General features: G+C 38.6%; 1 protein-coding gene and 3 pseudogenes across 2 annotated transcripts; all 4 read left to right on the forward strand.

The window, feature by feature from the left end:
• Window positions 1-90898: 90898 nt before the first annotated feature.
• On the forward strand, window positions 90899-213572 carry ARHGAP20 (Rho GTPase activating protein 20). Of its 2 annotated transcripts, none has more exons than XM_037152591.2 (15): window positions 90899-91180; window positions 108551-108633; window positions 154763-154921; window positions 161164-161313; window positions 175863-175904; window positions 176804-176888; window positions 179754-179831; window positions 182110-182176; window positions 186498-186686; window positions 195082-195260; window positions 196858-197019; window positions 200664-200773; window positions 205261-205450; window positions 208325-208439; window positions 209511-213572. In XM_037152591.2, the coding sequence occupies exons 1-15, from the start codon at window positions 91076-91078 to the stop codon at window positions 211358-211360; spliced, it is 3564 nt and encodes a 1187-aa protein (XP_037008486.2). In that variant the 5' UTR covers window positions 90899-91075; the 3' UTR covers window positions 211361-213572. The 2 variants fall into 2 exon arrangements, with proteins under 2 accessions (XP_037008486.2, XP_037008488.2); XM_037152593.2 differs by lacking the exon at window positions 90899-91180 and adding an exon at window positions 91564-91638.
• LOC119054635 (60S ribosomal protein L21-like) lies at window positions 147653-148155 on the forward strand (annotated as a pseudogene).
• On the forward strand, window positions 168252-170316 carry LOC119054636 (eukaryotic peptide chain release factor GTP-binding subunit ERF3A-like; annotated as a pseudogene).
• A 57793-nt stretch (window positions 213573-271365) lies between the features above and the next one.
• On the forward strand, window positions 271366-271688 carry LOC119062811 (COX assembly mitochondrial protein homolog; annotated as a pseudogene).
• The last annotated feature ends 16670 nt before the right edge of the window (window positions 271689-288358 follow it).

Genomic DNA, 288358 nt, shown 5'->3' on the forward strand with positions numbered 1-288358 from the left:
TATTGAACAGCAATTAAAAAAAGAGGTAAATGGATAAAAATTTATATATACACAATTGTATATGGCTGAACCATAAAATAAATGTTGCCATTTGTGACAATGTGAATGGACCTAGAGTGTACTGTGCTAAGTGGAATAAGTCAGACATATTCATATGTGGAATCTAAAAAGCAAAATGAGCAACCAAAATATAATAAGAAAACAGAAACAAACTCATAGATTCAGAAAATAAACTCATAGATGCCAGATGGGACAGGTGGGGCAAAAAGGTAAAAGGTATTAAAAAGTATAAACTATCAGTTATAGAATAAGTTACAGGAATGTAATGTACAGCACAGGAAATAGAGTTGATAATATGGTAATAACCATGTATGGTGACAGTTTCTATACTTATCATGGTGATCACCTCATAAGGTATATAAATGTCTAATCGCTATGTTCTACACCTAAAGTTAATATAGTATTGTGTGTCTACTATAATTTAAAAATATAAATGGTTAGAACATATGCAATAAACTATAAATAAAAATAATTTTAAAAAATGAAAAACTAAAAATTGTGTATGCTAAAATCTTTTAAAAAAAAAAGAACATTTAACCTGAATGTCTCTATGCAGACCAACCAGTCCAGTGCCAGTTTCATAGAAATTGACATTTAAGTCAACATATTTGTCTTGGTTTGATTTTTCTTTTCATAAATATTGTATTATTATTAGAGAAGTCTTATATCTATTTCCTGTCCTTCAAGTCCCAGACACTTGAGAGAGCCCTAATGTTAAATCTAAGACACATGGCTTGAATTAGATGCTATGAGATTCACCCCCAACATAAAACCATCTATAGGGAAAATATTCCAAGGTACTCTGTGTGTACATTCCTAACAAATGCATTCTCAGCGAATCTGTTTTCTCACTCTTTTGGTTCTGTGAAACAGCAGGACAAAATATATTGCCAATAGAAATATTTTTATAACTTTATTTTTATTCACAAGTTTTTTAGAAATCCTCTAGCAAAAAAAAGAGCTATGTATATTATATATACTAACAATTTTTTGTGGTTTGATTTTCTCACAAAAGAAGATAAAACTCACATATTGAGAGTTGGTATTGATATTTTTGCAAAGAAAAATATGCCAAGCAATCATGCAGTATTGCTCTAAGGAAATTTTCTGGCCTGAGGGTTTAAAAATATTTTTATTTATATAAAAGTAAAAAGTAAGATCAATTTTGTTTCCTTTTCATTAAATAGCAGGAGGCAATTTGTCTGCATTGTATTTGAGAAATACTTGTCTTCTTGCTTTTGGCAACATGAAATTATCTTGAAAAAGACATCGATGTACAAGGAAGAAGATATCTTTTCATACTTGTATCATACATTGGATTCTAGAATGAGCTGCTCTTGAAAAAGTCCTCCAAAATCATTTTTTACTTTTTAAAAGGCAATCTTCAGCACCAAAGTAGAGTGGAAGACTCTAATTATCCAAGTAATTTACTTGGATAATTTAAGGAAAAAACCTTGAATTATCAAGGTTTGTTAATAATAAATGAATGAATGAATGCAATCTTCCACCCATTGTGGAAGGGTGGAAAATCATTCAATCTTCCACCCATTGATCCAACAAATTTTCCCTGAGACTCCTTGGGGCCAGGCACGGCCCTGCTCTCTGAATGTTAGATGATCCTCTTAGGATTCTGCTCTTTCCAATCATAAGAAAGTCATGTTCTGTTCAAGGATGGAGAGAATACAAGCAAGAAATCCAGACAAAACAATGATAATGGTAACAATAATTCTGTAAGAAGCAAGTGTGTTTTACATCAATCAAATCTCTTCCTTAATTACATTTATCAAAAGATTTGCCTGAAAGTTTATTGCTTCTAAATCAGGAGGTTTCAAAGCCAATAAAGATTATTGTTAAATGATTGTACTATGTATAGTCACCATTAGCATAAGTACAAGTTTTCAAAGATAGCCTCATAAAATATTTTCTGGTAAAGAGGATACTTCCTATTGGGGCAGCTGCCTGCAGGGGAAGGCATAAGATGCTAAACGGAGCATCTAAAATGCTTCTCCCTCTTTATAATATACATATAATTTAAGCAAGATTGAAATACAAAGCAAGATTGAGGAAATCTATGTAATGTTTCTTTTATCACTAAACTTTATGATAAACTATAGTTGATTCAATTCAAACCTGTTCTTTCTTACTTCACTTCAAAGAGAAAACTTTGCTTCATGAAATCAAAAGGATCTGTTTGTTTGTTTGTTTGTTTGTTTGTTTGTTTTTTAGCTTCAAAGGTACTTTAATATAAGAATTATTTTCTTTTTAGTCATTACAGAATTAAAATCTAGTACTTATTACTATACAGTATTTTTAAACTTTTGTTGTTGTTGTTCAAGTACAGTTTTCTGCCTTTTCCCTTTCCCACCCCTCCCCACCACCCCAGTCATCCCCAGAGGGGAGAGGGGAGGGGATTACAGGGGAAGAGGATCTGTTTTGTACCCACTCCTGAAGACAAAGGAGCTGACTAATGCTAAAAGCAAAAAACAAAACAAAACAAACAAAAAAACTTAATAGTGACAATTGATTCTGGAAAACTCTGAGTCATGGTCTCCTCCACCCTGATAGCTGGACCGTATCTTTCTGCTTCCACTGGCAGAAGTATAAAATATAATATTTTTATAGGTCTTGAAGGCCTCACTTGTAAAATGGGATTAATCCTGACTCCTACTGTACAATGCATGGCTCACCTGATCATAACAAGAACTGATAAATTAGAGAACTCTTATGTACTTAGGATAACTGGCTAACATGAGGCTTCCACCTCACCAATAACTTTTCTTTCAAGGACATTTGCCGTTTAATGGCTGAAATATACTAAACTATTATGACTATATTTTAAATGGTGCTATCAACATTGGGTTTTCTAATCAAGGCATTAGCGTGTTACATAGATTTAGGAGTGGAAAAAACACTTATTTAATGCATTTCTTGTATTGAAATCAGTGATATATTTCTTGTACACACCTGTCCTAAAGTCAGATTTTGTTGTAGAGCATTGTTGGTTCACTGTAAAAAACAGGGTGATTTATTTGAGTCCAAGTTGAACAAATCTTTATGTAAAAGAAAATTTATAGACCCTAATTGTTGACTCCTTTGTTTTATATAATAATAGCGGATATCCAGCCATATAATATGCAAAATAGAGACATTTATTGAAGAAGAAACAAGATACAAGAAACATTGTACATAGGACAATGATGCCTCAGTCTCCTTCAAAGTAAGCTCCTTGGGACCTCACACAGTTCTCCCAATCACCATCAGCTGCCCTGTTGTATTTTCCTGAATCTCACCAATGGCCTGAAATCTCTTCCCTTTCAAAGGTAATTTTAGTTCTGGGAAAAAAACAAGTCGCAGGGTACCAAATCTGGGCTGTAGAGGGTGCTGAGTCACCTGAGTGATTTGATGTTTCACCAAACAACTGTGCATGAGACTGGATGCATGATCAGATGCATTATCACAATGAAGCTGCCAATCATCAGTTGCCCAAAACTGCGGGCTTCTGAATCATCCAAATGGTTTCCATGGAGGAATGTTCAAGTTAAATAAAAAATTTGATGCAGATATGTTGCTCCCCTCACTCAGTCATTTTGAATGAAACAGCCACACAGTACACATGCTCACTCAATAGCATCTACCGCCCCCACTGAGAAGTACAGTGAAGTCATCACTGTTCACACATGTACATTCTAGTCCATTCTCATTGGCTGCCAGGTTACATAAACATGCAAAATATTCTTATTATGTTAACAATGATTGAACTTTTTCCAGACAGATCTCATATTTTTTAAATATATTTTATCAATTATGCTATTACAGTTGTCCCATTTTCCCCCTTCATTCCCCTCTGCCCTGCACACCTCCTCCCACCCACATGCCCCCCTCCTTTAGTTCATGTCCATGTGTCATACATATAAGTTATTTGGCTTCTACTTTTCCCTTACTATCCTTACCTTCCCCCTGTCTATTTTCTACCTACCATCTATGCTACCTATTCTCTGTACCTTCTCCCCCTCTTTCCCCCTTCCACATCCCTGTTGCTAACCCTCCATGTGATCTCCATTTCTGTGGTTCTGTTCCTATTCTAGTTATTTACTTAGTTTGTGTTTGTTTATGTTTTAGATGTGGTTGTTAATAATTGTGAGTTTGTTGTCATTTTACTGTACATGTTTTTTATCATATTTTTCTTAGATAAGTCCCTTTAACTTTTCATATAAAAAGGGCTTAGTGATGATGAACTCCTTTAACTTGACCTTATCTGGGAAGCACTTTATCTGCCCTTTCATTCTAAATGAAAGCTTTGCTGGATAGAGCAATCTTGGATGTAGATCCTTGCCTTTCATGACTTGGGATACTTCTTTCCAGTCCCTTCTTGCCTGTAAGGTCTCTTTTGAGAAATCAGCTGACAGTCTTATGGGAACTCCTTTGTAGGTCACTGCCTTTTTGTCTCTTGCTGCTTCTAGGATTCTCTCCTTATCTTTAATCTTGAGTAATGATGTGCCTTGGCGTGTGCTTCCTTGGGTCCAACTTCTTTGGGACCCTCTAGGCTTCCTGGACTTCCTGCAAGTCTATTTCCTTTGCCAGATTGGGGCAGTTCTTCTTTATTATTTGTTTAAATAACTTTTCCACCTGTTGCTCTTCTTCCTCTCCTTCTGGTACCCCTATAATTTGGATGTTGGAACATTTAAAGATGTCCTGGAGGTTCCTAAGCCTCTCACCTTTTTTGAATTCTTGTTTCTTCATTCTTGTTTGATTGGATGTTTTTTTCTTTCTTCTGGTCCACTCCATTGATTTGAGTCACAGTTTCTTTCCCATCACTATTGGTTCTCTGTACATTTTCCTTTATTTCACTTAGTGTAGCATTCATTTTTTCATATAATTTGCAACCAAATTCAACCAATTCTGTGAGCATCCTGATTACCAATGTTTTGAGCTGTGCATCTGATAGGTTGGCTATCTCTTTTTTGCTTAGTTGTATTTTTTCTGGAGCTTTGATATGCTCTTGTGTTTGGGCCATTTTTTCTGTCTTGAGACACCTGTTACATAGTGAGGGGTGGAGCCTAAGGTGTTCACCAGGGTGCAGCAACCCATGTCTCTGTATTGTGACACTGTATGTGGGGGAGGGGTCTGAGAGGCAACTCCTGGTGCTTGGTGCTTGCTCAGCTCTCTGCTGGCTTTCAGTCACTTCCCCTGTGACCCACAAGCAAATTGGGCTCTTCTGGTGCTGATTTCCATGTGGGTGGGTTTGTGTACATTCTAGTACCCTGTGGGTCTCTCCAACAAACTCTCTTGTGAGGCTTGAGTTTCTCCTGGCAGTTCAACCCCCACAGGTGTTTTCAATTGGTGTTTTGAGGCTTTATTTCCACAAACTGGTGCCATGGGTTACACAGTCTGTCTCACTCCCCAGTTTCACCTGATCTATTTGTGTGCAAATGTGGGACAACCCGGTATGCCAGCTGCCTTGTGCACCACGCCCCTCCACAACCCGCCACCTCACTGGGTCTGCCAGATACCACCTGCACACCCAGGGTCCACCAGCGGCTACCTTGCATGGTCAGGATCCACCAGCCACCACTTTGCTGATGCACCTCTCCACCTGGCCTCCAGACTCTGCCTCTCCTACTGGTCTGGGTTAATGTGTCTGCTTTAACTCTTTGGTTGCCAGATTTCCATACAGTTCAATATTCTGTCCATACTGGTTGTTTTTTGTTTTTATTTATTTATTTATTTATATTTTATTGATTATGCTATTACAGTTGTCCCATTTCCTCCACTTTATTCCCTTCCACCCTTCACACCCCTCTTCCATCCCCCTTTAGTTCATGTCCATGTGTTACAAGTTCTTTAGCTTCTACATTTCCCATACTATTCTTGCCCTCCCCCCATTTATTTTCTACCATCTATACTACTTATTTTATATATGTTCTCCCCCCTTTCCCTCCTCCCACTCCCCTGTTGCTAACCCTCCATGTGATCTCCATTTCTATGGTTCTGTTCCTGTTCTAGTTGTTTCCTTAGTTTGCTTTTGTTTTAGGCAACAAAAGCAAATTAAGAGGACAGCTAGATCAGGAGTGAACCATAGAAATGAAGATCATGTGGAGGATTAGCAACAGGGGAGTGGGAGAAGGAGAAGGAGGGAGAAGGTACAGAAAATAAGCACAGACAGTAGATAGAAAATAGATAGGGGGGAGGATAAGAATAGTAGGGGAAATACAGAATCTAAAGAACTTGAGACACGTGTTCATGAATTAAAGGGGAGGAATGGTGGGAGAAGGGTGTGCAGGGTGGAGGGGAAAGGAGGGGGGGAAATAGAACAAATGTAATGGCATAATCAATAAAATGTTAAAAAAATAATAAAATTTAAAAAAGAAAAAGGAGTTAGAAAATATGAACAGTGAAAGGACAGCAAACTCACAGTTGTTTTTTGTTTCTAAATTGTCATTGTCCTTATTCTGGTTGTGTGAGGAGGCACAGTGTATCTACCTATGCCTCCATCTTGGGCTAGACCTCATATTATAGCAATAGCAGCTAACACTTGTAAGCAGAAAATGTGGGACTCACATTTTATACATGAGATTATTTAATCATCACAGCAGCCCTCTGAAGAAAGTACTATTATTACCTTAATTTTACATTTAAGAAAGGAGGAGCAGATAAAGTAATTTGTCCAAAGTTATGCAGCTAATACATAATGGATTTAGGACTCAAACTCAGCCAGTCTACTTCCACTATGTGATATAAATAGCACCCAGAAGAAAAAAAATTGTGATACTTCTTTGACATGTATTACAGTTGAAAGAGGTGGGCGAAAATCTTAGAGTCCTTGGAAGGGGGGAAGACACTATAGCATCTCTTGAACAACACTTCTTTTTGAAAATTTATTATATTAAATAATAAAATCATATCATTTATAATAACAGGTAAGTAGAAGATTACCCCTGTATTTCAAAATTTTGGGTTAGAATATACAAGATTTTAAGAAATAAGAATCTCATTTTGATAAGATGAGTTGGTAAGTCATCAGTTTCTTACTAGAGCTATCTTTCTCAACCTAGACTGCGTTACCAAACAACATTTCCTCATAGGAGATTCTTCACAGGAGAGACTCAAAACAGAGGCTCATGATTACATAAGTTTATGAAGTGCTGGATCAAGCCAAGTGAAAAGGTATTTCTTGCTGGAGTGTGTCTCAGGGTCTGAACATTCGCCATGAGTCTCTGAAGTAGAAAGATGGAAAGGTGCTGTTTCCAAGAGCACTTTATTTTTATGCAGCATGTCCGGAGAGATGAACTGAAGTTTTTGAACACAAGTTTGAGAAAAACTGATCTAATAGAAAAATTAGGGAAGAAGAAGCTGGGTGAGGGGAAGGGCAGCAGATACCATGTAGAGAAGCATGTCTGGAGGTCAGTGGGCAAGCGCCCTCACTGTCAATCTGTAGGCGAACTAGGTCCCCTTGTAATACAAATGGTACCCAACTTACAATGGTTTGGCTTAGAATTTTTCAAGTTTACAAGGGTGAAAAAGCAATACACATTCAGAAGAAACCGTGCTTCAAGTCTGAATTTTCACCTTTTCCTTGGCTTGCAATATACTGTAGGATACTCTCTCATGATGCTGGGCAGAGGCAGTGAGATGCTTCTGCCTAATGGTAGAGTAATTTAAATGTTCTGAGCATATTAAATAAATTTGCTAAGCTTGGTAGGTCAGATGTATTACATGCATTTTTGACATAACAATATATCCAACTTATGATGGGTTTATTGAGACATAACCCCATCATATGCTCAGAAGCATCAATATAATATGATTTGATGTAATGTGATACCATGCATAACAATAAATATTCTTTCATCACTGATAGTTCTACAGAAATCCAGGAGGTCAAAAAATCACTCTCTTGGCAGTTTCTTCTCTAGCGGGAAGGAGTGAGGTTGTCAACCCATTTGACCATGATGATGGCCTGAGTTCCCCAACTGACGGCCTGAGAGGAAGCAGGCTGGCACATACCACACTAGAGGGGAAAAAGCAAGCACAGCACACAGGACTGCAGAGGTCACTGCCCAGTCAGGCTAATGTGGCTTGCTATTTAGGAGGATCCATAGGACTAACATTGGAGGAGGAGAGGTGGCCATGAAAGATACAAAATGGCCAATTCTGATGAATGTGAGAGGCATCAACTGGAGTCTCTCACTATATAAGGTCTCTCTATATAAGTACACACACAATTCCCCTAAGGTGATGCTGAACTAGTTGAGACAAATTTGAGTGTAGCTGGAGTCTTTTCATTTGTTCAGGTGGAAGCTGAACTGAACCAGAAAAATAGTAACAATTGTAGTTACCATTCACTAAGCTCTTAACCAGGTGCTAGACACTATATATTAATGATTTTATATTATTTAATCTTCAGACAACCCTGTGATGCAGATATTACTGGGGTTTTTTTTTTAATTGCATAGTTAAGAACCAAGGCACAATTCAGTTTACTTGTACAAGGTCAAAGAACTAGGAAGCCATGGACAAATAACAATTAAACTAAGTTTTAAAATGTAATATAGCTCCTACAAGTCCTGCTCTTGCTTAAGTTCTTTCTTAAACCCTCCTCTGGTACCTAGTCAAACCAATTTTTTTAAACAGGCTCAAGGTCAAAGGAACCTAACCCATCCTATCTTTCTGTTCTCAAAATCATTTGATTAGAAATACACTACCTCCAAATTTAGTGGCTTAAAACAACTATTGAATTATTAGTATATGCACCTCATAATTTTTTATGTCAGGACTTTGAGCAAGGCTCAGTTAGATGGCTATTCTGTTTCATGAGGCATTTATAGCTGTCACTCAGTGGTATTCAGCTGGCAACTAACGTGGCTCCAAGATGGTTGCACTCCCTTGTCTGGCACCTTGGCAGGGACAACTGGAAGGTTGGGCTCAGCTCAGCCCCATCCTCTTCGTGTGTTCTCAGGGCCTCTTCATGTGGTCTCTCCAGCCTGTGGTCAGCCTTCTTACATGTCAGTTTAGTGCCACAGAGACTAAGAAGGAAGTGCCAGTCATCTTAAGGTTAGGCTCAGAACTGACACAGCATCGTTTCTGCCATTCTCCAGTGGTAAAAGTCAGAGTCCAGCCCAGACTCAAGGGTGGGGGGGGAGCAAACAGACGCACCTCTCTATGTCAGGCACTCAACCTTGTCCAACTACATGGGCTGCCTTTCAGTTTTTCACCATTAATTCTCTTTCAGGACTTGGTGTGTGCCTATGTCAGGAGTGTTGGGATCCTCCTGGCTCTTTCTTGTCATTAATTTCTCAGCTTAAATGTTCCTTCTTCATAGAACCCTTCTCCACACCATCTTGAGGAGTACTCACCTGGCCACCCAATCTAGCTCTCTAGTTACTTTTGTGACATTATTGTCATCAGTGATATAATCTCTGTTTCTGTTTGTTTTGTTTTTCCTACTTCCTTCAATTAGTATGGAAGACTTTGTCTGTCCTACTGGCTCCCTCATTCTGAGCACTTAAAACTACACCTATCATAAAGTAAGTCCTTAGTAAACATTTGTCAAGTGAAAACATGAAGTGGTGAATTGGGTCCAAAAGTAGATCTGACTGACTTCTGAGCTAAAACTAAACTGTCTTTATAACCCTTCATATTCCAGGCAGATATGGTCAGTGTAGGCCCTAGGGCAAAGATAATACACAAAGAAGGCAGCTCATAGTCACAGGAAGGGGTTCACCAGCAAGGAAGATGCAGTCAGACCAAGTACACGCAAAATTTGTAGAGAATACTTCATTTCAGCAAAACACAAACATTTCTTTGTATGACTTCATTTCAGCCATTTTTGCTTCAACTCTTGATGAAACATCTCCAAGGTGCTATGTAGCCTGAAGGTCATTTGAAGCCCAGGTCTTTTTTCTAGCTTGGCCCTTTGACTTGGCTTTGCCAGGGCCACACAACCAAGATTTTTCCCCTGTCCAGTCTGGAACTGGGCCACAGTCATGTTTGTGCCGAGGCTTTAGGGAAACATGGTTTATAAACACTTGTTTCCTCTGAGTCACTGCGCAGACTTTTCCTTCAGCACAAACATTGCATTTGGTTTTGTAACTGGGGAAAGAGAGGGTGGCAGCCACAGCTAACTGGGATCAGATTTGAAAGGAAAGGGGAAGTAAGAAAATTTAAATAGATTTTACTACATTAGAGAGAGTCACAAAGAAACCTTATTTGGGTTGGAGAGGTATTCACAAAGTTTCATCTGAATGTATTTATTTGCCTTAGTAACAACAAAAGCTCACAGAAATTTTCCCCCCAAGCTTCCATAAAAATGCTGGCAATGTGGCAAAAGTTTTGCAAAACAATTTGAGAAAAATTGAAACAGATATTACAGTATTTTTAAGTGTATATTAAATGTCTTTTACTAAATAAAAAGAAATTTTGCTTCTAATTTTCAGGCATCATTGACTATATTACCCTTCATTTTTTTAAATGTATTTTATTGATTATACAATTACAGTTGTCCCATTTTTCTCCCCTTTATAGCCCTCTGCCCTGCACCACCATTCCCACCATCACACCATCTTTTTCCCACCTTAGTTCATGTCCATGGGTCATACCTATAAGTTCTTTGGCTTCTCCATTTCCTATGCTATTCTTAACCTCCCTCTGTCTATATTTTTTAAAGATTTTATGTATTTATTTTTAGAGAGAGGGGAAAGGAGGTAGAAAAAGATGCAGATAAGTTTCATTGTGTGGTTGCCTCTCATGTGGCTGCCACTGGGGACTTGGCCCACAAACCAGACATGCACCTGACTGGGAATCCAACCCTTTGGTTCGCAGCCCGCACTCAATCCACTGAACTATGCCAGCCAGGGTTCCCCTTTCTATTGTATACCTACTATTTATGCTTCTCATTCCCTGTAACTTTTACCCCAACCCCCCCACCATTTCACTACTGATAACCATGTAATCTCCATTTCTGTGATTCTATTCCTGTTTTAGTTGTTTGCTTAGTTTGTTTGTTTTTGTTTTTAGGTTCAGTTATTGATAGTTGTGAGTTTGTTGTCATTTTAAGGTTCCTTGTTTCATCTTCTTTTTCTTACATAAGTCCCCTTAACATTTCATATAATAAGGGCTTGGTGATGATGAACTCCTTTAACTTGACCTTATCTGGGCAGCACTTTATCTGCCCTTCCATTCTAAATGACAGCTTTGCTGGATAGAGTAATCTTGGATGTAGATCCATGCCTTTCATGACTTCAAATACTTCTTTCCAGCTCCTTCTTGCCTACAAGGTTTGAGAAACCAGCTGATAGTCTAATGGGAGCTCCTTTGTAGGTAACTCTCTCCTTTTCTCTTGCTGCTTTTAAGATTCTCTCCTTATCTTTGATTTTGGCTAATGTAATTATGATGTGCCTTGGTGTGTGCTTCCTTGGGTCCAATTTCTTTGGGACTCTGAGCTTCCTGGACTTCCTAGAAGTTTATTTCCTTTGCCAGGTTAGAGAAATTCTCCTTCATTACTTTTTCAAATAAGATTTCAATTACTTGTTCTGCCTCTCCTCCTTCTGGCACCCCTATGATTTGGATGTTGGAATGTTTAACATTATCCCAGAGGTTCCAAAACTTCTCCCCATTTTTTGGAATTTCTGTTTCTTCATTCTCTTCTGGTTGAATGTTCATTTCTGCCTTCTGCTCCAAATCATTCCTCTGAGTCCTGGTTTCCTTCCCATCACTGCTGGTTCCCTGTACATTTTCCTTTATTTCGCTTTGCATAGCCTTCACCTCTTCCCCTATTTTGCAACCATACTCGACCATTTCTATGAGCACCCTAATTACCAGTGTTTTGAACTGTGCATCTGATAGGTTGGCTATCTCTTCATCACTTAGTTCTATTTGGGGGAGCTTTGATCTGTTTTTTCATTTTGACCATACTTTTTTGTTGTTGTTTTGGGGTACCTGTTACATAGTAAGGGGTGGAGCCTTAGGTATTCTCCAGGATGGGGCAACCCATGTCACTGTGTTGTGGCACTGTATGTGGGGGGAGGGTCTGAGAGGAAACAATGCCACTTGCTGTGCTCTTAGCTGGCTTTCAGTTACTTCACCTGCTACCTGTAAGTAAATTGGGCCCTCTGGTGCTGATTTGAGGGTCAGTGGATTTGTGTACATTCTAGGACTCTGTGGGTCTCTCCAGTGAACTCTCCTGTGAGACTGGGAGTTTCTCCCACTGCTGCAACCCCCAAAGGTTTTTATAGCCAGAGGTTTTGAGGCTTAATTTCCCCTTGCTGGAACCCTGGATTGCATGATTTATCTCACTCCCCAATTGTTCCTCCAGGTTTATCCACACTCAAATGTGGGAATGCCCAATCCGCCAGCCATCTTGCTTGCCTGAACCTCCAGACACCACCTTTTTGTGTGTCCTCTCTGCCCCAGCTACCTATCTCTGCCCCTCCTACTGGTCTGGATGAGTTTTTCTTTTTTAACTTCTTGGTTGTTGGATTTCCATACAACCAAGTTTGATTTTCTGACAGTTCTGGTTATTTTTTGCTTTTAAGTTTGTTTTTCCTCTTTTGGTTGTGTGAAGAGGCAAAGTGTATCTACTTACTCATCCATGTTGGCCAGAAGTAGGTAGCTACTCCTCTTTTGCCCTACCTTCTCCACCTACTGGCTTTTATCATTACTGTAAGTTTTCTATGAATTATACCTTCTAGATCAAAAGAATTATTTATCATCTCCCTTTTAAACATTTCAACCTCATAACTTAGTTCCAGCATTCTCATCTGTTGAATTGGGCTTGTAATAAAAATACTTGCTCACAAAGAACTCAAAGTTATTATGAAACTCAGTTTGTAGTGGCCTGCCCAGGAGAGGAGCTAGCCAGTGAGTCAACAGGATCAGGGAGAGCAAGTAACTAAGTAGCTGAGGAGTAAGAACAAATAAATTTGTATTAACTCCTATCAGCAGTTCTGCTTTCTTGCTTCTGTAAGCTGCTTCCTACTTTCACACCAGAAGTAAGGGTCCAAGTGACAGACTGCCCCCCTCACTCTATATAAGCTATTACTCCCCACTGATTGGGGCCCAGAATTTGGAGACTGACTCCTCTGGGTCCACACGCGTGAGAATAAACTTCCACTTCATATACCTGAAAGCGGCTGAGTTGTTTTCTGTAACAAGTTAAATTAAATCATAGATAAAAAATATGATTCCTAATTCAGTCACTAATCACTTAATTTTGTGTAAATTATAATCATTAAGCTCAGACATTTAAGGAACATTGGTTAGGTGCATAGTTCAACGCCTGGTCGTGGGACTATAAGATATATAAATCACAATCCCTGATTTCAAGAGGACTATAAATCACTACAGAACTAGATGTGAGCCCTCTCAACCATGGGTTTCTCCTTAGTAATTCAGAGTGCTGTATATCAAAAAGCTAAATTATATGCATGGAATAGAGTTCAAGTACCACAAATAAATTTTATAACTGATTTTGTCAGTGTCCTGCCCAGACTGCTCCCCACAACCTCCAATTGCCAAGAAGAATCCTACTCCCAATTACAATTTGTGGGGGGGGGGGTGGAGGGTAGTATAATATGCTACCAATCAATCCTCATACACCAACTGGTTATCCCACAATTCAACTCAATTCTGACTCTATCTACCTGAAGATAGCATCATATCCCATAGGTTAAGTGCTCAGTCCTTCAAGATTGCTTCCCCCACCACAACTTCAGACAGCACTTATAAGTTCAGATTGTCACCTGTGCTTCTGACTGACCAGCTATAGATTGGAGGTTCCAATGGCCTCCTTCTTGGGTTCAATTAATTTGCTTGAGCAGCTCATGGAACTCAGAGAAACATTTTATTTACCATATTATAAGTTTATTATAAAGAATTTTTTCTTTTTTTTAAATTTATTTAGTTATTTTTCAAGTACAGTTTTTTTGTCTATTTCTCCCATCCCAGCCTCCCCCGCCCCTTGCTCCCCACCTCCCTCCCATTCCCACCCCCTTAGTTCTCATCCCTGTGTCCTTCCTATTTGTTCCTCCAAATCCCTCCCCCTTTTTCCCCTTAACTTCCCTTCCTTCTGCCCACTGGTTACTATCCCCTTGTTCTCTATTTCAGTGTCTTTGTTTTTTTTTTTTCTGCTTGCCTATTTGTTTTGTTGTTTAGGTTCCCATTAAAGGTGAGATCAAATGGTATTTGTCTTTCAGCACCTGTCCTATTTCACTCAGCATAATGCTTTCCAGTTCCATCCATGTTGTTGCAAAAGGTAGTAGCTCCTTCTTTCTCTCTGCAGCATAGAATTCCACTGTGTATATGTACCACAGTTTTTTTAATTAATTTTATTTAGTTATTTTTCAAGTACAGTTTTTTGTCTATTTTTCCCTTCCCAGCCTCCCCCGCCCCGTGCTCCCCACCTCCCTCCCATTTCCACCCCCCTTAGTTCTCGTCCCTGTGTCCTTCCTATTTGTTCCTCCAAATCCCTCCCCCTTTTTCCCCTTAACTTCCCTTCCTTCTCCCCTCTAGTCACTATCCCCTTGTTCTCTATTTCAGTGTCTCAAGAATGGCAAGATGAAGGAGATGCACAAGGCAAGGAATGTGGAAAGGGAGCACAGAGCTTGTATGCTCTGAGAATACCACACTTCCTGAATTTCACCAAATGTTCACCAACTTGAAAACTCTCAAAAACTCTCTGAATCCTATAACTTGTGGGCTTTAATGGAGGCTTGGCTAATTAAATAACTGGCCACTGGAGATTAATTTGATCCGGAGCACCTCCCCTACTTCTCCTCTCCCGAAGTGAGGTGAGACTAAAAGTTCCAATCCTCTAATCAACACGATTGGTTCCCCTGGTAACCAGCCTCCATTCTTAGGTTGCTTAGGTAGTTTCCAAAAGCCACCTCATAAACATAACAAAAAGACAACTTTATCACTCTCATCACTTAGGAAATTCCAATGATTTTATTATCCCATTGCCAGAAATAAGAGGAAAACCAAATATGTATTTCTTAAAAATCACACTATTAGAGCTAAGAGTTTTTTCCAGAAGCCTGCACTATAACCACACACAACTGTCACACACACACACTCACACAGACATGGCATGGCATGGACTGCAAGGGTCAGGAATTAACACTCTCCCCAGACTGAAGTGATGCAAACTTCAATCAACCATTTTGTTAGCTGGTTTAATAATACATCCTTTCTTTTAACTGCCTTCCCTTCCCTCTATCATTTCCCCTTTTCCCTGTTAGTGTGTCATGCACAGAATCACCTTCCAAATAAAGCATTTGCACTTGAATCCTTGTCTTCAGAACTGCTTAGGAAAAAACCCATACTAAGATAGTTTTATTCCTTACAAAGTTGGAGTTATGATGCTCAGATAAGCTATAATGAAACTCTGTTTCATTACTATATCTATCGTATTCATCTTATTGCTCTTACCTTATAAAAATCTAAACTATAGTAAATAGCCATGGCTGGTATAGCTCAATAGATTGAGTGCCAGCCTGAAAACAGAAAGGTTGCTGGCTTGATTCCCGGTCAGTGTGTAACAGGGCGCAGCCAGGAGGGGGGCCCCCCAAAAAAGAATTTGGAATGGGGTCCAGAGCTCAGGGTGTCCAGGAAATATTAAGATGTCCTCCCCCCACCCTGCCCCCGCCAGGGAGAAGGGACAAATGGAGCCAGGGCCATTGAGAGCTGTTTTGCATAGCAATAGTTTTGCAGCTAACCTCTGGAATGGTCATTTAACATATCTATAACCTTTAACTGGTTTCATAGATATGTTAAATAGCTATGGCCATGCTTTGAGCCAGGGAGAAGGGAGTGGCTTCTACCCAGGATGTAACTGGGGGCTGGTCCCCTGAGTTACAGCACCTGTGTGAGGGCTTGGACTTGATTGGCTCCACACCACGGGGCCATACCTACCCAGACTAATGATGGCAGGCCAGTAAACTTGTAATAATACAGAAATACTGGCAGGTGTAACTGATTGGAGGAGGAGTCGGAAAGGGGGCTGCAAAGGAGGATTAGCATGGGAATTTAAACCTAGACGAGGCAGCCATTAGGTGGGGAACCATGCGGTTTTGGCAAGAGTGCAGGCCCCTGCAGCCAGGTAAAAGGGAGAGCCATGCGGTTTCAGCAGAGTAAGGGTCCCCTCTTGGCGAGGTGAAGGGGAGAGCCATGTGGTTTGGGGAAGAGTGAGGACCCCCTCTTGGCGAGGTGAAAGAGGGAGCCACGTAGTTTTGGCAAAGTGCAGACCCCCTCTTTCCCAGGTAAATGGGAAAACCACGCAGCTTTGCCAGAATGGAGATCCCTTCAGCCAGGTGAAGAAGAAAGCCACACGTGCTTTTGGTCAGAGTGCGGACCCCTGCAGCTTTGGTAGAAGAGGCCCACACAGCTTTGGGATGCTTCCTTTGGCCACATGGCCTAGGAAATAGGGGAGATTTTGCCTGGAACTTGGTACAAAGAACTCTTTGTCAGTGGACCCTGAGAAGGTGCCACATGACTTTGGATTAACTGGAGATCCTGCCTGCAGGGCGACACGACTGACAGTGCCAGCAGCCTAAAACACAGATGTGAGCTTCTTTTCCTGAGATATGGCACCCCAAATAAGGGCAAGGGGGAAGGAAGCGCTGTGGGTGTCTGTGCTTATCCTAAAGTACTTTGATATTTTGATGGGGACATTGGGTCACTACTTTAACTCTGTACAGCTCTAAATAAACATTTTGTTTCCTTTTCACAAATCTCTGACATTGAGAGATGTCTTTCCGATTGGCGGAGGACAGAAGAGCCCGGTAGGTATTGCTATACCACTATACCATCCTTGGGAGGGGCCCCTGTTGTTCTGTAGCAGTTTTGGCATCCCTAGGTGGGCCAAATATTGCCCCCAACTTGGACCTCTTGTTTGGTAACAAGAGCACAGGCCTGGATTGCAGGCCAGGTCCCCAGTTGGAGGCATGAGAGTGGCAACTGATCAATGTATCTCTTGCACATTGATGTTTCTTTCCCTCCCTTCTCTGTCTTAAAAAAAAGTAAAAAATAAAATAAAATATAGTAAGAAAATTTATATTAGTTCAAGTTCTTCAATATATACTGCATCATTTAATATAAACAAATAGCCCTAAGATGTGAAGAAAATTGAGACTGGAAGATTTGCAATAGTGTCACAGGTGGGCACAGGTAACCTGGGCACAGGTTCTTGGTGATCAGGACAAAGAATTGAACTGAACACCCAGAGTTTATAGCAGAGAACATGGGAGCAGGCCAACTCCAAACAGAGATTGACCTCATGGGCTGGAGGGACTCTATTCTTATAGGGCAGATTCCTCCGGGCTAGTTTTGGCGGGCTTTTAATGCACATGTACAGTAGCTATATTACTTTAAAGCTACTGTACATGTGGTTTCCCATGATTTTACCTGATTAGCCACCAGGGAAGGGAGTCCCACAATGCTACCAAATTGACCCCTCCTTCTCCTGGGGTCCCCCTGTACTAGGTTCACCTTCCCTATCACCAGAGAATTATAGCTCTCCATGTTATAGATTGGTGAAAAGGAAAGGAATTATTCATTCAAGTTATACAGACTTAAGAGTAATGACTTAATGTCTTCATCAAAATTCCAAAGTCCCTTAAAACACTCACAAACACACACAGTACTTCCTTCCCCCCTTTGCTTGGTCTGGGGTACTGTATCTCAGGAAAAGAAATAGAAGTCTGTGGCTCAGGCAGCCAGCACCATCAGCTGTGTCACCGTCAGGCAGGATCTCGCTAATCCAAAGTCATGTGGCACCTTCTCATGGCCAATTGGTAAAAGTCCTTTCTCCTTTTTCTTCCAGGCAAAGTCTCTCCTGCTTCTTAAGCCACGTGGCCAAAGGGAGCACCCCAAAGTCATGGGGTCCTTACTCTTGCCAAAGCTGTGGGGATCCCCACTCTGGCATAACCACATAGTTTTCTCCCAGCAAAGCTGCATGGTGGTTCTCTGCTAAAGCCACATTATTCTTTCTGCTGTGTGGTTATTCTCCCTCACATGGCTGTGGGGGTCCCCACTCTGGCCAAAGCCGTGTGGTTCTCCTGTGCTGCCACAGCTGTGTGGTCCTCTCTCACATGGCTGCCAACTCTAGGTTTAAATTGCTGCGCCAATCTTCCTCTGCAGCCCCATTTCCGACTCCTCACACAATTAGCTACACTTGCCAGCACTACCATATCCTTCCAGCTTTACTGGGCTGCTATAGTGAGTCTGGGCAGGCGTGGCCCCATGGCATGGATCCAATCATCTCCAAACTCTCACACAGGCGCTGTAACCAGAGGGAATTGCCACCTAGGTGTCTTGGGTGGAAGTCACTCCCTTCTCCCTGGCTCAAAGCATGGCCACAACTATTTAACATATCTATGAAACCAGTTAAAGCCTCTAGATATGCTAAATTGCTGTTCTGGAGGTTATCTGCACAACTGTTGCTATGCAAAACAACTCAATGACCCTGTTCCATGTATCTTGCTCCTCAGCTCAGATTTGTGGGGTGAGGACATCCCATATTCTTAATATTTCCTGGACACCCTGAGTTCTGGACCCCATTACAAATCCTTCTATTGGGGGCACCCCTGGCTGCACCCTCTTACAATAGAACTGGACCTTAAACCAAAGCTCTTCACAGCAATGTGCTCCTCCCATTCCTGCCAGACTGTTGGATGAGCTAATCCATGCAGTTGAGAGCAGAATCCTCTGCATTCCTGGAAAAGTGACTTTAAGTGCATGTTTTGTTAGGGTGAGGGGTACCATCTTTGTATACAATGTGAAATTTTCAAAATGGTCTTTCTACATGAGAAATGTCATCATTTAGCACCTCTAGAAAGGGCATAAATGGCAGTGTTCTGAAGAAAGACAGTAAGTGAACACAGAACACAGTAGTCTGATTTGATTGCTCCAACACATTCCACAAAACTATGGAGATCTAAAGTAGCTTGATAGGTCAACTCTTAGGGCCTTACACTAGAGGCAATGAAGGTTTAAAAATGTGGATGAACTTGGCAGCAGCGGGATATCAGGAAACACAGTGCATGTCCTGATTCCTCTAACATTCTCCTTTCTCTTCTATAAAAAGCTATAGTTTCTTCTTCATCAAGCAAGACTGGTGATATCAACATATGATAGGATGGACAGCACAGCTATCAACTTGCCATTGTTATACAAAGTATCTTAAATGCTGTATTATCCACTGCCCCCTTCCCTCAATCAAGGTTTGTGGGAATATTTCAGGCGACCCCTGCTCCGCACCCATTACAAAACCAGTGGTTGGATCTAGTAGCAGGAATTCCAGGTAGAGGTAACATTACACTCAAGTGAGTGAGAAAAATCAACCCTAAAAAACAAAATTCCATTCAGGAGCTGGGTAAGGTGGAGAACAGGGTCTGGCCTGGAAAAGGAGGCTAACCATGAACTCCATTGATCATCAAAACTAGGTTCGGCACCAGTGGGAAAATGAATCGTGAAGCAGGAAATAATAGCGTATACCTAGTTTCTGGGACGGGGCCTGTGTAGGAGGCCTTCAAGGGAGTCTGGGACTATGGCCAAGTGCCCAGAGCTTGCTTCAGGTATAACAGTTGATGGGTCAATGTAACACATTTAATGCTAGGTTACAAAACTTGTTTGAGAAGGGATATGGGAGAGCGAGTAGGAAGCCTCCTAATATACTCTTTACCTAGGCCTGGATTGATTCAGGAATCTGCAGAGATGAGCTTTTATGTTGATTACAGTAAGTACAACAGAGAAACATATTCTGTTTCTGGTCCCCACCCTGAAGGAGCTGGCAATCCTATTAGGGAGTTGAGTCAGGAACCAACTAAAGAGTCAATAACAATATCAAAGGACTTCAAAACTGATGGACAAAATATAAAATCCAACAGCTGGTGATGGATTAGTCTGGGCTGTGTAACTGCATGTGGCTTTGAGAAAATGGTCCTTTCAATTGGGCAGACTTGGAAGCAGCAGCTACAAAGTAAATGACAGTTACACTAAATAGCCTTATTGACATAAAAACCTTTGGAAAAGTAATTTATTTGTCTCTCTAATGTTTCCTATAAATATGAAGGAACCCAGGTGTTCCCACCCACAGCTTCCTAAGGATTTTGAAATAGGCATAAATGGTATGCAGAATGTCATTTAATATTTACCCTGTTCCTCCACTATCTCCTCTCCTGAGATCTGAGGAGAAGTGAACAGAATGTAGACTCTGAGCCTTCTAGACTTGGCCTCAAACTGCTATCCCGGGGTGTTGATTACACAGGAAAAATTCACAGGATGCACTCTGGAACAGTTCTTTGAGAAGGAAGGTGGTGAGAATGCTATTGCCAATACCATCCTTGGTACTGGCACTTGGTACTTGGAATTTGCCAACAATGTAGCAGATCCTTTTCACTGTCATCATCTAACTATCCCAAGACCCTGAAGTAGCAAAAGGAAATGGAACCCTAGGGGAAGGTAAAAACGCCAGAGGTTCTGAAGTTGCAGAGATCAGAAATTAAATCAGAAATTCTGCTCAGCTAGGTGCCCAAGGTGTTGGCAGATTGCACAAGGTCTCTGTAAACTAAGAAAATTATTTATGTCTCAGGCCAATTAGAAAAATTAACTGAGATCAATGTCAGGTAGATGTTATAGAGCAGTTCTGATGTTCCAAACTTGGAATCAGACACTGAGAATACCAAAATGAATTAATTCATTCACTCATTCATTCAGAAAATATTTACTGAGCACTTACTATTAGTCTAGTGAATAAAATAAAGCTCTAGCTTATGTTCTATTGAGGCAGATAGGCAAATACAAACAAACAAACAAATAAAAACACTCGACCCAGCAAATATGTATAATGTGCTCATAGCATGATTAATCAGTGCTATAATGATTAATAGGGTGAGAAAAATAGGGTGAGATAGGGGTCAGAGACTGAAGGGAGGAGGAAGGACTACTCTCAAGAGTGGCCAAGTGAGACCTCTCTGAGGAGGTAACATTTAAGCAGAATCTGGGGTGAAGTGAAGGAGAAAGCCAAGTGGCTATCCTGTAGAAGAGAATTCCAGCAGAGGGGAGAAAATGTGTGAAGGCTTGTGGTGAGAGCATATTTGGCAGATTCAAGGAAAAGCTGCCCTTGTGGTTGAAACATAGTAAGCAAAAGTGAGCGTGGCAGGAAATGGGGTCAGAGAACTGGGTAAGGGCCAGGTTGCATCAGGCCTTAGAGGTATTGGGAAGATGTTTACATTTTGTTCTGAGTATTCTGGGAAACCACTAGAGAATTTTAACCAGGCAAGTGACTAGAATTGCATTTGTATTTTCAAAGGATCATTTAAATGTTGCCTGTAGAATACACTGGAGAAAGTCGGAGGAGAATGGAAGCAGAAAGAATGACAGCAGGTTAAGAGACAGGATGGTGACCAGGATTGGAAGGTATTGATAGAGGTGCTGAGCAGTGGCTGGATTTGAGATAGATTTTGAAGATAAAATTAATAGAATTTTCTGCTGTATTGCATGTGGGTGTGAGAGAAGGAGAGAAGTTAGAAATGATTCCCAAGCTTTTTGGTATGAGTTACTGGATGAACATTAGCATCATTCAATGTGACTGGGAAGAAAATTTTTAAAAGAAAAGGAAGTCAGAAGTTCAGTTTTGTACAGCTTGCATTTAAACACCAAGTAGAAATGTCTAGTAGGCATCTGGATAAGTGACCATGTAGTTCTGGGGAGGGATTTGTGTTGATGATATAAATTGGGAGCCAGAAGGGTATGAATAGCATTTAAAACTATAACTGGAGGAGATCATCTAAGAGTTAGTGTAGATGGAGAAGAGAAGTGCAAAAATCACGTCCAGTGGAACTCCACTGTTTAGAATTTGGGAGAAGAAAAGGAAGAGACAAAGAGGAATAAATCTTACACTCAAAGAACTCACCAGGATATAAAGCAACTAGCACCATCCCTGGGACATAGCAGATAACCAACAAGCATTGCTTTTCCTTTTTCCACCCTTGGTGGAGTTACTGGACTTTAAGGGGAAACAGGCGACCATGTGAATTAAAATGACAACAACATCTATTTCTCACAAGGCACATCTGTGCTTTAGGGGAAGGAAGCTTCTGTGATCTGTTGAAAACCACTCTCCTTGTCTTCTAGGGGCCCTGAGCACCCCAATAGTTGAGTCACAGCAATATGCACAATCACATCAGCCAACATTTTGTTAAATGTTGGGAGGTAAAAGTTTTCAACAGTACTCTGAATACATGGGTAGCTAAAGGAAAGAACACTGAACTAGGACAAAAGTAGCTTGGATTCTGGTCCAGCTTGGCCATGACATAGTTGTTTCATAGTCTTAATTTCACACGTTAGTCTCTACCTTCTTCATCTCTAATGAAACTAATAGTCTGTGGGAAGCTTCAAGCTCTCTGATCTCTCATTCTGGGAAGGCTAATTTGACTCCTGGAATTAAGATGAGTTGTTTCCTGATCAGAACAGCATGTGCAGACTTGAACATTTTCTGCCCCTGAGGCTTACCAGCAAGCAGTTCCTTGTCAGGAGCCAACCAGTCTTAAAATCTATGGATACATTGGATAAAATTACCTCCTCCAACCAGCCTATAGATGCTTAAAATTCCACAACTAAGAACTGATTCCTTGGCTTGTCTAATATTAAAGTTTGCATTCTAGCAAGATCACTTGTATTAGTCTTCTACTGTTACTATAACAAATTGCCACAAACTTAAAGGCTTAAAAACCACACAACTTTATTATCTTATAGTTCTGGAGGTCAGAAATCCAAAAAATTAGTCTCAGTGTGCTAAAATCAAGGTGTCAGTCAAGCTGCATTCCTTCTGGAGGGTTTATGGGAGAATCCATTTCTTTGTCTTCCCAAGCTTCTAAAAGACCCTTGCATTCCTTGGCTCCTGGGTCCACATTATTCCAACTTCTGCTTTTGTTGCCATGTCTCTTTCTCTGGCTGCTACCCTCCTGCCACCCTCTTATAAGGATGCTTGGATTACATTGCACTCGCACTGATAATCTGGGATAATCATCCCATCTCAAGATCCTTAACATCTGCAGGTAAGATAACATATTCATAGGTTCTGGGAATCAGGATGTGAACATTTTGGAGGAGGCCATTTTTTCAGCCTCCTTCATTCAAACTCTTACTTTGAAGGCAATTTATCTGTCAACCTAAATTAGGCAAGCCCTAGCCAAGAACTTCAAATTAGTCAAAGGAAGCCTTTACTGCACCAGAATATATTCATAAAGCCCATACAATTTAATCATAAGAGACCTCCCACAGGCTTTCACAAAATTAAATTCAATGAATAAAGATAAAACATTTAACAGCAAAAAGACAAATGTCTAGGAAACAGACCCTCACCAATGAATCTGCTAATATCATGTACTTGAACTTCCAGCCTCCAGAACTAAGATAAATAAATGTGTATTGTTTATAAGCCACCCAGTCTGTGATATTTTGTAATTGTACCCTGAAGGGACTAAGACAATGCATTTTGTCTTCCTTAGGAGAAATTCTACCGTTCATCAACCCTGATGAGTTTTCTCATTCTTAAGCCAATCTGCCTCAATTGGGCTACCGCCTTGCCATTAATCACCAGGTCAGCTTAGAGTATTTTACCTCTCAGTTTCAGTCCTCTATCTATAAAATGAGAATAATTAATAGTAAAGCTTAAATGAATTAATAAATGTAAATAACTTATAGTAATGCTTAGCAATAGTAAGTATTTGATAAATATTAATTATTATTGGTACAGTGAAGATGCTAGTAGAATGAAGATAACATATTTAGTATGCATAATATTACTAAGTGCTCTGAGGAATATCAAGAAGTCTAAAAATTAGTTCCCACCCTGTAAAAGACTCACTATATAAGAATTATAAGACAAGTACATAAATAACTGTAAAACAAGGCGAAACATGGTCAAGCTATCTAAACTACACAGCATTTAGCAGGAAGAAGAACATAAGAAAGATTACTACTATTAGAAGTAGGTTTTAAGGAAAATGTCAGGGGAAGCTAGGGAAAGGATACAAAGATGGCATTAGGAATTTAAGCCTAGGTAATTAAGTAAAATAAAGGAGTTGCCATCAACCTAGCCATGGAAGTCGGAATAGTGGCAAGGGATGCAGGCTGGTCTCAGGCATGTAATGAGTGAAGGTCAATATTTCTTCTAGAATACCTAGCGCAGGATACCCAGAGAGTAGTTGGAAATGAAACATGCATTTGGAGCCAAAAAGAGAAGATGGATTGGAGAAATAAATGGGAAAGTCATTTCTACAGAGATAGCAGTTGATACTTTAGAAGTGGTTGAAATCATTAAAAGAAGATTTAAGAAGAGGACCAAAGAAAGAACTTTAAAACATAGGAAAATAGGGAGAAACAGGCAAAGAAAAAAGGAGTAGTCAGAAAAATGGGGAAATCAGCACGATGAATATCAAAAAAGCTAAGGAGGAGTTTCAAAATTAGAGAAGGCTGGCACTATGCACAATTTTCAGTCAGTAATATGAACACAGATTTAGAAGAGATGCTCACAATTATAGAATATTTCCACCATTCAGAAGCAATAGATGAAATAACCTCAAAAGCATGGATAATAGTAAAATAATTAAGAATTTATGACTTTTGAAAATTTATTACCTTTGCTTTTAATATAATAAACTTCATTGTAAGTTTACATAATTAAATTTTAATAATGGTCATATTTAACAAGCTCAAATAATTTGTAAAAATATAATGCTGGCAATTGTAAGCCAGAAAGAGTGTGCTGCAGTATACCAATTATCTGGTTTAAAAGTTCACAAATTCATTCAATAATTCATTCATTCATTCATTCATTCACATTCAATTCAGCCCTGCAACTGCTAGGTCTTGAACTTGGGAAGATAAATGTAAATAAGAGACAATCTTTATTCTCAACTCAGGTTAATAGGGGAGACATACTTGCAAATGCTAGAAATAGTATAATGATTGCTATAATAAAACTATGTGCTGGTCTGACAAGAGCACAGAAGAGAGAATAACCAGTCCTGTTGCATTGAAAAGAAAGCCGTACTCTTTAGCATGACTTATAAAGACCTCTGTGAGCTGATCTCTCCTTACCTCAGCTCCCATAACATTCCTCTTTGCTTCCTGCTGGTAGGAAATCATGCTGATTAAGGACATCAGCTATGCAGTCAGGTGGACCTGAGTTCAAATACTGCTGCTTATCAATATTCAATTACTAAGTAATTTTCATCTTTAAAATGGGGCTCATAATACTTACCTCACAGGTTTTTGTGAAGCTTGATGAAGAGGATGTCTATAAAACATTTAGCAAGTACTCAATCCCTAGTTTGCCATGAATTGTAGCCTGTGCTCTTATCTTATTGGTCACCATTATGTTCAAATGAAAATGAAGCCCTTGTGATTTTCTGAGCACAACATACTCCAGTATCTGTGCCTTTGCCTGGTGAATTCCTGCTTGTTCTTCTAATTTAATGCTAACACCTGGTCTCTTCCGTCAAGAGTTAGTCATTCTCTTCTCTGCATAATCAGCGCACCAAGTAAATGCCTTATTGTGGGAGTGATCACAGAGTAACTATGAACTGAGGATCCCTTGAGGTTGGGGACCATGTTATTTCTCTTGTTCTCCTCAATGCCTGACACAAAGTAGACACAAGATAAATGTTCAGTTAGTGAGCATCTTTAATAGGAAAATATAAAAATTTAAATGAAGAAGGTAAGAGTTAACATTCTAGAGACTTTGAATTTTTTAAATGTTGCCATTTGACCAGTAATTCTAACTCTAGGAGTTAATTAGGAAATAATCCTAGTTAAGAAAATCCTAGTTAAGAAAAACCCTATAAGTAAAAAAGGGTTTTTGCAGTGTTATGTATAATATCACAAACTAAAATAAGGAAAAGAAGCTAAGTGTCTAATGATAGAGCTATGATTAAGATTGAAAATATTTATAACATAACTACTTGACAAGATATTATGAAATAATTAAATATGGTTGTATAAAAATATACAATGACAAGGGGACATGCCAATGATATAAACTTGAGTGAAAAAAAGAATACAAAATCAAAAGTATTACCCCAATGTACACATTTATACATACAAAAACACATATGTACACAGAAAAAAGACTAAAAGAAATTATACCAAACTGTCTAACAGAGAATGGGTAAAAGTACAGGGATTATTAAGTATTTAGTGGTTTATTTCCTTTACTGGGGAAAGGACTATTTCAAATTCATCTTCTGCATTTCTATAAATAATGTAGTACATTTACAAAGTTTTTGAATTATAATGTGCTATTGACATGGTTTTCTGAATTTCTCCTAGGAATGTTCAGAAGCCTAGGGGCAAGATGGAGAAGTGTGATAGTTGAGGTTTCTCAGAAGTGAAAAGATTTTCAGATTCTAATTAAAGTTATCATAAGCTTGGCCTACAATGAGGTTCAGTCCAGGTAAAGAAGTACTATATATAAAAACCAGAATAGGGTCATAGTCTAAGAAAATGTAATCAGAGAGGAGAATTTCAAAGCTTTATAACTTGAAAATAAAGTCACTCTGAAAGCCAGACTAAAGTAAATGGATAACTTATTTGGCCTTATTTTTAGGCACTATTCTAATAGGCTAATTCATCTGGTTTCCCAGCCCACAGGCAGATTTAAGCGGTTAGTTGAAGGAGGAATAGTAAACCAAGTTGGATGATCCAAGCTGAAGAATACAGGTTCTCTGGCAATGAGGAACAGGAGCCGACTCTATGAAGGTGGCAGCCACAAAGTCCTAGAAAGTACTGCAAACAAACGGGGACCTTAGGCAGGGGCAAATGAGGAATACCTGTGAATGGGCACAAAAGACACCATTGTATTACAGCACAACACGAATTTTAGTACAGCAATTCAGACTTGAAACAATAATTCTTATATCACAATATGAACCCAATATATTCCTTCAAAAATTGTCAAAGTAAATAAGAAAATGTATGTGAAAGCACTTTGTGATACGTAAAATGACACACAATTGGTCAATTATTATTTTAATACCCTCAGCATATGAAGATCCTGATACACACAATGCATTTTTATATTCTCTTATCCAAGCCAATTAATTTTTAAATTGGCACTTAAAAGTATAATTTTAATTTATCTGAAAATTTTATTTATGTAGAATGCTTCATTTTCCAACAGTGCTGAATAAAAAAAGACATTATTTTTCCACTGGGATGATGTCTCATAACTTAGAACAAATGAGTTATTCAGATTCTTTCCAGAACAAATTGAGAATGAGAGAGAGAGAGAGAACACACACAATAGCTCAGGGCACCTAGGGGAGGGGATGCCACAGATGTGGGAAGAAGGAGCAGAAAGAGGCAATAGAGTTGTCTAAAATAAACTTTCCTTACTTCCCACTTTTGCTAAGCATTGGCTAGTGACTAGCTTCCAGGCTGCATGCCAAATTCCAAAAGGACAAGTAAATAAACAGTTAATGGGAATTATTCTGCAAATTTGCACATGCCCGCCCACACAAGCACTAAATAAAACTTTCTCCAACTGAAATCAGGCCTTAGGCAAATAAGAATTGCTACTTATACTTTCCTCATTTAGGTGTCCTTACTGTGACTGTGGATCTGGGGGGGGGGGCATTTTGATTGCCAAGCAAGCAAATAGTTAATTTGAGCCCTTTTGTTTTCCTTTTAAATCAGATCCAATCCTGAAAATGGCAACTTTACTTGTTGTCCTTGAGGAGAAGCTACAGACAGTGGTGTGGTCAGATTTATGATTGTAGAAAAAACAACCCTACATTCCCTGAAATGTCTTAACTTTGACCAGCTCAAACTGGATTTTATTGCTGTTTGATTTCCAGAGGGCCATGTGCCTGACTGCCCAAGGGAATAGACAGTGCTCAGAATGAATATTGAAATACCGAGTCATTATTTGCTCTGGGGGACTTCCAGGGTTGCCTGCTGCCTGGGTTTTAGGGTAGCAGAATAAATGGTTTCTATTTTAAAGACACAGAGTAAAAGAATTCTCCATAATCCTTTCCAGAAAGAGCAAAATGAAGCCACTGAAAACAGTAATGAATCAAAGTAATATGTGTGATAAGAAAGAGCATATTTTTTGGTGGTGAAAAAGTTGCCCGTGAGGCCCTGGAACCAATCATTCTACGCAGATCCCTCACCTGCCCTGCACAACATTCGTACGCAGATGAACTTGGTTGAAAAGGAACATAAAGAGCAATTTTGAAAGGGAGCAGGGAGTACATTAGCTGGCCTACCAACAACCTCCAACCTCTTCTCTGAGTAGGTTGAACAGAAGGGGAGAAATGGGAACTGGCTGCATAAAGCACTTGCCTGTTTTAATGCTCACAGCATCTGAGCCATTGCTCTGTGAATGCCTAATGTATCACAGGTAGGGGCAGCTAGGCATCTGATCAGGAGAATGAGCTTAAGGCTTCCCCAGGCATCTTTCTGAAGGCTGGCAGGTCTAAAGGTCATCCCACTAACATGGGAAGTTAATTCATGGGCTGGTGGTGATTCTGCTTAGGGTAATGTTAGACAAAGATCAATCATGATAGTTGGGATCCCCCACTCCACAGTGATGAAAAATGGTAATTTTGTTGCAATATGATTACTTGGCAGGATACATATTACAAAGAAACCCTTGGAGAAGATATGCCCGACATTCTTGGTAAAAGGCCCTTAACCTGAAGTGGATCCCAAACTTCTATTAGGAGTAAACATGCTGTTTTACCTTCAGGAAGTAGCACTTCACTTAATTATAAAAGTATACCATAAAACATGTTTTAAAAATAGGGGTCCCTTATCCAACTCCCTGCCCTTGAAGTCTAAATGCATAGGGGTGTGGGCTCTTACTTGGACAAGACCAGACTGGAATGCTAGGTCAGAGCACAGAAGTCACCATAAGAAAGATGGGACCCTTGATTTGAGTAAAAGCCAACTCTGGAGTTTCGTGTAACCATGGTAACCAAAGCAGAACCACATATTAATTACCATCAAAAGCCATTGGTAGTTTGCCTAGGTATCACTTAGAAGCACTAGCTTCCTAAGGTGAGTGCTGCAAATAGAGTCTGCAGAATGATGGTTCTGGAGTAGGCACACAGTTCAGCATCACTCACCTGTTCTCCCAGAGAAAACTACTTCACTGGCCTGTAGCAGTGCCAGGGGTTTCACCAGGGGATGCAGATGTAGAAGTATTATTTGAGAGTAGGGAGCAGAGTCCATTGCAGGCACTGATTTCTGGAATTCTGTGCCTCTTTCTTATTGAATGTATTCCAATTACGGATTCATATTTCTTTAGTATGGCCTTTATTGTAATCCTGCTGCACAACTTCAACACAATATCACCATTTCTTCCATAAGTAACATCAGGGTAGGCCCAGAACTATCTAAGGACAAGGCATTGTCTTCACGTGGAACATGTAGGGTTTCAGAGGCCCTGCTATGGGAGTTTACAGATTCACAATCAGATTAGGATCATCAGCAAGATGAGTTGAACAGGACACAAGTTTTAGCTTCAAAAGACTTGAATTCAAGCTTAAATTCAACTCACTTTCTGCATAATTTTGGGCAACCTGTCTCAGGCTTAGTTACTCCATCTCTCAAATGGGGATAATCAATTTCCACCATGATGACTTCACAGAATTTAATGATATATTGTATGCCCCATCAGAAATAATCTCTTTCTTCTGTGCCCTCATAGCTCATTTTATTTATGTCTAAGACACCAGGCACTCTGACTCTTATTAACAGTTTTATGTAAGTCTATCTCATTAAATTGTGAGCTCTTTGAAAGCAGGAATACTGCCTTATATTAATTTCCTTGTGTCACCAATCCTGAACCAAGTCCCTTTATATGGATCAGCACTTTATATAATTTGTATTATAAGGAGCTCAATAAACATATGTTTAACTAAATTTAATTCAATTAAGTTGAATTGAATTGAATTTACTGCCCTATTTGCCCCTCAACTACGACTTCCTAATGAGAGTGTCTGGCAATACAGAGTGCTGGACAGCCTGGGCAAGGGGGAATCTGAGTAGATTGCAGAGTTTGGGGTAAGGTTGAAACAGCAAGCCAGAATGTTGAAGTTGTGTCTGTCATGATTTTCCATACAGGCTGAGGGTGTGCAGTCAAATCCAAACATTTGAGCCATGTTTCTTATGCTACTACTGTTCTTCTTACTTAGCTGAGACGACCCTTTCAAGAATTTCATTTCCCTAATTTGTTTCTTTACTTCTAGATCCAAGATGTTATCTTTAAGAAAAACCTGTACCCCATTGGATATGAAAAGAAAGGTTGCAAATTACTTTGGAGATGATAAGTAAATTTTATTTTCCTCTTAAAATTTATTTTTATATTATGAAGTTTTAATAAATATATATCTGCCCTTTAACAGGTGAATTAATGAGATAAAATATTGGAAAGAGTATTTGGAAACTTCCAAAGATTATATCAAGTTAAGTTGTTATGAGAAAAAAATGTAGCATGACTTCAGTTCCCTCTGTTCAATCACTGTTAACTTAAGGAATGTGTAAGCTTGGATTCAGCTCCTGTGTCCAGCTGTCAGAAATGTCATTGCTGTGTCAGGCTGTTTAGTGGGGTCATTCTTCATACCCAAGATCTCTTTCACATAGTCTGGACCACCCATTACTTGGAACTTTGCCTGCCTCATACCAGTTATGCTCTGAAGCATAGGACAAACCTAAAGTTCTTCCGGGTGTTTCCAGAGGTCAGCCATTTTTTACTTCGCAATCATGTTGTACTTCGTAAGTTCTATGAGCATTGTTTTTGGGGCAGCATCACTGCAGGAGATTCAGAGTGCCCTGGCTGAAAGTGAGCCCTGCGGTGATTTCTGCCAACAGGGTAGTTGACGCTTTAGTAGTAGCTGGTACTACAAGCTTTGTAACACAAGAAAGTCAGTCTTTCAAAAACAGGAGTCATAGAAGAGCAAATACTTCTATAGTAATTTCTGTGTGCCAAGCACCATCCTAAAATATATCCGTCATACATATTTAGTGGATTTCTATTATTACCTTACAAGGTAGGTATTTTTATTAGCCCAATTTGACAGATGATAAGTGTTGGGTACAGAGAAATAATTGCCTTTCCTGAGGTCATAGAGTTGTGCAGTAGTAGTGTCCCCATCTGAACCCAGATAATAAGCTCTAGACTCTTAATCACTCGGATATTCATAAAAAGGAGGCATAGAAAAGCAAAGACACAAATCTCTAAATCTCATTATAGCAAATAATTCAACTATTATTCTCTCATTAAAACTGTTGCAAAGTGTGAAGTTTTGTCACCAAAATTTTTTCTCCAACTATCTTTCTGGTGATAATCAGCAATCAACTGGCCAAAATAGAAAAAATAAAGCCTTCACCTCTCCCTTTTCTCTTTCCTCCCTTCCCTTATTTATTTACTGAAGACTACTAGTTACTAGGAATTGACCTCAGGTTGTAATATAAGCACAAATTATGTCCACAGAGTTCACAATCTATATGGGACAACAAACATATAAATAGTATATTAAAGTAGAAATATAAGGTAAATTGTTCTTTGTAAGAGCATTGTGGAAGAATGGTTAATTATGCCTGGAGTTCCAGGAAGACAGAAAGAGAAAAAGAAGAAATATGGATGTGGGAAGAGTCCAAACATAGCTCTTGATTAACTCCCAACAACTGAAAGCACTTTCAAGTCAGTCAGTGTTTATACGGAATCTAATATGAATTTAGCATTATATTAGGGGCCAAAAGAATTTAAAAGATAATATGACAAGATCTCTACTTTAAGAAGTATACAATTTTATTGAGAGGATAAAAATGATACTAATAAAATTATTAGAAGTCTATTATAAAGTGCCAAATACATTATGTACACAAGAAATGCAATAGAAAATGAAAGAAGGGAACTATAAATATGGAATTAGGCAATGGGAGGGAGGAATACATGGAGATAGGACCTCACTATATGTGTTTTGTGTATTAGCCTTACCATAGCTCCAGCTTATTGACCTACTTCTATTTTTCCTTACGTAGAATTTCTCCTTTTTAAAATTTTGTTACATTTATTTTATAAGCCAATTTAAATCCTTTTTAATAAAAAGGTAAGGAAGAAAGAAAGAAAGAAAAAGGGAAGAAGGAAGAGAGAGAGGGAGGGAAGGAAAAGTATCTCCACTCAAGTATCTCCCTTGAACTCTCTTATGCTCCAAACCTTGCAGTCTAATTGTATATTATTATTTAAAAACTATAGTAAAGCAAAGTGAGTAAAAACCTAAGCTTAAGAGATAGGCTTCAGAGGTTCAACTCTCAGCCCTGCCACTTATTGGTGTGTTGAACAAGTTACTTGTGTCTTGAAAAAGCCTTCAAGGGAGAATTTGGAACAATTACCTATATTGAGATTTTGAAAGCATTTGTGTTTTGATTTTCTATGCCCCCTGTGTCATAAACAGTACAATAAGGTATCAGTTTCCTCATCTATAAAATGGAAATAATAGTAGTACTTTTTTCAACAGATGTATCAAGAGGTTTAAATGAGTTGCTTACATTAAAGTGCTTAGAGTAATCTCTATACATAATTATTATTCATTAATCATTCAACAGTTATTTCCAGAGCACCCACTTTATTCCAAGAACTGAGCTTACTCCTGAGAATATGTAAATAAACCAGTTATAATCCCTACATTAAGGATTTCACAATCTAGTTCAACAAACACTAAAGAATTTTAATTAACTTCATAGTTGCTAAATTAGCAGTATGTACAAGTTTATATTCATCTTACACTTTTACTAGTGACCATAAAAATGCATTAACATTTTACTAGCCATATCAAAATATTGGTTAAAATTTAGCTTATTGTCAACTAAAACTCCTGAATTTTGTTATATGAATTAGTGGTTATTCAAGTTTTCTTCCCATACTATACAACCATTTTTATGGTTTTATTTTCTGTATTACATTTCATCTGCTTTACATTTCATCATTCCAACTTATTAGGATTATTTTAAATCTAAGTGTCATCCCTTGCTCTTACTCCCTCCCAGATTGTGTCATCTGTATATTTGATGTGCACATTGTCCAAAGAGTCATAGACAGAGCTCCATGACATCATGAAAGACATCCCTCTGCTAGTACCTAGTTATTATTCACCCTTTTCATATGCAACCAAACAAACTTTATGTCACTGTGCAATCATTCAGTCCATGTTTTTCAGTTTTGTTTCTGAGAATATTGTACTGAGGTACCATGTTAGATAATAAAACTTTATGGTGTTTTGCTAAAATCAAGATATATTTATTCCTTATACACTACTTCCTGGTCTACAAGTCCAACAACCCTATCAAAGAAAGAAAATAAATTCCTTTTTATGGTTTATTCTTACTTAACAATCACCATCTTTTTTTTTCCAGAGGGGAGAGAAGGTGTTTATTTTCTTTATTTTTTATTTTTTTATTTTTTATTATTTTTTTAAATTTATTTAGTTATTTTTCAAGTACAGTTTTTTTTGTCAATTTCTCCCATCCCAGCCACCCCCCCCCCGTCTCCCCACCTCCCTCCCATTCCCCCCCACAGTCCTCATCCCTGTGTCTTTCATACTTGTTCTTCAAAATACCTCCCCATTTTTCCCCTTAAATTCTCTTCCCTCTCCCCTCTGGTTGCTGCCCCCTTGTTCTCTATTTCAGTGTCTTTGTTTTTTTCTATTTGCTTGTTTATTTTGTTATTTATCTTCCTGTTAAAGGTGAGATCATATGGCATTTGTCCTTCAATGCCTGGCCTATGTCACTCAGTGTAATGCTTTCCAGTTCCATCCATGTTGTTGCAAAGGGTAGTAGCTCCTTCTTTCTCTCTGCTGCATAGAATTCCATTGTGTACATGTACCACAATTTTTGAATCCATTCATTTACTGATGGGCACCTAGGTTGCTTCCAACTCTTGGCTATTGTAAATTGTGCTGCTATGAACATTGTGGTGGATAGGTTCTTTGAAATTGATGTTTTAGGATTCTTGGGATATAATCCTAGCAGCAGAATTGCTGGGTCAAAAGGCAGGTCGATTTTTATTTTTCTGAGAAAATTCCATACTGTTTTCCATAATGGTTGTACCAGTCTGCAATCCCACCAACAGTGAACTAAGGACCCCTTTTCCCCACAACCTCTCCAACATTTGTTGTTTGTTGCTTTGTTTATGATAGCCATCCTGACTGGTGTAAAGTGGTATCTCATTGTGGTTTTAATTTGCATCTCTCTGATAGCTAACGATATTGAGCACCTCTTCATGTGTCTCTGGATTTTTTTCTAGTATTAAATTGCCTAATGATCATCCTGCCTCTCCAACTCCCCATCCACCCCCTCCTCACCTCCTAAATTGTGAGCTCCTTGATCAGAAACATACAACTCTTTGTTCATTGTGCCTAGCATAATTCCTGACATATAACAGATGATCAATAAATAGTTGTTGAATAAGTGAATGAAACCATCTGTCCTATTTGGTTTTGGTTCAAGTTTTATTCAGGATATTCCTTTGCTAAACTGCAATAACTATTCCAGGCCAAATATGTGATCACTCTTTGGAATTTATAAGGTATGGGTTATTAGTAATAATAATAACTTTAGGCATTAACTTAAGAATGATGGTGTAATGTTAGTGGATAATGAAGAGAAAACAGAGTTCAATTTCTGTTACTTGTGTCTTTTCAAGAAAGGTTATTGCTCTAAAAAAGACAGAAGTAAATGGGCAAGATAAATACAGAGATTGTAAGAAATCACCTGCCTGCTCTCAATGAGTTCAAGTTCCTCAGTGGATTAAAACAAGGGAATACAGAAATCTTGCAAGTAAAATCATTTTATTCATACCAGTGAACGCTACAGAGAAGTAGAGAAGAGGTCTTAGAAGACATAAAAGGTAAAGGTAAGTAGCATTCTAGTTCTCTAAAATGAAAAGAAAGTGAATTGGCATTTTATTTACTTTTAATTTATTCTATTTTTCTTCTCCCTGGCCTACTGATTTAAACTCTTATCACTACTCAAGCGAATCCAAGTAGAGTAGATGGAAGCTATACTCACCTCCTCCCCAGACCAAAGTGAATTACAACTAAATTATAGAACAATCAGACTGAATAAACAACTGAAGACTACATTAATAGAAGCCTTATAACCAAGGATGTACAGAAGATACCACATTGAGACTGGTAGGAAGGTTGGAGATGTGAGAAAGGCTGGCCTACTCCCACAGGAAATGGCTGAGATTCTGAAAGATATTTTATCTGCAAAGGTTCCATCTGAGAAGTGTGGAATCTAAACCCCAAGCCCGGCTTCTCAGCCCAGAACACCAGATCTGGGAAGAGGTGCCCACATAACAGCTTGCTGTGAAAAGCAGCAGTGTTTTTATTCACCAGAGGGAAAGAGCTAAAGACACAGGTACCTTCTTAAAAAGCCAATATGCAAAATTTTGTTCACAGTCACTCACCCTGGGTGCATGGAGGGGAGAGCAGACTAGAATTGCATGAGGAGAGTCTGGGGTTTGTGGCTCTTGGGAGAAAGCTGAAGGACAGCTGCTAGGATTCCAGTGGGCAGTCATTCTCCATACAGCAGATGCCATCTTTCTTGGATAAAGCACCTTCCTCCATGCCACATCAGCCTGGGAGAAAGCAATTGCTCCACACTCTGGACTCTCTCTCATTCCACCCCATGGAGCTTATGCTCTGCTGAGTAGTATAGCCAGAGGCTCTTTTAGCGACTAATCTTCACAGGCAGCTGGCAGGTGGAGGCAGATCTCAGGGTACCTCGAGATTTTGATGACATCACCCCAGGCCCAGTACTAGTAAAAGCCTGCCTCGATGCACAGCTTAATCCTTCACACATGCACCCAGGCCCAGCAGAAGCAACCACAAACTGTGGATCACTGGTAGTTCCAAACAGAATATCAAGGGCCAGTCACAGGCAGCATCTGATATTGGCCTACATCAGAGTCCCTCACAAGAGGCCCAGAACCAACACACCCAGTGGCCAGCTTCAGACAACAGAGCAAGTTCCAATAAACTTTACCAGCAGCATATTCAAAGGGAGATCTTGGCAGGCACCAAACCCTGCTGAGGCAAATTCTGCTTCAGGTGACAGCACCCACATTGCAGTTCAAATGCTGTGGTCAGGATGGAGCCTTAGAGTCAGCCAAACTTAGGGCTGATCCCATGAATGAACAAGCAAATAGCAGTCAAGACTCAATTACAACAGGTGGGCCCACATAACCCACACAACAGACATTCCCAGAGCACCCGGCCCAGGTGATCAAGGGGACTGCGCCACTAGACCCTCCAGGGTACCTACTACATTGTAAGGCCACATCACAAAGACTGGGAGTCGAAGAAGATCTATTGAACATACAGAAACAAAAACAGAGAGGCAGCCAAAGTGGGAGGCAGGGGCGGTGGAGCAAAGAAACAGGCCCCAAGTGAAAGAATAGGAGAAATTTTCAGAAAAAAAAACCCCAGCTAAATGAAATGGAGGCAAGCAATTTATCAGATCTAGAGTTCAAAGTAATGGGTATAAGAATGCTCAACAGGATGAAAAAGTATATAGAATCCATTAAAAAGAACCAATGAAAAATGAAGAATATAGTATGTGAAATAAAGAATATACTGGAAGGAATAAACAGTAGGTTAGATGAAGCAGAGAACTGAATCAGCAGTTAGAGAGAGAAGATAGGAAAAAAAACACCCAATCAGAATGGAAAAGAAAAAACAAAAAGCCTTTATTTAAATGAGGATAGTAAAAGGAACTTTGGGGATAACATTAAGTATAACACATCCGCATCACAGGGATACCAGAAGGAGAGAGAGCAAGGTGAGGAAAAAGATGAGAAAACTTCCTTAATCTGGTGAAGAAAAAACTATGTACAATTCTAGGAAGCACAGAGAATTCTAAACAAGACGGACCCAAAGAGGCCCACACCAAGACACATCATAATTAAAATGGCAAACATTAAAGACAAAGAGAGAATCTTAAACACCACAAAAGAAAGTTAGTTACCTAAAACGGAGCTTCAATAAAACTTTCAGCTTACTTCTCTAAAGGAAACTTTCAGCCAGAAGGAATTGGTATGAAATAATCAAAGTAATGAAAAGCAAGGACCTACAACCAAGACTATTTTACCCAGCACAGTTATTTAAAATAAAGGAAGAAATAAAAAGTTTCCCAGACAAGAAAAAGCTAAAGGAGTTTGTTACCAACGAACCAGTATTACAAGAAATGCTAAAGGGCCATTTTTAAGAAGTGGAGGAGGAGGAGGAGAAAAAGAAGACGACATGGGGGCATAGTTAAAAAATATTTCAGAGGAAAAGAGGAAGGGTTTACAGAAACAAGTATAAAGGACACATGGACAAAAACTGGGGGAGTGAAAATGGGAGGGAGGTGGGGAGTACTGGGCGGGGGGTAGGCTGGGATGGGAGTAAAAGACAGAAAACTGTACTTGAACAAAAAATAAAATAATAATTAAAAATGGCAATCAATACATACCTGTCAATAATCACTTAAATTTAAATGGCCTAAATGCCCCTACTAAAAGACATAAAGTAGCTAAATAGGTAATAAAACAAAACCCAAATGTAAGCTGTCTACAAGAGATACAACTCAGAATAAAGCATACACACAGACAAAAAGTAAAGGGATGTAAAAGGATATTTAATGCAAATGGAAAGGAAAAAATGTGGGGTAGCAATACATATATATGACAAAATAAACTTTAAAACAAAGGCTATCATAAGAGACAAAGAAAGACAATACATAATGATAAAGAGAGGAATGCAACAAGAAGATATCACCCTTGTAAACATTGAAGCACCCAACATCTGAGCACATAAATATGAAAAACAAACCTTGATGGACATAAAGGGAGAGACTGACAGAAATATAGTCATAGTAGATTTTAACACCCCATTGTCATCACTGGATATATCTTCTAGACAGAAAAATCAACAATGAAATGGAGGATTTAAGTGACACATTAGATCAGGTCAATTTAATTGATATCTTCAGAGCATTTCATCTCAAAGCAGCAGAATACATTCTTATCAAGTGTGCATGAAACATTTTCTAAGATAGACCACATGTTGGGACACAAAACAAATCTTAAGAAATGTAAGAAGACTGAAATAATATCAAGGATCTTCTCTGACCCTAATGGTGTGAAACTAAAAATCAATCACAAGAAATAAATTGAAAACCACACAAAGACCCATGGAGGCTAAATAACATGTTATTAACAATGAATGAGTTAACAGTGAGATCAAGGAAGAAATTAAAAGATACCTTAAAATAAATGAAAATGAGAACACAACCTCAAATCTATGGAACCCTGCAAAAGGAGTCTTAGAAGGAAATTCATAGAATTCCAAAACCAGATAAAGACACTAAAAAGAAAGGAAACTATAAGCTAATATTCCTCATGAACATAGATGCCACAGTCATCAACAAAATATCAGCAAACTGGGTCCATTATACATTTAAAAGATCATACACCATGATCAAGTGGATTTGTTCTAGGAATGCAAGATTGGTACAATATCCACAAGTCAATAAACATGATAGAGCACATAAACAAAATGAAGGATAAAAATCACAAGATGCAGAAAAAGCATTTGATAAAATCCAGCACCCATTTATGATAGAAACTCTCAACAAAATGGGGATAAAGGGAACATAATTCCACATAATGAAGGCAATATATATATCACAAACCCACAGCAAACATCATACTTAATGGGCAAAAACTACAAGGCTTTCTCTTAAGATTGGAAACAAGAGAGGGATGTCTGCTTTCATCTACTCTTATTCAGCATAGTACTGGACATTCTAGACACAGCAATCAGAAAAGAAGAAATAAAAGGAATTCAAATAGAAAAGAAAAAAGTAAAACTTTCCTTATGTACAGATGACATGATCCAATATATAGAGAACACTAAAGATTCCACCAAAAAACTACTAGAAGTGATAAATCAATTCAGTAAAGTAACAGGCTACAAAACTAATATCCAGAAATCAGTTGCATTTTTAGACACCAGTAATGAACTATCAGAAAGGGAAACTAAGAAAACAATCCCTTTCACAACTGCTTCAAAGAGAATTAAATACCTAGGAATAAATTTAACCAAGGATGTAAAAGACTTGTACTCAGAAAATTACAATTCATTGAAGAAAGAAATTGTTCCTGACTGGTTAGCTTAGTTGGTTACAACATCGACCCTGATGCTCCAAGTTTGTAGTTTCAATCCCAGGTCAGTGCACATAGAAAAAACAACCAATGAATGCATAAATAAGTGGAAAAAAAATCAAAGTTTCTCTTCCCCCATTTTCTCTCTCATCAATAAAAAAATTTAAAAATAAACTAATTGAAGGAGATGCAAATAAGTGGAAACATATACTGTGTTCATGGATAGGAAGAATTAACAACAATAAAATATCCATGTTACTCGAAGCAATCTATAAATTCAATGAAATTCTTATGAAGATATCAATGTTATATTTCACAGAACTAGAGCAAATATTTCAATAATTTATATGGAATTCCATAAGACACCAAATACTCACAGCAATCTTGAGAAAGAACAAAGTTGTAGGAATCATGCTACCTAATATCAAACTCTATTATAAGGCCATAGTAATCAAAATGTTATGGTACGGGCATAAAAACAGACACTGAGATCAACAGAACAGAATAGAGAGCCCAGAAATAAACCCACACCTTTACAATTAATTAATATTTGATAAAGGAGGCAAAAACATACAACTGGAGTAAAGATAGTCTATTCAATAAATGGTTTGGGGAAAACTGGGAGACACATGCAAAAATATGAAAGTAGACCATTGCCTTACACCATACACAGAAATAAATGAATTGAAGACTTAAATGTTAGACTCAAAACCCTAAAAATTCCAGAAGAAAACATAGGCAGTAAAATCTAGGATATTTCTCATATCAATATTTTTTCTGATATATCTCTTTGGGCAAGGGAAACAGAAAAAAATAAACAAATGGGACTACAACAAACTAAAAAGTTTTTGCACAGCAAAGGAAACCACCAACAAAATGAAGAGACAATTCTCTGAATGGGAGAACATATTTGCCAATAATACGTCTGATAAGGAGTTAATATCCAAAATTTATAAAGAACTTACAAAACTCAACACACCCATACACACACACACACACACACACACAATCCAATTAAAAAATGGGCAAAGGACCTGAAGAGACACATCTCCAAAGAGGACATTCAGGTGGCTGATAGACATATAAAAAGATGCTGAACACTACTATCTATAAAAGGAATACAAATTAAATCTGCAATGACATACCACCTCACACCTATTAGAATGGCTATCATCAATAAATCAACAAACAACAAGTGCTGGCGAGAATGTAGAAGGAAGGAAACCATTGTGCACTCTTGATAGGAATGCAGACTGGTGCAACCACTGTGGAAAGCGGTATGGAGTTGCCTCTAAATACTAAAAATGGAACTACCTTATGACCCAGCAATTCCGCTTATGGGAATTTTTCCAAAGAAACCTGAAACACTAATTTGAAAGAATATATGCACCCTACGTTCATTGCAGCATTATTTACAATAGCCAAGATCTGGAAGCAGCCCAAGTGTTCATCAGTATATGAATGAATAAAAAAGCTGTGGTATATTTACACAATGAATAATACTCAGCTGTAAAAAATAAGAAAATTTTACTTTTTGTGACAGCACAGATAGACCTGGGGAGCATTATGTTAAGTGAAATAAAAGATTCAGATAGAGTCAAGTACCATATGATTTACTCATATGTGGAATCTAATAAAAAATGAACTAACAAGCAAAATATAGATAGATTCATAGATAAAGAGCGAGCTAACAGCTTTTGGTGGTAGGGTGTGAGGGGAGAGCAGTGGCTGGGTGGAGAGATTGAGCAAAAAAGAAAAGAAAAACTCATGGACATGGACAACAGTACAGTGGTTGTCAAGGGGATAGGAGATAGTGGGAGGTGGGAAAGTGTATAGGGATAATTGGTGATGGACAGAGACTTGACTTGGGTTGTGAATATAAAATACAGGGTATAAATGATGTGTTGTAGAGCTGTGCACCTGAAACCTCTATAATTTTGTTAGCCAATGTTATGTCAATAAATTCATTAAAAAATAAAGAAAAAAGAAAAAAACTGTACCACCACTCACTTTCTCCTTGACACTATTTTTCATTCGAGACTATCTACAAAGTGAAATGCATTTTCCCCTGTCGTCTTGGTATTGCTAAGAACCAGAACACAAATCCTCTTGTTTTAAGAGTTTTTAGTATTATCAGTACAAGGAACTATTTGCAAGATAAATCTAAGAAAGTTACCATGTTTGCAAAAAAACCACAATCTAGCAATTACGGTGCTTGGTCTATGTTTAATTTATTTTGATATAATAAGCATGCTTCTAAACATCTAGTATGGGCCAGTCACTGTGCAAAATGCTTCCAGGGTCATAAAAACGATAAATTGTCACCCTGCCTTTAAGCAAGCTTATGCTTCTTTCTTCATTAGGGCCACTGATATCTCTAGGAAGGGCAGCAATCCTTGAGGCACCCTCCCAAAGCCAGCTTTATGAGTATTGGATTTTCTCAAGATCTCAGTCACGTGTGATTCTCATTGCAAAGGACCTCAGTACAGTGAGGAAATAGTCCTTGGGGCATTTGTTCAGCTCCATTTACCAAAATATAGATGACAAAAATATACACACAACTACCACCAACAATTAATTCAAGGTGACTTGAATCTAGAAGAGAAAGCAAATAAATATACAAAATGAAAGAGTTAGGATTCAGTTCCCAAGTCCAAATATAACAAAGTAATATAGCCAGATGTCCACAAGACAAGAATGAAAATGAAGAGGTTTGGGGTTATTATTTGATTGTCACCTTTGTACTAGTTTTTATTTTTAGAAATGACTTATTACTTAAAACCAGTGGCTTGGGAGAAAGAGTCATTGTTTAGTGGGTACATAATCTCAGTTTTGCAAGTTGAAAAGAGTTCAGGAGAGAGATGATGGTGATGGCTAAGCAATGATATGGATGCAACTGATACATTTAAAATGGTTAAGATGGCAAAGTTTATGTGTATAAGTATTCTATCACAAAAAAAAATTGAAAGGGAGGAAAATTATACCAAATGTTGAAGACAGGCAAATCTGTAATTTTGAAATTTAATTTCCACTATATGAGAAGCTAAAATACTAGACCATCTACTTCAACACTGGTTACCTAGAACTCTACTAACAAAATACATTTGATGATGATTAATGCAGAATTCGATTTCTTAAGACTACTACTAACTACCCATATAAGGGGAAGGTTAGCTTAGCAGCCTTAGGGGTTTTATAAACTCCATAAAACTTTAACACACTATGCTTGAAGCATATAATGTAACTGCTAAAAACATGGGCTTTGGACAAGACAAACTGGCTTACTTTCCAACAACCCAGACTCTTACCCTTCCTAGGTGAGTGACTTTGGGATAGTTACTTAAGATCTCTGAGCTTTGGTAAATAATAGGCATTAACATCTACTTCTCAGATTGCTATAATGATCAATTAAGATAATGCCTGTGAAGCATCCAGCCCATAGTAAGCTCCATATATAGAACTGATTATTATTTGGACATGTTGTCCTTCATGTCTGGAAAGTTTTTGTGCTCCTGCCCACACTCACCCTGTCTTAAAGATCTACATCCAGAATACCTTACTGATTCCAAAACACCCTAAAACAATCCCTAGTGATCCCTGAGTATACTGAATTCTATAATTGCATTTTAATTATTTGTATATGTATCTCTCACATTAGATAGTAAACTCTTTGAAGGCAGGAATTGTCTTGTATCCTTATATCCCAGGCATTTAGTAGTACTTGTCAAACAGTCATAAAGAACAATGTGATATGGCCACTAAACGATTTAATATAATCTTCAGTAATACTGACAGAAATAGTGTGTCCTCTCTCTGTCTTTAAGAGTTTTTAATATAAACTCTTGGTCCACTGGGATGGCATCTTGCAGAACATTACCTGAATGGTTGGATTAGATCCATAGCCCCCAAGTATGTGAGGGTGTGGCAGGCAAGGTAGGGGTTGTGTTTTCTAAGGATTCTTTCCTGGGAAACTATTCTTAGACTATATTATTATGTCCTTTTGTGTTAAACTATCCTCTTCAAAAAAGTGAAAATAGGATATAGTAGATGAATATCTAGGGTGTAGAAATTGCTTGTTTAATTTGGTTTAAGCATTCTTAATTGGCAAAATTTTTAAATTGGCAATATTTTCCATTCCCCATCTCTTAGCATTCTAATATTTTTAAAACTTTACTGATTAGGCCCTGGCTGGTGTGACTCAGTGGACTGAGTGCCAGCCTCTGAACCAAAGGGTCGCTGGTTTGATCACCAGTCAGGAAACCTGCTTGGGTTGAGGAGGATTTTGAAGCCTGCATGGGCACAGATGGGACGGGATGCTCTTTCCAGGCTCCGGGGGCTGGAGCCTGGGTGGGTGGGGTGAGGCAGGAAGCCTGCCTGGGGCCCATGCTGGGGGAAGCCGCCTGCTTTGCTCCCAGCTTGCTGCAGCAGAGCCGATCAGCAGAGAGCGATCAATGGTGTATTGAGCACTTTTCAAGCCTCGGTGATTTTCGTGGATTCAGTGTAAACCGCAGCCTGGGCCCCCGCTCCCATCGACCTCTCATGGAGGTGCCCCTCCCCGCGATTGGCACTGACAGCTCCTGTCCTCAGTTAGGGCCGCATGTGAGGCAACCATACGTTGATGTTTCTCTCCCTCTCTTTCTCCCTCCCTTCCACTCTAAAATAAATAAATAAAATCTTTTTTTAAAAGTTTACTGATTAGTAAACCAAAAACCTGGAAACTTATGAAAGTTAAGGGTATTTAAACTCTAGTATTTTGATTGTATGATACAGAAATCATGTCCCCTACATACAGCATCTAACCCATTTCAGAAATCTAAGAAATGACTCCCTAAACTCATACACTGACTTCCAGTAATCTTAGGTTTAGGGCTTAGATACGCCAAGATTTTAGGCCAATGAGAGATTTTTGAAAACTCATTCATAACATTTAATCTAAGCCCCCTGGTCACCAAGAGATTGCATTTCAGAACTATAAACAAGTAGGAATGGAAATATATGTGGTCTTGAGCTAACCAGCCCATTGGTAAAGCAGATGCCCTGGCTGACTGACTACAAAAAGCAACAGCTGTTAGATTAATTTTGTTTTCCAAAAATAAAACTTAAATCGGAATAACCAAAGCCTAATATCTGCCATTCCCTGAAAGAGGTGCTGCTGAGAACTACCTTCTTTTCCCAAAACATCAAGTCATCATGTGTTCTTCCAGTATTTCCTTTCCTGTCACTCCTAACAAGCATGATGGCATTATTTTTTAAAATGGCTCAATAATCAGATGCTCCTCTTGCCTCCTTGTTAACCTAGAGATGTCAAAAGCCAATGGTCATCTCTGGCTGACTCCCAGATGCAGATAGTGAAGAAACTGATATTGGATGTTCTCCCACCTCGTCAGGAGCAGCATTACTTCTGCCTGCTCTTGGCATCCCCTAGCATCCTGTGCCCTGCTAAGAGAGGTATTAACTGACAACTGACAGATTTTACTAAAAGCCTACTCTTTTCAGTAGTATTTTCATTTTAAAAGTTGACTTAAAAACTAAATTAAAATACCCCCAACTTCTGAAATAAAAGAAGCCAATGGTCATGACATTTTGGTCCATTACATGGGAAGTAAAGGTCCACTCACTAAAACTGGCTGTTAAATAGTCGAATATAAGTGGAAATTTCTGCCAAAAGGTTAAATAGTACATCTATGGGTAGGTGATACAAAGGAGATAGAAAGGTTTAGAGAAAATTTGTCAAACTACACTAGTGTTAGATATTTGAACATTTCTAGTATTTTTAAATAATCTTTATGACAAAGTTCTTGCTACAGAATCTGACATTGTACAATTAAAGAGGGCAATTTATCATAAGTTATTGTACAGTCCTGCCCCTGAGCTTTCCTCAAAATAGTTACATAGTCCTTACCATGGGGAAAACTAGAAAGAATTCCAAGATTGTGTTTTGTCTATAAAACTATTTTATAACACTTATCTTGACAAGAGTGACTGAAGACAGTCCTAATACCTAATAAGAGTTCTTTAGCAAGTGTCAGAAACCCAATGGCCAGTCAGACTACTTGTCCTAAAAATTATACCATTATATTTCACTAGGAAATACAACTTTGTATTCACCCAAGTATCTACTTTGAAATTTCTTTTCTCTCCTCGAATCTCTAATTTCTCCTCCCCCTCTCTACAGCTAAAGGTTTCATCTCATACTTCACAAAAAAATATAAGTCCAATAAAAAGAACCACTTACTACCTAATGACCCTCTGCTTACCTCCTTATATCCCCATCCTTTTCTGTGTAAATATCTCTCATTCTAATGGTTAATTTTCACTGTCATACAAATATGCCTTAATTCATGCATCCCATCTAAAAAAACAAACAAGACTCCCTTGACTCCACAGTTCTCTATTTACCACTGTTTCTCAACAAAACTCAAGTCATCTAAACACCTGTCTCTACCTACCTACTTCTCACTCACTTCTCAACTTTCTTTGATTGTGCTTTTGTTCCCACTACTCATCAGTGACCTAACCTTGCTACTAACCCAATTCCCCATTTTTTATGACCTCTCAGCAGCATTTGATCTCTTTTTCTGAGCTTCTTTCATGTCACAATCACTTGATTTTCCTCCTACCCCACTTCTACTTGATAGGATCCTCTTCTACAAAATTTTAAATATTGCAGATATATGGGGCTCGATCCTCCACTGTATAATCTTCTCTAACTATCTTCTCTAGGTGATCCCATCCAGTCCTATGTTTAAAAATAAAGACTGAAATTTTAGGGCTAGTCCAGGGTACCATGAACCCCTTTGGCAGCTTGATAAAGCCTAGGGACCCCATTCACAGAATTACATTTTTAAATGTATAAAATACAAAGTATTATAAAGAAAATAAATTGCATTAAAACAGTTATCAAATACAAGAAAGTAGGATTATAATATTATAATAAGAGGTACTTCTTTTATAACATATTAATTAATATAATAGTGGGTCTAGTAACCAACATTGATAATATTAATATAGTAGTGAACATAAATAATAGTCAAGATACCTGGATTAATTATAAAGAGATATGAAAATATCTAATCTTTACTGGTGAATATATAACAAATATTGCTAATATTACTATGGTTTGTTTCTTACAATCACAGTTAAAGGGAAAAACTAATCTCAATAAAAATCAAATCCAGTATGTATAAATGTATGATTTATACATAGACAATAAATCATAATAAAGTGGGATTTGTCTCAGGAAAAGACTAGCTCAGTATTGGTAGAACAAATAAGTATAATTCATTACATTAATAGAATAAAGGAGGAAATTATATGATCATCTCAAAAGATAAGAAAAAAGCATTTGACAAAATTCAATATCTATTTATGATTTAAAAATAAAACTCATCAAACTAGGAATAGATATTTCCTCTTTTTTGTATTTTTTGTAATATTATTTTCTTAATCTGATAAGGGGCATCTATCAAATAACGTATAGGTAACATCACACTAAATTGTGAAATATTAAACCCTTTCCTCCTATGACTGAGAGGAAATAAGAATGTTTTCTTTCACCACTTTTATTCAACATTATTTTGCAGATACTAGCCAGTGAAATAGGCAATAAAATAAATAAAAAACATAAATGTAGGAAATGAAGAAATATAACGGTCTTAAATCACAGATGATCAAATATATAGATAATCCAAAAATGTATAAAATATCTAACAGAATTAATAAGCTTAGCAAGGTCATAGTATACAGGGTCAAAACACAAAATCAATTGCATTTGCATATATTAACAACAATGAATTTAAAATAAGTTAAAAATTATACCATTTAAAATAGCACAATAATAGGAAATGCTTGAAGATAAAATATAACAACATATCATGCAAAGACCTGTAGCATAAAAACTATAAAATTATTCTAAGAAAAATTAAATAAAACCTAAATAAATATAAAGATATACCATGTTCAGGTAGTGAAAAACTAGAGATTATTAGAAGATCAATTCTAGTCTCTTTAATAGATCTATGAATTCAATGCCATCTGAATTAAAATCCAAATTGGCTTGTTTTTGTCATTATTGTTGTTATTTTTAGAAAATGAGAAACTAATTCTAAAATTTAATTGGAAATTTGGAAGGTTTATCTAAAGGATTTCAAATCTACTATAAAGACATAGTTAGTAGTCAAGATATTATCTTATTGGCATAAATATAGACACAAAGATCCATGTAACAAATTAAAGGATCCAGAAATAGGCCCCCATATATTTATATAATCAACTAATTTTTAACAAATACAATTAGTATAAATTGGTACAATTTAAATGAAGAAATTATTTGACAGAAGTTGACAATCATATATTTTTTTAAAAATACCACCTCCACTCCTCTACTTTATACCATGTACAAAATTAATTTGAGATAGATAATATACCTAAACCTAAAATATAAAACTACAAAGATTCTGGAAGAAAACATAGAAGATTGTTTTTGCCACCTTGATGTATTCAGAGTTCTTAGAATACAAAAGTGCTACTTGTCATAAATTTTTTTAATGAGTTTATAAAAATTATAAACTTTTGCTGAAAAGATATCATTAGGTTATTTAAAAATAAGCCATAGATTTCACTTGAGATGTATACACACACACACAATATATATATGGCCTGTAGGTACAAATCAATAATAAAAAGATATACAACCCTTTTATAAAATATGCAGAAACTTTGAATAGACATCACTTTACAAAAGAAGATATATAAATATCACTTACATGTTTATGTGCTTATCTTTTAAAAGATACAAAATATATATTTTATATCTTTTGTGATGGTTAATTTTATGTGTCAACTTGACTGGGCCACGGGGTGCCCCAATATTTGCTCAAATTATGGATATTTCTGTGAGTGTTTTGGAAGAGATTAACATTTAAATCTGTAAGCTGAGCAGTCAGATTGCTCTCCCTATTGTGGGTGGACCTCATTCAATCAGTTGAAGGGCTGATCCTCTCCTTAGTAAACAATAATTCCTCTTGACCAGTTGCCTGAGAACCAGGATGTCAGCTATTTCCTGCCTTTGGACTCAAACTGACACATTGGCTCTTTTTGAGTGGAAAGCCTACTGAACTTCCAAATGGAACTACATCATCAGCTCTCAATCTTAAATCTTAGCAAGTCTGATACTTCAAGGTCAGGGCTCTGGGAGAGAGTGCCAACACATACTAATAAGATATTACTTGGACTATTAGAAAAAGCAATGGCGACAATCAGTGACATAGAAATGCCGGAACTGATGGGGAAACCGAAGAAGAAGGGATCAAAAGTCTCAGAGAAATGGGCAGACTTAGGTAGATGCATACTACACGTGGCCAGAAAACCTACCAAATGGCAATGTCCCATATGAAAGATCTGATGAATATTCCATTTACCAAAACAGTGTCACCTGAACAGATGAGAGAGGCAGCAGCATCACTGCACAGCTTATTGGTGACAGCCCTCTGTAGGTGCAACCTGACTATAGGAGATGCTATTTATAGCATGTGGCTCCCTGATAACAATGGTGAACCTGCAGTAGTAGAGGCAGGTGGTTTAACTTAACTATCAAAAGCAAAGTGGGCCCAGTTATGGTAATGAGCAGCAAGGTGAAGATAGCTGTCAGAGAGACCTGACCCAAAGAGAGTTAAAGCAATGGTTAACACAACTGTTCTCAAACTTAAATGTGCATCTGAATTACCTGGTGGGTTTTTAAAACACAGCTTACTAAACCTCACCCTCCAAATTTCTGATTCAATAGGTCTGAGATGGAACCCAATAAATTGCATTGCAAATAAGTTTTCTGCTGATACTGATGCTGCTGGTTCGAAATCACAAGTTGAGAACCACTAAGTTAATAGAACATGGCAAGTCTACAAGCAAGATAGGTGGACAACCAACAACAGATTGTTCAATTTTTTAATAAAAAAGTCATAAATTTCTTATTTAGAGAGGGGCTTATCAGAGAAAGATAATAAATAGAATCCTGACCCCAATTTGACTCAGAATGTATCCACTTGACCCATGGACCCATCTGGTAATTTCCTCAACATTGGTTCCTTGTCCTATGGAGCAAGATTCAAAGACCATACTGGGAGGGCCAAATGGAAGCCTTTGAAACTCTCCCTTATAAACTAGGCAAGAAAATAAAATTGTATCCTAAGAAGGATGAAAAAAAAGTTTGTCAACCCTAAAGACCTAAAGGGTACAGAAATGGTGGTCCACATTGTATTGCCTTTTAGTTCACCAGCCTGGGTCCTATAAAAACTGGATGGATCCTGCAGAATGAAAGTGGGCTAATGCAAAACCAAGCAAATAGTAGGTCCAATTGCAGCTGCTGTGCCAGGTGTGGATAAAACTAAATAACATGACTATAGGTACTTGGTATAAGGCTACTGATCTGAGGAATACATATTTTAATTTAATTGTTGTTCAAGTACAGTTTCCTGTCTTTTACTCCCATCCTAGCCCAGCCCCCAGTGATCCCACCTCTTTCCAATTTCTACTCCCCTTAGTTGTTGTCCATGTGTCCTTTATACTAGTTCCTGTAAATCCTTCCCCTTTTCCCCTGAAATTCCCTCCCTCTCCCCTCTGGTCACTGTCCATCTGGTCTCTATTTCAGTGTCTTAGGTTATATTTTGCTTGCTTGTTTGTTTTATTGTTTAGCTTCCTGTTAAAGGTAAGATCATATGGTATCTGTCTTTCAACCCCTGGCTTATTTCACTCAGCATAATGCTTTCCAGTTCATTTTTTAAAAACTACCTGGAAGGAAGACTAGAAGCAACTTACATTCATGTGAGAGAGACAATAGTATAAAGTTACAGGCTTTCCCAAGGACATGTTAACTATCCTGTTCTGTTTTAATATGATTCAAATGGACCTAGACCACCTACGCATTTTGCAGAATATCACAATGATCTAATGCTTTATTTGATAAGATCATGATAATTGAACAAGATAAGAACATTGGCAAGTACATTAGAGGCCTTGGTAAGATACACATACTCTAAAAGTGGAAGATAAATCCGATAAAGATTCAAAGACATACCAGATCAGTTTAGGGGACCTAATCAAGGAACCTGGGACATCCTGTGAAAGTAAGGGATAAATTATTTCATCTTGTCCCTTCAACTATAAACACACACATACACAAACACACAACTCCTTTCTTTCCATTCTGGGGGCAGTATGTTTCCCACTTAGGAATATTATCTTGACCATTTATTGAGTGACCTGTAAGGATGAAAGGTTTGAGTGGGTCCAGAGCAAGAACATGTACTGCAGCAGGTCCAGGCTGTGGTGTACATTGCCTTGCCACTTGGGCCATCTGACTCATATAACCCAGCAAACACTATGGTATCTCTGGCAAGATACCACATAAGCACCAGTAGGCGAATTACAAGTAGTTCCTAGGGTTCTGGAGCAAGGCCATGCCATAAATATCACAAAACTATGTATCATTCAACAAATAGCCCTGAAGAGCTAAAGGGCTCCAATAGAGATAGTGAATTTGTCTTTGAAACATCAAGTGACTATGAAACCAAAACAATCCATAATTCTGTCAGAACAACCACCTCAAGATTGTGCTCTCCCACCATCAGTCCATCTTAAGATGGAAATAGTACATTTGGAATTGAGCACAAGCAAGAACAGAGTACATATGCAAGTTAGTGAGGGGAGTCTGTGGGCAGTGTACTGGACACCCACTTTGTTTGGAAAGAGAAGTGGGCTATAGAAAGACCATAAACACTGTTTCTTTTTTAATCTTCACTCGGGTATATGTTTCATTGAATTTTTTTCAGAGAGAAGGTGGGAGAAATTGAGAGAGAGAAACATTGATGTGAGAAAGAAGCATCAATAGGTTGCCTCCTATACTCTCCCCAACCAAGGATCGAATCTGCAGCCTAGGTATGTACCCTTGCTGTGGACTGAACCCACAACTTTCAGGTGTATGGGACAATGTTCTAACCAACCAAGCCACCCAGCCAGGGCTATAAACTCTTTGGCAGTGATGATTGACTTGGCTGGTTGATCAGACACACAAAGGAGAAAAATTGGAAGGTGGTGTGCAAGTCTGGAAAACAGGCATGTGGATAGATATATAGGAGAGAGCACAAAATGTGAAAATCTTTGTATCACATGTTAATGTCAACCAAAGAGCATCCAGCTGCAAAAGAGGCACTTAGCAAACAGCTAGACAGAGTGACCTAGCCATATAATGTCAGCCTACCTTTCCCACTGGAAAAAAAAAACCCTGACACAATTGGTTTATATATATGAGTTCAATCACATGGGTCCCCAATAATCAAAGTCAATTCAGCTACTTCTGCCAAATGTCCCACTTGATGATGATAATAGGAATCAATGCTGAGTCTCTGATATAACACTATCTCTTAAAGAAATCAACCACCTACTTAGCAGGTTTATTGCAGTAAATTCCCTCCACATTGGAAGGGGCAGCAATTCATCTTGACTGGAATTGCCACATATTCCAAGTAAGATTTACCTTTCCTGCCCACAAAGCCATAGCCAGTACCATTTTCTGAATGTTTACAGAGATGATACCCTGAGAGAATGAAGTATCATTCCAGGCCAGTATACTCAATTTAGGACCTCAGGTGACCAACTAGGACATTTCTTGGTTTGATTCTGCTCTGCCTTTATGGTAAGTGAACAAGTACTGCAGTTATAGCCTAAGGAGGGCATGGTGACCAAAGGCATAGACAGACCCTTCAGGTATTAGGGATTGATTAGGTCTATCGGTTAAGCCACTTAGGCCTACAAAAGGAACAGGATGAGAGTGAATGGAATCTAGAATGGGTAGCAGAGAAATATAAGGCATGACCTTCCTATCAGCTTTAGTGGCAAGGTCTGTATTGTATCTTACTAACCTCCCTCTTATAAGTTTCCAGCAAAGAAAAAAACCCCCCAAAACTAGAGTCTTGGAGTAAATCCTCCCAGATGGTGTGAACTTCCTGCATTCATCAAGAGGATATGGGCATTCCAAGAGGTGAATTCCAGTAGATCATGCAGTGGGCTGACAAAAATCCTCTTCGGCACCAAGATACACATAGCAAATAGCCAGGATATTTGTTACCGAAGTCTACACACACACACACACACACACACACACACACACACACACACACACATACCAAAGCATTGTGTTGTGACCCTAAAATTAATACAATGTTACACATCAGTTATTTCTCAATTAGAGAAAAAGGATATAGTAAAATTAAATTTTAAATTAATCCATTGAACATGTGTTGAAGTCTAAGGAAGAATTGAATTCCCCTCCAGAATACTGACTGGCTTAGCTCACATGTGACCATTCCCTGAAAGAAATCTCTAAATCAGCACTATCCAATAGAACTTTCTGCAGTGATGAAAAATATTTGGCCTTTTCCAATAGGAAACCCACTAGCTACACATGACTGTTGATTATTTGAAATGTGGCTAATGTGACTGAGGAATAGAATTTTTAATTTTACTTAAATTAATCAAGTTAAATTTATGCAGCCACAAGAGACTATCCAGATAACACAGCTGTAATTTAAGAAAGAGAGGGAGAGGGAGAGGGGGCTGGGAGAGAAAGACCAGTGTAATGTTAAGAGTAAAAGTTCCACTTAGGCCTGTTATATGTGAAGGAAATGTATTCACTTTAACAGGTTTAATAGAAAATATCTAAATTGAGTGAGTAGAGTCAGCTTCTCAGTGATCCTTGAGAATAAATTTTTCTTACAAGGAGGCATGTAAAGTATGTCATTAGAGGTGACTTTCACTAGACCACAATAGGGGGGATGATATGATGCTAGAGGTTTCTTTCCATTGTTTCCACCTCCAGATTTGTGGTCTGCCAGCAGAAATGCTCTGAGAGATAATCAATCTTATTAACACTTTTTTCTTTCAAAAAATAAAATGGGCTGGAACATAATTGTACAATCTACCAGGTAGAAACACATAAAATAAATAGGAAAGTCCTTAACACAGTGGACCATAGTTTTGATGGAGAGATATACAAAAATATTTCTCTGGAGTCAGAGTAGAATATCTTTCTTTTTCAGAGAAAAAATATATAATTTTCAATACCACAGAACTATCAGAGGCATACAAACAACATCAGTCTATATGAAAAAGACTCCAAAAGACAACTGATTGATTGGCCCCTCCTGATACATGTTACTTTCCTCCATCTTTAGGAAAATTTCAACACTTTGGGAAAATAATGTTTTTGAAATTTCATTATACTAAACCTCTCTCACATACTTTTTTATATCATGAAGCTATTCATCTGCAATAGAGTTCTTTCCTTAGAAAAGGCAGCCACAGTAATTAGAAAAGATATTCTAAATAATGTAACAGTCTACTGCAGAAGAGAATGGAAAATTCTTGGGAGTATTTTCTCTCCACCGTAGGCTATTTCTCACTAATGCAGTTAAAGGCCTTATCTTTTTCTGCTTCCCAGTCATAGTTCAGTCCTTTACACAGTCTGTTGACTCTTGGTAAACCAATATTTGTTTGCAAACAATTTCATTTTCTTCCTCCCTCCCTCCTTCCTACCCTCCTTCTCTTTCTTCTTTTCTTCTCTCCCCTTCCTCCCTGTCTCTCTTTCTCTTTATCTCAATCTATATCTCTCTATATATATCTATCTCTCTAAATATATCTATACCTCTGTCACCTACATCTATATCTAATCTATATCTCTCTTCTTTCCAAAACACGGATCTAGATGCTTCAGTGTCAGAGAATTCACTATGACAGTTCACAGAATGTGATTGTGTGGGTGGGGGGAACTGTCTCCAATTCTGTGCCTGTGCCTGCATTGTTAAAAGATAAACAAGAGGGCATATAAAATTTTTAAGAGTTTGAGCAAAAATTATGCTAAAATCCTAAACAAAATATTAGTAAACAGGATCTAACAATACATTAGAAAGATCATACGTCATGACCAAGTGGAATTTTTTCTCGGGATGCAAGGTTGGTTCATATCCACAAGTCAATCAACATGATATATCACATAAACAAAATGAAGGATAAAAACCACATGATCATGAGATCTAAGATGGCAGAGGACTAAGTGGAAGCTACACAAGCCTTCTCCAAGGACCAATCTAGAATTACAATCAAATTGTAGAGAAATCCTGAACACCAGCTAGAGATAAGCCTTATACCACAGACAGATAGAAGAAACCACTTTACCACAATGTGACTGGTAGGGAGTGTGGAGGAGGTTCAAGAGGGTCGGCTGGGCTCCCACAGGCAGCAACTGAAGTTTTGGAGGAATATTTCAGTGGCTGGGGGGGTGCCCCTGTAGAATGTGGTGTCCAAACTTTAAGCTTGGCTCTGCAGCCTACAGTACCAGAGCCAGAAAGGAACCCAGATAACATCCAGATATAAAAACCAGCAGAGTTTCTTGTACATGGGAAAGACAGTTGAGACACAGAGCACCTCTTAAAGGGCCAACAAATAAAATTTCATTTGCCACTTACCTTAGGCTCTGGCAGAGGGAGGGCAGAGTGCACTAGAGATGCTAGAGAAGAGTCTGGGGCTGGTGGCTCTGGGGAGAGAATGAAAGGAACCACTACCACGATCCCTGTGCTAATTCCCCATACTTCAGGAGCCAACTTTCTCAGGCAAAGCACTCCTCTCCAAGTGGCATCATCCTTAGGGGAAGCAGTAGCCCTGCACACAGGAATTACTCTGCACCACATGGTGGTGCTTAAGCCAGACTGTTGATCACAGCTTGATTAACTTAACAGTCAATCAGCCTGACAGTTGGTTAGTTTAACATCTAAGGCAGAAAACCCAAAGCAGCAGTCAAAATGGAAGACAAAGAAACAGACCACAAATAAAAGAATAAGAGAATTCTTGAGAAGAAGTAGATGAAATTGAGGCAAACAATTTTTCAGATAGAGAGTTTAGAGTAATGATTATAAGGATACTCATCAGCATGAAAAATACATAAAAACTATAAAAAAGGATCAGTCAGAAATAAAGACTGCAATATCTGAGATAAATAATACACTGGAAGGAATAAACAATAGGTTAGATGAAACACAGGATAGAATCAGTGTTTTAGAAGACAAGGTAGAAAAAACTTCCAGGCAGAGAAGCAAAAAGAAAAAAATTTTAAATGGGGAGAGCTTAAGAAACATTTTGGACAATATGAAACATAATATTTGCATCATGAAAACACAAGAAGGAGAAGACAGCAAGCAGAGGACCAAGAACCTATCTGAAGAAATAATGACTAAAACTTTCCTAATTTGGTGAAGGAAAATGACACAAAAGTCTAGGAAGCTCAGAGAGTGCCAAACAAGTTAGACCCAAAGAGGCCTACATCAAGACACATCATGTTTAAAGTGACAAGGCTGAAAGATAAGAAGAAAATCCTAAAAGCCATGAGAGAAAAAAAGGGGTAACTACATATAGGGGAGCACCAATTAGACTGGCATCTGAGAACTCAACAAAAACATTTCAGGCCAGAGGAGAGTGGCACAAAATATTCAAGGTGATGAAAAGCAAGGACCTACAACCATGGCTATTTTACCCAGCAAAACTATCATTTTAAATCAAAGAAGAAATAACGAGCTTCCCAGACAAGAAAAAGCTAAAGGAGTTTGCTAACACCAAGCTAGTACAGAAACAAATGTTAAAGGGCTTGCTTTAAGAAGACGGAAACAAAAAAGAGAAAAAAAAAAAACAGAGGAAAACAGTCTAACAATAAAATGGTGCTACATATGTATCTATCAATAATCACCTAAATGTAAATGTCTTAAACACTCCTACCAAAAGACCTAGAGTAGCTGAATGGATAAGGAAAAACTTATATACATTCTACCTCCAAAAGACCCATCTCAGATCAAAAGATACACATAGATTAAAAGTAAAGGGTTGGAAAAACATATTCATGCAAATGGACAAGAAAGAAAAGCTGGGGTAGCAGTACTTATATCTGATAAAATAGACTTTAAAACCACCCTGATTGGTCTGGCTCAGTGGATTGAGTGCCAGACTTCAAACCAAAGGCTCCCTGGTTTGATTCCTAGTCAGGGCACATGTCTGGGGTACCGGCCAGGTTCCCAGTAGGGGGAATGTCAGAGACAATGATACAGTGATGTTTCTCTTTCTCTATTTCTTCCTCCCTTCCCCTCTGTCTAAAATAAATAAATAAAATCTTTAAAAAAAATAAAACCAAGGCTATGGTGAGAGACAAAGAAGTTCATACACTACATAATGATAAGGGAACAATCCAATCAAGAGGATATAACCATAGTAAATATTTACATACACAATATAGGAGCACCTGAATATGTAAAGCAAATCTTGATGGACTTAGAACAAGAGATCAACAGAAATACAGTCATAGTTGGGGATTTAACACCCCAGTGACTTCAATGGATAGATCTTTCCATGCAGGAAATCAACTAGAAGACAGTGGCCTTAAATGACACAACAAAAGGATTCAATTGATATCTTCAGAGGATTTCACCCCAAAACAGCAGAATATACATACTTTTCAAGAGCACATGCAACATTTTCTAGGATAGACCACTTGTTGGGAGACGAAACCAGTCTCAAGAAATTTAAGAATGAAATCATATCAAGCACCTTCTTTGACCACAAATGAGATGAAACTAGAAATCAATCACAAGAAGAACACTGAAAAACATGCAAAGATGTGGAAGCTAAATAATATGTTATTGAACAATAAATGGGTCAACAATGAGACCAAGGAATAAATTAAAAGATACCTTGAAACAAATGAAAATGAGGACACAACAATCCAAAATCTGTGGGACACTGGGAAAGCAACCCTAAGAGGAAAATTCACAGCATTGATGGCCTACTAAAAAGGCAAGAAAAAGCTCAAAGAAACAATGTAGCTTCACACTTAAAGGAACTTGAAAAAGAGCAACAAGCAAGGCCTAAAGTGAGTATAAGGAAGGAAATAGTAAAGATCAGAGCAGAAATAAATGAAATAGAGTCTAAAATAATGATACAAAAGATAAATGAATTGAGGAGCTGGTTCTTTGAAAAGGTAAACAAGATTGATAAATCATTCATCAAGAAAAAGAAAGGACCCAAATAAATAAAATCCGGTATGAAAGAGGAGAAAAAACAACTGACATCAAAGAAATGCAAAGGATTATAAGAAGGTACTATAAACAATTATATGCCAACAAATTGGATAACCTGTATGAAATGGATTAATTCCCAGGATCATACAATCTTCCAAAACAAAATCAGGAAGAATCAGAGAATCTGAATATACAGATTACACCTAATGAAACTGAAGCAGTAATAAAAAAAAACTCCCAACAAACAAAAGCCCTGGACCAAATGGCTTCACAGGTGAATTTTTACCATACATTCCAAGAAGAGCTAACACCTCTCCTTCTCAAACTATTTCATAAAATTCAAGAGGAGGGAATCTCCCAAACTCATTTTAGGAGGCCAGCATTATCCTAATTCCAAAACCAAATAAAGACACTAAAAAAAAGAAAATTATGGGCCAATATCTCTGATGAACATAGATGCTAAAATTCTCAAGAGAATATTAGCAAACTGAATACAGCAATGCATGAAAAGGTTCCTACACCATGAACAAGTGAGATTTATTCTGGGGATGCAAGGTTGTCACAGTATTTTTGAATCAATAAGTGTGATTCAACATATAAACAAAATGAAGGATAAAAACCACATGATCATATTAATAGATGCAGGAAAAGCTGGATAAAATCCAGCATCCATTTATGACAAAAACTGCCAGCAAAGTGAGAATAGAGGGTAGATACCTAAACATAATAAAGGCCATATATAACAAACCCACTGCCAGCATCATACTTAAAGGGTAAAAACTATAAGCATTCTCCTTAAGATTTAGAACAAGACAAGGATGTCTATTTTTACCTATCTTGTTCAACATAGGCCTGGAAGTCCTAGTAACAGCAATCAGACAAGAGGAAGAAATAAAAGGCATACAAATTGGAAAGGAAGAATTAAACTATATTTGCAGATGATATGATACTGTACATAGAGAACCTCAATGATTTCATAAAGAAATGAGTAGAATTGGCAAATGAATTCAAAAGTAGCAGAATTTAAAATTAATATCCAGAAATCAGTTGCATTTTATATGCTAATAATGAACTAACAGAAAGGGAAATTAAGAAAACAATCCCATTCACAAGTGCTTCAAAAAGAATCAATAAAACATTGTAGCACTGAATAACATGCTAGGTCAAATGCACTTCACTGATACATTTCACCCTACAGAAGCAAAATATACATTCTTTCCAAATGTACATGGAACATTTTCCAAGATAAAACACATGATAGGACACAAACCAAGCCTCAACAAATTCAGGAAAATTGAAATCATATCAAGCATTTTCTCAGATCACAATGGCTTGAAACTAGAAACCAACCTTAAAGGAAAAAACTCAAAAATAATCAAACCCATGGGTACTGAATAACATATTATTAAGCAGTGAATGAGTAAACAATGAGATCAAGGAAGAAATGAAATTTCTGGAAACAAATGAAAGTGAACAAACAACAACCCAAAATCAATGGACAGCCCTGAGAAGGAAGTTCATAGCAATACAGGCCTACCTAAAAAAGATATAAAAATTTTAAATAAATGACCTAATCCTACATCTACAAAAACTAGAGGAATAACAACAAAGAAAGCCCAGAGCAAGTAGAAGGAAGGATGTAATCAAGATCAGAGCAGAACTAAATGACATAGAGACTAAAAGAACAATTCAAAGGATCAATAAATGCAGGTGATGGTTCTTTGAAAAGATAAACAAAATCAACAAGCCTTTAACAAGATTCATCAAGGAAAAAAGGGTGGGGACACAAATAAATAAAATCAGGAATGAGAGAGAAGAAATTATAACCATTACCACAGAAATACAAAGGACCGTAAGAAATTACTACGAACAACTATATGCCAAGAAATTGAAAACCTGGAAGAAATGGACAAATTTGTAGAAACATATAACCCTCCAAGACTGAGTCAGGAAATCTGTTGCATTTTTATACGATAATTAGGAAGGGGAATTAAGAAAACAATCCCATTCACATAGAAGAAACAGAAAGCTTGAATAGACTGATAACAGCTACCGAAAATGAAGCAGTAAATAAAAAAAAAACACTCAGCACACAGAAGCCTTGGACTGAATGGCTTCACAGGAGAATTTTCCTTACATTTAGGGAAAAGCTAACCCTGACTCTTCTCAAACTATTCCAGAAAATCCAAGAACAGGGAAGACTCCCAAACTCTTTTTATGATGCCAGTATTATCCTAATTTAAAAAGCAGTTTAAGACACAACAAAGAAAGAAAACTTCAGGCCAATATCACTGATGAACATAGATGCTAAAATTCTCAACAAAATACTGACAAACCATATCTAGCAATACATTAGAAAGATCATACACCAAGATCAAGTTGGATTCATCCCAGGGATGCAAGGATGGTATAATACACACAAATCAATAAATGTAATATATCACATAAACAATATGAAAAACAAAAATCATATAATCATATCAATAGATGCTAAAAAATTATTTGATAAAATTCAGCACCCATTTATGTTAAAAACATTCAGTAAAAGAGGGGAAGATGGCGGCATGGTAGGAGGGAGCAGGTTCCACTTCTCCCTCTACACGGGAGAAAAACCTAGCCAATCTACCCAGGAATAGAGCAAACAGCCAACAGTACCACAGCATCTATGAAAATAGGAGATAAAAAATTGTAGCGGACATTGAAAAACCAGACCCTAAGGCGAGCGCTCCAGGACAATAAGGGCCCAGGGATCAGCCCAGGGACCAGGGATCAGCCCAGGGACCAGGGTGGCTGCAGGCCCAGGCCCCATGTCCACTGGGTCTGCCACAAGGCTCTTGGGAGAGAGCTGGGTCAAGCACTTCCACCCCTGCCAAACAAGGTTGGAGCAGCACTGAGAAAGACCTGGTTGCTTGAAGTCACAGCGAGGGGAATTGGGACTAAGTGACAAACACACAAGGGCTGTGAGAAACCAGGATTAGCCATGGGAAGAGTGCATGCCCAAACCCACGTGACCAGAGGTGGTCTGGCCATGCATCCACACCTGTAACCCAGGGAGAGTCTGCTTTGTGGAAGAACTGGAGCCCATACCCGTAAGCTGGGGAGAGTACACTCTGCAGGAGGCCTGGAGCCCACACCCAAGGTCCTTCTAGGCTAGCTCTGGAGTGAGCATGCAAGAGGCTGACTGAATGCTGAACAGGAAGGGAGAAAATTGATACCAATTGCCCTTGAACCTACTGCAGCTAGCAACCCAGAAAAATCGGTTTGGCCATTTTGAAACCAGCAAGAGGTTTTTTTGTTTGTTTGTTTGATTTTGGGGTTTTTTTAAGTAATTTTTTAAAATTCTTATTATTTTTATATCTATCAATTTCTTTTGCTTCTCTTTCCTTCTTTATAGTTTTATTTCTTCTTCCTTTCTTTCCAATTTTATCTCTTCATCCTTCCTTCTTCTGCTTTTTTTCTTTTTTCTTTTTCAAATACCCACAAGAGAGACAAAAAAATCCAAAACTGTGAAAAGACCAGAGTTGGACCCAAAGAAGGGGCATCTGAACAACTGAGACAAGTGAGACAAATTTCACTTTGCTATTACATAGAACCTGCAGGTTATTGCATATTTTTATTATTTTTTTCATTATTCTTACATCTTTTATTTTGAAAGTATTGTTGTATTCCTCTTCTTTCTGTATAGTCTTCTTTGTTTGGCTGGTTATATTGTATCATTTGACAGATTTCCTGTTATCTCATTCATAGTGTATTGCTAATTTACCGTCCTTCACTTGTTCCATTAACACACTAGTCAAGGTCCTATACTCCTTATTCTTGTTATTTAGATCTCATAGATTTTGTCATATGATTGTTGCCCTAATATTATTGTAAATAATAGCTATTTCATACAATTGTAAATACTACACAACACCCCTGACAGTTCTTAGCCCACTTCACGGTTTCCTGAAATCTATTATTGTAGTGGTTAACTGTATTCTCTCACACACTACACCTATTTACTATCCTTTACTCTCCCCTTACCTCAGAATCTGACTTCCCACAACCTCACTACTTTCTAGATCCAACTCACAATCCTTCCTTCACCAATAAGAGTCTTATCTTCTTTATTTAATTTTTTTAAATTTATTTTTTATTGATTATGCCATTACGGTTGTTCTATTCCCCCCTTCATTCCCCTCCACCCTACCCCCCCCGTCCCCACCATTACCCCCCTTTAGTTTATGACCATGTGTCTCAAGTTCTTTAGATTCTATATTTCCCATACTATTCTTGCCCCCCATCTATTTTCTATCTACTGTCTATGCTACTTATTTTCTGTACCTTCTCCCCCCTTTTCCTCCTCCCACTCCCCTGTGGCTAACCCTCCTTGAAATATTCATTTCTATGTTTCCACTCCTGATCTAGCTGTCCTTTTAGTTTGCTTTTGTTTTAGGTGTGGTTCTTAATAACTGTGAGTTTGCTGTCCTTTCACTGTTCAGGTTTTTTTAACTTCTTTTTCTTAGGTAAGTCCCTTTAACATTTCATTAATAAGAGCTTGGTGAGGATGAACTCCTTGAATTTGATCTTATCTGAGAAGCACTTTATCTGTCCTTCCATTCTAAATGAAAGTTTTGCTGGATAGAGCAATCTTGGTTGTAAGTCTTTGGATTTCATGAGTTGGAATACCTCTTTCCAGCCCCTTCTTGCCTGTAAGGTCTCTTTTGAGAAATCCGCTGACAGTCTGATGGGAACTCCTTTGTAGGTGACTGTCCCCTTAGCTCTTGCTGCTTCTAGGATTCTCTCCTTCATTTTAATCTTGGCTAATGTAATGATGATGTGCCTTGGTGTGTTTCTTCTTGGGTCCAAGTTCTTTGGGACTCTCTGAGCTTCCTGGATTTCCTGGAAGTCTATTTCCTTTGCCAGATTGGGGAAATTCTCCTTTATTATTTGTTCAAATAAGTTTTCCACTGGTGGCTGTTCCTTTCCCCCTTCTGGTACCCCTATAATTCGGATGTTGGAGCATTTAAAGATGTCCTGGAGGTTCCTAAGACTCCTCATTTTTTTGAATTCTTGCTTCTTCACTCTTTTCTGTTTGGCCATTATTTCCTTTCTTCTGGTCCACTCCATTGATTTGAGTCCCAGTTTCCTTTTCATCACTATTGGTTTCCTGTGCAATTCCATTCATTTCAATTAGTTTTGCCTTCATATGTTTGTCTAATTTGTGGCTATAATTAACCAGTTCTGTGAGGATCCTCATCACCAGTGTTTTAAACTGTGCATCTGAGAGTTTTGTTATTTCTTCATCACTTAGATTTATAGGCTCTGAGGCTTTGAGTTCTTATTGAGCCATTTTTGGTCTGTTCCCACCCTTTAAGTGTGAGGAGCGAAGCCTTGGACTCCCAGGTCACTGGGTTGTGATGCTATATGTGGGGGCGTGGTCAGAGCAGGGAAATGGCGGCCCCCTCTGCTGTTTCGCACCACTGGGTGAGGAGCGGAGCCTTAGGTGGTTCGCCAGGGCTAGGCCACTCAGAGTTGCTGGATTATGATGCTGTATGTGGAGGTGGGGTCGGAGCAGGGAAATGGTGGCGTCCTCCGCTGCCGCTTGCGGTGGAGACCGCTGGGTCCTGGTCCGATCGCCCACTCCCTCGCTTGTCTATCCATGCACAAATGCGCTACCACAGTCAACCTGCAGCCCTGCTCCCTAGCTGTTTCCCTGCGGTCCCTGGGTCTCTCACTAGGTCCAACCCTGCGCCTGGATTCCTGCGCCTGAGTTTGTCTGACCGAGTTTTCCTGTGCTACCTGGCTCCGCCAGCTGCTGGTTTCTCCCCTTACTGGTCAGGCTGAAGAATTTGTTGTTAATAGACTTCCGAAAAGTTCAATTTTCTGTGTTCTGGCTGTGTTTTCTGTTGCTAATATTTAGTTGTGTCTAAACTTGGTTGTGTGAGAAGGCAGGGCATCTCCACCTATGCCTCCATCTTGGTGGAAGTCCCCAAGTCTTATCTTCTTTACATCCTTTCTAAAAAGGAGCTAGTTGGGTTGAAGACCACAGTTAACAAATACATAGTCAAAGGATCTCCTATCTCTTCTCTACCATCTGCTACTGTAAATATCATAGAATACTCTCTTGCTGTCTTAAACCATTTTGCCTTCCCTTCCAACTGATCACAAAAAAGAGTAGGTGGAAGCTGTGAACACCAGGATACCCCAAAAAAACTGCACCACTGAGTCTAACAGGTATTCTACCACAAAGTTCACACCATAAACCCTGGAAGTCAGAACAGATCAATTTAAGAAGCTGAGACTAACAAGAAGAGTCTCACAAACAGTGGGAAGACAAATAAACAATCCCAAATAAAGGGAAAGGAGGAAGCCTAAGAAAGAATGCTAAATGAAGTAGAGGCAAGTCAAATATCAGATATTGAATGCAAAGCAATGGTTATCAGGAAGCTCAATGAGCTCACAATGAACTACCAGAAACTACAGGGACCTATACTGAACTCAATGCAAATTATATCAACATAAAAAAGGAAATAGAAACTATCAACAAGTGGCAAGAGGAAATGAAGAATACAATATCTGAACTGAAGAACAGAGTAGAAGGAATCAAAAGCAGGACTGATGAAGCAAAAGATTGGATCAGTTAGCTGGAGGAAAAAGTAGAAAAAAAACACCTAGAAATAGCAAGAAAAGGAAAAGAGGTTCAGAAAGAATAAAGAAGGATTAAGAGAATTGCAATACAATATGAAATGTAATAATATTAGTATAATAGGGATACCAGAAGGAAAGAACAAGAAGGGATAGAAAACTTATTTGAAAAAGTAATGATGGAAAAGTTCACAAATTTGATAAGAGAAAAAGTCTCACAAATCAAGAAAACACACAGAGTCCCAATCAAGAAGAACCCAAAGAGGTGCACCTCAGGACACATTATAATTAAAATGGCAAAATTTCAAGATAAAGAGAGAATCTTAAAGGCAGCAAGGGAGAAAGGGGAAGTAACATACAAAGGAGTCACAATAAGTTTAGCAAAAGTCTTCTAAATGGAAATGCTCTAAGCCAGAACAGAATGCCAAGAAATATTCCAAGTAATGAGAACCAGAGGCCTGCAACGAAAACTACTTTACCCAGCAAGGCTCTCAATCAAGATAGAAGGCCAAAAAAGGAGCTTTCCAGACAGAAGAAGTCTAAAAGAATATACCTCTACCAAACCAGCTATGCAAGAGATGGTAAAGGGACTGCTCTAAGGAAAGGAAGGAAAAGAGAGAGAGAGGAACACAGGTACAAAAACGACAGTGACTAAGTACCTATCAACAATAACCTTAAATGTACATGGATTAAATGGTACAATCAAAAGACATAGAATAGCTGAATCAATAAGAAAGCATAACCCACACATATACTGACTACAAGAGACCCACCTCAGGACAAAAGACCTATACAGACTAAAAGTGAAGGGCTAGAAACAAATTTTCCAAGCAAATGGACAGGAAAAAAAAAACCTGGGATAGCAATACTCGTATCAGAGAAAATAGACTTCAAAAAAGGGCCATAAAGTGAGACCCAGTAGGTCACTTCATAATACCCAAGGAAAGAATCCACCAAGAAGACATAAGCATTGTAAATATATATGCACCTGATGTAGGAGCACCCAAATACATAAAGAAAATTTTAGAGCACTTCAAGAAAGGTATTGACAGCAACACAATTATAGTAGAGGATTTTAACACCCCACTGTCAAAAATGGACAGATCTTCCAAACAAAATATCAACAAAGATATTGTGGCATTGAATAACACCCTAGATGAAATGGACTTAACTGATATATATATAGAGCCCTTCATCCCAAAGAAGCTAAATATATATTCTTTTCAGGTGCACATGGAACATTTTCAAAGGTAGACCACATGATAGGGCACAAAACAAGCCTCAACAAATTCAAGAATATTGAAATCATAGAGAGAATCAACTGTACAGTAAAACATATTTGCCAATGATACCTCAGACAAGGGTTTAATCTCCAAAATATATAAAGAACTCACATGACTCCACTCCAAGAAGACAAACAATCCAATTAAAAAATGGGCAAAGGACCTGAACAGACACTTCTCCAAGAAGGACATATAGAGAGCCCAGAGACACATGAAAAGATCCTCAGCATCACTAACCATAGAGAGATGCAAATTAAAAGCACAGTGAGATACCACTTCACACTGATCAGAATGGCTATCATTAACAAATCAACAAACAACAAGTGTTGGCGAGGTTGTGGAGAAAAGGGAACCCTAGTATACTGTTGGTGGGAATGCAAGACTGGTGTACTCACTATGGGGAACAGTATGAAATTTCCTCAGAAACTAAAGATGGAACTGCCTTTCGATCCAGAGATCCCACTGCTGGGATTATACTCTAACCATCCTAATCACCAATTCAAAAGAACCTATGCACTCCAATGTTCATACTAGCGTTATTTACAATAGCTAAGTTCTGGAAATGGCTTAAGTGCCCATCAGTAAATGAGTGGATCAAAAAACTGTGGTACATTTATACAATGGAATAGTACACAGTAGAAAAAAGAAGTAACTCCTACCCTTCACAATGGCATAGATGGAATTGGAGAGTATTATGCTAACTGAAATTGGCCAGGTGGTGGAAGACAAATACCATGTGATCTCATCTATGTGTGTAACCTAATCAACAAAACAAGCAAATGAAAAAAGTAGAACCAGGGACATGGAAATTAAGAACAAATGGACAGTGACCAGAAGGGAAGGGGAACGGTGATAACAGGGGAAACAAGGGGATGGGGCAAGTTGAGGAACATGAATAGAGTACTCATAGGCATGGACTCATGGGGACTGACTGTTGGAGTAGGCGTGGAAGACAGGACAGGGAAGAGCAAGAGGAAAAATGTGTGAGAACTTCACAATTAACAAAAAGGAATAAATACCTAGAGATAAACCTAACCAAGGATGTAGAAGACCTATACACAGAAAATTATAAGACACTGAAAAAAGAAATTGAAGAAGATACAAATAAATGGAAGCACACATGGTATTCATGGATAGGAAGAATTAACATCATTGAAATATCAATACTACCCAAAGCAATCTATAGATTCAATGCAATTCCTATGAAGATTCCAATGAGGTATTTCACAGAACTAGAACAAATGTTTCAAGCATTTATATAGAGCCACAAAAGGCCCTGCATAGCAACAGTGATTTTGAGAAAGAACAAGGTTGGAAGAATCACATTACCTGATATCAAACTATACTACTGGGCCATAGTAATCAAAACAGCCTGGTACTATCATAAAAACAGACACCTAGATCAGTGGAACAGAATAGGTAGCCCAGAATGAAACCCACATCTTTGTAGGCAATAAATACTTAACACGGGAAACAATATGTAAAATGTGCAAAAGATAGTTTATTAAAAAAAGTACTTTATTCAATAAGTGATGTTGGGAAAATTAGACAGATACCTGTAGAAAAATGAAACTAGATCACCTTCTTACACCACACTCAAGAATAAATTCAAAATGGGTCAAAGGCTTAAATATTAGACATGAAAGCATAAAAATCCTAGAAGGAAACATAGACAGCAAAATCTTGGGTATTACTCATAGAAAATTTTTATTGGATATATCTCCCCAGGCAAAGGAAACAAAAGATAAACAAATGGAACTACATAAAACTAAAATGTTTTTGTACAGCAAAGGAAAACATCAACAAAATAAAAAGCCCACAGAATGGAAGAACATATTTGCCAATAAACATCAGATAAGGGGTTAATATCCAAAATTTATAAAGTATTTACAAAACTCAATGAACAACAACAACAACAAAACAAGCAATGTAATTAAAAATTGGGCAAAGGACCTGAACAGACACTTCTCCAAAGAGGACATACAAATGGCCTATAGACACAGGAAAAGATGCCCTATATTCGTCACTAATCAGAGAAATGTGAATTAAAACCACAGTGACATACCATCTCTTGCCTGTCAGAATGGCTATCATCAATAAATCAACAAACAAGAGTTGCAGAAGATGTGGGAAAAAAGGGACCTTAGTGCACTGTTGGTAGGAATGAAGATTGGTGTGGCCACTGTGGAAAGCATTATGGAGTTACCTCAGAAAAATAAAAATGAAACTGTTTTATAACCCAGCAATCCACTTCTGGGAATATACCCAAAGACACCAGAAACACTAATTCAAAATAATATATGCACCCCTAGGTTCACTGCAGTATTATTTACCATAGGTAAAATTTGGAAAGCAGCCCAAGTGTCCATCAGTAGGTGAGTGGATAAAAAAGTGGTGGTACATTTATACAATGGAATACTACTCAGCCATAAAAAAGAAGGAAATATTACCTTTTGTAACAGCATGGATGGACCTGTAGAGCATTACACTAATGAAATAAGCCAGAGAAAGATAAATACCATATGATTTCACTCATATGTGGAATCTTAATGAACAAAATAAACTAACAAACAAAATAGACACAGACTCATGGATATAGAACAAACTGGCAGCTGTCAAAGTAGAGAGAGGTTGTGGGGCTAGGTGAATTAGGTGAAGGGATTAAGCAAAAAATAAAAACGTCATAGACACAGACAATAGTATAGTGATTACCAGAGAAAAAGGGGGTGAGGGGAGATAATAAAGGGTACAGGGCAGATCAGTGGTGATGAAGGAGACTTACTCCAGGTGGTGAGCACACAACACAATATACAATTGGTATACTATGGAATTATTCACCTAAAACTTACATAATTTTGCTAACCAATGTCATCACAATGAATTCAATTAAAATGCTTAAAAGAAAGAGTTTGAGCAAAAATTGATTCAAATCAGGCAGTCCAATCTAACAGATAGAGAGGAATTCCAAGAAGCTATGCAAAATGAAAGTTTTATAGTCAAAAAGTCTGTTAGTTATTGCAAAGTTACTTTCCTTTAAGGGATGGCAGGGCTCTATTAGGCAGATTATCTGATTAGTGCTGATTAGATAATTCTTGGTTGACTGGTTAAATATTCCATTTCTGAAAAGGTACAAACTGTAATTTACTCAGTTTGGTGAAATAGGGCTTAGCACAACCAGCTACATTTGGGGCCTGTTGTCTTGTTTTTAATAGCGTAAGTAAGATACAAGATATATCTGTAAAACATCAACCAATAAAATACTTAAGTTCAGAATCCCCCAATTTCTCCACTTGTATTCATTAGCATGTGAAAGAAGGTTAATATTTGCTTAAGCTAAGTCCTGCTCCGGCTCTTTCGAGATAACATAAAAATGCAGTATCAGCTGTAATTTTATCTTGTCCTCGCTGAACATCTGCCTCCAGAGCAACAAATGCTATCTGCCTATAGCAACACAGTCTATGATAAACTGTACATATTTTCACTTGCTGTTTTCTTCCTAGAAGGCATTATTTTCTCATCTTGTCCTTAGGTTCAATGTAGATGGTGCCTAATATCTTTTTTCCTAACCAAGAGACTTAAAAAGTGTATTAATGCTCTAATGCAGCCATCATATATGTTCCTCAGAAAATGGATGTATATTTCTCTCCCTTCCCTGCCACACATGGTGTGCAAACAAGACTATCTGATTGCCTGTTCTGATGGGGCTAGCCTTTAAGCAATGCCACATGCTTAAGTACATTTCTGTGAAGTTTAATTCTCTAAAACCCCACTATACATTCATATACTTTTTATTTCCTTCCATTCCTTGCTCATGACTAAAGCATTTCTGTGAGTCAGCATAAGCATTCTCTTTTCTCCTCTTCCTGCTCTGTTCTTTGAGTTACAGTGTCATTCTGTAATTTAATATCAACATATTTATTTCATCCCTGGAACTACGAAGACAGCCTTCAGGGCCTTAATGATTAGCACACATAGGAAAGAAGGGTCTTCTCAAATTTAATTTACAGAGGAGTGAATTCCTATTGTTTCACTCTTATTTGCACACTTTCTGGTTTGTTAAGGCCTTTCTGTATGGCTTGGGAAGGATGAGTGGAGGCATCATTTTTCCCCTTCCCCCTACTCCTTTCTCTCCTCTCAGCAACAGAGCCAGTGCCTGTCACAAGTCTTAGAGAGTCAAGAAACTCCAGAGTTAACTTGAGGCTCCCACCCTAGAGCTAAGGTTCAGGGAAGTTCATGTCTATATTAAACTGAAGATAATAAATACCACTTGTGTAGTTACATTATTCAGCATGCTTTTATCTACATCTCATATATGCCAAGCCAACAAACCCTTGCTAAGTGTCAAATATATCTGAATTGAAGTTTAGAGCAGTTAAGTAATTTTGCCCATGTTTATACAGTTGGGAAGTGGAGTCAGAAAGCAAACGTAGATCTCTGACTCTAAATGGAGTCTCTCTGTTTAGTTCTGTGCTTTGTGCTAGTGGTTCTCAGAAGGAAAGTACCAGCAGTAAATGCATGAACATAGCATTTTTTACTTCTTTTTTTAAGTATAAATAAATTTCTAGTAGGTAGTCAAGTTATTTTATATCAGTATTATACATGAAAATGCCAGGAATATACAGTGACTACAAAAAAACAATATAAATATGCTTGAAGAGATTAAAAATATTTTTATCAAGTAGCTACTTGTTCTCCCTCAGTATAAATATTGCAGGTCTTCTTCTTGATTGATTTGGAATAAAACAGTTTTTAAGATTCATACTGCATAATCTCCCTCAAATGGCTATTTCATAAAATGATTCTGTTAGCCCAACCTAGACATGAAAGGAATGAAGTGAACAGGTTATTTTAACCTTGAATAAAAGTCAAAGTTAATTGCTATTTAAGTATTCCTTACTTGGAGAGAGATCTATTTGCAAAACTATAAACCTAGGCCAGTTGCCTGCTGAATCAGCCAGTCAACATTTACTATTGTAGGAAACCAGAATCATTCTTGACATTAATTAAATATGATACAATTAGCCAAAAATCTCCACTAGTACTAGTAAACAAAATGAATACATTCTTAAACCAATTACAAATTACTTTTGGGGTTTATTTGTGATTTGGGATTACTTACATTCTGGGTCCATTACTGAATAATTTAAAAAGTACTATTTTGCTCAAAGAACTCAAAAAACATGTTTTTTTTAAATTTCAGGGGAGCATCTATGATTTTTTCCACCTATGATTCTATGATTCTTAGAAGGCAAACTATTCCCTTTGAGAAACTAAAGATTCAACTCAAAAAGCATGGTGGGTTCCATGGCCTATCACCTCAGAATGTGGGTTCATAACACAGTGGAATAAAATCAAAGCATACATTACTAACTGCTATGTTGGTGTCTTATACAAAAATAAAACCTATATTCATTTGTTTAGTCATTCCTGAAACAATCTGTATTATATATTTCAGTGCATATATCAAACACAGTTATTTTCATATAACCATCCCAAAGCAGTTACTTCTCCAAGGTTTCCAATTTTCTAATTCACAAACACAAGCACTTGGCTATTGCTTCATAGAATCATAATGTAAAACATTTCCAGGTCTGGATATTCTACAGTAATTGGAAACCTTCCATTCTGAAGCTTTATATATATATATGTGTGTGTGTGTGTGTGTGTGTGTCTCTCTCTCTATATATATATATATAAAATCAAAAATAAAACAAAGGACATGTAAAGAATCTGAACAGGCAGAGAAACTTAGAAACTAGAGCTTTTTAGGTTTCTTTTGTTTTCTTTAGGAAAGATTGTTTCCAGGCTAAGGTATTAAATAGAAAAAAAGTGTTTTGTTTTATTTGATAATATTATTTTTTTCTGATCTTCTCCAATTTCTTTGGTTTCTAAAGCACATCTAGAACCATAAGCTCTGCAGCCACAAAACTCAGCTCTGATCCTGAATGACTCTGTGCTCTCACAAATTAATGATGTCATGTTGAGAATTCCCTCAACGGGATCTGTCATGACTGACATGCAGTTCTATAAATGTGCATGTTTGTCTCTTTTTGTATAGTTTATGAAAGTATTAATATAGTTTTAATAAGTAAATATTTTAGGTTATGCAACTATGATATTAATATTAACAAAACTCCAAATTTGAAGAAAAATAAAAGGCTATATATTATATATTTTTAAAGATTGCCTAGTATGTTTACTATATCATAAAATTGGGTTATTAAGTGAAAGTCACAGGAATCATGACTTCTCCATACAGCAAGTTCTCCAAAAAAAGGTGAAGAGGGGAGAATGAGTTGAAATCAAATCAAATTAATCATTAAACCTACAGAGAGAGAAACACACACACAGGCACATTATGTTGAAGTTTGGCACACTGGAGAGGACAAGAGTGGTGGAAGCAGGAATGCATAAATAAATAAACATAAGTTTTATTTTTGTGTGAGAGATCAAAATAACAGTAATTTATGCTTTGATTTTACCATGCTGTGTTATGAACCCACATTCTGAGGCAATGGGCCATAGAAGGAAACTCACCATTCTTTGAATTGAGTCTTTAGTTTCTTGGAGAAAATGATATGCCATCAGAGAATCATAGAAATAGAGTGAAAAAGATTACAGATGCTCCTCTGAAATTTTAAAAACACAAGTGAATCCTAGCCATGTCATGTGACTTGGGAAAATTATTTCACCTGTAAATACTTCACTTTGCCTGTCTGAGGGAAAATAGTCCATAGAATTATGATGAGGATTGAATGAGAGGATGAATATAAAGAACAATGAAGTCCTACTACTTAGGTTAGATTCCCAGCTCACACAGTCCTGGCAAGTGATTTAATGTTGCAGAACCTCAAACACCTCATTTTAAATAGTAATAGTGCCTCTCTCATAGGTTTATTGTGAAAACCAAAGGACAGCCCAGTGTCAAGCACATGATAGGCATTCATGAAATGGTCATTCTCTTTTACCGTTCACTTCAGTTCACAAATGTGACTGTCTTGTTTGCAAATATTCTTATTAAACATGGTAACTATTTAACTTCTATCACACTCCCCACTATTAAAATTTAGGAATCAAGGGCAAAATTCATCTTAAACTTCATTCTGAAAAATAGAACTTTAGTAATGTGCTTATTCGCAAATGTTTTTCTTTATTAAAAAATTTCTAAATATGGCCCTGGCTGGTGTAGCTCAGTGGATTGAGCGCGGGCCTGCGAACCAGACAATGCGGTTCGATTCTCAGTCAGGGCACATATCTGGGTTGCAGGCTGGTTCCCTGCAGGCCAGATCCCAGCAGGGGATGCACAAAAGGCAACCATACATTGATGTTTCTCTCCCTCTCGCCTTCCCTTCCCCTCTAAAGATAAATAAATAAAATCTTTAAAAAATTTTTTCTAAATATGTTTTCTCTAAAAATATTTTGTTAATACTTTTTAGAAATAAAAAATATATTAAATAAAAGAAGAAAATGAGAGTAAAAGATTTAGTCTGCCAGAATTAACTATGGCTAACATCTTAACAAATTACTTCTATTTTTTTCATTTTAATGAAAAGTCACACATTATTTTTGTAAAGATAATATATATGAATTATAAGAGATCAATCAATCCAGAAACTAAAAGTTTTTAAATCATTTTAAATCCTACAAACTATAAATTATTATTATTAATATTAGAGAATGATAACACAAGATATTCCTTATATAACTACAAAGAGATGGATGAATGCAGGTATGTATTAGTGAATGGATGTAAGGATGTATGATGAATGGACAGATGGGTAGATGGATGAAAAAATAAATTTTATTTTCTTTGGATTCTATGAGTAAAAATAAGTAATTTGAGGGAACTGTTATATTCAAAGAAGATATCTTTTCACAAGAAGACAGAATACATACACCCAATAAGGAAATTGGAAGGCTATTGGCCTCATTAGTAATTAGAAACATGCAAATCACAGCTTCTGATACAGGCAGATCAGGAATTTGCATTTTTAACAAGCTCCAAGTTAAAGGTGCTGCAGTATGTAAATTAAACTTTAATACTACTTGCCTGAAGAATATCTTTTAAAACGTAAAGTGCAAAAGCAACTAAATCTAAGAAAAAAATTCACTATAAAATTAAAACATCAGGAGAACCATAAACACAAGGTCCAGGATAGTGTTACCTGTGCTGGGGCACATGGGGAGATGAACAACAGCAGGGCCAGCATCTTGATCTTGGGTTCAGCCTCCAGAACTGTGAGAAAATTAATTCCTATTGTTGAATTAAGAGATATCTCTCCATAAGAGATATTATTTCCTAAAAGAGCTCTTTAAGGTTCTATGTGCAGAATAAGGGAGACAAAGAGAGACTATAAAATAATAAGATCTGTCATTAAAAAAACCTAGCCATCAATTTTACTCAATATTCATTGATGCCATGCTTCAAAGAAGACATCAACAGCCTACTTTCCTATTTCCTTCTTCTGATCTCTCAAAAACTTATTTTTTAGCCTTAAATTGTCCTGTTATCATAACCCATATTATCATATCCATAATTATTCATATTGATTTTATACTTAAATTGATTCAGTGCTTGCCCATCAGTCTTTTCCTATGATATCTATATTCCTGAATGCTACATTTTGATTCCTCTCTTAACTGGTTAGATTTACTTGTCAAAATATTTTTAAGTAACATTATGCTCCCCAATTGTATTATGTTTGAGATTGCTTTCTGCTTTAATATCAGAATGTCATTTTGGCTGGGTGTAACTCGAGTCACTTTTACTCTATAAGCTTTGTAGATAATAGTCTTTTTTTTCCTGCCTGTGCATTAGTCTGGGTGAACCTCAACCCTTTTCCTCTTGCAGATAATTTGCTTTTGAAAACAGACTATGTTGTTTGAGCAGTTTTAGATTTACAAGAAAACTGAGAGGAAAGTACAAAGGTAACCCCGACCTCCACACATTCATACCCTCCCCTATTATCAACTTCACATACCAAAATGGTACATATTTTACTACAGATGAACCTACATTTTACACATCATAATCACCCCAAATTAATAGCCTTGGGTTTTGAAGGCTAATTTTGAAGAATATAGAATTTTAGGTTGATGGGGTTTTCTGTCATCAACCCAATATTTCAGCCCAATCTATTCTGTTCTCATGGTTTCTGAGAAGTTGAATGTAACAATTTTGATTTCTCCATAGACAGGTGTTCCCCGCCCACCTCTGGCTTCTTTCATTATTTTTTCTTTATCTTTGATTTTATATGCCTAGGTGTAGTTTTTTGCTATTTATTCTGCTTGGTATTTTTTAAGCTTCCCAAATCTACTGTTTGGAATTAATTTGGAGAAATTCTCAGTCACTAGTTTTCCAAATATTTCTTGTTCTTTCTCTCTTTCTTCTCATTCTGATATTTCTATTATGTGTATGTTGCACCTTTTTTGGATGTTCAATAGTACTTGAATATTATATTCTGGGGTTTTCTTTTAGTCTTTTTTTTGTTTTTGAATATGCTATTGATATATTCTTTAGCTTAGAGATTTCTTCTTCAGCTCTGTCCGGTGTACTAGTGAGTCCACCAAAGACACTTTTTTCTATTATAGATTTTTTTATCTCTGACATTTATTTTTTATCCTTTCTTAGGATTTCCACATCTCTGCTTACAGCACCCATTTGTTCTTGCATTCTTTCTTCTTTATCCATTAGAGCTGTTAGCATATTAACCATAGTTGCTTTATGTTCCAACATACTTGTCATGTTTGGATCTGATACTTGCTTTGTCTTCAAATTGTGTTTTTGCATTTTATGTCTTGTAACTTTTTTCTTGATACCCAGACATAATGTGCCAGGTAAAAGGAACTGCTGTAAGTAAGTCTTTATAATGTGGTGGTGAAGAGTGTGTATAGGGGGCAGAATTCTACATTCCTATAATCAGGTCTCAGCATCTTACAGAATCTGTGCCTCTGGGCTGTGAAGTTAACAAGTATTTCTTAATTTTCCTCCCTCCTTAGATGAGTCAGGTGGCTAGAATGTGCTAGAGTTAGGTATTTTCTTTCAGCCTAATCTGATAACACGCCATCAGATTAGGCTCTAGTTAACTAGTTTCCCTGAAATGATTCTTTTACCCCTCTACCTGCTGAAAATCTGAGATTATTTTCTCCAATACTTAGTCGTAGTCAAGGGAAACAAATCTCACAATATCGTGGGACACCCCTTCCCCCTATAGCTGAATCTCCCTGAAGTTTTTAATTTTTGGACTTGTTGGCAATCAGCCTCCAGGAATTCATTAATGATAGTTCAGATTTCCTTACCCTGGCACTGATTCCTGCACTGGTGAGTCTGTGCACTGGCAAGCTATAGCCCCTGTATTTACCTGTCTGACTCTCCAAAATGGGGGCACTGGTTTGCACTGTATCCTCCCATCTTTTGTGGATCCAGGAAGAGTTGTTGATTTTTCAGTCTGTTCAGCATTTTATCTATTTTAAGATTAAGTGGTGACTTCCAAACTCCTCATAAGTGGGACCTGACACACTATAACTTTCTTTTAATGAGTGAATAAATGAAAATATCTTCCTTCATTCTTTTATTCACCAGCAGATGTGTATTGGATACCTACAATTTGCCAGACTGGACTAGGCACTGGCAATAGCAGTTACCAAAACAACCTGGTGCCATCACAGAAATTGCATTATGATGAAACTTTGAAGCTTACCAGTTTTTCTTCTTCTTTTTTATTGCTTATTCTATTACAGTTGTCTCTATTATAATATCTTCCCTTTTGCCCCCTCTATCCAGCCTACCTCTCTCTCCCAGAGTTAATCCCCTCTCCATTATCCATGTCTATGGGTCATTCATACACCTTCTTTAACTAATCCCTTCCTCTTCTTTTCACCATCCCCCACTCCCCACTACCCTTCTACTGCTATCAGTCTGTTCCACGTTTCCACGTCTCTAGTTCTACTATTCTTGTTAGTTTACTTTGCTCACTAGATTCCAATTATAAGCGAGATCATATGGTATTTGTCTTTCACTGACTGGCTTATTGCACTTAGAATAATAGTCTCCAGTTTCACCCATGCTCTTGCAAAGGGTAAGAATTCCTTCTGCTTTCTTTCTGCTGCATAGTATTCCATTGTGTAAATGTGCCACAGTTTTTTAATCCATTCATCTATTGAGGGGCACTTGGGCTGTTTCCAAAAGTCGGCTATTATAACTAGGGCTGCTATGAACATAGGGGTGCATAAGTTCCTTCTAATTGGTGTTTCAGGTGCCTTAGGGTATATTAACAGCAGTTTTAGATGTAGGGCTAGGTTGTTTATTTGAGATTTTTCTATCTTCTTTAGGTATGCCTGTATTCCTATGAACTTCTCCCTCAGGACTGCCTTCACTATTTCCCACATGTTTTGGGTTGTTGTTTGTTTATTGTCACTTGTTTCCATATACTGTTCAATTTCTATTTTGATCTCATTGTTAACCCATTATTTAATAACATGTTATTCAGTCCTCATGTATCTGAATGTTTTTGAGTTTTTTTCTTCATGTTTTTTCTGTTTCAAGCCATTGTGATCCAAGAAGATGCTTGATAGAATTTCAATTTTCTTGAATTTTTTGAGGCTTGTTTTTTGTCCTACCATATCATCTATCTTTGAAAATGATCTATGTACATTTGAAAAGAATGTATATTTTGCTTCTTTATGGTGCAATGTCCTATAAATATCGAAGAAGTCCATTTGAATTAGAGTGTCACTCAGTGCCACAATATCCTTATTGATTCTTTGTTTGGAAGATCTATCTATTGTTGACAGTGGGTTGTTAAAATTTCCTCCAATGAATGTATCGCTGTCAATCTCTTTCTTAAAGTCTCCAAGATTTTTTCTTACATGTTTAGGTGCTCCTATATGGGGTGTATATGTTTACAAATGTTTTACCCTTTTGTTGGACTGCTCCCTGAAGGATTATGTAGTGACCTTCTTTGTCTCTTGTGATGGCCTTTGTTCTGAAGACAATTTTGTCTGATACTAGTATTGCTACCATAGGTATTTTTATGTCCATTAGCTTGGAATATTTTTTTCTTATTCCTTCACTTTCAGTCTGTGTGGATCTTTTGTTCTGAAGTGGATCTCTTGGAGAAAGCATTATTGTGGGTTGTGTTTTCTTATCCATTTAGCTATCTTATGCCTTTCGATTGGAGCATTTATTGCATTTACATTTAAGATTATTATTTATACTCATTTATTGCCTTTTTTTCCATGTTTATCTTTGTTCCTCTCTCTGTCTTATCTCTTCTTCTTAATGCAGACCCTTTAGCATCCCCTGCAATACTTGTTTAGTGGAGATGTACTCTTTTAGTTGCTTTGTGCTGTTGTTGTTGTTCTGGGAAGCTCTTTATTTCACCTTCTATTTTAAATGAGAGCCTGTCTGGATAGACTAGTCTTGGCTGCAAATCATTGCTTTTCGTTATTTGGAATATTTTGTACCATTCCCTTCTGGCTTATAGTGTTTCTGTTGAGAAATCAGCTGATAGCCTTATAAGAGTATCCTTCTTTGTTACTTTCTATTTTTTTCTTGCTGCCTTTAAGATTCTCTCTTTGTCTTTAAATTTTGCATTTTTAATTATGATGTTTCTTGAAGTGAGCCTGTTTGGCTTCATTTTGATTGGGACCCTCTGTGCTTCCTGAACTTGTGTGACATTTTCCTTCACCAAGTTAGGAAAGTTTTCTGCCATTATTTTTTCAAACAAGTTTTCTATCCCATGATCCTTTTCTTCTCTTTCATGTTCTCTTTCAAGGTGATAAATTCCCACTCGATTCCATGTACTTATTACTAAGTTCCTTGAACATCCTTTATAACTATTACTTTAAACTCTGTGTTCAATAAATTGTAGCCTCAATTTCATTTAGCTCTTTTTGGGGATTCCTCCTTTCTTTTTTATTGGAGGTTGTTTCTTTCTTTGTATCCACACTTTAGGTGACTCTTTCTGTTTGTTTCTGCATATCACATTGCTCTGCTTTTATTCCCTGTCTTCACTGGGTGGCCTTCTGTGGTAGGCATTCTGTTGAACTCGGTGGTGCAGTCTCTTTGATCCCCTGAGCTGGATGGTCCAGGGAGCCCTTTATTCATTTTATGTAGGCTCTCTTGTTGTAATTGGGCTTTGATTATTGATGGTTCATTTGTTGGTGGGATCTCTCTGCTGTCTGGGTGACTGAGACTCATTACCCCCAACACATCATGTATGATGTTGTATATGTGCTGGCAGAACAAAGCAAAACTACTCTTAAAACCAAACCCACACCAACAATAGTTTCCCCCTACCACATGAGCAATATGAACAACAAATAAGCAAAGATTAATAAAATTGGAAAGATATTAAGAATATTAAAAGATAGGAAAGTAAATATGAGATGACTAAAAGGAAAGAAAAATTATTTTCAGTAGAGAATAGAAATAAGACAAAGAAAGAGAGAAAATAAAATTTAAAACATAAATATAAAAAGGAAGGAAGATAGCAAAATCACATAAGAGAAAAGTATAATATGACACTCAAAATAAAAATTAAAAAAATAGTGAACCAATAGAAACAAAATTGAAGAAACACCACACAGGAGCAATAACAATGACTGATGAGCAAAGATTAATAAAGGTGGAAAAAGAATAAGAATAGTATAAGAAAGAGAAAACAGAATATGAGAGGTCTACAGGAAAGAAAAATCATTTTGAGAGGACAGAGGAAGGAGAAATAATATCAATGAGGACTAGGATACAGGCTAAGATAGGAAAAAGGAGGATTTCAAACTCAAATAAGCAAGGGCAGAAGGAAGTAAAAATGGAGTGAGATGGGGGAGAGTATCCTATAAGATTTGAAATAAAAAAGTGAACAAATAGATATAAAATTGAAGAAAAACAACAATAACTACAATATGTACAACAAACAAGCAATGATTAATAAAACTGGAAATAAAATAAGAATAGTTTAAAGGGAAAAGAATGTGAGCTGACCTAGGAAAGAAAAGTGTTTCTGAGAGAACAGAGGAAGGAGAAATAGTAAGTTAGGAATAGGAACAAGGCATAGAGAGGGAGAAAATAAAATTTAAAACAAAAATAGGCAAGGGAAGGAAGAAGGCAAAGTGGAGTAAGAAAAGGGGAGTAAGATTTGAAATAAAAATAAAATAAACAATATAAAATAGAAATAAAAGGAATAAAAAATAAAAGATAAAAATAATAAATTAATTGAAATACATTTGAAGAAGAAGAAAAATATTAAAAATCTATGCAAAAGAAAAATTGTGCAAATAGAGAAAAACAAGGTAGAATTTGTCATCAGCAGATTTTGGTGTTTACCTTCTCTCTTCTTCTGGATCTTCTTCTGGTCCTCTCTCCCCTGCCTTGCTGGCTTTTTATCAGCTCAAGGTACAGGTGGGTGATCCAACTTCTGACAGCACCACATGTACCACATTCACCTGCCCCTAGAGGGGACTTATGTTATGATTGGGAGTGTGGGGCCCCTGGGTCTCCCCTGGGAAGCACTATTCAGTCTTCTGGAGAAACTGTGGGTATGTTCCCCTGTCCCTACACCACCCACGTTGGTCTGTCCCAGCTTATTTCCAATAATGTATGGTTTCTGATGAACTTGCTCTCTGGTTCGAGGGGCCAATCTGTGTAAGAGAGTCAGCTCTTTCTTGCTTACCACTGAAGGCAGATCTATATGAGAATGGGGCTGGGTGAGGTCCTGATTACTCCTTGCTGCACAGATTCCTGATCACTGTTTTGCTGGCCTCAGCAGAATAGGGTCCTAGTGTATTTTGTCTCCCTGAGATAAGTTCAAAATGAGCCCTTTCGGAGTTTCTCCTCTTGTCTTTCTTCTGTAAATATTCACCCTGCAGGGGTTTCTTGAGTCTGGCCTGACTTGTTCTGCAGAGCTTCCCTGTTGGATGTGGTGTTTGCAATCCTGCAAGAGGTGGGGGCTAGGTAGGTCCTTCCCTTACCAGAGGTTTGAATTCTACCAGGGAAGGGAGTTCTGCCTGGCTGCAAAGAATTTCAGGTGCTCAACTCTCACCCATCTAATTCCCAGCCCACTGCCCTCACATTAGACACAGTCCCAAACTTTCCATTTTGCATAGCCCCCAGCTTGCTAGTCACACTGGGCTGGGGCCCAGAAATCCCTTTGCCGTGCAACTTTCTGATCTCCCTGGCCAGCTGTATTCAGTGGGAGCAAACTGTGCTTTCAATCTTGTCCATTTTTGCTGGAAAGGTAGCTGTGCATGGAGTCCCTGCACAGCACACTCCAACTCCCCCTTTAAAAAGTCTCTCTGTGTCACCCACACTGCAGTACTGAGTCACTGTCCAGTTCTCCACTCACCACCACCTCTCCATAAAGCTAAAAGTTTCTCACAGACATGGCTGGCTGCTACTTGCCTTCACCCAGCCCAGGTGTGTGACCCCTGATCATTTTGGGAGATAGTCTCTCTCTCTCTCTCTCTCTCTCTCTCTCTCTCTCTCTCCCCCCAACCCTCTCTCCCGCACTCTCCTGGTTGGTGTTTGGTGCTACAGCTAAAGATGTGCTGCTCACTGTGTATATAGCCTGGATCGCCCAAACCTGTATGTCCTCCCAACTCACTCCCAGCCTGGGTCTGGGGGTTTCCTCTAAGGGACTTGGGCCCCCTTCCCTGGAGGGGGAGGGAACCACAGAGCTGCAATTTCTGACTAGTCGCTCCACTGCTGTGGGCACTATGCATGGGGTATTTCCCCTTCAACTTATAAAATGTCCATACAGCCTTTTGTGAAACATCTTCCGTACTCCTTGGCTTCAAAACTTCATATTAACTAAGAATCTATAGATTACTCAGGTTATTTGTTGGAAGATCAGCCAAGAATCTGAGTTGGGGCAAAAGCAAGTGTATTCAGCTTCCACCTACTCAGCCACCATCTCCTATTCATGTTCTAAACCTTAACAATTTAATAAGGATATGTCTTGGTCTTAAGTGTTCTGCACTAAATTTACCAAAAACAGAGAATGCTCTTTTGATCTTCAAATTAAGTTCGTGTCCAATTTCTTTATTTGCTCTATAATGACATTGATTGGGCACTTAATTTTTTCCTTAGGCATGCCACATTTCATTTCATCTGCCATCACATGCTGAGTCTCATTAAATTCTAAAAAATGCAGCATTTAGGAAGAATTACTTTGTTTCTTTAGGTTAATTATGATATAGGTTGAACTCTTTTGCATACAATGCATGATTTTGTTGTGCAATAGTATTTTTGCATAGTTGCTATGCCATTTGGTTTCACCTTGCTCCACCAGTATTAGTTCTCTATTGTCTCTTCTGAGACTTTATTATTTACTATATATGCTATTTCTTCTGAGGTTTTATTATATATTCAAGGAGTCTCTGCTTCTAGTTGGGGTGGAGGTTAGTACACTATTTCAGTGTTGAAAAACTTTTGATAATTTCTTGAATTGTAACTCTGGAGTCCTCCTTTCCATAAAGAAAGAGGCAGCTTCATTGTTTATTTTTATCACCTGTTTCTCTGTGGCGTTAGTTCCTGCTAATCATTTATTAGAAGGAGAAAAAAATAATACTTAAACCCATTTCTTCTTTCTAGCTTTAGTTGATATTAGAGAGAATTATATTTGGCCAATTCAGAAGTTTTCTCTTATAGGATTTGGGGTGAGGTAAGGAATACAGCACTACTACTCTTCAGAATCTTTTATCACTTCCTCAGTAACCAGGTTTTTAACCTTAGATGGGGCTATGAAGGTGGAAAAATCGTAACATTCAGGCTGCCTCCGAGATCAATTAAATCAGGTCCCCTGGAGAGTACAGATTTTTAAAGCTCCCAAGAAGATTTCAAGCTTAAGAATTGCAAGCTTAGGTTATGTACCTTTCCTTCCTTTTGGCACTATTTTTTAAAAAGAAAATTGTTTGCTCACCCAGGCCAGAGTGGTTCAGTTGGTTAGACAATCTTCTCATAATGGTTTTGATTTCTGGTCAGGGCCCATGCCTAGGTTGTGGGCCCAGTCCCCAGGCTGGGCACATACAATCGGTTGGGATGTGTATGGGAGACAAACATTGGTATTTCTCTCTCATACTGATGTTTCTTTCTCCCTTCCTCTGTCTCTGAAGCAATGTAAAAATGTCCATGAATGAGGATGAAAGAAAAATGTATTTGCTCATTCCATGAATGTTTTTGAAGAAAAATTCTGTAATAAAGTTTTAATTGGCCATCTAATCCCATCTTAACAGGAAATTGAAAATTTCTCAGTAACTATTTGCTAATTACTTAAGAATTATTTTATATGTATGTTATAGTTCTGACTTTCCCTTATCAACGTGTTCCTATCCATCTTACTCTGTCTGTGGATCATGGAGCAATCATTATTTTGAACAAAAAAAGAGTAGTACAAGTGCTATAGTTATATCCAGTATTAGGAAAACAAAATTCACTTATTCGACGAACATTAGTAGAATATAAGGTCATGATTCTTTAACACCTTGAGTGTGTGTGTGCATGTGTCTGCACATGCACATGTATGTTGTAAGGAAAAAGAGAAAGGACAGGACCTTGGGAGATGCCTATCTTATACATGTGGACCAGAAAAAAAGGGTCTAGTGAAGGTGAGTTACAGAACTCAGGAAAATAAAGAGCAAATAAAATACAATCTTCAGGAGAGTAGAAGTATGTTTACAGTATTCATTTTGTATCTTTGGTAACTAAGATTGGTTGGTAATTGATATCTCTTTGTGGAATGAATGAATCAGAAGTATAGTGTCATAGCTGCCATAAGAAGAGTGGCAGATCATATGCTACAAGAAGTCATCCTTGAAATGATTGTAGAAGCTACAGCATTTGATCACTAGGAAATCACAGACGAGACGTCATATTTGTAAGAAGGAAATGGAATATAAAAGTGGAGGTGGTGAATATGGATTTCTTCTCCAAAAGCTGGCAAGGGAGAGAAAAAGAAAGTGGGGGGTACAGTAGTAATAACTCAGGAGAGAACCCTGATGAAAGAAAGTTTTATTTTAAAACTTTAAGGACTAGAATGCATTGTGTGCAAAGAGAAAAGAGCCACAGGAGAGGAAGTGATTAAATGGAAACATGCCCCATTCTCCCATCTCTAGTCTATTAAAATTCATTGCATACCCAGCAATGTTCTTCTGGTTAACTATATTAAACCAAATGTTAACTATATTAAAATGCTTACTATATAGAGGCAGAGGAAAAAAGATAAAGCAGGGATTAAGCTTAATTAATGATTATTTTTAACTGATAAATTTACCAATGATTTAATAAGCACACTTAATAATATACATTATCACATTAACTAATTTCATTAGGCATATGACATCCCTTTTCATTTCCTCTGTCATCACATCCTGAGAGGTATATCCCATAGAACCCTTGATGATGGAAACCCTCATTTTTATTCAAGGGTTTCTTAAGGTACTAGTGTTGCATATAACATGCCTTTGAAAATAGGCCTTAAAGTAAATCTAGTATATCTAGATTTTTTTCTATAACATATTTCTTTGATTAATTACCAGTATCATTTTCTGTTGCAAATACTCAACAGTTAATTTTCACTTATAATTTAAATAGAACATAAGGGCAAGGATTTAAGTGTCATACTTTCCAGAGTCAAAACTGATCTGAAATGCTGTTCTACCACTTATGAGCTGAGCAATCTTGCACAACTTACTCAGGGACTGAACTCCTTAATTCTTCCATATAAGCACCAATAATAACTGTGCAGCAGATATGAGGCATAGCAGTGAATTAGGGGGATTGTTAAAAGGGCTAATTTCCACAAATCTCTGGACAGGATTGTAACATAACATGTATAAAGAACTAAAAAATATGCAGTCACTTGAAATGCCTAGAAAAAAACAAAAAGAAAAAAGAAACCCAAAGTGAGTTGTGGGGTAGAAAAGTGTCACAGATTGTGCTTACCCTTGAAGCACAAGGCATGTGGTACACAATAAATGATGATTAGTTAATTAATTTGGTCTGGCTCACAGAGCAACCTAACTTTGATGGGAAACAGATATTTCTTCTTTTTGCCGTTGCTTATTAAAATATCAAGTTGCTTTGTAAAATACATTTTTAAATGATTATGTTAAGCCTTTGACCAGCAAGCAAGCTGACCAGGGACGAAGAGGAAAGAAAGGTTTGGTCCTCCATGTAAAACTGACCACACTCCCGTCAAATGGAGAAGACAACTCCATCAAATGAAGTGGTTAAAAACATGGGTTTCAGTGTCCTGGGTTTGATTCTAGCTCTTGCATTCAGTAACTATATGATTTTAACAAGTGGCTTTATATCTATGAGTACCAGGATTTTTGTCTAGTAGGTATAAATACAAGCCAATGGGGTTGTTTTGAAGATTATGATAGTAGTATTTTACTACCAAGTCCATATCTCCACATCCCTCTCAATGAATGATAGCTGGTATCAATGATAGTACTGTTACATCATAAATATATGATGTACTCAATCAGATCTGAGTTCAAGTCCTGGATCCATCATTTATTAGCTGTGACCTCAGAAAGTTGCTTAATTTCTCTGAGCCTCATCTGTATATTTAAAATTAGTATAATAATGCCTACCTCTCTGGTAGAGAGTGAAGGTTATGAGATAATGTATGTAAGGTATATATGACACATGGCAGTTCAAACAATATATACCAGTTACCTTTCTACCACTTTCATTAGAGAATAATGTCCAAATTTTTACCATGGAGTCCAAGATCCTTCATAGTCTTCCTCCTCCCCTTTCCTAACTTCTCTGTCTTACACCTCATTAGCTTCTACCCTTAGACCTGTGATTATGTTCTTTGAGGAAATATCCTATTTTGAGACTCTAACCAAGGGAAGAGAAAAATGCCACATCTGACCTTTATAATTAGGTAAAGTCAAGAGCTCTCTTTTATCAATGCTCATAGTCACCTCAGAGAGAGCTTGATCTCTTACAATATGATGCTGTAAACCATTTCTCTTCTTGAAAAACTTCCTTACTTTGCCTTTAAAATATGTGCGTGCACACACACGCACATGCATGAACATACACACTTGTGTTTCTCTGGCCTCCTCTCTCTCTTGACAGTCTTGCATCTTCCATTACCTTACTTGTTATTAGATCTCCAGCACTAGGGACAGTGGCAACTATGACAACCATAGGTTGTCATGAGCATTAAATGTAATGACACAGCTGCGACTCAGTTTTAACTGATTGTTGTGTGGGAGAAATTGAGCCCAGAGTTGCCAATATTTTCAAGAGAACCCAGATTACTGTGTGAAATACTGTAATTTTTAAGGTTTGCAACAAGTTTGTAAATTAAAAAGTGCATGTTGAAAAACATCCCTAAACTCACTCTGTGAACGTTCAGTTTGCAACCTCTATTCCAGAACATCTGTCTAGCACTGCCAATGGTTCCTGTGTGCATCCTGGGACTTACAAGGACTATATACTTGTAGGTTAATCTTGACTGGACTCCAAGTACTTGGCACAGTGTCTGTTGCATAGCAGGCACATGATAAATATGAATGATCTTGCATGGACATCTATCTCCTTTTATAGTTAAACTTATTCATCACTATTCAATATAATGTTTGGAAAATATTTTGGTTTCACTTTTAGGTTGGTTCCTGTTAAATGTCTGCTGTTGATTTTCCCAAGCTATCAAATGTTGCTTTTCCTATTATTTTGCCTTACAGTTTTTTCAAAACATTTGGGATGCATTCTGATTGTGTCAGACATGGTCACCACTCCTTCAGCTGCCCTATCCTTACTTCTGTTTTATGGCATCATCTTTTTCTACAACGTAACATTCCCAATGCAGAGAAAATGATGTCACTGTCTAAAGAATAATAGGACTAGTCCAGGACTGTTTTTCCCCCATCAGAGGATCTTCCTCAAACCATAGAGCATAATGGAGATGGTTGTTTCTAATACTTGATTCATTCATTTGAAGATAAGTCATTGAAAAAAATCATTGAGAGTATACTTGTGTGCCTGGCAGAAAGAAGTAAGGACCAGTAAAATAGAATGTTTAATTTTAAGGAGCTTACAGCAAATAAAACAGATAATAACAGTATAGTATAATATGTACTACAGAGGAAGTATAATATATACTGCCAGGAAAGGCAGTATAGCCAACTGGTTAAGGGCACTCCCTAGGTTCCAACCTTGGCTTCACTACTTAACAGCTGTTTGAGCAAGTTACTTAACATGCAGTTGGCTTTCCTTATCTGAAAAGTGAGGTGTAAGGGAATAGTACCTGGTAGGGTTAACATGAAACTTTAAGTGAATTAATATGTGAAAAATGCTTAGAACAGTGTTTAGTATGAAGTAAGTGCTCAATAAATGTCATCTGTTACTATAACTGAAGGTACACTTAACCCTGTGTGTACCATTGGAGTGTGGAGGTAGCTAGGTAAAGAGAAATAAAGACAGGAAGGAACTATTGATGTAAGTCTTGAAGATATATTTCCTCAACAAATAGCTACTGGATATTTACTATGGACCATGCACTACATAAATAAGCGTAAAGCAGTACAGGTTGGAAAGTATAGAAGAAAAACTTCCTAGGCTATGGGCAGAGCAAGCTCAAACAAGGCAAGTTCTTGCAAGTGCATATAGCTCAATGAAGCACAGAATAGTGTGAGACTTGAAGAGGGGCAAGAGATTATAAGAGAAAGAAGAGTGGGTGAAGGTGTCAGATTGTAGACAACATTGAATATCATACTATGGCATTTGAACTTTGTTCCATAGACACAAGATGGCAAAGAAGGTTTTAAGCAGGTGAGTGATGGGATCAGATCTATGTTCTTAAAACATTATTCTGGTGATAATATTAATGTGAGCCAAGTCAATTTTCTTTAGGAAGTAAGACCTCCTGAAAAACTCCTTATCAGAGATTGGCAGGACTGTTTTCTATGCAAACCAAAACTAATGAAGTTTGAAATAAAAGCACTTACAAATTAAGAAGTGAAAAATGAATTTTCCACATATGCAGTATAAATAATACTTTTACTTGGAGCATAAATATTTATTGCAAAAAATACCTGATAATACATGGGACTCTCTGAATGAAATAACCACTCTAGCTTGGCCCTTCTGTATCAATCTAATTTTTCTGTATCTATCTGTGTGTGTGTGTGTGTGTGTGTGTGTGTATTATTCATTCATTTAACCAACAAACATTTGTTATGCCAGGCACTGCTTTGGGCACTTGGGATGCAACAATAAACAACAAAAACAAAAAAAGATTCCTACCCTCTGGAATACAAAGATGGTTAATAAACATTCACATGTAAATTGAGTTCTGGCCAAAATGGAGGTGCAGGTAGGAATTTGCTTTGCTTTCTCACACAACCAAAAGGAAAATAACCAATCTAAAATCAATAAAAAAAACCAGAAGCGCCAGAAAATCAAACTGCATGGAACTCCAACCAAGGAATTAAAGTAAAAATCAACCAGAACAACCAGATCAGTAAGAACCTGCAGCAAAGCCAAGGTGTGGACTGGGCTGGTAGATGGGCAAAACTGAGCCTCAAGAGCTGACTGTGGACTATGGCAGGGGTTGCCTTGGTGGTAGAAACCCCAAGTCTCACACTGAGAGAGTTGGGTGGAAACTGGGCCAGGGACTAGCAATCCAGCTTCATTGTTCCCTCTCTGGCCCCTCTCCCACAGGCAGTGCTGGCAGAGCAGCAAGGAGACTTGCCCTGCCCTGGTGAATACCTAAGGCTCAGCCCCCTTACAACTTAACAGGTGCACCGAGACAAAGAAATATGACCCAAATGAAAGAACAGAGCAAAACTTCAGAAAGAGGACTAAGCAATGAGAAGATAGCCAACCTATCTGATGGAGAATTTAAGGCTCTGGTAATCAAAATGCTCACAGAACTGATTGAGCTTAGTAGAAAAGTGAAAAAACAAATGAAAGATACCCAAAATGAAATAAAGTAAAATATTCAGGGAATCAACAGTGACAGGAAGGAAACCAGGACTCAAACCAATGATTTGGAACAAGAGGAAAAAATAACATCCAACCAGAACAGAATGAAGAAACAAGAATTCAAAAAAGTAAAGAGAGTCTTACAAACCTCTGGGACAACTTGAAACATTCCAATATCTGAATTATAGGGGTGCAAGAAGGAGAAGAACAACAGGAAGAATTGAAAACCTATTTGAACAAATAATGAAGAAAACTTCCCCAATCTGGCAAAGGAAATAGACTTCCAGGAAATCCAGAGAGTCTCAAAGAAGTTGGATCCAAAAAAAAAACCACACCAAGGCACATCATCATTAAGCTGCCAAAGATTAAAGATAAGTAGAGAATCTTAAAAGCAGCAAGAGAAAAGGAGAGAGTTACTAACAAAAGAGTTCCCATATCAACTGATTTCTCCAAAGAAACCTCGCAGGCAAGAAGGGGCTGGAAAGAAGTATTCCAAGTCATGAAAGGCAAGGACCTCCATCCAAGATTGCTCTATCCAGCAAAGCTTTCATTTAGAATGGAAGGGCAGATAAAGTGCTTCCCAGATAAGGTCAAGTTAAAGGAGTTCATCATCACCAAGCCCTTATTATATGAAATGTTAAAGTGACTTATCTAAGAAAAAGAAGATTAAAAATATGAACAATAAAATGACAACAAACTCACAATCATCAACAAATGAACCTAAATGAAAAAAAACAATGAAAACAAAAACTAGCAAACAACGAACAGGCACAGAATTAGAGAAATGGACATCACATGGAGGGATTTCAGTGGGGAAAGGGAAGGGAGGACTGGGGGAAAGGTACAGGGAAGAAGAAGCAAAATTAGTAGGCATAAAATAGATGGAGAGAAATAAAAATGGTATAGGAAACAGAGGACTCAAAGAACTTATATGTACAGCCCATGGATGTGAATAAAAGAGGGATGCTGGAGGGTTGGGGGGTGCAGGCTGGAGGGGGGATAAAGGGAGATAAATTGGGAAAACTGTAATAGCATAATTGATAAAAACACTTAAAAAACAATTACATAGAATATTAAAAGGCCATGGTATTATCAATATAAAAAATCAAGGAGAGTAAAGAAAAGTGGTATTGTTCATTCAAGATAGGAATCATAAGAGGATGACTTCGACAAAGAATAAAAAATACTACAAAACCCTCTGCAGTGTAAAATTCATGATGAACTCTGAGGAAGTGCAAAGTCCTGTCACTGCACATGGGTCTAAAGCAGCAAAAAAGGGTTACCCTGATAAATTATATATGTATTTTTCTATATTAGCATGACTTATATAATTATTTATAATATTCATGCACGATTTATGAAGACTGTGTAAATCTATTTTAAATAATGTGATGTGGACAAGGATTAAAATGGAATGAAACATATCCTGCCCATTACCTCCACAATAAACAATTCTGGGGTTTAGTGGTAGTGGTAGTGGTAGTGGGTGGGTGTGTGTTTTGGACAAAACTCCTGCTTGGAACAGAGCCTGCCAGAGTCCTATTCTTTCTACTACCTGTCCTGAAAACAGCCAAACCCAGAGGAACCTAGATTTTTTTCTCATACCATGAAAACAAACAAATCTCCTTCAACAATCTCCTTCATCACCATAGAGTGGTGTCCTTCACCATTAATCTGCCCTTTGTGTAGGCCTGACTCCAAAGGAAGAATGCCACCTACCGAATCATCTGCACCAGTCAGCCAGTTCCTGCAAAGTGCAGCAACGCTTAACCCAGTCAGCTCCAAATTCCCTCCCTGAGATTATTCTTTGGCCTTAAAAATTTTTGCCACTATTTGGGCTGACAGGAAGTTTTGCTCTCGGCGCAGTAGCTGATAAACACTTCCACATATTGTAGCCTGTTCAATAGCTAAGCCAAATTTCAGTCCTCTCTCTGCCTGCATTTTTCTTCAGTGCGCTTTCACCTTTCGAATGCCGCGTAGACACCGGAAACCGCTGGTGTAAATTGTGCAGGGACTGGTGACCGGCGTTTGCAAGAAGCCTAGGAGGGTGACCCGGGGCCAGGCTAACGTTGGGGATTGCACTAGAGGTTAGGTGATGCTATGGTGGGCTTCCAAACGTGTACGGCTGCGGCATTCTGCAACGTATAACTCCATTCTGAGGCCTCCAGGGTGGGGTTGGGGACGAGGGTGGGGGTATCCCTCTGCAGTCCGCTGGAAGCGAGAAAGGAATCCCTGCAAATCCTCCGTTCAAGCTGAAGTCACTACAGCTGCGCTGATGCACGCGCTGCAGCGGCGCCAACCCCCGCGGGCGCAGCACGGGAAGGGTTGGGGTCCGTGAGTGTAGGCTGAGCGATGGAAGAGGCGCGTGTCCGTGCACTGAAGGCCCCGGTTCGTGACACCGAACCGTGAACTGCTTTGTGCTGGACCCACTCGGAGTGGCGGCCTGAGAAGGTCAGTCGGTCGTTTTCGCCCTACACAGATACAGAAAAAAGCCGGGCCGCTGCCCCACAGGCCGAACGGCCGCGGGGAGTTCCCGGCTGGAGGAAGGCGGCCGGGGGCGGTCCCTGAGCGGGGCGCCCAGCGCGAGGGGCGGGCCCCAGGCGAGGCGGGGCCGGCCTCAGCGGGCGCGGGCCAGCGGGCGCCGCTGCAGTTGACTCCAGCCCGCGGGGTCTAGTGGAGGCGGCCGTACATGGCCCCGACGGGAGGCGCGCCCCGAGCCTGGCTGCCTGCTTGAGCGCGGCGGGTGCCTCGGCCCCGCGCGTCCTCGCCCCTCCGGCCGCGATCCTGCGGCTATGACCGCGTAGCCTCCTCCTGGGCTGGGATTTGCTTCAAAGTCTTCTACATGGAAGCGATGTCCCCCCAGCAGGAGACTCTAGGGGGGCAGCCGGGGCGCTCCTCCTCCCTGACAGGAATGTCTCGGATCGCTGGAGGCCCCGGCACCAAAAAGGTGAGGACGCTGAGAGGGGTCCCCCGCGCCTGCCGCTGCTCCACCGCCACCGCTGCAGCAGCAGCCCCGCTCACCGCGCGCACCCTCGGCGCAGACCATCGGGGCGCGGGGGCAGGATGCCGTGCGGATTTAACGCTCCAGGCTCGCGGCCCCGCCGCGTTAGTTCTCGAACGTTCCCGCAGTACTTATCCTCCCAGCGGCATCGCCGTCTGCCAAATCACCCCCGTACCCTTATCGTCTAGAGTCGTAATCACTCTCGGAGCGGACCAGCAGCCCCCCTCATCTCCATCCGCCGCGGGGTCTGCAGGCAGCCCAGCCCCCAGGCGGGCGTGGGGCCCCGATTGGGGCACCTCCTTTCCCGGGCCCCTCCGGGGGCTCACCATCTCTTGACGGGGTCAGCCCCGAGGTCAGGAGGGCTGGAGGCGTCCGGGGGGACGCGACCACCAGCAATGAAGAAGGTAGGCGGCGGAGCTGCTGGCCCAGGGGCTCAGGCCCCTCACCTGAATGCGGCATCCGCGGGATTTGGGTTGAGTGGGAAGGAGTTGGGGGGTTCTTTCGCCCTGCGCGGGGCTCACGGAGAGATTCTGGGTTTCTGAGGTGGTGGTCAGACTTATAGGTAAATTAGGGTTGCTAACGGTCGACACCGCGGGACTGTGGAGGTTTGGTTCGACCTAGAACCGGGCTGGGTGGGGCTGGTGGGCTGCAGAACAGGGTCGAATGGGCCGAGGCCGGGGGCTTCGCCCTGCTCTTGTGCCCTAGCCCTCCGGACTTGGTGGGGCTGCAGTGGGGTCTGGGTGTAGCTGTGGGTGTGGGGGTGGCGCGCAGGTTCCCTGTCTAAGCCGAGGTGAGGGAGGCGGGCAACAACTTGTGGCGTTCCGTTAGGATAAACGCAGCCTCAGTGCGGCGTGCTGATTCTGATCAGCTCAGGTTTCTTCGGAACGGTTTCCTTAGCAAGTGCACGTGGCCTCCGGCTGCCGGCCTCTGCTGTTCTTTCTGCGGAATTGATTTGGGTGTTTCTAGCCCTTGGGTATTTCTGCTCTTGCTCCTCCCCTCCCCGCAAGACTTTCAGATATTTGGACGTTTTTATTCTGTCCTGGTGTTTCCCTTCCAATTTCTGTGGAAACAAATTGGATTAGAGTGATCATCCAACTCCTTTTTAAAGGACTATCTTAATGCATTGCATTTATATAATTAGAGCAGTAAGGGGTTGCGCAGGCTCCCAGATTGTCCTGATCTTACTGCCTTTCACGACTCTTCCCACCAGCATCCTGGGTTGGCTAGAGGTCGGTTGAACAGAGGTGAGATGTGTGAGCTGAATATAGGAGTGTGCGTGAGCTCCCAAGGACCTTGACCGTGTCGCAGAGCCATCCAGGAATGAACTTGATGTATTAGCTGTAGTGTCTGCTCAGCCTTTGATGTATTAGACTGCGGTTTGTCCTTGTCGCTTTTCCCCTTCAGAGATACGGGGTTTGTGCATGTGTGCGTGTGTGAATTTACCAGGTTAACACTACTTTGGGGGAAGGTAAATGAATGTTCAAAGGTCACCATGGGTTTTAAAACAATTTTTAGCCTTGTAAACTTAAGGAATTGGGGGGAGTCAAAGATTTATATTCCTGAACAGTTCTCTTCCTTTTTAACTAAGGATAATTAAGCTTAAGCATGAAGGCAAAAGGAGAAAGCATTAAAGTGGCTCGATCATTTATAAGGTAGCACTTGTCCAATAAATGAAAGGCTGCTTTGGATCTTAAGTCATTGTCCTTAAGGTGCCAGCCATTATAAACTATAATGGGTTAATATACTGCCAATCTAGTCTTTTCCTTAAAGGGATGAGATTTTGCCAATCTGGTCTCTCTATGGCTTTTTACTTCCTTTGTGATGGGGGGAGGTTGAAGAACTGTTTTATTTTGCTTGTAATATGTTTTTCCGGAAAAGTGCATTTCTGCTTATTTTAAACATTAATAGGCATATCTGTTTGATTTCAGACTGCCGTATTAGCAATAGAAAGTAAAAATAAAATATTTCCAAAGTGTAGCTCATAGAATCATTGTCATTTATACTCTTATGAACCAGTCTTCACTTACTGCAAAAGCTTACCAGATTGATCTTTATTTGTGTTTCATCTCACCTTTTTGGTGTTTGGTTGTTTTGGTGAGTCATGAGACATTTCTAAAAATAAAGTCTACTTATGTGGTTGTAATGTTAAATACTAAGCTTGGGTCAGTGTTTAAATTGCCAAATAAAATCAACACTTAAAAATGAAATAGAAAATATTAGTATATTAGTAAGGGTAAAGGCTGTTTTTTATAAATTCTTTTCCTATTTCATATAGGTATGTGTATTTTGGGTAGTGATGTAACATGTGTTTCTTACTGAATGGTCAGAAATTTTAATGGCAGGTTAATTGGCCAGACCATTGTATGGAATAAGTTCACCTGGCTTTTATTTCTAGCTCTGTTACTATCTCAGTGATCTTGAGAAAGTCACTTAACTTGTTTCCATTTACTCATTTTAAAAATAGGAATCAAAGAAACAATACTGGAGAAAAAGTATGTAGATGACAATTATATCTTGTATTCTGTGAAAATAAGGTCGTTTTTAAGTAATAGGAGTTAAAGAAAAGTAGCATCTTTCAAATTAGTCATCCTGAGAGTCTATTAAGCCAGTGGTGCTGTCATTGCCTAGAATGTAGATCATATTCCCAGAAACTACTGTGACTGAGGCAGTTTTTACAGTGTGGTAGGATTTAGAGTCTGATAACCTAGGTTCAAGTCTCCATTGTGTTGGTACTAGCTTTCTGACCTAGATAAGTTACTTAAACATCTTAGTTTTGTATTTGTAAAGTGAAAATAACAATAATACCTAACTGCTCGAGAGTGTTAGAAAAATTAAATGTGATGATGAGTGAATACTGACATATAATAAATCCCCAATAATTGTTAACTCTTATTGTTTATCATTTCCCATATATCTGTAATTCATACTACTGTATTCCAATTGTTCAAGCCAAAAATCAAGGATTCATTTTCAACTCTTCTCATTTCCTTACTCTACAACAACCATCAGAAAGGCCAAATATTACTTCAAAACATATTTTGAATTTATCCATTTCATCTCCACTGCTGCCACTATGGTGCAAGCCAAACCACCATCTTTCACTTTTACCTTTGCAAAAACTCTGTAACTTGCCTTAATACCGTTTTTGCTCTTACCTGACCCAGTCACCATTTGGCAGCATCAGAGTGCTGCTAAAACTGTAAATTGATCATGTTGCTTACTTGCTTAACAACCTGTAGTGGCTTTTCATCCTATTTAGAATAAAACTCAGACTCCTCTTAGGCCTCTCTGTTTCTCCATCCTCATCTGAACCTTTGCCACCTTGATGTATTCTCCAGCCATGTGGACCTTCTTTATCAAACATCAGGTTATCGGTTATTGATGCATTTCTATTCTGACTCCTTGGTTTTGCTGTTCCCTCTGCTCTGCCACAGATTCTTTTATACTATTCAGACATTAGGTCGTCCCAGAGGCCTGTCCTAACCACCTAAGTAGAAGTTGCCCCTTAATCATCTCTATGCTTTCTGTTTTATTTTCATCTTAGCATTCATCCTCACCTGATATTTTCTTACTTATTTCCTGATTGTGTTACCTGAATTCCTCACTGTGAGAATAGGGACTTTATCTGCATTGTTCAAGGCTGTTTCCCTAGTTCCTAGGACAGTGTTGTATATTAGGTACTCAGTATTATTTGGGTTGTGTACAGCAAAGATACTGGTCCTTGTATTCGGAGTTTATGATTTAGAGCAGAGACAGCAAATCTTCTTAAAGGGACAGATAAGTTAGGTTTATAAATTTAAGTAGCGACATGTGTTTGGTGAGTACTGAATTTGACAGCACAGGTTGACAGGAAGGGGCAAAACAATTCTAAAAGCCATAAATAGTAATAACTTTTATTAAAGAAACAAAAATGACACTGATTTAGACAAACATGGATATGAAGCTAGACCACTCTGGCATTAGGGTGTTCAGGGGAGGCTTCTTTTGATATTTAACTCTTTTATAAGTGATGAAGAACATGCTATGAAAAGATTCTAAGAACCTGGAAGCAATTGTTCAAAGGTTCTGAGGTAGAAAAGAGCATTATGTGTTTGAGGAGCTAGTTTGTAGATATAAGAAGTCAGTCTCTTTATTTTAGTCACATTTAACCTTTAACCTCAAGCAGAATTACCTCGTCGGTTAATTCACCTTTATTCACCAGTCAGATATTTTGACTATTTTCAAAAATGAAAGATTTATCATCACTGAGGCTCTTCAAAAGAATACATAAGAGATTTGTGCATTATTTTTTTAATGTGGCTTTAACATATAGTAGCAGCATATAGATAACCCATTCTGGATAGAATTATGGATAATGTATCCTTGAGGATATATACATTTGAACAGAAAAGTTTTTATGAAATGAAGAGGAAACATATATTAGAATAATTTCAGCTAGGGTATATTTCCTACTTGACCACCCAGACCCTTTGGTTTCATATACTAATTGAAAACTCCTTAAATAAGATGGGTAATGGGATAGGGGAGAAAGACAGGCACAGAAAATAAGTCACAGCAAAGGATTTTAAAATAGCTCCAACATTTTAAAATGTGGCAGCTGCTGTTGTGTACACTTCATTCTGTCTCTTGTCTACACTCTCCGGGTCCAAATCTGTTTATAGCTGCTCACTCTAGAATACCCCTGAAAGCTGACTTTTGCCATGTGTGTGTCTTGTGCTGGGGTTTGAATGAAATATCTTGGTGAATAAGCTTTAGTTTTATTCCTTAATACTGAGAAAAATATTATGCCTATGGTTAAAATAGCATCCTACTGAGTCCTATCTGATGTTATTCACAAAGTAAATTGCATGAAATCAGGCACTGATTTTGCTGAGAGGAGTCTAAAATTATCAAAAACTGAATTAGATTGATTAGAAATGGCCTCTGTTATCACCGGTATGACCTCTGAACTTCTGATGGTACTATGTTTCTTCGTCTGTAAAATGGGAGTAATAATACATATCCTGTGTATCTCACGTGGTTTTTTTTATGGGTCAGAAGAAGAAAGTATATGAAAACACTTCCAGAAAAGTGCAGCAGCCATTGGTGCAGCCCCTTTTACCAGGTGAAAGAAGATGTAACGCAAAAAAAAACCCCAAACAAGTGACCATTTTATTTCTTTGAATTTAATACAAGAACATTTACATGCAAATGAGTGCATATAATCTGTCTTATACAGTTTAGGATGCCGTAACAGTACATCATAAACTGGGGTGCCTTAAAACAACATTTATTCCTCACAGTTCTGGAGGCTGTGAATTCCCATGGTCTTGATGTCAGCTAATTCAGTTCCTGGGGAGAGACCCTCTTCTTGGCTTGCAGTAATCTTTTTGCTCTACGTGTGTGGGGATAGGGAAAGGGAGTAAAGGAGCAAGAGGGAGAGAGAAGGAGAGGGAAGGAGAAGGAGAAGGGGAAGAAGGATGGAGATGGAGCTAGATATCTCTGGTTTCTTCTCATAAGCGCACTGATCTCATTGTGGGGGCACCACTCTCATGACCTCATCTAAACCTAATCACTTCCCAAGATCCCCCACCTGCAAATATCATTATATTGACAGTTAGAAAATGAATGATATGAACTGAGGGGGGTCACAAACATTTAGTCCACAGTATTATTATCCTTCAAAGCAGTCAGCCTTGAAGGTCATAAATATCAAATATAAGGTAGCAACTTGAGCAAAAAGATGAATTTGCTGTTTCTAATTTACAGAATAGTAAAGGAAGTTTTTTAAAACCTCTTTAAATGAATGCCTAACTATATGTGTTACGTATAAATTTTATATTAGGTAGATATTATTATCTTACCCTTATAGAAAAAGGAACTGAACCCTGCCAAGAGTACATGTAGTAAGCAACAGAGCTGGAATTTTAACCCAGGTCTTCCAACTCTATTTTTATTTCCAACTAGACTATAGATGTATTTGTTATTATTTGTAACATAAGATGTAGGAGAGAATGGATTTGAATTGTGTATAACCAGCTGAGAAAAGCACACACATACACATATGTCTTCTGAGAAGTAATCGTATTCTTTGGGGAACAGAATCTCCATCCTCTCCATCTACCATTGAATGTCATTTTCATTGTTGCCAGTAAGTAAATGTGTTCTTCAGGGTTCTCCAGAAAAATAGACCAATACAAGTCTTGTGATTTGCCATCTCCAAACTAGAGACCCAGGAAAGCCCTGTAATTCACAACTCTTGCCTCTTTCCTGAGGGCAAGAAAAGATGAAATGAGACATCCCAGCTCAACAGTGAGGGGGGCGAAGGGAGGGGAGAATTCCTCCTTCCTCCACTTTTTGTTCTAAAAAGACCCTTAAGGGATTGAGTGATGCCTGCTCATTTTGGGGGGAACATTTTGCTTTACTAAGTCCAGGGATTCAAATACTAATCTCATGCGAACTACCTTCACAGACATACCTGGAAATAGTTTTTAATCTGGGTACCTCATGGCCCTTCAAGTTGGCACATAAAATTAATCATTCCAGTTGTTATTGACTAACAGTGACAATGACACAATCATTGGTCTAATTACTTTGGAAAGCTGTGAGTTTTATGCCTTGTTATCTGTCATTTTCATATATTTTATGTAAAGCCCATTCCAAGAGCTCTTCAGCCTGGTTTGCTTTTCATGCTGATATCTCAGTCTTGCTTTCTGTTGGAAAGCTTGGCATATTCTCTAAACTCAAAACTATATTTCAAAGTTATGTATGGGTGCACTGAATCCGATGCCTCATATGATTCCATCGTGGGAAATCATATGTGGGAAACCCAGTTGAAAATTTCTCCATTCATTAAATGTTTCATATCCTGAATCTTGAATACAGGAAAAACTGTTGCTTCAATAGGTATTTTTACTTAAAATACTGCATTTTAACATAGCAAAATAAAAATAAATTTTTTGTGACTCTATTGTATGTTCTATAAAATGAAAATTAAGGACAATCTTTTATTTTTACACGTCTGTGTAAAAAGTAATTGTTAATTTTGAATATTGAGCATTCCAAGTTAAAATAGAAAGTTGTAACTATAGACTGAAAATTCACAAGTCACAGATACCTAGAGTGCAGTTACTGCTTTTAGTTGAAGTGAAGATTGTTGCAAGGCAGTTTACCACTCCCTATGATTTCACCATTCTCCCAGGTTATGATTTGATAAAAGGTTTGCAGGGCAAAAGGTAGAACATGTTCAGTAGACTGGAAGGAATGAGACAACTGATAATATGCAGAAAATGAAAGCTCAAACTTTAATAATTTAAATGTTTGATTCTTTCACAGTTCTCCTCCAGCTGCCCAAATTTAGTGGCTGTTCTTGTTAAAGACATCCTCTACCTTGTAGAACCACATAAAATTTAACAAAAATATGTGATTATAAAGCTTGCCTTCCTAGAAGGTATCCATATCTGAAAATATACTAGATTTCAATTTAAAATACCACTAAAACATGTTATACACTATATATACACCTATATGTGCATACAATCATATTCACAGTGCTTTGAGGAAATATAAAGGTCCAGCACAAATAACTCCCCTTTTTTATTACAAAAATCTTCATTACAAAATCATAAGCATGTAATTCTATAACATAACAATATCACACTCAAGCACACCATATGACATTTTAGGTGAATTGTTCAAATTAAAACTATAAATTAGTATACCCATATTATTACTACTGACCACACTCAAGTAGTCATTACTGCTGCTGGACCCTGTATGTACATTTTGTTGTGATTTGATAAGAGTTTCATGGCTCATACCTTCATATCTCCAGAGCATTTGGCAGAAACCTCTGTTGTGGGCTGAATGTGTCCCCTGCAAACTCCTGTGTTGAAGCTCCAATCCCCAATATGATAGTATTTGGAGGTAGGGGCATTTGGGAGATGATTAGGTTAGATGAGGTCATGAGAACCAAATCCCCATCATGGTTTTAGTACCATTATGACACCAAGAGCTTGCCACCACTCTGTCCCCCATTTGAGGATAGAGCAAGAAGGCAACTGTCTGTAAATCATAAAAATAAAAAGGGCCCTCACAACACCCAGTCTGTGAGCACCTTGACCTTGAATTTCTCAGCTTCCAGAATTGTGAGAAATGTCTGTTCTTTAAACCATCCAGTGTGTGTTGTTTTATTATAGTACCCTAAGCTGACTGACTACCTCCAAATAAACTTGTATTGAGCAAAAAGTTTGCTCTCTGGTTCTTTCTGTTGCTATCTCCAGTGTTCTAGATCACAGGGACTCTCCAGATTCTCATGTGTGCAGAAAGCCTGCAGGGTGAACGCTCAGTTTGATAAGGCAACTGCAGCAGTTTTCTGAAGCAACCTAGGATGGAGGTAATGTTTAGTTTTACTTATGGAAGACTTACCCACGGTGCGGGCGGCCAGAAAGGGAACAGGGACTGCAGTCTGCTGTCAGCCACCAGTAATGGGGCTTATGGGCAGTACTGCGCAGTCTCTTTTATAATTTTGTTTCAGTCTTTATTTTCTTTATCTAGGACAAGTTTAGATTAGAAACATCCAACCCACAGCAGAAATAGCCCTGTCAGCACTATATGTCAGTGCTGTGCTGAGCAGCTTTGACCTAATTTTGATAGACAGCTGTCACATGGCACAACTGAAAGGTAAAACCTATTTTTGGATGTCTGGTCACTGGTGTGTGGACTCTGAAAATGGAATGTGCCCACATTGGCTCATATTTCAAAGATCTGAAAAACCCAACTGCTCTGTAGCCTTTCTCTTTCCCTGTTTACCTGGGTCCTAATTTATATGTAGGAGAGGTGCCTGTATTTTCTCTTACACCCCTACATTCAGCCTCTTGACTCAACAGTAGCCATTACCAGGTTACACTCTATCTGAATCTGATAGACATAGGCCTCTTTTTTAATTCTTATTTGATACACTGTTTTACCTTTATGGTTTTGGGACTTGACCACAGTACTCTGTCACTCTGCATGAGGAAAGTGAGAAGTTGCTGTAAGGCAGAGTTTCCCAGCCATTGCAAAGGTATCTGATACATTCAGCTTCTTAGCCTTTAGACAGGTAGATCGGTACTGAGACAACCAGAGCTTTTTGTTGTTGTTTATTATAGTCTGCACCATGGATGTACAAATAACATCACTTAATATGGGGAATGATGTGAAAATGTAGGAAAAGCCTGCCTGGAAGGGATCACGAGGGGAGGGGCATTGGCCTTGCCTACTCCAGGGTGCTCCAGGGGATTGTGATGGGATGTTGAAATCAGTGGCTTTGCGGAAGAAGAAAATCCAGTGAACTCAAAGGTCCATGGTGATACTCCAGAAGACTACGTGGGTGGGGTGGAAGCAGAGAAACAAAGAAAAATATTTAAGGGGGGTTCTACTGTCCCCATGTTTATTTACGGACAGTACTTATGTACGCTAAAGCATTGCTCTTTGTGTTATGTTCTCATGGTGCTTTCCATGTCAGAAGACTTTCATGTATATAATGTTAATTCAATTATTTGTGGTAGGTTGGATGGTTATATGTCATTTTACAGGGTCCAGAATTTAGTCCCATGCCCATTTTTCTACATTATATGGATTCTCATATTTATTATTTCATAGTAGTTATATCACAGGAAGAGGAAGGATAGACAAAAGTAAAAATGTTTCTTTCTCAGCCTCAGAAAATAACTTTTATTCCTTTACAGTAGTCTGTGTTGTGATAACATTTGTTTTAACCATGTTCAGAGTGATTCTGGATGGGATGATTATGAGTAAATAGAAGATCTTACTCATCAGAGGCCAAACTGACAATAGTGAGAAGCTTCAGGTCACTCAGTGGTCAGAACATCTTTGTGATAATAGGGCCTTAGAAGCAAGGTGCAAGGTTAAGAAGAATTTTCTTGTTCCTTTGTGGAGCCGGTGTGTTTGAGCTGTATCTCCACAAATAAATGCTACAGTCATGTAGGAAGACAAGAAATGGTACAGACTAGCCACAGAAGGATTAGTAGTCAAATTTGAATAAGCTAAATTACAAACGTGATTAAGTATTTTTTTGGCTTTGAAACTTTATAGAGTATTTACAAGCTTTCATCAAAGGCTTTATTTTAATTGTATGCTAACTTTAAATGTTTGAAAGTGACTTCATTACATTTGACTTATATTCAACTGCAGTGCTTGAATATTCAAAAAGTGACTGGAAAAAACTAAATATGAAAAATTTCAGTGCACCTGACTTAAATCTTTCATTCTATTCCTTTCTTTTGATAGGCTTTTTTCCCTTTAATCTAAACTAAGAATAACCAGATTCAGAGTGATTTAGCGGTATCAAAAATAATACTGTATCTCTTGATTGACATGAAGTTAAATTTCCAATGAGAGATTTCATCTAGGTTTTTATGTAAACAATGTTATCTGAGTTGTTGAAAACAGAAGAAAAAAACTTTTTCTGCAGTGACCTGTTTATAATCACATTTTCCTACATAGGCACACTATGTTACCAACTTAAACTCTCAGATACAGTCAGTGTTCATTCATTGACTGGACACAGGCATTGAGAATTCACTGTGTGGAAATACTGAGTTAGGGCACTGGGGGAAGGGGAGAATTGGTGGCAAATCACAACAGCCAGCCAGCTATATCCTCAGATCTCTGAGGAATTAAAGCGGGCAGCCACTCAAACATTTACTACAAAAACATGTTGGACCAAAAGCACATAAATAAGTTTCATCCTTACGTATTACTTCAGATGATTGTTATACAAATAAAGGAAATTATAGCCTCTGGTTATGAACAAGTTTGCTGGGATGGAGCCCAATGGTTTAGAAATTTGGTAGTTAGCATATTTTAACAGTTTTATTGAGCTATAACTCACTTACCATACAGTTCATCCACTGAAAGTATACAATTCAGTGGTTTTTAGTACATTCATAGAATTGTGCATCTATCACCATAGTCAATTTTAGAAAAACCCCCAAAAGAATCACCATTCCCCTTAGGTATCACATCCCAATCCCTTCAGCTCCCCAAATCCCAGGCAAACACTAATCTAAGTTTCTGTGGATTTGTTTATTCTGGCTATTTCATATAAATGGAATCATATAATATGTGGTCCTTTGGTATTAACTTGTTTTAATTAGCATAATATTTTCAAGAGTCATTCATGTTGTTGCACACATATCAGTACTTCTATTGCCAAGTAATATTCCATTTTATATATATACCACATTTTGTTGATTTGTTTATCAGTCAATGTACATTGGAGTTGTCACCAATTTTTTACTATTGTGAATGATGCTGATATGAACATTCATGTTTTATTATGGACATGTTTCTACTTCTCTTGTATGTACCTAAAGAGGAATTGCAGAATCATCTAGTAACTGTGTTTAGCCATTTGTAAAACTTCCCAACTGTTTTCGAAGTGACCACATCGTTTTACATTTCCCTCCAGCTAGCCAAGTTTAGATTAGAGACATGATTGGAGGGTGTGGAGTGCACTATGTTCACGTCCTCGTCACCCTGTTATTTAGCTGTCTTTTCTATTATAGTCACCCTGATGAGTATAAAGTGGTATTTCATGGTTTTGATTTGCATTTTCCTGATGGCTAACAATGTTGAACATCTTTTCGTGTGTTTATTGGCTATGGCATCTCTTCTTTGGAAAACTGTCTTTTCAGATTCTTTGCCCATTTTAAAATTGGCTTGTCTTTATTGAATTGTAACAGTTCTTTATATTTTTTAGATACAAATCTCTGATGAATGGAAAAAATTTTCTCCCATTTTGTGGGTCTTCTTTTCACTTCTTAATAGTGTCCTTTGAAGCACAGAAGTTTTTCATGTTGACAGTCATGTCTAATTTATGTTGTTTTTTCTTTTGCTTGTGTTTTTGGTATCATGTCTAAGAAACTATTACCTAATCTGAAATCACAAATACTTCTGCGTGTGTTTTCTTCTAAAATTTTTATAGTGTCTGCTCTTACTTTTAAATTGTTGAACCATTTTGAGTTAAGTTTTTTTTTTAAAGGGGACTCTTTTGTAATGTTTTCTTTTTTTTTTTTTAAGATTTTATTTATTTATCTTTAGAGGGGAAGGGAAGGAGAGAGGGAGAGAAACATCAATGTATGGTTGCCTTTTGTGCGTCCCCTGCTGAGAACTGGCCTGCAGGGAACCAGCCTGCATCCAGGCATGTGCCCTGACTGGGAATCGAACTGCGATCCTTTGATTCGCAGGCCCGTGCTCAATCCACTGAGCTACACCAGCCAGGGCCTTTGAGTTAAGTTTTATATGTGGTGTGAGGTAGGAGTCCAGCTTCATTCTTTTGCATGTGGGTAGCCAGTTGCTCTTGCACCATCTATTGGCAAGTAACTGAATTTATCCTCAGACAAATGCTTACCGTGTCACTCTAAGTGGTAAAAATCAACACTGTGTCAAAAGATGTAGTTTGCAGTGTGCAAGAATGACTCTTACCATCCTGTTAAGAGTCATGTTTACATTTCCTTAATGACAAAATTCCAGCAGAGTACCCAAAGTTTTGTATGTTTGCTTGTTTGTTTTTCAGTGTGTGTATTTGAGGACAGTGGTATAGATGTGGAGGATGGGTGGATTTTAAAGTTGACATAAAACCTTCACTTATTGGGTGTATAGTTTATGCCAGACATTCTACCATGCTTTGGGAATGAAAAGTAGGCCTGCTATAGTGTGTAGAATTCCAGTAGATGATTGTAGGAGGGCAGTAGTTTGGAAGGAAGACATAGCCCCTGCTTTCTAGATCCATGCAGAAAAACAAATGGCTGTAACTGAAGCACGATATGTAGAGCAAGCCAGGAACACAAGAAATTGAAAATATATTTAATCCCACTGATTAAAAGAGTGTTGAAGTGGAAAGCACCTTGCAGATTAGCTGGAATGTTGCTAGAGTTTTGTGTTACTGAAATACAAAAAAAAAATTAATTATAGACATTTGTTTCTTAGCTTCAATTATGACCTCTATTCATTTATTCTTTTGGAAGAATAGGTTTTTTGCTTTCAACGCAGAAGAGACAGCTTAGAAAATCAAACATCTAACTTCTCTCTAGTTTTCATGGTCTACTTTCCTAATAAATGCCTACTAGTAAAAAACCCCAGCAGTTTTAAATTTTTCATTACTATTTATTTTCTTTTACAACTTTTTCCAAGTTCCTTCTCATCCTTCCTATTTAGGAGTGGAGGAATAAATAAAGGCTATTTATGTTTGTTTGTTTTTTAGCTCTTATAAAACTCTCGTTTAGTTTTTTGGGCTGCATAAGACCAGGTAAATGGTGTGATATCAAGAACATTGTTCTCAAAAGATTAATGCAATTGAATTTTTACCTAATGTATAGATTATCAATTTAGAAAATAATATTACCTCTTAAAAATATTCAGTTTCAGAATGGCATGCAATATTTTTGAGGTCATCTACATATTAACATTAAGAACTTGGACATTCTGAACACTGTGGATTTTGATTTTTAAGCTCACAAAGGAAACACAGTTTTAAACCTTCTTCCTGTGTCCTGTGATGCAAAGAATCATAGTTTTCACTGTCACTGAAAACTGTATTTTTTTTGGTGCTAATGTAACATAGTCTCAACCTATCCTGGTAAGTTTGTACTGTTATACATTTGCGAGATAATCAGTGGCCTCATTCTATTGCCATGCATTGTATTTCACACAATTATTATAAACAGAAAGAACATCCAAGTCTTTATTTTCTGAGAACAGATTCTTTGTTGTGTGGATTTGTTTAAAAATCACTACTGGCCCTTTGTTTCATAATGCTTAGGAGCAAAAGAAAGAGATCTGGCCCTGGCTGGTGTGGCTCAGTTGGTCGTAGTGTTTGCCCTACACTGAGAGGTTTGGGGTTTGAAATCCCAGTCAGGGCACATATCTGAGTTTGGGTTCAGTCCTCAGTCAGGGCATGTACAGTAGGCACCCAAGGGCAACTAATTGATGTTCTCTCACATCAGTGTCTGTCTGTCTGTCTCTCCTTCCATCCCCATCCCCTTTCTCTCACTCTAAAAGCAATGAAAACATGTTTTTGAGTGAGGATAAAAAAGAGAGGTCTCTATATTTAGAATGAATTAATACATAAATTTATTTATTAAGCCCTCATCTTGGGAACTCTTAAGACTTACTACTTACCATAGAAGTGAGTCCTCTGAATTCTAAATGTGTGATATAGGTATTGTTTATTTTTGTGCAAATCCTGGGTGAGTCTTTGGTGGACACTTATGAGAATATTAGAAATAGAAGGTACCTGTGAAACTATACGTAGTTGAAATTTTCTTTTTCTAGATAAGGAAATGGAGGCCTAGAAAAGTGACTGGATTGCCTCGAGTTGCGTATCTCATTAGTGGTAAAATAAGTTTCATAACTAACAACAGGATCTCACAAATAATATTTCGCCTGTAGTTTCAGTGCATTCTCCTGAATACGGGTTTGCTAGATGAGGTAGAAACACTCCATCCGACTTCTCATGTATCAGACAGTGTTATAACCAGGAAAACACAGCCCGATTACTACATATTAAATGATCCTCTATATTAGAGCTCTATGAAAAACCATTTTAAAAGCATCTGTGCAGAAGAAAATATGTCGCCCTTCTCTGATTATCCATTCTCATGTTTAACAGCCGTCACTCTCAGCTTTCTTTATATCAGAAGGTTTTATATTTGGGTTTTGGGAATCACGAAGGAATCCATATTATGTGGGTTTCTGAACCCCCTGAAATTATGTGCATAATTTAGTTCATAGCTTTTATAAATTTCTTGAAGAGTCACTACCCAAGATCGACTTGGATTCTTAGTCGACAGTTTAGCAGTTTCTTTTTGCCTTAACCTTCCTTAAAAGATACTCTTTATCCTCTATATTGTAACTCTACATTAATTTGGAGATTATTAATGTTTCCAAATAAAGAATTTCAGATCAGTTTAACTTTTCTTAGAGGCTCCTTTTTTCCTCCACATTTTAAATCATTTTTATGGCTATGTTTTGAACACTTTCCAAATTCTTTATAAACCTGAAAGCCAAGGAGCTCAGAATTAGAGCTTATATATTAATGAAGATCTAGTTTAGGAGCTTGGATCTGCTGACAGTGAGTGGTTTCATAGGGTTAGGGGCAGTAGAAATAAGACTGAGGAGATAGGTCCATAAATGCACCCCCTTCAAGGTAGGCTGGCAGACCCTCACAGTCAAGAGAGTCGGAAGGTGAAGGGCCCAGATTAAGCTTAAAAGGATTGGGCATATTATTTCAAAGTTCAGAGCACAGTAAGCAGATCCTGAATACAGGTGTTGGGATAGTGATCAGGAAGCAAGCCCAGATGTGAAGGTGACACAGAATCCAGCAGAAAATCTACATATGAACAAACTGCCACCTTTCTTAGTGAAAATCGATGCAGTCTTCCATTATTGAGACTGTTCACTTGGAGAGGGTGTTGTCTTCCAGATTTCCCTTCACCTGTAACGTTTGCAGTCCCACTAGCCTCCAAATGTTACATTCCTGAGACTTATGATTCCAAGAGGTATGACTAATGGAAACAGTGGGGTGAGGTTTACAAGCTATAATATATGAAGTAGGTTATCAAAATTACTGGGGCAGAGAGGGATTGTAGAACTCTGTTGAAACTATGGATGGGCTTTCTCTCCAGAGGGAAGGTATCAAATACTCATACATATTATACAAATAATTTTATACAATCTAACCTGCCCTGAAACTGATTCATAGTTAATAACTGGTTGAGAAGTGCAGTATTCTGTATTTCTTATCTGCTTGTTTCCTGTCCTTTATTAATGTTTCATATAACAGTTTCATTTGCTATCTGAGCTATGCTGGGGAGGGTTGGGCATGCAGTGTCTACATGTGAGCCAAAAGATTAACAGGGGAAGCAGCAACACTGAGGCCATGGCACTGGTGACGCCAATACTTTGGAAGAGATCCTTGTGGGGCATGATGAATTTGGGGGATGAGGACTGTGCCAAATAAGTCTACCATCCCCTTCTCCCTGGGTGATTCTACCTCTGTTCCTAAGTAGCCGTGACTTTATGAATCATGTAATGCAATACTGATACTGAACTGGTTAGTCCTACAAGGTTCTTAATGGAGTGTAGCATCCAGTTCCTAAGCATGGATGGCCTAGACCCTCAGGCAGTGGGTGAGACCCCTGGCCAAGGTAGGGTGGGAGGATAGAGCAGGAAGAATGACTTTGGTAAGACAAAGTCATTCTTTACTGAACTTTACTCATGGCTCTTTGTGACTGTTGTTAATTTTACTCATCCATGCTCACTGGCAGGCCCTCTTACTCTATCTAGATTTATTAAATATATAATTGAATTTAGAGAGTAGTTATATGGATAATTCAAGCTAAATAAAACCTCATTTACCACAAATTTAAGGTCCTCAGAAACAGAGTACCTGAACTGTCTAGTTAATTCTGTATTTGTAGAACACCTAGAAAATGGGGGGAAAGCCATTTTTAATTTTTTAAACATTTTATTTATTTATTTTTAGAGAGAGGTGAAGGGAGGGAGAAAGAGAGGGAGAGAAACACTGATGTGCAAGAGAAACATCGATCAGTTGCCTCTCTCATGTCCCCTAACTGGGGACCTGGCACACAATCCAAGCATGTGTCCTGACTAGAAATTGAACCAGTGACCTTTTGGTTTGCAGAACGATGCCCTTCCTGCTGAACTACACCAGTCTGGGAAAATGTCTTTGTTGTTTTTGTTTTTGTTTAAATCATAGTAAAAAAATATATTTGAAGAAGGCATTTCCAAATCTGTAAATATTTGAAGGGTCTGTTAAATGGGTAAGAATCTAGTCTCTATCTTTTGCTTTTAGTCGTTTTCTTGTTCCTCCCTTTACCTGATCTCTTCAAATTCTGTCTATTCTTGAAAGCCAGTTTGGGGCCTCCCCTCCCAATAATACAGATAGATGGTAGAACCCACTGTAATGACATTTTGGAGTATAAATGAGATAATCCTGCTCTGCCTTTAACATAGGGCCCAGCACATAGTAAACAATGTGTATGGTAGCTGAAAAGGATGGTAATGGTTGGGATCATGCTTTTTCCAAATACTCTGGTCAGCATTTGACCTTATGCTCAGACCATAAAAAATATTTACTTTCTATACCACTTTTTGATACTAGCTTCCTAGTTTAGATGTTACTATTTTATCTTCATAATGAGATTACAAACTTCTTCATAGGCAGCATAAAACTTGCTGAATTGGGTTGAAAATTGACATTCACTTTCTTTACAAGCCCGATGGTCTTATTTTGATTCTTTTCCTCAACAGAAAATGAAAACACTAGCAGAAAGGAGGAGAAGTGCTCCGTCTCTTATCCTGGATAAAGCCCTACAAAAACGGCCTAGTACCAAGTAAGTGAAAAGCTTTGTATTATACATTTTGTTTGTGCCACATCTTTTTTATGTGTGGGGTTGTTTACTAACTTGGTTTTTTATCAGCACCTGAATTCTTTGTTTAATGATAGAAAATATGACTTCTGTTCTGAGGTTACAAGTAAGGCCCATTCTTTTTGTGAATCATAAAGCATTTTAGAGCTGGCACATCTGATTAATTATTTTAAAGTTTATTCTAAAGTGGATCCCACATCACATAGTACACAAAAATGCAAGTTCCACACACTGTTAAAGTTAATTTATAAAACAATTAAAAATTGGAATATTAAAATATGAGTTATTTCAACCACCATACATTTTTGGTTATACACAAGCCTTTGCCTAGTTCCTTATCACAAAGCGATGCCTATGCATGGTTATAAGACAAATTTCCTGCCAGTTGTAGATATGAAGAAAGATTAAGATTATTAAAAATGGGCGGAACTGGAGAGCATTATGCTAAGTAAATAAGCCACTTGGTGAAGGATAAATACCATATGATCTCACCTGGATATGGAACCTAATCAACAAAACAAAGCAAGCAAAGTAGAACCAGAGGCATTGAAATTAAGAACAAAGTGACAGTAACCAGAGGGGAGGTGGGAGGGAATTTCAGGGGCAAAGGAGGAAGGGTTTTCAGGAACAACTATAAAGGACACATGGACAAGAACTAAGGGGGGTGGAAGCAGGTGAGGGAGGTGGGGTGGCCCGAGTGGGGGGGTAGTGGAAGGCAATAAATGCAGATGACTGACTGTACTTGAACAATAAAATCATTAAAAATAAAACATAAAAAAGGGATGTTGATTTCTTTTAGCCATTATTAGTTAGATTAATTAGTCAATTCATTAGTGAAAATTGAAGTGGAAAAACAAGCTAATATCTATTAAAATGGTCATGTTACCTAATGAGGCTGAATACTGTTGCAGTGGACATTTTAAAAATATCACAATGTGAAGAAATTGAATGGATATTCAATCATTAACTTATTCATTAATTTTAAAATGGCGTTGTAATTCAGAAGTCGTATGTTCAAAGGAATCCTGTAGTGATCTTCTACTAATGTGTGAATCCTTTTATGTAAATAGAAGTCCTTATTACCTTTATTTAAAGTGAGGGTATATCTGATATTTCTGTGAATTATGTGCTATTTTAACACATAAAATCTATATGGAAGCATGGCATTTTTTCAGTGCCAAAAAATAAATTATATAGCTAAATCCCAGTCAGTGAAACTTTCAAAATACTCAGTACTCAGCGAGTTCTGAGACTTAGGCAGCCCCCCACCTTCTCCCAAAGATACGTGCTATAGCCATTGGGTGATCAGAAAGTGTGAATTACTTTTAATAGAAGCCTAATAAAAATTTAATTAGGAAGATATTCTTCTCCCAAATAAATAAACAACACATTTCAGTACCATATTTAAATAACCTTTAGATTATTTGCATGTGTGCTTGTCTCCGCATTAAAGAGAATGGTTAGAGGTTCACAGTTTGACCTTGATTACCTAGAAAACTCAGGAGAAAGTAATTTTTAGAGGAACTAGAGGGGGAGGCAGAATGATCAGTATCACTGTCTTTAATTCTACTATATATGTAAAAATAGCTTTATTATTTACTTTTTTAAAAAACAGAAACAGTTTAAAGTAAAATTTCTTACTAGAAGCTTCTGGGTTGGATTTTTGCTAGGCTTTTCAATTAGAGTAACCTTTACTTCAGAGATGCTTTATCTTGAGATCAGAGGTCAACATTGGCCTGTCTACTGCTTAACCCAGGGCAAGAATCCGGAACTGCAACTGTAGGCACTGAAAGCTCATATAGACCAGTGGTTCTCAACAGGGAGGTACTCATCTTTAGGGGGCATCTTGAAATTTTGTACAGCTTTTGAGTTTGTCTCAAGGATTTACTAGGCAGTGGCCAGAGATGCTAGACAATCATGTAATGCACAGGACATCCTACATAACAAAGAATTGTGGGGTTACTGTATAGCTTTTGAATGTCACGTATACGGCATATATGTGAAGGAGGGAAAACCTTTATATAATTACCCATGCCTATAACTTAACTCTTTATATAGAAATACTGAGTGTTTTATATACTTTTGTATAGTTTCAAAAATCACTAAAATTTCCAGAAGTGCAGCTGCTACCTTGCATATCAAAAGATTATTTTATTTTGTATTCCATTTCAGAAAATCACTTGGTTTTATTTCAGTTTCCTGTACTTGTTGAATGGATTTCTTATTCTACTTCTCTTCAATTTAAATATGTTAATTAGAAGTAGGTATAAGTACCTGATCACTTCATTGTCTTTGAGTATATTCATGCCTAAGCATATACATATTGAAATACATAATTTATTGTGAGTTACTTTCATTTCATTTGCTTTTATGTTACTGTTAGGATATTTTATTGATATGTTTTTATTTCAGGATGGAAAAGGAGGAATTGGAATAAGTGTGTATGCATAGACTTTTACTTAAAAAGGGGGGCATATGGTTTAATAGGATTGAGAACAACTGATATAGATGAAATGCCAGGATAGAGAAAATGCTAACACTTGTCTGACTTCCTGAGATTGTTTTGAGTTAGAGGACCAGTATGATAATGTGCAACCACCTCCTGTCTCCTCGTCACCTCTGCAATAATTGGTACTTACACTAGAGCCAGTCCCCAAATTCCTACCTTAGAAATATGATGGAGTTTGTGTCAAAGTAATTCAAGGAAAAAAAGCTTAAGTTGAAGTTGTGTATATTTTAATCTTCAGTTTATTTCCTATAAGTTTCTCTGAGTCAGAGAAATATGTAATATGATTACATAGTGCTGGGGAATAGGACCTTTACCTATCTTATAGAAATAATGTTTTTACTCTGTGTAGTGTTGGTGGTTAAAGTATACATCTACCTGCTCCCTCACCCAAAAAACTGTTGGGTGTTGTATGTATACAAAATATTTTCAAGTACAATAATTCCAGGATTGGAAAGAACCTTAAAGGTCAACTAGTCCAGTAGTTTCTAAGTCAGTATTCTGCTGTGGGACCCAGGCACATTTTTCAAAAACTCTTCATAATAAAATAATGCTTTGTATATATCTGGTGTGCCATTAGTATTTGTTGGATGAATTAGTGAATGAGCAAGTGACTCTGTTTTCAAACGAAAATAGGAATTTAATAAGTTAGTTTCTGACAGTAGTTTGACTTTTCTGCCCTCCTTTAAGTAATCAGTACATAAGGGACTTTCCTGTTTTATTGGTATTATTTGTGAAGTTCTGGCTAAGAAAAAAGGGAGATTCCTTTTAACAACATAATTTTGAGTTATTATTAGGAAGTTATTTCAGCAGCAAAATACCACAAGAACTCATGTATGCGGCCTGGAAATACCACATGTGTTGGCGTTCTTATGATAGTTCATCATTGTTTACTTAAGGATAAATTCAAACTTTCCCTCCAGAAATTCACTTGTCCTGATATGGTATTCAGCTCACCTGATAGAAATTATACAATAATGTACCCACTTTTATTTAAAATTACAGTCTGTTAACACTTCTAAGTTGGTATTCATCTGTATTCATCTTTACCTCCAGATTAGTTTCTTGTGTCTGTGCTATTTGCAAGACCTTGTGCTAGGTACTTTAAGTACATTACCTTTTAAATCTCTGCTTGCTGCTACAGAGAAGAGAAAAAGACAATGCCAGAGAAGCCCTAGGCAGAAGGGGCTTTGTCTGCCTTTAAATGCTGGTGCTCCAGCCTCACCTTCTGTGTGGTAGATAAATTAACCAATCTTTCAGTCTGTGTTTTCCTCTGTAAAATATTAATCTAATGCTTGCATTATAGAGTATGAAATGAGAAAATAACTAAGAATGCTTAGAAGATTAACTTAATTATTAGTTGCCTCTTTCCTTTCCTTTGATATATTTCATTTTCAAGCTTTGAACATCCTGACTCATCCAGGGAAATCAAGTTTGATAATGAAAAGCACCTACTTCATCATCATAGCATTGTATAACTAAAAGTTACTCATTGAGCCTGTCACATAGTGGAAATTGTGTCACTGACTTGCCCGAAGTCACATAATTAATTCAGCATTAGAGATAGGACTACAAACCCAGGTTCTTGATCTTGATGAAATATTCTTTGCATTATGCAAGCAAAAGCTGTATGATATAATGTATAAGAGCATGGATTCTAGAGCCAAATTGCCAGGTTTGAATCTCAATAGTGCCCTTTATTAGTTGTGTGATCTCGGGTTGGCTTTTTAAACCAGGGATAATAAAGAAAACTACCTCATAATGTTGTAAGGAAGACTAAGTGGGTCTTACATATGTAGAGTAATCTGTGGTCCATAATCTATGCTATATGTATAAAGGCTATGCATTTTTTAAAAGATTTTATTTCTTTATTTTTAGAGGGGAAGGGAAGGAGAGAGGGAGAGAAACATCAATGTATGGTTGCCCTTCGTGCATCCCCTGCTGGGAACCGGCCTGCAGGGAACCAGCCTGCAACCCAGGCATGTGCCCTGACTAGGAATCGAACAGCAATTGTCTGGTTCGCAGGCCCGCGCTCAATCCACTGAGCTACACCAGCCAGGGCAAGGCTATGCATTTTTATTACTAGTGATAGTAGCAGTAGTAACAATGGAAGTAAAAATACACATTCTTTGTAAAAATACAGATTCTTCCCATAGCAGATGGGAAATAAAAAACATGAAAGATGCTGTCTGGAAGCCAGATAGATTCTAATATTAAATTTATTTTAACAAGATAATTATATCTAGGTCTCGCCTGAAGCAAGATTAGCTCAGAACATTTTGGATTTATTCTTGATAGAACCTGAAAACTCTTGAAGTTTCCCTAGGGCAAAGTCCAAAGTGTGTCTAGGATTACTCTGGGAAATACGAGCTCAAGACACGGAGGGTTGACCTGTTTGCTTGACCACTGAAGATGAAGAGGCTCTAGGAGATTCCTGTGTGCCAAAGCTATGAACCAAGTTTATACACACAGAGAATTTTCTGGCAAGGATGCTAGGGTGAGAGGCCAAATTAGAAAGCAGTAGAGAACTAGGAAAGCAGCTGTTTGCTAACTGGCGTGTCCTTTTTTTTTTTTTGGTCAGTTCATTCCTGGTGTTTCGTGACTACACACACATTCCCATGCCAACATTGTCATACTCAGACTCTCCTCCATTATGTGCTAAAAATTCCTCATTATTCCATTTCCTTTTGTTTCTGTCGTGTTAGCATCATAATTTTAATGTAAGTCTTAAGTAAGTGATAACTTATCTTACTTCCAAATGCAAGGAGAACATTTGTACTTCAAAGTAGTTTAGTGGGGACTGTGGTCAAATCTTTCTTAACAGAATGAAAAAATGCCTCCTGTGACAGTTGAGTGTGAACTTTGCAGATATGGTCGTTGGAATGAATGAATGCCCTCCTAACAGCTGCTCTTACGCTGAAACTCTAAGGCAGTTATGGTAACTTTGATATACCATATTTTGCTGTGTATAAGGTGTACTTTATACCCATATTTCTGAGGGAAAAGTAAGGATGCACATTATACATGGGTAGTACTAATGCCATATCTATACAAATGTTTTTAATTTATTTATGCTCATGCATTAAAAGTGTAACTCTAGAAAGCAATAACAATATCCATATGCAAAATCATACCCTGGAATGTGATAATCAGTTTTGTTTCTAAATATGAATAGATAAAAATTGAATTAAAAAATTAAAATGAGCCCTGGCTGGTGTAGCTCAGTGGATTGAGCATGAGCCTGTGAACCAAAAGAGCGCAGTTCGATTCCCCGTCGGGGCACATGCCTGGTTTGTAGGCCAGTTCCCAGTAGGGGATGCACCAGAAGCAACCATACATTGATATTTCACTCCTTCTCTCCTTCCTTTCCCTTCTAAAGATAAATAAAAACATTTTTTTTAATTAAAATGAAAGATTTTTTCCCTGAAATTTTGGGCCAAAAATGTGGTTACACATTATACATAGCAAATTATGGTAATTTAAAGGAACAGTCAATTTAAAAGAAAAGTTGCTAAACTTTTCTTCTGGAATTCTATGAACCTTCTGTGCCCAGATAAGGTTAATTGGTATAAGAGTTTTAAATAAAATTTTGAATTTTAGTTTTTAAGTCTTTAAGATGTTTTAAAAATTACAATAAACTACAGTTGACCCTTGAACATGGGTTTGACCTGTGTGGGTCCACTTATACCTGGATTTTCAATAAATACACAGTTGGCTATCTTGGCCCTTTGTATCCCTGGGTATCACATTGATGGATTCAACCAACCACAGGTCTGTATTTTCAATGCTTAGTTGGGAATCCATGGATATGGAGGGAAGATTATTCTATGCCATTTTGTATAAGACACTTGAGCATCTGTGGTGAATAATGGTATTTGTGGGGCTGTAGGATCAATTCTCTTCAGATACTGAGGGACAACTGTAGTTAAGTTTTGGGAGAGACAAAAGTTATAGATGGATTTGTAACTGCACTGTTCTTGGTGCTCCTAACCTCTTCATTTTTCAAAGGTCACTTGTATACTGGCCTGTTATCTTAGGAACAAAAAACAGAATCCAACCAAAACACTATATTCACTATGCTGCCTTGCTTACAAGCTAGTTGGCTCTACATAAGGCCTCTTCCTACAGTTTTGGACAGTGTGTTCTGATGTTTTAATTGATAGATCCATGGATAATTCAAGATATGTGAGGAGAAGAACACAAAGTAGAAATTTATCACATGAAGATTGCCAGCAGTGTGCAATATCCCCCTTTTTTTTTTTTTTTTGCAAGGAACATTTTCCAAAGTTGTAAAATTCAGATGTAAAAGAAAGAGACAGCAATTGCTTTATAAGGTGGCAAAGTTGGCAAATTTTTACCAAAATGGAATTCACTGCTTCAAGCAAAAGGCTTTCCAGGCCTGCATATCACTTTATTCTTTTCAAACTACTTTTCATATTCGTTAAAAATGACCAAATACATCTGTTCCTGGTGTGGTGTGCTAGTTTCTTATGGTATGATTCTAGGAAGAAATCTTTGGAAGGTTACATTAAATCTCCCCACATTCTAGTGGGCTTTGACAGGGCCAAACTAATTTATTTTCACATTTGCAGAACAAGTACATCCATTTAATTTCTTCATTCCATCTATAGCCTAATTTGCTAATTGCAGTTATGATTCAATTTTATCTTTCATGTTGGCACCAGGAAAGCGCTACCTCATTAGTGAAAGTTTCTTCAACCATCCTCGCATCTTTCCACAGGGTTAGCAAGCCATCCTAAGACATCCTTCCTGTACTGGGCTAGCTCTACTCCCTTCCCCAGTACAGCCAGGATTTCTCAGAGGAGGTTTTGATTTTCATGATTGACTTTCCTTCAGAACCCTGAACCAAAGCACACCTGAAGGAAGCAGAGGAATAGTTGTTACTGTTATTGAGAAGCCTCACACTACTGTGATTAAGAAAAGTGCAAACTCTGGAGCCATTCTTTCTCGGTTTGTATCTGGCCCACATTCTAACCAGGCATGAGAACTTTGGCAAATCCCTTAGGATCTCCAGAGCTCACTTTCCTCATCTGAAAAGTGGGAATAAACTCATAGGGGGTTAAGAATTAATATTATAATGTAGTTATATCTGGCACATTGTAAGACTTATATAAGATTTTCATTAAATAAAAGTATTCGAAATGTTGAAATATTTTTGCTGGCCTGCCACATAATGTCTAATTTCTTAGTGTTCCAGATTTAGGTTTTGTCTTCTCAATTTGACTATCTGCTTTTCAAGTGACGGGACCATGGTATTTAATCTTCACATCTCCATGTACAGTGTTGGGTATAGAACAGAGATCCTATAAATATTAGCTAAGCTGAATAAGTGATTCCTTTCTTTCCCTAGCTAAGTAGATCATCTCTCATTTGGAATGGAGAGAGGGTAAGAGGCCACTGCTGCCTGAGAAAGTAGTACAGTATAGGGCAATGTTGAAAAGCCACACAAAGAAGTGACAATTCTTTTTTTTAAGATTTTTTTAATTTAATTATTTTTAAATTAAACAGTATTCTTTCTTTTACTCCCATCCCAGCCCACCTCCCCAGTGCTCCCCACCTCCCTCCAATTTCCACCCCCCTTAGTTGTTGTCCACGTGTCCTTTATACTTGTTCCTGTAAACCCTTCCCCTTTTCCCCTGAAATTCCCTCCCCTCTCCCCTCTGGTCGCTGTCCCCCTGTTCTCTATTTCAGTGTCATTGTTTTTATTTTGCTTGCTTTGTTTTGTTGTTTAGCTTCCTGTTAAAGGTGAGATCATATGGTATTTGTCTTTCACCGCCTGGCTTATTTCACTCTATAGTGACCTGCTGTTCAGCGTATATTGATTTAATGCTCACATGTTTAACATGTCATTTGTCTTATGAGCCACTGCCACTGGTTCTCTGATGCATAGCTCCTGATGTAATGAGAACAGGCAGAGGATGAATTCTAGTCCCTGCTCCATCACTGTGTGACCCTGGTAGAGTCACCTAGCCTTTCTGCAACTAGGACTCTTTCCTCATCTGTCAATGGTATAGGGGCAGGAGGGAGTGTAGTTAACTAAACATTTTGAATACTTCCTCCACCAGCCCCCAACTCGACACTTTTGTATTGCTTTGTGCTAACCATAACTCAGTCATAAGGAGAATAGAAAATGGTATGAATAGTCATTGGAAACCCTTTCATCGCAACTCTGAAAACATCTTCAAGAGTATATCTGTGACACTGCTGAAGAATTAGTATACCTTTTATCTCCTTTCAGTGCAAAGGTCAAACATTTGCTTTTGTGGGATTTTTGGTCTGTTTATTGTGATAATGTCATTTTGATAGCCAGCCTCCACAGTGACCCCAGTGAGGCCCACTTCCTGATATTGATGCCTTTGTCTGTTCTCTCCTCACTTGTATGAGAATTGATCTGCATAACCAGTAGAACATGGCAAAAATGATGGTGTATTACTTCTGACATTAGGTCATAAAAGACTGAGCTTCTGTCTCAATTACGGTCACACCGTCTGCCTTTCCCAGCACTTGCTCTGGGTGAAACCCTGTCCTGAACACCCCTGTGAGGAGGCCTGCGACAGGAGGAGCTGATGCTTCCAACCAGAAGCCACCTAAGTGAGCTTGGAAACGGATTTTCCAACCACTGTCAAGTCTTCAGAGATCGTAGCTCCAGTGTGGCTACAACCTCATCAGAGACCTGAGCCAGGCCCACCCACCTACCCACTCCCTGTTTCTGACCCTCAGAAATTGTGTGAGGTAATATTATAAATGTGTGTTATTTTAAGCTGCAGTGTTTGGGGTAATTTATAATCAACATGGTCATCTTCAAGTCACAAACCTAGCTTTCTAGAATGTTTTCTTTCATGTACCTTATGCCCTTATATCAAGAGGTAGAAAGATTGGAATGGATACTGCTTCCATTTATAGATGAAAAGTGCTTATTCCCCATATTGTGTGATTTGTTGGAAAAGGGGCCAGACACTGTTCTTTCTAATCAGCTTTGTTGAGATACAGTATAATTTTCCTATTTAAAGTGTACGAAATTCATTGGTTTTTAGTATATTCACAGAGTTGTGGAGCCGTCACCACAGTCTTAGAGCAGTTTCATCCTTCCTAAAAGAAAGCGCAGAGCCACTAGCTGTGCCTCATTCTCTCCCACGTCCCTTTTTCTCTTTATCTCCAGCTCTAAGCACCTACTCATCTCTTTTCCGTCTCCAAGTTTTACCTCTTCTGAACATTTAATATAAATCCAGTCATGCACTATGTGGTCTTCTGTGACTGGCTTCTTTCAGTTAGCATAATGTTTTCAAGGCTCATCCATGTCAGTAGCTTATATCAGTACTCTGTTACTTTTATTTTCAAATAATATCCCATTATATGGATATATATACCACATTTTGTTTTTCCATTTATCAGTTGATGGACATTTGGGTTATTTCTACTTTTCAACTATTACAAATAACATTGCTGTGAACATTCATGTACAAGTTTTTATGTGGACATAATGTTTCATTGCTCTCGAATGTATACCTAGGAGTGGAATTGTTTTGTTGTGGTGGACTCTGGCCAGCAGAGTCCGCCTGTTGTGGCTGATGATGAGAATGAATGCACAAGCGACAACAATCCTGTGGAGAAAAGGAACAGGCATGACTGCTCTCTCAAGGGGAGAGTGCCTGTGGTACCTCGGCCACTCCCTCAAGAGAGGATCGCCCTGACCCTTGCCTAGACAGGCTTTTATTGTTTGCCTGGGGTTGTACATCAGAGAAAGATTTATTATTTATTACATAGAATAATATTCTCTACGTTTTAGGTACAATCAAGGAAATGAAAATAACATTCAGAGGGGGATGGCAGCGAGCTGATTAGCTCTGTCCTTGGGAGAATTCACACAGGCTTTAGATATTACCTTGAAGATAGACAATATACATCTGCCGTTTTAGACCAGGGTGAGGGGGTTTTAGCAAGAGCAAATCATAACAGTCTGTATGCATTTTCTAGGCCTGATTCCCACGGGAAAACTCAGTTGAAGGTCTGGCTCCTGCCCACCACTTGGCATCTGTAGGTTTTCCATACAGAGCTGAGTCACATTTGCCAGACCAAAACAAACTATTCCCCTACATTTTGTCATGTGGTAACTTCTTTGTTTGGCTTTTGAAGAACTACTAAACTATTTTCCAAAGCAGATGCACCATTTTACACTCCCATTGGCAGTGTCTCAGGGCTTTACTGTATATTGCCATATATAATGCACACCTACCTTTTTGTGCGTGTTACACATGGAATTATTATACCCATCCTTATTTTTCCCTAAAAAATTTTGGCCAAAAAGTGTGCATTATACACGGCCAATACAGGTAATTTCTACACATCCTTAAGCAGCCCTTGTTCTTTTCCATCTTTTTCACTCCAGCCATCTTGGTGTGGAGGGACATCTGGGACTCTCTTAGGGTCCACACTCTTTGTTTTCTTCTCTTGGTGATCACTGTTCTGTGCTCCTGTTGTCCAGTATCTGAAATCATTATTTCATTTTTTTCTTGTATTTCTTTTTTTTTTTTTTAGATTTTAAGTTATTCTAGCTTGGTCAGAAAGAGAAATGTTGAATGACTTTTTCTTTTTAAGTATTTCCTTCCTCTCACTTATTTTGAATTTATTTGCTCTTCTTTTCCAAAGTTCTTAAAACAGAAACTTGGATTATAGATTTTAAACCTTTCATCTTTTTCTAAAATTAGAAAATTTTTGTAGGCACTGCTTTAGCTGCATTCCACAAATTTGGATACATTGTGCTTTTGTTATCATTTACTTCAAAATGTTTTCTAGTTTCCCTGTGATTTCCTTTTATATCTATAGTTTAATTTCTAAATATTTTGGGACTTTTCCTGATATTTTTCTGTTATTGATTCCTAATTTAATTGTATTGTAATTGGAATACTCTGTATAATTTCTGTAAATCACCTACTAAGATTTTGATTAGTATTGCACTGAATCTATAGATCAGATAGGGTAGAATTGATACCATGTGAACAGAATATATTTCTCTGGTTATTTAGGTCTTCTTTACTTTCTGTCAGAAGTTTTTTACAGTCAATTGCATATATGCATGGACAGATGTCTAAAATGACCATCAAATGTAAAAACTAGTTATTTCTGGGTGGAGAAAATTGGTGGAATTATGGCTATTTTCTTTGTATTTATTTGTATCACTTGAACTTTTATGATATATTGTTTAAAACAATATATAACTTGGAAATCAAAAAATGAAATAAGCAATGAAAAAAGAAGTATTTTATGGTTTCTTTAGTATACTGGCATTTTATATATATAAATATATATATTTATATATATTACCCCAAGTATTTCACATTTGCATGATATTTGTAAATAGTTTTTTATTTAATTTTTTAAAGTGTTGCCTATATGTAGAAATACAGTTGATTTTTGCACATTGTACATAGTCTATCCTGCAACCTTGCTAAACTCACTTATCAATTTTAGTAGATTTTTTTTGTTGGGTCTGTTGAACTTTCTATGTAGGCTATCATGTCTGTGAGCAAGAATGGTTTTATTTCTTTCCAATCTAGATGTCCTTTATTTCCTTTCCTTGCCTCATTTCTCTGGCCAAAACCTGCAGTACAATATTGAAGAGAAGCCATGAAAATGGACATCATTGCCTTACTCCTAATAGTAGAAGGAAGATATTCCCTTTGACTCAAAGCTTGCTGACTTTTTATCACGATCAAGTATTGAATTTTGTCAATTTTTTTCACCATCTATTAAGGTGATTATATTATTTTTGTTTTTAATTTGTCAATATGTGAGTTATATTGATTTATTATAGAATGTTAAAACAATTCTGCATTCTTAGTATAAACCACCCCTCTTGGACATGATATATCCTTTTCAGCTATTGTTGAATTCGATTTGCTCAAGGTTATTTTCAGAATGAGTGTCCTTGAGGGATATTGGTTAGTAGCTTCCTTTCTTTGTAATGTCTTGGTCTGGCTCCAGTATCAGAGTAATGCTAGACTCTGAATGAGTTGGGGAGTCTCTCCCCTTCAGTTTTCTGGAGGAATTTGTGTAGGATTAGCATTATTCCTTTCTTAAATGTTTGGTAGAATTCACCTGTGGTGTTTCTGGGCCTAGAATTTTGTCTTGCTCATTTGTTTTCTGGAAAGGTTTTAACTACATATTCCATCTCTTTAGTACTACTCAGGATATTCTTTTGAGTAAATTATAGTAGTTCAAGGATTTTTTTACTTCATCTAAGTTGTCAAATTTATAGCCATAAAGTTCTTCAAAATATTCCCTTATCTTGTTAACATCTGTAGACTCTGTAGTAATATTTCCTTTTGAATTTCTCATCTTAGTAATTCTAATATTGGTGTATAGTAATAATCAGTTTCTTTTTTATTTTATTCCTGATTAATCTAGCTGAGGTTTGACTATTTTTAATCAAACATGAAGAGATAGGATAACTTTTAAGTTGAACTACTAGTTCAACAATGCTCCTCAGATATATTTGTTTTGTAATTGTGAAAACTTCTAAACTGAATATCAATAATTTTTAATCTAATGATAATTAGAGATAACTCTAATTGGTGGGTGATTTAATTGTCTTTAACATTGTAATTAGGGAAAAGTTTAAAACATAAGCAAAAATTTATAGGCCAGTACAATGAATACTCATATACCCAATGCCTATATTATATAATTGTTGAACTTTACAGTATTTATTTCATCTATATTCATCTAAGTATCTACTTGTTTCTGAACTATTTGAAAATAAATTAAAACATATTGCTTTCACCAGAATACATAAGCATAAAACTCCTAAAAATAGAGCATTCTTTGATACAACCAAACCATGATCACACCTAAGAAAATTTAAATTTCTGAGAATTTCTCCAATATGGAGGCATAGGTACATAGTTTTCCTCCTTGAACAACCAAAAGAAGGACAACAACAAATTTAAAAACAAAAAATAACCAGAACTGCCAGAACATCAAACTGTATGGAAGTCTGGCAACCAAGGAGTTAAAGAAGAAACATTCATCCAGACCGGGAGGAGGGGCGGAGACAGGCGGCCAGGGCGGAGAGGATGCACAGCAAATCAGCAGCTGGAGGACTAGTCAGGCGAGACAGCTGCTGGTGGTCCCACATTTGCATGCAGATAAACTGGGAGGAACAACTGGGGAGTGAGACAGACCATGCAACCCAGGGTTCCAGCCTGGGAAAAGAAAGCCTTATAACCTCTGACTGTAAAAATGTGTGGGGGTCACGATGCAGGGAGAGACTCCCAGTGTCACAGGAGAGTTTGTTGGAGAGACCCACGGGGCCCTTGAACATACACAAACCCACCCACCTGCGAGTCAGCACCAGAAGAACCCAGTTGCTTGTAGGGTAGCAGGAAAAGTGACTGAAAGGGCAAGAGCCAGCTCACAAGGAAACAGCTTTGTTCCCTTTATGACCCCTCCCCACATACAGTGCCACAGTGCAGCCATGTGGTTTGCCCCACCCTGGTAAATACCTAATGCTCTGCCCCTTACAACATAACAGGTACTCAGAGACAAAGAAATATGGCCCAAATGAAAGAACAGAACAAAGCTCCAAAAATAGAACTAAGTAATGAAGAGATAGCAAACCTATCAGATGCAGAATTCAAAACACTGGTAATTAGGATGCTCACAGAAATGGTTGAGTTTGGCTGCAAAATAGAGGAAAAAGTGAAGGGTATGAAAAGTGAAATAAAGGAACATGTACAAGGAACCAGCAGTGCTGGGAAGGAAACCAGGACTCAAGTCAGTGGTTTTGGACCAGAAGGAATAAATAAACATTCAACCAGACAGAATGAAGAATCAAGAATTCAAAACAATGAGGTGAGGCTTAGGAACTTCCAGGACAACTTTAAACATTGTTGTCCAGCATCCGAATCATAGGGGTGCCAGAAGGAGAAGAGCAAGAAATTGAAAACTTACTTGCAAAAATAATGCAGAACTTCCCCAATCTGACAAGGGAAATAGACTTTCAGGAAGTCCAGAAAGCTCAAAGAGCCCCAAAGAAGTCGGACCCAAGGAAGCACACAACAAGGCACATCATCATTACATTACCCAAGATTAAAGATAAGGAGAGAATCTTAAAAGCAGCAAAAGAAAAGGAGACAGTTACCTACAAAGAAGTTCCCATAAGATTATCAGCTGATTTCTCAAAAGAAACCTTACAGGCAAGAAAGGGCTGGAAAGAAGTATTCAAAGTCACAAAAGGCAAGAACTTACATCCAAGATAATTCTATCAAACAGAGCTTTCAGTTGGAATGGGAGGGAGATAAAGTGCTTCCCAGATAAGGCCAAGTTGAAGGAGTTCATCATCACCAGGCCCTTCTTACATGAAATGTTAAAAGGGCTTATCTATAAAAAGATCAAAACTATGAATGGTAAAATGACAATGAACTTACAACTATCAACAACTGAACCAAAAAAAAAATAAATAAAACAAGCTAAGCAAACAACTAGAACAGGAACAGAATCACAGAAATGGAGATCACATGGAGGGTTATCAGCCAAGAGAGGGAGGGGAAGAATGGGGGAAAAGTTGAGAAGGGCACAGTATTCAAAGTAATCTTTCTTCTCCTAGCCAATAGCCCAAGGAATGCAGATGTTAGCCCTACTGTTTGCCATAACAGAAAAGTCATTGATGTTGGAGGTTTTGTTGAATCCAGTCAGGCACCGGGCATTGTCCAGGCCCTGTCTGGGACTGTAGGCTAGGATGGTACTGGTGCCATCTGCTCAGCTTCTCCATGGACTCCTCGATGTACTTCAGACCATTCTTCTCCCACATGGCCTTGGAGCTGAAGGAAGCCTGTTTTTTGCCATGTGGTCTATTGATAGAGTTGCTAACAACATGGCACCTAACTTCCCCCATGGTAAACAATCTAAGAGAAAGACATGTACATACATGCAAGTGGGCACACACATAGACTGATGGAGCTGAAAGCTAGGGTAATTCTTATAACCTCATCCTGGAAGTGACATAGTGTTACTTCTGCCAAATTCTCTTGATTATAGGGACCAGCACTAGTACAGTATGGGAGGGCACATAAGGGCATGGGTACCAATATGCAGATATGCCATGCCAACCTAGAAGCTGGCCACTGCTGCCCACATTATGGATTTGTTCAGTTTTTTGTGTCGTCATTCAGTTTGTTCCTTTATTTCTCCAATATTTCCTACACATTGAAAGCTGTGTCTACTTGATTATATTCAAGCAAGCATTATGTTCAAGAATGTTTCATAAATGATACAGTGTATTTCATATTGTATGACTTCAGGAGGTATGTAATGTCAGGTTATCTTACATGGCTAAGATGATCTGATATCCTTTGTAAGGTTGTTTGTTTTTTTTCCCCCCTTTGCAATTTGAAAGTAATCTGTGAGTTGATATTTTGATCCTTAATAGATACTCTGTTCTTTGGGCATGAATTTGAATCCCATGAGGTTTTTAATATTAGTAGTTAACTTTTTGTGATTTTGTTGTCTGCTAAGGGCCTTTAAATACACTGCTTCATTTTAACTTCCATGGAATTATCAGATAGATACTTTGAATTATCTTCATTTATATGTAAGGAAAGTTTAAGCTCCTAGAGTTTAAATATTAAGGTATACAACTAGCAAATGGTAAAGGCAGTATTTAAACTCACCTGTGTCTGACTCCAGAAACTATGTTATTGACAGTACTGTTTATAGATACATAGAACTTTTTTGGTATTTGTATATTTATTTATTTTATTGTTGTTCAAGTACAGTTGTCTCCATTTTCTTGCCACCACTTCTCCCACCCACCCACCTCTACCGCCTACACCCATCCTTTCCCCCTTTTGCTCATGGGTCCTTTATACTTGTTTCTTGATGACCCTTCCCCTTCTTTCCCCTGCTATCCCCCTCCCTACTCCCCTCTGGTTACTGTCAGTTTGTTCTTTATTTCAATATCTCTGATTATATTTTGCTTGTTTTGTTATTAGGTTTCATTTATAGGTGAGATCATATGGTATTTGCCCCTCACTGCCTGGCTTATTTCACTTAGCATAATGCTCTCCAGTTCCATCCATGCTGTTGTGAAGGGTAGAGTTCCTTCATTCTTTCTGCTATGCAGTATTCCATGGTGTAAATGTACCACAGTTTTTTGATCCACTCATTTGCTGTTGGGAACTTAGGTCACTTCCAGCACTTGGCTGTTGTAAATTGTGCTGCAATAAACATTGGGGTGCATCAGTTCTTCTGAATTGGTGTTTCAGGATTCTTAGGGTATTATCCCAGCAATGGAATTGCCTGATCAAAAGGCTGTTCCATTTTCAGTTTTCTGAGGAAATTCCATACTGTTTTCTACAGTGGCTGCATCAGTCTGCACTCCTACAAACAGTGCAGTAGGGTTCCCTTTTCTCCACAACCTCTTCAACACTATTGTTTGTTGCTTTGTTTATGATGACCATTCTGACTGATGTGAAGTGGTATCTCATTGTGGTTTTGATTTGCATCTCTCTGATGGCTAGGGATACCGAAAATCCTTTTATATGTCTCTGGCTCCTCTGTATGCCCTCCTTGGAGAAGTAATTGTTCAGGTCCTTTGCCCATTTTTTAATTGGATTGTTTGTGTTCCAAGTGTGGAGTTGTTTGAGTTCTTTATATATTTTGGAGATCAAACACTTGTCTAAGGTATCATTGGCAAATAAAATGAAATGTAAAAAGGCGAACTCTTGAAAGTACAGGGAGGAACTCCGGTTTTAAAGGAGCAAGCTTTTGAGGTTGATATCTATGTTTCCATTATGTGCATGACATTATGGCCAGAATCCCCTAGTTTAAAATCAAAATCATTACGAAACTCTTCTAGGCAGATCAGAAACTACTAAGTGAAAGATTTCTAGAGGCTATTATACTACTCAGGAACTTATTCTTTGACATAAAATAATCATTTGATGCTCTAGAAATAGAATTTTGTTGTAAATTTACATATATCTGCTGCACAGTTGTGGCTACAACTGTAAGATAAAGTTAGGATTAAGGGAAATATTTCAGTGATTCCAGACAGATTTTTATTAGTGAAGGCAAAAGAGTGGAGGGAGAAGGAAAGAAATATGCTTCAGTGGGAAAGATGAGAATCATTTCTTCTTTTATGGTTAGACTTCTAAAGCAAAGCTGACAAATAGTATTGAGATGAGAATGTTCTGTCTGTGGCTTGAAGCTACTACTGTATTGAACTATGCAACTTTAAAGGGTAATTAGAAATTCAAATGGATGTAAACTTTCTTACTTGTTCGTCTTCACCTCAGATATACGCATTTCTCTTTTTGTGGTAATAAGGAAATGTGAAATTTTAGAAATCATGGAGTTTTAGAATTGCAAAGACTTTCCTAAAATAATTATGTAGATCTTTCCATTATTCCTTTTTATTTTGTGAACAAGGAGCCTAAGACTGAGTGAGACTGAATACCTTCGCTCACACAGAAAGGGAGTGTTAGAGCCAGGGCTAGGGCTAGGGCCCAGATTTTCACTGTCCCTCTAGCCTCAATTTTTCTCTCATATCTGGTCTTAAAAATAAGAGAGATGAAAAAGAGGCCAATGTAATCAAGCACAGAGAATTCATAAAGAAAATAGCCAAAGTTCCAACTTGTCCTCTAAAGCATTAAAAATAGGCACTTTAGTAATGTGGGTAACCTCTTTTAGTTCTGAGAGGAGGTGATGTTTGGGAAAAGGTCAGGATATTATCCTTAGAGATTGCGTTGCTGAGACTACACAGTCCATCTTGGTGTAGGAAGTAGGATGGAGCTACTATTGATAGGCTTGGATAAAACTGGCTCTGTGCTCCCAGGATCTAATGAAAATAATATGAGAAGAGGCTGACCCGCCAACACTCTTCTATCTATCCTACCCCTAAGTTAGCCTCAGAATTAACCCCTTTCAAAAAATAATGGAAGAACATTTTTTTCCTCTTTCAGTCTTTGCCTTACTCTGTTACTGTTTATTCATTTGTCTCTTATTCTTACAGATGTTTCTATAAACCAGTGACAGTGGTCTCTTCTAACACACACCTCAGGTAACAAGGAGGAGCACCACTCTGAAATAAAAAACTCCTGAGGGCAGTGTCCTCAGAGCATAGTGCTGGAACCAAGAGCATCAGCATCACCATATGTTAGGAATATTGACCATAGAGCCCCACCCGATATTGAATTAAAAAAATTAGGACCAGGGCTCAGCACTTTGTGTGTTAACAAATGCTGTATGTAATTCAAGCTAAAATTTGAGAACCACTGTTCTAGGGCATTCTCTAGGCCAAGTCTTGTTTCTCAGAAGTGATTCAACCATAGACAGGTAGCATACCCCAAGGAATCAGATTCAGGTAATAGAGTTAATCCTTAGCAACACAAGGAGGGCAGGTTTCCAGGCCCCTTCAAGATTACTGACTGTGTGGAGAGAGCTACTGTAGGCTCTAGTAGCCCAAGACAAGAGGAAACAGTAAACAACCACCCTTTCATGACTTCACTAGGGAACTGAGTTTGTAAGACAAGTGAACTAAATTCCAAAGGGTGACAAGCCCCCCGCCCCGAAAAGAAATAGGACACATAGATTGTTTCACCTTTGGAAGAGCATAGGATGAAAATGTAACCATCATCAAAGTGAGTCCTGGGTATTGTAGACCTCGGCCAAACTTTGGTCTTCAGTTAAAAAAAATGGAGTCATTGCTGAACAATATATTTATGTTGTACTATATTTGCATTATGTGAACCTGGATTTAACTTTATCCTGTAAATAAGAATGGCTTTTCAGCACATACTCTATTTTTTAAAACCTGCTTTTCCTCCTACGTAGACAGAGTGAAACAGATAAAATTAGTAGTTCTTCCTACTTGCCAAGTGTAAATTGTCACTTGCTGTTTCCAGTAGGAGGGACTCTCTCCTGAGCTACTTTTAAATATGTATTGTCGTTTTTGTGCCAAGGAAGAGATAGGAACTATAATATCTTAAGGAATAAAACGATTATATTCAGGCTACATGAAAGCAGTTGTTATTCTAAAGCAAGTGACCCCTTTAGACTTCTTAAGATTTTTAGAAAAATCCCAAATAACTATCACTACAAAGGATGTGTGGTGCCTCTGTCCATTGCTAGAGAACCACTGCAAATAGTAGTAACAGCCATTATGTGTTGAGCACAGACCTGTTCCCTGTGTACTTAGCTAGGACCTTAGGTGGATTATCTCCTTTAATCCTCACAACAACCCTGATTGGGAAGCATTAATACTTCCATCAGAGGGACTGGAAAAAATGCATTTTAAAGGGTTTAACCAACTGTCTAGCCCACAGTCTTGAAGTAGTAGACCAGGTTTAAAACTCGGATCCGTCTGCTTACAAAACTGACACTATTAATCATCATTTCTTGGTACTCTCTCCCCATACCTTTAGCCTTAAACACTTCTGTGGTTCACTTACCTCTTTTCCTCAAATATACTCTTGTCCACTTAGAGAACTACTTCAAGGATCAGTTCAGTGTATGCCTGTGACAACTTTCCTGCCCAGATTTTTCTGTCTTCCCTCTTCAAGCTACCCCAACTCCTCATACCAAATTCCCATCATGATTTTTCATTTAAACTATGTTATTTCTCTCTCACCACACATTGTAATATAATCACTCCTTTAGAGGTCTCTCTCAATGGCCAGTGACTACCTCATAGTCAAATTTAGTTTCTTGTCCTCTATCCCCATAGTTCTAGCCTACATGTATACCTCCTTTCTGTGATATTCTTGGAATCTTAGAAATTTAGAACTGGGATGGATTTAAGAAGTGGAGGAAAAGAAAGACAAGAGAAAAGAAGAAGAAGGAGGTTTAACTTATATCCTCAAGGACCAAGGGTTGAAAAATATAAAGTGGCTAATGACTGTTGCTTTTTTTTAATAAAATAAATCCTCGAAAGACCATAATCCCATTATAACCTTGAGTAAAGGCCATATAGTCTTCAAAATTATAACTTTTCTTGAATTCATGAGTGAACTGAGTTGGTAAGACAACCAAATGAACTAAATTCCAAAAAGCGACAAGCCCCTCTGAAAAGAGATAGGACACATAAAGTGTTTCACCTTTAGAAGAGCATAGGATGAAGATGTAGCTGTCATGAAAATGGGCAAGAAGGAATCTACTAAACGTTTAATACATTTCTTAAAGGTCAAATGTGGGCTAAAGTATCAGTTTAAAGTAACCAGGAGCCCCATTTATTTTCTTTTCAATAGGCCTCTACTGGTTTTCTCACAAGAAAGATTAGAGGTAAATCAGGAGATGGAAAAGAGGCCTACGAAGTGGTATAGGCATGCAGAAATGTCTGGTTTCCTCTGAGACAGGCATGAAATACTGCCTTCTTCCTCAGAACATTCTTTCATATTAAGCAAAAGCCTTAAGCCACCTAGGAAGGGATAGCAAACTCTGTCACCCTCAGGGCCCAGCTGAAGTTCCATTGCTCTCTGAGGAGAGGCAGAATCAAAACCTATTTGCCTGCTGGAAAGCAACATCTTCCTCACCTAGAAGACTTAGGCAGATATTCCCTGTTCAGGGTTATCTACCCAATATGAGAAGGGGAGAGAAACTTCTTAGTCCCAGGATTCTGTGCCAATTAAAACAAGAGGTCTAATACTATTTAGGGGAGAAGGCAGAAACTCTTTTCTGCCCAATACAGAATTTTCTGTCACAAATTCAAGGCCGAATTTGACTGCCATGGTGTTGAAGAGGGACAGGGAGAGGAGAAGACCCTGCTTCAGAAGCCCAGGGGCACATATTCTGCCAAAAATTTAGACAGACTAAATTCAGTTCTCCTAGACAAACTAGGAGAACTGAAAATCTCATGTGCCCCATGAAAAGCATAATGCTGAATAACAAGCAAAAGAGTCTACGTCTAGGGCAAGAGCATGAGCTGGTGACAGACATCCCAGCTCTCTTCCCATCTCCCACTATAGGGCAGGCATTCAGGGACTTCTAAAAGCTGAAAGTGGAGCAGGGACAGTGAGGAGAAAAGCTCCAGTATTTCAGGCCTCACACTAAGCACTAGGCAACAGTAGGTCATCACTAGAAGAATCTGAAGTCTGGACACTGAGGTTAAACAGATAGCAACAACAAAACCCAAATACAACTTGACAACTGACTAAATTGATTCAGCTTTTCATGCTAATACATGCCCACTTCCATGAATAAATACTATTTACTTCGGTCTCTATTGTTCTTCTATAGCAATGTCCAGTAATCAATCAAAAACTTCATAACATTAAACAGCAAGCCAAAAGACAATGTTGGAAGATAAAACAGCTAACCGGATTGAGAAACAAACTAGATGTTGGAACTGTGAGACAGAGACATTAAAACAACTAAGACTAATATGTAAAAGGTCTAGTGGAAAAGGTAGACTGCATTCATGAACAGATGGGAAATTTTAGCAGAGAGGTGGGAACTAAAAAAGATTCAAAGGGAAATCTTAAAGATGAAGAATTTTTTCAACAGATTCGTCCTCAGGCTTAACATAGCTGAAGAAGTAACCAGTAAACCTAAAGATGGGTTAACAGAAGTTTTCAAAAGTGAAACACAAAGAAAAAAGATGTGAAGCATGCAGGAGCTGTAGAACAATGTCAAACATAAATGGAGCAGAAAAAATATTTGAGTATATAATGGCCAAGAATTTAATAAAATTAATGGAGAAGCTTAGAAACACTCAAGCTGAATAAATAAAACCTAGATCCTCCCGCAGTGAATATGAAGGTAGACTATCCAGGCAGGGAGGGCCTGGAACTCTCAATTTAGTATCTTGTCCCTTGACTTTTATACACCATTGAGGATCTCTTCCTAGTTACCTCTGGTGTCACCGCACTGGCAGTTTAAGATACTGACCCAAGTGTAGATGTAGGAATCTTAGTGCCAGCATCACAGCAGGCAGGCGGGAGTATCTAAGCCGGACACAGGACTGTGTTTCTCAATGTGTGTTCCATGTAAGTGGGAAATATACTCCTGTCAGATGTTCAGGCGAGAGGGAGAAGTTTCTTTGTCAGTTTTTCCTGTACATAATAAAAGCTCTGGAAATAGGGAGGTAAAGAAATCTCTTTAACTTGTTGTTTCTCTCAGGTTCCTTTTTACTTTTATTATGTTACGTCTTCACAGAGCAAACTGTAAAAGGGATAGGATTTTGTTTTTCTCATTCATCTCTTAGAATAGTGCCTGGTAGTTGTTAATTTATTCAACAAATATTTGTGATAACTTTCATGCAGTGTACATTCTAGTAGGGGGATGTAGATAGCAAAACACAAAACAAGTGGGATCGTTAGTAATAGTACTTAGTACAAGAAATAAAGTGAGGTGGGAGAGAGTGACTAGGTGGGTTAGCTGGACATCTGTTAACATCTCATGGAAGATACTAAGAGAAATGCTTGGCCTTATGGATGTAAAGACAATGGCATGCCATTAAAATGGCATTTATCAGTTAGGGCTTTTCTCCCTTTCTCCTAGCCAGCCCCAAAGAGCTCTACTCTTTTTAAGGCACCAGATCAAAGAGTAAGAAGTCAGACTAAGTACTCTTACCCGTTTTAGAGACCTGCCTCTTCCTGTGTCAGAGGAGACCCATGACTGTCTATAAGGGGCTTTGCAGGACCGTGACAAGATAGACATTCATCATCATAATTCATCTAGCAAATATTCCCTGAGTCTTTTCACTATCAGGCACTGCCAGGAATACAGCAGTGAACAAGACAGACTGAAGCCCTTGTCTTCACGGAGGTCAAGGAACCTGATTTCGTTCAGCTCATATTCTGGACACGTTAAGCTCTGGTTCTAGAAAAGAGGAAAGCTTATCCTCCTCACCCCCTACCATCACCACTACCACCCTCCTTTCGTTTTATTGTCTTAGGATATTTACTTAGTTTTCTAGTTATAAGAGGAGAATATAGTCTGAGCAACTCAATTGCAGTTAATTTGACTCTTTGTGGAATACTAACATTCCTATATGTACCCAGAGTTGAGGTCAGTGAAGAAGCTTTTTCTGAAAAATGAGAAGAATGAAAGCTCTATTGAAATTCAGTCATAACTGCTTGAAGATTTATTCTTAAGTCTTCTGCAAACCCCTAGATTCAGAGACCTCTGAGATGTATTTCCAATATAATTTCACCGGGAATCATAGAAACAGTAGAGCAGTTTCCCACTCACCTCTCCTTCTGGCAAGGCAGGCAGTATTGCTTTATCGCTTGTGCTGAATAGTCACAGAAAGCACATTATAGCCACACACTAAAATTTTCACAGCCTGGAGATAAATTAGGCCACATATGTGTCTGCACAGCTCCACCAACACAGATGCAAGGCGTGCCTTGTGCTTTGTTAAGGCAATGATGTCAGTTTAGCTATGAGAAAAATGACTTAAAATGTGGTTTGGTTTTAGTTGAGCTGTCAATTTTTATTTTGTCTAGCTTTTAATATGTGAGTTTCACACTTTAACATGCACCAGCAGTTATTTATAAATATTCCATTACTAACATTTTTAAAGCTTTGGATAAAATAGAAATTAAGCATTTGTTCATAGCATTAATTTATTATCATTACGATCAATCTCTTATAATTTGAACATGAGAAAAACAATTTGAGAATGATGAAGGGTTTTTAATATGATGGTTCCCCATGATTGGTGTCCAGCTGGTGAGTGCTTTAATGCTCTTTGTTTTTCTTTAGTTCAGTTGGATTTCGGTTCAGCAAACATTTGTTCAGTATTTTGTGAGGAGCAAAACTGAAAAGTTTGCCTTTGCATCAGGGGTTAGAATTCCAGAACCACACTGGGCATCTTCACACATGCTTTTGTGCATGTGCACAGAACCAAGTCTTTGAGAGGAGGAGTAAGTCTGAGAATCTGTTAACTTGGGCAAGAAAGAGATGGTTGGCTTTGGTTATTTCTAACAGCTTTTAGCTTTTTTCACTCTTTGGAATGCTTTGATCACTTGAGGAAAGCCCTGCCACTGTGAACTAAATTGCATGAAGTCAAATGTTCATCTTTCTGGAATTCTTCTCCTCTCCTCTATTATTTTTGTTTAGGAGCAATGATGGAAAAGATTCCAGAAATAAAGTGGTGTGAGTGTAAAGGTGGACTGCAATATAAAGTTAGGGAGAGAACAGGGGCAACTAGTCAAATGGGTCTGCCTCCTCTCAGGAGAGTTACTTTCTTTACCCTGAGCCCCCCTCAACTGTGGTAATCATTCATCAAAAGAGGAAAGGACCTCTTTCCCACCCTGACCCTACCCCCAGCAAAAAGTATTAGTATCAACACAGATTTATAGCAAAGTGGCTTTGGGATTTGGTTTTTGTTTCTGAACGATAAATTGAGTGATTTCTCCACTTTAGTATTGTAGGTGGAAAACAAAGGACATTTTTGTTTGCTTATCTATTTATTCTTCAAACATCTGAGTCCTCTGTGGAAGTGATAGTTCTAGGAACAGGGGATTAGAAATAAGACATGGACCCTATCTTGCTACACAGTGTAAAGTGATCACTAGGAGTTTCTCATGCAATTCGGGAAACATGGCATACAGGTACAAAACAAGTAGAGAACATAAAAGATAATAAAGTGCTAAGTAGCACATGTGTAGTGCATTCAGTTAACAAGTAACTATAACACCTGAGTCAGATACTGGTCATATACCAGGGTACAGATATTTTTTTCTAAGGTTTCATGTAGTCCCTGTGTTTAGAGAGGAGAAAGATCAAGTATTATAGGTAATTTAAACATAAACTGCAAAATTTTTTTGTTCTCAGTGTCCTTTGAGCAAATATATTTTTCAATAGGACCTAGTTCAACCAGAAAAATGTAAAAATAGACAAAAGTTATTTATTATGAGAAAAACTAAATAAAAAATACTGCCAAAACTACTACTACTTTCCCAAAATCCAATCCAAAGCCTACTTGCTTTCTGCATCAGGAAACTGTTGTTCCAGGCCTGGCTTTGCAGTAAGTAGTTTTGTGACCTTTAGCAAATCACCTGTTCTAATTAAACTCAAGTTTCTATTTTTTATCTAAATCATTACTCTCTGAAAAACTTGTAAAATGCTGACTCCTTTGTGAAACTTTTTCTGATCTCTTGTCTTCCCTCCTTGTTCTCCCATCTTCTCCCCACTTCACCATCTGCTTGTCTCCAAGGACATTTTCTGGCTCGTAAACTCCCTTAGTATTTTGTTACACCTCTTTTCTGTAATACTTACCACTTTTGTGTTTGTTTTATTTTGTTTCTTGTTTGGGTGAAAGATGTTAAAGTTGTACAGGGTAAAAATTATTTAAAATCCCCATGCTTTAAAAAATAAGATGCCTGTTTTTTAAGGGCTGTGTCATATCATATTTAATTCATATATTCGCACCAATGGTGGCAGCACCCAGGTGTAATGGATTAATATTGGAAAATGGACAGTTTCTTAAATATAAAAGTTGTTTTTCTTTACCCTTTAAAGATGTTTAGCACAGCATTTGTTGACAGTATATATTGTATACGTTCAATATGAAGTTTTTAAGACTTGGGTTTATACTTTTGTTTGAAATTGGAAAATATGTTAGATTTTAATGCTTTAAGGTTCATGTCAAGATTAGATTACATGAAACACTTACGATATACTATGTCAGCCCTATCTAAAACAAGCTACATGATCTTTTTAATGTTATTGTTTTTTATTCTGCCTACAATAAGTGACTTTTAGTATAGTAAAACAACCAGGTAATCTGGAAAACTCAGTTGCCTGAATTATGGGGTACTTTTATCAAAAAAAAGACAGATGAGAATATTTTATCGCAAGCTAACAGCTGAGCTTTACCTATTTAAAAAGCATTTTATGTTATGGTTAGAGACTTGTGAGCCTGTTCCTTTTCTGGAATCATAACTACTGGTGTCCCTACCAACTGCTGAATCCTACTCCAGGATTTAGTTCTATGTACTGGGTCCAGCAGAAGGAAGGCCTGCTTGAGTGTGGTTGGTAGGGTAATAATAATATAGTGTCATAATTTATAGTTTTAATTGGAACATTTCACCTAAAATGTCATATGGTGTGCTTGTGTGTGATATTGTTATGTTACATAATTACATGCTTATGATTTTGTAATAAAAAAAGGGATGCTATTTGTGCTGGACCCTGTATGTGTATGACTTTGGTAGACAGGAAGGTTGTTCAGTCCCAAAGTTTAGAACAAAAAGCACACCAGGCTTTTGAGCAGTTATTTGAGACTTTCCTGTACAAGATAGTTTTTAAAACATCTTTTTGAAAACTGAAATACACTGGCTGTCAAAAAAAGTGTTCGGAATCTGTCCTGATTCTTGACTGCAACATCAATGTTATGAAAAGCTGCTTGTGTTTGATAAAAGTTGCTGCTGCTGAGCACCAAGAAAGCATGCTTTCCATTCTCAGACAAAAGGTACTTTCTTAGCACTGTGGAGGGGCAGTTTTCTGAAAAATATGAAAATATCTGCTCTAATCAGGAGATAACTTTTATGTCCTATTCAGTGTAGTTGTTTTATGTGTTATAATGAGAGAATAGTGGTAGAACTTTGTAATAGGTGTACCAGGTAATGGCCAAGGTAATTTTATTAGCACTTTATTGGATTTAGGAACTTCCTTTGTGTGTTTCCAGCCTTATCTAGCATCTTTTTAACAATTATTTTTAAGAAGTATGGTTTTGGTCCATTTAAATGGTAACTCTGCAGAATCATCAATTACCTAAAATTTTATGTTAACCAAATTGGAATCATTTCTTCATAAATTTCCCAGAATTGTTCTTGACAAGGTCATTGGTGACTGCCATAATTGTAGGTGCAATGGTCAGATCATCTTTCTTGACCTTTCTGCAGCTTTGGATACTCAAATTTCTCCCTTCTTCCCTGGGCTTCTTGGTTCTGTTTGTAGACAACCAGCTCATTCTACTTTGATAGTTTTCTCCTTGTTTCCCAGCTTCTGTTAGTGTGTACTGGAGCTTAGTACTTGAACCTGTTCTCCACCTATCCTAACTCCCTAGTTGACCTGATCTCTTTCATAGCTTTAAAATCTCCATTTTGATATCTGATAGGTAATTCAAACTTGTTATCTCCCAGACCAACTCATTATCCCACCCCATCCCTATTAGTCATGCCCAAAATCAGTCTATCATCAAATCCTATTAGGTTCTACTTTTGAAATATATCTAGTACAGAACTATTTCTTATTATCTCCACCACTACCAAACCATTATTTCTTTTCTAAGTTACTCTTTTCAAGAAGTGTCTAATGGGCTTTTACTTAAGGGATTTTAGCCAACTCATTACTATGATTTTCTTTTCAATTTTCTCTAAGCAAGGGTTTATTACATGCTTCTTCCTTGTTGCCCTCTATGTGCTATTTACCTAGTAAATCCTTTCACTTCTATGTTGAAATTATCTCCTCATATCTCACTCAGAATAAAAGGTAAAATTCTTTGCATGGCTTTGGCCACTTCATTGGCTGCTATATTTCTGGGTCCATTTAATGCACTGTAGGCAATCATTGATACATAAGTGACTGAGCAAATTATTTGTAAATATGGAATACACTTTGGAATTTTAAAAGTAAAAGTTAAGCCTTTTGAACTGGCAAATCCTCTGCAGGGACTATATCTTAAGAACCCTCACACACCAATTCAAAAGAACCTATGCACCCCCATGTTCATAGCAGCATAGTTTACAATAGCCAAGTGCTGGAAGCAACATAAGTGCCCATCAGTAAATGAATGGATCAAAACACTATGGTACATTACAGAATGGAATACCACACAGCAGAGAGAAAGAAGGAGCCCCTAGCCTTTGTGACAGCATAGATGAAACTGGAAAGCCTTATGCTAAGTGAAATAAGCCAGGCAGTGAAAGACAAATACCAAATGATCTCACCTATAAGTAGAACCTAATCAATGAAACAAACAAACAAGCAAAATATAACCAGAGCCAGGGAAATAAAGAACAAACTGACAGTAACCAGAGGAGAGTAGGGAGTAGGATAAATGGGGAAATAAGGGGGAAAGGTCATCAGAGAACATGTATAAAGGACGACACATGGATAAAGCCAGAGGGGGGTAGGATTGAGGGTGGGAGGTGAGGGTAAGTGGGCTGGAGGAGAATGGTGGGGCCAAAATGGAAATAACTGTACTTGAACAATTTAAAAAAATTTAAGTTAAACTTCATCAAATAGTTTAGCCATCTCAATATAGAAAAAAATCACACACACTGAATTTAAAAATTCCCTTAATATTCAACTTTCTGTTTAGCATTTACTAAAAAATTATTTCTTTTATTTCCCAAATGATTTAATTTGAAATAAGTTCACCAAACCAAAATGTACTCAAAAATTTATTTCAAAGCCTCTCAATGAGTTTTTTTCCCTTTAAGAGATTTCAACCAATTCATTGCTTTCTTTTGTTAAAATGTCCTAAAGCATGTATTTATTAGGTGATTCTTTCTTACTCTGCAATGTACCATATAGGTATTTTAGTAAAATAGTAGTTTGAGGTTCCTGTCAAAGCTATGCCTTCTCTATTTATTATGAATCAACTAATTGGATCCATTTATTTATGTGTCAACCTGTGTATTGACCTTTTAGCATTGTGAGGTGGAGGTAGTAGTAGATAACTTAAGTCATTGCCATGAGTATACTGCCTCTAGCTTCTAATTCATGAGTATAATATGATATTTCTTCATTTTTAATAAGACATTATTAGATGACATGTTCTTAGCAGATCCAGAAATTGTAGATAGAACCACTTTTAATCAGGTGTGACCCTTTTGTTTCCTTCGGTGTACCATTATATAATTATTAGCTGAAGGTAATGAAAACTACCGGAGTGCCCAGTCAGCTTACTTGGTGATTTGGTTCTTTACTGAATTAATAAATAAATATATAACCATGTCATGTTGTAATCACGGTACATACACATTTCCTTCAGTAGCATAAATATGTTTGGCAGTCTTTTTTGATTCAAGAAGATGACTCAAACCAATTTACTTAGTTGATAATTAAGATCCAGTGTTGCCCTAGCTGGCATGACTCAGTTAGTTGGAGCGTTGTCCCTAAACTGAAAGGTCACAGGTTTGATTCCTGGTCAGGGTATTTTACCTAGGTTGCAGGTTCAGTCCCCAGCCAGGGTGCATACAAGAGGCAGCCAATCAATGTTTCTTGTCCTCTCTCTCCCCCTCCCTTCCCCTCTCTATAAAAGTGATAAGCAAGTCCTTGGGTGAGGATTTTAAAAATATGCACAGTATTTTTAAGTCCACATAAGTGACTAAATTGAAGTTCTCAGAGACTGCTTGTTAGATGTCTTATCAAGTGCTTTCTTGTAATGTCTTATCAAATGCTTTTCATGAAGTGAATTCCTAATAGATATTGTTGAGCAACTTCTATGTCAAGGCTTAAAAAGTTACACAGTTTACTCCCTTCTTTGGAAATAACATTTTTGTGTATGGGTCTTCCTCTGTTAGTATAACTATTTACTAAAGTATCCTTCTCTGTCTGTCACTCTCTCCTTTCATACTGTTTTCTATCTTTGCTTATTTAATCTTTATGTTTTCCATGCTCTTTAAACATTGGCATCATTAATATAAGATTGTTGTTCTCATTGTATACATATATTGCTTGTTCCGGTCAGCATTTTGATGATAAAGGTATTCCTTTGTATATTTCTTACTTTTAAGGTCTTGCTTAAGCTGTTTATCCAGCCATTCATTCATATAACCTATAAGCCCTTATCCTAGCTTAGTTCATTTTGATATAGGTATTAACGTGATTACTAGGCTCTGTTCTATAATACCAAGTCAGAATTAGGACTCAGTAATATGAGCTACATGATGCATCATTTAATTATTGACATTAATTTGGTAGTGGAATAGTACCAAATTAACAGTACATGTTAATGGTACATGATGCACACAACCACATCATGTTATAATCTCTATGTAGAATTTTTTCAGTAATTTGAATGTGATTTTATTTAGATAATGACTATTGAAATGTAATACCACTGTCTCATGTTTTATCCCATTGATAAGACAGATAATTGCTTTAGACTAGATTTTCTTAAAATGTGCTCTTAATGTTGAGATGTTTGAGATAATCATGAATATCTAATGACACATTTTTTATTGCTGAATAAGATACAATATTGATGTTGATCACGGTATTTTTAGCTTCATTTTAGTAGTCATCTCTTTTTTTCTAAGTTATTTCTGGACTAATTTATTCTCTAAGACTTACTATGGCTATCTTTATGTAGGTAATATATAGTTCTAACTGACACACTTTCATAACCAGGTAGGGTAAAACAGCTAGACCTTGAATTCTAGGTTAATGAGTTGGGCCAACTATTAGGGTACATGCCATGGTCATTGATAATATACATCAGAAAGATTAGTTTGATAGAATGAAAAGGGAGTAGCACAGATTGAAGAAGAGAGAGTAAGGAAGTAGAGAATCCAGTTAGGAGTTCATTGCAAACAATAGTAGAGGTTATGAGGATCTAGACTCAAGAGATTTTATTTTAAGTTAGTATATCCTGTAACTACAGGATGTGATATGTGGGGAACAGAAGAAAGAAGAGTCAAAAGTAACACTAGGACCTTCATACATTGCTAGTGGTAATTTAGCATGGTACAGTAACTATGGAAACAGTTTGGCAGTTCTTCAGTAACTTAAACAGAGAGTTGCCATATGATCCAGCATTTTCAGTGCTGGGTATATACAAAAAAGAAAAAAACAATTTAAACAAAAATAGGTACAAGGGCAGGAAAATGGAGACAACTGTATTCGAACAACAACAAAAAAGATTTTAAAATGTACATGAATTTTTTTAGCAGCACTATTCACAATAGCCATAAGATGGAAACAACCCAAATGCCCATCAGCAGATGAATGGATAAACAAATGTGCTATATCAATACAATGGAATAGAAAAGAAGGAAGATGGCAACAGAGTAGGAGGGAGCAGATTCCACTTCCCCCTACACATGGGAGAAAAACCTAGCTGATCTATGGAGGAACAGAGCAAACAGCCAAACAGCACTACAGCATATATGAAAATAAGAGACCAAAAATTGTAGTGGGCACTGAAAAACCAGAAGGTAAGGACAGTGCTTCAGGACAATAAGGTCCTAGGGACCAGCTCAGGGACCAGGGTGGCTATAGCCCCAGGCCTGGCACCAGCCAACTTACCACAGACTCCTTGGGAGCAGTGTGCCTGCCACAGAGTCCTTGGGAGGGAGCTGGGCCAACTGCTCCCTCCCTCCCCAACCAAACAAGGTTTAAGCAGAACCAGAACCGGGAGAGACCTGATTGCTTGAAGTTGCAGAGAGGGGAATAAGGACAAAGAGGCAAACACACAGGGGCTGTGATCACCCGTGGAGTCTGTGGTTGCCGGCTTGGGAGAGTTGAGAGTCACACAGTGACGCACACTGACCCCGATAGTCACCAGTCTGGCTGGAGAATTGGGCTGTATGGAGTGGCAGGTTGGAGTAGGAGGAATTTCTCAAAAAGAAAAACTGTTCGGTGAATTCTCCTGCAACAACTGCTCCACCTACTCCCCACCCAGCTGGGCAGGGATTCCGAAATTGCAGGGAAGGTTGTGTGGAAGGCTGCAGGGAAGACCCTGTGTACCCCCATAGCACTGGGAAGGGACCAAGGCAGCCTGCCCAAGCTCACGCACACCTGCACCACAGCCCACAGCAGTAAACCCTGGGAAGGAGCCTCTGAGGAAGACCTGGTTCCCACACCTAAGGCCCCAGACTAGCTCTAGGGAGAGTGCATGCAAGACTGGCTGAATACACATTAGGAAGGGACAAAAGCCATACCAGTGCCCCTTAGCCTGCTACAGCCAGCAAGAGCAGAAAAAGCAGTGTGGCTGGATTGAAACCAACAAGAGGTTTTTTTGGTTTTATTTTGTTTTGTTAGTAATCTTTTATTTTTTTAATTTTTATTATTGTTTTATCTTTCAATACCTTTATCCTCTCTTTCCTTCTTTCTTGTTTTATTCCTTCTTCCTTTCTTTCCAACTTTGTCTCTTCTTCCTCCCTTCTCCTGTTTTTTTTTTTTTAATACCCAGAAGTGAGACAAAAAAACATGGAACAGTGAAAGGACCAAAGTTGGACCCAAAGAGGGGGCATCCCAAGAGTTGAGACAGTGAGAAAAATTTCAGTTTGCTATTGCAGAGAAACTGCAAGTTACTGCATATTTGTATTATTATTTTTTTCATTATTGTTACATCTTTCACTTTAATAGTACTTTTGTATTCCTCTTCTTTCTGTATAGTCTTCTTTGCTTGGCTGACTATATTGGATCATTTGACAGATTTCCCCTGTTCTCCTTTTCCCAGTGTATTGCTGATTTACTGTCCTTCACGTCACTTGTGTTCCTTTAGCACACTACTCAAGGTCCTATACCCCCTATTCTTGTTATGCAGATCACATAGATTCTGTCATATGATTGTTACTCTAATATTATTGTAAATAACAGCTGTTCTATACAATTGTAAATACTTCACAACACCCCACCTGGATCTTAGGCCACTTCACAGTTTACTGAACTCTATTACTGTAGTGGTTAACTCTATTCTCTCACACACTACACCTATTTCCTAACCTTTACCACCTTACCTCAGAATCTGACCTCCCACAACCTCACTGCTTTCTAGATCCAACTCACAATCCTTCCCTCCCCAATAAGAGTCTTATCTCTTTCCATCCTTTCTGAAAAGTGGCTAGTTGGGTGGAAGATCACAGTTAACACTATACATAGCCAAAGGATCTCCTATCTCTTCTCTACCATCTGCTACTGTAAATATCATAGAATACTCTCTAGCTGTCTTAAACCATTTTGCCTTCCCCTCCAACTGATCACAAAAAAGAGCAGGTGGAAGCGGTAAACACCAGGATACCCACTGGAAGAGGAAACCCAACAACAAAGGAACCACCAACAGATAACAAGAGGAGAAGGAGAAGGAGGGAGTAGAAACCACACAAACCTCAATCCAGGACCTATCCAGAAATACAACTAAATAGTGGAGAAACTACCCAGTACAAACAACTGAATGAGAGCAAAAGAGAATTCTCAAAACCTTGTATACAGGAAGAACTAGCTTCAGTACAACCTGCCCTCACCAGCAGGACAAAATACAAGAGATGGTGGACAGAGTGACCCTCAGTTAACCAGCTGGTGGGAAAGACCCACCAAAGAAAGACCCAAAAACAATCAAAACGCAAAGAAAAACACAGGGCCAACTTAAAGTTTCCTTTAACAGCCCAAGACCAGTGAACTTGGGAGATCAAGGAGACCACACCACTAAATCTCACAGATATTCTACCACAAGAAGTCCACACCATAAACCCAGGGGACACATTATAATTAAAATGGCAAAGTTCCAAGACAAAGATTGAATCTTAAAGGCAGCAAGGGAGAATCAAGAAGTAACATACAAGGGAGCCCCAAAAAAGGATAACAGCTGACTTCTCAATGGAAACGTTCCAAGCAAGAAGAGTATGGCAAGAAATATTCTAAGTAATGAGAACCAGAGGCCTGCAACCAAGACTATTTTACCCAGCAAGACTCTCAATCAAAATAGAAGGCCAAATAAGGAGCTTCCCACACAAAAGAAGTCTAAAAGAGTACACCTCTACCTAACCAGCTCTCCAAAAGATCTAAAGGGACTGCTCTAAGGAAAGAAGGAAAAGAGAGAGACAGAGAGGAACACAGGTACAAAAATGGCAATGAATAACTACCTATCCATAATAACCTTAAACATGAATAGATTAAATACTCCAATCAAAAGACATAGAATAAGCCCTGGCTGGTGTAGCTCAGTGGATTGAGCGCAGGCCTGCGAACCACACAATCGAGGTTCAATTCCCAGTCAGGGCACATGCCTGGGTTGCAGGCTGGTTCCCTGCAGGCCAGTTCCCAGCAGGGGACCCATGAAAGGCAACCATACATTGATGTTTCTTTCCTTCTCTCCTTCCCCTCTTCCCCTCTAAAGATAAATAAATAAAATCTAAAAAAAAAAGACATAGAATAGCTGAATGTGTAAGAAAGCATGATCCGCACATATTCTGCCTACAAGAGACCCACGTCAGAACAAAAGACCTAAACAGATTGCAACTGAAGGGCTAGAAACAAATTTTCCAAGCAAACAGGGGGAAAAAGCCGGGGTAGCAATAGTCGTATCAGACAAAATAGACTTCAAAAAGAGAGACCCAGAAGGTCACTTCATAATACTCAAGGGAAGAATCCATCAAGGAGACATAAACATTGTAAATATATATGCACCCAACATGGGATCACCCAAATACATAAAGAAAATCTTGGAGGACTTTAAGAAAGATACTGACAGGAACACAATTATAGTAGGGGATTTTAACACCCCACTGTCAAAAATGGACAGATCTTCCAAACAAAATATCAACAAAGATATTGCAGCATTAAACAACACCCTAGATGAAATGGACTTAACTGATATATATAGAGAGAGCCCTTCATCCCAAAGAAGCTAAATACACATTCTTTTCAAATGCACATGGAACATTTTCAAAGGTGGACCACATGATAGGACACAAAACAAACCTCAACAAATTCAAGAAAAGTGAAATCTTACCAAGCATTTTCTCCATCCACAAGGGACTGAAACTAGAAACCAACCCCAAGGAAAAAAACCAAAACACTCACAATCATGGAGATTGAATAGCATGCTATTAAACAATGAATGGCTCAAGAATGAAATTAGGGAAGAAATAAAAAAGTTTCTGGAAACAAGTGAAAATGACCTCACAACAACCCAAAACTTATGGGACACAGTGAAGGCAGTCCTGAGAGGGAAGTTCATAGCAATACAGGCCTACCTAAAAAAGATAGAAACATTTCAGACAAACAACCTAACCCTAAGCCTACAAGAACTCAAGGAACAACAACAAAGACAGCCCAGAGCAAGTAGAAGGAAGGAAATAACCAGGATCAGAGCAGAATTAAATGACCTAGAGACTAAAAGCACAATTCTAAGGAGCAGTGAATCCAGGAGCTGTTTTTTTGAAAAAATAAACAAAATGGACAAGCCTTTAAGCAGGCTCATCAAGAAAAAAAGAGAGAGGACCCAAATAAACACAATCAGAAATGAAAGAGGAGAGATCATGACTGACCCCACAGAAACACAAAGGATTGTAAGAAATTACTCTGAAGAACTGTATGTCAAGGAATTTGAAAACGTGGGTGAAATTGATAAATTTTTAGAAAAATATAATCCTCCAAAACTCAATGAAAAAGAAACAGAAAGCCTGAACAAACCAATAACAGCAGATGAAATTGAAGCAATAATCAAAAAACTCCCAACACACAAAAGCCCTGGATCAGATGGTTTCAGAGGAGAATTCCACAAAGCATTTAAGGAAGAGCTAACCCCTATCCTTCACAGACTTTTTCAAAAAATCCAAAGTGATGGAAGTCTCCCAAACTCTTTTTATGAAGCCAGCATCGTCCTAATCCCAAAACCAGATAAAGACACAACAAAGAAAAGAAAACTTTAGGCCAATATCACTGATGAACATAGACTCTAAAATCCTCAACAAAATATTGGCAAACCACATCCAACAATACGTTAAAAAGATCGTACATCATGACCAAGTGGGATTCATCCCAGGGATGCAAGCATGGTTAAACATTAACAAATCAGTAAATGTTTTACACCACATAAAGTAAAGCAAAGCCAAAAAACACATGATCATATCAATATATGTGGGAAAAGCATTTGATAAGTTACAGCACCAATTTATGATAAAATCACTCAGCCAAGTGGGAATAGAGGGAGCATTCCTCAACATAATGAAGGGCATGTATGAGAGACCTACAGCCAACATCACACTCAATGGGCAAAAACTAAAATGTATTCTACTAAGATCAGGAACAAGACAAGGATGTCCACTTTCACCACTTCTATTCAACATAGTATGGGAAGTTTTAGTCACAGCAATCACGCAAAAAAAGGAAATAAAAGGCATCCAAATTGGAAAGGAGGAAACAAGACTGTCATCGTTTGCAGATGACATGCTAGTGTACATAAAAAATTCTATAAACTCCACCCCAAAACTGCTTGACCTAATAAATGAATTTGGCAAAACAGCGGGATACAGAGTCAATATCCAGAAATCAAAGGCATTTTTGTATACCAACAACATAACAGCAGGAGCAGAAATCAAGAAAAAAATCCTATTTGATATAGCACAAAGAAAAATAAGATACCTAAGAATAAACCTATCCAAGGAGGTAAAAGACCTGTATGCAGAAAGTTATACAACACTGAAGAAAGAAATCAAGGAAGATACAAACAAATGGAAACATATACCTTGTTCATGGATTGGAAGAAGTAAATCATCAACATGTCCATACTACCCAAAGCAATTTACAGATTCAATGCAATACCAATGGCATATTTCACAGACATAGAACAAACACTTCAAAAATTTATATGGAACCATAAATGACCTAGAATAGCTGCTGCAAGTCTGAGAAAGAAGAGCAAAGTAGGAGGGATCACAATACCTAATACCAAACTGTATTATATGGACACTGTAATCAAAACAGCCTGGTACTGGCATAAAAACAGGCACATGGACCAATGGAACAGAACAGAGAGCCAAGAAATAAACCCAAGTCTCCATGGTCAATTAATATTCTACAAAGGGGGCAGCAACATAAAATGAAGTGGAAATAGTCTCTTCAATAAATGGTGTTGGGAGAACTGGACAGCTATGCACAAAAACTGAAACTCAAACACCAATTTATACCATACACAGAAATAAATTCAAAGTGGATGAAAGATTTAAATATAAGCTGTGACACCATTAAAAGTCCTAGGGGAGAACACAGGTAAAAAAAAAACTCAGATATTTCATGCAGCACCATTTTTACTGATACGTCCCCTAGAGCAAGGGACATAAAGGAAAGAATAAACAAATGGGATCTCATCAAAATAAAAAGCTTCTGCACAGGTAAATAAAACAGTATTAAAATAAAAAGAGAACGAACCATATGGGAAAACGTATTTGCCAATGATACCTCAGACAAGGGTTTAATCTCCAAAGTATACAAAGAATTTACATCACTTTACTCTAAGAAGGCAAACAACCCAATTAAAAAGTGGGCAAAGGACTTGAACAAACACTTCTCCAAGGAGGACATACAGAGCATCCAGAGACACATGAAAAGATGCTTAATATCACTAGCTATCAGAGAGATGCAAATTAAAACCACAATGAGATACCACTTCACACAGGTCAGAGTGGCCATCATAAACAAAGCAACAAACAAATGTTGGAGAGGCTGTGGAGAAAAGGGAACCCGAGTTCACTGTTGCTGGGATCGCAGACTGGTACAACCAGTATGGAAAACAGTATGGAATTTCCTCAGAAAACTAAAAATGGGTCTGCCTTTTGATCTGGCAATTCCACTGCTAGGATTATATCCTAAGCACCCTGAAAGACCAATCCAAAAGAACCTATGCACCTCAGTGTTCAGAAGAGTACAATTTACAATAGCCAAGAGTTGGAAGCAACCTAGGTGCCCATCAATAAATGAACAGATCAAAAAACTATGATACTTTTACACAATGGAATTCGATGCAGCAGAAAAAAAGAGCTCCTACCCTTTTCAACAGCATGGATGGAACTGGAAAGCATTACGCTGAGTGAAATAAGCCAGGCAGTAAAAGACAAATACCATATGATCTTACCTTTAACAGAAACCTAAACAACAAAACAAGCAAAATATAACCAAAGACACTGAAATAGAGAACAGGCTAACCCTGAACAGAGAGTAGAGGGGAGAGAATTTCAGGGGAAAGGGGGAAGGGTTTACAGGAACAAGTATAAAGGACACAGGGACAAAAACTGAGGGGAGTGGAAATGGGAGGGAGGTGGGGAGCAGTGGAGGTGTGGGCTAGGATGGGAGTAAAAGACAAAACTGTACTTGAAGAAAAATTAAAATAAATTTTAAAAATACAATAGAATAGTATTTTTCAATAAATAGGAATAAAGTACTGCTACATGTTACAGTATGAATGAACCTTGAAAACATGCTAAGTGAAGGAAATCAGACACAAAAGGCTATATATTATATGATATGAAATATCTGGAGTAGGCAAATCCATAGAGAATTACTGAAGTTTGTAGTTGCTAGGTATTGGATACAGTAGGCACTGGGGAGTGACTACATAATATAGGTTTTCTTTTGGACATGTTGAAAATATTTGGAAACTGGATAGTGTTGATAGTTGCAAACATTGTAAATATGCTAGTTGCCACTGAATTACACATTTTAAAATGGTAAGTCTTATTTTGCATGTATTTTACCACAATTCAAAAAATACTCAAAATTAAGCTAGGTTAGAAAAAAGTAACCCTTTCAGCTGACACCACCATATTCCAGTAATTCGCCAAAATGACCAACTCAATGGGGAGGGGGAGAGGCACCTGCTATTTGTTCTCTAGGTCTTTTGGAAAACACAGACTTGCTTCTTTGGCCCCTTACGTGCCAATGTACAAGAAAGGTGATATTGTAGACAGCAATATCTTCCGTCTGTCTTTGAATGGGCACTTTTCAAAAAGGAATGCCCCACAATTGTTACCAAGGCAGAAGAGGAGGAGTTTGTTGTGCCACCCAGCGTGCAGTGGGCATTGCTGTGAACAAACAAGTTAAGAGCAAGATTCTTGCCAAGAGAATTATTATATGCATTGAGCATATTAAAGCACTCTAAGAGCCAAGATAACTTCCTGAAATATGTGAAGGAAAATGATCAGAAGAGGAAGGAAGCCAAAGAGAAAGGTACCTGGGTTTAGCTGAAGTGCCAGCCTGCTCCACTCAGAGATGCACAGTGTATGAGAACCAATGGAAATGAGCCTGAGCTGCTGGAACCCATTCCCTATGAATACATGGCATGAGAAGTATAAAAATAAATCAAAGACCTCAGTACTTTTTTAAAAGTAATATTAGGGTAAGAAGCACACACTTAAATGTTTTTAGGTCCCTGAGAGGTGCAGTAAACAAAGCAAAGTGGCAAGAAAGGTCATGTCGTGAATTTGGCATTTGAAATCAAAACCTCTTTGTGCCAAATAAAATATGATTGTGGGCTGTGGTTTTCAACCTCTCCTACAAATTGAACTGAGCAACGGTGATGGATGATGTCAAGTAGGTAGCTGACAGTATAGCTAGACTCAAAGTTCCACAAGAGGAAAGGATAAATCTTAATTTATTTACCCTGTATCGCCATCATTGAACACAATGCCTAGCCAACACACATACAAAGGTCATTTGTGGGATGAAAAATAAAAAAAATAAATACATCAAAAAAGGTTTGGGCAGTAAGTCTATTCTTTTTCTTAGTTACTTCCATCTTCATCTCATTCTCCACAACTAATCAATTTGCAAATTTTATCTATATTTTAATATCTTTTAAATATTTTTCTGTCTTCTATCCCTTTCTCACTACCAGCACAGTGCCATGACATTTATTGCCTAAGATTATTGCAATAAATTACTAAAGGTTTTCCTTCCTCTAAGCTTGCCCTCCTCTATTTTCTTGAATAGATTACAAAATACAGTGACCTGCTTAAATTTCTAGTGCTTTCAAATAAAATCTAAATGTGATAGGAAAACATCCATCTGCTGCTGCAGTTCCCCAGGCCCTCATCACTCCGGCCTTTCTGAACCACCCACAGTAACTGAAGCACACCATGCATATTTGGTGTGCTGTTCTTTCTACTTAGACTTCTCTCAGCCTTCATTGATCTGTCTAGCCTTTAAGCCTTTGGTTCTTTCAAGAAATTCTACTAACCAATCCAGTGTCAAGTAGGGGTTCCTATTTTTACTTCTCTCTGTGCCCCCAAGTACTTTGCCTATCTTTGATCACACTTGTTTCACTGATTTATCGTGTTTGCTTGTCTAATTCCAGTCTCACACTGCTAACTCCTTGAGGTTAGGGACCACATCTGTCTCCAGGGCCTGTGCATGGCATACACCCAGTAAAGGCAACCATTATCACTATTACAAATAATTAATTATATGGTGATCATATACTCAATATTATGTTAGATGAGATTATTTAATAATTGCAAAGCAGGATATAAGTGCTAGATAGCATATAAGAAATACCAAACAAGGATTCACCTGAGTGAAGATTTCCATAGGAAAGATGCCATTTGGAATGAGCGGTGACCATGGGCTAGGCTTTGAGAGGTTGTCAAGGTCCTATCTAGTACTCATCATCATAATCATTCATTGATTACCACATGTAAACATAGACATTTCCAAGAGGTATTCTATTGTAAATTTTAGTTTATTCTGTTTTGTGGTCTAAGATGAAAAAATGACATCTCTAAAACTACCTAAATGTGGATTTGCTTTTAGAATGAGCCTTAGTAATAACTATTAAGAGATATTACTATGGCCAAGTTTTATGAGAACTATTATCTAGTTTAAAAAAATGATTAAGGTACTAAAATGCCTTCTGCCTTTCAGAAATAGCTTAACAAAGCTATTTGAAAATGGAATGTTCAGACATAAGAAGCATACAGCAGGTTAATTCTTAGACTCTGCTTGTATTTGTTAGATCATATTAGAGCTCTGTTGATTACAACTTGTAAATCCTAATCAGGCTATATTGAGAGGCTAAATAGAAGGTTATGGTCTTACCCTTCTTCCCCATTTCCATACTCTAGACACTAAAATAAACACATCTACATTGCACTCAGAATAAAAATAAACACTTTGGAGTCACATAATTGAGAAATACATTTTAAGTGGGAAACACTGATTAAGATTATAGTTTTAAAAAGAACAAAGGTTATTTGTATTTTTGTTTTCTTCTGCAAAAGAATTTTTTATTTTAAATTATGTGAGTGCTGAGATGTTTATTTTTACTCAAGTAAATTCTACTGCATGAATGTTGGGGGTGGGGTGGGTAACCAATGCTTACGCTGCTAAAGTCATGAGGCATCTCTTCTCATAATTATATGTAGATCTTTAAAGTGTACACTGATAAATCCATACTGGAAAAGAAAAATATTTTAAACTCATGGTGGATTCTCCTCCACAGTCAAATCTACTTATTTGAAAGTATTATCGTGAGGTGTAAAATGAGTTAGTATGTATGAAAATTCTTTGAAATTACTTTAAAATGTAAACCATTTTTTAAAATAATGTAATTAACCTTTGGGCTATTCTAACCTCAAGCAAAAAATATTTAATTCAATAATTGCTTCAGATTCGCCATTATTTATAAGCATTTAAATGTTCTAGAGGTATTGCATAAACCCATGTCAGCTAACTATGGCCTGGATAGGCTGCCCGTTTTGGTAAATAAGATTTTACTCGATCACAGTCACACCTGTACATACATGTAAGTATTCTCAGTGACCGATTTTGTGTTACAAAGGCAGTCGAAGTTGACTACAGAGACCATATGACCCACAAAGCCTAAAATATTTACTATTGTACCCATAGAGTAATAATTTGAGGATGCCTCGTCTAAACTGTACTGCTGTTTAATGCTTTATCATCATAATCAAAAAGCAATTATTTACTGAATATCTGAAATCAAAATGCAGAAGATGATTTTTCCCCTTGCAAAATTCTCCTGTCAAGCAATTACAAAACCAAACTATGTAAAATGCTATGTTGGCCGTTAATTGTTTGATAGCCTTGTGAAATTTCATTCTCATTTTCTATAAATTTGAAATCACTGCCTAATAAAAGATGCCATTTTGCTTCCTCCTGCTCCCCCACCCAAAAGAATTTGAAATAGAAAGGATTTTTTCTCTGTGATAGACCTTTTCTCTCTGCTTAATTCCAACCCATAATATAAAACATAGAAACTCTTCTTCCCTTTTCTTTTAAAGGACTTTGATTGACTTACTTGCCTTGTTATTCACTTATACGTAGTGTGTGCTTAACAAGTAATTAGTGAGCATAATAGAATTTACATATTAGGAGAGGAAGCTGTAGGTCAAAAACCACAGAAAATGATGGAACAGCTCTCAGAAGTTCACCTTATCTGAAGTAGAAATATATGCTGCTTATACTTACTTTATTGCACAGTTGTAAAACTTTAGAATGTTACAGCCAGAATGTGTTGTGGGGTCATAAGTGGTTCTCAACCTTCAGTGTGTATTAGAATCATCTAAATGGCTTGTTAAAATACAGAATTCAGGCCCAACCTTCCAGAATTACTTATTCAGGAAGTCTGAGGTGGGCCTGAGAATCTGCATTTTTTAAAAGTTCCCAGTTGATGATAATGGGGCTTGCAGGAGACCACACTTTATGAACACCTATAACAGAGGAAAGAATGGCTAAACGTTAAGGCATTACTTCAGAGAGTTATTGGGATAGTGTAAGGTCTGTCCTTAGCCTTTTCGTATTCCCAGGGGATATTAGACACTGTGACCCATACTGTTGGTGACAAAATGAAAACAGCTCCAGTGGAGTCAGACTGGACCTTGACTCAGCATCCTGGGTACTTGAGTTCTGGCTAGGAAAGAATTCAGTCAATACTCAAACTATAAGAGAAAGTTTATTTAGAAAGTCAGAGGTAGAAGTGAGCTGTAGAAGGAATGGGCTCAGGAAACAAGTTACAGAGGCAAAAGAAGGGCCCTTGGAGCTTATGAGAGAGGAAGATAAAGGTAATGCACAAGAGGGGCGTAGAAATGGGGGAGACAGAAGGCACGGGCATGCTCTCGGGAGGGAGAACTGCACTGGGTCATGTCCTAAGGCAGGGGTGTCAAACTCATTTTAACTGGGGGCCACATCACCCTCGAGGTTGCCTTCAAAGGGCCGAATGGAATTTTAGGACTGTATAAATGTGACCAACTGATTGGTTGGTGCCGGGGTAGGGGGTCACTGGTCAATGTAACTTGTCCCGAGATCAGCCTTAGCATCATTTGTCTGGTTTTGCTGCTTTTCTGGGCCTGGAGCTAAAACACAACTAAGGCCTAGATGTATTTGATGAGGGTCAGAACTTCATTTTTTGGTGGCTTAATTTTTAAGGGCTAGTCTCTGGGTCCCTTGTTCATTCCTCTTTTAAGGGGGTCAAACCCATATGGCCAGCAAACAGAAAGGTCAGAGGGTCTAAACCACATGACCAGTACATGCTGGGAGAAGACAAATCACCCTGGGTTGAGGTCCGTGTTTTCCCAGTTGCTAGGCACACAGGGCTTTCTACCTGGTGACCTTCTGTACCTGGCCTATCATCCTTACTCTACTCTAACTGCCTAACACAATACTATTGAAACCCAAGAAACATAAATAAGCCAACCTGTCCATTTATTGTGGCTGCCATGTGAAGCAGATACTGGGGATGACAGGGCATGGCCTCTTACATCCTATATCTTGAGGGGAGACCCTGACAAATTCTGTGTTTCCATTTTCATGAAATTCTAGAAGAGGCAAAACTAGTCTTTAGTGGGGAAAAATATCAGAATAGTGGTCACCTTGCCTTTTGACCCAGCAATTCCACTGCTAGGATTATATCCTAAGAATCCTAAAACATCAATATCAAAGAACCTGTGCACCACAATGTTCATAGCAGCACAGTTTACAATAGCCAAGAGCTGGAAGCAACCTAGGTGCCCGTCAGTAAATGAATGGATCAAAAAATTGTGGTACATATACACAATGGAATTCTATGCAGCAGAGAGAAAGAAGGAGCTACTACCCTTTGCAACAACATGGATGGAACTGGAAAGCATTATGATGAGTGAATTAGGCCAGGTGTTGAAAGACAAATACCATATGATCTCACCTTTAACAGGAAGCTAAACAACAAAACAAACAAGCAAGCAGAATAAAAACCAAGACACTGAAATAGAGAACAAGGGGACAGTGACCAGAAGGAAGAGGGAAGGGAATTTAAGGGGGGAAAAGGGGGAAGGATTTGGAGGAACAAATAGGAAGGACACAGGGACGAGAACTAAGGGGGGTGGAAATGGGAGGGAGGTGGGGAGCACGGGGCGGGGGGGGGGCTGGGATGGGAGAAATAGACAAAAAACTGTACTTGAAAAATAACTAAATAAAATTTTTTAAAAAATTAAAATTATAATGAACAACAACAACAAAAGAATAGTGATCACCTTTAGTGTGATAGGGTAGGGATTGACTTTTATAAGGAATTTGAGGGATGTGGGGGCTGATCAAGGACAAGGATATGACCATTGGGCAAAGCTGCATGAGAAGGGAAGTCCTTCACAGCATGAGACTGTCTAGGCTCGTGGCCACAGGGCCACCATCTAGAAGGGGAGATGGACAAGGGAATTCCAGAAGTGATGGATATTGAAGAGGGTGTGTCTGGAGATTACACATCTACTTCAGTAGCAAGGTTGGGAATCTCTGGGTCAGAAAGCTCCAAAGGGTGCCAGTGACGTGGTGTCTTACAACCACAGGGCTTTATCTTATCAGTGGATAGCAAATACTGGGCATAGTTTCAGGGAGTGTGCAAAGCAGACAGACAATAAATGGCTAAAGATCTGCTTGTTTGGTTACTTTAAAAATAATTTGGTATATAAAAATTTGAGTTTGGTTCCAGCAGACTTTTTTGTTCATGAATCTCAGTCTGCAATGAAGAAATAAACAATCCTGGGACTAGTACAGAGAGGCCATCTTCAGCTGATTTATATAACAACCGAGAAGGGAAAAAAGGAAATTGTTTGGAGTCACAATAATGTTGTACATCTTGATAAGGGTTTAGGTTACACAGGTGAATAAGGTTATCCATACTCAGTGAGTATGCACCTAAGGTTTCTGCAGTTCATTGTGCATGCATTTTTAAAGGTTCCATGTGCATTTTATTTTATTTTTATTTTTATTAAATTTGTTGTGGTGACATTGCTCATTAAGATAACATGGGATTAAAAAATGATAAATATTGAAATCTAGTTAATGATATTCATGCTGAAGCATTTAAAGGGAAAAAAGTACCACTGTATGCAGTTTCCACTGAAATGCCAAAAATAAAATGGATTAATGAGTAGGCAGAAGGAAAGGTAGCTAGGTATATTAAAGCAAGTATGGTAAAGTTTTAATGGCAGAATGTAGGTTGGGGTATTCATAATGTACTTATTATAAAACTTCCAATTTTAATTTATGTTTGAAAATTTTTCATAATAAAATGTTAGACTATTTGTGGAAATAGACTGGGAGGCCAGTTAGGAAACTATGCCATTGTATAAAAAATTATAGAATTTTTAGGCCCTGGCTGGCGTAGCTCAGTGGATTGAGTGCGGGCTTGCGAACCAGAGTATCGTGGTTCGATTCCCAGTCAGGGCACATGCCTGGGTTGCAGGCCAGTTCCCATGAGGGGACAGACAAGAGGCAACCATACATTGATATTTCTCTCCCTCTCTGCTTCCCTTCCCCTCTAAAGACAAATAAATAAATAAAATCTTTTAAAAAATTATAGAATTTTAAATTTCTTGACCAACTATAAGCTATAATTTTATGGGCACTCAATCCCATATGTAATCATTTGACTAAGGATCTGTGGTGTTTGATCTGTTATAGGGAGAGTCCTTCTGCCAGCATGGACGCATTTCTGTCATCATCTATGTGCTCCAACAGGACTCTGCTAATTGATGGCCGAGTGGAACTTAAAAGAGGCCTGCAAAGGCAGGAGCGGCATCTTTTCCTCTTCAATGATCTGTTTGTTGTGGCCAAAAGCAAGTAAGTATACTATATACTCTCTCCCAGGTATCATTATAAAAGTATTCAGTGTTCACTGTGAGAATATCTGGTCTCTATTATGATAGCTAATAGCTGAAGTGAGTTTTATGTTTGTTTTGTTTTTGCAATAAAAGGTTTCAGTTGTCTATTCATTAAACAAGTGTTCATTTAAGTCCCACTCTGTGCCAAATTCTGCATAAATGTAGGAGATACAGTGAAGAATGTGATGGGTGTGGTCCCTGCTTTTTGATGCTTTCATTCTAATGGTTTGGGGGGGCATTAATTACAGATTGTGACAGTCCTATGAAAAAAATACAGTGCTGGAAGAAGTGAAAATAGAATATATGTTAGGTAGATGTAGTTAGAGGGAAAAATAATGAAGGATGAAAAGCAACCAGCCATTTAAATATTAGGATGAGCATTCTAGGCAGAGGGAATAACAGGTACAAAGGTGGTGGGGAAAGTTGGTCCCTTTGGAGGAGTTAGAAGAAGGCCTGGTGCATAATGAGCAGGAGGAGAGGAATAGGAGTGGAGATGGGAGAAACAGACAAAGATTAGGTTATCAGGACCTTTGTAGGCTTCAGTAATTATCTACTGCCATATAACAAATTACCCCCAGAATAACAGTACATAACTACACACATGTCATGGCAGTTAGAATTTCTGAGTCAGGGATTTATTTGGCAGTGGTTTAGCTGTGGTTCGGACTCAGGAGCCCTCATGAAGTTTCAGTCAGGCTACTGACCAAGGTTATAGTCATCTCAAAGTTCGACTGGAACTAGAGGGTCCACTCCCCAGCTCACTCACATGAATGCTGGTACACCTCAGTCCCTCACTGGCTATTGGCCTGTGGCTATAGTTCCTTTTCATGTGGGTTTCCCATAGGACTGCCCACAACATGGTATTGTTTCCTTGGAGAGAAAGATGCAAGAGAGTGAGAAAGAGAGTAGGCAAATGAGAGAACACAACACCCAAAATAGAAACTGCAGTCTTTTGTAAGCTAATTTTAGAAGTGGCGTACCATCATTTCTGACATATGCTGTTGGCCATGCAGACCGTCCTTGGCACAGTGTGAAAGGGAACTACTCAAAGTGTGACTCTCAGGAAGAGAGCATCAGGGGCCATCTCAGAAGCTAAGTGTCGCACAGGCTATGATACAGAGTTTGTATTTTATTCCCGAGGGTTTTAATTAAGATAGTAGTATAATGTGGTTCATATTTCTAAAATATTGTTCTGGCTATGAGAGCTAAGGGATAGATTAGAGAATAGGCACAAGCAGAAGCAAAGAGACTGGACAGGAGGTTATTGTAGTAGTCCTGATAAGTGGTAATGAAGTCTTTATCTGAAATGGCAATTCAGTGAGGGATACAGACATATTTGGAATACACTTTAGAGGATACCAGAATTCACTTTTCCATTCAATGCTAAATGCCAATGCCGTTGACAGCCTAGAACATGGTGGTTGACACTTGTTCCATCCCCTACTCTCATTGTTTATGAAAAATCATAAAAGATAATGGTATTTTAATAAATCTAATCTCATCAAAGAGATGTTTAGTCACTCAAATATGGCATTTTTTTCTATTGTTCACACTCTCACACCTAAATTATGCCATGTTATAAATAAGACATAGACATGGCTAAGTACTAATTTTGCAAAACACTATATTTAATCTGCTTGATAATAATAACAGAGACCTCACATTTATTGGGATCTCATTATATGTTAGATATTTTTCTAAAGACTTTAACTCATAATTATTCCATCAGGTCAATATTATTTTTATCATTTTACATAAGAAATTGATACTCAGAAACATTAAGTGACTTCTTTAAGATCCCAAAGTTAGTAATTAATCAAGCCCACATTTAAACCTAGGCCTGTCTTACTTCAAAATCCATGCTTTTAACCAATATGTGGTCTGCTGTCTCTATTACCTCTTTCCTTATGGATTTCATAGAAGATTCCTCAACCGTTTAGTTTTTTAACCATTAAATCAGGGTTTCTTTTTTGATGAAATAAAAGGATCAAATTAATACTCATCTAAGAAGAAATTATATAAATGCTTAGTAAATTATTGATATTTTTTAAGAGGCAAAGATAAAGATAAATCTATTTCATACTGTATTGGGTTTTGGTCCTTTGGAAAAAGGTCTTTTTGTAGCATAACACCTACCATGAGATCTACCCTCTTAACAAAATTTTAAGTGTACAGTACAGTATTATTAATAGGCACAATGTTGTCCAGCAGATCTCTAGAACTTATCTTGCATAACTGAAACTTAATGTTCATTAATTAGTAACACCTCTTTCGCCCTCCCTAGCCCTTGGCAACCAACATTCCGCTCTGCTTCTGCAAGTTTGGCTGTTCCAGGCGCCTCACAAGTGGCATCCTGCTATATGCGTCCTTCTGTGACTGGCATATTTCATTTAGCATAATGTCCTCTAGGTTCGTTCATGTTGTCATATATTTCACAATTTCCTTTTCAAGGCTAAATAATATCCCACTGTATGTATATACCATATTTTCTTTGTCCATTTATTCATCAATGGATAATTAGGTTTTTTACACATCTTGGCTGTTGTAAATAGTGCTGCATCAAACAGGAGAATGCAGGTGTCTCTTCAAGATCTGGATTTCAATCCATTGATAAAGACCTGGAAGTGGGATTGGTAGATCATGTGACAGTTATATTTTTATTTTTTCGGGAACTTCCATAGTGTTTTGCATAGTAGCTGCACCATTTTGCATTCCCAGCAACAGTGTACAAGGGTTCCAGTTTCTCCATATTTTTGTCAATTCTTGTTGTCTTTTGTGCTTTTTTATTTGTTTGTTTGGGGATTTGTCATCATTGTTGTTTTAAATAATAGCCATCCTAACAGGTATGAGGTAATATCTCAAGTTTTAATAAAATTAATAAGATTGAAATCTTACCATGTATTCTTTCCATCCACAGTGGGATGAAACTAAAACTCAAAATATGTTTTTGAATAGGAGTAATACCAGCCAGCGTAGTTTTGGAAGTGGAGATGATCTTATGAGGCATATAGAAAAAGAGAAGTCTCTCCATCCAAGCCTTTGTACTAAGTCTGTCTGAAACTCTGTGCTATTGGCAGAGGGACTCTGTGCTATTCATAGAAGGACAGATCATTATTTTTTTAAAATGTGCATGAGTTACCATCCCTTTATTTAAAATATACGTGATGGCTTCTACATGCTATGTATTATTATAAGGGAATCTCAAAGATATAATTTTCTTAACAAATCCCCAAGACAAGAGTGGTATTAGATATTAAACACTGTAACTCAGGGAGAGAGGAGGTTTGTCCAAGGTTATGTACTAGAACAGCAATTTTTAACATTTTCATCTCATGGCACAAACTAATCACTAAAATTCTGTAGCATAGCAAAAATATACTTTTTGGCAGTCTGACAAAAAATAGGAATTTTGATTCATTCACAGTGGATGGCTATTGTTGTGTTGGCTGTTGTTATTTTTTATTTGACAGTCTAAGGGAAAAGAGGCCAATGCCCCTGACTAATTAGTCAGGTATTGCATGTTTTAAAAATTCTTGTGGCACACCAGTTGAAAATCGCTGTACTGAAAAATGATAGAGCTAGGATTTTAATCTAGGCCTTCCTTCCAGTGGCTGGCCCTTTCTACCGTTCCATACTGTACTTTGTGCATAATTTTAGCCCAGAAGTAGATAAGCAAGGAATGAAAATTTATAATAATCAATTTTCTGCACTTGGGGACCTTAAAAACTATTTACTTTAACATGAATTCAATTCTTATGAAAGAAAGTATTCTTCACCTTTTTTGGATTTTTTCCTCAACAATTATGGGAGTATAAGTCCTTTCTTTTCTAATTGGAAGTCATTGTTCTGAATATTGCCAGCACCTAAGTAGTTTCATGCAAACTATATAATGTTTTGCTGAAAAGTTTTTATGTACAAAAACAAGGGAGGTTGGAAATGGGGGAGGAGGGGAGGGTTTGGGGGGTGAGCTGGGATGGGAGTAAAAGGCAGAAAACTGTACTTAAACAATTAAAATAAAATTTAAAAAAAGAAAAAAAGTTTTAATGTAAAGACAGTTTCTTTCCCACTAGTAAATTTCTATTTTAGATATATTGGCAAAATATGTGCCTATTGTCTTCTTCTATAGCCAACTTTTTATTTTCATTGTTCCTTTCTCACATAAGGTGTATATCATTTTTTTCCACACACTGCTTCAAAGATAACTCTTTAAGTCTACTTAAATGCATTTCATGAGCTGACAAAATCTATATCAGTTGATTCAATGCTGTGCTTATTTCAGCGATTAAATTCATGAAAGATTATTTTAAGTATCTTCTACATTCATTGGAAATATAAAAAGTACGATTGAGGGGAGGGGAGTTAATGAACCCAAGATCCTTGAAGTACAAAAAACTTTTGGGTAATAAGAGGGGAGAGAGTAAGACTGATGATAGAAGAGCTGAAGGAAAGAAACCTCATGGAAACATACTCCCATCCAGGGCTTTTTATAGACGCATAGCGTTTAAGAGCATAAATAAGCTCAGGAATCAACACTGTTCACATTCACGTTCATATTCTAGCTCTGCTAATTAAGCTGTTTGAATTTTGGCAGGTGTCTTAATCTCCCCATGACTGTACTTCTTATCTGCAAATTGCTTGAGGATTAAAGTAAATAATACATGTAAAGGGTTTGTAACAATGACAGGCACATGATAAGTTTTCAATAAATAGTAGCCATTAGAATTAAAGTCATTATTTATACATTTGGACACCTTGTTGTTGTTTCAGGAAATGGATAATATTGGCATATTACTGATCTAGGGAAAGAATCGTCAGAATAACTTTTTTTCCGGTCAGTGGATGCAGCAGTTCCCACATGGATTTTGAACCAACTAATATAGAAAGAAACCTGCATTACTTAACACAAAATGCATGAAAACAGGCCTTTCCTTTCAAAAGATTTGTAGTTTCAGTTTTTTATTACCTAAATAGTTGCCATCAATAAATAAGATCTTAAAAAGAGAAATAAGATTTTATCTTCAGTTGAGTGTTTAATTAAAAAATTGAAAGATCCATAACAATAGGGTGAAAAACATTGAAATGAAATATAGAAGGAAGCCATTGTACCACCAGGCATTTTTTATTTCCCTTACATTAAGTGTGCCCAATGGTAAGCATAAATAAGGCTTTGAATATCGATTATCCTTCATGCATAGTTCCTGCAAAATCCTTTTTCCTTTTATAAATCCTACAGAAGAGTTTTAGCTTTAAACATTCCATGAGGAGTTTTAGGAATATTTCCATATGAAGTATCTACATTGACAGGAAGTGCCCAGGTTTCCCTGGGCATCTCTTTAGCCTTCCCAGTGCCTTCTAACTGCTTATGTCCTAGGTCCATCACAAACATTAAATATGTGAATTAGGTCAGGTGATATGGTAGTGTCAGTATCAGGATTTTAAGGGAAATAGGTAGAAATTGTCAAAAAGCAATTTCATTGCGGACTTAAAATAGATCACCTTCTGAGTCCCCAGAGACAAATATTAATTATGTCAACTCTACTTTAATATAATACTTCCTGGCCTCCTTTTTTTTTTTTTTTTTTTTTCATTTTAGTGTAGGGTCTGTTTTTAGGCTAGTTTTTTTTCCATTTTCCAGAATATAAGGGGAAATGGTACAAACAAAATCTAAAATAACGTTAGCTTCTAGAGACTAGAAAGTCTTATAACCACTCAGCTAGAAATGCATTATAAATTCATCTTATTTCAGGTTATATTTTTTAACATATCAATCTCTACCAAGGTAAAAGTTTTATAGTAATGTGTATTTAATTAATTCACTAATAATGTGTATTTTAATCTCTTGTTCAGGGACTCAGATGTTTTTGGAAGTAAGCAAATTATAAGTAAGAAATCAATTCATTTTTTTTAACAGCAATAAATTTAAAATTAGGATTTTGATCCAAATGCAATGCTTAGCATACTGAAAAATAAAGTAGCCAGTTTATGGCTAAATGCAGGCATGACGACTAATCACCAAATGTTTTAAAGATGTTTTGGGGCCGTGGTAGCCAACCATGGTACAATTTACAGTGGTAAGCACTGAAGATAAAAACAATGAGTAAAATATCCTTTGCCTTGATTAAACTGTTCTTTTATCACAAGTACAGAAACTCATAAAATTTAAGAAATAAAATAAGTCTTGTCTGGTTTTTATATTTCTAGATATAACAACAACTTTAAGATAAAAAATAAAATAAAGTTAAGTGACATGTGGACAGCAAGCTGTGTGGATGAAGTGGGAGAAGGCAACACTGATGCCATGAGATCCTTTGTTGTGGGTTGGCCCACAGTGAACTTTGTGGCCACCTTCAGGTAAGAATATAGTTTGTATATGGGTTAGCTCCTATGAAGTGCAGTCAACTATATAATCTCTAGGAGAGAGAGAAAAAAGTTAATTAAATTTTGTTCTAATTTTTAAAGGAAAATATTTTATTCTGATTGAGTTTTTCTGAAGTCAGTAACTCACCTTTTGAGACACCCCCAGTAAAGACGCTTGCATGCTATATGTCTCTTTTTTATTGAAAACAGCTTTGTATTAAAATATGTGAAAAGTAATAGTAAATATTGAGAACTCTGGGAGTCATTTATCTTGACTAGTAATTTTTAAATGGGCTCTACTGAAACACCTTCAAGACCATGGAAGAAGAATGGAGTTATCAGAGCTCTAGAACCCCCTCTCCAACATTCCCTCTCCTGATGTTTAGGTATTGTTTTACATATTGTGCTTTTGAGTTGGTATTTTCAAACTACTGAAATAGACCTTTACTGAAAAAAGTTTTATAAAATAGTCCAATTACTTTAGAATAACTGCCAAATTTTCTGAAGAAATTACTGTTAACTATTAAAACGAAATTAATTTCATGATATAAATGGTGCCTGAATTGTACATTGGGTTCTGATTTTGTACCTATAGAGATGTGATGATCAAAAGCAAATTTATGATTCAAGAAGTTAAAGTTAGTTTTCTAAGATTGACTCCCTGGCTAGGATGGGGTTGGAGAATAAGTGGAGAATATTTGTGCTCTTATCCTCAACATATTAAATTGGCAATTTTCAGTAAGGATGAGCACACCAAAACGTATAACTGATTTTGAACAACTGTACCTACAAGTCCAGTATTTATTTTACATTTAAGAAGTAAAGAGTTGATGTTAATCACATGCACGTAATGTCTTTTGTGGGGGGGGGGGAGCATTTTCTCTCCCCACAACCACCAAACTCCTCAGGCATCATCCTAAAGCCAGATAACTAAAATTTTCCAAGCTACTAGGGTGCTAATAAAGGAAAGACATGTCATTAAATTGTGTTATGCACTGGTGCTCACCACAAGATTTTAAGAACTTATTTGGAAGAAACATGTGTTTGTATTATCTTCTGCACATCTTCTTTTCCATGACAAATTTCCCTAGATATTACTACTTTCAATTGCTTAATCTCCTTGGAGTTATAGGTGAAAGGAAGCAATTTTGAGTGAGAGGTTGGACTACATGATATCTTTAAACAAGGAGTTTCCATGAAGCTTCTTTTAAAAAAAAGCGAGAATGTGGAGACAAGTGTTACATACATCATACTCCTCCAGAAGTAGAATAGTTTAACCAAATAATTAAAGTTAATGTCATGAGTATTGTCATATGATTATCATGTATCCTTGATTCCTTTCCAAAACACACAACCCCAGTCTAATCAAGAGAAACCATCAGACAAACCCAAATTGAGGGATATTCTATAGGTTACCTGACTAGCAGTACTCCTCAAAACTGCAAGGTGAAAAAAGAAAGAAAAGATATAGAAACTGTCATAGACCAGACACTGAGGTGATATGATAACTAAATAAGGTGCGTTATCCTGGATTGGATTCTAAATAGAAAAAGGACATTAATGGAAAAACTGGTGGAATAGTTGAGTTTAGTTTATAGTATTGCACCATTATTGGTTTCTTAGTTTGACAAATGTGCCATGATAATGTGACAGGATAAGATGAGAAGAAACAAATGGGTGGGAGTTATACAGAGACTTTCTGTACTACCTTTACAATTTTTCTGAAAAACTAAAATTATTTCAAAATTTAAAAAGTACTTTTCAATAAAAATGTAGTGTTGGAGAGTACTGCCTCTGGCATGGCAGAGTAAGGTATTAACAGACTGACAACCCTAGAGATAATAACTATAAATTCTGAACAAAATACAAGCAACTACCTGAAGGTTCTAGAATGTGAACAGAAGTTGGCAGATTTTGATGAGGAATTGAAACTTGGAAGGAGGCACAAACACTAGTGTGTGAGTTTCCTCTTTTTAGGGTATTAGACTGAGGCAGGCAATAGTCACTACTCTGGGGTAACTAAGTTGACAAAAAAAATTTTTATTGGCTGAAGAACCAGAGAAGTTTCTGGGTCAGCCACAGCCACAGAAAAGTGAGGAAGGAAATCTCAAAAAGGAGAGTAGCTAAGAATGAAAGCTCCAAATTTTGTGTATAGACACCACCCACGGCTCTGGGTGATTGCTGCACCACATCTGCATGGAACAACTCAAAGCAGCTTGAAGCTAAGGATAAAAGAACTGAACTGATCCCTCCACAATACCTGATATCAAACTGTATTACAAGGCCACTGTAATCACAACAGCCTGATGCTGGCATAAGAACAGACACATAGACCAATGGAACAGAACAGAGAGCCCAGAAATAAACCCAACTCTCTATGGTCAACTAATATTTGACAAAGAGGGAAGAAGCCTAAAATGGAGTAAAAATAGCCTCTTCAACAAATGATCTTGGGAGAACTGGACAGCTACATGCAAAAAAAAATTAAACTTGATCACCAACTTACACTATACACAAAAATAAATTCAAGATGGATAAAAGAGTTAAATATAAGTCATGACACCATAAAAGTCCTAAAGGACTTTTGGTGTCATGGCAGGAATTCCACACAGCAACATTCTCACTGATATATCCCCTAAAGTAAGGGACATAAAGGAAAGAATAAACAAATGGGACCTCATCAAATTAAAAAACTTCTTCACACCTAAAGAAAACAGTATCAAAATAAAAAGAGAGCCAACTATATGGGAACACATATTTGCCAATGATACCTCAGACAAGGGTTTGATCTCCAAAATATATAAAGAACCCACATGACTCCACTCCAGAAAGACAAAAAAACCCACAATTAAAAAATGGGCAAAAGACTTGAACAGACACTTCTCCAAGGAGGACATACAGAGGGCCCAGAGACACATGAAAAGATGCTCAATATCGCTAACTGTGAGAGAGATGCAAATTAAAACCACAATGAGATACCACTTCACATCAGTCAGAATGATCATCATAAACAGCAAGTGTTGGAGAGGTTCTGGAGAAAAGGGAACCCTAGTGCACTGTTGGTGGGAATGCAGACTGGTGCAGCCACTGTGGGAAACAGTATGGAATTTCCTCAGAAAACTAAAAATGGATCTGCCTTTTGACCCAGCAATTCCACTGCTGGGATTATAACCTAAGAGCCCTGAAACACCAATCGAGAAGAACCTATGCACCCCAATGTTCATAGCAGCATAATTTACAATAGCCAAGTGCTGGAAGCAACATAAGTGCCCATCAGTAAATGAGTGGATCAAAAACTATGGTATATTTACGCAATGGAAATCTACACAGCAGAGAGAAAGAAGGGGCCCCTACCCTTTGTAATGGCATAGATGGAACTGGAGAGAGCATTATGCTAAGTGAAACAAGCCAAGTGGTGAAGGACAAATACCGTATGATCTCACCTTTAGAACATAATCAACAAAAGAAAAAAGCAAACAAAATATCAGCAGAGACATTGAAATTAAGAACACTCTAACAATAGCCAGAGGGGAGTGAGGAAAGGACAGTGGAGAGAAGGGTTTTCAGGAACTACTATAAAGGGCACATGGACAAAACCAAGGGGGAGGGCATAAGCAAGGGAGGGAAGTGGGTTGGCTGGGGTGGGGGTGGGGAGTGTTGAGGAGAAAATGCAGACAACTGTAATTGAACAACAATAAAGTAATTTTAAAAATTAGTTGAACTAAGGAGGCGCTGCCAACTACAGGTGAGATAGAGTTTGCAGCTTGAATCAGATCAATTTGCTTGTCTGTTAGAAACATCAGCACTTTGGCAAATACAACAGAACTCAGACTCTCCAGAACAAAACATCATGATGTCCAGGATACAATCTAAAATTTATTAACCTACAAAGAAACAAAAAACGGAAAAGAGAATTTAAAAAGTAATCCTGAGGTGATCCATATGTTGAAATTAACCCAAAAAGAACTTTAAAGTAACTCTTATAATTATCCTCAGTAGGTAAAAGGGAAAAGCCAGTTAAAATGAAGGCAGTCTCAGCAGAGAAATAGAAAATATAAAAAAGAGACAAATGAAAATTCTAGAATTGAAAACATCAACATCTGAAATTTAAAAAATTTCCCGTGTGACGTTGGTTGCAGAATGGAAATGAAAGCAGAAAGAACGAACTTAAAGATAAATCAATACTAATTGTCCAATCTGAAGAGTGAGAGAGGAAGTGTTTTTTTAATGAAAAATGCATCAGAAACTTATTGGAAAATACCGAAAGATATAATATACATGTAATTGGAATTCCAGAAAAAGAAGAGAAAGGGAATGAGACGTAATAAGTGTTTAAAGAAATAATGGTTTGAAAACCTTGGAGATTTGGTGAAAGACAAAATAGTACAGATTCAATAAGCTCAGTGAGCATCAAACAACAGTATGAAGAAAACTTCACTTTGTAATATTATCGACAAACTGCTATAATCCAAAGATAAGAGAAAAACTTGAAAATGCCAGAGAAAAATACATGCAGAGAAATAACAATTTGTATCATTGTGGGTTTTTCATCAGAAACTATGATGGTTTCAAAAGACAGTGGAGTGGCATTAAAGAGTTGAAAGAAAAAATTTTAAACCTAGAATACTATATCCACCAAAAATATCCCTCAAAAATGAAGGTGAAACAAAGTTCTCTTTTTAACTCTTAAGAATTTATTGCCAGCAAAACTATACTACCAAAAAAAAATGCTTATGGAAGTTTTTCAGCCTGAAGTAAAATGATACCAGAGGGTAGCTCAGATCTTTAGGAAAGGATGAAGAACATTAAAAATGGTATATAAATCTCAGTAAATATCAAGAAAGTCAAGGTCACGATCAGTTGCAAATGCCATCCTCAAGAAGCAGTGACTGTATGATTTACAAAGAAACAAAACACTCATACTTTTAAATATAAGACTGACAAACAACTCCCAGAATCTGTGAGGCATTGGTAATCAAGTCAAGTTGAGGTAAGAGCAAACTATAAAAGTAAATTTTCCATGCTTTACCTTGGGAAATGAGGTAATTCATCACATCTCAAAAATTTTTAAGGGAATTTTATATCTTTTTCACTGCTTGTCTTGATTCACATACCTAGGATCTTAAGTACCTAGTATGAATCTTAATCTATAAACAGATATGCAAGAAAAGCCTGTTCATTTATAGATCAAATTAGAACCCACCTTGAGCCCCCATTTTGCCAGGCTGTTAAGAAATAACATTTACTTCTTTACTGGAATTCCTATTTTCTTAGGGTAGAAGCAGAATACAGGAGATTTCTCTGATGTCCACAAAACAGATGGAGAGCTTCTGACTTTAAGTCGATTGCGGTCATTATTTTTTTCTATGCTCAGACTTGTTCTTTTAGATTTAGAGATGCTCTTTCCTTGCCACATATGGGGTGAAGGTATCTTTGTTAATATGCAAACCTTGGTGCCTAGGAAGAAGCCTCCCCAGTTGCTCCTTAGAACCATTTGTTCTGGATTCTTTGTTTCGTTAGGCACCTTGACTGAGTTGCATATGGTTCCCAACTCACTGTCAAGAGACAGACTCTTTCCCTTCCCAAATTCGAGGGAATCTTTGAAATCTGCCTTGCCCTTTTTTTCCTCTTAGACTGCTTTCTCCCCTCTTGGCTCTTATCAAATGAGTTGAGATGTTTATGAAACTCTAAGGTAGGTAGCCTTGATTTTCTGTTTGGATTTCTGTAGAAAATGCCTGAGATTAAGAATTACTAGGGAAGAAAAGTCATGTATGCTTGTGTAGAGCAGGAGAAAGAGAAAAAATACAAGAAGATTACACAAATCAAATCTTAATAGATTAACCTGACATATTTCATAATCATGCTTAATAATTTTTAAAGTAATATATTCTGTACATTCAAACAGTGGAACATTATAGCAATGGAAATGAATGATCTAAAACCACATGCAGCGATATAAGTCTCACAAACATAATGTTGAATGAGAGAAGCCAGACACAAAATAGTACGTACTGCATGGTTATGTTTATATAAAGTACCCAAACAACAAAACTGAATAGTGGGAACTAATGCCTGAAAAGGAGGACAACAGACCTTCCAAGGTGTTTTTCTGTTTCATAATCTGGGTGCCAATCACATGGGTGTATTTAGTGTGCAAAAATCCTTCAAGCTGTATACTTCAGTGTTCTAGACTGTTCTAAATGCATCATCATATGTGTCAATAACGGGTTAAAAGTTTTAAAAATACTGTTTTAAAGGGCAATTCTCTTTAACTGCTTTGAAAAAAATTAACAAACCTACAGAAAACTCACCTATTTTTCAGCATAGATTTTTGCTTAATAAATCAAAGATTAGACATACGCAAAACTTTGAAAATCTGCTGTTTAGGAAAGGTTGTAAGGAATTGTGAAGGATGAAAGTTGCATGGTCATGGGTAAAGGTGCAGTATACTGCCTCATGACCAGTCCTGGGAGATGGCCATGGACAAAACTGCTAAGCAACAAAGTTAGAAACAAATTACAAATATTTGTTGTATACTTTTCTATGATAAAAGTAACTAATGTTTTCACTTCTTTTAGAAGATTGTGAAAGCTAGTGAATAACAAGACCTTGTGAAAATAAGCTTTAAATTGTTTTTGACTTTAGGAAATTAAATACAGCAGTGACCAGAAAAAAAGAGTAATCAATACTAATTTAGTTGTAAATGAACTGATGTTACTCAAAAGATTATAGTACTTAAGAATAAGTTTTTTACCCAGGCACACAAGAGGAGGGTTGGGTGGCCCGGCCCCCATCTAGCAAGCACAGAGTTGGGACTGGAGCTGACTCAGCTGGGTTGCCTCAGGTCTGTGCAGCCGGTTCCTTCCCACCAGTAGCCCCTGCCTGCATTTTCTGTCCTCTCTTCACCACACCTCCCATCATGAATCTGGGTAATGACTGCAGTGTCGGCAGCAGGTCGATGCCCAACTACTAGGACCAGGCAGATGTGGCAACCCCAAAGTGGGCTCTTATGCCTCCCCAGCATCCAGGCCCTGCATAAACACCAGCACCAGCTGTGCCCATGGTGACTCAATGTCAATGCCAAACCCTTGGTGCTGAAATCCATGCTGCAAGGTCATGCCATTCTTCTGGTGGGCCAGAACCAGCCATAGCCACCCCTGTCTGGTGCCTCCAGCAACACCCCTGGAGTCAGAGATGAGCTGGCAGCAATGCGGGAGGTCCTTGGGAACCTATAGAACCTTCTGAAGAGGAAGAAGTTATGTAAAGGTGCAATTCCACCTGTTTAGTACAGAAATTTGAGAACCTGTTCTAGAAAATGAAAATACAGAAATGTCCCCAAAGAATCATGGGAAGACAAAGAAGAAACAAGTGAAGCAGAGCAGAGGAGGTGGTTCTCTGGGAGATGGAAGGCCCCCAGAAGAAAATACCCAAGAAATGATGGAAGCAGAAGAGAAAATACCAAGTCCTCAATCTGTGGTTGCATTACCAGGTGCTCCTACAAAAAAGAACATTTAAATGAAGTATTCACTGGGCACATTGATGCTGGCAAGTCAGCCACTGGAGGACAAATAATGTATTTGACTAGAATAGTTGACAAAAGGGCACTTGAAAAATATGAAAGTGAAGCTAAAGGAAAAAAAGAGAAACTTGGTACTTGGGCCTTAGACACAAATCAGGAAGAATGAGACAAGGGTCAGACAGCAGAAGTGGGTCCGTGCCTATTTATGAAGCAGAAAAGAAACATTTCACAATTTTCAGATGCCTCTGGCCGCAAGAGTTTTGTCCCAAATATGGTTCACAGTACTTCTCAAGCTGATTAGGCTGTACTAGTAATCTCTGCTAGAAAAGAATTTCAACCTGGATTTGATAAAGGAGGACAGCCCTGACCAGAGTTGCTCAGTTGGTTGTGTATCATTCCACAAAGCAAAAGGTGGCTGGTTCAGTTCTGGTCAGGGCACGTGCCTGGGTTGTGGGTTTGGTCCCCCTTGGAGGCACATATGAGAGGATGTTTCTCACCCTGTCTTTTCCCCTCCTTTCCTCTTTATAAATAAATTAAATAAATAAGTATATCTAGGAAGGAAGAAAAGGAAAGGCAAGAGAACATGCAATGTTGACAAAGACAGAAGGTGTGAAATACTTAATTGTGTGCTTATTAATGAGATGGATGATCCAACAGTGTGAATTGGAGCATTGAGAAATTTGAAGAATATAAGGGGAAACTAGAGCCATTTTTTATAAAAGTTGACTTTAATACCAAAAAGGACATTCACTTTATGCCCTACTCAGGACTGACTGGAGCAAATCTTAAAGATCAATCATATTTCTTTCCTTGGTATATTGAATTACCATTTATTCCTTATCTGGATAATTTGCCAAACTCCAGTAGGTCAGTTGATGGACCAATCAGTCTGCCAATTGTGGATAAATACAAGGATATGGGCACTCCGGTCCTGGGAAAGCTGGAGTAGGGACCTATTTGTGAAAGCCAGCAGCTTCTGATGATGCCCAACAAACACAACATAGAAGTTCTTAAAATCCTTTCTGGTGATGTAGAAACTGATTCTGTAGCCCCAGGTGAAAAGCTCAAAATCATACTGAAAGGACTGAAGAAGAGGAAATTCTTCCAGGTTTTATACTTGGGATCCTAATAATCTTTGTCATTCTGGACACATATTTGATGCCCAGATAGTGATTATAGAGTACAGATCCATCATCTGCTCAGGTTATAATGTGATACTGCATATTCATACCTGTAGTGAAGAAGTTGAAATAACAGCTTTAATTTGCTTGGCAGACAAAAAATTGGGAGAAAAAAGTAAGACTCAACCCTATTTTGTGAGACAAGAACAAGTACACCTTACTTGCTTAAGGACAGCAGGAAACGCCTGCTTTGAGACCTTTAAAGACTTCACTCAGATGTATCAATTTACCTTAAGAGATGAGGGTGAGATCATTGCAATTGGAAAAGTCTGGAAACTGGGTCCAGAGAATGACTAAACATTTTCTTGACCACCCTGAACAACACGATGAGGAAATTTGACTACAAAAGCTTACTTCACACCACCTTCTCTTATTTTCTTTTCATTAACAAACCTCTTCCCGTATTTTGCGGTGACAAAATTCGCAGCAAAAGCTTTTTTTATGTCAGTTTTCTGAATTTCATTGAATTTTTGCTATGCCATTATTTAATTTTTCACAAGATTTATTTTTTCCTCTCTCAGACTGTTTCCTTGGACAGATGGGGCAAGAGCTTTGTAAGTGATGTGGACATAATTGCCTACAATAATGAAAATCTACAGAATTTTTAAATTTTTTATTTTCTCCTTAGGCATACATAGTCTTTTTCTCCCAGACAGGTTATTCTGAGTGTGCAAGTGTGTATGCACATATTATAAAGGTATTTACCATATTAAAATATTCAATTTGAAACGTTTTTTGGTAAGAAGAAGTAGTAGTAGTAGTAGTAGTAGTAGTAGTTTTCTAGCTTCCAGTCAAGATGGCAGAGTAGATAAATGCAGTACTCACATTCTCCCATAACCACATTGGAATTACAATTAAATTAAAGAACAACCATCATTCAGAACAACCTGAAATATAGCTGAACCTTAGTCCTACAACTAAGGATATAAAGTTACTGGATACTGGTAGGAGGCACAAACAGGAACACTGGTCTATACCCATGTGTGACCAGAAGGATGTATCAGCTGTGGGGGTCAACTCAGGAATGAGGTGGTCCCAGTCCCACACCCAGCCCAGGGTTCCCATGCCAGGAAGGAAAGTCACTATAACTTCTGGCTTTGAAAACCAGTGGGAATTGTGGCTGAATGAGATGGGGGGACTTCTGGAGATCAAGGCATTCCTCTGAAAGAGCCCACACATGGACTTAACTTAGACTCACTCACTCTGAGCTCTAGCACTTGGGCAACTTCTTGAAAGATACCAGGAATATACAGGGAGGAACTGAACTAACTGGCATCAGGGCAAGGGCTGGAGGGACAACTTTCTTCCAGACAGAAGTGCTGGCAGAAGCCATTGTTTCTTTCTGAGCCCTCCCCTCACACACAGAGCCAACAGGCAGATGCCATATCTTGAGTCTCCATGAACCTGACTAATATTGTTCCCTTGCTCTGATGAATCCCTCAGATCCCACCCCACCTAACTTTAGGGCCCTCCCAAGCTGTTTCCAGTGGATTTTCCATACAAGCAGCCTGTCATAGCTTATGGTACAGACTTTCCTAAATTCTGTCAAAGGTTTACAAAACCCAGACAAGCAACATCTAGCTTCAGCGTGCCCCAAACACCCCGCTAAGTCACCCCAGTCCCAGCACTAGCAGAAGCTGGTCTCAGTTTGTAGCTTGGCCTCTCCTGGGGCCCCCTTCCAGTACCCAATCTAGACACTCAAGGAATGATGGCTAACTCTAAACAGTTTTAAAAGTTCTCATAAAGCCACTAATCCAAAGAAATACACTCTGTTTCTTAGATCTTATTTGAGAATGACTGACTCTTGTTAGAATGCCTCTAAGCCCAGCACTAGTAGCAGCCATCCGAAGATCACTCTAAAGCTCATGCCAGGTAGCCTCTGGCCGGGCACAGGCAGCAGCTGACTTTGACCTGTACCACCAGAGCAGTGCACCAAGTGGACAACTTTAAACTACATCAGAGCATCACCATCCATCCACCTCTACAAGTAACACACTCAAGGGGGGGACTTGTCAGGAACCAGAACATCACTGAACTGAATCCTGCTTTATGGGGTCAGCAGCTACACAGCAGATTCTACCCTGTGGTCATAGTCAGTTTTTGCAATTGATCAGCCTGGGGGTAAATTCCACATATGTGCCAATAACAATCAAGCCTCAACTGCAATAAGAAGGTGCACAGAGCCCACACAGTGCCAGGCAGAGGATGTTCCCCTAGAAGCTCTGCTCAGGTGACTGGGGAAGTTGTACTATGGGGCCCTCAGGACACCCACTACATAAGACTACTCTGCCAAGACCGGGAGACATAGTAAATCTACCTAATACATATTGTAGAAATAAACACATGGAGGCAGCCAAAATGAGAAACAAAGAAACATTTAACAAATAAAAGAACAGAACAAAACTCCAGAAAGACTAAAGAAAATGTAGACAGGCAGAGTTCAACACACTGGCTATAAGGATGCTTAATGAACTTACGGAGAGAAAGATGAACTTGGTGAAAACAAAGAGATAGGAAACATAAAAATGGAAATAAAAAACATTTAAAAAGCCAGTCAGAAATGAAAAATACCATAACTGAAATGAAGAATATATTATAGGGAATCAATACTAGAGTAGATGAAGCAGAGAATCAAATTAGCAATTTGGAAGATAAGGAAAAAGAAAACAATTAGAACAACACAAAGAAAAAAGAATCCCCCAAAATGAGGATAGTATAAGGAGTCTCTGAGACTATTTCAAGTGTATCAATATTCACATCATGGGGGTGCCAGAACCAGAAAAAAAGAGAGCAAGGAATTAAAAGCCTATTTGGAAAAATGGAAAACTTTCCTACAGTGGCAAAGAAAACAGACATAGAAGTCTAGGAAGCACAGAGAGTCCCAAACAAGATGAACCCAAAGGCCTACATCAAGACACATAATTAAAATGCAAAAGTTAAGTTAAAGACAAGAGCGAATCTTAATAGCAGCAAGAGAAAAGCAGTTAGTTACCTACAAGGGAGCTCCCATAAGACTGTCACCTGATTTCTCAACAAAAACATTGTAGGGTAGAAGGGATTGGCAAGAAGTATTCAAAGTGATGAAAAGCAAACCTAAAACCAAGACTCCAGAAAAGCTATCATTTACAATCAAAGACAATATAAAGAGATTCCCAGACAAGAAAAAGCTAAAAGAGCTCATCACCACCAAATCAGTATTACAAGTAATGTTAAAGAATTAAGAAGGCAAAAAAGAAGGGGGAGGAAGAACTCAGAAATAAGAATAATAAAATGGTGATACATATATATCTATCAGCAGTTATTTTAAATGCAAGTGGATTGAATGCTCCAATCAAAAGACATAGTGCAGCTGAATAGATAACAAACAAGACCCTTATTATATATGCTGTCTATAAGAGACTCATTTTGTATCAAAAGATATACACAGATTGAAAATAAAGGACTGGAGAAAGATACTTCATGAAAATGAAAATGGGGGAAAAAAGGCCAGGGTAGCAAGACAAAATGTATACTAAAACAAAGGCTATAACAATAGAAAAGAAGGTGCTGGTACTCCTTCTTTTGGGGGTATTCCATTTTGGGGTATTTAACTGAAGAAACATAAACACTAAGTCATAAAGAAATATATATCCAGGATGGAGGCATAGGTAAATATACTGTGCTTCCTCACACAACCAAAAGGATGACAACAAATTTAAAACAAAAAGCAACCAGAACTGCTAGAAAATTGAATTGTATGGAAATCTGACAACCAAGGAGTTAAAGAAGAAACATTCATCCAAGCTAGTAGGAGGGGTGGACACAGGTATCTGAGGTAAAGAAGACTTGCAGCAAGGCTGCAGCTGGCAGACCGGGTGGTCCCACATTTGCATGAGGATAAACCAGGAGGGACAACTAGGAAGGAAGATAGACTGCACAACCCAGGGTTCCAGTGCAGGGAAATAAAGCCTCAAAACCTCTGACTGAAAAAACCTATGAGGATCGCCACAGCAGGAAAAACTCCCAGCCTCTTGTGAGCCTGGGACCCTTCTTGGCTGGGACCCTCACAAGGCTAGGACCCTTGAAGGCAAGAAGGGGCTGGAAAAAAGTATTTGAAGTCATGAAAGGCAAGAACCTCTGTCCATGATTACTGTATCCATCAGCTTCCACATTCATTTAGAATGGAAGGGCAGAAAAAGTGCTTCCCAGATAAGGTCAAGTTAAAGAAGTTCATTAACCCCAAGGCCTTATTACATGAAATATTAAAGGGACTTATCTAAGAAAAAGATGATCAAAAATATAAACAGTAAAGTGACAACAAACTCACAGCTATCAACAACTGAACCTAAAAATACAAAAACAAAAGCTGCTTCTAGCAAACAACTAGAAAGGAACAGAATCATAGAAATGGAGATCACATGGAGGGTTATCAGTGGGGAGGGGAAGGGGAAGAATGGGGGGCAAAGTACAGGGAATAAGTAGCATAAACAGTAGGTACAAAATAAATGGGGAGGTTAAGAATAGCATAAAAATGGAGAAGCCAAAGAACTTATGTATATGAGCCATGGACGTGAACTAAGAGGGGAGAATGTGAGTGGGAGGGTGGGTGCAGGGCAGAGGGGAGTAAAGGGGACAAAATGGGACAACTCTAATAGCATAATCAATAAAATATAGTTAAAAATAAATAATATATTTTTAAAAAGACATATATCCATACAGTTATTGCAATATTATTTACTATGGCCAACACATCAAAGCACTTAAGTGTTGATCAGTAGATGAATGTATAAAAATGTGGCATATATACATGATGAAATATAACTCAGCCATAAAAATGAAATCTTGCCATCTTGAACAACATGGATAGACCTAGAGGGTGTTGTCTGAGTGAAGTAAATCAAACAGAGAAAGACATATGATATCACTTATATGTGAATTAAAAAATAAATAAATAAATAGATAGATAAATGAACATGCAGAACAGAAACACACTCACAGATACAGAGAACATTTTGACGGTTGCCAGAGGGGAGAGGAGTTGGTGGACTGGGTGAAAAAGGTGAGGGGATTAAGAAGCACTAATTGGTAGTTACAGAATAGTCACGGGGATGTAAACTATAGCATAGGAAATATACTCAGTAGTACTGTAATGCCTATGTATGGTGTCATATGGGTATTAGATTTTTTGGGGTGATTAATTTGTAAATTATATAAATGTCTAGTCACTGGGCTTTACACCTGGAACTAATATAATATAATATGTATCAACTGTAACTGAAAAATAAAAAATAATTTAAAGAAAAGATGGAATAATATTTGATGTACTAATTTACTAAATTATCATTCTGCTATATGTATGAAGAAATAAAGTTTTATTTTTCTGACAAAAACATGGTTTCTTGGTCATTGGTATGGCATATTTCTCTTTTACCTCTTAATCTCAAGTTAAGCATACTTTCTATTTGTATTGCACTTACAGCTACAAAAAGACTCTAAGATAATCAGCCCAGTTTTACAGATGTGATTAAGAGATTTGTCCATGATCATACAGTTTTCGTATATCCTTGAAATCAGGTGTTTGGATTTCAAATCAAGTACTCTTTCCATTCTAAGAGTACCATTTGTAGAAGAGTAATAAAGTAAGAAAATGGGTGTCTCTTTGAGGTTTTAGTGAAACTATACTTGACTGTGTAATTTTTCCTAACAGAGTGTTTCACATCAGGGTTCTCCAGAACAGAGTTATGCCAAGATTACAGTTATGTGCAGCTACATCATAACAACAGACTGTGGATATTTCATTGACTTAAATATGTTCACATAAGTATTTTATGTGGTTTAATTTTTCTGTCCTATTTTATTTGCAGTTCTGCAGAACAAAAGGACAAATGGCTCTCTCTCCTTCAGAGGTATTTTTTCAGTATTCATATTTTCAATCTTTAACCTGTAGTTAAATGATTTAATTTATTTCTGCAGATATTCTGAACTAATCCCCTTCCCCTTCATAAAAATTGTTCATTTGTCCTCAAAATAAGCTGTTATTTAGACTGTACGTTAGCTACTAAATACTATGATGTTTTCCCATTACATGTATTTCTTACTTTCTAGGAAGGAGAACATGGAGATCTGGTCAGATTATTTTAGACAAAAATTAGTAATGTCTTCTATATCTTTTCCTGTCTCCAGCCTACCATTTGGAGTTAATAGTTTTCTCAAAGCATGTATTAAGTTTTCATATATGTAGAGTTTTCTGCTGAGCCCCTTACAAATCAATTATTATCCTTACCTTTGAACATACAAACTAAAATGATCAGTTTAGGTTCATCTGTTATTCCCATGATTCCCTCCATTCTTCCCTCCATTCTTCCCTCTCTCCCTTGCCAAGCAATGCAGTAACCAAGATTTACATTCCGCTGAAGAGCTGAGAAGTGAAAGGCCATTATTTTTGGTTTGTTCTGGTAAAGTTTTACCTGTCCCTGAACATAAGTAAGGTGCTGGGCCTGTCCAGTGAGGACAGGGAAGCTTTGAGGATAAAACATCACCCAGAGGTGGCGAAACCTGACTGCTTCTCAAACCTCCCACTGGAAATGGATCTCCCATTCTTTTTATGTGTCCATGCCTAATGTCCTGAGAATTTTTTCTCTTCCAACCCATAATATAATCTGACTTTGCTGAGTCTTTCCATCTGTCTTTTAAAAAATATATAAGTATATTGAAAATATTAGAAAAATAGATTGATATAAAAATAAGCCATTTAGCAAAATCCATCTGACTCAGTGTTGTTTGGGTTGTTGTTGCATTTGATTAGATACATCAATCTAGAGAAAGAGAAGGACTATCCGAAGAGCATTCCCCTCAAAATCTTCGCCAAGGACATTGGGAATTGTGCCTATGTAAGTGTTTATAAGCCACAAAATTAAATTCTAAGTCCCTGCATAAGGCAGAACACCATGAATTTTAAAAAAAAAAAAAAACCAACAGGAAGGCAGACAGACTGTGTATATGCTTTGCAAGGTAGGCATTTAGAAATACCACTGGGGTAAATAAAACACATTTTCCTGGGTATATGTATGTCTTTGTATATATGAAAAGTAAACCCTAGACAAAATTAAGGAAGAGAAATTGATATTAACCACAGTATTTAACATTTACACTCGGAAGGAGTATTGCTTGTCAGATGTCTCTTTCTTCCCTCTGGCACTAATATTTCTCTGGATCTGTTCAATAGTAGCTGTAGAGGTTTGTACTAAAGCCATTTCCACCAGGAGATATTTCCTATTAATATTAAGTAATTTTTCCAACTTACCCTCTTTTAGTAGAGAGTGGTTTTGGAAAGCTCTTCATTCTTTAGTTTTTAGAGGGATTGAATTACTCAGGTTGATAAATGGATGAGCTGTGAGAGATGACATTGTAACGGATCAGCATGTCTCTACCACACAGTTTTTTATCACATTGGTCAAATAAAAATGAAGTCTACTTAATTCTAGTTATTATGTGTAATTTGATGGCTAAAATATAGTACAAGCGTCAAGATGTTATTGACGATGAACAAAGTGGAACCTTGTGAATATTTTCATTTTTATTTTGAATTGTCATACTTCACAGCAGCTCTAGATCACACAGAATCGTTTTGTATGAGAGAAAATATATACTACAAACAGTTGTGTTTGGGCCAAAAGCAGAAGTTATGCAAAAGTTCTGACATGAGTGCCAGATGTTACTTCCTGCTCGAGGGAAATGCTCAGATTTTTATGGTAAAAAAGACTACAGAGGTCTCCTTTAGCAAAGTAGCAAAAACAACAAAAAAAAAACAGCTTTTTCTGCTGGCTTTAATTCAGTTGTTGTGGCAGTTGGTTATATTCAGTATTTTCATAGGAAATCCCATGAACTTGTTTTTTTTTTAAACACTTTTAGTGTGTGGAAATTGTGTGCTTGAGAAAGGACTGGTGTTCCAGTCTCATTTTGGGAGAGAAGATACGTGATATGGTTGGGTGCTGGGTTTATATCACTACTGTGCTGGTTAAGTTAATGATAATAATAATATGACACACTCTCCTTTGCTGTCTGAAGTTGCTTCATGGCAATAGTCTCCTTTCAAGGAGCCCTGCTTCCAGAAAGAGTAATTCCCACCAAATAAGAGTGCATGCATGGGATACATTCTTTAGCCTTGTCCTTTAGTTACATAACCTGTCAGTGAATTCTACTAATATGGAAAAAATTAGCCACATTTTCAGTATTGTCTGTTTGTTTTATTTGTTTACTAGCCAAAGAGCACTATCTGATGAAATTCATTTGTTTTTTGTCTACCAGAGAGGCATGCATGGAAAAATACACATCCTATACTTAGCATTTTGAACCTATGTGCCTAATATTAAGAAAAATTATCTTAGAAACCAAGCATTTTGGGAGTGATTATTAAGTGTTATAGGATAGATTCCTCACTTCATGACAGAATTTTTAAAAATAGATTTAGAAACCTTTAAAAAAAGAATCAGAAGCCTTTCATGAAATTTTATTTCAGGTTAAAGCCTGATATATAAAACTTCTTTGCCACTCTGGTAAAGGACAAACACTGGGTTGGGTGTTCTAAGCCCTTCCTGTTGGGTTCCGAAACACTTTTGCATAAATCTTGGAGCTGCATGGAGCACAATTTGAAATCAATAAACAAAATGACTTTTAGAGGCAATTTGTTATGTCCGGTGGTTCCAAGAGGAAAAAACACTATAATGGAGGCATGAAATCAATGGATTTCACTTAGCTTTATTTTTATATCATTTTTGGTTTCATATCAATTTGTTTTCATTTATGTTACCTCTGTTGTGCCCTCTAAGTCCTATTAGGGACACAGCCTTAATTCCAGATTAATCTGATAATTATAACATGTAAAATACATGTGCATAGTAAATATTTCTTTTTGATAGCATAGCACTGTCCTGAAAATTGATAGCTAGAGCTATCTCAGAATCTTGTTACTCCTTTTTGTTTCAAATTGTCTTTCTATTTTTAAGTAGTATTTTTTTAATGTAGTTTAGCAAAGAACTATTATAGATAACCCTATTCAAAGGTGGAGTTGGTAACAGAATTGAGCTTTCTAAAGTTTTCAGTCCTCTTTCTAGACTTACTGGTTGTAAGGCCTCCACAAATTTCAACAATGAAAATCTCCATAGCCACCCACAGTGCCTGACATATAGAAATTGCTCAATAAGTAGTGGGTTTTTTTAAATTCTAAACTTTAAATGTCTTCAATAACCAGTTCTTATTCTGATTTTACCTAAACTGATGTTTCACCATGCAAAGAAATAAGGACCCACCCTGTAAAACCAGTGCTCAGGAAGAAATAGAAAGTGATCCAGCTCTCTCCCTCTTTTATTGCACGTGGCATTGTGGGAGTACAGTTATGAAAATGATTCAGAGGGCTCCCCTCACTGATTATTTTTGTTTGTGAGGGTAGTCTGTGTATTTTCTCTGAAATACATTTACGTTGTCTTTTTTCCTTACGGTCTTAGATTTGTGGCCCACATATTTAAAAGGAATATTCTTTAAGAGAAATACCAGTAGATATTTTATTAAATGGCATAATATATAATGGAATGCAAGTAAGTTGTAATCAAGGGTTTGTGTTCTAATTAAGTCATATACTTTGTCAACATGTGAAATCAAGATTTTTCCTTTAGATAATCATTTGAAAATAATTATTTGTTTACCTATTTTAAAATCCTTTATTTATAGCTGTATTTCTTATTTCTTTTTTTCTACAGTCTAAAACTATAACAATAACAAATTTAGACACAGCGAATGAAGTTATCAGCATGTCTCTCCCAATGCTAGGGATAACTGTAAGTGACCCTGCTGGATATTCTTAATTAACAAACTTTGGTACTTCTGATCCATGGAAATGTTATCCCTTCCATCATAAGGCAGCTGATTATTAGAGATTCAAAACTCATTATCTGTCCCCATAAATGTAGAAAATAAAGGCAGTGAAATCTGAATATTAGCTTAATTTAGGGGACAAATATTAAAATGGAAGTAGCACCCATTCTACTCTCATTTTAAATTCTATTAAAACTGAAAAGCTTAAGATTAGACTCTAATTTTAGAGTGCTAATAAAATGTATTAATTGCATATGCAATATACATATACAGGTGGGGAGTTTTTTTGGTATAAGATTTTTAATAAGAAAGTTTCCACTTCTCTTTTCCCACTTGTCTTATACTATTTTTCCCCATATTCATTCCTGGTTCTTCTCCCTTACCTAATTATTTTTATTATCCCAAGATTTAATAAGTCTTCGGATGAAGAATTCTGAAGGATTTTCTCTATAGTAGAATTTTTACATAAAGAACATATGACTAGAAACCGTATTCACTGGCTACAGGTCTAAAGGATAGGATGGCTGGTACCTCTAACGAATTAGTAAATTAAAAACAAGCTGTGAATTAGGTCATGGATTTAAAGAGCTTTAGTATACAGATTATGTTTCCCCCTATTTTGCTTTTAGTTTCTTTCTGTTTTATGAGACAAAGTTTTTGAAATGGTATTAATAGAAAAGATTGGGATATTGGAGGATGAAACAAGGGAAAGAGAACTGGGAAGTTCTTGTCTCCTCCCTGCCAGTAAATATCACCAAACAGCCTGTACTTGTGTTAAAGGGAGTGACTTTCCAAAGGGGGAAAACTAAAGGAAGCACTTGACCAACACCATTTCTTGAGTGAGATTCTCTACAAAAACACAGTATTATTACGAGGTAATATATGACATACAGTTAATATGTGCCAGAGTCTTATTAATTTTATTTATATTTGCTTTTACCCAATACCATAGGAAGTGTTTAAAACCTCCAATCAGCCAAAACTTAGGATAAAAAATCTGATTTCTGTTCATTACATTTAATATATTTAAGATATAATTAAGTTTATATGCATTGGGTAAAGGCACCTTTGCATTGATTTCTAAGCTTATATAATTATGTTTTGGAAGGGAGATTAATTCTGATGACTCATTTTCTTATTTACACTTTTCCTTTGGATAAAGTGATCCATCTCCTTAGACCAAAATGTTTCCATTCAGTATAATGATTTTTACTGTTCTCAGAGATTATTACAACGTTTTCAGACACTACCAGAAAAAGAAAGGGTTTTTATTGGATTGCTCTTCCTATTTGCAATATAGTTTTTTGATTAGGGAATGAGGAAGGAAATGATGAACAGACTGGTATAGGGGTGGGGGGTGATATTCTTCATAGCCACTACCGTTCTTTATAATGTCAGGGCCATGATTTTTAATCAGAAGATAAAATCAAGAATATTAATATTGCCAGTCTGTTTTGGCTTCATTTAAAATATTTTTGCTTTTTTTCTCTCCTAGAAGATACAGTAAAGTTTGTATAATTTAGTGTCATTTCTTTGAAGTAGGATTTTGAGTATTCCTAGTAATTCTGCTAGTAAATGATTCTATTGTTTTCCATCACTGGGCCTATTCTCTAGACAAAATTCCTGTCCTTTCTGTCCCTAGGACTGAACTTGTCCAAAATAAAGCCAATGTAAACTGTGCCAGCTACCTACGTCCTCAAAGCCTCTTAGTTGTTGTTCTGCTCAGAAGCCTCTGAGGTGATAGTTTAGTTAGCCTTAGAGATTTTTAGTTTTTCATCAGAGACACAACAGTGTTTGTGGTCCTGGATAACAAGGTTCTTTTTACAGGGGCATGCTGGAGATTAAGTCCAGTATTCTTTGAGAATGTCTTCTCCAGACATATCAGAAGTCAGGACTTTAAAGAAGATGTTAGTTTTTCAGAAAACCAGGAAGTTTGTCTTCCTTTGTGATTGCACATTCCATGGGCTACCCATAATGGTAAAGTTCTGATTCCATTGCAGTACTTCGATTCCTAGCCATCACTAGGAAAAAGGGGCAGGATCTCGAGTACTCTGTTGGGATTGGAGGGAGAGGAGAAGGGTTATAGCAGTCAGCACTGTCATCTTTAAAAACTATAACCACTTCCATGAGATTGAAGGTATTTATATTGTTCCCCTTTTTTTGGCAAAACATAAAAATGCCAAAAATATGTCTTCATTCAATTAGTAAACATTAAACAAATTGTTTACTCTTATTTTTAAGGGCTCCGAGAGAGATTACCAGTTATGGGTCAATTCTGGCAAAGAAGAGGCACCATATCCACTTATTGGTAAGATTCTGTGAAGATCTAAAATAGGTTTGATTGTGTTTTAATTATAATTCTAAATGGCTCAGGGAACTGGTCATATGATCCTGAGCTTGATACTATTAAATTTTAAATCTCATATAAAATTCATTTATTCATTCAATAAATATCTATCAGCATTTTCTCTGTTCTAGACAAATAATATGTCTTCACTTAAATAGCTGATGGTATAGTTGAGAAGAGAAATGTACCTGGCTAGTGTAGCTCAGTGGATTGAGCATGGGCCTCCGAACCAAAGGATCATGGTTTGATTCCCAGTCAGGACATATGCCTGGGTTGCAGGCCAGTTCCCAGCAGGGGACACACGAGAGGCAACCATATATTGATATTTCTCTCCCTCTGTCCTTTCCTTCCCCTCTAAAGATAAATAAATAAAATCTTCAAAAAAAAAAGAAGATAAATGTAAATTTTCCTTTCCTCTCTTACACTTGACAGAGAGGGAGAGAAAGCACCTGCCAAACCATGTTAAATTTTTTTCTATAAGAAAGTAATATGTATTTGGTATTCCCTTTCTCCTATATTTTTATTTGATAGATTAGGCTTTTTGATTTTCTGCTCCCTTTTCTACCTATTAAGTTGCCTCTATGGAAGACCATCTAGAATCCAATCATACCTCTTAATCCTACAGAACTTTACTAGAATTATAAAGAAATAAGATTAACCTATTTAGATTCCAAAGAATCTTCTCCAACTAGATAATACTTTTTACATTGCCATTTCCCTAGCCAAATTTCTCAGCATTTGTTTTGAGGAATTATTGGTAAATAGGTTGATCTCCCCTTATTTAAATCATTTAGCTAAAAAATATTTTTGATCAGTTAAGATCATTTAGTGTGGTTTAAAAAATGAGCAATTAAAATGGGGGACAGTGTCTGTAACAGATCTTGAGATGATTACAATGATGATGATGATGATGATGATGATGGACAATTTCTGTTAATATTTAAATGCTTACTTTCTGCCAGACATTGTTCAAAATATATCATTTGCATTATCTCATCTAGTCCTTTTATTTACCAGTGAGATCAATGCTGTGTAATTCAGAATGTTTCAAGTGATCTGAATAATCTAAAATCAAACTTTTCTACTAAAAACAACATTTTTACAAAAGTTTTGTTTTAGATTATTCTCAGACTTAAAAGCAAGTTCATCATGCACACAGCTGAGGACAAAACTCACTGCAGTTCTTGCTTCTTTTTTTAATTGTATCATTTTTGTACAAGTCAGTGAGCAACAAAGTTGTGCTTAAAAATCAAGTACTTAAAATAAATTTGAATAAAATATATTCATTTATTTAATTCTATTTAGATGGTAACTTTCAGACTTAAAGCAGCTTCACGCTTTGTCACTGTCACTAAAACATCATGGTCATTTATTTAACAACAGTTCTTAATTGCCTATTTTATTGTGCCTTACAGACTTCATTCATGAATAGCTGCTTGCTATTTCGATAAACTGAGTTTGTTTTGTCACTATCATAGTAGTGCCCCCCTTTTTTTGCCTTAATCCCTGGGTGACATGATATTAACAGAACATTGATATTGTATGCCTATACCAGATATAAAGAAAAAGGAAGAGTTCACTGAGTTATATCCAGTGATAAATCAAGAATAGAGAAGAACTTAAAGTACTAAAGAGCAAAAATTCATATTTCAGTCAGATGTCCAGGGTTTATTTTTTCTAGTTTACAGAGTTCTTATTGCATCTTGTTTCTGTTTCTGCCACCCTGCAGTCTGTCTTCTTACTGCTGCCTATGAACACCTATCCCAGAGGGCAGCAGTAGGAGGGGAGCGTAAATCAAACCCACCACTCCTGATGCTCTTGAGTAACACCAATTATATAACCAATAAAAAGTAATGAAATGTCTTTTTCACACAGACGTCTTGTGTTGAATAATAGTAATTAGTGATGCTTCAAATATATAGTATTTGACCTTAATATTTTAAGTTATATTAACCACTAACATTTACTTGTAAGGCAAATATTTTAAAAATGGATTTGAGGCTGAGAGAGGTCAAGGATTTGCTAAAGATTTACAGATATAGTTAACATCAATGGAAAAAATGGAATACTGGAGTTCCGGCCAAGAAGCAGGCATAGGCAGAAATGCTTCATTTCCATGCACAACCAAAAGAAGGATAACTAACAATTAAAAAACAAAGAACAACCAGAACTGCCAGAAAAACATTTTCATGGAAGTCCAACAACCAAGGAGTTAAAGATACATTCACCCAGACAGTAGGAGGGGCAGAGACGGGCAGCTGGAAGGAGAGGACAAGCAGCAAGGGTCAGCTGGAGGATGGGATGGAATGTGAATCCCACATTCACACACAGACAAGCCTGAGGGGAAAGTGCAGGGCCTCAAAATCGAGGGTTTCAGCATGGGAAACTAAAGACTGAAAACTCCAGACTATACAAAAATCTGTGGTGATTGTGGCAGTGGGAGAAACTTTCGACCTCTCAGAAGAGTTCTGTGGAGAGACCCACAGGGTCCTAAAACATACACAAACCCACCTACCTGAGAATCAGAATCTGAAAGGGCACAAACTGCTTGTGGGAAGTGAGGGAAGTGATGGAAGTGGGATGAGAGCTGATCAAGCGGCATTGTTCCCTCTCTGACCCCTCCCTCACAGACAGCAGCACAGTGGCAGCAAAGAAGGTTACCCCTGGAGAATACCTAAGGCTCTGCCTCTTACACATAACAGGTGTGCCAAGACAAAGAACTATGGCTCAAATGAAAGAACAGATCAAAGCTCCAGAAAAAGAAGTAAGTGACAAGGAGAGAGACAACCTATCTGATGCCGTGTTCAAAACACTGGTAATGAGGATGCTCAGAGAATTGATTGAGCTTCATCACAAAATGAAGGAAGAAATGAAGGCTACACAAAGTGAAATAAAGGAAAATATACAGGGAACCAACAGTGAAGGGAAGGAAACTGGGACTCAAATCAATGATTTGGAACAAAAGGAAGAAATAAGCATCCAGCTGGAACAGAATGAGGAAACAAGAATGCAAAAAAATGTGGAGAGGCTTAGAAACCTCTAGGACAACTTCAAGCATTCCAACATCCAAATCATGGGAGTACCAGAAGGAAAAGAGGAAGAGCAAGATGTTGAAAACTTATATGAACAAATAAAGGAAAAATTCCCCTATCTGTCAAAGGAAATAGACTTCCAGGAAGCTCAGAGAAATTGGACCCAATGAGGAGCACACCAAGACGTATCATAATTAAGTTACTCAAGATTAAAGGTAAGGATAGAATCTTGAAAGCAGCAAAAGGAAAGGAGAGAGTTAACCTACAAAGGAGTGCTCATAAAGCTATCAGCTGATTTCTTAAAAGAAACTTTACAGACAAGAAGGGGCTGGAAAGAAGTATTCTAAGTCATAAAAGACAAAAACCTTCATCCAAGATTACTATATCCAACAAAATTATCATTTAGACTGAAAAGGCAGATAAAGTGCTTCTCAGATAAGGTAAAGTTAAAGGAGTTCCCCATTGCCAAGCCCTTATTATTTGAAATGTTAAAAGGACTTATCTAAGAAATAGAAGATCAAAAACTATGAACAGTAAAATGACAACAAACTTACAACTATCAACAACTGAATCTAAAAGAACAAAAACAAACCCAAATTAAGTAAACAACTAGAACAGGAACAGAATCATAGAAATGGAGATCACATGGAGGGTTATCAGCAGGGAGGGGAACAGGGAAAATGGGAGGGAAAGGTACAGGGAATAAGAAGCATAAATTGTAGGTACAAAATAGACAAGGGGAGGTTAAGAATAGTATAGGAAATGGAGAAGCCAAAGATCTTATATGTACAACCCATAGACATGCACCGTGCAGGGGAGGGGGAATACTGGAGGGTGATGGGGGCAGTGCATGGAGGAGAGGGAGAAAGGGGAGGAAAAAACTGGGACAAGTATAATAGTATAATCAATAAGATGTACTTTAAAAAAACCTAGAAACCTTTAAATATTCTTAGATTCGAAACGTAGGAAACATCACCACTGTGTAAACCAACTTGTGCATTCTAAATAAGATATCCTTAAAAGATGGCTTTTCTCCCTCTCCCCCACCCCCTTTAAACTACTCTAGTAGGGCCACCTGCATTATGCAGTGGTGTCCAACTGTAAGAGTGTACATGGTGAGAATTCAGTCAACAAAAGGATTCTTTATACTAAAAGTCCCAGGAGCAAACTGCAGTACATTCCAGTATGTAGCACACATGTTCAAAGTACCATTCAGCTTCAAGTCTACATTTAGATCTTCCTTTGTGCAGGACATGAATATCCCTACGGAATTAAAATGAGCCATCTTCGAGACACTGCACTCCTAACACAGGAATCAAAGGACTCCACCAGCCCTTCCAACCTCCAAGAGCCCTTCCTCATGGAGCAGCTACCACGGGAGATGCAATGCCAGTTCACCCTGAAGCCCAGCCGCCTGGCTGCAGCCCGACAGCTGAGTGGTGAGTTACTTCTCTTTCTTCATAGAGCTTTTTTTTTTTTTTTTTTAGCAAAAGTCTTTATTCGGTTTTGAAAACAAAATTTGTACAGAGGCAAAGACTGAGGCTTCCACCCAGATGAGATTATTTTTTCATTTGAATTTGCAAAGTGTTTTGAAATGAAAATTTTAAAAGATAGTTTTGTAAATCGGCAGTGGATGTGACTAACTTGTAATCAACAGTACAGTCTGTTCCTTCTTTCTTCACTGTTCCTTCCCCTTTAACCTTATGCCCACTGCAGAGTCAGAGGCACCGGGCAACGCTGCAGGTGCCTCAATGCCTTCTTTGTACTATAATACATTGCACAGTGTGTTCCCCCTAAAGAGCCATATTATAAAAAGTTAGGCTTTCATTGACGGCTGTCAGGAGGCTCTGATGCCCTACGTGGATCCTGGTATTGATAAATATGTGAAACTAACTTGATTTCCACAGAAATCTCTCCTTAGTCTACTAGTCTAATCTGGATTCCCCATCACAGCCATCACTAATCCATCCGTAATGAAGAATGATAAATTGATATTTAGCATAAGAGGATCATCATTTAACCCTAACTAAGGTTTGAGCTTTAAGCCCTCAGTCTGAAAGTAAGATTATATTAGAAATAGAAGAAAAAGGATACCAACAAGTGTGAGTAAAATAGCAGAAAATCACTGCTGAGTTTCTATAGCTGCCTTTTGTACCAACTGAGGGACCCAGTGAATGGTGGCAACTATTTCATATGTATCTCCCCACATGTAAACATCCAACTTCATCTTTCATTGAATTTTTGAGTCATCTTGCTACCACAGCTGTAAAAACTTACCTTACACTTGAACTAATCATCTTCTCTCCCATAATAGTAAACTGAGTTCTTGAAATCTAAGGGGTTTTACTCATATCTCCAGACCATTTTGAAGGGGTATTATAGAAATGTTGTAGCTTTTTGTCCACTAAAATTTATGAAGGGACAGATTTTGCTCTGCGTTGTTCACTGCTGTATTCTCAGCACCTGAAACAGTGCCTAACATACATAAATAAGAACTCAAATACTTTTTAATGAATGAATTTACTAATCAGTCTGTCTCTTGTTACTGCTGATTAAAGATACAAAGGAAACATTTCCTTTCTAACTAATCTCAGGAGAATAATATTTTACTCTTCACCTTTATACCCATGTTTTTCAAACTGTTTCTCTGGGTCTCTTGTCAATTTTATTTTAATTAATTTTATCAATAACCAGGGGTCAAGAATCTGTAGAGCCACAACTAGAATAAAGCTATAGCTTTAAATCTCCATTTCTGAGGGAGGCTTTCTCTAGTTAGCTTAAGGAAAATATCCCATTATCCAAAGTATCTGTAGGTGAACATAGGCATCCACAATCTGTTTTTCAGATTTGTGCCTCAGTGTGAGGAAAATTTACTGTAATATCATAGTGAAAACGGAGTAGCAGTAGATCTCTCAGAAGGCTACCCCTGCAACTTAAATCACTATAACTCAGCCTTTGTGTGGCTGGTACCCAGTAAAACAGCTCCAGTGTTCATTGGGGGTTCAGGATATAAACATTAAAGATCTTACCTCAAGACCCAACTCAAATATCACTTCCAGGAGATCTTTGTTCCTTCAGACAGTTTCCCCCCTCTCTGTGCGTGTAGAACAGTTTTTTACATGTCTCATGTAACACATAAAACATTACATTGTCGATTTCTTTACATGTCTCATTAGACTCTGAGCTTGCTTAAGGCCTGGGGACTCATAGCAGGGCTCAGTCCAATAGATGGAACAGAGAAGTTAAATGGAAGATTAAGTGGCTTAGGCACACCTATTATTGGGAAAACTTGAATGGAACAGAATTCTGGGGTTGAAGTGGGATCTCCATGAATGGTCTGAAGTAGCTTGTGAGGTTCTAGCCCAAACTGAACCCCACTTCTGCACACACTGCAGGCTCTTCCATGTGTGTGTTGACTCGGGGGTAATGGAACTGAATTTTTATGGTAGATGGTAAAATATGGGATGCAACTTTTTCTTCTGCCTGTTTGCCCTATCATTCTAGCAGTCTCCCATACATATTTCCTACTCTGGAGTGGGGGTAGGGGCAAGACGGGGTATATTTAATTATTTGCCTAGAATAGAATTTCTAACTAAGGCTTTGTTGTTGTTATTATTCTATAAATACAAGCTATTAAGAATTATAATTTTTAATGTTCAGTTCCTTAACTTAATCATGAAGAAATACTAGCTGAATCTTGCCAGGATTCTTTAGGAAAGTTAGATTTACATGAATTTAGTTTGTGCTACATTTGTATCACCCTTATGTTTCTAATAGCAATAGCATGATTTTCATCAGTTTTTGGACATTTAGAAAGCAAGAACTATGCATTGAAAGCTCTTTAAGAAAGTCAACTATAATGAAATATTTTTCCTCTCAGTCCCAGAGGGAATATGAACTCTAAAACTGAATATTATACATAACAAAAGGCATGCCTGCAGCTGAAACTATTTATAATACAGTACAGGACTCAATTTCTCCTTTATGCTATGTATCTACACTCATAGGATGGCTGAGTATATAAATTTATGATAAAGCATTCTTCCTAAGAAGCATGTGAAAGCTAAAAAATCAAATAAATCTGATAGTTTTAGAAATAATGAAGCCAGGTTAAATGTGAGGAAACTAGACTGAATACAACTACTCAACATATACACACATAAAAATTAAAGAAACATTTGCACAAATTGACATTGCTAGTCATACTGGAACCCCCTCCTGGATTTAAGAATGGGTTTAGTTTCTTTTTGTGGTGTTTCAAAATGGAATAGGTTGAGAATGTCAGGGCAAGAAGAAAGCACTCTAGTTAAGCAGAGTCTGGAATTTCTTCCTGTCTGCATACTTCAAAGGCTGTTATGGCAAATGGAGAATGGGTGTTCGGAGAAGGTCCTCTTCACGGGGAGGAAATTGTTGTCTTAGCACCTTTATTTGAATCAAGATCACTGTGACCCATGCCCTGGGCAAAGTAGTACGTTTCATATATTATCCTATTTAATCCTTTCAGTAAGCCTTCAACAAGTAGGTAATATCATTCTTTTTTTTTTTTTTTAAAGTTACTGGCACCCTTTTGTGGTCAGTCCCTACCTCCAAAACCCCTTGAATCTGATTTCTTCATCCTTTTTTTTATTTAAATTTTTTTTATTTAAGATTTTATTTATTTATCTTTAGAGGGGAAGGGAAGGAGAGAGGAAGAGAAACATCAGTGTATGGTTGCCTCTAGTGCATCCCCCTGCTGGGAAGTGGCCTGCAGGGAACCAGCCTGCAACCCCAGTATTTGCCCTGACTGGGAATCGAACCTCGATTGTCTGGTTCGCAGGCCCGCATGCTCAATCCACTGAGCTACACCAGCCAGGGCTCATATATTATCCTATTTAATCCTTTCAGTAAGCCTTCAACAAGTAGGTAATATCATTCTTAATTTAAAGTTAAGAGGTTAAGTGACCCAAGTAAGTGTCAGAGCCAAGAGTCTAACTGGGCTCCTGACTCTAGAACCAAAGACCTTTACACTTGGGTGTATGAACACTGATGATGCATTTATGCATCCTGAGGAAGCCAAGGGTACATGGTGGTCTGAAGGCCATTTGGTAAAATGATATTTATTTATCTTCTACAGCTTGGCTCTTTTAAGTATTTGGTTTAATTTGGTTATTCTTTTGGGGGGGAATTTTATTTTATTTTGTATTACTTTATTGTTGTTCAATTACAGTTGTCTGCATTTCCCACCTCATAACTCCCCCCCACCCTGTACCCCAGCCATCCCCAACTCCCTAATCTGAAACAATAAAACATTTATTTGAAATGAGCATTTGACACTGCAGACGATGCCCACCCTGAAAAGAGCATCTCCTTCAGCGTGCCATCACCAGGGAATGTGGTCACCTCTGGTGGTTTGGTTGGCTGTCTGTGCCATGCAGTCAGCATTTAATGACCAACTGCCACACTCTCACACTGGAAAAAATGGATTCAAACCCTGTGTAGGTGCCACCAAGGATGATGGCTCCTCAAATCTCAGCTTGTTAGCCTTAACCACAAGCTATTTTGAATCTGCCTTACATGTGAGTGTTTCAGGGGTCTGTAGAGATTTGGGCAAATTATGTACAGCATTTGGGGCTCCCAGTAATTTACTATTCTCCTCCTAGAATTTTCCCTCCTCACTTTCCAGCTACTATGGTTACCTCCACCTCTGTTCTCTCGTTCTCCAAGCCAGTGGGAGTGCAGGTTTCTCTCAAATTTTAGTCACCCCACCCCCCCTAGGGCCTGTGCTTGGACTAAAAGCTGTAAGAATTGAAAACTCACCCAGTGCCAGGCCATGCTTTTTTTTCCAAGTGTAACACTTTTATCCCAAGTATTTCTCTTCTTTTGGTCCCTCTTTATTGTTTTCAGGTAAGCTTTTTAAAAATGTCCAGAGTTTATAGTTGGTATCTATATAGGTATTAGGGCATTTAGGTGTAGTTGGTATCTATATATAGGTATTAGGGCTCTGGGGCAGGAGAGGATGGTAGAGAGGTCTGAAAGGATTCTTAAAGAGTTGTCTTTATTTTAGATTTCAAATCCTGTGCAATGAAATTTCTAGTCAAGATGGTAGCATAGGTAAACATAGCTCACCTTCTCACACAACCCATAAAAATTACAACTAAACAACCATCACTCAGGACTGTCATAAATTGAGTTGAATGGAAGTCTGACAACTACAAAATTAAAGAAACCATGTCCATCCAGACTGGTAGAAGTAGAGATGCACAACAGGCTGGTCTCACATCAATGTGTGGTAGATAAAAATTCGAGAGGAATCTCCTGGGAGCAAGGAGTCCCAGCCTCACACCAGGTTCCCCAGCCCAGGGTTCTAGTGCCAGGAAGATAAGTCACCATAACTTCTGGCTGCAAAAACCAGTGGGTACTGAGTTGATGGAAGAAAGTTCTAGAGAGTCAGGAAGTTCCTCTTAAAGCACTCACACATGGACTTACTTAGATTTCCTCCCTCTGAGCTCTAATACTGGGGTAGCAGCTTGAAAGGTACCCAGAGGCACACAGGGAGGTACTGAAGTGTCTGCAATCAAAGTGAGAACTGGGGCACAGCTTTCTCCCGGACAGAAGAGCAGGCAGAGGTCATTGTCCCTTTTCTGAACCTTCCTCCCACAAAGCCATAGAGCCAGCAGGTAGATGCCATCCCTGAGATCCCATCAACCTGGCAAATACTGTTTGTCCTGCCCTGGAGATCCCCTGAGACTCCATCCCACCCAACCTATGGGCCCATTCAAACTGTTAACAGAGACTTTCTATATGAATGGATGGTTGAGGCTCGTGCTTCAAAACTTCTAAAATCCTCTCAAACAAGCAAAAGCCAGCCTCAGTGAGTTCTCAGCCCCACTACCTCTTATTAATTTGCCAAAGGCTGGGTACTAGAAGCAGCCAGCCCAGATTCACAGCCTGGCTTCACCTGGGAATCTCCAAGGCCAGCACAAATAGCAGCCATCTCAGATTGCTTTATAGCTAATGCAGGGTGGCCCCAGGCAAAACACAGATTGGGGCTGACCTTGCCCTACACCACCTAAAAAACCCCAGAGCCTGCACACCCAGTAGACAGCAACAGACCATGTCAAAGTACTGCCACCCTGCCTCCATGCAGCTGATAATCTATGGAGGGCAGAAGTTGGTGGTCACTTTACACAGCCAGGTCCTTGCAGCTACCTGGACTGGGTAAATGCCTCCAATTGACCTACCAACAGCAATCAAGGCTCAACTATAAGAAGAGGGTGTACTCAGCCCATACAAGGGGCACACCTTGCGTACCCAGCTTGGTGAGTAGGGGAGGCTGTGACATTGGACCCTACAGGACACCTACTACATTAGGCCTCGCTACCAAGACAAGGAGGCATAGCAATTCTACCTGAAATGTAGAAACAAACCCAGGGGGCTGCCAAAATGAGGAGACAAAGAAATATGGTCAAATGAAAGAACAGATCAAAACTCCAGAAAAAGAGCTAAATGAAATAGAGATAAGCAGTCTCTTAGATGCAGAATTCAAAACACTGGTTATAAGGATGCTCAAGGAACTTAGTGAAGACCTCAGCAGCATAAAACAGACCCAGTCAGAAATGAAGGTTACACTAACTGAAATAAAGAACAATTTACAGGGAAACAACAGTAGAGTGGATGAAACCAAGAATCAAATCAATGATTTGGAACATAAGAAAGCAAAATACAACCATGCAGAACAAGAAGAAAAAATAATCCAAAAAATGAGGATAGTATAAGCAGCCTCTGGGGACTACATCAAGTGTTCCATTTGCATCATAGGGGTGCCAGAAGGAGAAGAGAAAGAGTAAGAAATTGGAAATCTATCTGAAAAAATAAGGACAGAAAAGTTCCCTGATTTGGTGAAGGAAATAGACATACAAGTTCAGGAAGCACAGAGTCCCAAACAAGATGGATGCAAAGAGACCCACTCCAAGACACGTCATAATTAAAAGGCCAAGGTTAAAGACAAAGAGAGAACCTGAAAAGCATCGAGAGAAAAGCAGTCAGTTACCTTCAGGGGAGTTCCCATAAGACTGATTTCTCAAAAGAAACTTTGCAGGCTAGAAAGGCTTGGCAAGAAATATTCAAAATCAGGGACCTACAGCCAAGATTTCTCTACTCAGCAAAGATATTTAGAATCTAGGGGCAGATAAAGAGTTTGCCAGATTAAAAAAAAAAACTAAAGGATTTCATCCATTATTACATGAACCACTATTATTTGAAACGTTAAAGGGACTTATTTAAGAAAAAAAGATAAAATCAAAACTATAAATAATAAACTTACAATAAATACATATTTATCAACAACTGAATCTAAAAAACAAAGTTAGCAAACAAGAAGAGAGACAGAATTATGGATATGGAGAGGGTTTTGATGGTTGCCATATGGGATGGGAGAGGGAGAGAATGGGCAAAGAGGTGAGGGAGTAAGAAGTACAAATGGTGGTTACAGAATAGCCATGGGAATGTAAGGTACAGTTAGGAAATGGAGTAGCCAAAAAAACTCATGCTCATGAGCCATGGACATGAACAATGGTGGGGGCATTGCCTGAGGGATTGGAGGGGGGTGATGGGTGGAGGAAGCAAAGGGGGAAAAAAGTGGGACAACTGTAATAGCATAATCAATAAAATATAATTTAAAAATATAAATAAATATCAAATGCTGTGCACACCCTCTGTGTTAAAATTAAAGACAGATGACATCAAAAATGTTTTAGCACTATGATATCACAAAATCATGATTCTCAGTTGACCTCTCTTCTGCATTTTTTGTTAATGTTGTCTTTTTATCTTTCTGCCTGAATCTCTCCTTAATTTGCTTATTATTCAAGAAGGATTTATTAAATATGAGTCAGAATGCTAGATGCTCTGTTAAAATCTTGTTCATTTGAAATCCAAATAAAATTCCAGAGCCTCCTGGATCACACCTTCCCGCCCAGTGGGCAGATGTGCTTTCTTATTCTTCTGAATGCCTTTGATACTTTGTTCCTCCCTTGTGATATTTTATTTATTAATATACTTGCTGCTTCTCCCCTCCACCACCAGTCCCGTTCTCATCTTAGATTATAGATTTTGCCATGGCAAGGGCAAGTATTCATGTTGGTAACTGTCCATGCTGTGTTAAGGGTTAAGTTGGGAACTGAAAAGATACCTGAAAGCCTTTGCAGTAGGAAGGAAAGGGGGGGAAATGTAGGACGTGAGCTTCTTGTCTCAGTAGTGGAGTGGGACATCAAGTAATAAAGCATTCTTTATTTCAAGAAAACATCTCAATAGAGACAATTCTCCCACTCCGCCTCCTTCCCCCATCTTTGCCTCCCTCCCCCTTTTATGCCTCCCTGTCTTCCTTTCCTTACGATGTAATTGTGGTCTAATTTAATCTTCAACTTTTTGTGTGCCTAGTCTCATCTTTAATGTGACAGTATGCCTGTCTCCTGACTAGCTCAGTTGGTAGAGTATGAGACTCTTAAAATGCAACTATGTATATTTATACACACACACACACACACACACACTGTTGGTATGAAACACTTTGTAAGGGATCATTTCTTTCACCTTTGAAAATTCAGTGTAAAAACTCATGTAAACAAACCATTGATATTCCAAGTATGGAATATCAATATATAACCAAAATATCTGATTATTTATTAATTTATAAGATATTATAACAAAACTTAATAGATTTAATTAATGGTAACAAAAGACATTTATAAACACTTTTTCTTTTTGAGCCATAGTATTGAACATAATATAAAATGGAAACTGTAGAAATAAGATTAAATGAATTAAACTAGTTTTTCTACTTCACTTCTTCCTTAGATTCGGGTCAGAAGACATTTAAAAGGAGAAGATCTATCATAAATTGGGCCTTTTGGCGGGGTTCTAGTACTCACCTGGATAACTTGCCCATGTCACCAACATCTCCTATGGCAGGACAGCTCTTTGGAGTGTCTCTGCCAAATATTTGTGAAAATGACAATCTACCCAAACCTGTCTTGGTAAGTCTCATTCTGGCCTTAACACCAGTGGGTAAGGAGAGGGCTCTGGGAGGTAAATCTACCCCCAAATGGAAATATTATAGACATCCATAGCTTTGGCTGAGAATCTTTTTTACTATTTCAGAGAATAAAAATCTGATTAAGCTATTGCAGAATCATAACTTAGACATAATAGGAAGAGATCATCTAGTATACGCTCACAGGAAAGAGCCATGTAAGCTTTCTTAGACAATTTAGAATATGCTTGGTAGACAGAGAGTTCACATTATCCCTCACATTCCTCAGTTCCTTTCTTTAATTCTACATTGTTCTGAAAGTCTCCTTTAATTGCTTTAGCAGCAAAGATTACACAATCAGATGCTTTTGAAAAATCTTGCATGTGTTTTATTTGTTTCAAGTGTTTATGCATAAAGGTACATCCTCTGACATGTAGTTATCTTTCTTGTATAGTGTGGGTTAGAGGAAAACCACTGCTTTTGTCTTGTCTCCAAGTGAAATAGTAAATGATCATTGCTAAGCAACATGTATTAAGTATCGAGTCTCTTCTAAGTACTATACTAGATATATGGCTTTTACGCTATATTGTACATCTATAAGTGCCAGACTCTAGCCTGCCACTTTATTGCTACCCCTGCACAACAGCAGTTATGGAATAGTTACCATAACTGTCATCATCCCTGCTATCCAAATTTTTTTAAAGCTTCAAGTTTGCCCAAGATCACACAGTAAGTGTGTGTTTTAACTAGGTTTCAAATCACATGGGTTACTTGTCTACAACACCCATTCCTTTTCTTTTTTTCTTTTTTAAATTGTTCTTCAAGTACAGTTGTCTCCATTTTCTCCCCATCACTCCCCACCACCCCAGCCATCCCCACCTCCCACCCTCTATCCTACCCACCTTTGGCTTTGTTCATGTGTGTTTTATACATGTTCCTTAACAACCCTTTCCCCTTTTTCCCCCATTATCCCTTCCCACGTCCCCTCTAGTTTCTCTTTGATCATATAAATCTTTCACCTTTTACCCATTCTTTTTCTACACTGAAAGCAGAGGATGCGCAGCTTAAAAGAAAGCAAAACGTGATACTATCAGAATGGGATGGAATGGAATGAAGTAGAGCGGAGAGTGGAGTGGGCTTCCTGGGGTAGATATTTTTAGGCTGAATATTAAAAGAGGGAAGTAAATACAGGAAGGAGAATGACATATGAAGATGCATAAAAAGAAAGGCAAGCAAGTGGGGAATAAGTTTGACAATAATATTTCCATATTTGGGGGGAAGAGTTTGTATTAGATAATAATTGGAAAGGAAGAGAGAGGAGACCAGTTTACAGATACCTTGAAGCAGTCAGAAAACTTTTATTTTAAAGTGGCTATTAGTTCATTGAAACAAGACAGTCTAATTAAACCAAGTGTTTAAAGTAAAAATGTTTTTTAGATGTTGAGTAAATAGAAGAAAAGACATTTAGAGATACCAACAAATGAATTGACTTTGGTTCTTCTAGCAGTCCTTGAGGACTTTCCCCAGAATGCCCCAGCCTCTGGCAACTGAGAGTGCTTGTATGTGTAAAGTGCCATTGCTTTTTCTCTGCTTCCCCGTAGGATATGCTTTACTTCCTTAATATAAACGGACCCCTCACAAAAGGAATTTTCAGGCAGTCGGCCAATATGAAATCTTGCAGAGAGCTGAAAGAGAAACTGAATTCTGGAGTTGAAGTACAACTAGACTGTGAATCTATATTTGTAATAGCATCTGTTTTAAAGGTAGGAAAAGTTCTCCCTTCATCTACTTACCCCACAGTGAAGCTCTGAAGAAAGACAATGGGTTTCTTTCATTATGACGTTATTCCCACTTGCAAAGAACCACAATAGATTTAGAATCTAAAAAGTGTTAAAAACACTTCACAAAGTCAATATTGCCCTTTAAAAGCCACCACTCATGACCTGGCGTGCCTGTCATGCCTTTTTGAATTTTTTATTCCACACTACTCTCCTCATCTTCACTTTTGCTATCCCACGCAAAAAAATAAGTTAAATTAAAAATTATCAAAATATATACATGTTTACCAAAACAAATATCTTGATTATGATGACTTTCTCATAATTTTTCAAAAATAAACTTTATTAAATTTTGAGAAATTTACCATACAGACATTTGCCTGACAACTGAAACAAAATTGCTTTCCAAGACCACTGAAAATTCCATTCATTTATACAATTCCTTGTCCCCTAATGCCTTTTTAAAGTAAAAGTGGAATATGAGTGATTTCTGTTCCCCTATTATTTCTATTATAAAAACCCTTCCCACATTTGACATTCCTACAGTTCTTGCCTTCACTCCACAGTTACTTAATGCACATCCATAGTTGGGTTAGAGCTCTTCTAAAATGCTTTCCTCCCACATTCCTGAGAATGCCTTAAATTTTTAAAAAATAGAGTTAACCCAGCTATTAGCAGAGCTTTCAGCCCTAGCAGTAGCTTCTGCAGACCTGCCTCAGTCTCCCATGTCCCAGCAGGGTGGGAATGCACCGTGCCAGGGGTAGAGACAGGCCCCACCCTGCATCCCAGGGCGTGGAGCAAAGAAATAAACTAAGGAAAACATAGTGAAGAAGACCCTCACACACCCCTGCTCCTCCTGGATGATCAACTACATACAGAATCTTAACTTCATGACTTAATGCACAGTCAGAGGTTTCTTGGTAAATGGGCCATGTCTACTCTTAAACAACGCCTGTTGTATGTGGGCTTGTGCAGTGAAGACTCACTCAGAACTGGACAGGTGGAACTAGGGCCCTCTAAGCTGTTTTGCACAGAGTTGTGCTTACCCTTCAACCTTGGAATACAATAAAGATATGTACAGTATGCTCAGCCAGATGTATGTCAAGAATATATATAGTCACAAAGAATTTTTCTCTTTTTATCATATAATTAGGCTTTCTCCCACCTCTTAAGAAGTTAAAGCCTATGTTTTAGAAAAATTTCCTTACTATGCTGTTCTTCACAGCACCACACTTGTTAAAATTTTGTGCTAAATTATTGAGGCTATTACAAAGTATAATATGAGGAGAGTTTGGTTGTATTCCAAATTGTAGAAATATTACTTGTACAAGGATAAGCAAAAGATGAAATCTAATCCAAATAACTGAAAAGTCTAGTTAAATAGGTTACAAGTAGTTGAAGTTTTATAATCACTTGCCTGTGTTTTACTCTTATTTCTTCCAAGTGGTTTCAGGAAAGGAGATACGTTTGCCAAAATTTTTTGAGCTTTTGTTTTGTTTCTTGCTTTTAAGACTATTTGGAAGTGGTACTTTAGTTTTCCTTTAATTTTTTCACTTATGCTGGTTTGCTTAAATATAAGTTGAACTCTTAAAACTATACTTGAAAGAAAATTGCTTGAGACACTGTAACTTTGATCCACCAGACATTTGAGAGAAAGTTCATTTTTTATCCTGCAAGAATCTCTTCTCAAATGAACTTGGTGGTTCTGCTGACTTGGGCTCTCTGATTTTGGAGGGGATGAGACTTTCCGTTGAATGCTGTGAGTTGGTGATTGTAATTCAGAACCAGCTCTCATATTCTTTCTCATCTGTGATGGTGGTTGCATTTCGTAACTTGTTATTCCAGCTGTGGAGAGTTCATTGAGATGTTATGACCTATTATCTTTCAAGTGTAGGTTCAAGATTTAATGTTGTTTTTCTTCAAGACAGATCATAAGCATGTTTTCCACTGAGATTTTAAAAAAGAGCTATTGTCACTGCCCCACTTTGAAATAACAGATTTTTGCCTCTTCTAAATCTGACTTTTAAAGTAGGTGCAGCAACTAAAATTAGTTTGGATTTATGAAAATTCAATAGCTTTACCCAAAAAAGAGGTAACTTTTATAAAGACACATCTGAATCACAAGCATCCAGCTACATTTCTACTGGAAGATAACAATAGAAGAGTGAAAGATGTAATTCAACAGAAGGGATCAATCATTTTCCTACTTGTTAACCACTCTTTAAAAAATTTTATCACAATAGGGGACATGACTGAAAAGAGGTTTTTAAAATGATCTTAGAGTCTGTCATAGCTACTAGGCCTTCCCTTGTCCCTCATTAATATTTATCCATATGACATAAAGCACCAATTCAGTAATGACCACTACTGTGTCTGGGACTGCACTTGGCCCTGAAATGTGTAAGTAGAGAGACAGGGGCTACCCCTGCCCTGGAGGAGCTTTGAAGTTAGCGGGGAAGATACACGTGATCAGCTAACTGTAACAATGAGGTATCGCTGCTTTCATATTAGTGATACAAACATGACACATAAGCAACAAGTTGTGTGTTGCCTTTTGTAAAACACATAGGAAAAGTTGCTGATTTGTTTTTCTAGCAATATTTAAATTGCTCAGTTTCAGCTTTCGCCTATCTCCAGGTCATAAGCAGTAACTTCCAAAATAAGAGCCACCCATGGGTACAGTGCTTAGGCATGAAATTGTTTTTCTCTGCCTAAAGCTTCCTGAGGTGAAGAGCAGACCATGCCAAAAGCAACAAAGGGAATTGGCTTAGAACAGAAATGAATATAGGACCAGAACCAAATTTAGTTTATTTTTAAGCTTTTTATAAACAAAGGTTGAACAACAACCCCCCTTGGCCATATACTGCTTGGGTTATCGTCTGGTTGCACCACACCCAGGCCCACCAGGGTTTCAGCAGAATAGGCTCTCGAGGGCCAGAAGGGATGATGTGCTGGGGACATGTTATTTAATGAACAACAGGCATGAGGGTGGTGCCCCCGGCTCCCAGAATCCAACCATTGCCTGTGATGCTTTCTCCCGCAGATAGTGAGAGCCTTCTATGGGAAGTACATGGAGAAACTCTTAAGTACCTCTAGATGGAATTATTGACCAATATCACTAGAATATAAAGTTTGAAAATAACAGAGACTTGGTTTTATTCACTGCTCTGTCCCTAGCACCTCAAGCAGTACCTGGTACATATGAGTAAATATGTATAGCATGATTGGATAAGTGATTACAGCATTATGAACCTCATGGATACCTTCATGTATTTCCTAAAACTGGTCATTTGAAAGGGGGATTTAGAATGATTTGCCGGCCCTGCCACACAGTACTAGTACGCCACAGGTACACAGGGCCTTTTACCCCAAACAGGTTGTCTTGTATCTTTCACATTATAATCCAGATTCCAGTTTTGTTTTTTCTAACAAGAACTCCAGGTTTTGTTAGAAAAAAAATCAGAGCATGTGTTTCTATGTGTGCACATCAGTGGAGAGTTGGCACAGAGATCTGTGTATTCCAAAGAAGGGAAAACCTAACTGAACTTTTCAACAAAATGTATTGTCATTTCTTTAATGCATATTTAGGATGAGAATAATGATTTAAAATATTTTTCCCTCTCTATAAGGACTTTCTACGAAATATTCCTGGAAGTATTTTCTCATCAGATCTGTATGATCACTGGGTCTGTGTAATGGATCAAGGAGATGATGTAGAGAAAATAAATACAATTCAAAGGTAATTATTCTAATTTGGTCATGTCTCAAAAATACTTTTTAAAAACTTATATTTTATAAACTTGTCTATTCAAGTAATGATGACTATCAAAATCCTATCCATGGGAACCAGTTTTAAAATAGATCTATGATGCCCTGGCTGGTATGGCTCAATGGATTGAGCGCGGGCTGTGAACCAAAGGGTCGAGGTTCAATTCCCAGTCAGGGCACATGCCTGGGTTGCAGGCCAGTTCCCCAGTGGGGGCCATGTGAGAGGCAACCACACACTAATGTTTCTCTCCCTCTCTTTCTCCTTCCCTTCCCCTCTCTCTAAAAATAGTTAAAAATAGATCTATGCTAACTACTGCCATTATTATTGTTTTCTCCCTAATCTTATTAACATGGCATACTTGACCATTGTACACCTTCTGTATATCTAAATCTCTGAAGAGCTGAAACCCATTAGACCCACAGCTAATACTATAAACCTAAACTACAATTTTTTATCTTAATTTTGGTAAATATTTAACCAGACAACTCCTTGTATATAGCTCATGCAGCAAATGAATTCATACAGAAAAAAATTTTCTCTCTCAATCTGGTAGAGTACATAGAGAAAACAAGAATTAGAATTATAATGTTGAAGAATTTCCAGTGAAGATGGTGGTGTAGGCAAACATGGCTCACCTCTTCGCACAACCACATCAAAATTACAGCTAAAATATAGCAATAACTGTCACTCAGGAATGTCAGAAATTGAGTTGAATCAAAGTCTGACAACTACGGAATTAAAGAAACCACATCCATCCAGACTGGTAGGAGGGGTGCAGATGCAGAATGGGCTGGCCCAACACCCATGTGGATAAAAATTCAGGAGGGATATCTTGGGAGCAAGGGGTCCCAGACCCACACCAGACCCCTCTGCCCAGGATTCCAGTGCCAAGAAGATAAGTCCCGACAACTTCTGGCTGCAGAAACCAGCACAGATTGAGTTAGTAGAAGAAACTGCTAGAGCCTCAAGCGGCTCCTCAAAAGGACTGACACACAGACTCACATACTCAGACTCACTCCCTCTGAGCTCCAGTGCTGGGGTAGCAGCTTGAAAGGCACCACAGGTATAAAGGGAGAAACTGAAGTATCTGACATTAAGGTGAACAGAGGCCATTGTTCCTTTTCTAAATTCCCCATGGAGCCGGCAAGCTGATGCCATATCTGAACTCCATCAACCTGGTTAACACTGTTTGACCTGCCTTGGAGATACCTAGAGACTCCACCACATCCATCTTTTGGGGCCCACTCAAGCTGCTTTTCCATAAGAATGGCTGGTGTTGGCTCTTAAATCCTATCAAACAAGCAACAGCTGCCTTCAGTGAGCCCTAGCAGCAGACAGATTAGATTCACAGCTTGGCTTCACCTGGGAATCTCCAAGCCCAGCACAAGTAGCAATCATCTCAGGTTGCTTTATAGCTCAGGCAGGCTACCTTGGGGCAGAACAAAGCTGGAGGCTGACCTCGGCCTATACCACCCAGGAAACCCCAGGGTCAGCACACCCAATGGATGGCTATAGACCACATCAGAGTACCAGTACCCTGCCACCACCCTGCTCCTGAAGAATTGACTCTCCACAAAGGGTGGAGGTTGCTGGTGAGTAGTCACAGCCAGTCCTTGCAGCTGACTGGCCTGGGTAAATCCCTCCAATTGACCTGCCAACAGCAACAAGAGGAGGGTGTACTCAGCCCACCCAAAGGGTGCACTTCAAATACCCAGCTTGGATGATGGCAGAAGCTGTGCCAAAACACAGGGAAGCTGCAAGAGTGAGGAAACAAAGAAACATGGCCCAAATAAAAACACTAAAAAAAGAATAAAAGCTAAATTAGACTGAGATAAGCAATTTTATCATATCCAGAGTTCAAAGCATATAAGGATGCTGAAGGAACTTAGTGAGGACCTCAAAAGCATAAAAAAAGATCCACTCAGAAATGAAGGATACACTAATTGAAATGAACAATTTACAGGGAAACAACAGTAGAGTGGGTGAAGCCGAGAATCAAATCAATGATTAGGAGCATAAGAAAGTACAAAACAACCATGCAGAATAACAAAAAGAAAAAATAATCCAAAAAACAAGAACAGTATAAGCAGCCTTTGGGATAACTTCAAGCATTCCAAGATTTGCATCATAGGGATGCCAAAAGGAGAAGAGAAAGGGCAAGATATTGGAACTGTATCTGAAAAAACAGTGAAAGAAAACTTACCTAATTTGGTGATGGAAACAGACATGCAAGTCCAGGAAGCACAGAGCGTCCCAACTATGATGGATCCAAAGAGGTCCACTCAAAGGCACATCATACTTAAAATGCCAAAAGTTAAAGAGAGACTTTTAAAAGCAGCAAGAGAATATAACTTAGTTACCAGATGGTTGCCAGATGGGAGTGAGAAGAAGAAGAATGGGTGAAGAGGTGAGGGGATTAAGAAGTACAAATAGGTGGTTACAGAATAGCCATGGGTGTGTAAAGTACAGTATAGGAAATGGAGCAGCCAAAGAACTTATACACATGACTCATGGACATGAACAATGGTGGGGAGATTCCCTGAGGGAGTTGGGGGTGATGTGTGGAGGGGACAAAAGGGAAAAACTCTAGACAACTGTAGTAGCATAATCAATAAAATATAATTTTTAAAAAGAATTACAATGCAGTATAATCCATGCTATAAATGAGATATGGGGAGGGGATATTGGGGGAGTACTGCAGAGAAGCAGTTAACTCTTGAAAAGTATCAAGGGAAAGGGAGTTGCACAGTTATTGCCTGATCACAAGGAATGCATCGTCTATACTCATGCAAAGGGAAGTTGCAGGCAGAACTCACCCACCCCCATTCTGTGATATTTCCTGCATTAGCAGACAGTGGGAAAGAAGGATCCACTTAAAAAAATATTTCCAGTTCTTTGAAAAGCCAAGAATCCCAATATCATTTTTTTGCATATAGTTGTTTGGTATAGTTTTTTCTTGTGCAACTTTATTAATTTTTATCTATATACTGCTATTGACAGACATCTCTTATCTATAGAAAAACATAGTACAGCTGTTGAAGAAACCAGAAATCAAAGCCTCATAACAAAGTACTATTATCTCTGCTTTGATGTAGTTTGGTGGGAACCATTCAGAGGTAGGGAAGATTAGATGGTATACTTGTGGCTCATTGTGTAAAACTAAACACTACTGTTAAAGGATGATTTCTTTGTGACTCTTATACAAATACAAAATGAATATATAAAAGATTCAGTTTAAATCATTAATTAATGAGAGAACTGATAAAATGTTGAAACCAGTTCAAAGGAGATTTTAAGTTGCCACAATTTATGTAGTTGAATCAGAGATGCTAAAATGAATTTACAGATAGATGCAAAACTGGCTTTCTCTACTGGGGCATTGAGAGGTAGTGGGGAAGGCACAAATAAATGATTTTTTTCCTAACCAAACAGAATTTTCAGCTCTATGGACAAGTATTAGGTGCACTGCTGTCATTTATCTGCAACTTAGACTTTGTAAAATTAGCTCAAAGGCATAAGACCTCCATAAATGAGATAACCCAAATCAGTGTGTGCTAGACAACATCTTAGTTTCCACTGAATATACACAGTCATCTTTTGGTCCACTTCAGTGTCTTTCATAATTTGTTCCTACAAAATTACACTCATTGTTAGTTTACTATACTGAAGAAATGCCTCTATACTTTTTGCAACAGGAGTCAGACTACCTAATTTTCTCCTCTTGGTTGCAGATTCTTGTTCAAGAAAAAAGCAGCAACCATGGATACCAATATATATGTTTTCTGGATGGTAGTAAAAATAATTTTCAGTGAATGATAATTTAGAAATCCCTTATTAACTACAAAATAGGAACAATAGGAAATAAACTATGATGAGCTTGACTTACATGTGAAAGTAATACCAGTGAGATGAGATGTGGGACAGATTGACTTAGGAAGCTACTGAGGTAGAGCCTAAGTTCTCAGGCTAGACTTGTGTCTTAAGTTGCTAAAAGATTGGATTCCCTCCAGAGGTAACAATTCTTGTGTTGCTACTTGTAAATAAGGAGCACTTTAAGTTTAATGCTTGTTGAATTTCATCAGAAAGCATTTTAGGGGGGGTTGGTTGAGAATATTATGAAATGTTACAGGATTTACCTTAGTTAAAACACATTATACTAGTTTCAGGTAGCATTTTTTGAGCCACTTTTCTGCATTCTTTCACATTTTCATTAAGTTGTGGAGCCTGTATTCAAAATACAAAAACTAGATCTGCAGTGCTTATTTTCTCCTTTTCTGTACAGGTAGTCCTCACCCTGCATGGTGCCATATTAACTGAAACTCTTACAAATCTGGACTGTGTTCTTGTTTTGCATGGGAAGCCCATGGAAAGTGAGGGTTGCCTCTTTATACAAATTTTTAATGAAATGTTTTGCTTAAAGAGCTTAAAAATGTCTTGCATTTATTTTCTGTCTTTAGGTTATTAAACCAGCTTCCAAGTGCCAATGTTGTTCTTCTAAGGTACCTCTTTGGGGTGTTACACAACATCGAGCAACATGCCTCCTCCAATCAGATGACTGCATTTAATTTAGCAGTGTGCATTGCTCCAAGCATTCTTTGGCCTTCTACTTCCTCCAGCCCAGAACTAGAAAATGAATTTACAAAAAAGGTAATAAAGTTTTTCATTTTCATACCCTGGTGGACTGAATCTCCGTTTTGAACCAAACAAAACATTTTCTTAATAAATTTTGAGTTTTTTATCCTATTTCTTACACAGTGATTTCTTAATCAGCAGAGTGCTAGCAGTTGGGTTATTTCTCTTTTCCCTTTAAAGAGGCAAAAAACTGTGACTAACTCAAACCATATAGAGTAGTAAGGCAGCAGTTGATATGATTTTAAAAATAAATAAGGACTTTGAAGTTAGTTAGATAAGACAAGGTTCAATTCTCAGCCCCACCTCTTGCCAGATGTGCAGTATTGGGCAAAATCAGTTATATTGATTCAATTTTTCAACTGAAAAATTGAGGTGGTAATAATACCTAGCTCATCACACTCCTACAGTGTCCGGTGTTTTATACAGGGTTTAGGGATATTAATTCCCTTTTCTTGCTGGGACTTCTGCCAAGACGGAGGCATAGGTGGAGACACCATGCTTCCTCACACAACCAATTTTAGAGACAATAAAATATTAGCAACAGAAAACACAGCCAGAACACAGAAAATTGAACTTTTCGGAAGTCTGATAATAACAAATTCTTCAGCCTGACCGGTAAGAAGGGTGAAGCCAGCAGCTGGCAGAGCAGGGTTGCACAGGAAAACTCTGTCAGATGGACTCAGGCACACGGATCCCATACGTGGGGTTGCAACGAGCAGACCCAGTGAGCGACCCAGTGAGCAACCAGCGGAACCAGCGAGGGCGCAGGGCGGCTGGTTGACTGTGGTAACACATTCGTGGGCAGATAGACCAGCGAGGGAGTGGGTGGTGAGACAGCACCGAGCAGGCCCCAGCGGCTGCAGCAAAGGGGACCGCCATTTCCCTGCTCTGACCCCACCCCCACATACAGCGTCACAACCCAGTGACCTGGGCAGCCCTACCCTGGTGAACACTTAAGGCTCTGCTCCTCATACTTAATGGGTATGAACAGAGCAAAAATGGCTCAAGAAGATCTCAAAGACCCAGAGCCCATAACTCTAAGCGACGAAGAAATAGCAAAGCTTTCAGATGCACAGTTCAAAACACTGGTGATCAGGATGCTCACAGAACTGGTTGATTTTAGTCACAAATTAGAGGAACATATGAAGGCTAAACTAATTGAAATGAAGGGAATTGCACAGGAAACCAATAGTGATGGAAAGGAAACTGGGACTCAAACCAAGGAAGTGGACCAGAAGGAAGAAAAAAATGACCAAACCAAAAAATATGAAGAAACAAGAATTCAAAAAAATGAGGAGAGGCTTAGGAACCTCCAGGACATCTTTAAACACTCCAACATCCAAATTATAGGGGTACCAGAAGGGGGAAAGGAACAGCCACCAGTGGAAAACTTATTTGAACAAATAATAAAGGAGAATTTCCCCAATCTGGCAAAGGAAATAGACTTCCAGGAAATCCAGGAAGCTCAGAGAGTCCCAAAGAAGTTGGACCCAAGAAAAAACACACCAAGGCACATCATCATTACATTAGCCAAGATTAAAATGAAGGAGAGAATCCTAGAAGCAGCAAAAGGTGAATTTCTAGTCACCTTTGTAGTCACCTACAAAGGAGTCCCCATCAGACTGTTAGTGGATTTCTCAAAAGAGACCTTACAGGCAAGAAGGGGCTGGAAAGAGGTATTCCAAGTCATGAAATCCAAAGACCTACAACCAAGATTACTCTATCCAGCAAAACTTTCATTTAGAATGGAAGGACAGATAAAATGCTTCTCAGATAAGATCAAATTCAAGGAGTTCATCATCACCGAGCCCTTATTATATGAAATGTTGAAGAAACTTATCTAAGAAAAAGAAGATAAAAAAGATGAACAGTGAAAGGACAGCAAACTCACAGTTACTAACACCCACAGCTAAAACAAAAGCAAACTAAAGGGACAGCTAGATCAGGAGTGGAAACATAGAAATGAAGATCTCAAGGAGGGTTAGCAACAGGGGAGTGGGAGGAGGAGAAGGGGGGAGAAGGTACAGAGAATAAGTAGCATAGACGATAGGTAGAAAATAGATAGGGGGAGGGTAAGAAGAGTATGGGAAATACAGAATCTAAAGAACTAGAGACATATGGTCATAAACTAAAGGGGGGAATGGTGGGGGCAGGGCAGTGCAGGGTGGAGGGGATGAAGGGGGGAATAGAACAACTGTAATGGCATAATCAGTAAAATAAAATAAAAAGAAAAAAATTTCCTTTTTTCTCACTATTCTGCCTGCTCCTTTGGTTCAATACTGGGGCAGGGAAATGAGTACGTCTCAGTGGAGGCACAAAGCTCCTTAGTGAAATTTTACCTCTTCCCCAAGCACCTCCAGTTAGGGAGCTCAAAGGAAGGAAATGCATAGGTAGAGAATCAGTCAGGTAAGATGAAAGTTTTCTTACCAGCTGTCTGTCTCCTTCACAGTAAACCCACAGAGGATGCCCTTTTCCCAAGCTTATGACCTCTGCCTTTTAAATAAGAAATACATTTTGTAATTCTTTATCTGATGATCCTTCATGGATTTTAATAACAAAGTGTATTTCTTCACCCCAAATACTCTGTAGAGAATACTTAAAACTACTCTAATTTTAAAGACAGATCTATTGAAATAAAAATGTTAGCATTAGGCCAAGGCCACAAATAATAACTTTAGTACACTGATTAAAATTAATTTCTATACATAAATTACTCTTGATAGTATCATAGTTTTTTAGGGGAAACTAGTTTGTATACTTTAAAACAGACATGAATTTTTCACAGAATTCTTTTGCATTTTTTGTTGAAATCAGGATTCATATGTGAAACATCATTTACAGACATGCTATATGAAAAACAGCACTGCATTTTTATCCCTTTTTGTGCAGGTCACTCTGGTGATTCAGTTTCTGATTGAAAATTGCTGTAAAATATTTGGAGAAGAAATCACTTCCCTCTTCGGAGAGGTTTCAGTGAGATGTGATACTAGAGAGCATACCTCAGGTATTGTGAATAATTGGATTGTTTTATATAAAAAATAGGCACATGTCTGTGAAGTTGAGGGGACAGTGATTGTCCTTGGTCCCACAGCAGCTAAAGTGAAGGGAGCCACTAATCTGGGTCCATCGGCCTAGGGCTCCTTCATTAGGAAGCCTGCTGATACTAATTCTCTGTTTGGGTTAAAAGTGTGTAAGACAAGATCCTATACTTCAAGAAATTTTTAGTGGTAGCATTTATAGTATGATGATCTTAACCCTTTTTTTAAAAAAATAAAACTTTACAAGGAATGCTAACATATATAATAGAATGACTATAGTTAATACTGGGGTAGTGGGCTCAGAGGCAGTGAGGCAGACTTGGTCCTTCTCTTTTTCTTCTTTCTCTTAGTGTCCCTGAGACACCCCAGAACCTGGGTGTGCTATAAAACAATTTAAAAGGGACCAGCATCATGGGTATGGGTGGAAGCAGACTTGAAGACATTTAACCTTCCAGAATAGGAATTCCTATGTCACCAATTCCTAGTTATGTTATTTTTGGCTAATTATTCTATGCCACTGAACATCAATTCTGTATCTATAAAATATGGATAACTATAATGTCTTTTATAGTCTCTTAAAGGTGAAATAAATAATGGACATTAAAAAACTTTGTCGAAAAGAAATTGATAGTAATGGCTCCCCTGAGACTAGAGTTAAGTATGTACACTCACCAGCAATCCACATGAGAAAGCATTCTTATTCAGAACCTAGGTATACTTGGTATTGATGCCTTTAATTATTCTTTTTTTTTTTTGGTATTTCTTGAAATTACGACGTCTCCTTGCTTTGAGGAAATATTAGTTAAGGAAAGTGCAGTTCTTCAAGAACTGAGAGAAATCTAGTATACCCAAACAATTTCATTTCATATTCTGCACTAACAATTTAAAAAGTTGTTGTGAAAGAACCTTTTTTTCCTTGAGAGTAGAAATTTGAAAAATCTGCACAAAAAGAACTAAACTCCATATTTGTTTCTTTTTTAAGGCGGCATGTATTTGGAGTAAAACCAGTGTTAATCATGGTTTGATTTTTTTCACAGATATCTCTTGCTTACAAATGACTGACTCTTCGTATGACAGTTTGGAAAATGAGCTGAATGAGGACGTTGATGCCCCATGTAGTGACCTGGTAAAGAACCTGGGTCAGGGGAGCAGAAGCATGGACTCTGTCTTAACTCTTAGTGACTATGACCTCGACCAGCCTGATGTGGAAGGTCCTTTAACCCTCAGTGATTTTGACTTAGACCGTTCTAAATCTGAAGACATTCAAATGGAACAGCCTCTTGAATCCACACCAGTGACTGTTACAGTACTATACAGAAAGGCCCCACTGCAGGACCATGCTGGTGCCTCCTCTGGCATGACAACCCCCAGCTATCTGTCTACAGCTACAGCAGATGCTCCAAAGAGCTCCAGGCGACATCGCCGCTGCTCAGAGCCCAGCATGGACTATCTAGATTCAAAGCTTTCCTCTCTCAGGGAGTTTTACCAGAAAAAGCTACGCAAGTCCAGCTGTGATGCAATTCTCTCTCAAAAAGATGAGGACCATCTGAAGCAGAATCAATCCCTACAGGGATTTAAAGAGAGTTTAATTACAGGCACTGATATCAAGAAAAATGCCACTAATAAAAATGCTAAGAAGAAAGGCTTGTTTGATAATGAAGGAAATCATGTGAAGCTTCTTCCTAAATCCAAGCCAGTGGCCATTTCTGTGGCATCCTACAGTCATATGTCCTCACATGATCATCCTAGGAACCAGCCCTTTGATGCAGATACATCCGGACACCCCTCACCACACACAACAGATGCTCTCAAGAGTTCAAGGAGGCATCGGCGCTGCTCAGAGCCCAACATTGATGACCAGCACTCCAAACTGAGCTATCTCAGGGGCATTTTTTCAAAAAAACAAAATAAAACTAGCTATGAATCCAGTCACTTGCATGGAGAGGAGGATTATCTCAAGCAGCATAAGTCTTTGCAAATGGAGGGGCAAAAGCTTATTAATCAGAGTTTGGTCATGGGGATTGAAGTGGGCAAGAGTAGTGCCACAAACCAAAACACTGAGAAGTTTTTACCCTCCAGATTAAACATCTGCCCAAGGACTAGCTATTCTAGCTTGTCCTCCCCAGGCACTTCCCCATCCGGCTCATCGGTGAGCTCGCAAGACAGTGCTTTTTCTCAGATTTCAGAACATTCCGTGTTTACACCCACTGAAACTTCCTCTCCAATAGATTGCAGTTTTCAGGCTCAAAGAAAGCAGGAAGAACTTTCTTCTGACTTTTGCAGTTCCAGTCTCATTTCTGGACTGCCTGGTACCTCCTCAGAGCAGGCCACCAGCTGCCTGGCCTATATAAAAAAGGACAGTATAGAACGACATTCACAATTGCATTCTGTGACTCTTCATCCCAGCATGTGGCTAAGAAATGGTATGGCCAGTTTGAAAAACTGGTCCCTCAAAAACAAAGCAAAGGCAACCAGATCTGAGGAAAAGAAAATGGCTTCTCTACAAGGACCCATGGGGCCACCTCCACCTGCTTCTGGTGTTTCAGAAGCCAACTCACTGCAAGAGAAACAGAAGGACATGTCCCTACGGGTAACAGAAGGACTTGGAGCTATGCAGACAGCCCAGCATTGTAGCACGGATCCCAGCCAAGTCTCAGACAAACACATTGGCTCTCCAGTCAGCCTAGTGGAAGACAGACCCAAATTTTGTATCAAGTCACATGAGGAAGGAGAGAGGAGTGGGCAGCACTCTCCTGGTTCTCTGCCTCGTACGAGATCCTCACCCTGCCCTTTGATTATGGATGATGTGTCCAGCCCAGGCTTAGGGCCTACAGTACTTAGTGATGTTGGGGACAAACTGTCAACCAAGGACATTTTACCACTGTAAGAGCAGAAACTGGGCTAATAATGACATGAAGATAATTATTATTACCCTTTTTATAATATACCTGGGTTAGGTAGCATAATTATTGCTAATACTTAGGACAACAAAATCTCTTTAATGAAACCGTTTGGCAAAAAGTTCAGACTGAAAAAACAAATGCATCACCTAAGTGTTTGTGAGGCATTTCCTTACTAGAGCATGGGCTTGGTCCTGTCATATGATTTTTAGAGATAACTAGCAGAATTAGAGAAAGCATCTTCTGTGTAGAAAACATGCCTTATGTAAGATTAATTTCCTGAGAAGGCAAGGGAGTCATAAGTAAAGAATGGGGACAGTGGAGAATGGGGAAGGGTCCAGAGAAACCATCCATACTCCTTGGAATGTCTTTAATAAATAGGCAAGAAAAATGCCACTAATCAAAGCATTAGAAAGAAAAGAACACCTCGTAATGAAGGAAATCATGTCAAACGTTTCCCTGAATCCAAGCCAGTGGCCGTTTCAGTGACATCTTATAGTCACATGCCCTCACAGGATTAGTCCAGAAAACAGCCCATTGATGTAGCTGACTGAAAAAAAGTAGAATGATCCGAAAACCATGGGTATCATGATATCTTTTTTCTGTGTTGCTTGATTCTTTTTTCTGGTAGTGTTGCATTGTTCTGCAAAGGCTCCAGAAGACAGAGCTATGAAGAGAAAGAAGGAATGTTGCTCATCTCATTGTCCTTACCAAAGGTACTTGTGCTGGGAACATTCTCCCAAAATGCAGATTTTCTGTGAGAAGGCGACCTGAAGGCATTTGTTATCCGAGTGTGCAGGAAGGCTGCAACAACGGTCCTTTTCTCTGTTACACGGATGCTTTTGCCCACATGTGATCCAAGTCAGGCTCCTTTTCGCCGAAATGTTTTTCTGCAGCCCTGCTTCATAGAGCACACAGCCAGAAAAAATTACTGATAAATCATCCTTTTTCTGATTATCATTTGGCAGTAGAGAGAGCAATTTTAGAGGTTGATGAAGAGTTACATAATAGGATACCCACCAAAGTGGCTGTCAGGCCTTCTTAATTACTGGCTTTGGATTTTCTTACCTCTAGAAGCTTTTATATACTTTTTCCCAAATGATTCATGGTTTACAGATAGTGTATACCCCATTGGTTTATTTTATACCCATGGACATTTCTCTTTTCTCTTGCCTTAAAGTTACACTAATATATCTCCTGGATTCTCTCCATTAATTATTAGGCCTGGCCAGCCACTGTGAAGGGAAAGAGTCAAGGAAGGATGTGCATCTTCTTTCATTTGAACTTAGAAGTTGTGTCTCTTTAGTCCACCATCAGCTGGACCTTTTTCCCACAAACTAACTTATTCTGTATTATCTTTCTGAGCCACCAGGAAACTTTCATGTCAAATGTTCTTTCCCTATTGTCCTAAATATTGCATTTTCAGTTATAGGGGGAAAAATATTTTCTGTAAGATATAAAAAGTCCTTCCAGTATTAGCTATCAGTGCTGCCTACCTCCAGGGTACATGGCCGTTTGTCCTAAGCATTATACTTAGCTTTTAGAACTCTGGGTCCAAAGAACTCCTTCATGACACTGGCTGTCTCGGTCACAGATGCGAAGTAGATGTCACTTTCTAACTGACCACTCCTATACTTAGACTCCTAAGTGTCCGTATGCATTTTTTTGGTGGTATATAAAGGCAACAGGGATGCCCCTTACCCCTATGGCAAAACTACTGTCAGAACTGCAAGATGTGAATGAAACTTCCAGCTTAGAATGTCTTTCTGGAAGAAATTTCTTCTCTACTTAACAAAATAATAGTTCTAGCTTTATATATATGTAGAAAATCACCTACCCAATTTGAAGCATAGAAGAAAATAGATGCTGAAGCTCTTAAATAACCATTCCTACTCTGTGTTCCCTTAGATATTCCTGTATACTTAATGTGAATAGTTTGTTAATATTGCTGTAAAGTATTATATGGTTTCGAGAACATGTCATTTTATTATACTCTGTTAATCTATAATATATTAGACTGATGCTTTATCTAAAATGCTTTGAGTTTGTATAATATATCTTGACAAATTTTAATATCATGTTATGTAATAAATGTGTATTTTTGTACTTGCAGAAACTGCTGCTAACTTTTAAAGTTGTTTGGTTTTCAAGGCACTGATAATGAAGATGTATGAAGTTCATGCGGTCTATTAAATAAAATATCCTCCAGAGTTAACAAACTTACCAGAGCAATATTGCCTTTGTAGAATTGTTTTTAGTTAATGAGCCTAGTTTCTACTTGACACTGGAATTGTATAAAATGTAATTAATATAGAATTGGAACTTTGAGCTTTTAGTCATATGCCACAGTCAGTCTTTCTAGAAAAAAAAGTAGTTTTTCCTCTTATGTTATTATAATCTTAACATTTACCAAATAGTCATGCTTTAGACACAGTCATCATTTTTTAGGCATTATGTTTTCATTGTGCTCCGAGAATCAGATACAGTCCATATTCTCATATCAGAACAGCCATCAAGTCAGTTTAATTGAATGAATAAAATTTTCTTACCTAAATTTGAACCATTCTGACCAAATTGTCCCAGTTGACCCCAGACACACACTCAGACATCTCTAGTATCTCAGATCATATAAACTTATTGAATATTACTGGTTTCTTACGACAGCTACATCTTCATGTCTCAGTGTTCATTGAGGTTCACTCTGTGTAAGCTTAACCATCATTTCAAAGAGACTCGAGAAAATACACTACCTTAGTAAAGAAACTATTTGCTCTGTCAGCAGTGAAGACCACAGCCCCTCTGTCAGAAATCTCACTTTATGGATTTGGGCAGTGTACACATACACTGATGTTAATTTCAACCCAAAGTTCACAGAAATACAAAAACTTGTTTAAAAAGAGTCATGACGTACTAAAAACACTGGATTCAAGAAATTATCTCACACTGTGTTCTTCTACTTTTCATGGCATGACATTGAATTGAAAAGATGTAATATGACTTGACCCAGAGTTCAGTGGTTACCTGATAGAGATGATCAAAATGATCTTGCAGCTGAGAAATGCAGACCAAATTTATTTTTTATCAAATCAACTAGTCATACCAGTGAATACACTACTCTCATTCAATATATTAAGCATATGTTAAAAGCTGTATTAATGTTTTCAAGCCAGTCATTAATAATCTAAATGGGGGTGTTTGGATACGGCGGTGAGGTAGGTGAAAGCAAAGTCCACTTCCCCCAGTGCACAGGTGAAATACCTAGCTGATCTTCTGAGGAACAGAGTGAATAGCCAACATATTGCAGAATATATGAAGATTGGAAACCAAAAATTACAGAGAACATTGAAAAATTAGATGGTAAGGAGAGTGCTCAAGGATATTAAGGTCCCTGGGATCAGCACGGGGACCAGGGCAGCTGCAGCCCCAGGCCTGGTGCCCACTGGGTCTGATACAAGATTCTTGGGAGAGAGCCAGGCTGGGCTGTGTGAGAGGCCAAGTGCTTGTATGGACCGGGGTGGGAGACCTTGAATAGGAATTTTTCAAAAAGAAAAACGAGGCACTTGGTGCTATTTGAGGAATTCTTTGCAGCAGCCACCAGCCTCCTGTGCCCCTATCCCCACAGTCTAGGGTGTTACAGACCCAATCCAGGCTGAGGGAGGCCCAACCACACTCGCTCCAGAAGCACCAGAACAGTGTGCACCCATCAGAGATCTGCAGGGGCCTGTCTACACTCACACCCAAGACACCAGGGACAGAGCACCTCCTACCTGGCCCCACACCCAGAGCCCAGCAGAGCCAACAGGCTCTCTAGGAAGAAGGTGGAAAAGCCCATCAGAGGGGCTCTGCAGTCCCCAGAAAGACTTAATGAAGGACCAAACTACCCTGAAGGGGTGCTACGAGTCCCTAGCAACTAGGACAGCAAAGAGCAAGGAGGCGGTGTGTGAGTTGCCCCTAATTGGTACACCTCAAGGACAGAGCAACTGGTAGACTAAAGGCCTAGGCTGGGTACAGAAGGGCACTGAAGAACTGGGCTGGAGGCTGGACAACAGCAAAGAATGCAACTCAGGAAGGGAGAAAAGTGAAAACAATCCCTCCTCAGCCTGAAGCAGCCAGGAAGACCAGCAGCAGAACTGGCCTGACTGGTTTAAAGCCAGCAGAAGGCTTTAAAAAAAATGTATTCTTCCACTCCCTTCCTCCCTCCCTTCCTCCCTTCCTTCCTTCCTTGCTTCCTTCCTTCCCTCCCTCCCTCCCTCCTTCCTTCCTCTTTCTCTTTCTTTCTTCTTTCATTTTATTCCTTTTTTATTCCTGCTTCCTTTTTTTAATTTTTATTTTATATTTAATTCCTTTCCTCCTCTCTTTTTTCTTTTTTCTTTTCTCCTTCCTTTCTTCCCTTTTCCCTTTTATTCTTTTTCTCTTCCTTCCTTCACTTTTTTCTTCTTTTCTCACAGGTGAGACAAAAATACCTGTGGAGAAAAGACCACAGTGAGACCCAAACTGGTGTCATCCCAACAACGGAGACAGCAGCACAAACTTCACATTGCTACTCCAGAGAACTTGCAAGGTGGGAGCGGTGAATGCCAGTACACATGCTGGAAGAGGGAATCCAGTAAAGAAACCACCAACAGATAACAAAGGAAGAAGGTGAAGGAGGGAGTGGAAGCCACACTAACCACAATCCAGGACTGATCTAGAAATACAACTAAAAGTTGGAGAAATTACCCACAACAAACAACTGAACAAGAGCAAGAGAGAATCCTCAAAACCTTGTACACACAGAAGAATCAGCTTCAATACAACCTGTCCACACCTGCACAACAGAATACAAGATGTGGTAGATGGAGTAATCCTTAGTTAACCAGCTGGAGGGAAGGACTCACCAAAGAAAGACCCAACAACAATCAAAACCCAAAGACATACAGAGAGCCAACATAAATGGCAGCCCAATACCAGCGACTGCAGGAGATTAAGGAGACTGTACTGCTGAATCTCACAGGTATTCTGTCGTAGAAGTTCACACCATAAACCCAGGGAGTAAGAACAGATCAATTTAAGAAGCAGAGGTTAACAAGAAGAGTCTCACGAACAATGGGAAGACAAAGAAACAATCCCCAAATGAAAGCAAAGGAGGCAGCCTCAGAAAGAATGCCAAATGAAATACAGGCAACTCAACTATCAGATATTGAATTCAAAGCAATGGTTATCTCAATGGAAGCTCAGTGAGCGCACAAAGAATTACCAGAAACTACAGGAAAAATAGAATGAACTCACTGCAAACTGTATCAACAAGAAAAATAAAATAGAAACTATCAGTGAGGGCCAAGAGGAAATGAAGAATACAATTTCTGAACTGAAGAACACAGTAGAAGGAGGAATCAAAAGGAGGCTCAATAAAGCAGAAGACTGGATCAGTGAACTGCAGGACAAAATAGAAAAAAAAACACCCAGAAAGAGCAAGAAAAGGAAAGGAGGCTCACAAAGAATGAAGAGGGGTTAAGGGAAATGCAGGACAACACGAGGCATAATTATATCTGTATAATAGGGCTACCAGAAGGAGGAGAAGAGCAACGGATAGAAAACATGTTTGAAAAAGTAATGATGAAAAACTTTCCAAATTTGATGAGAGAAAAGCTCACACAAATCCAGGAAACAGACATTGCCAATCAAGAAGAGGAATCCAAAGAGGCCCACTTCAAGACACATCATCATTAAAATGGCAAAATTTTAAGATAGAGAATCTTAAAGGCAGCAAGGGAGAAACAGGAGGTAACATACAAGGGAGCCCCAATAAGGTTAATGGCTGACTTCTCAATGGAAAAGCTCCAAGCCAGAAGAGAATGGCAAGAAATATTTCAAGTAGTGAGAACCATAGGCCTGCAACCAAGGCTACTTTACCCAGCAATGCTCTCAGTCAAGATAGAAGGCCAAATAAGATTTCCAGACAAAAGAAGTCTAAAAGAATACACCTCCACCAAACCAGCTCTGCAAAAGATCTAAAGGAACTGCTCTATGGAAAGAAGGAAAAGAGAGAGACAGGAACACAGGTACAAAAATGGCAATGAATAAGTACCTATCAATAATAACCTTAAACATAAATAGATCAAATGCTCCAATCAAAAGACATAGAATAGCTGAATGGATATGAAAGCATGACTCACACATATGCTGCCTACAAGAGACCCATCTCAGGACAAAAGACCTATACAGACTGAAAGTGAAGGGCTGGAAACAAATTTTCTAAGCAACAAACAGGAAAAAAAACCTGGGGTAGCAATATCAGACAAAATAGACTTCAAAAAAAAGGGCCATAAAGAGAGACCCAGAAGATCACTTCATAATACTCAGGGGAAGAAGCCGCCAAGAAGACATAAACATTGTAAATATATATGCACCCAACATGGGATCACCCAAATACATAAAAAAAAAATCTTGGAGGACTTCAAGAAAGATATTGACAGCAACACAATTAGAGTAGGGGATTTTACACCCCACTGTCAAAAATGGAAAGATCTTCCATACAAAATATTAACAAAAACATTGTAGCATTGAACAATGCCCTAGATCAAATAGAGTTAACTGATATATAGAGAGCCTTTCATCCCAAAGAAGCAAAATACACATTCTTTTCAAATGCACATAGAACATTTTCAAAGATAGACCACATGATAGTACATAAAACAAGCCTCAACAAATTCAAGAAAATTGAAATTGTATCAAGCATGTTCTCTGACCACAAGGGACTGAACTTGGAAACTAACCTCAAGGAAAAAAAATCCAAAACACTCAAAATCATGGAGATTTAATAGCATGCTATTAAACAATGAATGGGTCAAGAATGAGATTAGGGAAGAAATTAAAAAGTTTCTGGAAACAAATGAAAATGAGTTTACAAAAACCCTAAATTTATAGGACACAGTGAAGGCAGTCCTGAGAGGGAAGTTCATAGTAATACAGGCCTAAAAAAGATAGAAACATTTCAAACAACCTAAGCCTAAGCCTACAAGAACTGGAGGAACAACAACAAAGACAGCCCAGAGCAAGTAGAAGGATGGAAATAACCAAGATCAGAGCAGAATTAAATGCCATAGAGACAAAAGCACAATTCTAAGGATCAGTGAATTCATTAGCTGCTTTTTTGAAAAAAACAAAATCGACAAGCCTTTAAGCAGGCTCATCAAGAGAAAAAGAGAGAGGACCCAAATAAACAATCAGAAATGAAAGAGGAGGATTACAACTGATAGCACAGAAATACAAAGGATTGTAAAAAATTACTAAGAACAGTATGCCAAGGAATTTGAAAACCTAGTTGAAATGGACAAATTTCTAGAAAAACAATCTTCTAAAACTCAATGAAGAAGCAGAAAGCCTGAACAGACCAATAACAGCAGATGAAATTGAAGCAGTAACCAAAAAACTCTCAACACACAAAAGCCCAGGACCAGATGGTTTCACAGGTGAATTCTAGAAAGCACTTAGGGAAGAATTAACCCCTACCCTTCACAGATTATTCCAAAAAATCCAAAATGATGGAAGTCTCCCAAACTCTTTTAATGAGGTCAGCATCATCCTAATCCAAAAATCAGATAAAGACACAACAAAGAAAGAAAACTTCAGGCCAATATTGCTGATGAACATGGATGCTAAAATCCTCAACAAAAATATTGGCAAACTGCATCCAACAATACATTAAAAAGATCATACCCCATGACCAAGTGGGATTCGTCCCAGGGATGCAAGCATGGTTCAACATTAACAAGTCAATAAATGTAATACATCACATAAACAAAAGCAGAGACAAAAATCACATGATCATATCAATAGATGCAGAAAAAAGCATTTGATAAGGTACAGCACCCATTTATGATAAAAACACTCAGCAAAGTGGGAATAGAGGGAGCATTCCTCAATATAATAAAGGCCATATATGAGAGACCTACAGCCAACATCATACTCAATGTCCAAAAACTAAAATGTTTTCCACTAAGATCAGGAACAAGACAAGGTTGTCCACTTTCACCACTTCTATTCAACATAGTATTGGAAAGTTTTAGCCACAGCCATCAGACAAGAAAAGGAAATAAAAGGCATCCAAATCGGAAAGGAGGAAACAAGACTGTCATTGTTTACAGATGACATGATAGTATACATAGAAAATCCTATAGACTCCACCCCAAAACTGCTCGACCTAATAAAATGAATTTGGCAAAACAGTGGGATACAAAGTCAATATCCAGAAATGAAAGGCATTTTTGTATACCAACAATGAAACAGCAGAAGCAGAAATTAAGAAAAAATCTCATTTGATATAGCAACAATAAAAATAAAGTACCTAGGAATAAACTTAACCAAGGAGGTAAAAGACCTGTACTCAGAAAACTACACAACACTGAAGAAATCAAGGAAGACACAAATGGAAACATATACTGTGTTCATGGATTAGAAGAATTAACATCCTCAAAATGTCCATACTACCAAATCAATTTACAGATTCAATGCAATACCTATAAAAGTACCAATGGCATATTTCACAGATATAGAACAAACACTTCAAAAATTTATATGGAACTATAAATGACCCCAAATAACTGCTGCAATTTTGATAAAGAAGAGCAAAGTAGGAGAGATCATGGTACTTGATATCAAACTTTATTGCAAGGCAACTGTAATCAAAACAGCCTTGTACCAGCATAAAAACAAACAGGTAGACCAATGGAACAGAACAGAGAGCCCAGAAGTAAAGCCAAGTATCTATGGTCAACTAATTTTCAGGAAAGGTTACATAAACATAAAATGGAGTAAAAATAGTCTTCAACAAATGGTGTTGGGAAAGCTGGACAACTACATACAACCAAAATGAAACTCAAGCACCAATTTACAATTTACAATAGCCAAGTGCTGGAAGCAACCTAGGTGCCCATCAGTAAATGAATGGATCCAAAAACTATGGTACATTTACACAATGGAATTCTATGCAGCAGAAAGAAGGAGCTCCTACCCTTTGCAACAGCACAGATAGAACTTGTAAACATTATGCTGAGTGGAATAAGCCAGTCAGTGAAAGACAAATACTATACAATGTCATCTTTAACAGGAACCTAATCAACAAAACAAACAAACAAACAAGCAAAATATAACCAAAGACACTGAAATTGAGAACAGGCTGCCAGTGACCAGAGGGGAAAGGGGAGGGAATTTCAGGGGAAAAGTGTGAATGGTTTTCAGGAACAAGTATAAAGGACACATGGACGATAACAAGGGGGGTTGGAAATGGTAGGGAAGTGGGGAGAGCTGGGGGGGGTTTGGGATGGGGGTAAAAGGCAGAACACTGTACTTGAACAACAATTAAAAAAATAAAAGAAAATAATAAATTTAAAAACATGTAATGTTTCCTGGAACTAATGACATTGTTTGTTTGTTGAAAAGAAACTAGAAATATTATGTATTTTAAGCAAAGTTATGGTAGTGTTTATCTTTTCCTACCTCGTCATGTTTTAATGATTTGAAAGGAAGTCTTTGCAAAGTGCTTATTTCAATACAAAGAAAAAACTAAATAAAAAAAGTTGAGTAAAATGTTAACATTAATATCTTTTCTGCTTCTGAGGATATTTTTAAAGCTAAGTTTTCTGCTGAGAGAAAGATTACTACTGAGTTCTGTATGCTATCTACCCCAAGCATGAGTCCTACTCTGTTTCTAAGCCATCTGTGAATATAAGTCCTTCTTTTGTATTGTTTTGTTTTTTAAACACAGTGACCTCCTTGAGCTTCAGTTCTGCATAATGTCAGATCTGTGGCAGAATTAGCAGGAAACTCTGTGGTGTAGTTTGGAAATATTTGTTTTGAAGTCCTGAAGAAATAATACACAGATGTGATATCAGATGTATACTGTTACTCAATTAGTACAGTGTGTTACTGTGCAGTGCCAGAGCACACATACAATTTTTAAATAGTTCAAAATGTTTTTTTCTAACCTAATTTGTTAAGGCAAAGCAAATACATTTCCTGGAGTTGGATTTTCCATGGCAATATATGGTGCAGATTTGGGAGACATTAAGGTTTAAATGCTAATTGTGTTTATCTAGGTTTTATTGGACATCACAGTAACTTGGAATTAAATTTAGAACATCTTGAAGCCTCTTGATCTGCTATGAGGAGTAAATAAATTGGCTAAAAAACTCTATTTGTGAGATAGGCCTGTTACTCTGAGCAAGTAAAATGGATGCTATAAAGAAATATTCCTTCTCTGCCAGGTCATGGGCTGTGAGTATCATAGCCTGACATTCAGGAAGCAAAGAACCATTTTATATCCTTGCCCAAGAATGGGATGACTGAGAAACAGAAGGATCAAAATATATGAACACAGAGAAGCTTATTGCTTGAGGCAGAGCAAATTAACAGAGGGGACAAATGCTAAAGATGAATTAATTCAAGCATGAAACTGAATCACAAAGAAGTCAAAGAAATTGAAAAGAAGGAAGGCGCACAGCTGAGAGGAGAAAGAAGTATTAAAAATGATATCAATACTATTCAGGAAATTTAATTTTTATTGCCAAGTACCATTCTAGACTCTAGGGATACAAGGTGAAAAGAGATTTTTCTGTTCTCGGGGACTTTAAACAACTAAAGAAAAAATGGGCTGTGCAGAAGAAAGGGAACATTGCTATTTATTGGGCACTTAGTATGCCTGCATGCACTGGGGAAACATGCATATATGTATTTTTTCACTGAATGATCAAAATAGCCCTACATAGCAGGTACATTCACCTAGAGCCTCATTCTGACCCCAGGCTCATTGTTAATGGCACCTTAAAATCTGGATTAAAGTAATACCTCCTCCATAATAAACCAGGCACAATTTAGAGACAGGAAGTCAGTCAAAACTTACCAAGTTATAGTATCTTGGCTAGATAGCTCCAATTTAAGAAAATAATGCAGTGTGAGACATAATTCAGTAAATGTAAAAATAATTGGGCTGAAAATTTAGTCCAGACAAAATGGTTTAGACTTGTATCTTCCTGCTCCTCCCTACTAAGTATAACCATATGACTAAGTATAATAATAAATTCTCAAAATAAGGCAAAGAGCAACCAAAAAAGACCCCTGAAAAGTGGAAATAGAAAACCAAATTGGCCCAAACCCTAGGAATGGAGAAGCAATACCATAGCAGAGTATTCTCCATCCCCTCAACCAAGAAGAAAGTGACTCAGGCCTGACCTTTCCCAACCTAGCAACAGAAGGTAACTAAGATACGCCTATTCCTCTCTCTAATCAATTGAAGTCCCTCTGACATCATTGTGTGAGCCAGGTACCATCCACAAGAGAGGCAGATAAGTGCCCCACTTATATTAAGTGGCCAGGAGCAGAACTATTCTTTCCTACTAAATTTGAGACTCTACTTTTCCACTGGAAGATAAAGTAGGCAACAGAAAGAGGGACTTAGCCACAACAAGCAACTCAACCTGGGAAGCATCTTTGACCTAGCAGGCCTAACACTTCCCTCCCCCACCCAAAGACACTGGGTTGCCTGGATAAGATAGACAAAAAGGACTTCAATGCAAAAAGCACCCAGCCAGGGGAGTCTCAGGACATGGGACAAAGAGGCTTCTCTGGTAGAGAACAGATCAAAATTAGACCACAAAGCCTCTGAAAATTAAACTGTCTTTGGACCCACAAGCCCCAAAGATAGGCCAAGACCTGTGTGTTAACATAAAACAAGGTGACTGTCTACTAAAATAAAGAATTTATGTAGGATCCAGAGTCTCCTAACATAATAGACAAAAGGTCCAGAACACAATAGAAAATCATCTGTCACTCCAAAAACCAAGAAAATCACAATGAGAAAACACAACTGACATGAAGATCAAGATGATTTTAAAACAAGCATCTTAAAAATGTGTCAACAACCAAATAGAAATTTCTTGAAACAAAAAAAGAGAGAATTTCAGTGAAGGAGTTATACAAAAGAGCCAAATGAAAATTATAGGACTGAAAAATATAATAAATTTTTGAAAACTCATTGTGTGGACTCAATAGTAGAGTAGAGATAACAGGATGAATCAGTGAACTTGAGGACAAATTGAATTTACACTGAATGAACACAGAAAACAGACTGAAAAAAGAATAAACTGAGTCTCATGGACATGTGGGACAATAACAAAACTTCCAACTTCATATTATCAGGCTTCCAGAAGGAGAGTTCTATAAGGCTGAAACAGTATTCAGAGAAACAATGCCTGAAAATTTCCCAAATTTGATGAAAGATACAAGCCTACATATTTAAGAAGCTGAGTGAAACCCAGCTGGGTTAGTGCAAAGAAACACACATGATAAATGTTTGGAAACTAAAGACAAAAAAATTGTGAAGGCACACAGAAATGACACCTTACCTATAAGGGAACCAATTTAAATAATAGGATTTATCATCTGAAAAGATGGAAGCCAGTAGAAAGTGACACATTTTTCAAGTGCTAAAAGTGCTAAAAGAGTCTGGTCCCACCCCTACAATGGCAGTTCAAAATCGGGAGATATGTCTCAGCTGCAAAGGTTTTTTCTGAGGAGTGAGGGGTTCCAGCAACACCCTAGGCTCCGAGCCCAGTGTTCCAGTGCCAGGAAAAGAAGTCCCCATAACTTGTAACTATGGAAATGAGTAGAAATTGTGACTCAATGAGACAGAGGGCTTCTGGAGACCCAGGCAGTTCCTCTTAAAGGGCCTTCACACAGACTTACAGGGATCACTTGCTCTGAGCTCCAGTTCTGGGGTGGCAGCTTGAAAGACACCAGAAACAGATGGGGAGGAACTGATAACTGGCATCAGTGCAAAGGCTGGAGGGGCAGCTTTCTCCAAGACAGAAGTACTGGTACAGGTGATTGTTCCTTTGCTGAGCCCTCCACCAACAAAGCTGGCAGATGGGCACCATATCTGAATCTCTCTTTTTTTTTTTTAAATTTTATTTAGTTATTTTTCAAGTACAGTTTTTTGTCTATTTTTCCCATCCCCCCCCCCCCCCCCTCCCTTCCCCCTTTCCCTTCCTCCTCACCCCCCCCCCTTAACTCCCTTCCTTCTCCCCTCTGGCACTATCCCCTTGTTCTCTATTTCATTCTTTGTTTTTTTTGTTTTTTTCTGCTTGCTTGTTTTTTTGTTGTTTAGCTTCCTGTTAAAGGTGAGATCATATGGTATTTGTCTTTCAACCCCTGGCTTATTTCACTCAGCATAATGCTTTCCAGTTCCATCCATGTTGTTGCAAAGGGTAGTAGAATCTCCATTAATGTAGCTAATAGTGTTCTCGCCCCACCCTAGTGATCCTCAGACCTATTTCACCCAATGTGTGAGCCCACCTTGAGTGTTTACCATGGCTTTTTCATACAAATTGTCTGTCTTGGCTCAGGCTGTAGATTCTTCTAGTCTTTCAAACAAGCAGCATCTGGCTTCAGGGTGCCCTGTACCTACTGCTAACCATAGTGGCAATTAGAGTTACAGCCTGGCCTCTCCTGTGCATCTCCAGCTAAGCACAAGTAACAGCCATCTGTAGATTGCTCTGTATTTCATACCAGGTGGCCCCAGGCAGAGAACAGGCAGTAGCTGAGACTGGCCTAAACCTCTCAGGAGTCACCAAAGCCAGGACACCTAGTGGGCAGCTTCAGACCCAACTACCCAAATACCAGAGCACCACCTAACTACCCCCAAGAGCAACACATACAAGAGAACCAGGACCCTGCTGAAGCAAGTCTTATTCTGTGGGGATAGCCTCTGCATAGCAAATCATCAGCTGTACTTGCAGTCAGTTTTTACAGCTAATCAACCTAGAGGTTAATCTCTCCCACTGACATACCAACAGCAATCAACACTCAACTACAACAGTAAAGTGAACCCAGCCAATACAGGGAACATACCTGGAGCACTGAGTCTGAGTGACTGGGAAGACTACACTACTGGGCCCTACAGAACACCCACCACATAAGGCTACTCTACCAAGAGTGGGAGATATAGCAAATCTACCTAATGCATAAAAACAATCACAGACAGCTGTAATGAGTAAACAAAAAAACATGTCCCAAACAAAATAACAGAACAAAACTCCAAAAAGAGAACTAAAAAAAATGGAGACAAGCAATCTACCAGATGCAGAATTCAAAACGCTGATTTTACAGATGCTCAATTAACTTACAGGAAAAGTAGATGAACTTAGTGAGAACATCAACAGAAAGATAGGAAACATAACAATGAATACAGAAAACATGAAAAGTGCCAGTCAGAAATGTAGAATACAATAACTGAAATGAATAGTACATTATAGGGAATCAGCACTACAGTAGATGAAGCAGAGCACCAAACGAGTAATTTGGAAGATAAGAAGAAAACACCCAATCAGAATAACACAAGTGTGAGGAGCCTTTGGATCAACTATAAGCATACCAAATTTCATATCATGAAAGTGCCAGAAGGAGGAGAGAGCAAAAAATTTAAAACCTGTTTGAAAAAAATAATGATGGAAAACATCCCAAACCTGGTGAAGAAAATAGACGTACAAGTCCAGAAAGTGCAGAAAGTCCCATACAAAATGAGCCCAAAGAGGCCCACACCAAGACACATCATGATTAAAATGCCAAAGGTCCCCATATACAGCATCACAACACAACAACATGGCTGCCCCACCCTGGTGAACACCTGAGGCTCTGCCCCTCACTACATAACAGGCTCATCAAGACAAAAAAAATGGGCCAAATGAAAGAACATATCAAAGCTCCAGAAAAAATACAACTAAGTGAAAAAGAGATAGCCAATCTATCAGATACACAGTTCAAAACACTGGTAATCAGGATGCTCACAGAATTGGTTAAATTTGGTTGCAATTTAGATGAAAAATGAAGGCTATGCTAAGTGAAATAAAGGAAAATGTACAGGAAACACAACAGTGATGGGAAGAAAACCAGGACTCAAGTCAACAACAATGTGGACCAGAAAAAAGAAAGAAACATCCAACCAGAAAAGAATGAGGAAACAAGAATTCAAAAAAAATGAGGAGAGGCTTAGGAACATCCAGGACATCTTTAAACATTCCAATATCCAAATTATAGGGGTACCAGAAGGAGAAGAGGAACAGCAACAGGTAGAAAAGTTATTTGACAACTAATAAAAGAGAACTTCACCAATCTGGCTAGGGAAATAGATTTTCAGGAAGTCCAGGAAGCTTAAAGAGACCCAAAGAAGTTGGACCCAAGGAGGAACACACCAAGGCATATCATAATTACATTACCCAAGATTAAAATGAAGGAGAGAACCCTAGAAGCAGCAAGAGATAAGGAGACTGTTACTACGAAAGCATTCCCATAAGACTGTCAGCTGATTTCTCAAAACAGACCTTACATGCAAGAAGGGGCTGGAAAGTATTCCAAGTCATGAAAGACAAGGACCTACATCCAAGATTGCTCTATACAGCAAAGCTATCACTTAGAATGGAAAGGCAGATAAAGTGCTTCTCAGATAAGGTCAAGTTAAAGGAGTTCATCATCACCAAGCCCTTATTATATCAAATGTTAAAAGGACTTATCTAAGAAAAAGAAGATAAAAAAGATGAACAGTGAAATGACAGCAAACTCACAATCATTAACAACTACACCTAAAACAAAAGCAAAAGCAAACTAAGCAAACAACTAAAACAGGATCGGAAACAGAAATGGAGATGACATGGAGGAATATCAACAGGGGAGTGGGAGGGGGAGAGAGGGGGAATAAGTACAGAGAATAAGTAGCATAGATGGTAGGTAGAAAATAGAAAGGGGGAGCGTAAGAATAGTATAGGAAAGGTAGACACCAAAGAATGTATATGTATGACTCATGGACATGAACTGAAGTGAGGGAATGTGTGCAGGGCAGAGGGGAGTGAAGGGGGGGGGAAATGGGACAAATGTAATAGCATAATCAATAAAATATATATTTTTAAATGCCAAAGGTTAAAGATAAAGAGAGAATCTTAAAAGTAGCAAGATAAAAGCAGTTAGTTACCTACAAGTGAGGTCCTATAGACTGTCAGCTGATTTATCAACAGAAACTTTTCAAGCCAGAAGGGAGTGGCAAGAAATATTCAAAGTGATGAAAAGCAAGGACCTAAAACCAAGACTCCAACACAGCTATCATTTAGAATCAAAGGACATATAGAAATTCCCAGACAAGAAAAAGCTAAAGGAACCATCACCAGCAAACCCATATAACATGACATATTAAAGGGTAGTCTTAAGAAGAAGGTACAAAGGTAAAAATTATGAATACGAAAATAGTAATAAATACATATCTATCAATAATTAATTGATGCAGATTATCAATAAATTATTAAATTATCAATAACTTAATTGATGAATTAAATGCTCTAGTCAAAAGACATGTGGTGGCTGAATGGGTAACAAAACAAGACTTTTACATATGTTGTATACAAGAAACTCACTTCAGATCACAGACTAAAAGTAAAGGAATGGAGAAAGGTATTTCATGAAAATGGAAACAGAAAACAAGCCAAGGTAGCAATTCTTATACCAGACAAAATATATGCCAACACAAAAGCTATAATAAGAGAAAAGGAATGATCAGCAATTCTACTTTGGGTATTTATATGATGAAACCCAAAATACTAAACCCAAAAGACATATACATTCATGTGTATATGGATGAAGTTCCAATATGGCTGCAGAGTAGCTGGAAGCTCTAGCCACTTGTTCCCAGCCTCAGACCACCTTGCAGCTAAACTAGAGAGTAATCAACTTAAAAATCCAGTTGAGAGTGAGTGAGATCATGTGAGTGAGCATGTGCATGGGTGAGTGTGTGGGCATATGTGTGCGTGTGCATGGGGCCATCCACTGTAAGGACACTTGGGGATGAGCAGCCCAGGCTCTCCTGGGTTAGCCACTACCGCCAAAACCACCCAGCTCAGAACTTCAGGTTACGTGGGTTTGGAGCAGGAAGCATTTTGTGGAATTAACAAAATTCTCTTTGGGAAGAAGCCACCAGAGTGGCCATACATTGGCACCCAGGCTTGCCTCTGTGCCCTCCATGTCTAGCAGGCCACACCCCACAACCGCCAGGAGCCAGTATGTGGGGACTGCAGTGCTTGCCAGGGAGGGGGCTGTCACCTCCCTGGGCCCAGGCACCACTAGAAATGCAAACAGAATGAGGTCTGAGGAGCCTGTGAATCAGTCAAGGACCCGGGAGCACTGCAGATGGTGGGAGGTAGCTGGGGCAGCTGCCTGCAGAGGCCACAAAAGGAGTGCAGCAGTGCAAACTGGAGGCTGAGGCTCACTGGGGGGTAGTGGTGCAAGTGCCCTTCCACTGTCTTGTTTATAGTTTTGCTGCTGGACTCTTCCCTTCCTTCTTCTACCCTATCAGGATGATATGAGGATTGAAATGCATACAGGATATATTCTATTGATTTGGGAGAGGGAGAAAGAAACACACCAGTGTGAGAGAAAAACATTGATAGGTAGCTCTTGTACATGCCCCAACAGGGGATCCACACCAGGCCTAGAAGCCCTCTCAAGGTAGAGGCAGTCATGGTAGGGGCTGAGCTCCTTAGCCAGTCAGAGAAAAGTTGCCACCAACCAACAGTCCAATAAAAATCAGCACCCATATACAATAGGAGACTCCACATAACCCACACAAAGGACATTCCTAGAGCACCCAGAACAGGAGATAAGGAGTCTGCACTGTGAGTAATCTCTGGGCTGCAAAGAGCCAAAAAGCCACTAGAGAAATACACCGATTTTTTTTTCTTAAAGGGGTAAAGCACAGGTTTTGTGGGTAAGGCTACCAACCTTGGGCCCCAGTGAAGGGAGGGTAGCATGGGCTGGAATTTTATGAGGAGTCTCTGGACTGGGAAGCACTGGGGAAAGACTTAGGGAAAGCATTGTGGGATTGTTCGGGGCCTGGCTATACCTGGCTCCATAGCAGCCACCTTTCTTGAGAAAAACTGACCACTCCCAAGGAAAATCAATGACCTTACCCTGTGGGTAAGGTAATTACCTTCGCCCTTTGAAATTCCCTTTGCCACAATGAAGGGAATCCTGTTTGCTCTACTCAGCAAATTTTTTTTGTTCTTTTTTAGGTTTGTTGTCTTGGGGTTCTATCCAGTTTCTTTTTCTTTCTTTTCTTTCATTCTTCATCTTAACCCTTGCTGAGGAGATAACAACATACACAGACTCAGGGTTCATCAGAGACTGGTGGTAGGATGCAGCCAATCCATACACCATCTTGGGAAACAGAATGGTACTTTCCCCTCATGGGAGAGCCACAGAAACACCCTCCTGGTGTCTGGCAGACCCAAAATCTGGGCTCTGGAATCCTACCAGTGGCCCCACCCTGCTGAGTACAGGGAAATAATCTAAGACAGACTCAAACTATTGGCCCAGGGGAAGGGAGAACACACCTATCATCTTTCCTGAAGTCTGAAAGGTACCTGTCAAGAGAGATCCAGGAATTACAGAACCTATTTCTGCTAGAAGTCCTCTTAGAAATATTGTATCTGTGACTAGTCTAAGATTGACAATAAGCAAACAGGCAGATACTGGCAGAGGTGGATCTTGTGGTGACTTGGGATGTTTGCTGACACACCCTGGACCCAATGGTGATAAAAGACAGTTTTTTTCAGAGTAACTTGGCCCACTCTGGGAGCAGCCAAGCCTAGAGGAATGAGCCATGAACTGTGGATAGGCTACAGCTTTAAAAAGGTGACTGAGGGCCGGATGTGGACAGCACCTCACATTGGCTTACACCAGACTCATATATCAGAGTGATATCCAAAGAGAGAAACCAGACAGAAATATCTAAACTGTATTGAGACAAATCCACTTGGTTCTTTTCTCTTTATCTTAGCTATTTTTCTTTTTCATAGCCTTTTTATTTTATTATTTATTTTTTGTTTTCCTTTTATTTTTGGTGCTCTAATATTTTTTCTTATCTCCTATCTAACAATTGTCTTTGATTACTCCACTGTTCCTTTTTTTCTCCTTTTTTAATTCTTGCTTTTTTTCTATGTTCCTTTTCCCTGTTTTTTTCTTTCAATTAATTATGAGTAGTAGTCCTATTTCCCTTTTCCCTCTCATAACTACTTTTTTCCTTAGGTTTTATCATATTTATTTTCCTTTCCCCTCTTCTCTACTATTCTATTTCTCTTTTTGCTTTTATTATTCTTTGTTCTCTTATTTTTGATGCTGCTGTTGTGGTTGCGACAGTTGCTTGTTTTGGTATTGCTTTCCTCTTGTTTTGCTTTGTTCTGACAGCACCTATGTGACAGTGTACAACACATGGTGTGAGTTGAGCCTCTCAGCCAACCAGCCAGTAGAGAGTTCTTACCAACAAATGGGCCAAAAACAATCAGAAACCAAAAACAGCAGAGAGTGCACATAATCCACACAGAGCACATTCTTAGAACATACAGATCAAAAAGTCTTCATCACTGGATCCCACAGGACTCATACCACACAAGGCCACTCCACAAGACAAAGAGTTAAAACAAATCAATTGAATACATAGAAACAAACACAAAGGCACAGCTAAAATGGAGAGACAGAAACAACCACCAAATGAAAGAAAAGAAGAATCTACAGAAAAAGAAAAAGAGCTAAATGAAATTGAGGCAAGCAATTTATCAGACAGAGTTTAAAGCAATGTTTAAAATGATGGTCAATCAACTTGGTGAGAACTACAGGGAAACTTAGTGGGAACTATAGCAACATGAAAAATAACATAGAAACCTTGAATAAGAACCAGCTGGAAATGAAGAATGTGATATCTAAAATGAAGAACACACTAGGAGGAATTAAAAGCAGACTAAATGAAGCAGAGAATCAAATCAGTGACTTGGAATACAAGATAGGAAAAAAACACCCAGAGCAACAAAATGGAAAAAAAAAAAAACGGTTAAAAAAGAATAGGATAGTCTAAAGGAGCTTTGAGACAAAATGAAACTTAACAATATTCACATCATAGGGATACAAGAAGGAGAAAAAAGGGAGCAAGAGCTCAAAAACCTGTTTTAAAAAATAATGACAACTTCCGCCAAGATGGAGGTATAGGTGGATGTGCCGTGCCTTCTCACACAACCAAGTTTAGGGACAACTAAATATTAGCATCAGAAAACACAACCAGAACACGGAAAATTGAACTTTTCGGAAGTCCGTTAACAACAAATTCTTCAGCCCCACCAGTAAGGGGCGAAACCGGCATCTCGTGAGGACTTGCACAGGACTCCGGTCGGACGGACCCAGGCGCGGAATCCAGACGCGTGAATCCAGACGCACGGGTTCCAAACCCAGGATTGGACCTAGTGAGCGACCGAGCAACCCACCGGGTGAGCGACTGCTGAGGAGGCAGTGGGAAGGCGGTGCTGCGTGTTGACTGCGGTGAGTGGGCGGTTGAACCGGGGCCCGGCGGTCCCCGTGGCTTGCAGCAGTAAAGGGCGCCACCATCTCCCCGCTCTGACCACGCCCCCACATACAGCGTCACAACCCAGCGACCTGGGAGTCCAAGGCGCCGCTTCTCCCGCTTAAAGGGCCAGAACAGACCAAAAATGTCGCAGGAAGACCTCAAAGCCCCAGAGATAAATCTAAGCAACGAAGAAATAGCAAAACTCTCAGACCCACAGTTTAAAACACTGGTCATCAGGATCCTAACAGATCTGGTGGATTATAGCCACAAATTAGAGAAACATATGAAGGCTAAACTAAGGGAAATTAATGGAATTCCACAGGAAACCCATAGAGATGAAAAGGAAACTGGGACTCAAATCAATGGAGTGGACCAGAAGAAAGCAAATGATGGCCAAACAGAAAAGAGTCAAGGAGCAAGAATTCAAAGAAATGAGGAGAGTCTTAGGAACCTCCAGGACATCTTTAAACGCTCCAACATCCGAATTATAGGGGTACCAGAAGGGGGAAAGGCACAGCCACCAGTGGAAAAATTATTTGAACAAATAATAAAAGAAAATTTCCCCAATCTGGCAAAAGAAATAGACTTCCAGGAAATCCAGGAAGCTCAGAGAGTCCCAAAAAGTTGGACTCAAGAAGAAACACACCAAGGCATATCATAATTACATTAGCCAAAATTAAAATGAAGGAGAGAATCCTAGAAGCAGCAAGAGCTAAGGGGACAATCACCTACAAAGGAGTCCCCATCAGACTGTCAGCAGATTTCTCAAAAGAGACCTTACAGGCAAGAAGGGGCTGGAAAGAAATATTCCAAGTCATGAAATCTAAAGACCTACAACCAAGATTGCTCTATCCAGCAAAACTTTCATTTAGAATGGAAGGACAGATAAGGTGCTTCTCAGATAAGATCAAATTCAAGGAGTTCATCATCACCAAGCCCTTATTATATGAAATGTTAAAGGGACTTATCTAGGAAAAAGAAGTTAAAGAAACATGAACAGTGAAAGGACAACAAGCTCACAGTTATTAACAACCACACCTAAAACGAAAGCAAACTAAAAGAACAGCTAGATCAGGAGTGGAAACATAGAAATGAAGATCTCAAGGAGGGTTAGCAACAGGGGAGTGGGAGGAGGAGATGGGGGGAGAAGGTACAGAAAATAAGTAGCATAGACAGTAGATAGAAAATAGATGGGGGGGGGGCAAGAATAGCATGGGAAATATAGAACCTAAAGGACTTGAGACACATGGACATAAACTAAAGGGGGGTAATGGTGGGGATGGGGGGGCAGGGTGGAGGGGAATGAAGGGGGAAATAGAACAACTGTAACAGCATAATCAATTTAAAAAATAAATTAAAAAATAATAATAATGACAGATAACTTTCCTATATTGGTGAGAGAAAAAGGCATGCAAGTTCAGGAAGCACAAAGCATCGCAATAAAGATGAATCCAAAGAGGTCCACTCTAAGACACATTTCAATCAAGCTGATAAAATTTAAAGACAAGGAGAAATCTTAAATGCAGCAAGGGAGAAACAGCTAGTAACACACAAGGGAGCTCCAATAAGGCTATAAGCTGATTTCTCAACAGAAATACCACAAGGCAGAAGAAAATGTTCCAAGTAATGAAAAGCAAGGGCCCGTAACCAAACTACTCTATCCAGCAAGGCTCTAGAATGTCCCAGACAAAAAAAGGCTAAATGAGTACATCACCACCATGCCAGCAAGGGGTTGTAAATGGACTGCATGAAGAATAAGATGAAGAAGAAGGAGGAGGAGGAGGAGAGGGGGAGGGAGAGACAGGGAAAGGACACAGTTCAAAGGGAAAACCTGGCAATGAATAAGTACCTATTAATAACCTTAAAGGTAAATGGATTAAATGTTCCAATCAAAAGACATAAGGTGGTCCGAAGCTGGGAAGATAGCGACGGAGTAGAATGGCGCAGATTCTAGCTCCCGTACTCTTGGGTGAAAATCCTGGCACATCTATAGAGAAGCAGTGCACTAATCCATCAGTTATCCAGCATTTGTGAAATTAAAAGAACAGAGATTGTGACGGATGCTGAAACACCAGACAGCGGAAAGTCAGTGGGGTCTTGGGACCGGAGTAAAGACAAAGCGGCAGCAGGGGCTGGCACCCCCGGCCAGGTGGCCCTGGTGCTGCCTCTATGGCCAGGGACCAGAGCCATCGGTCTGAGACCAACACCAGAGGTGTCTACCATGGAAGCCTGGGCACCCAGCGGCCCCAGTGGCCACCAGCACGGGCCAGCAGCTCCCCTGCTCCTCGTATAAGCAAAACTGGACAACACCGGGCAGAGACCTGTCTGCTTGCCTGCTTGCATTATCAGGGAGGGTTACAAAGACACGGGCCCGGTTCAACTGCAGACTCTGTGGTCACAAGCCTGGAGAACTGAGAGACACATTGGCCTCATGGGTCTAGCTGGGATCTGGGCTGGACTGAGAGGCAGGCTGACTGGAGAGCTTTGGGTTTTTTTTTTTAAAGTGGACTGAGGTGTTCTCCTGCCAGGACATCTTGGCTTGCTTCCCACCCGGCCTTGCAGTGAGCCAGGGGGAAAGCAGAGGCATTTGGGGTCTCACCACAGGACCAGGAAGCGCCCAGCCGGTTTCGCAGGCCCCGAATTGCCCTGTGGGCGCACCCGGGTGTGGAGACTTGGGGGTCCCAGCCACATGACCAGGAAGTTCCCAGCCGGTTTCTCTGGTCCGGACTGCCTGGTGGGCGGGCACGCGCAAGCGCGGAGACTTACGGGTCTCAGTCACAAGACCGGGAAGCGCGCTGCCGGCTTTGCAGTCCCTGACTACCTGGCGGTCGTGGGTGGGAGTGGAGACTTCGGGGTCACCACCACAGGGTTGGGAGGTACCTTGCTGGTTTCTTGGATTCCAGACAACTTGGCGGGTGCACACAGGCACAGAAGCCTCTGAGTCCCCCCCCCAGGACTGGGAAGTGCCCTGCTGGTTTCAACTGGCCGGTGTGCACAGGCACAGAAGTGGTTGAGTCCCTCTACAGGACTAGGAAGGACCCTACCAGAACCCATGGGTCCCAAGCAGCTTGGCGAGTGTGCGGGCACCCACACCCCAATCTGGTAGCCTGGCTGGTATGCGCACTTGCCCTGGCATCCCAGCACACAGAGAGATCCTGCTGGAACCAGAAAAACCAGTCTGGACAGTTTGAAACCAACAAGGGAAGGGTTTCTCTGTTGTTGATGTTATTGTTTTTGTTGTTTGTTTGTTTGTTTTGGGGGTTTTTCCACCCCTTTTTTAGTAACTTTTTTTGTCTGTTTGTTTAGTAATCCTATATATTTTTTAATTTTATCACTGCTTTATCTTTATATACTTTGTTCCTCTCCTTTCTTTTTCCCTGTTTTAGTCCTTCTTCCTTTCCTCTTAAACTCATCACTTTTGCCTCCCTTCTCCTGCCTTTTTGTTTGATTGTTTGTTGCTTCGTTGCCTTTTACCCACAAGAGACACAAACAACTAGGAACTGTGAAAGGACCAGAATGGGACCCAAAGTGGGGGCATCTCAACAGTAGAGACAGAGAGACAAATTTCACCCTCCTATAGCAGAGAAGCCACGAGGTGTTGCATATTTTTTTCATTATTCTCACTTCTTTTATATTTTAATATCTCTGTATTCTTTTTCTTTCTGTATAGGCTTCTCAGTCTTGAGTAGTATATTGTATTATTAGACAGGCTCCCCCTGTCCTTTCCTCCACAGTGCTTTGCTAATCCTCTAAACTCCACTCCACTTGTTTTCGGTTAGCACACTACCTAAAGCTTTATACCCCCTACTCAGACAGATCACATAGAGTTTGTTATATGAGGGCTGCTCTAATATTCATGTAAATAATAGCTGATCTAGACAACAGTAAATAGTCCACAACACATCTCACGGATCTTAGCCCATTGTACAGGTCCCTGAATTCTATCACTGTAGTGATTAACTCTATTTGCTCACACACTACACCTATTTACTGTTCCTTACACTCACCTTACCTCAAAATCTGACCGTCTGAAACCTCACTGCTTTCTAGTTCCAACTAACAAGCCTTCCCTCCCCAACAAAAGGCTTATCTTTTGTCCATCCTCTTGTAAAAATGGCAAGTGGAGCTGAAGAATATGGTTAACACAATATATAGTCTAAAGATTGCCTATCTCCTCTCTACTGGCTGTGACTTTAAATATCATAAAAAACTCTTCTCCTGTCATAAACCATTTTTCCTCCTCCTACAACTGATTACACATACATGATAAAAGGAGTAGGTGGAAACAAAGAACATCAAGATACCTGAAGGAGTCTGCACCACTGAAACTCACAGGTATTATACGACAGAGGTTCACAACATAAACCCAGGGAGTCAGAATAGACCAATTTTAGAAGCTGAGGCTAACAAGAAGAGTCTCAATGGGAAAGACAAACAATGGGAAGACAAAGAAACAATGCCCAAATGAAAGAAAAAGCAGAAATTTCAGAAAGAATGTTAGATGAAATAGAGGCTAATCAACTATCAGATAGTGAATTCAAAGCACTGGTTATCACGAAGTTCAAAGAGCTCACAATGAGCTACCAGAAACTACAGGGAAGCTACAACCATCTCACCGCAAACTGTATCAACATGAAAAAAGAAATAGAAACTATCAGAAAGGGACAAGAGGAAATGAAGAATACAATTGCTGGATTGAAGAACACAGTAGAAAGTTTCAAAAGTAGTATAGATGAGGCGGAGGATAGGATTAGCGAGCTGGAGAACAAAGCATCTCAGAGAAAGAGCAGGAAAATGAAAAGAAACTCAGAAAGAATGAAAAGGGATTAAGAGAAATACAAGACAATATGAAATGTAATAATATCCGAATAATAGGGATACCAGAAGGAGAAGAATAAGAACAAGGAATAGAAAACATATTTGAAAGAGTAATTGGAGAAAATTTCCCTAATTTGATGAGAGAAAAAGTCACGCAAATCCAGGAATCACAGAGAGTCTCAATCAAGAGGAACCCAAAGGCCCACTTCAAGACACATCATCATCAAAATGGCAAAATTCCAAGACAAAGAGAGAATCTTAAAGGTAGCAAGGGAGAAAAAGAAACTAACATACAAGGGAGCCCCAATAAGGTCAACTGCTGACTTCTCAATGGAAACACTCCAAGCAAGAAGAGAATGGCAAGAAATATTCCAAGTAATGAGAACCAGAGGCCTAAAACCAAGGCTACTTTACCCAGCAAGGCTCTCAATCAAGATAGAAGGCCAAATAAAGAGCTTCCAAGACAAAAGAAGTCTAAAAGAATATGCCTCCACCAAACCAGTCCTACAAGAAATACTAAAAGGACTGCTTTAAGGGAAGGAAGGAAAAGAGGGAGACAGAGAGGAATACAGGTACAAAAATGGCAATGAATAAGTACCTATCAATAATAACCTTAAACGTAAATAGATTAAATGCTCCAATCAAAAGACACAGAATAGTTCAATGGATAAGAAAGCATGACCCACACATATGCTGCCTACAAGAGACCCACCTCAGGACAAAAGACCATCACAGACTAAAAGTGAAGGGCTGGAAACAAATTTAACAAGCAAATGGACAAGAAAAAAAGCTGGGGTAGCAATTCTCATATCAGACAAAATAGACTTCAAAAAGAGGGCCATAAAGAGAGACCCAGAAGGTCATTTCATAATACTCAAGGGAAGAATCTACCAAGAAGACATTAACATCATAAACATATATGCACCAAACATAGGAACACCAAAATATATAAAGAAAATCTTAGAGGACTACAAGAAAGATATTGACAACAACACAATTATAGTAGGGGATTTTAACACCCCACAATAAAAAATGGACAGATCTTCCAAACAAAATATCAACAAAGATATTGCAACATTAAACAACACCCTAGAGGAAATTGGCTTAACTGATATATATAGAGCTCTTCATCCCAAAGAAGCTAAATACACATTCTTTTCAAATGCACAGGGAACATTTTCAAAAATAGACCACATGATAGGACACAAAATGAGCCTCAACAAATTCAAGAAAATTGAAATCATACCAAGCATTTTATCTGACCACAAGAGACTGAAATTGGAAACCAACCCCAAAGGAAAAAACCCAAAGCACCCAAAAGCATGGAGACTGAATGGTATGCTATTAAACAATGAATGGGTCAAGAATGAAATTAGGGAAAAATCAAAAAGTTTCTGGAAGCAAATGAAAATGAAGTCACAACAACCCAAAACTTATGGGACACAGCAAAGGCAGTCCTGAGAGGGAAGTTTATAGCAATCCAGGCCTACCTAAAGAAGATAGAAACATTTCAAACAAACAACCTAACCCTACGCCTGCAAGAACTCGAGAAACAACAACAAAGACAGCCCAGAGCAAGCAGAAGGAAGGAAATAACCAAGATTAGAGCAGAACTAAATGACATAGAGACTAAAAGTACAATTCTTAGGATCAATGAATCCAGGAGCTGGTTTTTTTGAAAAGATAAGCAAAATAGACAAGCCTTTAAGTAGGTTCATCAAGAAAAGAAGAGAGAGGACTCGAATAAACACAATCAGAAATGAAAGAGGAGAGATTACAACTGATACCACAGAAATAGAAGGAATTGTTAGAAATTACTATGAAGAACTGTATTCCAAGAAATTTGAAAACCTAGGGGAAATGGACACATTTCTACAAAAATATAATCTCCCAAAACTTAATGAAAAAGAAACAGAAAATCTGAACACACCAATAACAGCAAAAGAAATTGAAGCAGTAATCAAAAAACTCCCATCACACAAAAGCCCTGGACCAGATGGTTTCACAGGAGAATTCTACAAAGCATTTAAGGAAAAGCTAACCCCTATTCTTCGTAGACTTTTTCAAAAAATCCAAAGTGATGGAAGTCTCCCAAACTCTTTTGATGAAGCCAGCATCATCCTAATTCCAAAACCAGATAGAGACACAACAAAGAAAGAAAACTTCAGGCCAATATCACTCATGAACATAGACGCTAAAATCCTCAACAAAATATTGGCAAATTGCATCCAACAATATATCAAAAAGATCATACACCATGACCAAGTGGGATTCATCCTAGGAATGTAAGGATGGTTCAACATTGGCAAATCAGTAAATGTAATGCATCACATAAACAAAAGCAAAGGCAAAAACCACATGATTATATCAATAGACACGGAAAAAGCTTTTGATAAGGTACAATGCCCATTTATGATAAAACACTCAGCAAAGTGGAAATAGAGGGAGCATTCCTCCACATAATAAAGGCCATATATGAGAGACCTACAGCCAATATCATACTCAATGGACAAAAACTAAAAGCTTTTCCACTAAGATCAGGAACAAGACAAAGATGTCCACTTTCATCACTTCTATTCAATATAGTTTTGGCCACAGTGATTAGGCAAGAAAAGGAAATAAAAGGCATCCAAATAGGAAAGGAGGAAACAAAACTGTCACTGTTTGCAGATGACATGATAGTGTAATGACAAATCCTATAGACTCTACCAAAAAACTGCTCGAATTAATTAATGAATTTGACAAAACAGCAGGTTACAAAGTCAATATCCAGAAATCAAAGGCATTTTTTATACTAACAATGAATCAGCAGAAGCAGAAATCCAGGGAAAAAATCTCATTTGATATAGCAAAAAGAAAATTAAAATATCTGGGAATAAACCTAACCAAGGAGGTAAAAGATCTGTATGCAGAAAACTACACAGCACTGAAGAAAGAAATCAAGGAAGACTCAAACAAATGGAAACATATTCCTTGTTCGTGAATTGGAAGAATTAACATCATCAAAATGTCCATTCTACCCAAAGCAATATACAGATTTAATGCAATACCTATTGAAGTACCAATGGCATGTTTCACAGACATAGAACAAACACTTCAAAAATTTATATGGAACCATAAATGACCCCGAATAGCAGCTGCACTTTTGGGAAAGAAAAACAAAGTAGGAGAGATCACAATACCTGATATCAAGCTGTACTACAAGGCCACTGTAATCAAAACAGCCTGGTACTGGCATAAAAACAGGCACATAGACCAATGGAACAGAACAGAGAGCCCAGAAATAAACCCAACTCTCTACAGTCAATTAATATTCAACAACGAGGGCAGTAATATAAAATGGAGTAAAGATAGCCTCTTCAACAAATGGTGTTGGAAGAACAGGACAGCTACGTGCAAAAAAATGAAACTTGAGCACCAACCTACACCATGCACCAAAATAAACTCAACGTGGATAAAAGACTTAAATATAAGCCGTGACACCATTTAAGTCCTAGAGGAGAACATCAGCAAGAAAATCTCAGATATTCCACGCAGCAACATTTTTACTGATATGTCCCCTAGAGCAAGGAATATAAAGGAAAGAATAAACAAATGGGATCTCATCAAAATAAAAAGCTTCTGCGTGGCTAAAGAAAACAGTATTAAATTAAAAAGACAACCAACTGTATGGGAAAACATATTTGCCAATGATACCTCAGACAAAGGTTTAATCTCCAAAATATACAAAGAACTTACACGACTCCACTCTAAGAAGACATCTAACCCAATTAAAAAATGGGCAAAAGACTTGAACAGACACCTCTCCAAGGAGGACATACAGAATATCTAGAGACACATGAAGAGATGTTCAATATCGTTAGCTATCAGAGAGATGCAAATTAAAACCACAATGAGATACCACTTTACACCAGTCAGGATGGCTATCATAAACAAAGCAACAAACAACAAATGTTGGAGAGGTTGTGGGGAAAAGGGGTCCTTAGTTCACTGTTGGTGGGATTGCAGACTGGTACAACCATTATGGAAAACAGTATGGAATTTTCTCAGAAAAATAAAAACCAAACTGCCTTTTGACCCAGCAATTCCACTGCTAGGATTGCATCCTAAGAATCCTAAAACATCAATTTCAAAAAAAATCTATGTACCACAATGTTCATAGCAGCACAATTTACAATAGCCAAGAGCTGGAAGCAACCTAGGTGCCCATCTGTAAATGAATGGATCCAAAAATTGTGGTACATATACACAATGGAATTCTATGCCGGAGAAAGAAAGAGCTACTACCCTTTGCAACAACATGGATGGAACTGGAAAGCATTATGCTGAGTGAAATAGGCCAGGCGTTGAAAGACAAATACCATATGATCTCACCTTTAACAGGAAGCTAAATAACAAACCAAACAAGCAAGCAGAATAAAAACAAAGAGGAAAAAAAAAAAAGAAGCGTCCTTCTTCTGAAATAGAGGACAAGGAGACAGTGACCAGAGGGAAGAGGGAAGGGAATTTAAGGGAGAAAAAGGGGGAAGGATTTGGAGGAACAAATATGAAGGACACAGAGATGAGAACTAAGGGGGGTGGAAATGGGAGGGAGGTGGGAGCACAGGGCAGCGGGGGCTGGGTTGGGAGAAATAGACAAAAAACTGTACTTGAAAAATAACTAAATAAAAGTATTTTTAAAAATAATAATAAAATAAATTTTTAAAAAATGACATATTGTGGCTGGCTGAATGGATAGGAAAACACGACTTTTATCTATGCTGTCTACAAGAGACCCACCTCAAAACAACAGATATATGCAGGCTGAAAGTGAAGGGATGGAAAAAATATCCCATGCAATTAGACAAGAAAGAAAAAGATTGGGTAGCAATACTTATATTAGACAAAATAGACTTCAAAACAAAGGCCATAACAAGAGACAAAGGAGTCATAGTACTTAAGGGAGTAGTCCAACAAAAGGATATAACTCTTATAAACATATATGTACCCAATATAGATACACCTAAATGTATAAAGCAAATATTGTATTGAAAGACATTAAAAAAGAGATAGACAGCAATACAGCCATTTTAGGGGATTTTAACATCAGATTGTCAATCATGGATGAATCTTTCAGACAATAAAATCAACAAAACTACTGCAGCATTTAATGACAGTCTAGATCAAAGGAACTGAATTGATATTTACAGAACATTTGACCCCAAACAAGCAAAATATACATTTTTTTCAAATGCATATGGATCATTCTCAAAGATAGGCAATATAGTAGGGCAAAAAAATAAGCTTTAACAAAGTCAAGAAAATTGAAATTATATCAAGCATCTTCTCAGATCACAATGGCTTGAAACTAAAAACAACTTCAAGAAAAAACTCAAAAACTTTCAAATATATAGAAGCTGAATAATATGTTATTGAATAATAAATGGGTTAACAATGAGATCAAGTAAAAAAATCAAAAAATATCTGGAAACTAATGATAATAGACACACAATAACCCAAAACCTAGGGGACAGTGAAAGCAGTCCAAACAAGGGCAGATAGAAAAATCTCAAATAAATATTGTAATGCTACATCTAAAAAAAAACTAGGGAAACAACAATGAACAAAGCCCAGGACAAGCAGAAAGAAGGAATAATCAAGACCACACCAAAGTTAAATGAAATAGAGACTAAAAAAATAATTCAAAGGATCAATAAATTGAGCAGCTGGTTCTTTGAAAAGATAAAAAAAATCGACAAATCACTATCCAGACTCATCAAGAATAAAAAGAGAGTACACAAATAAGTAAAATCAGAAATGAAAGAAGAGAAGTAACAACTGATACCACAAAATACAAAGGATTGTAACAAATTACTATGAATAACTAGCTGTATGTCAAGGAATTGGACCACCTGGGAGAAATGGATAAATTTCTAGACATACAATTCTTCCAAAACTGAGTCAGGAAGAATAAAAAAAAACCTAAATAGACTGATAACAACTAGTGAAAGTAAAGCCGTAATAAAAAATTCCTGGGATAAAAAGCCCTGGACCAAATGGCTTCACAGGTAAAGTTTACCAACCATTCAAAGAAGAACTAGCACCTGTCCTCAAACTATTCCAAAAAAATCAAGAAGAGGAAAAATCCCCACTCTTTTTAGGAGGTCAGTAGTACCTAATCCCAATACCAGGTAAAGATACAACAAAGAAAGAAAACTATAAGCCAATACCTCTGATGGACATAGATGCTAAAATCCTCAACCATATATGAGCAAACCAGATCCAGTAATACATTAAAAACATCATCACCATTATCAAGTGGGATTTACTCCAAGGATGATAACAATATTCATATATCAATAAATGTGATAGTAAATATGATATATCACATCAACAAAATGAAAGACAAAATCACATGATCATATCAATAGATGCAGAAAAATCATTTGAGAAACTCCGGTACCCACTCAGCAAAGTTGGAATAGAGGGAGAATATATCAACATAATAAAGGCCATATATGAAAAACCTATTGTCAAACTCATATTCAATGGGAAAAACCAAAAAGCATTTCTCTTTAAGATAAGGAACAAGGGTGTTTATTTGCACCACTCTTAGTCAACATAGTACCAAAAGTTATAGCCACAGCAATCAGACAAAAAGAAGTAATAAAAGGCATTTAAATTAAAAAGAAAGAAGTAAAACTGTCATTATTGCAGATGACATGATAATGTATGTAGAAAACCCTATAGTCTTCACCAAAAATCTACTTGACCTAATAAGTGAATTTGGCAAACAAGCAGGATACAAAGTCGATATTCAGAAATCTATAGTATTGCTGTACACCAAAAACTAAAGTATCAGAAAGAGAAACTAAGAAAAAAAAGCCCATTTGCCACAGCAACAACAATATAAAAAGTACCTAGGAATAATTTAACCAAGGAGATAAAAGACCCTATTTGGAAAACTATTGAACACTGAAGAAAAAAATTGAGGATGATACAAGTAAATGGAAGCACATACCCTGTTCATGGATTAGAAGAATTAACACCATTAAAATGTCCATTCTACCCAAAGCAATCTATAGAGTCAATGCAATTTCTATCAATATACCAATAACGTATTTCACAGATCTAGAGAAAATACTTAAAAATGTATACGGAACCCAAAAAAAAAAAAAACCAAAAAATCCAAACCTTCAGCAACATGGAGAAAAAGAAGAAAGTTGGAGAGTTCACAATATCTGATATCAAACTATACCAAAGCTACTGTAATCAAAACAGTCTGATACTGACAAAAGAACAGAAACATAGATCAATGGAACAGATTAGAGAGCCCAGAAATAAACCCATGTCTCTGTGGCTATAAAATATTTGATAAAGGGTACATGAACATACAATGGAGTAAAAATAGCCCTTTCAATAAATGTTTTTGGGAGAACTGGACTTGTACATGAAAAAAAAAATGAAACTATGCCACCAACTACATCATACACCAGGATAAACTCAAAGTAGATAAAAGACTTTAATATAGGTTGCAACACTCTAAATGTCCCAGAGGAAAATATAGGCAGTAAAATATCAGCTATCCCATGTGGCAATACTTTTGCTGATATATCTCCTGGGGCAAGGGAAGTAAAGGAAAATATAAACAAATGGGACTACATCAAATTAAAAACCTTCTGCACAACTAAAGATACCATCATCAAAATGAAAAGGGAACCAACTGTATGGGAGAACATATTTGCCCAAGATACATTGGACAAGGGTTTGATCTCCAAAATATATAAAGAACACCTACAACTTAACACCAGAAAGACAATTAAAAAATATACAAAGAACCTGAATAGACACTTCTCCAATGAACATGTACAGATGGCCCATAGACATGTGAAAAGATGCTCAACATCACAGAAACACACAATCAGAAACACACAAATTAAATCCACAATGAGATATCATCTCATACCAGTCAGAATGTGTGTCATTAATAAATCAACAAACAACAGTGGTAGTGAGGATGTGGAGAGAAGGGAACCCTAGTGTACTCTTGGTGGGAATGCAAATTGGGACAGCCACTGTAGAGAACAGTATGGAATTTCCTCAAAAAACTAAAAATGGAACTGCCTTTTTACCCAGCCTAACCACTGCTTGGAATATACCCTAAGAATCCAAAATCACCAATACAAAAGAACCTATGCATCCCTATGTTCATAGTAGCACAATTTACAATAGCCAAGTGATGGAAACAGCCTAAGTGCCCATCAGTGTATGGATGGATCAAAAAATTGTGGCATATTTACACAATGTAATACTATACACAGAAATAAAGAAGGAACTCTTACCTTTTGGGACAGCATGGATGGAACTGGAGAATATTATGCTAAGTGAAATAAACCAGGAAGAAAAACAAATACCATATGATCTCACCAAAAGAAATCTAATGAACAAAATAAACTAACAAACAAAATAGAATCACATGCATGGAAACATGGAACAGACTGACAGTGACTAGAGGGAGGTTAAAGGAAGTAATGATGGAAAGAAGGGAAGGAATTAGACAATGAGTATGTTTGAATACCCTTGAACATGGACAACAGTGTGGGAATTGACTGTGGGAGTGTGGAGTAAGAAGGGTGGAGGAGGGCAAAGGGGTGAAAATTGGTACAACTGTAATAGAATAACAATAAGTATAATAAAATAAAATTTGCCAATTAAAAAAAGAATCCTTTGGAAAACTAAAAGTAAAAAAGTATGACATCCTACAATAAAACATTAAAACTAAAATTAAATATACATAAAATAAACAAGGATAATCAGCAAGTACTGCAAATAATTTTACACTCATAATTTGAATCTCTTAAAAGAGATGGAAAATTTTCTCAAAAATCACTAATTACCAAACCTCAGCTAATATAAAATAATCAGAACAGTCCTATAGTCATAGAATAAATTAAACTCACAATTTAAAAGCTCCTGGAAAAATCCAACAAACATTAAAGTAAACATTAACACTAATTTTACACAATATCTTCCATAAATTAGGAAAGATGGAAATACTTTCAACTCATTTTATGAGGACGATATTACTCTTGTAAGATAATCAAAGACAGAACAAAAAGAGATTATAGAACAATGTCTCTCATCAACTTAGATGCCAAAATTCTCAAAAATAAAAAAAAAAACCAGCACAGTGAATCCAACAATGTGTAAAAATAATTATACATTACAACTAAGTGGGATTATTTTCCAGGTCTGCAAAGGGGTTTGATATTTTTAGGTGCCTGGACTGATATGATTGTTTACATAGAAAATCTAAAGAATCTACCAAAAAAATTTACCCTGAGAACTAACTACTGAATTTAGCAGGATTTCAGGATACATTCACACACAGAAATCATTTGTACTTTTATACATTCTAAACACCTATAAAATAAAATTTAAAGCAATACTACTTATTATAACCCCAAAGAAAAGTAAATACTTAGATAAAAACCTAACAAAATATGCGTAGAACATGCATTCTGAAAATTATAAAATGTTAATAACTTCTGATGAAAGAAATTCAACAAGACCTAAATAAATTTAGAGACATGCAATGTTCATTGTTTGGAAGACTCCATATATTAAAGGTGTTCATTCTTCCCAAATTGCCATATAGGCCTAATGCAATTGCAACCAAAATCTTAGGATTTTTGTAGCCATAAACAAACTTCTTATAAAAATATATGGAGACCTCTGGCCAAGATGGAGGCATAGGTAGACATGCTTTACCTCCACACACAACCATAAGAAGGACCACAATTAACCTCAAAACAAAAAACAACCAGAACTACCAGAAAATTGAACTGTATGGAAGTCTGACAACCAAATATTTAAAGAAGAAATATTCATCCAGATGGGGAGGAGGGGCAGAGACAAGCAGCCAGAGCAGAAAGGATGAAGTGTGGCGGTGGCAAGGCAACAGCAGTGTCAGCTGGTGGAATATGCAGTCCCACATTCATGTGTGGTGGATAAAAACTGGGAGGGACACTGGGGAGCCAGCAATCCTAGCCCTAGGCAAAACTGTGTAGTCTAAGATTCCAACACCAGGAAAATAAAGCTTCATAACTTCTGTCTGTAAAAACCAGTGAGGGTTGGGACAGTGTAAGAAACTGTCAGTCTCTCAGGAGAGTCCATTTAAAGGACACGTATGGCCCTAGAATGTACGAAAACCCACCCACTCTGAAATTCAACACCAGGGCAGAAGCTAGAAGGGCTTCAGCCACATTCAGGGAGTGGGAGAAGTGACTGGAATTGGGGGAGAGCCAAGCAAGTGTCTTTATTCCTTCTCCTACCCCTCCCCCAACCAAACAGCAAAGTGGGTTGCCCTGCCCTGGTGAACACCTAAGACTCCACCCCTTACAACATAAGGAGTGCACCCAGGTGGAGTTGAAGCAGCTCTACCTACTACACAGAAACAAACACAGGGAGGCTGCCAAATTGAGGATACAAAGCAATATGGCCAAATGAAAGAATAGATCAAAACTCCGGAAAAAGAACTAAGCAAAATGGAAATAGCCAACCTATTGGATACAGAGTTCAAGACACTGGTGATAAGGATGCATAGAGATCTCACTGAGTACAGCAAACTCATAAGGGAAGAGATGAAGTCTACACTATGTGAAATTTTAAAAATCTACAGGGAACCAACAGTGAAGGGAAGGGAGCCAGGGTTCAAATCAATAACTTGGAACATAAGGAAGAAATAAATAGTCAACCAGTACGGACTGAAGAAACAAGAATTAAATTAAAAAAAAAAAACAAGGAGAGAATAAAAAGACTGGGACATCTCCAAGTGTGCCAATGTCCAAATCATAGGGATGCCAGAAGGAGAAAAAGAAAAAAATTGAAAACTTATTTGAAAAAAATATTGAAAGAAAACTTCCCTAATTTGGCAAAGGAAATAGACATCCAAGTCCAGTAAGCACGGAGAATACCTAAGAAGTTGGACCCAAAGAGGACCACACAAAGACACATCATAATTAAAATGCCAAAGGTTAAAGATAAAGAGAGAATCTTAAAAGCAGCCAGAGAAGAGAGTTACCTACAAAAGTCCTCCCACAAGACTATCAGCTGATTTTTCAAAAGAAACATTGCAGGCAAGAGGGGACTGGCAAGACATATTCAAAGTCATGAAAAGCAAGGACCTACAGCCTAGATTACTTATCCAGCAAAGCTATCATTTAGAATTGAAGGGCAGATAAAGTGCTTCCCAGACAAGATGAAGCTAAAGGAGTTCATCATCACCAAGCATTTATTATATGAAATGTTAAAGGAACTTATCTAAGAAAAAGAAGAAGGTCAAAACTACAAACATTAAAATGACAACAAACTCACAACTATCAACAACTGAATCTAAAAGAACAAAACAAACACAAATTAAGCAAACTAGAACAGGAACAGAATCATAGAAATGGAGATCACATGGAGGGTTATCAGCAGGGAGGGGGGAAGAAAGAATGACGGAAAAGGTACAGGGATTAAGAAACATAATTGGTAGGTATAAAATAGATATGGGGATGTTGAGAATAGTATAGGAAATGGAAATGCTAAGACCTTATATGCAACCCCAATGGACATGAACTAAGTTGGGGTAGATTCCTGGAGATAAGGGGGTACTTGGTGGAGGGGGGAAAAGTGGAAAAAATTGGGACAACTATAATAGCATAATCAATCAAATAAACTTTAAAAAATGAAATAAAATTAAAATATGTGGAAAGGTAGAAGCCATAGAATAATTTTTACTTCTAATCCTAACCCAAGGACATGCCCACTGATTTTAGAGAGAGGGGAGGGGAGGGAAATAGATAGGGAAAGAAACATTGATGTAAGAGAGAAACATCAATTGGTTGCCTCTCACACTTGCCTAGACCAAACCTCGCAACCGAAGCATGTGCCCTGATTGGGAATCAAACCCCAACCTTTCAGTTTATGGGGTGATACTCCAACCAACCAAGCCACACAGGCCAGGGAAGAAGTCATAGAACAGTATAAATAATCTTGACCAAAAAAATGAAGCGAGAGGAGTAACTCTATCCAATATTAAAACTTACTATATAATTATAGCAGTCAATATAATGTATTGGTGTAGGGATAGACAAATAGGTCAATGGAACAGAATAGAAAACCCAGAAATAGACCCATACAAGTACAATCAACAGATTTTTAACAAAGGTACAAATTAAATTCAGTGGAGGGAGGGCAGCCTTTTCTGCAAATAGTTCTGGGGCATCTGAATATCTAAAGCACAAACAGAAACTCAACCTAAACCTCATACCTTATACGAAAATGGATTCAAAATAGATCAGGAACTTCAATATAAATGTTAAATTACAATGTAAAATGTAAAGTATGTTTCAAATGTTAAATTACAATGTTAAAATATAAATTTTAAACTATAAAATTTTTTTAAACAGGTGAAGGTCTTCAAGATCTAGGGATAGGCATAAAGTTCTTAGATTTGATACTAAAAGCATGATCTATAAAAACTAGAAGTTGGACTTCATCGGAGTTAGAAACTTTTGCTCTGGTGAAAGAATGTTTGAAGAGGATGTGAAGCTACAAACTGGAGAAAATATTTGCAAGACACTTATTTGACAGAAAACTACTACTAGAATGTGTGTGTAAACATATATATGCATATATAATCTCAAAACTCAACAGTAAAATTTTTTCTATAATCTGGCTTGTCTGGCATGTAAGGTAGTTGGGAATCATCACATTTATCCTCACAACAAGATAAAAGCTAAACAAATAAAGTAAAAAACTCAGACCCATTCAAGAATGGAGGTAGTCACAGAGGAAACTCTCACCCCTAACATTACAGACAAGTAGATATAGAGAATCACAGCTTATCAGAGCAAAAGTCAGAAGCAAAAACCTCTGCTGGAAACACTTCAGGAGAGAAAAACTTAAACTGTAATTGATGAATTTCTGAAAATCCAGTGTAGACAAGTTTGAGTCAAAAACTCCAGTGGGCCCCTCTTTACCAGCAACCACACTTGTGTGAGTTTTGCTTCCAGAAGCCTCCCAAGGTTGTCACAGTAAAGATCAGAAAAAGATCCCCTCATTCTCCCAGCAAGGAGAGGAGAAAAGAATCTATTTTGAAATATGCCCAAAGCATTCTTTTTTTAACAAGGTCACCCTCCAGGAAAACTATTGTACCTGTGCCTAACCAACCCGGGAGAAGGGTTATGCTCAACTCCAGACCACTCAGCTGCAGGCCACTTCCTGTCACACCTGAGGGAGAAAGGAAAAAACAGAAACCTAGTATTTGGAAAGGGTTTTGTTTTTGTTTTCTTCAAAATGCTTTGACTCAGGAGCATAGAAACACTGCCTTAAATCCTCATTTATACAATGAAGATATCTGCTCTACTGAAAGGACAGGAAACAATTACTAACTCATTCAACAAGAGAGTATTGAGATGCAGCAGGTGCTGTCCTGGCCGGTTACAACAGTGAACAAGCAGTGCACAAGAAAAATCTCCCTGCACTTGTAGAGTTCACATTCTAGAGAGAAAGGCAAACAATAAATAAGACAAATAAAATGTTTATTGTACAGGCACACCTCATTTCATTGCACTTCATTTTATTGCGCTTCACGGATGTCACATTTTGTATGAACTGAAGGCAAGACACTCCACCAGCAAAAAGATCCAAACTCACTTTATTGCAGTGGTCTGGGACCAAACCATAATGTCCCCAAGGTGTGCTTGTATTAGATGATGATGAGGGCAAAAGAGAAAAATCAAGCAGGAAAGTGGCAGGAGCAGAAGGATCGGGGTAAAATTTTAGAGCAGATGTCCAGGGAAGGCTCTCTGAAAAGGCACTTTTGAGTAAGGAGTTGAAGAAGTGAGGAACACGGGCAGTGAGTTTAGTGGACAACTATGGCAGGAGCATTCTTGACACTGTGATGAATGAGAAAAATGGTCAAAAAGTTACAACACTGTTATGTGTGTGTGTGATGGAAAATTAATTTTATGCCTTAGATATTTTGTGGTCTTTTTTTCCTCCTGTTGTCTATAGGCTTTGTCAAAAGATTAAGAATATTATCTAGAATCACAGCCATTTGATGTAACCTAAAAAATCAACAAGCCAACATCAAATGACCCTCAGAGAGTTCCACAGTTGGGAAGTGACAGGCTGTTTCCCAGAGCTGTTTCCATGGCCTACACACACCTGAGCATTTGCCTACCTGAGACGTTGGTCCCTCAACGCTTGCTTAGCATCCACAACTTGGTTAAGGCAAGTCCAGGTTGTGACTCAGAGACTAGTTTCCCTAAGACATTTCTCAGATGCCTAACACTTAGCTGAGGATCTGTTTCTGCTCATCTCTGGTTTCTAATCCCCTGATTTGCAAACACAAGGTGGAGGTCCTTTTCAGCTTCCCTGGGCAACACTGTCCATTCAGGGCCATCACGGATGTCGTACACATACTCAGAGCTGTGCAGTGGACAAAACAACACTCGTTTCTTTAAGAGTGGGGCATGCAACAACAGTTCTCAGTCTCAGTTGGGAAAGTTATATTTAACTCAGTCTGGGTCTGAGGAGTTCTCTTACTTAAGGCTCTACCTTCCCTCTGCAAGGTGTCAAGTATGGGCCACAGCTGCTCACACTGTCAGAGTAGCTTGTTTTAGTCAAAACAGCTCTTGGTGCCATGTGGCACCAATGTAAACAAGTGGTTGGTTTAGGTGTCATGTAGACAAAACAACTGCTGAAGGGCTGGGTTTTCGCTTTCCACCCAGCTCAAGTTGGCATGATCTGTGGTGGCGCCTGCCAAGTATGCGGGCAGGTTGAGGCCCTGCATGCATCTCTGTTTGCGGGGCTGGCAGCAGCCCCATCTCCCCACTGTTTTTTAGTAGCCTGAGGTGCTGGATTTGGAGGCTGGGGCAACAGAAGGGAGTTAAGTTTGAACTAGGATGGGAGCTGAGTGTGTCAGTTCCTGAAAAAGTCTCAGACATTTCCAACGTTCACCCTCTTGTCCAGAGTGGGATTTGCTGGGACTTGACATTCACCACAGCCTGTGCCTTTGTGTGACTGACCAGGCTACAACAAAGGCTTTCATGGAATCTGAGGCTGAAAAAGATGAAGGGCCAGTACCGCCTGTCTGTCTGCAATGGGCATATTGCATAATAATAGCTCTCTCTGATCTTTCTTTTGCGTGTTCTTGGTTTCTCTGCATCTTCCTTTCAGCTTTGTAATATGACACCCAGCTGCTGGTTTCTTATCTTTGCTGCCTCTTTCCACCTCCCAACTCTCCTCTCTCAGATCTACACAGAGAACTGAGATGCTCCTGCTTTGAGGATTTAGGGATCATGTCATTTGCCTTACCACTCTCCATCTGCTGGACTCATTGTTTAATGATGTTATAGACAGGCAAGGGTCATAAACCATCCCTTAGCCCCTCTGCCTTTATCCTGCCTTTATTTCCTACCTCTTCCATTAGTAAGTGTCTTGCTCAGGCAGTCCACCAAGTCCTCATCTTAGAGAGCATAATAGGGCTTAGATATGAATATTTGGTCTGGAGTTTTTCAGCTCCTCCATAAACTCAAGGGATATAAAAACAAACTGTTTCTGGCTGGTGTGGCTCAGTGGATTGAGGGCTGGCCTGGGAAACAAAAGATTGCTGGTTCGGTTCCCAGTCAGGGTTGCATGCCAGGTCCCCATTTGAGGGCCTGTGAGAGGCACCCATACATTGATGTTTCTCTCCTTCTCTTTCTCCCTCCCTTCCCCTCTTTCTGTCTAAAAACAAATAAATAAAATATTTAAAAGAAACACACAAGACTGTTGACTGCCTTAGACAGTTTTTATACTTTCTAAGCTTTTTCTAGAGGAGGATAACAAAGAGCCCTGTGCAGGGCACAGAAAAGGAAGCATTTTTCACCTGTGGGGAAGCTTTAGGAGTTACCACAGTCTGGTAGCGCCCACAGGTTTGGCCTGTGGGTGGCTGCATGATGAGCTATGGCATGAATGGTCCAGTTTGACACTCCTGGGTCTAAGGAGCCTAAAGCTACTGATACAGGGTACAGCCAAGGGTGGGGGGGGGCAGAAAAGGATTTGGGATGGGGTCCAGAGCTCAGGGTGTCCAGAAAATATTAAGATGTCCACTCCCCACCCCGGGGAAGGGACAAATAGAGCCAGAGACATTGAGAGTTGTTTTGTATAGCAACAGTTTTGCAGCTAACCTCTGGAATGATTATTTAACATATCTATAACCTTTAACTGGTTTCATAGATATGTTAAATAGCTGTGGCCAAGTTTTGATACAGGGAGAAGGGAGTGGCTTCTACCCAGGAGGTAACTAGGGGCTGCGCTCCTGAGTGGGAGCAGCTGTGCGAGAGCTTGGAAAAGATTGGCTCCAGGACATGAGGGGATAACTGCCCAGGTGAGGGGGAGACACGCGGTTTCAGCAGAGTAAGGACCCCCTCCTGGCCAGGTGAAAGGGAGAGCCATGCAGTTTGGGGCAGAGTGAGGACCCCCGCAGTCATGTAGGAGAGAGCCACGTGGTTTCAGCAGAGTAAGGACCCTCTCTTGGTGAGGTGAAAGAGGGAGCCACGTGGTTTTGGCAGAGTGCAGACCCTTCTTTCCCAGGTGAAAGGGAAAACCACTTGGCTTTGCCAGAATGGAGATCCCTGCAGCCAGGTGAAGAAGAAAGCCACATGCTTTTGGTGGAGTGCGGACCCCTGCAGCTGTGGTAGAAGAGGCCCACACGGCTTTGGGGTGCCCCCTTTGGCCACATGGCCTGGAAAGCAGGAGAGACTTTGACTAGAGCTTGGTACAAAAGAACTCTTGCCAGTGGAACATGAGAGAGTGCCACATAACTTTGGATTAATTCAAGAGCCTGCACAGTGACACAGCTGACGGTGCCAGCAGCCTGAAACACAGACGTGTGCTCTTTTCCTGATTTACGGTACCCGGAGTTGGGACAGTGGGAGAAGGGAGCGCTGTGTGGGTGTAGGTGTATAACCTAAAGGACTTTGATATTTTAGTGGAGGCATTAGGCCTGAATAGCATTAAATAAACATTTTGTTTCCTTTTCACAAATCTCTGGCTTTAAGAGATGTCTTTCCAATTGGCAGCGGACAGAAGAGCCCAGTAGATATTAGTATTCTGTCCCTGGGAGAGGCCCCTGTTCTTTAGCAGTTTTTGGCATCCCTAGGTGGGCCAAATATTGCTCTCCCCCCGGACCTGTTTGGTAACACTAGTAGCTCAGCAGGAGCATAATGAGAATAGGTATTTTCCAAGTGTCCCAGACTTCTCAAGTGTTCTGCTTCCTTTGCTCCTTCCAAGCAGGAGGACTGTGTGCTTTGAAGCAAGAGAAAAAAATGTCACATAGCTTTTCTCAAAGACATTGACTGCGGTGAGCAGAAATTCCACATCGGGGGTCCCCAATTGCTTAATTCTCTCAGAAGTAGAAATGGAGATACCCACATAATTTCCAACTTTAAAAAAGCCAGTTATAAAACTATACTGTCTAAAGGCAATATCAGCACCATTCTTTACTTTTGATTGTAATTAATAAATTTAGTACACTAACTTGTGGGAAAATAAGAGCTGAGGTTGTCACCTGACAAAATAAACTCCTTACAATTGCATAAGTGAGTGTCTGGGGGGTTACTTTTTTATATAAAATCATATCTTAAAAATTGCAACATGCAGGGAGAAAATAATGAAAGAAGCCATTAGAGGTAAAAAGACAAGACCCATTTGGCAGCTTGCTCAGGGATTTGGGTGGGAATCCCCATGGGCTGTCTGCCTCTCAGACTCTCACATAGCCCTCCCACTGCACAGAACCCACTTCCCTGCACACAGCCCCATGGCACTAATACACTACAAGAACTTTTCCTGCAAATGCAAGCATATAATATGATGGATTAGGTTTTACAATTTTTAATTTCCGCCAGTCCCCCTAAAAAGATGCTCTTGAGCAGTGAAATGCTCAGGAGTAAGGGCTGGAGGAGGAGAAAGGATAGATAACACAAGCAGGGTAATAAACTTTTGTAGGCCTGTTGATAGTAATAGTGGTAATTATTCACATAATGTTCGTATTCACTTTTTGAGTACCTTACAGCTTTCAGAGTTTATTCAGATCCCATTATTCAAAGCCTATTATGATGTCATGAGCAAGCATGATTATGCCTATTTTGCAGATGAATGAATTGGTTATTAATTAGTAAATTGTTGAGCCAAGTCTTGATTCTAGATCTTCTGATTACTCCTCACTAACCTTGTGCCTTTTCAAAGCACCATGCTACAGAGTTGCTGTTCACTTAAAGGGTGAAGTTTCTTCCACTTCCGCCTGAATCCTAATTAGTTCAGATTATTTTCAGGACTCTAGACCTACGTCTCATGGCTGAAAAAACCACTCAGATGAAAAATAGATCACCTAGCACAAACAATAAAAGAAAAAAATTATGCCATCAAAATGAAACATTTTTCCTCATCAAAACACACCATTAAGAAAATGAATAGATGTACATCAAAATTACAACTATCTTATAGAACAACCATCATTCAAGAAGCACTTGAAATCTAGCTGAATGAAGTCCTACAACTATGGAATTAAAGAAGAAGCCACCTCAAGACTGGAGGAGGGGCAGAGACACATCACAGGCTGGTCTGGCACCAGCCTGTTCTATATGCGGTGGATAAAAATCAGGAGGATTATCTTGGATGCAGAGGTTGTTCCTCCTGAAAAGAGAGGGGTCCCAGCCCTACCCTAGACCCATCAGCTCAGGTTTCCAGTGCCAGGAAGAGAAGTTCCGAGAAGTCCTGGCTATAAAAACCAGCAGGGATTGTGGCTGAGTGAGAGAGAGGGCCTCTGAAGTCCCAGGCAGATTCTCTTAAGGGGCCCATACATTAACTTATTCAGACTCACTTTCTCTAAGCTCCGGTGCTGGGAAGCAACTTGAAAGGAACCGGGGACATACAGAGAGGAAGTGAACTGTCTGGCATCAGGGCAAAACCTGGGTAGCAGCTTTCTGCAGAGGCCATAGTTCTTTTTCTGTGACACCTGCCCCACACCACTTCCCCATCAAACACATAGTGCCAACAGGCCGCTACCATATCTAAGTCTCCATCAATCTAGCTCACACAATTCCTTCTACCTGGTGATTCCCTGAGACCCTGCCCCAGCCAAGTTGGCCTACCCAAGCTGTTTCCAGTGGCTATTCTATATGAATGGCCTGTTTTGGCTCATGCTTCAGACTTTCCTAAAATCTCTCAAATAAGTAGCATCTGGCCTCTGCATGTCCCACATCTCTTGATAAGTAGCCCCAGCACTGGCACTAGCAACAGCCAGCCTTGCTTCACAGCTTGGCCTAACCTGGACATCTCTAAGCCTAGCATAAGTAGCAGCCATCTGCATATAACTTCATAGCTCATGTTGGTTGGCCCTGGGCAGAAAACAGATGGCAGCTGACCTTGGCTTGCACCTCTCATGAGGCCCCAGAGCCAGCATACCTGGTGGACAGCTTCAGAACTACATAGAAACATCACCCAACCACCTCCACAAGCAACACACTCAAGGGGAAGACTCAGCAGGCAACAGAGCCCTCACAATGGAAATCCTCTGTGGAATGAGCCTCTGAACAGCTGATCAACCATGATGGTTGGTGGTCATAGCCAGTCTTTGTAGCTAATTGGCTTGGGGGTAAATCTCTCCCATTGATGTGCCAACAGAAATCAAAGCTCAACTACAACAGAAGGATATACACAGCCCAAAAAGTAAGTGCATACCTGGAGTGCCCAGCTTGGGTTACTGGGGAGGCTGTGCCATGGGATTCTGCCGAATATCTACTGCATAAGGCCACTCTACCAAGTCTGGGAGACATAGAAGCTCTACCAAATACATCAAAACAAACACAGGGAGGCTGCCAGAATGAGGAAACAAAGAAATATGTCTCAAATGAAAGAACAGAACAAAACTCCAGAAAAGGAAATAAACAAAATGGAGACAAGCAATCTACTAAATCCACAGTTTGAAACACTAGCCATGAGAATGTTCAATGACCTTAGTTAGAACCTCAGCAGCATAAAAAAAGAACACAAAAACCATTAAAAAAAACACAACCGGTCAGAAATGAAGGATACATTAACTGAAATAAAGAATAAGATCAATAGTAGAGTAGATGAAGCCGAGAATATCAGTGATTTGAAAGATAAGACAAAAAAAGCAAAAACACCTAATCAGAACAGGATAAAAAAGAACAAAACAAATAAAGATAGTGTAAGGAGCCTCTGGGACAACTTTAAGCGTACCAACTTTCACATCATGGAGGTGCCAGAAGAAAAGAGTGAGCAAGAAATTGAAAACCTATTTGAAAAAAGAATGAAAGAAAACTTTCCTAACCTGATGAAGAAAATAGACATACAAGCCCAGGAAGTACAGAAAATCCCAAACAAGATGAATACAAAGAGGCTCACACCAAGACACATAATTAAAATGCAAAAGATTAAAGACAAAAGAGAATCATAAACAGCAAGAGAAAAGCAGTTAGTTATCTACAAAGGAATTCTCATAAAACTGTCAGCTAATTTCTCAACAGAAATTTTACAGGCCAGAAGAGATTGGCAAGAAATATTCAAAGTGATGAAAAGCAAGGAGCTTAACCAAGATTACTCTTCCCAGCAAAGTATCATTTAGAATCAAAGGACATACAAAGAGCTTCCCAGACAAGAAAAAGGTGGAGGAAGTCATCACCACCAAACCAGCATTACATGGAGTGCTAGAGGGTCTTCTTTAAGAAAAAGAAGAGGGGGGAAAGATTAAAAATATAAACAATAAAATGACGCTAAATACATATGTATCAACACTTGAATCTAAAAAACAAAATAAATGAACAAACAGAACATAAGCAGGCTCATAGATACAGAGAAAATTTTGATGGCTGCCCTACCAGATGGCAAGGGTGCTGGGTGGGGGATGTGGGTAAGAAAACGAAGGGATTAAGAATTATGAATTAATTGTTACAGAATATCATGGGGGTGTCAAGTACAGTGTATGGAATCTAGTCAATAATATTCTAATAACTATGTATGGTGTTAGATGGGTACAAGATTTATTGGGATAATCACTTAGTAAGTCATATAATGTCTAATTACTGGGATATACACTTGAAACTAATAAGTACTATATGTCAACTATAATTGAAAAATAAAAATAATTTTAAAAAAGGAAAGTAAATAGATAGTTCATAGACTGAGAAATATATATATATATACACAACACCTATCTGATAAATTCAGAATATATAAACAAATCCTACAAATACTTCAATTTATAAAATGTGCAAAAGACCTGAAAAGCTACTTCACCAAAGAAAGTATACAAATGGTCAATAATCCTGTAAGAAAATGCTCAACATCATTAGCCATAAGAAAATGCAAATAAAAACCACAATGAGATATCACTTACATAGTATTCAAATGGCTAAAATCTAAAACTTGACATCACTGAAGGATGTGGAGCAACTGGACCTCACATACATTCCCAGGGGCATGTATACAATGGCACAGCCACTTTGTCAGTGTCTTATAAGGTCAAACATATATTCAGTCTAGATACTTAATAGAATAAAAAACATGTCCATACAAAGATTTACACACAAATATTCATTGCAACTTTTATTCATAATAGTTAAAACTATGAAACAACCTAAGTGTTCACTGATAGGATAATGGATAATTATGACATATTCATGAAATGAAATACTGTTCCGCACTAAAGAGAACTAAACTACTAACTCATGCAACAACATGGCAGAAATATACATATCAAGCAAAAGGAGACAGACACAAATGAAGGCATACTCTATGAGTCCACTTATGTAGAGTCAAATAACAGAACTTATGCATTGGCAGTGACAGAAATCAGAAAATACTTAGGAGGGAGGTAGAATTATTTGGGAAGGGGCACAAAGAAACTTGGGGGCTAGTGAAAATTTTCTCTTACTTTGAGCCCTGCACACACCAGGATGGATGTCTCAGACTGTCAAAACTCTTTCAGCCGAACACTTAAAATCTATGTATGTTATTGTATGTTCATTATATCTCAATAAATTATTTTTGAGAGGGGCCTAAATGGGTTAGCAACAGGGATTATTGCTTTGCCCCTTGGAGGCCAGTTTCTTCTCCTCTGACAGAAACCTGAGATCTGACCCAATTAACTCTTCAAATAGCCTGGGCTGAAAGGATAAAGGCAATGAAGAGTTTGAGCAAAACAATGTTGACCAAAAGTCTTTTGTGCATAGTGGTGTTGAAAATGCTGCTTTTCTCTACCCCCTACCAGGGCAAACTGACCTCTTATTTATCATGTTCATCTGTTAAAACCCAGAGGATAAATACAAGAGGTGCTTGGCAGTCATTCCCCACTGTCGTCCAAGAAGGAAGAAAGTACAACTCTGCAGAGTGCAGCTGGTTTAACAGGCCTAAGGTCACATGCCATGAAGGGCAGGGAGGAACCTCATTGTTGGCACAGAAGTCAGCTCCAATGACACCCTTGGTCCTAATTTTAGGAGCCACTGGACATCACACAGAGACTGAGTTCAAAACTTTATGCAGAAATGATTAAAACAGGTTTCAAGCCATACCTATATGTTCCTATATCAAGGACACCTGGGTTCCTCAGGGAGGCACAGTCTGATGGTATCTATACAACCCCGAAGGGCCAGGTAGTTCCCATCCCAGGGACACCAAGATATCAGGGAGCTTGGAAGCCAGTCATATGAAGGACATTCACAAGAATCATGTGCTTTTACTCAGGGAGCAGTGTGGGGAGACACCACAACCTCTCAAATACTTGGGGGCTATTGAAAAGAAGAGAAACAGGTTTTATTTATGCCAAACTGCAAAGCTTCAACCAATGTATAGAAGTCCCAAGAAACTGGATTTTAATGCAACATAAAAAGGACCTTTGTAACAGCCAAAGCTGCTTAGCATTTCGGTCACATATCCATTAATTCAGCCAAATATTTTTGAGCACCCACAGTGCTGTGCACACACCAGGATGGAGACTTGGCCCTGAAGGATGTACACTGAAAACTGGAGACAAGATGTGAGTATAAATCACTCAGATGCAAGACAAATAAGAGACAAGGGCAGGTGAAAGGGCCACATTAGGAGAGAGGGATTACTTCCAGCCTCAGCTAGGTCCTCCATGATGCTCACCAGTCATTTTGCTCCTCCTCCCATTTATTCTTTCATCCATTCAATAAATATTAATTGAGTCCCACTATACATCAAGCATATCTCTAGATGTATCTAGGGATATAGAGTAAATAAGAGACAGCCCCTTATCTGCATGGGGTTCACGAGTATGTCCTAAAGACAAAAGATAGCCCAAAGGCAAACAGATAATGACTACAACGTCTTCCAGTTGGTGACTGGTATTACAGAGAAATAAGGTTGCTCTGGCTCTTTATCACTCTCTTCAAGCAATCAATCAGTCCCTCTTCTCTTGTCTTCTACTGCAGTGACCTCCCACATCACTGAGAAAATTGTGGCCTTAGCCTCCCTCCTCTGCATATTTTAATCTCCATCATCTTTCCCCATTCTTACCCAGTTACTTTCTGATTCTTCCTTCAAGACTGACCTCTCCACTTATGCTCCCATGCAAACTCAGGGGCCTTGCTCCATCAGTCCCACCAGTCCATATGCACCCTACTTTTCTTCCCTTCATTTGTTAGCTTGTCATGAGCTCACAGACTTGTTCATTTCTCATAGTCCTAAAGCAACATTCCTTGGCTACCCCCAAGACGGCAAGTAGGTGTTAGTCAAGAGTTAGTTTAGATCAATTGACAACAGCTTCCTGAGCACTGTGGCACACAGAAAAGATATACCTGATGGGTTAATACATGTGCCCATGGTCACAGAAAACACCACATGTTGTGAGGCTCTTGGTGAATACCTCCAGATCCTCTCTCTCTCTCTCTCTCTCTCTCTCTCTCTCTCTCTCAGTTGTCAGACTTCTTAAAAGCTCATACTATATTCTTTGCCTCTCCTGCTTTACCTCTCCTTTATTACCTTGCCCACCCCACCATGCTTCTGTTCACTGCACTGCTTAGGCAAATATCACACAGTGATCACCTAGCACAGTGGCTTTCCCTTCATTGTGTTCAGTGTCTTGGTTGGTTTTTCTCAAGGTTATGCCCTCTATTCTCTGCTCAACTTTCTGTCACTCCTTAGACAGTCTCATCCATCCCTATATGCAAATACAACCTGAGCCCTGGTAGCTTCTCCATTTAGTCTTCTGCCAAGTTGCTGGGTATAAGGAATGAGGAAATGGATGTGATTATGAAGGGGTGACATATTAGTCTTGTGATGATGGCACAATTGAATATCTTGGTTGTGATGATGGTCACTCAAAACTACACCTGTGGTAAAATAGTTACACACACACACACACACACACACACACACACACACACACACACACAGATGAGTGCATATAGAGTGGTGAAATCTGAATAAGCTCTATGGATTGTGCCAGTATAAGTTTCTTCATTCTGCTGTTGTAGTGCTGTTAAATATCTTACATGACCATGGATGTATCGAGGGAAGCTGGGGGAGAGGAGTATATGGTTTCCCTGTATCTTTTTTTGCAACCTCCTGGGAATCTATAATTACTGCAAAATTAAAAGTTAAAAACTAAATAGATAAATAATTTTTTTAAATAGTTTAAAACACAACAAGATAAAACTTCCATGGCTCCCCATTTTTTACAAAACAAAATACAAACTCCTTTGCTTAACATCTAAAGCACTTAACAATGAGCCTCATATCCCATTGCTCTTCCTTCGGGCCCTTCATCATTCATTCTATAACCATTGAGTATTAGGAACCCATGATGAGCTGGGACACTGAAAATACCGTGGTGAACAGGATAAGTAAGGCCCCTGCCTTCAGGAATTTACAATCTCTGGGGAAAGCAGCCAAGTAGGCAAAGAATTCCAATGAAGTAGGCTGTCTAACCAGTCTCCTCATTATTCCTTTTCACTTGTGCTAGTTTCTTTGCCAAAAATGCTCTTCCCTACACTAGTGAACTTTCACTGTCAAATCTTCCATGAAATCTACCCATTCATTTACTCGACAAAGTTTTTACTACATGCCAGCTCTGTGACAGACCTTGCTCTGGTCCTTCGGGCTGCACTGTGGACAAGATGACAAAACCGAGAGCCATTGGAAGGGGAAGGAAGGGAAACTTGTGCAGAAGAATGGAGGGCAGTTTTCAAGGTAATAAGAGTTACCTTGACCAGCCTTTGTTCTTCTCCACCTGTAGCAATGGGTTATCTCTGAAATCCCTCACGTCATCATTTCAGGGTTTTTATCAGGATAAGCCTTTATAAAGTCATCACGATTTTTGGGTTCCATGAAAACACAGGTAGGGTAAGTGAAGATTGATTCCAGAGAAGCATAGACCATTGTACTCTATAGGTTTTCATACCAAAACCTGAGTAAAATTGAAGAGGGTTCATAAACATGTAACCTAAAAAGTGTGGACCCAGGGGCTGAGAAGGCCTCAAGGAGCAAGACAGGGATGTGGGCACAAGCCAGCTCAGTCCTAGTCTGGGGCTTTGTTTTTCCACTTGCATTTTCTTCCAAGAGTGCAAATGTGTTTTCTTCTCTTAGTCTCCAGTTTGCCATGCTTCCCAGCTCATTCAACCGGATTGGGTTACCCGCTGAGTTGGGTTGTTTTTCTCTGAATGCTTCCAGCTGTTTCACTCTTGACCTTCTGCTTATGTGCACTTTCTCAGTCATGGGGCTCTTCTCCCCCATGATGCTGCTCCCAGAACTAGTTGTGAATACAACTGTTATTTAGCTTCCTCTTTGTCCTCCCCATCTACATTTTCTACTAGTACTCGTTTCTACTTATGTTTCACTAGCCTGAGCAAGAGGAACGGAACTAGAATTCAATATTTATCCAGCACTTATTACTGTGCTGAACAATTTACATACATAATATTATTCGATCCTCACAGCTGTAAGTCTGTAAAATAGGCATTATTTTTGTTCCCATTTACTAGATAAGAAAACTGAATTTCAGAGAATTTCTACAACTCACCTCTGGTTGTAAAGATAAAAGCTGGGATTTTACCCAGGTCAGTGTGACTCCAAATGCCATTTGCAGCACCAAGTACGTTAATAACTGCAGTATTTTTCTTTCTTTTTAAAAACTCTTATGAATGTCTTTATATTAGAAACATTATTTTACTACTTGCTTCTTTTCATTCAATATTATATATTTGAGATTTATCCATGTTGATAAGTTTTACATACTTATTTTAATAACAATATTTTATTTTATGGATATTCTACCTTGATGTATGTTTAAGTCACTCCCAACGTTTTGCTATTATAATGTGAAGTACCCAGCTCTATTGCATGTGAGACTTTACTTAGGGTACATACCTAGAAATAAGATTTCTCAGTTGAAGGTATGGGTGATGTCTCTATAACTCTATTTGAATTGCTTACAATCTCTCTTTAAAGTGGTGGTATCAGTTTATAGTCCCACCAGCATCCCACATTCTCACCATCACTTGAAATTTATCAAATTCAAAAGCAAATATGGCAAAAATCTAGATGACAGGTACATGGGTGTGTTGTGTTATTTTTTATACTTCTCCATACATTTAAAATATTCCATAATTAAAATTAAAATGTTATTATGATTGTCTACTTTTATTAGTGACTTGGATAAAGGCTTAGAATTCTTACTAGTGGCATCTGCACATGTCACTGACCTGTTATCCAAAACACCCTAATGTTTCTCAATACCTAAACTAGGTTGTGAAATATCCTTACTTATAGCAACTGAAAAGGACCCCCTAGGACATAGACTAGGATGCCAAGTACAAAAATTAAGATGGCTATGAGGCATCCTTTACAAAAAGGACCATGTGCAGAAGAACTAAGTGCAACAGAAGAATGACTATGAATGTTTAAAAGAATGTGATCCCTCCATGCCACAACCTATAAGTACCAAAGACTCCTCTCCAGCTGGGGAGAAGGTATCTTTAGAGCATGAGCTCATCCTTCTAGATTCCTTGATCAAAGGACAAAGTTTCTGCTGTGCTTTACCAAATTCAGTCTTATTTTATTGGTGTAAACAGCACCGGGCAAAAGACCTTGGTTTGAGTATCTGACCCAAAGGGGTTGGTAAAAATCACAAACGATTAAAACTATTCTTGAAAATTCCTTAGGACAGCACCACATTGGAGGCTACATCTCAGTGAACACAGGATAGCCACTGTTTCCTCCATGATTATAACAGATCTGTTTCTTCAGATGAGCATAAAATGGAGTATATGGCACATGTTAAAAAAAAAAAACTTTCCACACAAAAATGACAAAACATTCCCTTTCTGTAAGGTTCATAAAAACTGAGACCAACTGGCCCTGGCTGGTGTATCTCAGTGGATTGAGCGCGGGCCTATGAACCAAACAACCATGGTTTGATTCCCAGTCAGGGCACATGCCTGGGTTGCAGGCCAGTTCCTGACAGGGGACACACGAGAGGCAACCATACATTGATATCTCTCTCCTTCCCTTACCCTCCAAAAATAAGTAAATAAAATCTTTAAAAAAAACTGAGACCAACTGAAAAAGGTCATATTTTAATATCCCATCTATGTTCACTAGGTCTGCAACCACTGAATGGATTGGCATTTAGAATGACCCAAATCATTAAAAAGTATGTGTGCATGTGTGTGTACATGCACACTGGGTATCTTTCCCTCTTTCTCTTTCATCTAGCAAATTTTTGAATTTCCATATATTAAATATGGTTTCAGTGAAATTTTATTGTTTTGGTATAAAAAATCATTTACTCATTAGGTCAATGTATTGTTTTTTTAACTCCCTGGGCAAATTTCTTTTTAATACCTGTTTTTCAGAGGTACCCAGTAGCTACATTTTTTGAGATGGCTTCCAAGTGGTCCACTCCCAGGCACTGGGCTGGGGCCCTGAAGCTAAGGACACTGAGCACTATGGTGAGCGTCCCTTCCAGAAAAGTAATCAGGAAGGTGAATGTGACCATAGCACAAATGAAAACAATTCCCCTGATTAGATCCAAGGTATACATTCAAGGTCTTGTGGAGGACATGAGTCAAGGGGAAATGGAAGCTGAGAACCCTAAGAACAGACCATGAAAGGGCCTTATTGTAGGAAGAGGCAACAGGAAGACCAAGCACAGGCAGTGGTTTCAAGGCTGCGTGTTCCTGAGGGCTGGTGGCAAAGGTTTTGAGGTAAAAGCCATGTCAAACACTGCCCTCTGAATTAACACCCTAAAATAACAAAAATGATGAAGAATACTGCATTTTTCTAAGTCAGATGGAAAAAGACAAGAACCATATGATCTCATTCATTTGTGGGGTATAAAACAAAAGCAACACATGGACAAACAGAACAAACTCATAGAAACAGGCAACAGAAGGGTAGTTACAGGAGGGGACAGGGGTGGGGGAGGACTAAGAGGGTAAAGGGAGTCAAATATATGTTACCAGAAGAGGAGTAGATTCTGGGAGGTGAGCACACAGTAGAGTATACAGATGTTATACTGTAAAGTTGTACAACTGAAACTTATATAATGTTATTAACCAATATAACCCCTATAAATTTAATTAAAAATAACTTAACTTATTTCCACTATTTGGCAAGTACCAAATTAGGTGCTTTAGAATCAATCATCTTTATGCCTCAGGACAGAGCTAGAACTTAATTTGCAGGTAAGAAAACAAGACCAAACCAAAGGACACAGTGCTTTTGAAGGCTTGACTGTGTCTGGTCACATGGCCACGCTCAACATCAGTGGGGAGAGAAGTACACTCTGCCCTCAGCTGGAGACGCTGAGCTGTAGCACAGTGGCTGTGTGTGTATGATCCTATCACAGGGGAAAAAAGACTTGGAACTAATCTACCATATTCCTCATCAAAAATAAAGACACTATTATAGCAGAAACACTGAAAAAGGTATTTTCATACATAAGGTATTACCTAGTACTAAGGTGATAAAAAAGTAATTAGCACAGCCAAAAATAAAAATGACTAGTCTTCACTCTGTTCCTGAAGAGGGCACAAAGCTAGCTTATCCCTAACGGGTATTTCTTTTTTAAAATTGGTTTCATTAGTAAAAGTCAGTTTCTTTCTCCACAGAGAAAAAATATTGAAACATGAAAAAGCTGAATATGTCATCTGTGGCTTTCCTTTTCATCGTTTTTCTCATCCAAGCCTCTTGCCTTACCCCCTTTTCCCAATGCTCAATTGTACCAAGAAGGTGCAATCCTTTTGGAAAAAAACAATTGAACCTACTTCAATGTGAGGATCAAACGAGGTGACACACATGAAGCACTTATCAGGGTGCCAGGCCCAGCTTACAAGCTCAATACCAGAAAACAAAGAGCTATGATTATAACAGGCCACTTGTGCCCCATCTGCAACAGCAGCAGCACAGTGTTGGGCCCATGGTTCTTTCTAATATACACTTGCTGAATCAACCTTATCATGAACTGCATGTTCATGACCTTTTCACCTCCCTGCCCCAAAGGGTGCTAAGAGGCCCATGGTAGGGTCCAGCTGGGTGGGGGTCAGAGGCAACTGGTAAATAAGGATATAGCCCAATCATAAATGCCTAAGGAATTAATCACTTTTTTCTCTCTCTGCCTTTGCTTGACCCAACAACAGAGAAAAGGAGAAGTTAAGTTTATCTTACTCATTTGGCAAACTATCCAGTGCTATTAGTTACCAAGCCAGAAAAATCATTGAGGAGAAGAGAGGCCATTATGATGCCAGATGAACAAAGTCCAGGCTTTGCCCTGCGTGGTCCACAGTCTGGTGTGGGAGACCACAGGCAGCCTCAACACAAGCAAGAAGAGGGGCTCTGTGGGCCCCGGGGGTACACGCTTTGTCTGAATTAGTTTCTCAGATAACAGAAGTGGAAAACATTGTTCAATATCAGCATATTATTATATATCTTTTTTAAAGCACATCTTTGTACAGAAGAAGAAAACATTGTTCAATATCAGCATATTATTATATATCTTTTTTAAAGCACATCTTTATTAAATGAATAACTAATCTTCTGTATGTCTTGCTCTTGCTCTGGTGACAATATATTCTGTTTTCTATTCCCAGATGGGGACACTGGATAAATATTTGCTGCATAGATGAAGGAGGATTTGTCCATTCTACTGAGTGCTGGTGACCACACAACTGTTCCCACACACTAATTTGGGTGGCTGTCACCTAGAGAACCTGCCTTCCCCTCACTACATACCGTGTATTTGGCAAAGGCTGTCCTGACTCATACTCTTCTCTGATCTCTCTGTTTTGAGTGCCTTCTGCCCACTTTCCTATTTCCTCTCTCTAGGGAGAGAGGTGCTGCATTCTGCTCCAGACAGGGCAACCTACAGAGCCAACATGAGTTGGCTGCCCTTTTCCAGAGCACAGAACATCTTGAAGATATTTGTAATTTTACACCAACTGGAGGATATAATTCATTGCTTGCTGAATCAAAGTCCGCCAGCTGCCAGAGGATTCCAGAAACCATTTGTATGATACTTAAAAGCAAAAACAAAATGAAATGGCTCTGCTCTCATCCTACCCTCCCTCACACACAAATATACATACTCACAACCAAGACATGGGTTCTTGCTCTCAGATAGAATAAGCCATACCACCTACTGCTTGCCCCTGCCTGCTACTCCTTGATCTCCAAGGAGAAATGGCTCAACTCATATTTGGGATATACAGACTTTGTGGGTACAAATCCAACCCAGGCAAACTGTAAGGTTAAGAGTGAATTACTGTCAGCTATAGGAGGCTTGAGGGATAGAGGGAATCCCAGACAAGGAGAGGGATGCTGGCTGTGTCTCCTATGCAATTAATCATCTGTAAATGCAAAGGGATGGCGCTGGAAGATTAGGAGAGCCTCAGTGTCTTGCTAAGTCTCTGCTTTCCAGCTGGGGCCATAGGGTCAGAGCAGTTTGATAAAGCCCTCCCACTTGTCTGGATCCTGGGGAAAAGGGAAAAATCAAATTGCTAACTGACAGGAGAGATTAGGGGAATGAGAGTATCTTTGCTGTCTAACCAGGGCTAACAGGCACTCTGGCTTTGACTCTCCCATGGTTTCTACATGCAAAAGCTGAGTGATTGTCACTACCCAACCGCATTCAACCTACTGTTCAAAGGTAATCATTGCTGCCACCTACTGAAGGCTAACTATGCATCCTGCACCTTTTAACCCTGTGTATACTTGATCTTAATCCTGGCTGCCGCCTTTTCTGGCAGGGCACCATGCTTACCCCATGTTTACAGATGAGGAAAGTAAGGCTCAGAGAGACTCAGTGACTTGCCCAAGGTCATGCATTTGCTGAGTAATGGACACAGAATTTGGACTCAGGCCTGTCTGATTTAGAAGCCACTGTTTGGAATTACCAGACAACTGCCTCTCCCCAGAAACTGAAGGACATCTCATGACACAAAGTCTTTTTTGAACTGGAAACAACAAAAAGGTTTAATTTCCTGGAACACATGATTGATTGTCCCCATTTCAGTGAAGATAAATATAAAAATAACTAAGAGACAATTTGTGGCTCAACTACAGCAGCAGCCAGTTGTGTCCTTTCAACATCTTTTAAGTTTCATTTCCATATTCCCATTCTCTGCATCTTGGCTTCCTACACTTTTCCAGTCCTCTGTGTGTGCATTTGCTTGTTTTTTTTATTATGGTGTGAGTTTTTTCAATTCATGGCAAATCTTTTGTAGAGTGAGATGGAAAATAGAAATATGGGAAGCACAGGTGGACACAGAGCCTATATGGTGGATGGATGGATGATTGGACTGATGGATGGGTGGGTGGATGGACTTACACAGGTGAATGGAGAGGTGGACAAATGTACAAACATGAGGACAGATAGGTGACTAACAAGAAGGTAAATAATTGGGTGGGCAGATAAATTAATAGGCAGGTGCGCAGATAAATAGATGAATGGAGCTGCCATGACCCATGTGTATCTGTCTCTGACTGATTCATTTCAGTGGCCTGGACCCTCTGAGAATGACACACAAGGTGACATCACCTTGAGGGCAGAGAGGCCTGGAGGTCCTCAGAAGTTATACTAATTTGGCATCTGTTACTGAATTGGCTCTTTCTTCAATGGTCAGTAAGGAGGGTGTAGGAATTGCTTAATATAAATGTAGGACCCCTGCTCTGGGCTTTGTTCTGCTGTCCTGCTTCTTACTATCATTTCCCCTCATTCTCCATACCCCAAGGGTACCAAACCCTCTTTGCTAGCCAACATTATCTTATCTAGCTCCTATCTTCTTATGCGTGGAATTTAACAGCTCGTATCTCCACCTGCTACCTGAGTCAGAATATAAGTACCCGGAGGGCAAGAAGCATTTCTTTTACCTCTGTTGATCTATCACTTTACCTCAATGCATATTAATGACAAGATGAAAAATTACCTCATGGAAGCCATCATAAGTGCAATTCATGAGCTTTTATACTTAGGGAAATGTAGAAGCACCTCTGAATACTATCGCAAACTACCTGCAATGTACAATGACACCATCTGCAAATAGCAGCCACTATTTATGAAAAAGTGCCAGTGCCACCACAATGTCTATTTATTGAGTGCCCACTAAACACATTATGTAACAGCTAATCAATGATCCAAGTACTCTTCATCGAATAACTCAATCTTCATCAATAATAGGACCTAGTGGTAGGTCCTAGGGTTATCCATATTTTACAATGAGAAGACTGCACACTGAGAAAGGTCAAATAATGACCTGAAGGTCATACATGAGTAAGAAGCAGAACTGGTGTTCCAAACTTAGTCCAACTCTAAGCCAGTGGTATTAACCTCCTAGCTATGGAATCAATCACCTTAGGTGGGATAGTGGAGTGAATCCTCCAGACATTGTGGAGAGTCATTAAAGGGCCTTAGTAGATGCCCTGGCTGGTATGGCTCAGTGAGTTGAGTGCTGGCCTGCAAACCATACAATCACCAGTTCAATTCCCAGTCAGGGCACATGCCTGAGTTGCAGGCCAGGTCCCCAGTAGGGGGCTCGAGAGAGGCAACCACACATTGATGTTTCTCTCCCTGTCTTTCACCCTCCCTTCCCCTCTCTCTAAAAATAAATAAACAAAATCTTTAAATAAAAAAAGAACCTTAGTGGATGCCTTCAGACCAGTCTAACCACACAGCCCTTCTCTCTGATCAGACAAGGACTTCTGGAGTCCAACCTAGAAACTCAAACTGGCAATGGTTCATGTGGCATCTTTTAAACAATTAATTACTTGCCACTCCCAAAGCCACAGTAGGAAGGACAGCTGACTGGGCAGTCGAGGCCTGGGTTCATGGCATACATTCAATTCTGTTTACAAATTTGCCCAAGTCATTGAACTTCTGTGAGCTTCAGCTTTCTCATTGGCAAATGGGAATAGTACCATCAGCCCAGGATGAAGCACAGGGCTGTGGTGAGAATCAGATGAATGACTGAGAGTGGACCTCATTTTACAAGCAAGTGACCAAAATTGCCTTGTAAAGTGAAAGGGCAAGGCACTGCTCCACTCTGACAAAGTCATTGGCAGGATTTCTGCATTAGGGCCCCTCGGAAAACATGACCTAATTGGATAATTCAGATGGGCTTCCCAAATGCATTACAGATCATTGTTAGGAAATACCAAGTGGTGTCTGAGAGTTCAACCAACCCCTAAGGTTACTCTCAAGGCTGGTGAGTAAACCATGGTTATATCACTTTGGGCTCCTGGCCATTTGGCTGTGATGCTAGAAGTGCTTCAGGCTTGTTCTGTTCCAACTCAATTTGACCACAATCATATTAAATATTAAATCATCTAGTGGCACTGGCATAGAAAACACTATGTCAGGCATTAGCTATTCTGCCTTTTGTTACTATCCGTAACAACTACCTAACTACTTAGAAAGTTCTAACTTCCAGCCTAAGGCTTAAAAGAAATTATATCTATCCTAAAGGGACTTTGTTCCAATTTCATTGAAAATAAAAACTCAGCCCCCAGACACTGACACTGTGTTTTTTATGCTTTGGGCCAGCTAAAGGCTCAGAGGGAGATGGGGGCTCGTCAGGGCTGGGACTTCTTGCCTATCTGCCCCATTCATCACAACTGTGATTCCTAGCCCCGTCTCCTCTCCTTGGGGCCTCAGTCTCCCTCTCTTGCAACTGACAGCACAGCCTCTATGTCACCTAGAACTGTGCTTTTAAAACTATAGGGCATCATCCTCTTAACCTACGACTCTATTCAGCCTCACCAGTAGAGGCACAAACAGGTATCATGACCTCTTCTGGCGTTTGAAGAGAAGTGCACAGTATCACCTGTGCAGCCATCTTGCCAAAAAGTCTCACCAGGACCGGATCATGAGGAAGAACTCAGACACTTTTAGAATGTGAGGCATTCTAAGAGACAACTGGCCTGGACTTTGCAAAAGTGTCAGTGTCATTTAAAAAAAAAGAGGTGGGAGACTGTTTTACATTAAAGGAGACAAAGACACATAACTAAACACAGTGTAAGGATGAATCTTGATTGAATTCTGGTTTCCTAAAAATAGATCTTACAAGTCTTGAGAAAAATTGGAAATGTTTGATAAAAACTGCATATTAGATTATATTATGCAATTATGTTGGAGAATGCTTTACTCTGAAGAGATTCATTCGGGGGTGAAGAGATACAGCGTATACACTGTCACAAATACATATAGCCTCTGTCGCCAAGATGGCACTTGACCCAGCAGAGCAGCATCTCAGACATGTCAAAAAAGATGTTCTAATCCCTAAAATAATGAGAGAAAAGGCCCAAGAGAGATGTTCTGAGCAAGTTCAAGATTTTATCAAATGCTGCAAGGAGTCTGGAATCCTTATGGTAGTAAAAACACCGGAAGGAAAATTCTGTATTAAAAGAAATGGCTAAATACTTACTGTAATGATCCTGCTTTCTTGGAAAAATGCAAAATAGAATACATGAAGGAAAGGGAAACATTCAGAAAAGCTGGAATTCCTACCAAGAAAAGACTACAGAAGCTTTCAACAAGCATGTAGGCAAATATTCAAATGATACAATTACCTAAAATAATGGATTCAAGGAAGTGTTTGCTTTATCTTAAATTGTGGAAATATTAATTTTATCTGAAGTAAAGATGTATTTTTTTATTGTTGTTTAAGCACAATTGTCTCCATTTTCCCTCCACCACCCCTCCCACCCCAGCCATCCCCCGCTCCCTCCTTCAATCTTACCTGGCTTGGTATTGTCCATGTGTCCTTTATAGAGGTTCCTGAAAACCCTTGTTTTTTAGGTTAGAAAACACATACATCAATCCTTATTATTCACAGATGCCACATTTGCAAATTTACCTACTTGCTACAATTTATCTATAACCCAGAATTGATGTGGTATTTCATGATCGCTTACAGACAGGCCCAGAGTGGTGAAAAATTTCAGGCACTCAGTGAGCACATTTCCAGTGTAGGTCAAACACGACAACACTCTGCCTTCTTGCTTTTTTTTTTTTTTTTTAGAGAGAGGGGAAGGGAAGGAGAAAGAGAGGGAGAGAAACATCAATGTATGGTTGCCTCTCATGCATCCCCTGCTGGGAACTGGCCTGCAACCCAGGCACGTGCCCTGACTAGGAATCAAACCATGACCCTTTGGTTCACAGTCTGCGCTCAATCCACTGAGCTACACCAGCCAGGAACACTCTGCTTTCTTGTTTTGTTTGTTTTATGCCATAAAGGAACAATTGTCCCTTTCACAGTCTACTTAGTGCCACATTTTTCACATTTTCGTGTTCTTGTTGGAGATTTTGCTGTTTAAAAAGGCCCCGTGCAAAGTGTTGAAGTGTTAACTCATGTTCCTAATCACAAGACACTGTGATGTGCCTCACAGAGAAAATCCATATATTAGATAAGCTTCATTCAGGCATGAGTTACAGTGCCATTTGCTGTGAGTTCAATGTTAATGGGTCAACAACATGCACTAAATAAGATATCTTTTGTACTAAATACACATAAAACAAGGTTAATAAAAATATGACCATAGGCTGATGGGAAACTACCCCTATATTCTTCCTAAGAGCAATGATTCAATATTTGTTAATTCAGTGTCCATTGCAACTTTATAGAATATAACTACTATGAATAATAACAATCAAGTGTGTCTGTACTATATACACATACATACATATACATGTATGTGTGTGTTATTTACACACAGACTCTGCATAGATATCTATGTTATCTATGGCAAAATGTTAACTAGATAAAGAATATATGGATAGTCATTGTTCTAGTCTTTTATGTTTCTGTGTATTTAACCTTTTCAAAATAAAATGTTGGGAAAAAAACATACATGCATACAAACAGTAGCTTGTGACCTGTTAATAGTCATAAAATTAATTTAGACAGTGCAACTAGCATTTTTTAATGAGAAAAGAATGGTATGGAGTAGAGTAGAATAGAAAATATCAGGGCTTTGCATTCATGTTTTGTGAAATTTGTTTCCAGATAGGGTGTGGATGTGTATTTGCTGAATTGTAAAGTAAAATGTTTCTCTTAGTATGAGCTAGGGTTCAAAAAACTTTGCAAGTTATGGGCTTGTGGGATCAAAGCATCCTCCTGGTGCCTCTCCTTCACCTCGTTTCTTCAGTGTTCCTGTGCCGGGGTCCAGCCCTATCTCCTGAGAGAGTCCTCTCCCTCTCAGGTTGGCCACCACAAGTTGTGTTCTCTGCTCTCACTCCATTCATTCTCCTGGGATTCTCCATCACTCCATCCCTTCCCACATGCTACTTCCAGGCCATCTAGAACCATACTGTAATCTCCCCCACACAATTACCTTGGCTCTGACATTTTTGTTCTAGGCCTCTATGAAGGGATGACTATTCATCATCAAGCCCTTGAACTTGTCTCTGATCATTGCACCATGGAGGCAGACAGGGCAGGTCTATGAAAGCAGACAGGAAATACTTGGAGGTAGAAGGAGAGCAGTGAAGGCTTCCATAGCAAAGTGCTCCCTCAGAGATTATAAGTTTCTTTTACTAGGTTACTAGCAGAGCTCCGTATAGAAAATAGAAATGTTTCATCACATTTGAGAGAAGAGTCAGGAGTTGGCATAGCAAAATTACAAGGACAAGAGCATACGAGTTTGCAGGACCAGCTAAAACAAAGACATGGTGGAAGGAAGCAGCAGCAAGAAGTGAGTTTGGAAGTGTGGGATAATCCAAGAATTAGAATTGTGAGTGGGATGCCCTTCCTGATGTCATAGAGACTGACCCCAAAGGATGCTATGGCTTATTTATTGTTATGGAAACCATGGAGGGTAGGATAGAAACCACATACTGAGACACTTCTGCACTCTAACAGGTGCTCACAGCTCTGGGGAAATGGAAGGTGTTAATTAAGAAAACATTTTCTAGACTTCCGCCAAGATGGAGGCATAGGTGGATATGCCATGCCTTCTCACACAACCAAGTTTAGAGACAACTAAATATTAGCAACAGAAAACACAGCCAGAACACAGAAAATTGAACTTTTCGGAAGTCTGTTAACAACAAATTCTTCAGCCTGACTGGTAAGGGGCGAAACCATCAGCTGGTGGAGCGGGGTTGCACAGGAAAACTCGGTCAGATGGACTCAGGCGTGCGGAATCCAGGCGCAGGGTTGGACCTAGTGAGCGACCGAGTGAGCAACCAAGCGAGCGGACCAAACAGCAAGGGAACAGGGCTGCGGGTTGACTGTGGTTGCGCGTTTGTGCGCAGATAGACAAGCGAGGGAGTGGGTGTCCCCAAGGCAAGCGGCAGGGAGGGCGCCGCCATTTCCCTGCTCTGACCCCACCTTCACATACAGCGTCATAACCCAGCGACTCTGAGTGGCCCAGCCGTGGTGAACCAGCGGCTTGAAACAGCAGAGAGTACCGCCATTTTCCCGCTCTGACCACACCCCCACATACAGTGTCACAACCCAGCGACCTGGGAGTCCAAGGCTCTGCTCATCACACTTAAAGGGCATGAACAGACCAAAAATGGCTCAAGAAGGTCTCAAAGCCCCAGAGCCTATAAATCTAAGCGATGAACAAATAGCAAAACTCTCAGATGCACAGTTTAAAATGCTGGTGATAAGGATCCTCACAGAACTGGTTGATTATAGCCACAGATTAGACAAATATATGATGGCGAAACTAATTGAAATGAATGGAATTGCACAGGAAACCAATAGCAATGAAAAGGAAACTGGGACTCAAATCAATGGAGTGGACCAGAAGAAAGGAAATAATGGCCAAACAGAAAAGAGTGAAGAAGCAAAAATTCAAAGAAATGAGGAGAGTCTTAGGAACCTCCAGGACATCTTTAAACACTCCAACATCCGAATTATAGGGGTACCAGAAGGGGGAAAGGCACAGCCACCAGTGGAAAACTTATTTGAACAAATAATAAAGGAGAATTTCCCCAATCTGGCAAAGGCAACAGACTTCCAGGAAATCCAGGGAGCTCAGAGAGTCCCAAAGAAGTTGGACCCAAGAAGAAACACACCAAGGCACATCATCATTACATTAGCCAAAATTAAAATGGAGGAGAGAATCCTAGAAGCAGCAAGAGCTAAGGGGACAGTCACCTACAAAGGAGTCCCCATCAGACTGTCAGCGGATTTCTCAAAAGAGACCTTACAGGCAAGAAGGGGCTGGAAAGAGGTATTCCAAGTCATGAAATCCAAAGACCTACAACCAAGATTGCTCTATCCAGCAAAGCTTTCATTTAGAATGGAAGGACAGATAAAGTGCTTCTCAGATAAGATCAAATTCAAGGAGTTCATCGTCACCAAGCCCTTATTATATGAAATGTTAAAGGAACTTATCTAAGAAAAAGAAGTTAAAGAAACATGAACAGGGAAAGGACAACAAACTCACAGTTATTAACAACCACACCTAAAACAAAAGCAAACTAAACGGACAGCTAGATCAGGAGTGGAAACATAGAAATGAAGATCTCAAGGAGGGTTAGCAACAGGGGAGTGGGAGGAGGAGAAGGGGGGAGAAGGTACAGAAAATAAGTAGCATAGACAGTAGATAGAAAATAGATGGGGGGCAAGAATAGTATGGGAAATATAGAATCTAAAGGACTTGAGACACATGGTCATAAACTAAAGGGGGGGTAATGGTAGGGATGGGGGGTAGAGTGGAGGGGAATGAAAGGGGGAATAGAACAACTGTAATAGCATAATCAATAAAAAATTTTTAAAAAAAGGAAATATTTTCTTACTCATTCTGGCTTAAGCTGGTACTAGCCAGCTTCCCTATAAAGTGTTCATTCTTGAGATAGGTGTTTTCATTAACTAATAGTCACAAAAGGAAAATATGACCAGAAATAAAAAATAATAAAAAAAGAAAAGAAAAAATAAGTGAACCTGCAGCTACAAAGACAACTGGACATGAAAGGACACATCCAAAAACACCAGTGGCTCCTCTCTACCGCCAACACAGCTCTGTCATCAGTCTTCCATCCTTCAGCAGAGACCAAGAATGCTCTTCTAGCCTAAATGGCTCCGATCAGGGGAGACACATGGGAGGGAGGGGAGGGAGGACCTCCCTGTGGGAGAAAGTGAGGATTCCAGGAGGAAATAGGTAAAGTTTCTCAGAGAACCAGTTTGAAGATGGAAGAACAGAGGTGAGGGCAGGGGAGGGCATGGGTTGGCCCTTTAGAATGACCTGATTTCTTTTGTGCTGTCCCCTTATATGAACAAATTCCAAAATCTTAGAGGTGACTAAAAACAAGCTACTCATAAGATACAGAAGTCTTGCCCAGGTAGGAGTTTGTTAGATATCCCTCACACAGGTTTATTTATATGGAGTCTATTTGCAATGGCCCTGTATCTTTATAAAATTCCTCTATCTTACCCAGCACAGTGTATTCCTACAGCTAAATCTAGGAAAACTCAACATTTGGTTGCTCTCAGACAAAGGAGAAACAAATGACACCCTCCAGACTGAAGTTCCCTGTAAGAAGCAAATATGTGGAATTTGCAAGTTAAAAATAGATATTAGTGATTTGCTTGACTGAATTCTGAACGGCCTAGTGTACAGTACATGAGAAACCAATGTATTCCAATCAGGCAGGTTTCTTTGGCCTCTCAATGAGAGCCCTCACTTATCTAATATTCATTTTCTGAAAACCTGCTGTAATTCTGGATACCCCATTAAGCACTGTGCCTGCCACCTCTCTAGGGAAAAATCCCCACCTCCCTGCTGGTTCTCTTTCAGTCCCATTTTTAATCTATTGCCTACCATTTATAATTTCTCTAAGTTAGTCTCAAACTGGTGTCCTGTGAGACAGATTGAGCAAAGGCATTTGGCCTACCTGGTATTAGCCAGCATAGTTACATGGTTGTTCTTATTTTTAAATCTTGAATTATTTGTTGCATCTAAAATTTAGTAGACTCCACCATGTTCTGGTTATCTATTGCTACATAACAAACCACCCAAACTTTGTGGTGTAAAACACAAAGTCTGTGGCATGTCTACAGGTCAGGAATTTGGAGAAAGCACAGTTGGGGTGGGGGTGCGATGGTCCCTACTCCCCAAACTCTGGGAACACCAATGACTGGGTGATATGAAGAACTTGAGGCACTGCTCACAATAACCCTTATCATCCACTTTCCCAGGATTAGTCTAGGTGAGGCACAGTTTATTTAAAAGACACATACTAAAAAAAAATATTAACTAAGAAAAATCCAACATTTCACATCTTAAATGGTGAAGGAGTGCAATGATGGAAACCACAGAGGCTTATAAATGACTCCATTCACCATCACCCTCAAAAGGGGGCACTGGTGAAAGCCATCTTTCCAGGGCCTTCAGAGCTGCTGTTGTGAGGTTTGCCTGAGAAATTGCCCCATATTGACTCTAAACTCCTGGCTCACACATACAAAAAGGATAGCTTCTTGATATTCTAGCAGAGGCATCCAATCTTTTGGCATCTCTGGGCCACACTGGAAGAAGAGTTGTCTTGAGCCACACATTAAATACACAAACACTAATGAAAAGTGATGAGCAAAGAAAGATTTTGACTAAACTGATTATTTTGTGTTGGGACACATTCCTAGCCATCCTGGGCTGTATGTGCCTGCAGGCCAAGGGTTGGACACCCCTGTAAGGTATTTCACACCCCTTCTGGGTCTGGCTCCCCTCCTAACCAGCTCCCACTTCCCCACCCCTGTTCCTAAGAGTTTTATGCAAATTTTCTGGTCTCTTGTGACAGACACTAATAACTGTCACAAAAGAGCAGACAGTAACACTGGTGTTTGTTCAAGATGGTTGTAGTCATTCTCAAGAATTAGGCCGCAGGTTATCTATTTCATCAATGCCTGTTGCTTTAATAAATATTTCACATTCCTCATTTAATGTGTCAGAATCTTGCAAGTTTGTTGTGATACTTCACATTTCATCCAATAAGATCTAGGAATCATAAATTTGCAATTGGGTAATTATCAGTAGACTCACAGACTTTTGTTTACTTACATGCAAAATGCTTTTCATACTTTAAGTGAGTCGAAATGGCTCTTATCATATGGTACCAGATTAAACAAATCTCTCATAAATTTTATGTTTCCTCTTGGTGTTAAATTTCTTTTACTAAATAGACAGAGTGATCAGTGCTATTGAAAATAATTAAGAGTCTTCAGTAATGCAAGGACCACAAAATTCCACTTGTGCTTGCTCTGTCCCAAGGGAACATAAGCTAGCTCTCCCCCCATCCCTTGCAGAAAAGAAGGAGGGCACTGTTCTCACACAGAGTTGGACGTGAGATGCACCTGGGTTCAGACCCCTGCTGAGAGTCTTTGGGAAAGCCTGGGTCTCAGTTTTCTCCAGAGTAAAACGAGAATACTGGTACCTACATCTCACAAGGCTATTGGTAGAACTGACCATCTCTCAGTCACCCCATATAGATTAGTGGTTTTGTTCTCCACCTGTGAAGTCAGAAAGACCTAGATTCAAATCCTGACACTAGAACATGGACAAGTCATATAAGCTCTCAGCCTTAACTTCCTCTCTGTAAAATGGGACTGCTAATAGTGTTGACTTCACAAGGTTGCTGCAGAAATATAAATGGAATGCAAATGCATGTAAATGCCAATGTGGTGCTGGCAGGTGGGGCCCTTACACACACGAAACCCTTTCTCTTTCACTTAGTTGATGTTTTCCGGATCCCAGTCTCTGCATCTCAACTTTATCTCATTCCTGATTTTCCAGGGCCTGGATTCGCAAGCATTCCATCCATGTCTCAGAACTAGAGTCCTGATATCCAACTTAGACCAGGATTACTAAAGCCCCAAGGGCCTGATCCAGTTAGAAAACCCCTTCACAGCACACTGTGGACCCCCAGGGCTGCAGATGACCCAGCAGTTATCTGTGAAGTCTCTGTCACATGGCAGGAACTAGAGGATTCTGAGGAAATAAGCAGCCTCAGTTTGGCAGCAGCCTCCAGCTCAGAAGTGGAAAGTCTGTGGCAGGTGGGAGAGGCCCCTTTCCTCCAGTCCATATGGTTGCTGTGGCCAAAGCAGAGTCTCAGGGAAAAGCTGGAGATGAAACAAGGTGGAGGGCAGTGGCCCTGCACATCTTTCCCACAGCTCAGTCTTGACAGGTGTGAAATCCCATCAGGACTTTTGCTTCTCAGCCCGTGCACCTCCTAGCACAGCCTCTCTCTGTCTCTCAATTTGTAGTCAGTGCCTGCTCTATACCCAGACCACATGCAAGTGCCTGGACAATCTGCTACATTAAGTGGCTTCTCTGGGGTCACACAGCTAGTGACAGTGGCCTGGCTTTAGAGTATGTATTACTCTGACACTTAGGATAAAGATGGGTGTTGAGGAGCAGTGGAAGTTATATACTGGGTTGGCCAAAAAATTCCATTGGATTTTTTTTCCCGTAAAATGGCCCTAGTAGTGCTCAGTTGTCTTTAACTTTGTTTGAAACAATTTAATTAGATTGTATTATAACAGCTGTCATGTCATCCTGCACTTAAAGAAAACCCATCAAAATTGGTGAATTTTTATGTAGCCATTATAATATTGAAAATGAGAGAAAATAAGCAACATTTTAGCATATTATGTTTTATTATTTCAAGAAAGGTAAAAATGCAACTTACACACAGAAAGTTGTGTGCAGTGTATAAAGAAGGAGCTATCACTGATCGAGCATGTCAAAAGTGGTTTGTGAAGTTTCATGCTGGAGATTTCTCACTGGACCATGCTCCATGGTTGAGTAGACCAGTTGAAGTTGACAATTGAAACATTAATTGAGAACAGGAAATATTTGATATACTCAAAGTATCCAAATCAATAAAGTTATTGGTGAAAATGAAAAATGCCTTCTATTTAATGGGGAAAAAAACTACGCAGACTTTTTGGCCAACCCAATATATGTATATATGTTTATATACATATATGTGTATGAATACATATAGTATATACCTAAGGCAAATCCTTTTTTTATAGTTACATCTATCAAACATTTCCCAAGTATGAGATCTTAATCACATCTTCCTAATACCACCATGAGATTGTTGTGATTATTCTTACTTTATGGTTGAGGACACTAAAGTTCAGAGAAGTTAAGTGATTTGCCCAAAGTCACACAGCTGATAGATAATTGAGCAAGAATTAGAATTCAGACCTGAATGTCCCAAAAACTGGCTTTTGAGCGCTAAGAAACTCTCAAATCCTTTACTGAAGTTATCCTTGGAAGTTCTCTGCAGCTGGGGAACTTTCTGCTTCAACAGAAGTTGGTCATTATAATGATTTCTGGGAGCTTCCTACAAGCAGGGAGGGAACAGTCAGAGAAGGGGTGAATAAAGACGCTCCTATGATGGGGAGCTGAGACCAGTCTGGTTTAGGTAGGGTGAGAGGCACAGAGAGTGGAGGTGTGGGGTTCAGGATCTAGAGGAGGCCAACATGAGCTCTGAGAGTAAGGTCAGGGGTGGCGAGGGCTAAGGTTAGGCAGAGCATCACAGGGGCCACATCAGAGGGAGACCAGAGGCCCAGATAATGTGTGACTAACTGAGAGTCACACAGGCACCAAAATAGCCCAGGATATTCAATGCTTGGTCTGCTGGCAACTTCTCTCTCTTTGTTAGCTGGCCAACAAGATCTTATAAGTAGTTGACTAGTAGGAAGAAGTCATTACAAGTTAATTGCAAGGTTTTTTTTTTTAACATGGGGTACTAGTAACTGCACTAAGCCTATTTTATACATATTTTTAACCGAGTGACAGCTCTATGAATAGGTCTCAGTGTCCCCAGTTTGTCTCTGTGGAAAGAGACTTAAAGAAGCTAAGAAATATGTTAATAAGTAGCAGAGGGAATGCATCTTCTTTCCTTCATATCACACAGTATGGACAAAACATTTATCTATCATCTGTATACCTGAGAATAATAATAAGCACTTTGTTAGTTGTTGACATGTCACCAGTCTGTGTTACATTACTCATTGGAAAAAAGTTTGCTCTCACATTAAGGAAAATGACCCTATTTTTAGTCCTCCCCTTCTTTTCTTTGTGGAGTGCTCTCTTCTGCCTTCCTGTGCAGGTTGGCAGCACCACTCACCGGTTACCTGCTCACATGGCCAAGCAGTGCATTCCATCTCCTGTATGAACTCACCAGGCTCCAGTGCGTCAGCCTCTGTCAGGCCCCTCAGTTGATAGATTGGCCTTTTTGCTGGAGTTGTACCAAGAATTCCTCCATCTCTCTTTGCCAGAATGCATGTTTCCAATTATATGAAATGCTCTGAGAGCAGTTAACTTCTTTCTCAATTGGTTAAATAAAAACGTGGTGCTTAGGAAAGCACCACTCTTGCTGCATGAGCAAGTAAGTCCCAGCAGAGTAAAGCAAAGGCAGCCCAGCCAACAGCCCATGCTGGAGCCCCTCCAAGCCAGCAGCAGCATCACACACTGAAGGTTTCCTTTTTTATGCCCAATTTTCTCCCATTTGCAAGGTAGGGGTATCTGATGTGGAGAAATGGGCTTCTGTGGTCATACTGTTCGGGTAAGCAGCCAGAGGCAGAAGCACAGATATGCCCACATACACACACACACACCTTTGCTTTTCCAGGTCAACCTGGAAGTTGGAACCTGTATTAGCAGTGCAAGGTGGTGCAGACCTTAATGTCAAGTCACCTGGTAAAGAGTTTTTAAACAGAGTGACAGTCTCCCTCCCCCTTAGCCACTCGGAGTCCTGGCCCTTCCTTCCCCCTGTGAAGGATATCTCCTCCAAGCATATGGATGCAAATGCTCAGAAATCAGTGTCCTTTCTCCCTTTTCCTCTGCTGTTTTTCCCCCTTCCTCCCCTCCCCAAGACATGTACATACATGGGCATTGAGATTTCCACAGACACCAGAACAAGAAGCATGGAGGGCTTGGGGTGCCAGAGAGGATGTCTTCCATCCTTTGTTGTCCCACAGACTAATTTCTTCCAGCCAGTGGCCTCATCTCCTCCAGCCTGACTTGGTTTCGTGTAAGCCGAGGGCCAAAGCTTTGGTGCCAAATCCACAGTAGAGTAATTCTGGATCACCTTCCCCCTCAGTGACGTTTCCCACTGAGCAAATCTTTCATACCATGGCTAACAGACTCAAACTCTACCCCTCACACACCCTCCCCCAATCAGTCACTGCTGAAATGGGGGATACCCACCATGCAAATGCTTATCTAAAGAGGAGAGGACAGGAGTGGTGGTTGAAAAAGGCTTTCACAAGCCTCTGATGCTTGCACTGTGTCTTAAAATATACTTCAGGATTTTATTTCAGGACTTAAAGGTGCCTTTGACAGGGTGTTTGTGGAGTGGGTAGAACACCTAGTAAGAAAGAACTTTCAAAAAACCAAAAGAAAGAAAGAGGATTTTCCAGGCAGAAGTATGAGAAAGGTGTGAAGCAAGAATTAAATCTCAGAGCCTATAGCATAATCAATAAAATATACTTAAAAATTTAAAAAATAATAAAAATTGAAAAAAGAAAACCTCACAGCCTGATCCAGGAACAGCAGAATAGGGTGTAGAGTTCCTCATGGCTAGATTGTAGGATACGACTGCTGTTCAAGTCAAAGGTGAGGCAGCAGAGGAAGGCAGGGGCCCTTCATCAAGGTCCCTGTGTGCAATGGCAAAGATCTAACTCAATCTTATAGATGAAAAAAATCATTGAGGAATTTTAATCAGGAGGAGAGATATACATTTTTCAAAGACTGTTAGGGGAATATATGGAGAAAGACACAGTGGGAAGAAGAGAAACTCTTGGGAAACTCAAGCAGTGATAGTCCATGAGAAAAAAATAGGATCATCAGAAGCAAGGAGGAGCAGCATGAATGAAAAAGGGAAGAATAACCAGGAAGAAATATTTAACATGCTGAATGTACAAGGCATCATGAATGATTGTAACAGAGGTTTAGAGGTGGGCACAGAGTAGCACCCAGGTGTTCTAGCTCAGGGACTGGGTGGTTAATGGCTCTGCTAATTTAGGATAGGAAATGCCCAAAGAGGAGAAGTGTGGGAGAGCCCATGATGAGTTCAGTTATGAGCATTTGGAGTTGGAGGTGTCCATAGAACATGAAAGTAGAAATAACCAGTTGGCAATTGTCTCTCTTTGCTTGGAGTTCATAAGCAGGGTTCAATCCAACAGGAATTCCATGTGTTGGCCCCTGGATCTTAGAATTCTAACCTGATCTTCTTCCATCCACTGCTAACTGCTCTCACCCCACAACCTCAATCTGCCCTCATTTCTAGTCAATTGAAATGATTTGGGGAATCATGTGGACAATAGGGTCTTTGATGTCTAGAAATCATACTCGTATGTAACTCTCCAACCCATACCCACTTGCCCCATGCCAGTTATTTGTCATCTAATAGGAGAAAAAGCATATTAAAGTCTTGGGTGTCTCTTCCAGTCAAATGGTGATATTTTATGCAACCACAGCAAATGAGAGAACTGGGATGAGAGAGCTGTATGTTTTTGATGATGGTGGAATTTGGGGGAAACTTCAGGCACTGAACATTATACAACCTGAACCAGAGAGAAAATTATGTGCAAAGCTCAGGTGACTAAAAAGAAATGAACATATCTGAGAAGTGCAAATAGATATGTGTGGGGAGGTGGAATATGGAAGATAGGAACCAAGTCTTTTAAGGTCTTACAAATTATGTTAAAGAGTTTGGAGCATAGTAGTGGTGTAATAAAATGTATTTATTTATTTGTTTTGATTTTACTTATTCATTTCCAAGAAGGGGGAAAAGGAAGGAGTAAAGAGGGGATAGAAACATCGATTCGTTGCCTCTCGCATGCCTCCCACCAGGGACCTGGCCTGCAACTTAGGCATATGCCATGACTGGGAATCAAAGCAGTGACCTTTCAGTTCACAAGCCAGTGCTCAACCCACTAAGTCACACTGACAAGGGCAAGACATAAGAAAAATTTAAACATTAAAAAGATTATTTGACCTACAAGATCAGGACATGATTGTAGGGAGAGGGGGACAATCCCAGAAGCTAGGTGACCACTTAGAAAGAAGCCATTTGATAGTTCAGGCAAGAGATGATGACCTGGTCTACAATGGTAACTATGAGGACAGACACAAATAGAGAGAGTTGAGAACTTTTAAGGAAGAGGGAACTATAGTATTTGAGTAGTAAGTTTCCTAAAGTTCTAAGACATCACCACCACCTGTGATCTCCACCTATCCTTACCTGACAAGATGGAGCCTCCAAGGCTAAGAACCAAGTTGTCTTGTGGCTCTGAACCATGGTCATATAAGGACCAGTCTCTCTCACACAGTTTTTGTGAGTTAGGAATTCTGGAGCAGCTGAGCTGGCACTTGTGGCTCAGAGACTCTCATGAGGTTGTAGTCAAGATGTCAGTCAGGGCTACTGTCAGCTGGAGGCTTGAATGTGATGGAGAATCTGCTTCCAAGGTGGCTCACCCACAAGCAGGTGCTGGTTGTAGGTGGGAGGCCTCCATTTCTTACCATGTACACCTCTTCACAGAGCTGCTTGAATGTCCTCACAACATGGCAGCTGGCTTCCTGCACAGTGAGTGACTCAAGAAAGCAAAATGGAAGCTACAACCCCTTTATTAACTAGCCTCGAAGGTATGCTCTATAACTCACAGGGTATTACATTGTCGCACAGGTCAGCTCTAGTTCAGCATGAGATGGGATTCACTGGGGCATAAATACCATAACTGAGAAGCACTGAAAGTTTTTGGGAAGCTGGTAAGTGCTTCATTTAAGATGCAAGGTCAGGTCTGTGGAACATCTCACTTCACTACCTTAAATGCAAATAAGCTTGGAAAACACTTGATTAAACGAAGTTACACATTTTATTTCCTCAGATCCATAGATAGTGACTCTCCAAGAGTAGAGAAAAGTGAGCTTGAGACCAATTTTGGAAGTAGTGTCCTGCCTGTGTTGTTTGAAACTCTGAACAGGTTTGTCTTCAGAAACAGAGAGAGAAAGAAGTTAATACTCATTTTATATAAAAAAGCAGGAAGAAAAACCCTGAAAAGAATGGCAGGATGCCACACCGTGAGAGTCAGGACCATCCACATTATGCCAGACTGCTGGGGGTTGAGTTCTGCACTGCTTGGTCCAGTTTTAACTGCAGCCCCAGGGTATGCAGTCAAATCCAGAGAGACAGTAGGTGGCTTTATCCAGATATATCAGAAAAAAAACATTTTTATTGTTCACTTTTCCCTCCAATAGCAAAGTAAATTGATATCTGCAATATGAGACTTGCACAATGCAATTTGTAATCACATACTTCTACATCTCAATGCAATTCAAGGTAAATATTTTGGACTCTAATTAGCTTAGTGATTCATCACTACTGCACAGTAGAATCACCTACAAAAGTTTTAAAAACATTGTCATACCTGAGGTCCACTCCAAGTCAATTAAGTCAGAAATCTGGGATGTGAGGCACTGGGACCAATAGTTTTTAGAAGCTCCACTAGATGATTATAATATATGGCCAGGCTTGAAACTGTTCTTTCTGTTGCTCTTGTTTGTTCTCTCTCTCTCTCTTTACACACACACACACACACACACACACACACACACACACACACACACCTACCCAGCCAAAAATCTAACTTCGGAACTTCTTAAAATAATTTTTCTCCTTCACAGGCTCTAGAACACCACCTGGTTGGTACATAGTGGTGCTCAGGCCATATTTGTTGATCTTACTTGAAGGCATTTCTCAAGGATATCATTGCTCCCAATATCTCTTGGCTTTGATATAACAGAACACACTCTTATTGAAAGTTTGAGACCCTAAGCAGATAAGGAGCATGATTTTATTACTTTTCTCCATGGGGATTTTAACATTTGGGTGCCACTGTGGATGAGTTTTTCCACAATATTGATCATTAAGTATATGTACCTTTAGATTCAACCCAGCACTCGACATCTTTCTGGGATTTGAGACACCTCCCCCGACCAAAAAAGAGAAACCCTCTTATCAGGGCATCTGAAGCCAATGGAAATGCTGGCTTGCAAAAACACCAGAGACAAAAATTTCAAAGATGGCAACACAGTGTCAGTTATGTAACATACACTTTTTATTATTTTTTAAAGCAATGATCATCTCAAAAGACAATGTGAGAAAAAAATTTTAAATATTTGGGATAAAAATGTAGGGAAGTACAAATATGTGTTTGAAAGGTAGATTTTAGTCACTCAAAAACATCCAAATTATTTTTTCAAGATGGTAGCAGAACAGGTGGAAACTACACTCCCCTCTTTCCAGGACCAAATTGAAATTGCAACTAAATTAAAAAACAATCACCCTGAATAACCAACTGAAAACTAGATGAAGAGAAGTCTTATAACCAAGGATTTACAAAAGAGGCCACATCAAGACTGGTAGGAAGCTCAGGGACAGGAAAAAGGCTGGCTCCTATCCCAAGTGGCAGCTGAGGTTCCAGAGGGAAAGCTCAGCAGCAGGGGAGTGGGTTCTTCCTGAGAAATGTAGGGACTAAACCCCAAGCCAATCTTCCCAGCCCAGAGTACCACAGCTGGGAAAAGGTACCCACATAACATCTGTCTGTGAAAAGCAGCAAGTTTTCTGTCCTCTAGGTAGAGACATAGTCTCCTGGAGACACAGGTACTCTCTTAAGGGGCAATGCAAAAAAATTTATTCACAGCTATTTATCCTGAGCTCCAGTGAAAAGAGAACAGAGTGGACCAGAGTTACATGAGGAAAGTCTGGGGTTTGTGGCTCTGGGGAGGGAGTTGGGGACAACTGCCATGATCTCCGTGATGAATCATTTGCCCATAGCATAGATGCCATCCTTTTTTTGTGGAGCACTCCCGCTCTGACATCAGCATGAGGGAAAGCAATTGCCCCATCCTCTGCACTCTTTATTGCCCCATCTTGAAAAGCTTGGGCCTTTGGCAAAGAGTCAGCTGCCTTGACCAGCATGTAAAGTGCTAGGATAACTCAGGAAGTATCAGTGACTGGGTTGTCTGGCTTCGGGGCAGGGCCATTACACCCACTGTCCCATGAACCTGACTGGCACTTACCCCTAAAATAAGATCCACTGGCCCCATCCTCCTGACTCCACCAGAGGCTCTTTCAGTGAATGAGCCTAACAAGCATCCACTAAGCAAAGACAGGCAGAGGCAGATCTCAGTGTGCTCAGGGCACAGTGAGGGGAAAAGGGAAATTTGGTGTTCAGCTTGGTACTGCCTGAATGCACCCAAGACTAGCAGAGGCACCCAAACATTTTGGATTGCTTGTAGCTCCAAACTGGTTGTTGCCAAGGGCCAGGCACAGACAGCATCTGACAATGGTCTGCATTAGAGTCCCTCCCATGAGACCCAGAACCAACATACCCAGTGGTCTTCTTCAGAAAACATCAAAACAGGATCCAAAAGGTTTCACAAATAGCATAACCAAAGGAAGATCTCAGCAGGCACCAAACCCCACTGAGGCAAATTCCACTTCTTATGGTCAGCACCCGTACAGCAGCTTACACACCATGTTCAGGGTCGAACCCCACAGCCAAACAATCTGAGGGTCAATTTCATGCACTAAAGGGTCAACAGTAATCAAAACTCAATAACAACAGGAAGGCCCCCACAACCCAAACATGGGACATTCTTAGAGTATTCAGCTAAGGTAATGAAGGAGACTATGCCCCTAGGTCCCACAGGACACCTACTGTATAAGGCCACCTCATTGGCAGTCAAAACTGGTAGTCAAAGAAGACCTATATAATACACAGGAACAAACATAAAGATGTAGCTCAAATGGGGAGACAATAAAACATGACCCCAATGAAAGTCAGGAGAAATATTTAGAAAAGAGCTAAGTGAGATGAAGGCAAGCAGTTTATAAAATATAGAGTTCAAAGTAATGCTATAAGGATGCTCAACAAACTTAGTGAGAACTACAAAACCATAAAAAATGTGTGGCTCAGTTGGTTGGGCATCATACCACAATGCAAAAGGTCACTGGTTCAACTCCCAGTCAGGGCAAATGCCTGGGTTGCAGGTTTGGTTCCTGGTCAGGGTATGGATGACAGACAACTGGTCAATGTTTCTCTCTCAAATGGATGATTCTCTCCCTCTCTTTCTCCCTCCCTTCCACTCTCTCTAAAAATAATAAATAAAATCTTTTTTAAAAAAAGTAAAAGGACATAGAAAACACAAAAAGGGCCAGCCAGAAATGAAGAATACAATATCCGAT

Source organism: Artibeus jamaicensis, unplaced genomic scaffold (genome assembly GCF_021234435.1).
Source record: "Artibeus jamaicensis isolate MK-2021 breed Jamaican fruit bat unplaced genomic scaffold, CSHL_Jam_final contig_585, whole genome shotgun sequence".
Lineage (NCBI taxonomy): Eukaryota > Metazoa > Chordata > Mammalia > Chiroptera > Phyllostomidae > Artibeus > Artibeus jamaicensis.

Excerpts from the sequence above, each read along its gene's own strand:
- ARHGAP20 (XM_037152591.2), top strand. The coding sequence starts at position 91,076 with ATGGAAGCGATGTCCCCCCAGCAGGAGACTCTAGGGGGGCAGCCGGGG. Across the intron at positions 108,634-154,762 it reads CAAAAACGGCCTAGTACCAA|GGAGAGTCCTTCTGCCAGCA; the intron begins GTAAGTGAAAAG and ends GATCTGTTATAG. Across the intron at positions 208,440-209,510 it reads TACTAGAGAGCATACCTCAG|ATATCTCTTGCTTACAAATG; the intron begins GTATTGTGAATA and ends TTTTTTTCACAG.